The sequence below is a fragment of the Vipera berus genome, assembly GCF_964194415.1.
Source record: "Vipera berus genome assembly, chromosome: 4".
Taxonomy (NCBI): Eukaryota; Metazoa; Chordata; class Lepidosauria; order Squamata; family Viperidae; genus Vipera; species Vipera berus.
Genome location: NC_138206.1, coordinates 60,380,142 through 60,668,499, shown reverse-complemented (window position 1 = coordinate 60,668,499; position 288,358 = coordinate 60,380,142). Strand labels below are relative to the sequence as shown.

General features: G+C 38.2%; 3 protein-coding genes across 8 annotated transcripts in view; 2 read left to right on the top strand and 1 right to left on the bottom strand.

The window, feature by feature from the left end:
- The window catches only part of DDX3X (DEAD-box helicase 3 X-linked), a 17,802-nt gene extending 3,439 nt beyond the window's left edge, over positions 1 to 14,363 (top strand). The window contains exons 4-19 of one of the 3 annotated variants that reach the window (XM_081326956.1): positions 933 to 995; positions 2,831 to 2,962; positions 3,794 to 3,917; positions 4,860 to 5,027; positions 5,110 to 5,209; positions 6,637 to 6,772; positions 7,180 to 7,265; positions 7,953 to 8,051; positions 8,138 to 8,298; positions 8,431 to 8,575; positions 9,171 to 9,315; positions 9,542 to 9,720; positions 9,807 to 9,924; positions 10,535 to 10,691; positions 11,583 to 11,722; positions 11,858 to 14,363. In XM_081326956.1, coding sequence (XP_081183082.1) covers positions 933 to 995; positions 2,831 to 2,962; positions 3,794 to 3,917; positions 4,860 to 5,027; positions 5,110 to 5,209; positions 6,637 to 6,772; positions 7,180 to 7,265; positions 7,953 to 8,051; positions 8,138 to 8,298; positions 8,431 to 8,575; positions 9,171 to 9,315; positions 9,542 to 9,720; positions 9,807 to 9,924; positions 10,535 to 10,691; positions 11,583 to 11,722; positions 11,858 to 11,937 — 2,033 coding nt within the window. In that variant the 3' untranslated portion in view covers positions 11,938 to 14,363. The remainder of the gene's footprint in view (positions 1 to 932; positions 996 to 2,830; positions 2,963 to 3,793; positions 3,918 to 4,859; positions 5,028 to 5,109; positions 5,210 to 6,636; positions 6,773 to 7,179; positions 7,266 to 7,952; positions 8,052 to 8,137; positions 8,299 to 8,430; positions 8,576 to 9,170; positions 9,316 to 9,541; positions 9,721 to 9,806; positions 9,925 to 10,534; positions 10,692 to 11,582; positions 11,723 to 11,857) is intronic. The other 2 variants (XM_081326954.1, XM_081326955.1) reach the window with 2 other exon arrangements.
- Positions 14,364 to 32,943: 18,580 nt separating this feature from the next.
- Positions 32,944 to 35,792, top strand: NYX (nyctalopin; the record flags this gene model as incomplete). Its single annotated transcript, XM_081327666.1, has 2 exons — positions 32,944 to 32,968; positions 33,555 to 35,792. 2 exons carry the CDS (start codon positions 32,944 to 32,946, stop codon positions 34,946 to 34,948), a joined length of 1,419 nt encoding a protein of 472 aa, XP_081183792.1. The 3' UTR covers positions 34,949 to 35,792.
- An 11,961-nt stretch (positions 35,793 to 47,753) lies between these two features.
- CASK (calcium/calmodulin dependent serine protein kinase) lies at positions 47,754 to 214,021 on the bottom strand. Of its 4 annotated transcripts, XM_081327004.1 has the most exons (26): positions 213,303 to 214,021; positions 162,938 to 163,050; positions 150,626 to 150,731; positions 149,002 to 149,079; positions 136,645 to 136,717; positions 133,229 to 133,331; positions 131,392 to 131,567; positions 122,447 to 122,569; positions 120,692 to 120,775; positions 117,561 to 117,660; positions 103,593 to 103,714; positions 102,067 to 102,144; positions 100,736 to 100,816; positions 98,925 to 99,113; positions 98,115 to 98,193; positions 94,887 to 94,972; positions 86,810 to 86,878; positions 74,755 to 74,823; positions 73,508 to 73,543; positions 71,776 to 71,972; positions 68,597 to 68,712; positions 55,046 to 55,126; positions 54,883 to 54,963; positions 53,739 to 53,941; positions 53,393 to 53,476; positions 47,754 to 50,055 (listed from the first exon to the last, which is right to left on the bottom strand). In XM_081327004.1, the coding sequence occupies exons 1-26, from the start codon at positions 213,359 to 213,361 to the stop codon at positions 49,879 to 49,881; spliced, it is 2,763 nt and encodes a 920-aa protein (XP_081183130.1). In that variant the 5' UTR covers positions 213,362 to 214,021; the 3' UTR covers positions 47,754 to 49,878. The 4 variants fall into 4 exon arrangements, with proteins under 4 accessions (XP_081183130.1, XP_081183131.1, XP_081183132.1 ...); XM_081327005.1 differs by lacking the exon at positions 73,508 to 73,543; XM_081327006.1 differs by lacking the exon at positions 74,755 to 74,823.
- Between the last annotated feature and the right edge of the window lie 74,337 nt (positions 214,022 to 288,358).

Below are 288,358 nucleotides of genomic sequence, written 5' to 3'. Positions count from 1 at the left end.
TTGTAGTCTTGTGGCAGTTTTGACTTCCAGGATTTCCATAACCATAAATAGCTAATCTTACTTAGTCTATGGGTACACGTGTAAAAGGTTAATAAAATTTAGAAACTTGTAAAATTGTGAGAGTGAACACATAACAAAGGTTAACAAATTAGTGCATCTCCCACCTATTCTAGTACACAAGGAAAAAGAATGATTTTTAGTAATTTTCTAGAAGTTGTGTTCTTCGTACGTTTTGGCTTATATTGTAAATGTTGACTGCTGATTGGGAGTGATGTTGGTCTAAAACATCTTGGGCCTTGTGGGGGGAAGGTTCACGAAAGACTTGAAGTGGGCAGCAATTCTTGTTGCTTCAAAGTGACATTCAAATTCATAAGGTAATTTTTGGGCCTTTTACTAATTAGAGAGAAGAGTTTAAAAAACGTTTTTCTTGTTAAAAGCAGAAAGTCAAACTGATCTCTTAGATGAAGGTGGGTAGCTGCTTGGGTTAATCTTCCCAAAGGGACATTAGCATGGTAAGGGTACTTGAAAGCAATTAAAGAGAAGATCTGTAATACTACTTTGAATGAGTGAATAAAAATCAGCTTTATACTGGACTGAAACATGCTTGGAAGTAGTGAAAAATGTTTATTTCTGACTGTCCTAAGCTGTTGATTGGCCAGTTCTTTTTTTAAGCACTCTATATTAGATGATAGGGGGGGGGGTGTCCATATTGGCCACAAAAATTCAGAGACTTGCTTGTTCTTCTACTTGTCCAAATGTGAGCTCTGCTGTCACCAAAGGTAAGCTGATATATTTGCAGAAATTTTACATTTCAGAATGATAAAGATTGCCCAAAAGTTATTAGCACTGGTTGGGGACATTCCACAACAGAATGTTTTAATATGCTTTCGAACTGAACCATAATGCTGGGAGTTTTCATGACTCTTTTGCAGCATACAGTATCCATAACTATACAGCAAACTGCTATTCCAATTCGTTGCCACCACCAAGAAGCTGTAAGTTGGTGTCAGGCTGGGGTGATTTTAAAGTTTGCCGTTTGGGAGCATGCCTCTAAGCAGTAACTTGCAGTTAACTAACAGTTTGAGCTTTTTCTTCAAGCACATTCTCAGGCTTGCCTTCCTTGCCTCAATTTAACACTTTCCTCCATTGGTGTTGTAACGATTAAGGAAACATGATTAAGAAACAGGCAGCAAAGAAATATTAAATTCTTTTGCTCCTTTCAAGTTTAGTACTTTTTAGTAACACTGATTTTTATTAAAAGCTTAAGTTGGCAAGTGCCAGGATCCACTTTTGTAGACTTAGGGTTACAAGGTGAGAAAGTTATTCATTCTTAAACAGGAAACCAGCATAGTAACAAAAAGCTTGAAATTCACTCTATTAATTCTAAATCCAAGGTTATTATGGCTATAGCTCTTTTTAGGGCTATGTGTACTAAAACTATTTAACATTTTCTTCACAAGCAATGCAGTTAAACTCTCAATAGTGTAAATCTATTCCAAGTTTTAAAATAAAACACAGGTTTTCTGTTTAGTGGGCACGTTCTTATGTTATACACTAAAATAATGTGCTGAATCTTTTAAGGTAATTATTATTCAGCTATCTATGAACTGGATAAGTTTCTGAAAGATTTAGAAAGATCATAAATTTGAATAGCTTATTCAAAATACTATAATGAAATTAATGACAGATTTTAAAAGCAGACTTTGTTGACATATTAAATACTGTCAGATATAATAGGACAAAGTTTGGGGAGCCCTGGACTAATGTGATCTTTTGAACAGGAGAATAGTTCATAATGTCTAGTTTTCCTTAAACTTGCCTTAAAGAATTGGATTTGAGACTGGAGGCCTGTGGAGAAATGGGGAGGTGCATCGCCTGTTCCAGTCTTTCCTGGCTTGTGAGGAAAAATTCCTTCAGCTCTAGTTGTAGCAAACACTTTACCCTCCCCCCCTTCCTTGGGAGCTTTTGCTACAAGCCTTGTTGCTCTTCATGGTCAGAGCTCTTCACATTTTCTATAGGAGATTAACCTGAGCGCGATTCTGAAACTTCAGAATGTTTGTAAAGATAAACCAGATAACTAACCTTTTACTAGAATGAGTTTTTCATGGGCTCATGAATGAAGGGAAATATATGCGTCCCAGGATAATGTTGCAGGATCCAATCTGTGTCTGTCACCGGGACCAGAGGGTTTTAGTCTTCTGAGCTTTTGGACTCGTGCTCTTGAGTCCAAAAGATCAGAAGATTAAACCTCTGGTCCTGGTGACTGACCCAGATTGGACCCTTTCATGAACTTCCTAATGATAGTGGCGGACTTCTAATGTACTCTACAAGGAGCTTTTTCTTTAAAAAAACATCTGAAAAAATGCACGTATTAGCATTGGCTAGTCAGAGTGGTGCTTTTTAATTGCTGTGTGCTTAATAAATTGTATCTTTGAGCTTACCATTGGACATTGAGCTTAGTGCTGGACTTGCTTCAAATTGACCAGTTTTTATTTAAGATGTGCTTCAACTTACTGCATGGCAGCAATATTGCTGTACAAGGTACATAGCTATAGTACAGTTAATAGTTACGTTTTTAATATTCTTAAGAAAGTTCAGTTACATAATTAAGTATCCATAAACTTGGCAGCTTTTGTGAACATAGATGCAGAGAAACCTGCAATTTTAATTATTTGAGGGCAAGTTGCCCTTTTTTAAAAAGAAAATTGCCCTTAAATGTAAATTTCTGGCAGCAAAAGTCACACTGTTACAGTGCAGCTTGCAAAAACCATTTGCTGGCACAAGTGACATTTAACACTTTAATTGTTTAACTTTTTATTCTCTGCTAAAGATTCCCCCAGCTGGGACTCTCGTGGAGGTAATGGCTATATGAATGGATATGATCGTGACAGCCGGATGAATGGCTACGATCGTGATCGTGGTGTGTTTGGATCCAGAGGAGGATCTGGACGTGATGACAGAGGTGGGCGTGGGGACCTGTCACTTCTATCCAACTTAGTGCTTAAATAGTGATTAAAAAATAAGAGAGCTTAAGATAGGGCAAAGTATGAAGCTCATGAAATTTACGGAAAATTCTTTGAATTTTCTTACCAAGCAGCTTTAGTGGAGTTGCCCTCCTGAACAGAAATGCAGCAGATATCATAGTTCTGAAATGGGTCTTTAATGGGTCTTTAGAATCCTTGCCACAAAAAGTTGAAGATGATCAATTTGAATCCTGGAGTCAAAACTTTTCACGTCAGAGGTTTCTATTAATGACTTAACTATTAAAGCTCACTGCTCAGTAGTTGTTCCAATTACTGTTTTCTCCAGGTTTTACGTGTCACGTATGGTATACATTCTCAAAATCTTTCATCTGACTCTTTCTTCTTAACTGGTGTCGGTATGTGGGCAAACTCATGAAACTTGAAATGATCCAGTTTTCAAGCTGTTGTGAAATTACGAAGTTTTAAATGACCATATGTTTAATATGGGTTGCCTAATGGTTGTACTCTAGAGATATGCCATAGGCTCATTCTTCATTGAACAGAAGTAAAAGCATGGTGGGTGGGTTCATTCAGCTTGAAAGGATCAACAGCTGCTGGATATTGAATACCATTGCCTACAAAATTAACTATCATTTTTTTTTCTGTCAGTGCCATCTTCGCTTGATGGCAGTATGACTTTGAATAAATACAGATGTTATCTTTGGAAAACTGGTGGCTACTTGTTGATATTAATGTTTCTTTTCAATATATTTCTTTCCTCTTACCTGTAAATATCTTTGGAAATATTTCATAATGGATTGTATTTGTAGGATTTGATGGTGGATGGAATGCTACCAGAGACAGGGATGCATATAGTAGCTTTGGCGCAAGAAGTGAATGTGGGTCAGGAAAATCAAGTTTCTTTACTGACCGTGGCAATGGCTCAAGAGGAAGGTAACCCCTTTGTTTAATCTTTTTTTTTTTTAAAAAAAACTGCAGCTCTTTACTATTGCCTGTAGAAATTTAGTTGTATCATATGTTAGTTTTAATAAAATCATTTCACTAATCCTAATAAGTTACTGGTCTGAATTGTTTGGTGCCAATGGCTCTGTGCATGTGTGTGTGTGTGTGTTCGTTTTAATTAGAAAAACCTCAGCATTTCCTATAAATATACTTTTGGCTAATAATTATTTAGTTTAGAATTTATGAAAAATTATTTTTGGTTTGCCATATCTAAAATCTTGCATGGGTACTTTTCTCCTTATATCCAAAGCCTGTTCTGTAACTGGTTTGGTTTGGTTTGGTTTGATTACGGAGTATCTTGATTTTTAATTACTCCTGCATCCCCAATTTCCATCAGGGTGTTCAAGGCAGGATGCTTGTTTCCTCTCTTTTTATCCTTATAAGAATCCTATGAAGTACCAGTAGATTGTACTGAGTGAAGGAATGGTTTAAGGTCATGGATGTCATGACTGAAAAGGGAGCTGAACCCAGAGCTTGGTATTGAGATGGAATAAATGCTGTCTGAATTGTTAAAATCCTTCTACTTAGTTGAATCTCCACACCTGATAGCGAGGGCAAAGAAATAATGGAGAAAGCCTTTGATACCCGAAAGGCAAAAGCTGCAGCCCTCAAATCAGCATGATTCCCAAAACTTTCACATGTTGGTTTCTTAACTTGGCAGAAAACTGAAATTATTAATTTCTATAGTGGTGGTAATTAATTAAACCTGATCTTGTTTGGATTCTATCGTTAGTATGTTTCTGAAAAGCACAATGGGCTTAAGGCTCAAATAATGCAATCTGCTTTAAACCAAATGTGAATATTTTAAAGCTGCCAGGCTGCTTTAAAGGAGCGCATACATGTGGATTTAATGCAGTATTGTATGATGTTTAGATTTGATGATCGTGGTGGAAGATGCAGTGATTTTGATGGCATTGGGAGTCGTGGTGAGAGGAGTTCCTTTGGTGGTCGATTTGATCGTGGTGGAAACAGTCGTTGGTGTGATAAAAATGATGAAGATGACTGGTCAAAACCACTTGCCGCAAGTGAACGTGTGGAACAGTGAGTATTAAAGGTATACCTGGCAACTTTCAATGAAGCATTCAATGCTTATATGATACAAATAGACTTGTTTTCATTCTAGGGAGCTGTTCGCTGGGGGGAATACAGGCATTAACTTTGAAAAATATGATGACATTCCAGTTGAGGCAACAGGCAGCAACTGTCCTCCACACATTGAAAGTGTAAGTACTACCAGTTTCATAATGCATTTACTTGGTAACTTGTGCTGAAATTGTTAAACTTTCATATAGTAATAAATTAGTACTTTTAAATTGATTGATCCTTCAGAAAGGACATTGGTTCCATTTTTAATGCTAGTAATTTTGTTTGGAAAGAGATGATGCCTTATAATTCAGTGTCTTGATTCTTTTAAAACATATTACACCATATTAGCTGTTAATGAAGTGTAGGTGTGGGTCTTTATACCCAGATTATATTTGTAAATAGTACAGTATACAACTAGATTGTTAACAATCTAGTGCCTAGGACTTACAGGCACTAAGGAAATTAGAAATTAGCATATGCCTCGTGTTGGGCTTGGTTATATTGAGGTTTTTGCTAAATGAATTGAGAATGAAATACATTTTAAATATGCAGACAACTGAAGAAAGAAATAGGGAATTCCTACAAAGCTAATAATTGGGGAAAAAATAATTGATAGGTTAATGCACTACTAAAATACCAGTGTGGGTTATTATTTTCAAAGGAATACAGTAGAACTTAGGCTGCTGTAGATTTGCTGATGTTTCTTGGATAGGTACATAGAGAAGTCCTCAACGAACAACCACAATTGAGAACATTTTTTTTGGCTAATCCAGACAATTGTTAAGCAAGTTCAGCCTCACTTTATGACCTTTTTGCCATGCTTGTTAAGTGAACCACTGCAGTTGTTAAGTGAATCTGGCTTCCTCCTATTGCTTGTCGGAAGCCAGCTGGTAAGGTTACAAATGGGGATCCCATGACCCCGGTACAGTGCAACTGTCATATGTACCTGCCAGTTTCCACATGGCCCAGATTTTGATCATTGGACCAATGGCCGTAAGTGTAAAAAATGGTCAGAAATCACTTTTTCCAATGCTGTTGTAATTTTGAACGGTCACTAAATGAATGGTTGTAAGTTGAGGACTGCCTGTGCCTGTTTTCTACATTGAGTGCATTGCATAAACATAACATGCTCAAAAACTGACTTGAGTTGATTGTGTGGCATAGTCCAATTACCTTTAAAAATAAATCCTGTTTTTCATACATTTTCTTTGATGGAAAGCAGATAACCAAAAAAAATTGCATCCAGGAATTATAATTAGCTTCTTTTGATTATCTTCTCTACATGGAAAAAAGCTGTTTGCTTCAATGTCAAGCTTAGAACTGATTTTGTGTGAATACATTTGAATTGGTTCTTAGAAGTTGAGCACTTGGCCACCTCTGACTCAAATTCCTACCAAGGCTTTAAATCAAACAAGCCTCTATAATCCATAAGCAAGGGCAGTGGGTAGGGTGGAGTGCTCCATCCATTCAGGATCAGGCCTCCGTATGTATGAGTGCAACGCTAGCTATTAAGGTAGTTGGGACTGATGTAGAATACTGCTTAATAACTGAAATACCTTTGCAGTTTAGCGATATTGATATGGGGGAAATTATCATGGGGAACATCGAACTCACCCGCTACACTCGACCTACTCCTGTTCAGAAATATGCTATTCCTATCATCAAAGACAAAAGAGATCTGATGGCTTGTGCTCAGACAGGTAAGTCTATATATGTTATAGTTGCATGTTCTGAATGAAGTAAAAGTAAAATTTAGGGACTATGAAGGCCATGCTGTACAGATTTTGAAAACTTTCCTTTAGAAGCCTGGTTGGTTATTGTATTTTGAAGTAAGGTTGCATTGAATAAATACTGAAAATGGGCGAATGCTGTTCTCCAAATGGGGTTTGGGTAAATTGTAAAAATCTGCTGTTTTGCAATTAGCTGTAATTGGTTAACTACCACTAACTTGACTTAGCATGATACATTTGGAATAAAAGCTGTTTGCAGTTAAAGCAGGTTTCTGTATAGCTTACGATAATAAGCAATAATTGCATAGTGGTTGAATTTGTTCTCAGAAATGAAAGGATTTTGTAATTCTATCAAATTTTAATGTATCTTTCTCTAGGTTCTGGGAAAACTGCTGCATTTCTTCTGCCCATATTGAGTCAGATATATACAGATGGCCCAGGTGATGCTTTGAGAGCCATGAAGGCAAGTATGGTTTGCAGCATATAAATATCTGGATAACTTCCAGCAATGTGCATTTCATCATGCTTTCTCCAGTTGTCACTTCTGTGTTAATGTTGACATTTGTGTATGGGAAAGAACTCTTTCTGTTTGAGAACGTAACTCATTTGCCTGTGCAGGAGAAAGGCATGCACTACATTTGTTTCAGATCCAAAATAGCTCTACAGAGCACAAATAGGCCTTGACTTGCAACCATTCATTTAGTGATTTCAGAGTTATAACGGTATTGAAAAAAGAATTTTTGATAGTTTTTTATACTTAAAAACTGTTGCAACATCCCCATGATCATGTGATCAAAACTTAGGTGGTTGGCATCTGGCATGTTTCTGACACTGTTCCAGGGTCATGTGGTCACTCATTGTAACCTTTCCCATCAGCTTTTTACAAGCAAAGCCAGTGGGGGAAGCCAAGTTTGCTTAATGACTGCATGGTTCACTGAATCACTTCAGTGATTTGCTTAACAACTGGCAAAATGTAAAATAAAATGCAACGCAGTTAACTGCCTGGCATAGCAAAATTTGGGCTCAATTGTGGTCGTACGTCAAGGATTATTAGTATTGCTGTTTAACTTCAAGAAAGTAATCGGGCAGAATGAAATGGGGATAGCATTGGGCTATATTTTCAGTGATATCTTGCTCCTTAACATTACAGGAAAATGGAAGATTCGGACGACGTAAACAATATCCAATTTCATTAGTTTTGGCACCAACAAGGGAATTGGCAGTGCAGATATATGAAGAAGCTAGAAAGGTAAATATTACATGCTCCTGGGAGCTTATTAGCAGATCACAAGGCAAAGTTTTAGATCTGAAATTCTTTTATTTTCTTTCCTCTAGTTCTCCTATCGTTCCAAAGTCCGTCCTTGTGTTGTATATGGTGGTGCTGACATTGGTCAACAGATACGTGACTTAGAACGTGGCTGCCATATGCTTGTGGCAACTCCAGGCCGCCTTTCAGATATGATGGAGAGAGGAAAGATAGGCCTGGATTTCTGCAAGTAAGTAATATGGTTCTGTATGTTTATAAATAATGTGATACGTTTTGTAATATTGATAACCTTGGATACTCTGGAGCTTCTTTGTCAGTATGGAATCATAGAACTCTTTATGTGCTACTGTGTATTTTCCAGATACTTGGTTTTGGATGAAGCTGATCGTATGCTTGACATGGGTTTTGAGCCTCAGATTCGTCGTATTGTTGAAAAAGATACTATGCCGGTAAAGGGTATCCGTCAGACAATGATGTTTAGTGCTACTTTTCCAAAGGAAATCCAGGTATTTATGATGTTCAATTTTCCATAAGATTCAACACATTAAAGGGAAACTGATAAACACACTGAAAGTAATTGTCTGTGGCATGGGAAATTTCATCATCATGTGAAATGTCACAACTTTTTTTTTGCATTGCTGGAGCTGGGGTGGGCACAGCCTCCGCATAATGCAACCGGCCCATGGGCCGGCAGTTTGACACCACTGGTCTATGGTGTAAACCCAAAGCTGGTGTTCAAAAGTCAACTGGACGTTCTTGTTTTTTTCCTTGAAAACATTTTGTTTCTCATCTAAGAAGCTTTTTCAGTTCTGGCATGAGACTTGAAACGTTTTCAGGAAAAAAAACCAAGAAAGTCCAGCTGACTTTTGAACAGAACCTTTGGGACAAGCATGACCTGGATGACTGAGAATCTCTATAGACATGTCTATGGTAAACTTGTTAAAAAGAAATAAGTGGAGGTCTTGAATAGTTTTCTTTTGCAGAACTTGTCTATAGTTAAGTTTCTATTGTTGGGACGCTTCTGTACACCCGTAAAGTTTTGTGGTGATTGATGAACTATGGTTAGATGCGTATTTATGCTAACGAAGTGCTATTTTTTAGATGCTTGCTCGTGATTTCTTGGACGAATATATTTTTCTGGCTGTTGGCCGAGTTGGCTCTACATCTGAAAACATCACACAGAAAGTAGTATGGGTGGAAGATGGGGACAAACGGTCATTTCTGCTTGACCTCTTGATTGCCACAGGTAAAGACTGAGGAAGAATTCTGGCATAAACGTAATGTAAATCTGTATTAGCTGAGGAGAAAAATGCAGACTCCTTCCTATTTTCTCCTATAATTGACTGTTTTTACTTCAATCTGCCTGCAACTAGCTTGATTCGTAACTTTGTTATTATTGCAGTCATAGCGCTAGTTTGTATCATGTGCTACACTGACAGGTAAACCATTAATTAAATTTTTTACATATGCAGGTGAGTCCTTGACTCTGGTGTTTGTAGAGACTAAAAAGGGAGCTGACGCTCTGGAGGAATTCCTGTACCGCGAAGGACATGCTTGCACCAGTATCCATGGTGATCGCACTCAGCGAGATAGAGAAGAAGCATTACGTCGGTTCCGCTCTGGCCAATGTCCCGTCTTAGTTGCCACTGCAGTAAGGACATATTTGGTTGTATAGCTATGTGTGTCTTTTTAATTTGAGCTTTGGGAATTCAGGATTTCCCCTCTTGTCTTCAATAGGTAGCGGCACGAGGACTGGATATTTCCAATGTTGGACATGTCATAAATTTTGATTTGCCAAGTGACATAGAAGAATATGTGCATCGCATTGGCCGTACGGGTCGTGTAGGAAATCTTGGTAAGACGGCATTAATCTTGGTGGGGGTTTTGTAGTTGCTAAGATCTATATATGCAGAAGTGCTAAATAACTTGAGAATGTAGCTGCTCAGAATTTTCCCAACCTCTACTGAAAAAAGCTTTTCCAAAATAATAATGGACATTGATTAGGATGAAAGTACTTTCAGGGAGATCTCTGCCAATAAAGGCCTGTTGGAAAAGATCAAGTGTATGTATTATTGAGAGAATTCGTAAGTTCCTTGTAAAGGCGGTATGTGAACTCACAAATCTTTATTGCTAGGTTTGGAAAATTCCTAATGGAAATTGGCATTGGATAGCTTTATTTCTGAGAAATTTTCACATTGAAGAATATATTTGTGAAAAGAGGTTTTGAATAATATCCCCATTTAAATGCCTTGGGTTTTGACACGTTTTTACTTTCAGTGTTGTAAAACATGTACTGTAGAAGGCTTCACACAAAAAGGGGAACAAATTTTATCATAAATGCGAGGATAAATCTACTGTCAACTAAGCTCATTATGAGTGGTCAGGAAGGACTATCTGCTTTTGTGTCATTTTGAAAATAAGCACAGATGGCTGAAGATCTCATGTTTCCTTACCTTTTCTTTTAGGTCTTGCCACATCATTTTTTAATGATAGGAACATCAATATCGCAAAGGACTTGTTAGATCTACTTATTGAAGCTAAGCAGGAAGTACCATCTTGGCTAGAAAACACGGCATATGAGCAACAACATAAGGGCGGAAGCAGCCGTGGACGTTCCAAAGGGTAACGTAAATGAATTTAAGCTTGAGAAACCTGCCTTCCACATAGGTGCTCTAGAGCAGACATGTCAAACACAAGGCCCGGGGGCCAGATGCGGCCCGCGAAGTGGTTTCATGTGGCCCGCGAAGCCATCCTGGAAACGGCCCCCACTGCCTTGGCCCTGGCCCAGAGACCCTTCTCCTGCCAGAGACCCTCAGATCTGTCCCACTCCTGCCCAGGCTCCCATAGGCACCCTTGATGCGAATGATGTAGAGTTGGCCATGCCCACCCAGTAGGCTATACACGCTAGACACGCCCACCCAGTAGGCCACGCCCACCCAGGCCATACCCACCCGGCCCCTTGAGGGCAACCGCAATGCTGATGCGGCCCTCAATGAAATTGAGTTTGACACCCCTGCTCTAGAGCTTCACTCTGTTTTACTGTTACATTAGGTTGGAAGCTGTGTTCTACTTCCTGTGTTTTCAGGATGAGGGCTTTTTGCTGCTCCAATATTCCTTTGCATTTTGCAGAAAAGTAGGGTGTGAAGGGGCTGTTTTGAAAGACCAGAGAAAACTAGTAAATATAGGGTATTTATTTGTTAGATTTATATTCCACTTTTCTTGTAGCAGCTCAGGGCAGTATGCATGGTGTTCCCTGCTTAAGACTTTTTGGTTTGGGAAAATTAGATGCCAGTTCAGTTGAAATTCTGAAGTAACATTCTGCAGAGAATGAATAATGGATATGTTTGTTTTTTTAAAAAAAAACAACAACAGTTGAACAATTTGAGACAATAGCTATAATAAGCACGCTATAGCAAAATAGATACAGAATATAAGAATTAACTTCTTAGAGGGCTTATTTAATGGGATTCGTGGATATTTTAAATACTGTCTTACCTTTTTGTTTACCTTCAGCCGCTTCAGTGGAGGCTTCGGTGCCAGAGATTATCGAGCAAGCAACAGCAGCGGTGGGAGCAGCAGTTTTGGCAGCAGTCGTGCAAGTAGTGGTCGCAGCGGTGGCGCTGGTGGTCACGGAGGTAGCAGAGGATTTGGAGGTAAATCTTTTGTGCCGTTTAGGTTGAGAATGAAAGGTGATAGAAAAATATTACAACGCTCCACGGGGTTATGTTAAAATGCCTTGTGAACATTTTCATTGTCTCTTAAATTCCTCTCTCCTTTTGTCTTAATAGGTGGTTACGGCGGCTTCTATAACAGTGATGGATATGGAGGAAACTATAACTCTCAGGGGGTAGATTGGTGGGGCAACTGATCTGCTTGCTGCAGATTCTTACCAAACAAGCTAATATGGAAACCACATGTAACTTAGCCAGACTATACCTTGTGTAGCTTCAAGAACTCGCAGTACATTACCAGCTGTGATTCTCCACTGAATTTTTTTTAAGGGAGCTCAAGGTCACAAGAAGGAAAGGAACAGAAGCCCTACTTTGAAGGTTTAAAGACTCCATTGTAGTCAGGATTTAACTCCTCTACCCATCCCCACTCCCACTCCTAAACTGTATTTATAATTTTGTGACTGAGGATCATTTGTTAATGTACTGTGCCTTTAACTTTAGACAACTTTTTATTTTGATGTCCTGTTGGCTCAGTAATGCCCAAGATTATCAATTGTCTTTGCAAAATTATTCAACTTGGGCTTTATAAAAAATCAAACCTTGGCACACAGGTGTGATACAACTTACAGGAATCATTGATTCATCCACTTTATCTGCAAAAACAAAAGAAAAAACTTGTGCGGTGGCCTACATTAGGGCTTTGATACTTGGAGATTTGAAAAATAAAACACCTTGAAGCATATCAATGGAATTAGTTTCTAATGTGGCAAAACTGTACAAAGTTAAAGTTGATTTGCTCACTCTATCCTGGATAGGTACTTCGAACCTGATTGTCTTTAAAAAGCCATTCCAGTCCTGATAATGAGGTGATGTATGGATTGCATGCATACAAGCACTGTTTTAAAAGTAAATGCAAGTAAACACAGCAATTCCAGTGTTTAGGCAGATTATTAATGTGAGCTAGCCAATAGAAGGCAGAACATTACAGGGAATGTTTAAAGGTCTGAACTTGAAATAGTTTTTAGAAGAATTCATCTACTTAAGACGTTTCAAAATTGCCTGCCATATTAAGTTGAAATGGTAGAATGGCTGACCATAACAGTGAAGGTCCATTTTTTGAAAAGGGCCTGGCTGATTTTTTTGGTCTTAACGCATGCTAGTGTTGATGTTTTTTGGTCAAGGGGGAATGAACAGGAAGAATTATGCAGCAGGCTTTTATTTTAATGCAGATTCACATTACTCTGTTCAAGCTGCGTTGAAGTGTTAACTGGCTTACTGTAGACTTGTAAAATGGCTCCAGAAGAGTAACAAATTCTGAGATCACAAAGGTTGGAATGTACATAACTGCACAAGGTTCAATTCTGCTATCAAGTGCAGTTTTAGTCAGTTTTAGTTGCATAGGTTTCCATTGTATTTAGTCTTGTTATGCTGATCTGGCCAAAGATGAGTATTTCCAACAGTAAAAGGCCTCTGTCACTTAGTGTCTCTGAGATAACGTCTGTTGCCAGAGCTATTACCAACTCTTTCTCTAAGTGGCATAGGACAACAGCAAAATCTCCTAAAGTGCAATAGATCTTTTCAAGTGTATTGTGCCTTGTACTAAACTTTAAGTAGGTGCACTTGACAGTATTTGAAGTCATTTGTTATGGTGCTATTTCAATTAGTCTAGATTTAGGCCCTTGTACATTTTGCCCATAACTTTTTACAAAATACTTCTTTTATTGCACATTCAGAGAATTTTATATGTCTTGTGTGCGTGTCCTTAACTTCCAATCTTATTTTGTCTCTTGGGAGACTGAACGCAGCTTGGCTAAGGAGAAGGAACTAGATTCTAAAACTGGGACCATGGGAATAATGGTTGGGAAGAAAACTATTTGCACACGACAGATTTCTAGATACTTTTTGCTGCTAGTTTTGTGTAATATTTATTGAACATTTTTGACAAATATTTATTTTTGTAAGCCTAAAAGTGATTCTTTGAAAGTTTAAAGAAACTTGACCAAAAGACAGTACAAAAACACTGGCACTTGAATGTTGAATGTCACCGTATGCGTGAAATTATATATTTCGGGGTAGTGTGAGCTTTTAATGTTTAAGTCATATTAAACTCTTAAGTCAAATTAAGCAGACCCGGCATTAGCAGTGTAGCCATAACTTTCTGATAGTAAAACAAAAATTGGCAACTTTAAAATTAAACATGCCAAGGTTTTGATACACTTGTCTTAAGATATTAATGAAACACTTCAAAACACTGATGTGAAGTGTCCAGATTCTCAGATGTTCGTTGCGTGAGTTTTTGTTTAGTTGTGTGGTTTTTTTTTTCAGTGAATGTCTGGCACATTGCAATCCTCAAACATGTGGTTATCTTTGTTGTATTGGCATAATCAGTGACTTGTACATTCAGCAATAGCATTTTAGTGAGTTTTACAACCAGCAATATTCTTCAGTTGTGATAAAAGATTCAGTCATATGCAAAGAATGGGTTTAAACTTGCTGAGTGTAAACAATATGAACGTCAGGTCACTGTAGGTTTAGTAATTGCTTATTGTATTAGTTTAGATGCTAGCACTGCATGTGCTGTGCATTGCTCTCAAATTTTAATAAAATAAAAGGTTGAAATGAATCCTGTGTAGTTTTGATTCTTACGATAAGTGGAATGGAATGGTTTACCATGGGGGAAAAAGAGATGGTTGGAAAAATTGATGATTCTGCTTTTCCTAATCTATCTGGGCACTGTGAACTTTCAGGGGGGGGCTTTTGGTTTGGGGTAGACAGCCATTTATTGCATTTTGGTATACTGTAATCCAATACAGATTAGTTTTGACCTGAATAATAAGTAATAGTGTTGGTTGCAACCTGTAGATGAGGTTGCTTAGTATAATAGTATAGTAGAAATAAAATGTATAATTCGGCAGTTACTTAACTATCACTCATCTAGTTAGCCACTTTTGGGACTGGGAAGACTATATTTACATTAACCTCCATATTAATATGCATTGGACCGTTGAAGTAGAATTGTTTTGTGGGGATTTGAGTGTGATGAATGTGTGTGACATGACAGATGGAAGTTCAGGTCAACAAATGTGACCTGTAAGAACCTGTTAACTCATTTTAGAAAAATAGTTGCGTGTTAGGTTTGAGAGCATTTGGGGAAGGATAGCAGAGCAAGAATATAGTAGTAAAAATTTATTTGCTGCTCATCCCCCAGTAATGGTGGTTTACAGATTTTTCAAAATATTAAAAGCAAAATTGAGCATGAAGGGTAAAGGTTACAGGATTATAGAATGAGGAAGACTGGTGTTCATGCAACAACTCGGGAGATGTCAGCTAGCAGAAGATAATGAAAACTCCCTGATCAACAAATGGACAGATTGGGAAACAGCATCCATATATGCATTAGATTGCTTTGTTAATTTGTGCTTCATGTTTTGTCATTAGTTGCTTACTGAGAGGTGTGGCTGGCACTACTAAAAAAAAATCTTAGAAGGTTGGCATTCGGGCCATTTAGCCATTAACAAATAAACCATATTACACGCCACTGAAAGAAAATAAGGAAACAACCAGAACATGTTCTCTTCAGTACCAACACTTGGATAAGCAGGAGTTAACCCCATAGAAAACAATACAGGTAGTTCTTGAGTTGCAACTTAGTAACTGGCTCAAAATTACAATGACCTCAGAAAAAGTGGCTGATAAACTGTTCCCCCCCCACACACAGTCGTGTGATGGGACAGTTTGCTTGACAACTGTTTTGCTTCTTACCTGATGGGAATTGGTAACCTGAGTTGACTTCTGATAAGCAGTCAAATTGGGAAAGCCAGATTTGCTGAATGACCACAATTCACCTAACAACTGGATAAAAATGGTCATAAAATTGGTTGTGATGTTACTTAACCATGTAGCTTAGCAACCAATATTCTGATTCCAATTGTGGCTGCTCTAATTGAGCTATCGAGGAGAAAACCATGTTACTGTCAACACTTGCAAGGCAAACTACAGTATATGAATGGAGCCAATCTCATGTCTCATTACCCAGTCTAGTTGGGTAAGCAAGCAAGCAAATCCAGACCGCATCAAGGACTCCACAGTTCAAGCCTGATCGGTATAGATTCTACTGAAATGTTACCCTACAATCATTCATGATTTAATTGTGTATCTGAGAGGTAACCTGGTGGGAGGCATGGATGTGGCTATACAGGTGAAACTCGGAAAATTAGAATATCGTACAGAAGTTCATTTATTTCAGTAATGCAACTTAAAAGGGGAAACTAATATGAGATAGACTCATTACATGCAAAGCAAGATAGTTCAAGCCGTGATTTGTCATAATCGTGATGATTATGGCATACAGCTCATGAAAACCCCAAATCCACAATCTCAGAAAATTAGAATATTACATGCAATCAATAAAATGAGTGTACCGTATTTTCCGGCATATAAGACGACCCCCTACATTTCCTGTTAAGTTATAGGGTTTGGGCTATACTCGCCGTATAAGACTACCCCTCTTCCAACGCACACCAAATAAAAATTAAAAAACATCAGATTTGATTTTAATATGGTAATTTTAATTCAAATGCTTATGACATGCAGGTACTTAGTAGGAAAACTTTCACTTATAAACATAAGGCTGTTTGTCATCAAACATGTAAACATAAAACAGTGCAAGTGGATTAAACTTTTCCTAATTCACTCTAAAGCTTTCCCAAATGGGAGATCCGCTCCAGGTTTTCCAGCCAGCCCGCCCAGTTCCTGAGTCAAATGTGTCCTTAGAGCTAAGCAGCTGCTCTGGCTGCTGCGTTCCCCACCTGCCTTTCAAGTTGGGATAGACTGCAGCTGCTCTTCAACTTTAGAAGGAAAGACGCCCAGACCCCAGCCTGTAAAAAATCAGACTGCAGCTTCTTCTCCAATTGGTCCCGCTTTCCCTGCGCAGACCAAATGGGAGATCCGCTCCAGGTTTTCCAGTCAGCCCTGTCCCTAAAGTTTCAGCACCCGGCGTATAAGACAACCCCTGACTTTTGAGAAGATTTTCATGGGTTAAAAAGTCGTCTTATACGCCAGAAAATACGGTACATTGAACAATATTGGACCTCTGAAAAGTATAAGCATGCATATGTACTCAGTACTTGGTTTGGGCCTCTTTCGTAGCAATTACTGCCTCAATGCGGTGTGGCATGGAAGCTATCAGCCTGTGGCACTGCTGAGGTGTTGTGAAAGACCAGGATGCTTCAATAGTGGCCTTCAGCTCTTCTGCATTGTTCGGTCTCATGTCTCTCATCTTTCTCTTGGCAATGCCCCATAGATTATGGGGTTCAGGTCAGGCGAGTTTGCTGGCCAATCAAGCACAGTAATCCCACGGTCATTGAACCAAGTTTTGGTGCTTTTGGCAGTGTGGGCAGGTGCCAAGTCCTGCTGGAAAATGAAGTCAGCATCCCCATAAAGCTCGTCTGCAGAAGGAAGCATGAAGTGCTCCAAAATCTCCTGGTAGATGGCTGCGTTGACCCTGGACTTAATGAAGCACAGTGGACCAACACCAGCAGATGACATGGCTCCCCAAATCAACACAGACTGTGGAAACTTCACACTGGACTTCAAGCATCTTGCAGTGTGTGCCTCTCCATTCTTCCTCCAGACTCTGGGTCCTTGGTTTCCAAATGAGATGCAAAAGTTGCTCTCATCAGAAAAGAGGACTTTGGACCACTGAGTAACAGACCAGGTCTGTTTTACTTTAGCCCAGGTAACACGCTTCTGATGTTGTTTGTTCAGGAGTGGCTGAAGCCCATGTCCAGGATCCGTCTGTGTGTGGTGGCTCTTGATGCACTGACTCCAGCCTCAGTCCACTCCTTGTGAAAGTCCCCAACACTTTTGAATGGCCTTTTTCTGACAATCCTCTCCAGGCTACGGTCATCCCTGCTGCTTGTGCACATTTTTCTTCCACACTTTTCCCTTCCACATAACTTTCTATTAATGTGCTTTGATACAGCACTTTGGGAACATCCACCTTCTTTTGCAATTACCTTTTGAGGCTTTCCCTCCTTATGGAGGGTGTCAGTGATGGTTTTATGCACAACTGTCATGTCATCAGTTTTCCCCATGATTGTGATTCCTACTGAACCAGACTGAGAGACCATTTAAAGGCTCAGGAACCCTTTGCAGGTGTTATGGCTTAATTAGCTGATTAGAGTGGGACACTTTGAACCTAGAATATTGCACCTTTTCACAATATTCTAATTTTCTGAGATTGTGGATTTGGGGTTTTCATGAGCTGTAAGTCATAATCATTACAATTATGACAAATCATGGCTTGAACTATTTTGCTTTGCATGTAATGAGTCTATCTCATATATTAGTTTCCCCTTTTAAGTTGCATTACTGAAATAAATGAACTTTAGCACAATATTTTAATTTTTTAAGTTTCACCTGTAATAGATTCTTCGGGCTTTCAGAGACATTATGTAGTAAGAGTGCCACACCCTGATTCCGAAATTAGGTTCTCCAGCAATAAGTGGGATTGCTGCGGGTATTCTAGTCCAATCCCCTGCTCAGGCAGTGAAACCCTATACCTTTTTCAGACAAATGGTTGTCCGGTTTCTTCCTAAAAACTTCCAGCGTTGGAGCATTCACAACTTCTGGAAGCAGGTTGTTCCACTGATTAATTCTTCTGTCAGGGAATTTCTCCATAGTTCTAGGTTGCTTCTCTCTTTGATCAGTTTCCATCCATTGCTTCTTGTCCTGCCTTCAGGTGCTTTGGAGAATAGCTTGACTCCCTCTTCTTTGTGGCAGCCCCTGAGATATTGGAATGCTGCTATCATGTCACTCCTAGTCCTCTTCCAGCAACCCTTCTTTATATGTTTTCGTCTCCAGTCCCCCAATCATCTTTGTTGCTCTTCTCTGCACTCTTTCTAGAATCACATCTTTTTTCATCGTGATGATTAAATCTATATGCAGTATTCCAAGTGTGGTCTTAGCAAGGTATAATAAAGTGATATTAACACTTCACGTGATCTTGATTCTATCCCTCTGTTAATGTAGCCTAGAACTTTGTTGGCTTTTTTGGCAGCTACAGCACATCGCTGGCTCATATTTAAGTGATTGTCCACTAGGACTCCGAAATCCCTCTCACAGTTATTACTATTGAGCAATTTACCACCTATACTGTGCATTTGATTTTTCTTGACTCACTTTTTTCACTATTGAATTTCATTTTGTTAGATAGTGCCCAATGTTCAAGTCTGTGAAGATCCTTCTTTATCTTAAGCCTATCTTCTGGAGTGTTGGCTATTCCTGCCAGCTGGTGTTGTCTGCAAATTTTACGAGTTCACCATCTATCCCCTCATCCAAATCATTGAAGATGCTGAAGCATCCTGGGCCTAAAGAGAGCCTTGTGGTACCCCACTGCATACTTCCTTCTATGTGAATGCAGTCCATAGAGGACTACCCATTGAGTGTGGTTAAGAATTCATCTGGTGGTGATGCTGTCTAGCCCACATTTTTCTGTGTAACTGTTGTAAGTTGAGGACTACTTGTACATGTTCACCAAGCATATTTACAGCAAAAGTTTCAGAAGCTTTTACACATCTAGACAGTTTTTCTAATGACATGTAGTAACAATTCCTCATTATATAAAAATTATCTTTAAGACTATAACATAAATTTCAGTCCTTTCAACCACATATTCTCCCTTTGATCCATGTGTATGTCATACATTCTTTCACCTATTCTGTTTCATATTTCAATAAAATGTATACATTTTAGCAATAACACGATCACCATTTGTGCACAGTTCCATTTCAAATTCAGCCTTACAATGTTCAAAAGCTCTGTTACTGTATATACTTCAAAACTTTTTAATAATTGTACATTTGAAATCCTTTGACATAAATATCTACCATCAGTTCTTTTGTTTTTATTCTACATTCTCCTTGACAGAATTCTAACATATTGAAGTAAATCAAGCACGTTCCATAATTTTCATAAAAAGCTTCCTGTGCTGAGACCCACAAAGGTATTTTTAGGCATAGTCTTAAGTTTATATCTTCCATATTCTCAATATGGCGCATTTAACAAAATAATTTTTAAAATTTACGTAAACCTTAGCTTGGTCATATCGTATAGATATCTATGCTACCCAAATCTTAAATCATGACCTTCTAACTCTAAAAACCTTTTGTTTCTTAGCAGCATCCATTCTTTCATTCAGACCAAACAGCAGGGTACAAAATATAATTTGAAATTAGGTAAGCCCAGTCTTCTTTTGTGTCTTGTAATACTTTGTATTTCATTTGTTGTTTTTCCCCTTGCTAAACAAATTTGGCTATATCTTTCTGCTATTGTTTAACTCAAGGGTGTCAAACTGTCGGCCCACGGGCCAGATGTGTCATGCCAAAACTGCACTTACCCCATTGCTGGCAATGGAAAAAAAGTCATGATACATAGCGACACGTCACGTGACGTTGCAAGTTTGACACCCCTGGTTTAAATGATACATCAGATATCAAAACAAAAATATTCTATGCAAGACTTTTTTATTTATTTATTTGCGGTCACAGACCAAAGTACAAGTACAACAAAAGAAAAACACGGGGGAAGAAAAATCATAGACAATTGGACACCAGAAGCCTTCTATGCAAGACATTAATCTCATCACAGAAATTTTCCCCAACAATGACAATTGTGTTTTCTTGCACTCTAAGGTATGTTGAATTTTATTTCATTCCAGGTCTTAACATAATTATTTTGAAAAAGCATACAATTTATATTTCTCATATTAATACCCAAATATGTTATCTAATTCTCAACCTTGAAAACTTATTTTATTCAATTCTGTTTGATCTTGTGTCTTCATATTTTTGTCAACATTCTTTGTCTTCTGTTTGTTAATCTTAAAACTTGCATTTGCACCAAATTCTTTTTAGTTCCTCATTAAAGTTTATATTCCATTTACAATTTCCTTTAGGACAAATACAATGTCATCTCAAAGCCTCTTAATTTTTAAATTTCTTTTTTTTAATCTTTACACCCTTAATCCTCTCCTCTTATGTCTCTGCTTAATATTTCTAAAGCTAAAATAAACAAAAGGAGACTGGACAAAAAAGTCCACTCTCTCTCTGTATCAAAATAATAATAATAATTAACTTATTTTTCATTGTGCTGTTCAAAATATTCTAAAATATCCAACACTGTTCTTTTAACTGTCTTTTAGGTTAAAAACTCAGCTTGATCTTAATGTATAGATTCTTGTGAAATTATTTTCAGTCTATTAGGTTCATTGTGAACAATTTATAATCATTAAGTAATTATATTGATCTATATCAATTCTCATCAAAGTCAAATCCTGTCTTTTGGATACTTGTGTTACATATGTTTATATTTATGTAATTGACATCTCAAGCATCTTTCCTCCCTGTAAGAGAAAATTAATCGTATTTTGCAAAGGTTGCAAGAGATTACCTTCAAAACATTTATAATAAGAATCTGATCATCCATCTAGTCCCGGTACTTTTCCTAATTTATTTTTTTATACTTTCAGAAACCTCTCATTGTTATAGGAATATTCATAATCTTTCATCATTTCTCTGTAATCTTTGCTAAATTTTTTTTTGACATATTACTCTTATTTTTTCCTACAGGAATATCATATCCTTGTAGAAATTAAAGTAATATTTTTTTCTTTTTTTCTATTTTTTTTAAAAGTAATATTGATGAAAAATCTTTTATATTGCCATATTCGTTATTACAGTATCTCCCTCTTGAAGTTTTACTACTGTTTTTTTTCTTTTCTTAATTTATATGCCATTTTTCTGATTTATTTTCAATTTTTTGTTTAATGTAGCTAATTTTTATTTCCATTTCTTTTATTGTTATTGACAACTGTTGCTGTAAAAGTTGGTGAGAGACATTTGTCTTCCTTTTAGACCTCTTTAATTCTCCTTTTTATTTCATCCGAGATAGACTTGCTTTCTCTTGTCCTTTTAAGTAAAACATTATATTGTATTAGGCTATCCTCTCACAAACCATTGTTAAGGTTCATACTTTATTTATTTTCAAAAAACCTAGTTACTTTTTACTGCCTTTCACACTTCCTCCTTTCTATAGCAACATTCCATTTAGTCACCATTTGAAATTAATAACATCTTTTTGTAAAGCAAATTCACAGGGTTATTATGGTTATAAAGAGTCTTTGGTAAAATCTCTACTTTAGCAGTCCTTGTAGCATAATTTTTTGAAACCGAGATCATATCTATTCTTTAAAAAGATATACATACGTCTTTTTGAAAAGTAAGAATATTCTTTAGAATTTCCATTTTACTGTCTTCATGCATGCACTAACCCTAAATTATCCATCATATCAAAAAAGGCATTTGGTACTTTACCTTGAGTAGTTTTGATAATTTTCTCAGATGTTTTATATAATAGGAAAAATTCTAGTTCCCCATCAAACTCCAATTTTCATAATAAAAGTAATTAATTTCCCTATAAGTCTCTTATAAAACTTTACTTTATTTTCACTTGGGGCATAAATTCCCAATAGTATAGACTTAACCCCATATAATTCACCTTCAGCTCCAACAAATCTACCAAGTTCATAAGTTAATAAAAAGTTTCCTATATCATAAATTAACATAGAAAGCAATTCTATTTCTTTTAGTTCTTGCTTTCTATCAAAGCTTTTATATCTTTCTTCCTGGTATGGGTTCTTGTAAGCAAATTATATCCTGTTTTCAATTTTATTAAAATTTATTATAATGTGAAACACAATGAACATAAGGATTAAAAAGGGGAAAGGGGTTGGAGGATAAAAAGAAGAGGCAAAGAAATAAAAAGTATTGATTATTGACTCTTTCATTTCTTTTATTTTGAGCATAAAGACTAGAAGCAATTGCCAAATGGAAACAAAACTGGATAGGATCTTTTCTTTGTTGAAAACAATTAACATTGCCGTCACAATCATCTCCATTTTTTTTTATCAATTTTGCCATTGTGAGGAACAGTACTGTTAAGGAATTTGTTGTGCAGAGGTCTCCTTGTGCTACCAAAGAGTTGCACAGACAAGGAAGGGCACTGAGAGCAGTAAAAGTCACACAAGAATACACTGAGTTATAAAAACAAAAAGTAGTTTACTTTTGAGGTGGTGTAAGAACAAAAATGCACAGTCAAAAAATAAACAGTCCAGGTCATAAACAATAGCAACAGTCCAAACTACAAAGTCTTCTTACCGGTCCAGAGGTCAATACACAGTTCAGGTTACAACAGTAGTAAACCAACAGCAGAGCAAAAACAGTAACAGTAGAGATCAGTGAATTCAGAGAGAGAGAGAAGCTACGTTCCTAGCTTCCTCTTATGGCCATGAGAACACTTACACACCCATTGGCCAATTAACAACTTAAAGCCATAGCATTATGGTTAATATATTTTCAACCCAACATTGTAGGCTAACACCATATGCCTAACATTCTCCCCTTTGGGTAGAATAATATATAACTCTTACAATCTTATGCACATTCTTTCACAATTAACATTGTGTTTCACAGCACTTTGTACCTTCGTAAAATGGTCTGCAATATTTACATCAGATGGACAATACTCTAATTGTATTAATTTATCTTTGACACATTGTCTGACATTTAAATAACGAAGATCAGTATGTTTAGATCTTGTTCTTACTGCAGCATTATTAGCCATCTTTATTGCAGCTTGATTGTCCTCATACACAATGAATGGATCATTTACATTTAAACCCATATCTAACAATAATTGTTTGTACACTAGCAGTTCTGTACATAACACTGATAAACATGAAAATTCAGCCTCCATTGTAGATAAGCTTATGTGTTTTTGTCTAATGGACTTCCATCCAATCAAAGAATCTCCCAACATTATAGCCAACCCTGAAGTAGATTTACGAGTGCTTGTATCAGAGGCAAAACTCGCATCTGCATATGCTGTGAGGATTAACTCATGATTTGGCTCTAAATATAATGAGTAGTGAATAGTTTGCTTCAAATACCTTAATACTCGTTTAGCTGATTGCCAGTGTCTAACAGTAGGATTATTGTTGTACCTAGCTAATTGGTTTACACAGTAAGAAATATCAGGTCTAGTCCAATTACTCAGATACATAAGACTTCCTATCAAAGATTGGTACATAGTCTTATCAAATACAGGACTCTCAACATTAGTGTCCTTAAAATACATAGCCATCGGAGTTTTTGCTGGTTTACACATTTCCATATTGTATCTCTTCAATAACTGAGATATTTTACTGGCTTGTGACACCTTAAAACCCCTATTTGTTTTCACAATATCTAACCCCAAATAGCGGCTTATTTCTCCAAGATTTCTAATTGTGAATTTAGTTTCCAATCTTGAAATGATAGTTTGTGCTTCTAACTCAGTTTTTGTTATTATTGCAATATCATCTGTGAATAATAAAAGAAAAGATAATGCTCCGTTGTGTTCTCTTCTAAACAAACAAGGATCAGCATTACTGGCTACAAAACCTATTGCAATCAACTCATTAACTATACATTTGTTCCACTCATAGCCTGATTGTTTCAATCCATAGAGGCTTTTCTTTAACTCCCAACAATCATGGCCTCTATCACTGGTCAATCCTGGTGGTATTCTTAAATAAATAGTATGTTGCAATGGAGCATGTAAATATGCAGTTTCAACATCTACATGGGTAACCATATATTGGTTTTTAGCCGCCCATACTAAAGCTGCTCTTAAAGTAGTTGCCCTTAGACTGGGTGCAAACACTTCGTCATAATCCTCAGTAGTTTGGGCAAAACCTTGTGCAACCAAACGTGCCTTATGGGTTATAGTTCCATCTACTCCCTTTTACAACCTATAGCTTGCTCACCAGGTGGCAGTTTTGCTTTCTGATAAACCTTAAGATTCTGCAAAGACTTCAACTCCCTGTTCATTGCAGCTTTCCATGATGCTTGTTCTTTTTCAGGATACATCCTGATCTCATCATAGTTAGAAGGCTCTACATTAACTTGACATATTATACTAGCTTCATAGCAATCAGGTGGATGTCTAATACGCGTTGAACGCCAAGGAATTACAGGGCTTTGAATTCCTGACTCCTTTCCTTCCTCTGATTCATCTTTTATCTCCCCTATCTCCTCTTCATCTTTTATATTTACAGGAGATGTATTATCATTACTAGTTACATTATCAGAGGAGTCCTCAAACACTAGAGGATCAGTATTAACATTTTCTTGCTCTAACCTATCCCAACCAACATGCTCAAGGAATTTTGCACTCGCACTGTTATATACATTAGTTGTGCCTCGTTCCCAGAAACGATAGGATCTATGGTTAGCTTCATAACCTACGAAGTATAATTGCCTAGCCCTATGTTGACCTTTACTCCTGAGTTGTGCAGGAATGTGGACCCAAGCTGGGGTGCCAAACGTGTGCAGGTAATCAAGGTTTGGTCTTCTACCATGCCATATTGTATATGGTATTTTACCAGTAGAAGTATTAACAACTATATTCAGAACATGGTTTGCACATTTTGCTGCCTCCCCCCACAGTCTATCTGTTAAGCCAGAATCTCTTAACATAGTTCTCATCATGGCTTGTAACGTTTGCCCACGTCTTTCAACAAAAGCATTATGTTGAGGCCTATAAGGGGCTGAACGTTTATGCTCAATGCCAGCAGATTCTAACATATCAACAAAACGCTTGTTTGTAAATTCAGTACCATTATCAGTAATTATACACTGAACCTTTCTCTTTGTTTTTCTCTCTACAAACTTCAGCCAGTTTGCAAATTGTTGGAAAGTGTCTGCCTTTGACTTAAGCAGATAACAAAAACCATAACGAGAGTAATGGTCAAGTATACTTAAAATATAACATGATCCTCCTAAACTTGGTTTCATGGGTCCAATTAAATCAGCAAACACAATTTCCAAAGGAACAGTTGTTTTGAAGCTGTTTAACCTGTTTGCAGGAGTTACCTTACTTTTTTCCTGACTACAGGCATTGCAATTCAAATACTTACTACATGGCTTCAGTTTAATTCCGTCTACTAACTCAACTGTTTTACGTAGTGAGTTAAAGTTTACATGCCCTAACCGCCTATGCAATAAATGTATACATTCATCATGTGGCTTCTTGTTCTCACATATTGAGTTAGCTTTAACTGTACTAACCTGGTTACTTGTGAGAAAGAATAAACCATCTTTCAAATTAGCAGTTACACAGGTTCCATTCCTCTCAATAGTGCATTGCTCCCCTCTGAATGTTACTACAAACCCAACTTTAACCAATTCCCTTACAGATAACAGGTTGAATCTTAGTTTAGGTATATATAACATAGGTAACTGTTCATCAATGCATGGACAATAGGAATTACCTTCACCAGAGGCCTTCATTCTCCAACCGTTGGCTAGTGAAACATATTGGTTGCTGTTTTTCATAGTAACAAACCTCTTTTTCTCTTTAGTAATGCATTGTGAAGCCCCACTATCAACAACCCACAATTCATTATTTCTGGATGTTGGTTCACCAGAAATAGCCAAACCAATGCCCTTCTTAGCCTTTCCACTGCTATTTACATTCTGTTTTCTACCCTTTCTACAGAATTTGGCTATATGCCCTTTAGCCCCACAAGAATAACATTTCTTGATGTTGTAAGCAGTGGTAAATGGCTGCTCCTCTTGTGGCTGTGTCTCTCTTAGCTGGTCTCTGTCACGCCTTCTTCTGGACTCTTCCAGCAGTCTCCCAGTAATGTTAGTCAATGTCAGTTCCTCTCTGGTCAGGACTTCCAAAGAAGAAACATACCCATCATAACTCTCATCCAAAGATGACAGAATAATGTAGACCTGATGCAACTCTGAAAAAATCAGCTCCTTTTCATGAAGCTCTTGAAAAGTTGCCTTCATGTAATTTAAATGGGTCAGCATATCTCCATTCTTCTGCAGACGAGCCCTAAACAGCTTACGTGTAAGATGTATATGTGCACCCACACTGTCACGAACATAAAACCTTCGCAAAACATCCCAACACCTAGCAGCAGACTCCTCACCACGAATATGGACAAGCTGCTGGTCATTCAGTGTTAGTCCAATAATGCAAAGAGCTTTTTCATTGCTACGTTTAAAGTCGTCTAACTTCTTTGCATCCTCTTCATCATCTGGATCCCAAGCAGTAGTATCTGGTGGGTTATTTACTAAAGACCATAGTCCTTCCTTGCGCAAAAGCAAGCAGCATTTTGTGGACCAGGAAACATAGTTTGTCCCATCCAACCGGGTTATCCAGGAGATGCCTGACAACTGTTCTTGTGCCATTTTACACCAAATAGCTAACACAAACTCAGCTAGGAATATTGTGTGTACTAACTCTCAGTACAAGCCTGGGCCCATAACCAGTGTTAAGGAATTTGTTGTGCAGAGGTCTCCTTGTGCTACCAAAGAGTTGCACAGACAAGGAAGGGCACTGAGAGCAGTAAAAGTCACACAAGAATACACTGAGTTATAAAAACAAAAAGTAGTTTACTTTTGAGGTGGTGTAAGAACAAAAATGCACAGTCAAAAAATAAACAGTCCAGGTCATAAACAATAGCAACAGTCCAAACTACAAAGTCTTCTTACCGGTCCAGAGGTCAATACACAGTTCAGGTTACAACAGTAGTAAACCAACAGCAGAGCAAAAACAGTAACAGTAGAGATCAGTGAATTCAGAGAGAGAGAGAAGCTACGTTCCTAGCTTCCTCTTATGGCCATGAGAACACTTACACACCCATTGGCCAATTAACAACTTAAAGCCATAGCATTATGGTTAATATATTTTCAACCCAACATTGTAGGCTAACACCATATGCCTAACAAGTACATCTTTCCATTTATGTTTATTGGATATTCTACTTTGCCAACATCAAGTGGGTGATGAGAATCAAAATGTAAATACTGATCTGTGTGTGGGGGTTTTCTGTAAACTTCACTCTTACAATGGGTGCAAGTACCTCCTAAAGATTGGTCAAATGCATGCATCAGAACAGGCTATGTTGTCTACGCTGACCATATGGTGTATTGGGGGAACAACGACTATAAATGTTCAAGTGTACCTGAGAACATGCAAATTCTATACATTCCAGCTTGCCAATCTTACTCAGCTCCTGTTCAACTCATAATCTTTCTTCCCAGGTAATCTCCAGTTTCTCTCTACAGCAGGCAAAAGGGGAATGATATAGATGCTTCTGAAGCAGTAGGCGTGAGCTTAAATGGACTCCAGAAGATGGTAGAGGACAGGAAAGCCGGGAGGAACATTGTCCATAGGGTCCTGATGGGTCGGACACGACTTCGCAACTAACAACAACAACAACATAGATGCTTCTTTTAAATTTAAGCTTTCAAACTTGTTCAATTAAAAAAAAGTGTCTTCCAGTGCAAATTATGGACAAACGCTCAACCACAGATATTTGTCTAGACAGCACAAACGCTTCTTCTTCAGCTCTATCTCCAGTTCCTACTGCTATGATTGTCAAAATCATAAGATTCAGCACCCAAATACTAACATTAAGCTTTCTCCTTTGTGCGTTGTGTAAGAGGCACCAGAACTGAGGGCTTAGAAAAGAGTCCTGCTAATGCAGTGATCCAACGCTTGCCTGTTACTGTGGGGGTGGGGAGAAGGGGAGGAATAAAAACAGATGGATTTATCAGCAATCCAAGAGATTTATGGAACAAATTCTTCCATCTCCAGTAATCCCCTCCTGATACAGAGGATTTCCCTACCATTAAATGATAGCTTTTGAAAATGAGGGTAAAAGCCCAGACATTGAGAGACACAACACATCTGATGATCAAGGCTGGACAAACAGTGGCACAGCTCTCATCTTGGCAGGTGAGCAAATTTCATCTTTCTTGCAGAAATTCCACAGAAAGATGGTTGATTGATGGTTGGGATCAGAGATATTCGTTTCCGCACCATTTGTGCATTTATTTCAGTACTGCCATTTTCCCCCAAACGATGCTTTTCCAGACTTCTAGTTCTCATTTCTCAAGAAGCATCATAGACATAGGAGAGCTGAAGTTCAGCGGAAGACAGCAACAAGCGGCTATAGGCTTGTGCTACCACGGATTCCACAGGCGTATTTAACTGAGTGGAAATAAGGAAGGCTGCAGGGATCATTGTTTTCTGAAAAACCATTTTGGGGCAGCAATCCAGGGAACAATCATAGGCGAGTAGCCCCATTGAAACAAGCCCTTAACCTCTGAATAAGCGTGCAAAGTATTGAGATTTTAGAAGGTTTGCAAGATCAGAAAACAAGCAAAACACCCCAGAAAAAGATTTGTTGTTTAAACAGGAAGTGGAGAACATGCATTTTAAAGAATTCTTTTAAAATCCAGGAGCAGAAGCAACCATTACAAGTAAGCGTGAATGGATTATTTTTGTGCTTTTGTTTGTTTTTAGATTTGCATGTCTGAGATGCCATAGTGAATAATCAGGGTAATGTTGGCCATCATTTTAAATGGTAAGTAACTTCTAAACCCAAGAGACTCCACAGATTTTTTTTTTAAACACTAAAATCTAGTTCTTTTATTTTGAAAGCATTTATCATACATTGGTTTGCCTTTCATTTTTGTTCGTGCTCTCTGCAACCAAGAATATCTAACTACCAGCGTTATCTTAAAAAAAAAGAGCAAAAAAAAATCTATTCTGATACTTGGACATTCCTGACGAGAAAGTGTATCCATCTATCGCATTTTAGATTTTGGAAGGTTTTCATCTTCCACTGTACAACTTTGTGACAGTTCTGTCTCAAAGGATTTCACTTTTTCTGATTCGCAAAATGGATACTCGTGAGCTGATCAACAAACTACAGATACTGCCAATTTCTGGATATATTTAAGTAAAAGGGGAAAAAAAGGTTTTTCCTCGTTTGTTTGTATTAGACATTCCACTCAGAATAACAGAATCACCCAAATCACAGTGTTGGAAGGGATCTTGGAATTCTTTTAGTCCAACCCCTAGTCAGGGAGAAAACCTATTCAAGAGAAAGGAATTACTTGTTAATTATTTCTGAATATAAAATATGCTATAAAATGTTATCCTGTAAAGAAGCAGAGGCAATTAATTTTGGATGTGGATTACATAAGATAGCATTTGACTTGTTCAGACAATGAATCAAATGTATTCCTGTCCCCTGGAACAAGAGCCCTTGAAGATCAGAGCCCATCTTGTCAGGATGATGTAGTCTGCTATACTCAAATGGAGGCATTCAGGAAGCTCAGAAACAAGAACAGGAAGGTGATTGATTGACTTCTCCCTCTGGAGCTTTCTAGAAGCAAGTATTTTGGATATGTTCCTTGTGATCAGAAGTGGTAAAAGTCATAACTGTAGTCAGTGGTAGCCCAAGTCTCCATGAATTTGTCTTTCAAAATATGTAGCCATTACGTAAATTCCACAGTAAGGTATAAAATACTTCCTTGTGTTGGTCCTGAATCTCTCCATATTTATTTGTAACAGAGGACTTCAAAATTTATTGTTGTGAGAAATGGCCAAAACCCTTTTTATCCTCATTTTCCATATCTTCCACTATTTTCTATCATGTCTCTCATGATCTGCTTTCTCTCCAAATTAAAAATATATAATTATTTCTATTTTGACTGCCTAATAATGCTGGTCAGGACTGTATGTGTATGTTTTCTAGCTTTCCTTTGAAGTTCAGTGACCAAACTAAACACAGTGTTTCAAGAGCATTCTTAGAGAAACCATTACCATATTGACTATTTTTAATTTGCTTCTTAATGATTCCAAGTATAGAATTTGAGCTATTGATCAGGATTCTAAAACCCATTTCCTGCCCAGTCACTGCAAAGTTTACACACATACGCACATAATAGGATTTGCTGAGTGGTAGCGCACCTGCTTTGTATGCAAAGGATTTCAGTCTCAGCAATTCAGTTTCACACAATTGCACGAAGCATTAAATTGGGTTGGTTTTATTTGGCATAGGATGTTATATGAATGTAATCATTGTCCCTTATTCAAGCTAACTATGGCTTTCTCTGATGCATTATCCCAGCCATTTTAACACAGTTTCATATATAACTTCACTTTTCTATGGCATAAATGGGGACTTAAATATCGCTTGACCCAAGTTTTAATCAGCTCCAGCCCACATCATTAAAGAGAGTTGGAAGCCTAGAGAACACCCAAATTCCTCATCTTTGGAATGTAATTAGACCAGTCCCAAAACCACTGGTGAAAATTGTTTCTGCTCTAATATAAAAAAATGTGCCTTGTGTAAGAATAAGTATTAATTCTTTTTTGTTTTGCTCAACTGGAATCAGAATTTTAATTTAAGGACCCTAGCCTGGCTTGCATTTAAATAGGCCTTCCATCTTGTATGAGATGCTTAGTGGATCATGGAAGGTGCATGTCATGCAAACAAGAAAACCTAGTTATATAAACTACATAACCCAGTGCAATTAGCTGATGCCTAAACAAGATCTTCCTATACCTAAACTTTACTTTGGGGTTAACTATTCTGTAATGTATTGGGATTTACTTGAACTGTTTCACTGTCTGTTTGAATGCTGCTTAAGGATGCTCAATTGGTGTGTCTGTGTAACGGTCACAGACTAGCTGTCTCCAAGAAGATCATTGGTTGGCTCTGGGGTGGGAATGGGTTCCTTTAAACCTATTGGCCGCCACCTAGTGGCCAACTGTATAAGTAGCTGCGCAGAAGCGTCTCAGTTCTGTTCCTGTTTGCCTCAATAAAGCAATGTTCCTGTTTGCAACCTCTCGTTTTGCTTACTGCCTCCGAAGAACTCACTACACAACATATTCCTTCCAATAGACAAAGTCCAATTGAAGCTCCAGGAAGGCAAGCCTCTCTAGGCATTCTGTTACCACCTTGTTTTGGTTGGAAGTGAAAAACAGAATGGAAGGATTCTGAAAGGTGCTTTTTCAAAGACAACTGGACTTTGTTTTTCCTTGGAGATGTTTCTAGCTTGGGATAGCTTGATTATTTTTTCATTGAACTAACCAGGTCTAAGCTTACTTATGTCTTGAAGTTCAGTCATGATTAAGTACTCCTACTTGTCACATACCCTGCTGAAGCACATTTGAAATCAAAAGTTTTAAAAATAACAACTGTAACACTTTAGAGAGAAGCTATCCCATGGGTGATTATTCTTCTTTAGGGGATAAGACTATGATATCTTCCTGCGACATATAACAGGCTTCTTCTTTTAGTAGAAGTTTTTCTTGTGTTAGCATTAGAGAGATGGGCCTGCAGTGTTCGATTCCAAGTGAAGTTGCTACCATTTTGCTAATGTTAATTCTAATTTTGCTATTGCAAAGCTTACTGGATGGATGGAATTTAGTATCACCAGGTCCTCGTTGTATAAAATCATCAAAGAATTTGTGAATAAGTCTTTGGAATAAACAACTCCTAATTTCAATTCTGTTCAAAATAAAGGGCAAAATGATAATGACTATGCAATGAACCAAATAATAATACTTCACTGTTTTCTAGTTTGCTTTTATAAAACTGAATACACTTCATATATATGTATGATTTCCCATTTTCTTTTAAGAAAGTAGTATGTGCAGTATGCGTGCCTAAACATTCTTCCAGACAAGATTCCCATGATATTGTTTAAATATTGAAAAAGAGGTACATGATATCATTGAGAACTTTTGACCTTATGGCCAGTTATTTCACTTTGGCAAGAGACATGATTATTGTGTTACACTGGGGATTCATTCCGTATTACTGCATATATCCTGCTGTGTTTTACTACTGAAAACCATGTGACTAGTGGTGGGATTCAGCCGGTTCGCACCAGTTTGACAGCTAAATTTTGCTGCATTTGGAGAACCGGCTGGCTTCCAGAAGGCCAGTCTAGGCCTCAGAGGCCTGGAGGAGGCCTCCCAGGCCTAGAATGGCCCACCGGAAGTGCATGGATGCCACTTCCGGAAGCCCATTCTAGGCTTTGCAGGCCCATGCCTGCATTGAATAAGAGAACCGGTTGTTCAGGTATTTGAATTCCACCACTGCATGTAATATATGGTTTGTTAATAACTTATGAGAACATCTATTGAAAATTAAAGTTCTTGAAGTTAACTGTGCTGGAATCACCTTATATATTTAGCCATAACAAAACTTGCTTGATGTTGGATTTTTGTTATATGAGAGTAGTGCTTTTATCACACGGTTTATAATATATTGTGTGAATATGGCCCACATATTGCATTTAGAAGGTAATATTTCTGCATTCTACTCATTTTCTTACCATAGCTGGTAAGTTTGCTTGCTATGGGCTCATGAAATGTTTTCCTCTATCCCAGACAAATAGAAATGGAGAAAGAGAAAATTACAAGAGGATGGAGAAAAATTTTACTTCTGTATATTAGATCAAATTAAAGAATCAAAGAACAATTATTGTTCTTGATAAAGCATTTGTGATTGGGCCTGGATTCTAAGTTCTAAATGCCCTGTAAACCGCCCTGAGTCCTTCGGGAAAGGGCGGTATATAAATCTAAATAAATAAAATAAATAAATAAATAAATAAGTTAAAGTGGAGGTTAATTTTTTATTTAGTATACTGCATGAATCAATATTGCAATTTGTAAACCATAATTTATAATTCTACATTTTTTGTGAATCAGAGAACCACATTGTGGTTTGTTTGAAATCATGGTTAGGCAAGTCATGGCTTTATGTGAGGTGTGAGATTAGTCTGCATAAATCAGAATTGTTTATGTTCATTGCACTATCATTAAAGTTTACTAATCTCTGTTTTCTCTTTCTTTCCTTGGGCATAATGATGGGGCCCTTTTTTGCCAGTCTTGCTTTGCATCTGTCCTGTGCATTCGGTGTGGGCTTGTGTCCGTTCCTGTCCTGCCAGTTGTGTGTGCACTGAAGAGAAGAGTTGTGCCATTCTTTGTGACAGAACTGGCCTTGCACAGATCCCTAATGAGTTTCCTTGTGAAGCATATTCTATTAACTTGGATAAAAATAACATCAAATTCCTTGCTGAGAGGGCATTTGGTATCCTCCCATCCCTAAAATCTCTTTCAATAAGCCATAACAACATATCCTTTATTACTCCTGGTGCTTTCAAAGGGCTTGCTAGCTTAACTGAGTTAAAAATGGCCCACAATGAATACATTCGTTATCTGCATACCAGGACTTTTATTTCTCTCCAGAGACTAGTCCGATTGGATTTAGCAGACTGCAATCTTTTCAACATTCCAGACAGGATTTTTATAGAACTTCCAGCTCTTCAAGAACTCTTCTTCTTTCAGAATAACTTCCGAAGGATCCCAGGAGCTATAAGAGGGATGGAGAATTTAACCCATGTTTATTTGGAGAAAAATAAGATAGAAGCAGTAGCATATAATTCACTTCTGGGCCTGATCCGGTTGAAATATCTCAATCTGCAAGTCAACAAAATAAATGTCATTCACAATAGAGCTTTTCAGGATTGCCAGAAACTCGAGTACCTTTATTTAAATGACAACTTCATCAGTAACCTCCCTAATAATTCCTTTGATGGTCTGCGACGTCTAAGGATGCTTAATCTTGGTGGTAACTTTCTCAAAATTGTCTCTAATACTTGGTTCCAGGATCAATCTGAATTGGAAGTTTTGTACTTGGACAGAAACTGGATCAGTTATATTGAGGAAGGTGCTTTTGAAAACCTCACGAGTTTAGTATATTTGCACTTGAATGGTAACAATTTAACTACATTGCCTTTCTTAGTCTTTCAACCAATCTACCTCCTAGGAAGACTCTACCTTTTCCGGAACCCCTGGGAATGCGATTGCAAGATTGAGTGGCTGAAAGAGTGGATGGAGAATTATGGACTTGTAAGAGATATTCCTTGCACTTCCCCGTCTTCAGTAGTTGGCCTTGACTTAATTGATGTTATTTTTGAGAAGACAGAGGAAGGTCTGTGTCTTGACCCAGAAGAATTAAACACCTCATCTTCTACACCTCTTCCCACGCAAGAACTACAGTCAACTACAGAGAATAAATTCAACAGTCTTATCTCAAAATTTCTACTCCAGAAGGGACTTTCAGAGGAGGTGGTAAACACCACAGGAGGTTTCAGCAACACTACTCTGTTAGATGACTTGATTAATAAAGCATCTTTAGGACAAGGAGAATGTAATATAAAACAAATATATTTTAATATTTGGGTATTCTTTATATCTCAAGTGCTATGGATCATATAGCCCAAAATACTTTCAAATTAATTCGACTGTTTTTCTACTCAAGCAATGGATGAAGTTTGTGATATCAATACTATATTTAGAACTAAATTTAAAAATATCTTCTGGGCTCATATTTTAAAATAGATTCATATTCATAGCAATGACAGTTATTTCACATAGTTAAGAAATTAAAATGAGAGAAAATTGGAAGGTAATAAAACCAGTTGTGTTTATTAAGGAAGTTCTGCAAAACACATCACAGTTTTCAGCAATATTACTCAGATATGGAAACAGTACTATAGTATTTAGAGTTTCTGAATGGAATGGAAGCCAAAAAGAGGAGTAATGTCCCCTACAGAGGTTTCAGAGACTTTTGGTACCTGTTGTGGGAAATGATAGGTTGATTTAGATCAAACAATGTCAAATTCTCAGTTTCATCTTCTCATTTTAACTCTGCTTAAGAGGGTTAGGGTTTGAACCCTGCAGGTAGGGCTGGAGTGCAATTTACTTCTTAACAAAAAAAACCTGATATTCATAGGGATTGATACTAATAGAAGAGACTATTCGTAGCTCAGGGTTGAATGGTTGATATGCTGAAGCATGGAAGATGTAACCTGGTTGGATAATGAAACATCTCCACGAAACAACCAAGCTCAGTGAACATCAAGGACCCCCAATAGGGATTGATACAGTAGCTATTGTCCAGTTTGTGACCGATCTAAGCAGGTCCTCATATTTTTTTCTATGAAAAATGCCAAAAGTATCTCTGTAATGCTTTAAAATAAGGAGCAAACGTATGCACTTACATTGTGTTACACTCTAGATCTCAGAAACTAAAAGGCATAATAAACAAACTACAAGCTCACTCATGTCTACTTGACTTTTCTTCGCCTGTGGATGGCTTAGTATGAAGTATTGAATAAAGAGCTGTAGCTATGTAGAACAGCGGCATATATCAAGTATGAATATTATTTTAATGAAAGCTTTAATTTTTTTACTGTTGCCCATGGTTCCACATTTTATAGCTGTTAATGTAGCAATGCTTAAAAGCATCACTCCCCGTCTAGAGAACATAATTGCTCCTTAAACAGCAGTACGGTGAGGAGATATTTTTCTAAATAACATGATCCTCCTGACCTAGCTGAAACTAGACCTGGACTCTCTTCCCCCCCCTCAAAGTTTTTCCACCTGGAGAGCCTTCCCTAGCAGCACCCTTCCAAGTGGAAATATTGCCGAAGCCATGCTCTTGAGTGGCAGAAACTGTAGCCTGTGTCTATTTGTTTCACTTCCAGCAGTGAAAAAATCTGATGAGCTTCATAGATGGGCCTTTGCCTCCCAACACAGGCTGTTCCTTAGAGATTGCAAATGCCAAGCAGTGCTCCCATTTCATCAGCTGCCATTCAGGATCTTTCTGCACTCTCTAAACCACGTGCTGCATCCCCATATCTACTCCAAACAGATCTTTTTCCCCCACTGTTGTCAGAAACATTACCATCAACACACATTTTGCTAGTTTCTCCTAGAGTCCACTTTCCAGCTTTGGAAGTGGATCTTGAAATGATTGACCATGATTTCTTACTGGCTTCCCCTTTGATTTGATTTGTAGGAAGCTGTCAGAGAACATAAACAATTGTGATCATGTGATCATAACTCACTGCAACATCATAATTTCTAGCTGATTACCAAGCACTGGATCACAATCATACAACGGCAGGGATGCTGCGATGGCAAGAACAGGACAAAACTGCCACTTATTCAGTGCTGTCTTAAGTTTGAATGTTTGCTGAACAAGTGGTTATTAAAGGAGGACCACCGGTAATCTGACACCAGCATCTACAGCAGATATGTCAAACACAAGGCCCGGGGGCTGGATCCGGCCCGCGAAGTGGTTTCATGTGGCCCGCGAAGCCATCCTGGAAACAGTGAGGGAACGGCCCCCTCTGCCTTGGCCCTGGCCCAGAGACCCTCCTTCTGCCAGAGACCCTCAGATCTGTCCCACTCCTGCCCAGGCCCCCATAGGCACCCTTGATGTGAATGATGTAGAGCTGGCCACGCCCACCCAGTAGGCCATACGCACTCTAGCCATGCCCACCCAGTAGGCCATGCCCACCCTGGCCACACCCACCCGGCCCCTTGAGGGCAACTGCAATGCTGATGCGGCCCTCAATGAAATTGAGTTTGACACCCCTGATCTACAGCTACTGAAAATGTTGTAAGGGACTTGCTCCTTCAACCTCAAGCTGCCAAAATTGCTACCATCCAGCTTCTAGTCAGCTCATTATGCTTTCCACCCCACCGATCTCCTGTAGAAACACTTGGACCTTCTACAGCAGTACCAATAGGAGAGCCACTCCTTGGGCTCTGCTCAATTTCCGTTAACGAACGATGTTGCAGAACTTGCTGGCAAACATACTGAGTAGAAGGCAATTCAAGAGTCTGTCATTACCCACCTCAAGTAATCCAACTGGAGTATGCCCCAGTTCTACTAATCTAAGCCTTTCAGTTTTCAAAAACAAGCTAGCTGTAAACTCTTAGCTTTTCCTCTGATCTCACTAGACATGTTCCAGTATCACCATCTGCTAAATGACACTTGCCCTTCCAGTAGCCCCTACAGCTAATGTTTCTGAATGGCGGATTATATCTGAGGACTGGGTTTTTCTTTCATCCCTAGAGCGATTTCTTTTTTTGCTCCAGGAAATATGGAAGCTCAGTTCCCATAAAATTAAACAACTCTACAGCTATTTGAGAGTGACACCTGACCTGAAGGATGGCATACTCATATGGGGCATGCACACACTTATTTCTTCCAAAGTGTTGCAATTGTGTCACCCTTTACTCCCACTTTTCCTAAATGTGCTCTCTTTGACCACTGGGTTAAAAAGTACATTGCTAACCTTACTACTAATTAATAGATATATATATCTTTCATCCTGAAGCCCTATTTCACAAATCAGCAGAATTTGAGACAGTTGTAAAGATTGGCTGTTAGAACTGACAGTACAAAAAAAGGCTGCTGCTGCACCTTGGGGTGTGAAAAGCGGCTGCTGCCGTGCAGCAGGGCATAAAAGTGGGCGCAGCTGTGCCATAGGGTGCAGAAATGGGGCTTGCAGCCCTGGGCATGCGCACGTGCATGTAAAATGCTTCCCTCTCCCTTTCCCTCCGATCCGCCAACCGAGAAAAGTTGGTGACCTCTGTTTTAAATCTGCTTTTATTATAACCTTGCTAGCTATAGGCACCTTATTGATTCTTATAAGGCAACAAATAAACTAAACTTGCTGTTCACTTGTCACTAACAGCCATTTTCCTTTTTAATTACCTAAAACAATAAATGCAAAATGATGATAAAATCCATGTTTTTAACATACTTTATAGAAATTTCAGCAGATGATTACAAGCTGTAAGAGGAGGGAAAAAAAATCACTGATGAATTTCATAAGATTCTTCACATTTCCTGCAGACTGCAACCAGGCCACTCAGGTTTACAATAGGTCCCCTGAAGTAAGGACAATCTTAGTAAGCCTCTTTAAATCCAATTCTTTCAATGGATCTATAAACTTTACTTTTTAAAAAATCTGATCTTATAAAAGTCCCCAAAGACATGTCTCATAGCATGGGTGCTGTGGTAGGTCTTTTTTTTTGAATGCTAAATTCATTCTGAGATAAGGAATTATACATACGTAGTATTCCAAATACAGTTACATAACAGATTAATGTAAAGGCATTTATATAACTTTTGTTTTCATTTCTTCTCCTAAAAACCCACTTCTTTCTCTTTGCTGCTCCAACATTAAAAACAAATCAAAGCAAGCAAAACAAAATAAAACCAGCTAAGGAAGATGAGAAACTTAAGATCATTTTGGAGCTGAATTGGCATAGCACCATTTTCCTAATGAAGTTCTTGTTACAGTAGTGATTTGTCTACCAGAATAAAGCATGAATAGCTGTACAAAACTGGCCAGTTTTGTTTGCTCCATGAAGTAAAACAGCCTTCTCCTACCTGGCATCCTGCTGATATATTTATTAAATTCATATGCTGCCCATCTTGCCAATTGAGGCAACCATGCATGGCTTACAATGTAAATGTGTCAAGTTACAAGTCCCATAATCCCCTATCAGAAAGGCAAATAGGGGTGGACCAAACAGAAAACACAATCAGACGAGCCAATTCTACTTTATTGTAAGGCGCCATGAACAGCAGCTTGCAAATTTGAAAGAACAGTTCCCTCTCTGCTTTATATCCTGAGAAATTAGGGGGTTGTCTTCTGAGTCTCTTACCCCACCCACTGTCCAGCTGTGAAGCATGGTCTTATAGACTTTCCTAGGCAGCATCTTTGGGCCCGGCCTCCCAAGGAAACTCCCACATACCATCATTACAGTAGACGACAAATATATTTTTCACTCAGGTGCTGGCACCCAGATAAAGATTAGCCCAGTGTAGTCATGGCTGTTCCATATTTCAAAAATAATCTGCTAAAATAGCTAGCTGCACTCTGTAAAGATATGAACATCTTAGGGTTTTGAACTAGAAACACAAGTAGAGCTCTAAACAAAAGTAATGCAATTCTGTTCCTTTCATTCAAAGCATTCTGGTACATTTTTTGCTGGTCAAAAGTGATTCACTTGCTTGTGTTGTTAAAAAAAACAAGATATGAATTAAAAAATATTCAGCATTTCTTTTAGCACCAAGGATAATTTATACCCTTTTCCGTTTTCCCCAAGAAATACACAAAAGCTTATTTACAATCATTTTCAAGAGGCCAATTATAAAAATTAATGACTGAATCAAAATAGTGAAAAATTCAATAACCCAGTAACCAATTATTCTTATTTCTGTTCTTAAGAATGATTTCTCTGGACAAATACTTCTTTCCTCTGTGAGGTATATTAAAATTTTATTAGATATAGATGTAAATTTTAATATTTCTTATTCACACTGAAAACATCAGATATTTGGTATATTACCAATCAGAAGACTTATTCATGTTAAACCAATCTACCAATTTCCTCTCTCTTCTCTGACTTCCTTTTAAAAAGCCAGTGTTAAATCAACTTATTTCTAGACATCTTATCCAGAGGGTGAACTTATAACTGTGCATATGCTCTGTGTATGTTACAAAAAATATATGATTTCACAGTTCAGTTGTTAACAACTCTCACTCAATATGACCAGAAAAAGGCTATCAATCTGAAAATAGGGCAGCACTTGTGTCAAGCATTAAATGGTTTCATGCATGAACCTCACTGCTTTTCTGAACTCTTTCCAAGGCAATTATCTTATCCTCGCAGTAATAAAACAGAACTTTGACAGTGAGGAGCTTATTGCATTGAGCACATTATATAACTTCTGTTTAGGAGGGACATGATCCACTCCTCTACAGGATTTTACTTGGAAATGAAGTTGCTATCTGAAATATACAGGGGATAAGGAAGATTCAGCAAGCATGACCGCTTAAATGGAGGGGAGGGGGGCACTCCCTTTTGCTTCAAGTGGACACATTTGAATTTTTGAAGTTGTGTTGTGGGCATTCTCCCATTTCTGGTGATAGATTATGCCTGAGGCTGTTTTCCTGTGCAGTCTGCAAACTTCTCATTTAAAAAAAAAACTAAAATAATTTAAAAACAAAGTAAAGTGGGAGAAGGAGCTTAAAGGGGATCAAAGAAGTTGATATTTCCCTGGCCTTTTCCTACTGCAATTTATTTTGTATGACAATCCCTGTCCCCTTCATATTTCTATTTTTGGGCTTAAAATAAGTACCTCTTCAAGTTTCCTTTTGCTCCCCTTGATTCATTTGTTGTAAACTTACTGCTTCCCAATACAGGTATGCTATTTTTAGAAAGGGTTTTTTTTGGTGTTCTGGTTGATCCCTATTAATTAATTAATTAAACTTATATGCTGTCCATCTTGCCGGAGGTGACAGATTACAGACATACTGTTAAAATATACTGTGAAACATTAAAACAATAAATGAGGACCTTAAATTTAAAATTCAGGTAAAATAAAACTGACCTCAATGGAGAGGAGAGACCAAAGTGTGAATAGAAGGGAGGTTATTTATGCCACTAGTCATCTCCAAAATGCCACACTGCCATTGTCCCTGGCTACTTGGCACAGCTATGTCTTCAAGGCCTTTCGGAAGGCCAAAAAGGCAGGTGCAGATCTCACCTCAGGGGACATGATGTTCCACAGGGAGAGAACCACAGCAGAAAAAGCTCTTCTTCCGGACCTCACTGGCCAAAATTCTTTAGCCAACAGAGTCTGCAGCATGCCCTTTCTGGTGGTATGGATGGGTGGGCTAGTCCCATAGCTGGTTCCTCAGATAGTCTGGCCCCCTGCCATGAAGGGTTTTAAAAGTGATAAGAGCTTGGATTGTACCCAAAAGCAAACTGGCAGTCAGTGCAGCTCATGGAACAGTGGTGTAACATGGGTCACCCTAGGGGCCCTAAAACTGCCTGCCCAGCTGAAGTTTCCATATACTCTTCAAAAATAGCTCTATGTAGAATGAATTGCACTAGTCCAGGCATGAGATGACCAGGGCTTGAGTGACTGAGTGCGGGACTCCTGATCTGGGAAAGGGTGCAACTGGCGTGTGATCCAAAATTGTGCAAAGGCTGTCCTAGCCACTGTCCTAGCCACATGAGCAGGAGTCACGAGTTCAGGAGAACCCCCATATTATGCACTGGATCTATTTGGGGCAGTACTACCCCATCCAGAATTAAAGATATTAAAGTCCCAGAGCCAGAAGGTCCATACACTGAAGGCCACTTGCTCCTACTGGGGTTCAGTCAAAATTTCTTGTCTCCCATCCAGACCTCTGCAGCCTCCAGGCATGAGAGGATAGCAACAGCATCATTTGGGTGATCCGGGATGGAGTATCATCAGTGTACTGAAGGTACCTCATCCCATGGCAGTTTCCAATCAATTTCCAATCAAGACAGAAACTTCTCCCTGAAGAATACACTAGTAAGATGAAGAAACAGAAACTAGGCTTTGTTCTTCATTTTATTTTTTTAAAGTTTTTTTAATGAACTTTAAATATTTGAAATCTTTTAAAAGTAATTATAATGAAGAATGCTTTATTTGCAGATCAGTTTGTCAAGTGTGCCTACAGAGGTGTTTGTGCAGAACTCTGAAATGGTGGCACAGGTGACAATAAGTAAAATGTGGGAAATAAAACATGGCTTTGTGTTAGTAAGGGAGCATTCAGATCAAATTTTGTTCTTCAGTAGGACATGAAGATATCTACAAAAGTAAGAAGGTTGTTAACGCACACAATAATAAACAGAATACTTTGTAAACGGCTCAAAATTGAGCAAGGAATAAGAAAATGATTTAACTTCCCCTAGGTTTTTTGTGCATTTATAGATTAACACCCAAGGAACACTTTGATGATGTTAGAAGTGAGGTAAAGAAAAAGAATATGTATACATTTTATTTATGTGCAGATGATAATGCTAAGAATTCAAATCATTTGCAGCAAAACTAAGATAGTTGTCAAGCAAGAATGATCAATGAAAATAGATGTCTGATCATGTTGAAGTGCTTTTTTCATATAGAGAATGTGAATTAAGATAGAATTGAAAATCAAAAATATGGAGTAAATAGGCCAATACAAGAAGGAAAACTAAGAAAATCTCAGATAAATGGAGCTTATGGGACAATGAAAAAGAAATTAGTAAGAAGTTTAAAGAACAAAAGACAGGGTAGGAATTAGTGTATGAATGTCATGGTGGCATAGATTATTTATAAGAACAGAATACAGAGATATAGTTGGTGTAAGATAAGATCTAGAATTCCTTTTCTTATATATTCTGCCTTTAATGTTTAGTTTATACTTACGGTACTCTATTATACATAACCCAGCATAGACTATGATGTATGTATGAATGCATAGGATCCAGGAGACATTTGATGGCATACTTCAAAATGTAGCTATCTCCAATAACTGATATACTAAAAATGCATGATAATAATACACAATAGCTTGGAGGGCTAACCATGCTATTAGAATATAGAATAAGACAGAATCATCCCCCTATTACATGGAAATCTACTCTCAGAATTCCTGAACAATCAAAGCTGTTTGGATAATGAAAATATCCATTGTGACACAGATGTTAACAAAAACCATGAAAATAGATGTCCAATTCATAAAATTGGTAAGTAGAGCAGATTTTAAGATTGAGAAGAAATTAAAATATTTGGGTATCACAAATATGAACTACATATTGTTTCATAATAACTATATTAAAGACATGGAATGAAATTTAAAAGATAATATGGGAAAAACTATAATCCTCATTGCTGGGGGGAATTTCTGTGATAAAAATGTTTTGCCTAGAATGATGTTTTTGTTTCAGATAATACCCATTTAAACAGTGGCAAAAGGATACACCGACATTGTCTGGCAGGGGGAAACCCCCCATATTAAATATAAGATATTATAAGACACAAAGAGGAGGACTGGCTTTACCCAATTTAAAATTGTATTTTTCAGTTTGCTCTTTGGTTTGGATGAGAGTGGTGTTATTGAGAAATAGAAGTCTTTGCGGGTTAGAAGGATATGAGATGAGATTTGGGTAGTGTGGATATTGTAAGATAAGGTCAGGATTATTGTGGATTTTAATCATTATGTTAGACATGTCATATTGAAAATATGGAAGAGTTAGAAATCTGAGTTGTGCCCGAAAATACCTGTGTGACTCTCAGCACAAGAAACATTTTATAAACAAGAAATAATTGGCAAATACAAATGGCTAACGTATCATGTGATATTAGAATTTTGTCAAGGGAAATAGAAAATAGTATCAAGAGAATAATTGATGGCAGAGGGAGATAGTTGCCAATGGTTTTCTTATTTACAGTTATTAGAAACATTTAAAGTAGACAAAAGTTTATGGTTTTGAACATTGTAAAGATGAGTTTGAAATGGAATTTTGTACAAATCATGAACATTTTATATTATTAAAATGTGTAAATGAAACAATATATGATAAACTGGGCTAAAATTTTAGTTACAATATACAGATGGAACAATGAGAAACTGCAATTGCAATGATTGAAATTTACACTATGTTATACTTTTACAACATTTCAATAAAAGATACTGTTATGTCCAGTATAAATAAAGGTATTTCAAATTTATGTTGGAAATGTGAACAAGGGCATTTTATCATACTTAGTGGACATGTAAAAAAGCTAGGAAATTTTGGATCCAAATACATAAAGTTTTAGTGGATTTTAAAGACTAATACACAATTGAGACCAAAGGTTTTTCTTTTAGGACTGATGGATAAAGAGCTGGAAAAAAGTCATGGAATTTTGATTTTGTACATGATAACTGCAGCAAGATTATTTTATGCACAAGGTTGGAAAGATTCAACAATACCTACAATGGAAGGGATGGTTGTTGGAAATGATGGAACTCACTGAGATGGCCAAATTGACTTTTTAGTCAGAGAAAAGACAGTAGCAATAGTAATAGCACATAAGACGTGTATACTGCTTCACAATGCTTTATGCACTAATGATTTACAAAGTCAGCCTATTGGCCCCAACAATCTGAGTCCTCATTTTATTGATCTCGGAAGGATGGAAGGCTGAGTCAACCTTGAGCCAATCAAGATCAAAGGGATCGAACTCCTGGCAGTCAGCAGAATTAGTCACTGTGCCACCATGGCTCCTCTGCTTATTGCTGGAAATGGAATGGAAACACTTTGTAGACTTTTTGTGTGAAACGGTAAAAAAATGAACTTATGAATTAGTTTGATGATTAGACAGTATAGATTATAGAAAGAAGAGAATCATGTTGTAACTTTAGAGAAAGAGGTAAAATTGTAATTGCACTTCTAACTGCTGTTAAAAAGATCAGAACCAATTCTTTGTATTATTCTTCTTTCTTTCCTATTTTTACTGTTTTCCTGTCTTGCATTTTTAGCTTTCTCTTTTTGTTTTTTCTTTCTTACTTTACATTAGTATTTGTTTTTTACCTTTTCTTAAAATACCGTGCATGAGTGTGTGTGGCTGTGTGTGTATGAAAGAATCTACTATGTAACTCACATCCAATTCTCAATACTCAGGACTTTCTTAACACAATAAATTCTGGCGAAGTAACAAAATATGTTCTTTTAATAAAGCATGTTTCTGCATAAAAATAAGAGAGAAATGACACATGATGTTATAGGGTAGTGTTTATATGCTATCTGGACCCTACATTGCTTCTAAAAAACAAACACCCTAAAAAGTTCACAATTCCCAAATAGTTTACGTTTAGCTTTCAATTCAATATATTTTCTTCTGTATTTCCCAATATTAATACAGTAATAGTAGCAAGAGCAATCCTTTACAAATCATGGATATAATCCTACTTTATTAAAATTGATTTATGTTTGGTCATTATCATGGGAAGTGAACTTATACTGCAATGTTATGCTGGTGTTGTTATATATTAGCGATACAAACATTTAGCACCTATTGTCAAATCCCTATTTTGTGCCTGAATATTTATCAAAATTAATAAGAGAACTGATAGTTTAGTATATTATATAAAACCACAACAACAGAGGGAAGAAGACCTCCATGCAGGTGTCAGAGTACAAAGGGAGAGTAAAAGAATTCTGAACGAACTCAAGTGATTTAGGTCCTGGAATCAGTTCTCAAAAATAGTGAAAACAAAAAACACAATGTAGCTTTGCTCCAATGGCTTTTTCAACAGTGTTACAGAGCCATATAAATCATATAATGACTGTATGGGATGCTATAAATTATACAGATACACATTGATCAAATTACTAGGAACCTGATTAACAGATATAATGAAGGGCAAATAATACCCCCTTTTTAAAAAAATATATGTAACATCCAGAAATTCATAAATAGCCTGCGAAGTGTACAGTAAGTTCAGAATATGTGACTGGAACAGAGGCAGATAAGCTTTTTGCCAATAAATATACACTTCTAAGTGCAAAATGACCACTTTGCTATTCTCTGCTCTAGTTTTGTTACTAATCAGCATTTCCTTTGATAATATATATATATATATATATATATATATATATATATATATATATATATATATATATATATATATGACTGTTGCAAAAGTGTTGTAAGAGTCCTCTGAGTTTAGGTTTTTTTATTTGTAAATGTTTCTTCAGAACTGTAATCTTGAAGAAGTGAGGTTAGCTTGTGACTATTGTGGCTACCCACAAAATACAGGTGAAACTCAAAAAATTAGAATATCGTGCAAAAGTTCATTTATTTCAGTAATGCAACTTAAAAAGGGGAAACTAATATATAAGATAGACTCATTACATGCAAAGCAAGATAGTTCAAGCCGTGATTTGTCATAATTGTGATGATTATGGCATATAGCTCATGAAATCCCCAAATCCACAATCTCAGAAAATTAGAATATTACATGCAATCAATAAAACAAGGAGTGTACATAGAAAAATATTGGACCTCTGAAAAGTATAAGCATGCATATGTACTCAGTACTTGGTATGGGCCCCTTTTGCAGCAATTACTGCCTCAATGTGGCCTGGCATGGAAGCTATCAGCCTGTGGCACTGCTGAGGTGTTATAGAAGACCAGGATGCTTCAATAGTGGCCCTCAGCTCTTCTGCATTGTTTGGTCTCATGTCTCTCATCTTTCTCTTGGCAATGCCCCATAGATTCTCTATGGGGTTCAGGTCAGGCGAGTTTGCTGGCCAATCAAGCACAGTAATCCCACGGTCATTGAACCAGGTTTTGGTGATTTTGGCAGTGTGGGCAGGTGCCAAGTCCTGCTGGAAAATGAAGTCAGCATCCCCATAAAGCTCGTCTGCAGAAGGAAGCATGAAGTGCTCCAAAATCTCCTGGTAGATGGCTGCGTTGACCCTGGACTTAATGAAGCACAGTGGACCAACACCAGCAGATAACATGGCTCCCCAAATCAACACAGACTGTGGAAACTTCACACTGGACTTCAAGCATCTTGCAGTGTGTGCCTCTCCATTCTTCCTCCAGACTCTGGGTCCTTGGTTTCCAAATGAGATGCAAAAGTTGCTCTCATCAGAAAAGAGGACTTTGGACCACTGAGCAACAGACCAGGTCTGTTTTTCTTTAGCCCAGGTAAGACGCTTCTGATGTTGTTTGTTGTTCAGGAGCGGCTTGACAAGAGGAATACAACATTTGAAGCCCATGTCCAGGATCCCTCTGTGTGTGGTGGCTCTTGATGCACTGACTCCAGCCTCAGTCCACTCCTTGTGAAAGTCCCCAACACTTTTGAATGGCCTTTTCCTGACAATCCTCTCCAGGCTGCGGTCATCCCTACTGCTTGTGCACCCTTCCACACTTTTCCCTTCCACATAACTTTCTATTAATGTGCTTTGATACAGCACTTTGGGAACATCCACCTTCTTTTGCAATTACCTTTTGAGGCTTTCCCTCCTTATGGAGGGTGTCAGTGATGGTTTTCTGCACAACTGTCAGGTCAGCAGTCTTCCCCATGATTGTGATTCCTACTGAACCAGACTGAGAGACCATTTAAAGGCTCAGGAACCCTTTGCAGGTGTTATGGCTTAATTAGCTGATTAGGAACCCTTTGCAGGTGTTATGGCTTAATTAGCTGATTAGAGTGGGACACTTTTAGCCTACAATATTGCACCTTTTCACAATATTCTAATTTTCTGAGATTGTGGATTTGGGGTTTTCATGAGCTGTACGCCATAATCATCACAATTATGACAAATCACGGCTTGAACTATCTTGCTTTGCATGTAATGAGTCTATCTCATATATAAGTTTCCCCTTTTAAGTTGCATTACTGAAATAAATGAACTTTTGCACGATATTCTAATTTTTCGAGTTTCACCTGTACATACAAGATTGCGAGAAAATTATATACAACTCTCACTTCTTCAAGATCACAGCAGTGATCTTGGTAGGTAATGTAATGTGTGCAAATGAAAAATTGAGCTCAAAGGATTCTTACAACCTAAGTTGGAAATAATATGGGGGAACAAGCTGCAACCTTAAAAACTCTGAAAGAAGAACAATCTTTTTTTTAGAATGATAACTATTGAGAACCTTAAATCATTCTCAAGGAATTTACATTAATAAATAATACTTCTGTATTGCAATGTTGAAGATAACACTTTTCAAAAACATACTGGAATTTAATAACAAAAGCAAAGAATCCATATTAAATAATAAAAATGTAAAACATTCAGTCCAAGATACAGTAATACCAGTGATACATGGAGATTTGATTCACAAAGATATCACAAACTGGAATGGATAATGCACAATCTCCCTCTGTTATGATGGGGAACAGATGTTATCCTTGCTAAGACATTGGTTAGAGAAATCAGAATATAGCAATAACCCTGAGATGAATTCATGGTAAATTTGCTTATTAAGGCTCCATATCTAAGATTTAGGACTGTTCCACACATTGCCAAGATTGTATTTTTCCCAACCAGAGCATATAGCTCGGGGAGCCATGGCCAATTGGAAAATCCATTTTATCTGAACCATATATTTATTTTATTACAATGTGTTTTGGGAATATATAATTTTCAGCATGTATATAATACAAGCAAGTACTTAAAATGTGAATATATGAATGTATAAAGCGACCCTTATTTGCAGAATGAGTTTGCAATTAAAGCATGAATGTCAAATATCACAAAGATGAGAGAACTTTTTTCTAAATATCTACAAAAAATTGGCTGTTTTTTTTAAGTAGTTGTAGAATCCTGTGATGAAATGAATGACTCAAGGCATTTAATTGTTGAACACATAAAATGAAGTATATTTAAAATAAAATTTTAAAAAATGGTCAGGCTATAGAATCTGAAAACAATTTACAGGGCTGCAGCAGCTGAGTTTTTTGGAACTGTTAATTTATCGCAAAGCCTAAACTGTCTTTCTTTCATTGCACAGTATTTTCTCTTAAAATGTGTGCATTTTCAAAACAATTACATACATATTAAAAATCAGCATATTTGCTTAAACATAATTAAAACGGTAATACTCTCAGACAACACAGATCTGAAATGGCAAAACCAGTAATTTTTCCCCCTCCCATTTTTACAACAAATTAATTTGAGACAAAATTACAAACACATTTCACTACATGATTATTAATAAAAATTAGGATTTTTGTTTATAAAGTTGCCCAAAATGCAAGGGATGTGCATAGGTTTTACAATTTAGTCATAGTATTTTATTTTATTCCCTTGGGTATCTTCCCCCCATGAACGGAATGTACTTGGTTGTAGATTACAGTTTTTTCAACACAGATACACCAACGGCATGAACGCTTGCAACTGTCCACATGCATTAAGAGTCAAGACCCAACTTCAAATCTCTATTCAGTTTTACAGAGTTCTTCAAAGAGACAGTATCACATTATCTGCATATTAAACCAAAATACTTCAAAAATGCTATCCTAAAAATGATTTTAAAAAGCAGAAGGCCATTAGAGTAGTAGTACTGATCTGGTCATGATTGGGCTAATAATTTCAAATAAATAAAGGAAAACTCAATCCAATTCACAAAATGAGACTCTAAAAGATGCAATGTTTCACCCCCAATTAAAGTAAAGATCATATTATTATTAAAATAGATTATAGAAAGCAGCATCTATTTTGTGCAGTTTTAGGGGCCTTTGAAATTAAAAGCTATGAGTTCCAAAAATATAACATTCCAAAGGATTGAATAATACATATATTTAAAGATACATTTTAATAAAATTTAGAAGAACTGATTAAAAAAGATACTGTCTCTTTAAATTATCATATTTTTTGCCTAGCTATAAGGACATGACAATAATTATAAATTTAGGTCACACTACATCTAGGTAGTCTCTAGGGGCCAAGACCTGTTGACATAAGGTCAATAACAAAGAGGTTCTTCCAAGTATGAGGTGGCTTCCAATAATGATCACATTCTTCTGGTAACTGGGTTAATATATCCAGGAAACAGGAACCCATTGTGATGCTTTACAAACAAGCTCAATGGCTTCCTCCAGATGCCTGATTGTTTCATCAATTTCATTGTTGATAATTGTAAGGTCAAAGTAGTGTGCATATGTTCTCTGTAATATTTCTGATTCCTTTTGCAAGCGTTGAAGAGATTCATCCTGCACAGTGATTAGGAAAAACGAAAGTAGAACAACTTTGTTATCTTGCAGTTATTGCTTACAAGGAAGCATTATTTCCAAATGCATTTCTTATATAAAGATTCATTCATTTTGAATCCCTTTGTAAGATATGCATTTGGGGCTTTGCTTTACTTTTAAAAAATTGAGCTGAACTTATTAAGTTGCTTGGTTAACTTATATAAATTTATTTTCTTCGAGTAATGAGTTTAAATGGAAGGGATGAATGTGAGAAAAAAAATAATTGGAAAAGCAAGGAACAAGAGGCGTGGTACCTTATTAATGAATCATGAGATTTATTTATTTATTATAGCTGACTATTTCAAATCAATGATTCTGGGTGATGAACCATAATCAAAATTGTTAAATCAGAATATAAAAAAGAAATCAAACACAAAGAGTAGCCAAGAGATATTGTAATCTGTCAGTGTCAACATAATTCAGCATAAAACTTTGGCTTGTGTCCAAAATAAACTACTTATTAACAATCTGATTAGTACATACAGAAGGAGCCAAAAGTATTGGTAACCCTCCACTTTTTTCTCCAAAAATTTGGATTTGCCCTGAAGTAAGTTGACACTGACACAAGTGAATTGCCTTCACTATTTTTATTCCATAATCTCTATGAGATGCTTTGCTTTTGATGTATGACTTAACATATTCTTGTAAATAATAAAATAAACTAATCAGATTAGCTGGAAGGATCTTTGAGGTCTTCTAGTCTAATCTCCTGCCCAAGGCAGAGTCCTCATACCATGTCAAGCAAATAGTTGTCCAATTTGTCCTTGAAAAATTCCAGTGACAGAGCACCCACAGTTCCATGAGGTAACCACTACACTGCTTAATACTGTCAGAAAATTCCTCCTTATCTATATTTCCCCTAGATGAGCTTTCACCCACTGCTTCTTGTCCTAACCTCAGGTGCTAAATCGATGCCCTCTGTTGGAAGATTGGTATCAAGTCTCCCCTCTGATTTTTCTTGTTTAAACTAAATATAGCTACTTGCTTTAGCTATTCTTCATAGGATTTAGCCTCCAGATTCCTTATCATCTTTGTTGCTCTTCTCTGTACTCTTTATAGGGCCTCACCATTTTGTTTTGAACTATGGTGGCCAGAACTGGATGTAATATTCCTAATATGGCCTCACCAATGAGGTATAGAGTGGTGCTATCACTTCTGGTGATCTTGATGCTATCCCTCTGTTGATGCAGCCTAAGACTAGGTTTGCTTTTTTGGCAGCTACAGCAGATTGCTGACTCATACTTAAGTGGTGGTCCATATTATTATATAGCTGTTCTCATATATGTCATAAAACTGTGAAAAGATCATATTATCTATTGAGCTGTGTTAGAACTACTTATTACTTTCTTTTATGCAAAATATGATTTACAGGTAGTTCTTGGGTTACAACCACTAGTTCAGCACCATTCAAAGTTGTGATGGTGCTGAACGAGGGAGACTTATAATCAGTCTCCAAATCTGCAGCTATTGGAGTATTTGCAGTCATGATCTGGGTGCTTGGGCTTGGCTTGCAATTACAACATTGCAGCAAGCCACTGTCATGTGATTGCGGCTTCTGACATTCCTGCTGACTTCCCACAAACAAAGTCAATAGGGGAGCTGGCAGGAAGTCAGAAGTTGCTCCTGCCACTTTTTGGATTGCCTGAACTCCAAAGTGCCTGCCCACGGTACCTCCCTATGGTACCCATGCAACTCGGACTGCTGGAATTGCCATTAGTAAGCAATATGGTTTATTTAATGTAAGTCAGACTTTACAGCTACATTGCTTCATGATGGTAAGTCTGGTCCCAATTGTCATTGTAACCCTACCTATATTATGCTGTAAAGAATTATTAAAAATGTGGAAATTCCTATCCTAAATCCAGCCTCAGTTAATTCTGTGGAAACTAGAATAGATTGGGAGCTGCAGAGTCTGTTATAAAATGGAAGGCTATATAAATGTTTTAAATAAATAAATACCATGGTGAAATCTTCAGAATTCAATTAGTTTTTCTACTGTGCCAAAAAAAAGCAAGGAAGCACTTACCTAGCTCCAGGTAATTACTCTTTACCAAATGAGAAACAGTCAATACTTCCTAATGTAGTGACTGGGGAGATCACCTGGACCAGGGGTAGGCAACCTTGGCTCTTTTATGACTCATGGATTTCAACTCCCAGAATTGAAGTCCATGAGTCATAAAAGAGCCAAGGTTGCCTACCCCTGACCTGGACTAAGGATATTTGCATGGTGCCTAATGAGAGGTCATTTTCCCCTTGACATTGGTGAACTGCAGCTCTTATGATTAATGGAATTACTTGCTTTGGGCTGTAATTCAACTGCATCTGAAGGCCTATATGTACACTACCAATTCCAGTTTTAAATTAAAAATATAAGAAAAATGTAAAAATAGCTATGGCATATAGATTACATTTAATTGAAAACAACTTTCTTTATTGAAACAAACTTAAAATAACAAAATCTACATAATACTGGTTCCTAGCTGGTACTTACGGGCAATTTTCTGCACCATTTTGGCAGCTAGATAGAATCAGTACAAGCATAAGAAAAATGAGAAGAAAAGCAAAGCAAAGATAATAAGTGAAAAAACAACAATAATGCAATCATATAGGATATGTCTGTAACAGTAATCCTCCTAACAATCTTTCATTTCAATTTACTTAGAAGTATGTATGTATGTATGTATGTTTCCATAAATAATGGTGCTTTCTCTTTCTTGTAACTCTGGATTTGGCAATTTGTATTCATTTTGAAAACATAAAACTAAAATATGTAGAATTAACACATTTATGTAAATACCATTAGTTTTCATTCAGAATAAAAAGACAGTTTAATAATCTAGGAAGTTCTACTTTTTATTTTTAAATTAAAGAAAATCTGATTATGGAACAACATAATCACTAGAGCTGGATAACATTTACTTTGTGTATATCAATCAGGGAATTATTACTATCCCTTTAAAGATATATTTTTTCTACAGAAACCAGGAAGTAGATTTCTGACCAGGGAAAATCTCTAATAAGAAACTGGATGAATGTCCATTTTCACAGTCTAACGTCTGCTTGGTTAAACGATACAAAAATTAGCTGGTACAGACATGGCCTTGGAAAAACAAAGTGAAAATTAAAATGAAGTATGACAGGTAAAGAGAAAGAAATATTTATGCAAATTATGTTGTAAAAAGAAAAACAAACAGACATGCTAAACATGTATAGACGAAAAATACTGTATTTAAGACTTCCTTAAATTTATATTATATTACATTCAATTACCACTAGTATTTTGCTGTAAAAGGCTTACCTCATTAATGCCTGGGGTAATTGTAGGTGCAGCAATAAAAACAACAAAAGGAGCAAACTCTGCAGTTCTCAGGACCTTCAAGGCCTAAGTGAGTATAATATAGAATGGTATAAACTTTAATATAAAGTAACATAGATATTCTTGTCCTTACTTCTAGTTCATATTGACCCATTGATCTTCTGATTCCTCTTATGTGGCCAAAGCAAAGGAAGAAATGTCTTTCTTCATGTCAAAGACAATTGGAAAGAAAGCATTTTATAGCAGGCTAACATTTTGTCATCATACCAAGTATGAAGGAAAATATTTTCTTTGTCTGATAAAATAGGCACAGGAATGTTATATCTACCTGAGGCTCTACATCAAGTATTGCAATTAATCCCTGTTCATGGATCTTCCGTATTGTTTCCAGTTTTGTCCCATACATTGCATCTTCATGGCTACCATATTCCAAATATTCATTGTTGGAAATGTCCTGCATCATTTGGTCATGTGATACAAAGTAATAATTCTTTCCATTCTCTTCATCTTTCTTTGGTGGCCTGGTTGTATCTATAATTACAAAAGTTAGGGACAAGAAACCCAGACTTTTTTTCACATTCATCTATACTAAAAAAATAGTGGGTACGCATGTATAAATTATAGGCAATAGTTTAGCTATTCATTTTTGCAAAGACTATCAATTATTTATTTCTGCATTTGAATTTTTGTCTAAATTGAGATTCAAGGTGCTGGTGATGACCTATAAAGCCCTGAATGGCTTGGGTCCGTGATATCTGAGGGAACACCTGCTGCCGGCATCAAGCTTCCTTCGTCCAGTGCGCTCCCACAGGGAGGGTCTTCTCAGGGTGCCGCCGATAAAAGACTGTCGGCGGATAACACCCAGGGGAAGGGCCTTCTCTGTGGGTGCGCCTGCCCTCTGGAACCAGCTGCCTGTGGAGCTTAGGACTGCCCCCGACCTCCGCACATTTCGCCGGGACCTGAAAACCTGGCTCTTTGAGCTCTCTGGCCCAGGCTGAGAATTTTTAACTGGGGTTTTTAATTCTAGGGATTATTTAATCTTTTTTAATTTTTTTTAACTTTTGTATTGGTTGTTTTAAATGCCCTGTAAACCGCCCTGAGTCCTTCGGGAAAGGGCGGTATATAAATTTAATAAAATAAATAAATAAATAAATAAAATCAGGGGTAGGCAACCTTGGCTCTTTTATCACTCGTGGACTTCAATTCCCAGAATTCCTGAGCCATTCTGGGAGTTGAAGTCCATGAGTCATAAAGAGCCAAGTTGCCTACCCTTGGTCTAAATCAATGAAAACAGGTAATAATCTAAAACTGTGATAACGTGTTTGGGTTTTTTGTATTGTTTTTGTTTTTTTTGAAAAAATCCTTTTTAAAAAAGATTGAGAGATTATTTTTATTTTTAAAAATGACTTCTTTCCTATAACTCCCAATGACTCTGGGCTCTTAACAATCTATCTTACAAAACATTTACTTACGTGGAATAGGGTATGCAAATCGGTCTGGATGTTTTGTAATTAGTGTATTTTTAATATGTCTTCTCCCAACACCATGTGCTCCTACATGAAAAAAATGATATTATTACAAAGAACTAAAAATATAATATATAATTCATTACTACAGGATCAACATTAAAATTACCTAATAAAACAAGTGTTTTCCTTTTGAATGCAGGCAATTTTACCACTTCTTCATAGGTGACAAGATCTAATTGATCGAACACTGTAACAGGAGGAAAAACAACAGATATAGAGGAAAAATGTCTGATATTGTTCATTTTGTTTCATTTTTCAAGTATTTTTATTACAATGTCACTAAATATTTTACTTAACAAGAATGTATTACAAATTACATGCTCAAGAATTTTTGGATACACCATGCAAATAAGTACATTTTTAGTAGTAGCATTTCTGAAAATTTCTATGACTCTCCATAGTAATTATTGTAAGGAATGATAAACTAATAGATATATGAGAATGTCTACTTAATCAACAGTAAAGATTTAAATATATTTTATTAGATTATAAAAATGAATTAAAGTCTGCCTTATAACAGTTTTATTGTAGTGTGTGTGTGTGTTTGTGTTAGAATTATGTCTTATAACAATTCTCCCAAGTATAATTATCAGAGTAACTTTGAATAAAGTTGTCTTTGCAATTTAACATTTTATATTAGCACACTCTTGCGAATTTGGATAGTGATGGATAAACAAAGTAGTCTTACTACAAATTATAAAGCTACCACAACAGAATCAATATGACCCTGGGAAAAAATTTCCTCAATTGTCTTTATGCTACTGTCAATTATTTGAGAATCTCAATGCATTGTCAACTGCAATAGTTTAATAAATCATATGTAAAAATCCTTCCCTTTCTATGCCAAATAATGAAATATTGTTTGTATTATAATTTTAAATGAAATAAAAGTATTAACCAATTTTAATAATATATCAGAGTTTCTTAAGTAATGTAAGAGTGAATAAACTATTTTATTAAATGTTGTACCAGAAAAAGCATAGTTTCAAAAAGACAGAAAGGGAAACAGGGAAGGAGTTAGTGTACCAACAATACAACTATTATTTATTTTAATGTAATACAATACACTTTTACATTTAATATAGATTAAGAAGTCAGTCATCCAAACACCCCTGAAATTCTGCCAAGATATGTATTTCATGTACTGGTGGAATATTTTACTATCCTCTGATATAGCAAATTTGACATTTATGTTGTCAGAAATCTTCCTATTTATAACATAAATCATATAGCTATTATGATCTGAGTGTCTCCCAGTAAATATGGACATACATATGTTAATAAATAAAGATAAATAGCTACTATTGCTAAGAAAGATTGGGCTCTTCCGTAAAAACATATTAACTTCCATTAACTTCTATCTTTCTGAGCTATATTTTTTTCCTCAGAACTAAAATAATATTTAACCATATTTTTGTTTTCTACTTAAAGTAATCTTACTTAATATAGTTATTGATAAACATAAAACCCTAATAATTTCCTTAAGGAAAAATCTAGGTTGTATTTCCATGCTCATCAAATTTACAAAATGTATTATGAAAACTGGTTGGAATTTTAATTTTTTGGTATTTTTCAAGGCCACCTCTTAATAGTTAAAAGCATAACGTATAGTGAGAGTGCCTCAACACAAACAAGCAGAAAAAACATTCTAATAACCAAATGATCACATTAAATATTAATTCAGGTTTTAGACAGAATTAAAAAAATGTACACATATTAGAGGAATACAAGGACACATTTACCAACTTTTAAACATTTCTACACTTCTAGGTAATAAAGAAAAGGAGTTATTGAAGGGAAACAGTAAGAAGCAAATAAAAAGGCATTGTCACTTGACAGGTTACTTACATGCACAGAGGCCATTGGGATTAAGACAGCATGAAAAATGGACAGGGGTCATTGAAATATGGCTCGTAATATTAGTAAAATAAAAAGCATATGCACAAAATAAACTTTACCATGCAATATTCTAAACACAATGCAAATAAATCACTTTAAATGATAAGCATGTTTTTAAACCATTTGTTTTTTTTAATTGCTTTTAATTACATTAAAGGAAACATTTTATGCTTGTCTTAAGGTTGCGACATCAGAAAAATGATCCAAAATGAATTATTACATGCTACGATATGTAAATTTACTTCATAATTCCAAAATAATGTTGAGGTAATATGTAGTATTATTTAGGCATGATTTAATAAGAAGACATTTACAAGATTTCTAAAATAATTAAGAAAAAATGAAATCTGAGATATTTAGGAGAAAGTTTTAAATACTGTAATTTTTATTGTCTAAATACATGAAGAAATAAAAATTCTTTGTTTACTATATAGTTGGAAATACTGTATTTTATATTGTTATTGCCTAAATACATGAAGAAATAAAACTTCACTGCATTACAATATACATTTTATAAATCTTTTAAATCAGCATTCATCTATGTGGAAGATTTTTAAGAAATGGATTGTTAAGAAAATAGCAAGTCTCTTTTCTATTTTTCTCCCTCAATTTCTTTTTGTTAGCTGAATCACAAGATTTATACTGAATGGAAAAAAAGATATATATTACTTTTTAAAATGCAGTCAATTAAATTTTAAAAACCCCTAGTTTTCTAATGAGTGAGCTGTGTAAATCTATGGTAATTAACTGAACTATAGGGTTCCACAGATGTTATCTGTTGCACGAGTTTGCTATTTTCATTAGAATGACAAAGGTTGTAGCTTATTAACACAAGTGTGCAAAGTCATGATGCACAAAAGGTGCATCCAGAAAACAACTGAGCACCAGTGCAGTAGTGATATAACTCAGGTGAACTGTGAGGTGCCTAGAACTGTTTGCTGCTGGTCTTCAAGGGGATCTCCATATAGACCGCATTGCAGTAAGCAAATTGGGAGATGACTAAGTCATAATGATTGTAAGACCTCCTGGTCTAATAATGGGCACAATTGGTGCATGAGATGACTTAATGCAAAAGCCCACCTCTTTAAAAGCAGCAGGAGCTACAAATCCATGAGGACTCCCAAACTGTGCATCAATTTTGTCCAGAGACTGTTACCCTGTCCAGAGTCAGATATGTCAAACTTCCAGACCCTGGGGGACAAAAAACTACAAGGATTGTTGCTTTAGGTTGAATTGCAGTCAGTTTCTCCCTATCTAGGTTGGAGAGGGACCATCTTAAGAGACAGGACTAGTTATTTGCCTGATCATAATATAAGAGGTAGAGAAGAACTTGATATGCGAGTTATAAATGGATTTACTTTGGTTATGAATTTATTAACTATGTGAATAAACTGCATATGTAGATTTAAATAGATTATTTGTATTTTATAAATTATTATAAATCCACATATCAATCTCTTCACAGATTAAAATATTTTGACAGCTTTAGAAATGATAATTGTATGGAAGAAGCACTTTTAAATCTGTATGATTTCATTGAGAAAATATAATTATAATTCAATCATTCATCATCACAATGCAATAATCAATAGGCTTTATTAACAAATAGTATCCTATGCAACAAGAGGCATTTTTAAAGCAAGTTATTTATTTGAAGATTTAAAATATTTTAGATTATTGAACTCTACCTAGACTTACATATCACAGTTAAAGTACTTTTTAGTCCTTCTGGAATGAACTAGGGTGCTTTTTTCATTCAAATATATAACAATTATTTTTTCTCCCTTCCATTCAGTCTTGTCCTAGGATAAATCTCTGCAGCTTTTTTGGCAAGATTATTTTTGAAACTGCTATTGACTCCATCCTAGAGCTAAGAAAAAATGAATAGTCCCACATCACCCAGCTGGCTTTGTGCCTAAAGCAGAACTAGAACTCATAGTCACCTAGTTCCTAGTCTGATGCCTTAACTGCTAGCCCAAACTGACTCTTTTATAACAATTATAATTCTAAGTAAATTACTAGAAACTTCCAATAACCTTGATGAGAACAAACCTGCTTAGAACTCCATTGCAAGTAGATTTTCACTATTTAAAATCCTTTATAATAGTGACAAAAGTGAAGTGAATTTTATTTTATATATTATAATGCATTGCAATTTCCTGACAGAAATGAAAAACATATAACATTACAACACTATGCTATTGTATTCCATAAATCTGATTTATTGTATATAGGGACTGGATCCATTAAGCCAAAATAAATATGGTCAACAAACAAACCAAGTTTGACACTATGGCTTTGTATGGACCTATTAGCTTATTGATTTAGTAGCAATTATAATATGGTATCATATGCATATGAAATATTCCTTGAGTTTGTGCTATAGAGGGATAAGGCAAGAGTAATAGCAGAAGCAACACTATTTAAAAAAACTAATTATGATAGGGTTAAACAACCCATGAATACTTTACTCCCTTGAAAAACTAAACCTAGAATGTTTATAGTTTGTTCAATTAATCATTGTAAAAATCTATCATGGTTGTTATGCAAGAAAACAGCCAATATGGTGATGAGATATTCTATATTTTTTATGATTTTTCATATTCCCCATCCAAATTTATCATATATTTGATTTACTACATTATTTTACAGTACCCACATACCTTGTGACTTTTAAAAAAATTAAGATAAGTCCATTCATAAATTCATTAATCTTGTCTACTCTGTGTAGGAAGATATTCTTTGTAACATTACTGAAATAATACCATAAAGTCCTTAAATAGCCTAACAGAAATGTTATGTATATTTTGATGTGTGTTACCTAGAGCAGGGCTTTTTAACCTTTTCAGACTGTACACTTTTAGGACACGACAATATTGAGTGCTTAGCGAGGTGTCAAAAACTTGATGACTAAAAAAAAGGGGGGGGGGATTTTGGGTTTTACTGATTAGATTCATTTATTGTTAAAGAAATGGCTAGTTTATAATATTATGGAAAAGTAAAAAGTTGAGGTTCAATATTAATGCTTCCTTCTACTGCAACAGAGGAAGTATGTTTCTTTTTCCCTTCTCCCTCCCCACTGTGTCCTAGTATTTGCTTTTGTATTTTATTCTATAATCTAATAAAGTATTACAAACTGTAGAAAAAAAGTAAAAAAGTACCAGTTTTAATTTCTTCAGTGGCTGTTCCTTTGCTGAATCACTTTCCCTTTGCACTGACAAATGCATGATGAACTTATCCATGTTTATTAATATCCACCACTACCAACTAGCTCAGGGGTCTTCAAACTTGGCATTTTTAAGGCTTGTGGACGTCAACTCCCAGAATTCCTCAGCCCTCATGGCTGGTTGAGGAATTCTGGGAGTTGAAGTCCACAGGTCTTAAAGTTGCTAAGTTCATAGACTCCTGAGCTAGCTGGTTGGCCCTTCTTCCTCTCTCCCTTCTGAGTTCTTCCACAGTGTAGTAAGAATGCACCCCCCAATCCCTTCCCTGTACCCTTAAAGACACAGAAATCAAGTGCAAAGCAAGAAGCACAAACTCTGTTCTTTCCCTTTTTAGCTGCCTCAGGCACGTAGCGCCAAATGTTGCAATTCTAGACTGAAAGGCTCCAGCAATTACGAAAAGCTTTAGCTTTAGATTAAGCCTGCTTACCTTTAAAGAAAACTTTCTAAAAGCCATAGACAGACTCAATTAAAGGAGGTAAAACTAATTACATTTGTTTAAAGGGATTAAATCTTTCCTGTTGTCTTTTTTCCCCCTTCCCCCGCCCAAACCACCTCCTTTTATAGCCTTTTCTCTCCTCCCCCCCTTTTTTTTTCTTCAGTTCACCTCCAGCTCCGAGCTGCTTCCGGAAGCGCCAATCAGCTGGAGCCAATCAGCTGGAACCCTGCCGGCTCCTGGGGCTTCTGTCGAGCCCAGACAGTCCTGCAGCTGCAGCTGCTTCTCCCTCAGGCTTGGCTTGCTTCAGCTCATTCCCTTCCCCTGCTACAATTGGCTAGCAGTCACGTACCACCTGCCATGTGGCAAAGTACCACAGGTGGTACGCGTACCACCAGTTGAAAAGCCCTGACCTAGAGTATCTCCTGTGGAATGAAAAAAAAAGGATAAAATCATCCCAATCAATATCAGAAAGATTTTAATGATACAATTAGTTTAAAAAAGTGTTCAAGATTAATTTCAGTGATGACTTTATTTGTATAAACTGCTTGGTATCACAGAATATGTATATAGCCTAAAATTGGTCATAAGGGAAATAATATAGACATTAGGGGATCATCAATCTTGTTTGGAATTGAAAGAATCATTTCTACTTCTATATTTTTGAAATTGGATGCAAAGTTATGCAAGGCATATGAACACTTGAATTATATCACTTACAATTGTCTTGACTAATCAGCACAGTATAATGTTAACGACTGTAACAATTTAAGTGTTATGCTGTATTTTTTATTTAAAATGAGATATTAAACAGGTTTGCAAATGTTCTTTTATTTTCTTTTAAGAACTTTTACAATATAGCAAATAAAGTTACCAATAGTTAAGATAGAATACAAATTATTAAAAATTGGTTAGCAGTAAGCTTTTGGGATCAATTCAAAGTTACAGTTATTATCTTGAAAGCGTTCTACAATACAGCACTGAAGATGTTACCTAGTCAAGTAAGGAAATGTCTGTACACAACTAAGCTCAGAGAGTATCAAGAATTACATAGTAATGAATCTGTCCATGTGGTCCTAAAAAACATCTGCTGAGAATACCCCCCTCCCCAAGAGAAGAACATGGGGGTGAATGGGCCTTTTTTCAAATAGCTGTCACCCTTTGGAAGATGTCCTCTCCCAGAAGGAATGTGTATCCCCATCTTTTTCAACTATTCAAAAGCAACTTAAAGCAATATTATTTCAACCCCAGCTGATTGAGTGATGACACTTCATAATGGGAATTTAAATGGAAATTTTTTGATTGGATGATTACGTATTAAAATATGTATATATTCCAGAATCCTTTCAACATGTGTAAATTATTACAATTATTAAATAAGATTGGTCTGTAGGATAACTGTAAATGTACTGTTAATCTGTAGTGCCAGTGAGACTTTTAGCATACCGTGTTTCCCCGAAGATAAGAACGGGTTTTATATATTTTTTTGGGACCAAAAGACCCATTAGGACTTATTTTCAGGGAATGTCTGACCCCTTTGTGGCTGTCCGCCCACTCCCTCCATCCACTTGCCTGCAGCCACAACGACTTGCAGAGCTTCCCAGGGCCTTCAGGCAAGGGGAAAGCGGCGCAGAAAGGCCTGGGAAGTTTAAGGACCAGGCGGGACAAGCCTCCCCTGTTGCCTCCCTCTGCCGAGTGATCCAAGCACCCCATAGGCGCCCAAACACTTTTTACCCAGAGGGAGACTGGAAGCTTTGTCTGCTTGCAAGTGGTGCCTTTGGAAATGGAGTGGAATGATTGTTTCCAAGAGCCCCATAGGCATCCAAACACTTTTCGCCTGGATGGAGAACTATGGAGACTGGAAGCTTCATCTGCTTGCAAAAGGAAACAGTGTGGCAGGCAGAGGGTGGTGGCAGGGGCAGCTTGCGCCACCTAGTCACGGCACAAGCCATGGGAGTGTTGGCAGAGGAGGTGGCAGCTACCTGGTGGCAGCTACCTGGTCAGGTAATCTGCAGCTGGGACCAAAGAAATCTCCTCCAGTGGCAGATGTGGCTGTTGCGCAGTGGCAGTGGAGTCTTTCACCGTCATTTTCTCCTGGTTCCAAAACAGTGGAGGGTGACCAGATAAGGCAACTGAGGCTACCCTACCCATCCTCCATAGCTTGGCAGTCCAGCTCGGGAGGGGAATGAAAGGGAAGAGCCAGGCTGGCAGCCAGGTCATTGAACATGCAGGGGGAAGTTGCTGAGCAGGAAGTGATCTGGCTGCGGGGCCCCTGAGGTAAGCAGGTGTGGGGCATGTGGGGCAGTTCCCCCCACTTGCCTTGCTTCACCGTGTGATGGTGGCACCGGTGCGACACACACTCTCCTGCCCTGTTGTGGCAGTGAGCAGCCAGACAGTGGGATGGAGTGGGCGAGCTGTTAACTAGGGCTTATTTTGGGGTAGGGGTTATATTAGGTGCACACAAAAAATCAGGCTAGGGTTTATTTTCTGGGTGGGTCTTATGTTCAGGGAAACACGGTAAGCTGATTAAGCTACCCTAACAAAGGATTGGGAAAAGATTTTTTTAAATTATTATTATTATCTGACCTGCTTTAATCCTACAAGAAAATTCTTAAGGAAAAATTCACAAAACAAAAATCCTGGCTTCTGAGTAAAGATGGAAGACTGAAGAGAGCTCTGTGGATAAGCCCGATTTGACATTGTTAAAACATGGGTTATGAAGTGTTTTATATTTATCTAAAAGGTGATTATAGGGACGCGGTGGCTCAGTGGCTTAGGACGCTGAGCTTGCCAATCAGAAGGTCGGCAGTTTGGCGGGTCGAATCCCGAGTGCCGCGTAACAGAGTGAGCACCTGTTACTCTTCCCAGCTTCTGCCAACCTAGCAGTTTGAAAGCATGTAAAAAATGCAAGTAGAAAAATAGGGACCACTACGGTGGGAAGGTAACAGCGTTCTGTGCGCCTTTGGCGTCTAGTCATGCCGGCCACATGACCACGGAGATGTCCTCGGACAAGTGCTGGCTCTTCGGCTTTGAAACGGAGATGAGCACCGGCCCCTAGAGTTGGAAACGACTAGCACGCATGTGCGGGGGAACCTTTACCTTTATAAAAGGTGATTATGGGATTGTTTATGCTTGCCATGATGAAGGTGGGAAGTCACTTTCTTAAGGGGCTTTTCTACTTTTTTTTCTTGCATTTTTCCTCTTTTTTTTCTTCTAGTTTGTATTATCTTTTACTATTAATAAACTTTAATAAAATTTGCTATTCAAAACTTCAATATTTTTAAAAGGAACAAAAATCCTAGGAAACAAATATACACAGCCCTGGGAAGAATGCAGATGAGCAACTTGGAATAAGGAGTGATTCAGAATAAAAACATATTAAAAGGTGGGAAAAGCCACAGCATGGAAATACATGAGGAAGAATGGCAAAAATGAAGAATATTGATTCAAAATATTGCTTAAAAAGGTTTTTTTATGGGAAGACCTAGACAAAATATTCTCCCTTTATCACTGCTATTAATTATTTCTTAACAGGTGAGTAACTAGAGAGCAGCTGTGGCCTTCATCTTTGCTGAAGTCACCATTTATATTAATAATACAATGCCTTCAACTGGACACACAGTATCAAAAAATAAAATAGACAAAGTAATTGATATTACTCTATAAGCAAATATAAGGTAAGTGAGGAAAAGGATCTATATTGCTTACCATGCTTACATTTTAATACATGTATATTTGAACTGACATAAATTTCTAATATAAATAAATTAATACTTTTCTTGTGTAACAATACCTGGGTTTCTGTTTTCCAACTGTTCAAGTACTTCACAAAAAAAATTAATCACAAAATGTGCAAACTTTTGAGATGTCCAGTTCTCTTCATCAGACAAAAACACACAAAAAAACCCTGATCTGATTTAAAGTGATAAAGTCTTCATGGATGGAATTTAAATAAAATATATTTGCAAGTCTTCTGATACTTTCCACCTTTCATCTCCATTTTATCATGTAGGCCTCATGACCTTTTGTCTGGTAAAGAAAATTAGAAATCTCAAAAGTTTATGTTTCTTCTGGCAAATCTAGAACATTCCAGAAAGTAAACACTTCTGATTCTTCTTTCCCTTCCAGAAATAAATGAACCCATCTTTCCAACCATATTTGTTATTGCATCTTTTTAAAAACTATTCATATAGATGGAGATATCAGGTGGGCAGCAAGTGGCAGGCAGCAGTATGGCCAGTAGCAAAAGCTGCAAATGCCCAGTCGGCCCAAACATACACCACCTTAGAGACTGATTCAATAGGGACCCCCATGTGGGTCTGAAAGTACCCTGGGGGTGCATTAGACCTGGGAGTGAATGTGTGTGTGTGAGTTTCTTGAGTGATATCTGGGAAGTAGGGAAAAGTGATTGGAGCACCATCTTGCCAGTTAGTGGGAGAGGCTGGCTATGGTAATACAGTTGGATGGTAGTTGGAGCTTAAGGCTCCGGGCAGTACTAAGAGTGAAATCTAACGTGCTGTGGGTATTTGCCTCTATCCCCGGATCAATAGGATGGTGGTTGGATATATGAATGGATGGAGAGATCCTGAGCCAGGGGAACCAGGAGGCCAGAATTGGGAGGGGGGAATGTATACTCTGGGGGTCTAGGACAGAACAGTACATTCAGATGGTGATGGGCATGAGGCATTTTGATGAGAGGCACAGGGGTTGTTACTGGGGAAGATGCCCCTGGAGTTTGATATCAGTGGTGCATTCTGGTCCTCTTTGCTTAGGCCCAGACCCTGGTCAACAGACCTACAAAGATCCAGGATTTCAGCTGCTGCTGCTTAATGCCAGGTCAGTCAATAACAAAGCTCCCCTTATTTGTGACCTTATCAGGGAGAAGCAAGCTGATTTGGATTATCAAGATCTGATAGGGCCAGAAGGTGCAGTTCCATTTTATGAAATGTGCCTGGTGGGATTTCAGGTGTGGCACAAGCCAAGATTCCTGGGCAGGAAACAGGGAGGCAGCAGTTGTCATTTGAGAGTCTGTTGGTGTGTTCCACAAGTTGCTGGTTGCGAGACCCTGTTTCTGAAGATAGACTCACATGATCAGCTAGGACTGTTGCTGCTGTACCAATCTCCCTGCACTGTAGCAACCTCCCTGTTATCTCAGGGTTGGCAGTGGAGCTCTCAAGGTTTATGGTCTTAGGGGACTTCAATTTGCCATCCCCTCAGAAGCAGCTCAGAATTTCATGGCCACCATCAGCCTTTCCTGACTTGGAGCACTGGACATGTTTTTTTGTTGGATCAGTAGTAATGTGATCGGAGAGTGGAATTTTCCTTGTTCATCCTGTCATGGCTGGATTATGCCCAGGTGACATTGAGATTTTCCTATGCTAACCTATGCTATAACCCCTTCTGCAAGGAGGCACAACCTATTTGATTGGTTCTGTCTCCAGCAACTGAGGGACCTGGTGAGATTTCAAAGGGAGTTGGGGGGTTGTTCCTGAGGTTCTGCCTGCCACTCCCTCTGATTTACAGAAGAGTTGAAAAGTTCAAGAGACATTTAGAGCTCTGTTGAAAGAGGACAGGGAGTGAATCTGATTGATCACAAATTAGAGCCTCCGTCATGGTGATAGGAGCAGCAAAACGTCACCATATTTCTGTTCTTATAGCACTACAGAGTGCTACCCAGCAGTCCTGTTTAAGTCACATATTTCCTTTTGGGTAAAAGGGACTCTGAGGTTCATCTTCAGGCCCATGGTGAGGAATTTTCAATGCATCTGGCAAATGATATTGCCTGGATCTTTTCTCAGTTGGAAAATCAAGCATGATGCAGGTCCATTGGAGTTGCCTGGGGAATGTTCTTATCGCGTTATTTAAGAACACTTTGATTCTGTTGGACCTAAGAAAGTGGGCAGGGGCCTCGGGATTGTTAAGTGTGACCACCCCTGATTTAAACACATGTTCCTCTTGGCTGTACGAGGCCACCTGGGAGGTGATATGTAGGTGGGTCTTAGTGATAATGAATGCATCCTTCAGGGAGGGGGTATTCCCGGTACCATTTAAAGAAGCACTGGTGTGTCTTCTTTTCAAGAAGCTATCACTGGACCCTACCGTTCTGGATAACTTTAATCCAGCCTCTCATCTCTCTTTCTTAGTAAAAGTGATTGAGAAAGTGGTCACACTGCAGGTCCAGATGTTCCTGGATAAAACAGATGATGTGGACCACTTCTACTTATGTTTCAGGCCTAGCTATGGGACTGAAATAGCATTGTTTGCACTTTTGGATGGCAAGAGGGATAGGGTTCATGAATCCATCCTGGCTCTTGTTGACCTTCTTGTAGCTTTTGATACCAGTGACCATGGTATCTTTGAAGGCTACCTTAAGGAGCTGGAGATGGGGGGGGGGACACAGTTCTCTGCTGGTTCACCTTCTCTGAAACTGGTCCCAATCAGTTGGGTAGTTATAAGGAGCGAGAAGTCTAGCCTGCATCCACTGTTTGAAAAATATTGCAGGGCTTGGTGTCCCTTCTGCTACCTTTTAACATCTACATGAAACTGCTGAGTGAGATAATCCATTATGCGGGATGAGGTATCATTAATATACAAAGTAAGTGATATTGTGAGCACCCTTTTATGGTGCTTGGAGGCTGATGGGAAACAACAGGCTTCAATCGAATTCTGATATGTCTGGTGGCTATCGGTAGAAGGCTTCTCTGCATCTGGGGGTTTACCATCTTTGGTCCTGGATGAAGTTGAATTGTAACGGATGGACCAGTGGGTAATCTGGGGGTCCTCCTGGAGACAAGACTCCTGGTCTAGAAGCAGTAAGACCTTTGCTCAACTTAAACCTAACCCTTTCCTGGATTTAAAAGTCCTGCAGTCACTCATACTTGGTCATAGGCAACTGCAATGCACTTTACTTAAGGCTATTCTTGAAGAGTATCTGGAAGCTACAACTGGTGCAGAATGTGATAATGTGAGCAAGCCTGGGTGCCTCTAGGGTTGCACATATAACATCTCTGTATTGGGTGCCATTTTGCTTCCAAAATGGTATGGGAACAGGTTACCTGAGGAACTGTTATACTGTCATGTCTCATTGGATCAGGCAGGGAGGGTAAGAAGACAGCCTTCTCTTCCATTGCCCCTGTCCTTTGGAACACCTTACCCTCAGAGGTGAGGTGGACCCCCATTCTTCTGATCTTCAGAAAGAGTGTTAAGACTTGACTCTACCAACTGGCATGGGGGTTGAAGAGTGTTAGGCAACCCTTGGGATGACTGGTGTTATGAGGGTGTTCTTTCCGCTTTTTAATTTTTAATACTATATAACCCTATGTTTTAATTTTCTTTTTTATCTTTGCTTTTATTAATGCTTTTAAATTTTGTGACATGTTTGTACTGTAAACCACCCAGAGTTACTTAGATGAGATGGGCAGTATAGAAATGTGATGAATTAAATAAATAAGTAATCAATCTGGAGGAAAAGACATTCTGCAATTTTCAAGGAATAAAATATATATATAATTAATACAATTAATGACATTTAGCAAATACAAACAGTATTATTTAAATCTCCAGTTACACATTTAATTTAGTAGCAGTTCAGTTTATTTACAGAAATAAACTTCAAAAGGGGTGCTATCTAACATGGTTGTCATTTTTTGGTATATTAATTGAAAATAATCCAAATCCAAATAATACAGAATAGGTTTAAAATATGTAGTGTTTCATTTATATTTCAATTATATCAGAATATGCTCAAACTCTCAAGGAATTAAATAAAATAGTAAAAATAATGTTTTTTTAAATTGATCTGCAAAATTATTAATAATGACCTTTAATGCATATTTAAGTTGCAAACATATTCATGCACAAAATCTTAGGTTATCTATCATCTATTCCTCCCCCCCCAAAAAAAACACTGATTTTGCCCCAAAGGTAAATGTAAATAACTAACTAAATTTAGCTAATAATTACATTTCCTTTTTTGGCTAATGTGTTTGAACACAATGATTTTTTTAACTAAATGCGTCACTCAGAAATTAACATTAATGTTTAAAAAGCTAACAGTGCAGCAATTTTAAGAACATCTGAGATAGATTTGTATTTTTCTCACCTGCATTGTGCTTTGCTAAATATTTGTCTTTGTACTGCTTCTTTTTCTTTCCAAACCAAGTACAGCTTGCCTGCTGCTCTTGTTTAGTCTTCTCCATAGCAATACAAGCTACTCGCCTTGCAAGTGAACAGGAAACAACTATCAGCTGTACATTTAAGGTGACCTATTTTAATATTAATTCAGAAAATTATATCCCCCTCCCTCTCTTTACTGTTAGATAGATTAAAATATTTTTCAAGGTTTCAAATGGAAATCTTAAATGAGTATTCTAGAAGTACAGAGCCGTTCTTTACTTGTGTAGCAGCTACTCAGGAGACCATCAAATTAGCTGCAGTGGTTGAGAACTTTGCAGGATAGCAATAGCACTAACATAGTTCCTCCTTTTTAGTCATTGAGAGGACAGGTTATAGTGGAATGTTCTCTAGTGTCATGGCCAAAAACATAAGATACAATGAGAAAACTCCTGTGACAATATTCACACAGACATTTTCTCAATATAAGGACATGGCACCGTCAGGTACTGATCAAATTAAATTCAAGAAATATATCTACACAGTAGATATGTTTGCTTTTACAAATAAACAGGGTAAACTTTCCTAAATCAGGGAGCAGGGAGGTGTACACTGAATTTGTGTACATTCATCGCTTCCACTAATATTCTAATGGACTTCTTGGCAGACTAAATTATCAACTGTGTTACCATGAAACTACTTTTAATACCGGTAGCTAAAGTCAGGAATTCCCAGCCATTATAGAAAAAGGCTACCAAAATAGAATCAAGATCCAGAGTGATTTATATTGTATGATGTAATTATTTTGAAACCAAGTAGTTATGACCTAGAAGTGGTTTAAGATCAGTGTAATATAAATAAAGGTAAAAATTTCCCCTGTCCAGTTGGGTCCAACTCTAAGGGGCAATACTCATCTCTGTTTCTTAGCTGAGGGAGCCAGTGTTGTCCAAAGATGTTTCTGCGGTCATGTGGCCAGCCTGACATCACACCGCAATGCAGAGCATTTGGTGAAACATGAAATGCTGTTACTATTCCACTGAAATATTATCTATTTATTTACTCACATCTGTATATTTTTTGAATTGCTAGGTGGGCTATCATAATATAAGTGTTACCCAAATAAACCCATTGGGCTATCTCAATCATAGAGACATGAGATTATTGTTGTGAGGATAAAATGAGGGGAGACACTCAATACTCAAAAAAAATTACATAAACAAAATACATAAATTAACTGATGAGACAATTTATTGCCTCTCTAGAGTTAGTGGATTCATTTCAGGTTGCCAAATAGCAAGGGAATTATTGTGTTGCAGACAACCTGTTTAATGCAAATCTAAGTAATCATTTGGTTTTTTCTTTCTCCAGAGAACAAAATTTAAAAATGACTTTAGTTATTAGTACTGTTGCAGCACACTATTCATTGACCTCTATAAGATACTACATGTCAGTATAGTATATTGCTAAGGACTCTGAAGTATTAAGAAAAGAAACTAAAATTCAAGAACTGTATATTTCAGGCCAAATTAAAAGCATCGTAACTACTTTGAAGTCCATTATAATGATAGTGATTGCAATGAAACAAATGCCATTTGATGAAACTTTCTGCATAGAAAATAAGTTGTTGTCTGGAACAGTTTACCACTTTTCTAAACCATCTGTAATCTTTTATACTCTAGTTAACAAATCAACTTGGGGAAAGGAAGAATATTTTTCAACTATTGTGAGCTGGCTGTTTTTACTATGATAGTATCCAGGCAGAAATATTCTCTTGTCACATTTATTTCAATCATATTTTATCCTGTTTTATGTTGTATGTAAAGACATGAGTGAAAACAGTGGAAATAAAAATTCACCATCATAATAGGATTAAGAGAGATATTCAATGGGTATTGTCAGTGTATTCTATGAGTCTTAAGCTGTTTCAGGAGTAATAGTTAAACTGAAAGAAATTAGTGTGCTTGCAGATGGCAGTTACAATGTCATATATGCAATCCTTGTTTAATGATCACTTGTTTAGCAACTGTTCAAAATTGCAACAGCACTGAATAAGAACACTTATAGACAGTCCTCTTAGTGTAGTATTTTTGTAGTCACATGATTGCAATTCAGGCACCTGGCAACCAGCTTAGAATTATAACAATTATAGTGTCCTGAGATCATGTGAATGCCATTTGTGACCTTTACTGCCAACCTCTGATAAGGAAAGTCAAAGGGGAAACCGGCAAATGGTGATCACATAGTCATGCCTAACAACTACATAGGATTCACCTAATATGGCAATTGGAATTGCCACAACTGATGTTGTAAGTCAGTGAAGTCATGTGATGTCACATTTTAAAACTGTGTTCCTTAGTGATGGAATTGCCAATCCCAATTACCTTTGTTAAATGAGGTCTAACAGTAACATTCTATCCAGAATCTATCTGGTGTTCATATTGGAACACCATATTGGATGCAGGTAGCACACAAAATCATGCACCCTCCGGTCTGCGGAAAAACCTCTCTCCACAGAACTGGTCCTTGGTGCCAAAAAGGTTGGGGAACTCTGATCCAATGAATAAGATTAAACTAAACATTTTAGATTAAAAAATTATCAACTGGACGATGGGACAACAATAACAGGATCATCTTCCTTTCTTATTGTTTTAGGTAACTTTTGATAAGGCTGATATTTTCTTTCTTTCTTTACAGAGGTTTTCAAGTATCAATCTCTACCTCCTCTTATCAGAGGCTGGAGGAATATGATTTTTTTTACTTAGGAAAACTGCCAGCTAAATTTCTATAGCGAATGATCTAATGCAGGCCACAGCATGCCAGCAAACGGGCCGCACAAACAAGCAAAGCCCCATCTGCGGGATGCAGGTAGCACACAAAATCATGCACCCTCCGGTCTGCGGAAAAACCTCTCTCCATAGAACCGGTCCTCGGTGCCCAAAAGGTTGGGGAACTCTGATCCAATGAACAGTTCATATTTACTTTATACAATTTATATGGCAACTACGTGTATGTATTTTCAGTAATAGTCTAATCAGTCAAGTTACCTAATTCAAGCATTCTTTTTATCAACCAATGACACAAATATTTAAAATATGAAATACTGACAATTTCAATTATTAAAAATTAAAGAAAACTACTTTCATGTTTATCAATTACCAAATAACATACCATTCCTGAAGCTCAGGAGAAGGAATGAGGCCTGCAGTTCCATTTTTTGAATTCTCGAGTTTACCCTGCCACCAATTGTGATCATCTTTGCTAATAATCTGGATAATATCGCCAACTCTAAATCTGATGCCAGCTTCCTTGCAGGGAATAAGATCATCCTTTGCTGGATCATATTCAAATTGTGCTCTTACATATATCTAAAAAACAATATTAGAGACAGAAATTATAATGTTAATATACGTCATCTTTAGATGTAATAGCTTGCATATATAGATTTGTTTTCCTTTAGTTTTCTTTTATAAGCAGCCTTTAAAATAGAATTGCAGAAGATTTGATTTAGAGAAATGTGTGGCTATAGTTGAAAATATATATACAGCCAATATTCTGTCACATTTCAGGAAAATCCTCTCTTCTCCAGTTATAGATCTATAAAACAGAAGCTGCAGTTTTTGAGAGGTTTTCACAATAATCTAGGTGAAGCTTTTGGGGAGAAAAAGCAGGGAGAAAGAAGCAGAGATATCTGTTGCCTGAGCTAATTTTTATTCGTACACTAATGAATCTCACACACTTCCACACTAAATTCAACAAAATGGACAATTTCACACATATTAATAAACTAAGATCCAAAAATTTACTTAGATTAGCAATTACACTGCAGGTTTTTTGGAACATAATGCTAAATATGAATATTTAAAACTACACATTTTATTGGTAACATTACTGTTTCACTTCAGTGCCTCATTTATAAAAATGAAGAAATATTAACCAAAATAGAGGCATAATAGAAAAACTACAATTAAAGGATTATAGAATAATTTGTGCCCTAATTCTATAAGAATTATGTTCATATGAACAATTAGGGGTGATCTTTTGCTTGCAAAAAGCAAGTGCAGGACTGTAGGAGTATGACTCTTAAGCTGGGAGAAGTGTTCATCATTTTGGTTCTATTTCATTAAAACATAAAACTAATTTTAAAAAACTCTTAAGGGGATCCAATAATTAATAAAGGGTAGCAGCTGGAAGTGCCTCCCTACTTGTTTTTAATTCTGCAAGAAATAAAAACCAAATATGTATTTCCCTAACCACTGTATGCGTTTATGTGAAAGTAATTTTCAACAGCAAAAGTGCTAAAAGGGAATCCCCACAACTCTTCCATTTAAAAAAGGCTGCTTTCCTGTATTTAACTAAATTTAAATACATTAATAGGTGTTAATGTATTAATTAATTTACATTTAATTAGACATTTGCATTTTCAGCTAGATCATAAATTACAATGTCAGAATTCATTGTTTATGATCCTATTTGAAGAGCCATCCTGCTCTCATCAGGACACTACAGCTAATAGAAAGTGACAATTATTATAGATTTATTAAGACAAATATAGCCACAATACATGATTCTTGGATAAGATCTAATGAATAGGAATAACATGATAAAATAGCAAATCAAAATCACAAAATGAAATGAAATGAAATCTGATGAGAATGCTGATGCTGATGGACAACATGAAAGTGAATGGAGAAGCTGTTAGTAAGAAAAAAACAAATTAGTATTATAGGAGTACCACAAGATAAATAGTGTGTTTGTTGATCAGCCATGTGAATAAACACAAAATAATAAAAGCTGTAAAATCTAAATCAGCACATAATGGGATAAAAAAATTGAGATGGTGAGGAGAAAATGGCTTGAAGCAACTAAATTATGAAAGCCTTCATAGAGAATAGCTATTCACCTGTCGTCCTTTTGGTTGTGTTGTTGATGGCAAGTCCTGCAGAATAAAGTCAACCCAGGAATAGTAATTTTTCATCTTACTTTGAAAATAGGTAACAGTTTTAATGTCAAAGCTATTTTAGAAGTGTTAACAATAATCATGTTCAGAAAATGTCAAACCCAGATTGTTTAGCAGCAAGCCGAAGCAGATAAAATTTAAGCAGACAGAAAGTGTGCTTTTAATAAGTAATTCATCATCTTCAACACAAAAATTCCTCAAGCAAAGGAAAGTAATTTTAATATTCAAACTGTATTCCTGATGAGGCATTCATATTGATCAACATTATAATTACAAATTGAAGTTAATATATTTATTTAAAATCTTGTTTTAATGGTATTACATACATGACTAAAATATAATTCTAATTGTATCCATTTTAGTATTTAACCAGTTTTTTTTAATCAAAATGTAATTGCAATATTTTTTACAGTTTTTGAACTTCTCCAGAAGTTCTTAAAATGTTTAGTTAAGTGTTGACAGCAGAAATACAAAGAATATTTTTGAGGCAACATTTTTCTACAGATACGTTTTAACATTTTACCATTTGTGTTCACAGAAAAAGTAAATAGCAGCAATATCAACAACGTTTACTAATATCTTTTTGCCTGAACATATGGTAAAAAGAACAGCACTTTGTGTTAAAGATGTGATGTTAATAGCTCAGCTTATAAATGCAGTTTAAAGACAGTTTCTTTTGCTTTTCATATCCAGGCAAGGCTCATATTTCACAAAATATGTGCACGTACCACAATAGCAGGGGACACACCAATTCGTTAACTCAGATAGCGGAAACCAATGTGGTAATCTAGAGAACTTTAATAATAACAATAGTAATAATGATGATGATGCCTAGGTCTTGAAAGCCTCAAATATCTGCTTCACTAATGTTTTGCTTAAAAACACAACTTTAAAGTTCAAAATGGAAATTATTCTTTTTTGCTTAACTTTGAGCTAATCAGGATGAGAATAACAAGAAGCATATTTCAAGATGATTAAAATATTTACCTGATGGTTGAATGCAAATCATTAAAGGGATTTTGATTAGAAAATTATATTACTGAATAAACACTTGAATGAGAGAAAATAGGGAATTCTAAGTATTCTCCATTTTATTAATAGAACACAATTTTCCATTGAACATATAAAAAGAATGGTACATAAGCACCAACAAAACTGTAATGCTCTCTGTCTGGAATTGGAGGTCTTACCGAAATAGAATTGTTAATGCTGCTATGGCCATTAGCTGGGGACTGTCTGGATGTAGAGGGGGAATCTCTCTGAAATAAGACACAAGGTTCATTATCACACAACACTACATTGATATATTTTAATAAACAAATATTGATAGGTTTAAAACCAATTTTGCCTTATTCTTCTTAAGAAATAATCATATTTTAACTTACACGATACTCCTAAGAAGTCTATTTTTACATAATTTGCAGTGTCAGTGAAACTGCTTATATATTAACTCTGTTTTCTCTCAGTAACAGAAACATTTTATTTTGATGACCATCTCTTCTGAAATGATTGCTTATGTAATGATGAAAAGTACAAAGATATCTCACTGGCCTAATTATCATATAATGCAAAATCAGGTTTGTTAAACCACATTCAAACATTATAAACTATAGATGACTCAGTTAAAGACAATTTTATTTATTCCTAGGATACATCCCTTCCAGAAATAACATATGAACTAAGTTAGCATTTCAAGATTTGGTAGCAGAAACCATTAAGAAAAGTAGTATATATTCCTTTTTTAAAAGATAGTACTAATGATATTTTTAAAATACTTCATACGGCTTTGCTATACGTACAAACACACACACACACACACACAAAACACACACATCTTTGTAAAAAACTATTAGCTTCACTTGAGAACTTGCAGCAAATAATTTGTGTTACGAAAAATAAAGAATATAGAACCAATGATTTTGCACTGCAATATTTGAAATTAGTACTATTTTTAAAGTTGCTTTAATATATCAAAGGAAAAAAGACAAAGAAGAATGAGGAAAGAGCCTAAAAAGGAAGCAAGAACGTTTTGTATTACAGAAAGAAACCTTGAGCATATTTATCGATCTTTCTTAATGAATTTGATAGCCAGCTCATATATAGAGAGTAAAGACAATACTGGTGATCTCTAATTGTAAATCTGGAGTTACTCTGTATTTCTATCTTTGAACTAACATCTATTTTATTACTGTCCAAAAATCTGTAATTCATTTTGTAACGTTAGATACCATATTCTTGGTTATAGATTTAAAATGGATATTCACTCTTTAAACAATATTGCGCTTTTTAACACTACATTAACAAACTTAAAGATATTAAATAAAAACTGAGTAGTAGTAGCACCAGTGCTCTTTTTGTAAAAAAAAAAAAGGTGCTGGAACTCACACAGCTCCGGCTTCAGTTGAAAGCTCTTTACGGAGCAGGAGGGGAGGAGAAGAAACCACTTTAGGGAGCGATTTTGCAGCCCCTCAGTGGCTCGATCTGGGCTCTGGAGGCCTTTTTCAGGCCTCCAGAGCCCGGATCGGGCCAGTGGGGGTGGGACAAAATCGCTCTGCAGTCATGGATATGAGCTCCACAGGCTTGGGAAAGGTCTACAGAGCCCAGATCCATGGCCGCAGAGCGATTTTGCGCTTCCCCAGGGCTCTGGAGGCCTTTTCCAGGACTCCGGAGCTCGGATAAGGCCACTGGGTGGCCACAAAATAACTCAGCGGCCATGGATCCAGGGTCTGTAGGCTTTGAAAAGCTCTCCAGAGCCCGGATCAGGCCGCTGGGGGATGCAAAATTGCTCCGCAGTCATGGATATGAGCTCCGGAGGCTTGGAAAAGGCCTCTGGAGCAAAATCAGCCCACTGGGGGGGACGCAAAGTCGCTTCACATCCATGGATCTGGGCTCCAGGGGCTTGGAAAAGGCCTCTGGAGCCCAGATCAGCCATGGGGGGGGAGGGTGCGAAATCGCTCTGCAGCCATAGATCTGGGTGGCAGAGGCCTTTTCCAGGCCTCCGGAGCCTGGATTGGGCTGCTGGAGGTCCGCAAAATCGCTCTGCAGCCATACCTGTATTCCTGCTGGCAGCTTAAAAGGAACTGGTTCTTCCGTTCAAAAAAAGGTGCTGGAACGCTGTTCTGTGCGTTCTATGACAAAAAAAGCCCTAAGTAGCACAGTTCTAAATAATTCGAGTACTGTCTCATCTGTTTTCCAACATAATTATTACATAAGGGATTATGTTTAGCTAAATATAAATTTGAATCTTTTGCTGAATCATGTTGGTTCAGTCTTATTTTAAGATTGTAAGAAACACATCAATGTTAAGGCTCAATTAATTATTGTTAAAATTAAAAATGATAATTATTAATGACCCACAGCAGTTAATTTGTTAATGTAGGTTATTCTGACTTTTTATTTCAGAGTTCCTGCAAATAATTAATATCCAGCTTAGTGGTACTCTTCAATTCTTTATAAAAATATTGTAGACTTTGAACTCTTCAAGATAATTCCAATATTGATTATTTACTCAGGAGTTTTAGTCACTTCATCTGGGCCAAAGTGTGAAATCAAGAAAGCTCTTAACTAAATATACTGCTATTTCACAATTTTAGATATTCCAAATTTATTGGCAATAAAGTAATCCAAAGTATCAGTATCTCTAATTTCTCATGATTTCATTCCCCCCCCCCAAATATAGGACTATGCAAGAAGGTAAATTTATCGTGTGAATAAGTATTGAAATTATACTTCCATCGTGGCATCTTCAAATATATCTTGCAATCTTCAATGCAAGAAAATGCAATGGAGTTAGGGCTAAAAATAGAGACAAACCACATCAAATTGGCCACATAGTAACCGTGCCCATAATTATTTTTTGACTTGACCCTTAGATTGATATATAAATGATATATAAAAATATTTATCCAAAAATTAAACTGCACTTGGGAAGATAATGCTCGCCTCAGCATCATGTGACAGTTGTAATTTAGCTAAAGAAAATCTAGGGGCTTGTCTTTCTTGTTAAAAAAAAATCAGTACCTTATCTGGTTGAAATAATACAAAGTTATTAACATAGGAATACCTATATATCATTCTTGAAATATTAATCAATCTTTATTTCTCCACAAAAGCTCAATGTATTTTTAATCATCTAATTATATCAATTATTCAGCTTTGAAAAGATGTACAGGTAGTCCTCAAATTACGATCATAATGGAGCTCAAAATTTCTATTACTAAGTGAGACAGATGTTAAGTGAATTCGGTCTCATTTTACGACCTTTCTTGCCACAGTTGTTAAGTGAATCACTCCTGTTGTTAAATTAGTAAAATAGTTGTCAAGTGAATCTGGCTTCCCCATTAACTTTGCTTATCAGAAGGTTACAAAGGTGATCCCAAGATCCCAGGACACTGCATCCATCATAAATATGAGTCAGTTGCCAAGTGTATGAATTTTGATCATGTGACTATGGGGATGCTGCAACAGTCGGAAGTGGGAAAAATGGTCATAAGTTATGTTTTCAATGCTGTTGTAACTTTGAACAGTCACTAAATGAACTGTCATAAGTCAAAAACTACCTGTATTACATTTACAAATGAAGAAAATTTCTTTGGTATAATTATTCCCAAACATTTGAAAGAAATCAAAGCAATAATTAAATATCACAAATTTTCTTTTCTTTTCTTTTTAAAAAAGTAACTTTTATTATAGATTTTTTTTTACAGAACAAAGGCAATGCAAATTTGAGAGCCAGTTTGGTGCAGTGATTAAGATGTTGGCTTAGAAACCAGAAGACTGTGGACTCTATTCTCACCTTAGGCATGAAAGCCACCTGGGTGATTTTGGGCCAATCACTCTCTCAGCCTAAGACACTTCTCAGGGTTATTGTTGTGGGGAAAAAATAGGAGATAATATTATGTATCTTTGCTATCTTGCATTATCTGAAAATAATAAGGGCAGGAATAAAAAAGGAAAAATAAATGAAAGTGATAAATAAGAAAAAAGAGAACAAAAGTAAAAGTAAGAAAGATACAAAGGAGCAGCTTCTGATTTACTTTAAAGCAATTGTAAATGCATCTTTTTAATCCTCTCTTTAAATATACGTCTCCCTTCTTTCATATTCTATTCCAGGGATAGGCAACCTCAGCTCTTCTATGAGTCATGGACTTCAACTCCCAGAATTCCTGAGTCAGCTATACTGACTCAGGAATTCTGGGAGTTGAAGTCCATGAGTCATAAAAGAGCTGAGGTTGCCTACCCGTTTATTCTTTTTAATCATCAAACTTATAAAACATCCATTTTTTTTGTTTTCAGCAAAAAGTCAATAAAGGTTTCCACTCACTAACAAAGGTAGTTATTGTCTTTTCCCCAATCAAACAAGTCAGTTTTGCCATCTCTGCAAATTCTACTATCTTAACAAACCATTCCTCCATTGTATGTACTTCAGAGACTTTCAAATATCAATTTTAAAAAAAAACATGAGGGGAGATCTGTATTGTATTGCCAGATCTGCAATGGTTGCAAATTATCTGCTGGTATTTAACTTTAAAGATCCAAAGTGGGATTTGATTTTCTGCAAAATCTCCTCCTGGCAGGAGAGGCCCTTTTGAAGAACCAGAAACTTGATTACTATATATAAATGAAAACTCCTTGCTTATGGAATATGCCATTCATTCTTACTGTATGGTTATATAACTTCAATACTGTGAAAAAAGAATGCAAATGATAATTCTGTTTTGAATTGCTTCATTCTGCTTTATTATCAAATTAAAGTTAAGTGTGAAGCATACTTTTAATAACTACATGAGTTGAGTGCCTCACTTATTTTAAGTGGATTGCCATATTGAATATTTTGTTAAATGTATTTTTTAAAGTGACACAGGGATTCTTACACAAAATAATTAGATGTGGTATATAATAATGATGTTCATGTAGCAATTTAAAAATGGTCTATAATTAAAAAGCCTAACACTCTGAATAGTTTGTACTACTTGACCTAAAGCTTCTAGGTTTGAATCAGCTTTCTTTCCTTCTATACTTAAATAGCCCAGTGGTTGGGATGTGATTTCAGAAACATTTGTTTTTAATCTATATACATCTGTATTAACCAAATGATACATATCCTTAACTCAATACCATAAATATGGTATATTAGGTCTTGTTTAAAATTATTTTTACATTTTTAAATTAAGCTTCTCTAACTTGTTAAACGGAGCACATTCTTTTTAATGTAACGTTTCATTATTGACTTTTAAGTATTTGTATTTGCTCTTAGCTTTTTCATCTAAGCCAACTGGCAACATTTGTTTGTGATTGAAATATACTGACAATCTGGTTTCCAAGGGAGAATTCTGTACATTTTGGAAAACAATATACATAATTGCATGAAATTGTTTTTTATTTCTAAGTAACAGTAAACAATTTCATGCAATTCATTTCAAATATTTTGCAACAAATAAGTCAACTGTTTTATTAATATTATTTCTATTTTGTCACATATTCCATGTAGACCTGTGAGAAAAGCTGGCTGAACATTGTGCCCAGAAGAATGAAGTACTTTTTTCTTCAAGGCACATTCTCCTCAGCATGAGAAAATAAGATAAATTCTTTCAAATAGTCAGGCTAAAAACAGTTTGTTAAGGCAACCAGAATGCCTACCTGCCATCTATCCATCTTGTTTTTTTCTCAAAATATTTTTCTATATGTATCCTTTTTTGCCTTTTTTCCCTTGAACATTTAATGTAATGTAATTTAAACAAGAGATTAAAATCCACACCCACCCACCATTCAAAAGATTTTTAGATCACATCCTTTTCAACAACTATTTCATTAATGACCATATTCCATTTGTATTGTAGAAGATACGATGAAACTAATGCTTTATTTAAATATCTTTCATTTAGATGAGAAGCAATTACAGATATTGGCTGAACTTGATATTTATTTCAATCAGTTGGCAGCTGACTTTTGGCACATAGAAAATGAACTCATAATCCAAAGACTTATTGTTCAGCATTGGGAATATACTGTATATATGAGACTCCTAAATATTTAGCATTCTGCATAATTAATACAGACCAATCATAGATGACTGTAATCAACAATGCTTCAATTTATTGTTATAATGTATGCATGTCTGCAAATGTATATTTTGTATATTTTTGTTTTTCTCCTTTTATAATTTTGTGTTTTTCTCCTTTTTCTTCATTTTTTGTATTTGTTAGTAAAAATTGTTTAGGAAACATACACATTATTTCCAGTCTTAAAATAATTCAAAAACTTTCCGCAATATATTCTAATGAGTTATGATTCAATCAGTAACCCTTGACATGTCCATTCAGTCACCATTCCGAGTTACGATGGCACTAAACCAAGGAACCTACAACCCATGTCCAAAATTACAGTCATTGCAGAGCTCCTGCAGTCAGGTGTTCAAAATTCAAGTGCTTGGCAGGCTGCCCACACTTAAACTGCAAAGGTACTTCATCTCCCACTACCAGCCTATCTCCCTGATCTCTGCCCTTTGGGCCCTCACCTCCCTGCACTCTGCTGCCCTAGCTGACCTTTGCTATCGTCTTGCTCCATCACTGACTCCCAACAGCAGCTCCAGAGCCATGGGACACAAGAAAGTCCCTTTGCATTGCACTGTTGGACTGGGCGGGGGTTTGGCTTTATTTTGCAACTGAAGCCCAGCCCAGCCCAGCCCAGCCCAGCCCAGCCCAGGAGTGGATGCCGAGCAGCTTTCTGGTGTGCTGCACTCTAGTGTTGCTTTTGGCTAATTTGGCCAGGCTAAGATGGCCCAGGAGGACGGTACAAAGGGCTTTCTGGTGCATTGTGGCTTTAGTGGTGGTTTTGCTTTTTTTTTTAAGCTGAGTCCAGCTTGGCTAGACCAGGCATCCCTCGTCAACACTGAGAGTAAGTAAATAGCAAACATCAGCTGGGGTGACAAAAGCACAAGGAGGCACGATTCTTGGAGTGTAGGATAGTGAGATTGAGTGCAACTGGGACTGAGCTAGAGAAGCTGTGGCTTCCCAGGATGTGGCAAGCAGCCCCAGAGTTGTGCAGTTCTCAGACTGCTTGCCATCCTGCAAGGAAAGGGTGCAGAGCAGCCAAGAGGCAGAGTTGGGGGAAGGGGTAATGCAGGTGGTGGTGGGAGTTGGAGACACTTCCTTACCTTACTGAGGTGTGGAGTTGGAAGGGATCAAGCCTGGAATGGCTTGGCTTGGGGTGGATACTCATTTAATCACCCCTATTTCTAGGTTAACCATGGCAACTGGATTGCTGGGATTCTGGTCACTAAGCATAAGCAATATGGTCACATGGCATTTTACTTTATGACTACATCACTTACTGATGGAAATTCTGGTCCCAATAGTGGTCCTAGGTCAAGGACTACCTGTATATAGAAGCCCGTTATTAAAAATATTATTGCTACTCAAATGCAAAGACCCCATTCTCCAAATCATTGTTCCTTAATTGATATGAAAGAGCAAATTATGGTTTACAAAAACTAGGGGAGATGAAATTGAAATACTCAGAGTAAGAAGTAAGAGGAAGTGTATGGTTGTTTTCCAAGTGGCAAACTAGAATTGAATCATAAAGTGAAAAATTTCTGTCTCTCTCTCTCTCTGTGTTTGTATGAGTGTGTATATGAAGTAACATTTACATTTTATGCATCTTTACTTCAGTAACCAAAGAAAATTAATCAGAAATGAACAAAGGCTAGATAATCACATTTTATAATGTATCAAAGACTAAATTATAATATACATAAAGAAAATGGGCTATGATCTATGAAATGTTGACAGTTCATATAGTAGCCTCAGGAAAGACTTGTTCAAAATGTTAAAGAAACTGAAGATTTCTTTCCATTCACACAAACACACACACACACATTTGTCATAATTAAGTTTTGAAATTAATAGTAGCTAGTTGTAGTACAGTAATATAAGTAAATAGCACTTCAAAAAAAAAGAATTTTATTTGTCTACACTTGTTAGAAGTCTGAGATTAATAAGAGTAATCAAAATGAAAATATGTTAATAAAAAATCAAATAAAATCATAGGAAAATATATGGGCAACTCTAGTTTTATTCCTGCATTTTAATTTAAAATCTCCATTTATGTAAATTAGTATAAAATGTAAATTAGTATAAAATTCCATTTTTCAAAATTTCTAGTAACAAGTAGACTTTGAGCATGAGGGTGTCTGAGAAACACGAGATTAACATTAATCTTAAACAATATTCTTTTTATAAAAAAAGAATTGTCCAAATCTAAAACCTGCTTTGAATAGCATAGCTTTTTTACTCCATACTATAATATTATTCATATTTTTATCATATCAATGCACTCAGATAAACAAAACTGTGCTAAATCCACTTCCAAAATGCTCAGTCCCAGGATTTTATTTACAGCTTCAATTTACTGCCCATGCTCTGAATTAAAACTTTTGGAGTTAACAAATATTTTAATAATTTTGGAAGATTCAATTGCTGGAGTTAAGAATGATCCTTCTATATCTTTCTGTATGCAGCCATTTTTGTAGTGCTAGAACAAATATTGTCAAGTACATCTACAATATGACTCCAAAATGGCAGTCACTGTGTGTAATAGAAAGATCTATTTTTGTAGCATTCAAACAGCTTTTTTTTAAGTGGAAATATGAAAAATAAACTGCATGTTCATTGCTTCTGTCATTACTGTGAGACCTGTGTTTGAGAAAGTTATACAGGTACCTACTTAATATAGTCTGCACTGTGAGTAGGGATAGCAAAATAACTTTTTTCAAAATAGAGAAAGTAAGTTTGCCCTGTCCAGTCATGTCAGACTCTAGGAGACGATGCTCATCTCCATTTTTTAGCCAAGGGAGCTAGCATTGTCCGAAGACATTTCCATGGTCATTTGGCAAGCATGACTATATGCCGAGGCGCTTGGAACATTGTTAGCTAATTAAAACCCTTTTGCATAATTATTTGTGACTATTTATGCTTACTATCCAGTTAAACACATATCAAGATACTCATCATCATGCCTTCAATTTTAAAATAAATTAAAAAATGCCATGATTAGCTTCTTTACCAGATTAATCTATCCCTATCCATTAAAATGACTTTTTAATGGATAAGCATATTTGTGTAGGCATATTTGCATTTGCAGCCATATTGTATAATAACTTAAATGTACTTCTGGCAAGACAACTTTCAAAATGATAGAATTCTAGTTTCTTTTAAAAAGAAAAGTATACAAATGTGTATATCTGTGCATTATGAATCCATACTGCATTTTATCAGAAGCTATATAGAGGAACAGTTAATATATTTAAGCATGCAATATTTTAAAGTATGGCATCACTTACATAGTATTTCTCCCAGTGTGTTTGCTAAGTAGGAAAAACATCCTTTCTTAAAATGAATGTAAGCATAACAAATCTAACAAAGCATAATTTATACATCTATAGATTCTTAACCACAAACCACTCAAAAATAAATAACTGAAAACTTTTATATTGGTAATGAGGTAACAGAAGTTTTTGGTTTAATTGTCCTCTTGGAAAAGGTATTTCAAATAGTTTACAGTGAAGCATTAATATTTAGATGTTGTGAAATTATAGAGCTTTAAGAGGTCACTTGTGTATATTTAAAATATAAGTGCATTTAAATTTGTTTAAATTTGCTGTAGAGGAATGTCTTCAATTTATTACAGCAGCTTTTGAAGTTGTACAAAAGTAGATTATGAGCCGTTTCTAATATTTCATATTATGCTGTTTTCTTTAAAAGTAATCTCTGGCTATTGGATTTTGTAATGGTCTATTTCTATATCACAAAATTTTGCTCCATTAAATATGATTAATTTATTAAAATAGAATTAATTAACTTAAGATAAGGTAGTCCTCAACTTATGACCAGGTGTTTATCGACCATTCAAAATTATGATGGACCTCCCTAGAGCTACTTATGACCTGTTTTCAAAGTTATGATGGTTGCACACACACACACACAGCCGGTCACATTAGTACATTTTGAATGCATGGCAACTTACTGCACTGACTTACAACTGCAAATCTGGGCTCTATTCAATTCATAAGTCAAGGACTACCTGTGCAGTGAATGCCTATTTCCTACACTAAAATAAACAGTTACACATTCATTGAATATAATAATATGGAATACCCCAAGATTGCAAATATTCTCAAAAGTTTAAGTGTGACAAAAAAAATAGCACCAATAGCTCAGATCAACTTCCTAATCTACCTTCAAATGTGTTGGCTATATCTTCCATAAAATTCTGGTTAAGAATAATGGCAGTTATACTTCTAACATATTTGTTGGACATGCAATTAAGGAATGTTACTGATGGATTTGATGCATTTTTTAACTAATTACTCTTTGGATCAAATATTATTATAAGGCGAAACTGGCAGGAGACAAGTAACTACCACTATGTCAGCAAGACTAACTTTTACTGTATTTCTCAAAACTATCTTTTCTACCTTCTTGCTTCTGCTGTTAGGTTCTTCCTGCAAGCTAAGAAAATTTTGCCAGTGGATAGATTCCTCTAATTCAATTTTTCCAAACCTGGTTCCTTCTAGGTGTCCTGGGCACATTTTCCATCAGTCCCATACAGCAGCAGTTCCCAACTTTTCTGGCTTTGCGGACCAATGGGGGGGGGAGGGAGGGAATGGTTCTGTGCATGCAGAGTGCAAGTGTGGGCACTTCCATCTGCGCAAGGCATGGGCACGCATGCTGCTTGAGCAAATGGAGCTGTGCGTGTATGCTCACTGCTCACCTGCTGCTCATGCATGTGGAGTGGCTTCTTGCTGCTTCCGCAGCCCTGTTCCGAATCGGCTGTGGCCTGGCAGTACCATACAGTATATAAATTTAATTGGTCAAATGAGATGATGGGAGCTGTATTCCAATATATAAATATTTTGTCTGTGTAGCTTTCTCCCTCCTAAAATATTGGATCTTTGATAGATTATAATATTTCCTTTAGTCTGCCGACACAATATACTTTACATTTATATGGCACTTTTACTGTTATTATTCATGCAAAAAGGTATGTTTTTCCAAGCCACTTGGTAGTAGATATCTAAACTTGTATTGGGTAGAGCTCTTATTAGCCCTTTTTCTAATACCACTATGTTTGTATATGTGTACTTGTGTGTGTACATATGCACACATATGCTTAAGTTAATCACAATACATTTCATTAATGTGTTCTGTGTACCATAAGTCATGGTCCATAAGTTAATTACAGTACATTTTATTAATATTTTTCCAGAAAAATATTGTTGTATTTAGGAATACTCAAAGGTCATCAAATAAGCAAGGAAGTGTTTAGAAGAAAACGGCAACCAATTGGAACATTTAATATAATTTATATAATAAATTATGGGGATCTAACTTTTGGTATATCCTGTATATGTGTGTTCTTTTCATGATGGAATCTATATCCTAAAACTAAGTCCCACTAAATTGGACCTCTTTCTTAATATTCCTTATTACTTCCAATATTCCTTATTATTTCCAATATCCTAGAAACTATGCAAATTATTTAATTAAAATGTATATACATGCCTTTAAACAAATTTGGTACTTTAAATGGGTTATGACTAGAGTGTACCACCACATTTCCAAGAAAATTATTTGCATTTTTTTCTATTTTTTTTTTGCTTTTTCATGGAGAATCTGGTTTGTTGATCAAAATAATTTTAACAGTACTAGTTAGCATTTGCAGTATATGATCACATTAAATATTCAGCTTTTTCACTGGATGCATTCACTATTTTGGTTTGTCTTATTATTATTATTCCTCAATTTTAGCTCTGGCTCTTTAATCAATCTGAGCTTATTTTTAATATTAAAAATCCTGTCATATCATTGAATCTTTTCACCAGATCTTTTTATGAAACCATCAGAATTCATTGTCCAGATTTTAAAAAAAATCATTTCAAGTATCTTGCGTAGATGTGTTTGTTAGTTCCTGAAATATTATTCAAGCCTTATTCCACAGCCTAAACATTATTATTAGTTTTCACATTTTTGGCTATTATGCAATATTTAATGAATTGATGTAATGAATATGAAATAGCAACAATACAGTAGGTGGATAGAACTACTCCTTTGTTCCGTTATCTTTGTTGTAAAATTGGTGTGTGTGATCTAACAGCACAGGCAGAAACAATTTCCCAGAAAGCAGTAACATCCAGCCATGAGCAGGCAGTTAATTTTGAGACTGAGAAGAAAGCAAGTAATTCATTACCTCACATGAAGAAGATTGAGTGCGATAACTGGGCACAATCTTGAAGGTGATGCTGCCTCTCATTTCTCTCTGGTGAAAGTAAAGTATTTGTTGTTTTGCAAAACTCAAAATAATTAAATGGAGCACTCAAAACCATCTAATATTTTAACAAAATCATAAAGCCTATGGGTTTATTTCCAAAATTTAGTCACCATATATCAACAGGGATCCAAACACACTTCAAAAAAAGTTCTGTATGAACCAAGCAGAAGTACATGTATAATAAGGTTAGTATTTTAGAACATATCATATTTGGTAGTAGCAAGCTGGTTTTTTGTCTTTGAAGTTTTATCATGTTCCCTCTAATTTGTAGATACTTCAGCAACAAATACATTTAGCATTTTTAAATATAGTTGTTAACTACATGACACTTATTAAACATACTATATATAAGTCATTTGCTAAAGTACAAGATTAATAAAGAAATGGCATAAATAGTAAACTAAAATTTTCAACAAAATTACCTTTTTTAAGTAGAAACAAAACTACTGATGACTATTTTTTTAAATTCACATAGCAATTCAACAAAACTTGCTGAAAGCAATCCATTATTCCTTTTGTGAAAAAAAGTCAAATCAATCTGGATTCTAAGAATGTGATTATTTTATGAACAAATAAATTCATGTAGGAAAAACATAACAAGGATAATTAAATCAGACAAAAATGAAGCTGCTTAACAAAATGCTCTGAAAATATCTCCTTCCTGTCCTTGGTATTTCAATGTGGAGTATGTTCTAGAATGTTATAAATGAAAATAGAACTCTTGCACTCAGCAAAACGTAAAGACTAAGCTATGTAAAAAATAAACTCAACAGATATTAACCCAGATTCTAATTAAATAGTAAAGTGTTATTAAATATTTGTCAAACTTGGACTTCCGGTGGCTGCGCGGCGCCGGAGACAGCCTTCCCGGGCTGCCCGCGGCTCAGCTGAGTAATTTTCACCCGAAACAGCGCCGATCAGCTGTTCGGGTGAATTTGAAGCCCCCTCCTCGGGAGAAGAGGAGGGGGTGAGGCCCCAGGTAGGGGTCGAGTTCTACGGGGCCGCCTGAGCTCGTAGCTTGGGCGGCTGAAGGATTGAACTCCCCCGTAGCCTGGGTCGCTCCCAGCTGGTCAGCGTCTCTGCTCCGGATTTCTTGGAGCAGAGCCAGGCGTTTGCGACCACCCCTGCCTGAAGGAAGGACTATGGAATAAAAGGAGCAGGCAGAGCGGTACAAGAGGAAAAGGTGAAGAGGATTATTATATTTTACTCTCTAGCTCGATGGACTTTTTAAACTTAAAGTGAAAGTGCGTCACAAGTGAAAGTAAAAGATGGCGGCTAAACCTCCCCCAAAAACTCTTCGGAGTGGTGGAACTTCTCCGGTGCAACAATCATCATTGCAGGCGTTGCGTCCTCCTGATGTATTGACACCGAAGGATTTACAAGATGCTCTTGAAAAACATGCCCAGGTAATTCTGGATTCAATGGGTGATAAATTTGCACAGATGGAGGAGAAATTGGAGAAATTGGAGGAGAGAATGGAAGAGAGGATGGAACAGAAGTTCAGTGTGATGAAGGTAGACATCTTGTCTTCAGTGCATAAAGTGGCTGAATGTGTGGAAGATCTGGATGAAAAAGTGGAAGATTTGACTCAAAAGAATGCCATATTAGAAGCAAAAGTATTGGAGAATGAAGATTTAAGAGACAAAATGGACAGAGAATTGAGTCTTGCTCAATATTACCAGATGCAGTTTGCTGTTAGAATCAGAGGCTTAAAAGAGAATATTAAGGAAGATCTAAAGCAGCTGATTTCTGAGGCTCTGGAAGTGGTATTGAATCAGCCAGCATCTGAAATAAAGGGAGGCATGGATAAAGTGTTTCGTGTGAATTCATGGATTGCTAGACAGAGAAAGCTGCCTAGAGATGTGGTGGTTTATTTTGCAAAGAGGGAAATTAGAGATGAAGTTATACAAGCTGCCTATGATTCTAAAGTTGTGATTGCTGATCAAGAAGTTTTGGTTCTAAAAGAAATTCCTCCAAAGATTTTAAGGAGAAGGAAGGATTTTACATTTCTTGTGCAAGAGCTCAAGCAACGAGATATAAGGTTCAGATGGGAGATTCCAGTTGGGCTGATGGTGATGCATGAAGGTAAAAGGTACCGTCTGGTTACTGTGATGCAGGCGCGTGATTTTTACAATAACGTTTTAAAAGCAACCCCATTATCACTTTTGGAAGCTGCAAAGAGATCTGGAGAAGGAGAACATCAAGAGGCTGAAGATGGACAGACAGAGGAGAACGGTGCTGGAGGAGATCAAGCTACAATTTCTTTGGATGATCCTAGAGAGCAGAGGGTGACGCGTGCTGCTTTAAAACGATCAAAAAAAATAAAAGAACAAGATCAGCAGAAGTCTATGGAACTTCCACAACGTACTTACAGCCAAGCAGTGGGAGGAGCACGGCCTAAAAAAGACAGTCCTATCAAAGCAGTGCTTCAAGAGCTTTGGGATGATATGCATGACAACTAAATTTTTAACTTGGAACGTTAATGGACTAAATTCACCACAGAAGAGGAAGAAAGTTTTTCAATATTTAAAACAATTCAAGATAGATGTTATATGTTTGCAAGAAACGCATATTAGGGTTGTGGATCAAAAGTATTTATCGAACTCAAGGTTGGGTACGCAATTTGTTGCTTCTGCAATGAATAAGAAAAATGGAGTGGTTGTTTATGTTAAAAGTGCTTTAACAGCAGACTTAATTGAAGCAGATAAGCATGGAAGATACGTTATGATAGAGCTGCTGCTAGAAGGCAAAAAGACGCTTTTAGTTGGATTATATGCTCCTAATCAACAACAAGCTGACTTTTTTAGCTTACTTCATACAAAGCTTACCCAGTTGGATTATAAATCTTTTATTTTTATGGGGGATTGGAATGGTGTTTTGGATGTACAGATGGACAAGGCTGGAGCTTTTAAGCGCGTCCCAAGTCATGCTAGACTGCCTAAATCCTTTTTTGAAATGAAGGATGACTTGGAACTGCGAGATATTTGGCGCGAGAGACATTTGCAGGAAAAGGATTATACTTTTTTTTCTGACAGACATCAATCTTTTTCTAGGATCGATTTTATTTTGTTGACTAATGATTTTTTTTAAGGACTAAGAAGGTGAAGATTTGTGCAAGAATTATTTCTGATCACAGCCCAGTTTGGCTAGAGATTGATAAGGAGAATAGAGATAGGCGCTCGTGGCGCGTAAATGAGAATTTGTTTAGAAATCAGAGAAATGTGGAAGAATGCAAACAGCGGATGAAGGATTTTTTTGAAATGAATATGAATAAGGGCACCTCTATGGACATGGTTTGGGATGCTAGTAAAGCCTATATGAGAGGGGTGTTGATATATATGAATAATAAACATAGACGTGCTGTGGAAGCTAGGAGGAAAGAACTGGAGAATGAAATAAAGGAAAAAGAAAAGGCTTTGATTTTGAATTCAGAGGATGTGAAGATTAAGGAGGCTATTAAACTGTTAAGAGGACAATTTGATAAATTAATGGCTGACCAAGTGGCAACCAATTTGCGGTTTGCCAGGCATAATACCTTTTGCAACGCCAATAAACCAGGTAGATGGTTAGCTTATAGATTGAGGAAAAAGCAAAGGGCTTCTAATATAGATAAAATTGAGCATAAAGGAAGGGTTGTGTTTCAACAGGACCTTATCAAGGATGCTTTTGTGGATTTTTATTCTAAATTATATGCTAAGGAGAAGATTAATGAAAAAGACATTGATATATATTTGGAGAATGCTAGCATCCCGGTTCTTACGCAAGTACAAAAAGAGGGGATTAATCAATTAATTACAGAAGAAGAAATTCTCACAGCAATTAAGGAATTGAAGATGGATAAAGCACCAGGTACGGATGGTTTGTCTGCGGCTTATTATAAAAATTTACAATTAGAGATGATGAAACCGTTAAAGGAACTGTTCCAGACAATCCAGAGGGGGGGAAAGGTGCCACCGTCTTGGAGAACAGCTTTTATTTCCTTGATTCCGAAGGAAGACCAAGATGCTACTCAAGTTAAAAATTATAGACCGATATCGCTTTTAAATACAGATTACAAGATATTTGCTAAGGTGTTGGCTAATAGGCTGATGAGGGTTCTGCAACAGGTGATTCATGGGGACCAAACGGGGTTTATTAGTGGTAGGCAAATGAAAAATAATGTGAGACATATAGTTGATGTGTTAGAGTTTTTGGAAAGGAACAACCAGATCCCTGCGGCGCTAATTTTTCTAGATGCTGAAAAAGCTTTTGATCAATTGAATTGGCAATTTTTGATGAAAGTTTTAGATAAAATGGATTTTGGGGAAAATTTTTTACAACCGATTAGGGCATTATATCAAAAACAAACTGCCCGAATTATAGTTAATAATAGTCTGACAGAAGTATGTAATATTGAGAAGGGCACAAGGCAAGGGTGTCCATTATCGCCCTTGTTATTTGTGTTAACATTAGAGATATTATTGGTTAAAATACGGAATTCGGAAAAAATTAAGGGTATACAAATTAGAGATCAGGATTATAGATTGAGAGCATTCGCAGATGATCTGGTTGTTACAGTGACCCAGCCAGAGAACTCTGTTGTGGACCTGATGGAGATAATAACACAATACGGGAAGGTTTCTGGATTTAAAGTTAATATACAGAAAACCAAAATTCTGGCCAAAAATATGACAGTTTCGCAAAAGGCTCTCTTAGAAGGATTAACTGGATTTGAGATTGTTAAAAGGGTTAAATATTTGGGGGTGCTTTTGTCGCCCTCTAATACAAAGTTATATAAAAATAATTATGAAAAACTATGGGGGAATATTCAAAAAGAATTGGAGAGTTGGGAAAAATTGCAATTGTCCTTGTTGGGACGGATCGCAGCAGTGAAAATGAACGTCCTGCCTAAATTTCTATTTTTATTTCAAATGATACCGATTCTTAAGAAAGATTCTAATTTGGAGGAATGGCAGCGAGGTATCAATAAATTTGTTTGGGCAGGGAAAAGGCCACGAGTTAAACTTAAGATTATGCAGGATACTCGTGAGAGAGGTGGTCTTAAAATGCCCAATCTTAAACTATACTATGAAGCTGCTGCATTAGTAGGAATAAGTGATTGGATTAATTTGACACAAGAGAGATTATTAAATCTTGAAGGCCACGATTTGTTGTTTGGCTGGCATGCATATTTGTTGTATGACAAGAAGGTAGACAATGTGTTTAGAGTGCATATTCTAAGACAGGCATTGTTGAGAGTTTGGAAGAAGTATAGACATAAGCTAGATTGTAAGATACCACTGTGGGCAATTCCAAAACACGCAATAGAAAATATACATGCTGGTTTCAAACATGATGTGACTACGTACAAGGAGATTCTGAGCTTGGAAAGAAATGTCTGGAATTTGAAATCATATAGCCTCTTGCGAGAAGAGAAGGTTGTTCAAAATTGGTTTCAATATACTCAGCTACGAGCCAGGTGGAAAGAAGACCAGAAAATTGGTTTTACAATGACTGATGAAAATTTGATAAAGCAAATTAGAAATCAGGGTCCAGCACATATCAAACGGATATATCTTGCATTGATAGAAATTGACTCAGAAACAGAGCTTGTTAAAGATTGTATGATTAAATGGGCCCAAAATATCCAAGAAGTTGTTACAATGGATACGTGGGAAAGGATTTGGGTGAGGAACGTAAAATTTACACAAGCTCAAAATCTAAGAGAGAATTTTTATAAAATGTTTTATAGATGGCATCTAGATCCTAAAAAGCTTGCAAGTATGTATCCGAATTATCAGCCTAAATGTTGGAGGTGCGGTGACGAAGACGCAACATATTTTCACATATGGTGGACTTGTAAAAAGGTTAAGGCTTTTTGGATAAAAGTCTGGTGGAACATGCAGAAGATTTTTAAACAAAGGATAAAGTTTTGTCCGCAACTTTTTTTGTTGGGAATAATTACAGATGCAACAGTTGTGGACACTAAGTTGATGTTGAATTTAATTACGGCAGCAAGACTCTTAATAGGTCAATATTGGAAGAAGGAGGAACTGCCGACTATAGAAGAATGGACTTTAAAGGTTTCTGACCTGGCAGAGATGGCAAAGATCTCGGCTTATTTGAAAGATCACTCGCAAGAACGTTATATTATGGAGTGGAGAAAATGGATTGAGTATATCCAGAACAAATATGGGACTAAAAAGTTTCATGTAGCATTTGAATAAGTCTTCCTTTTTTCTCTTTTTTCTTTTTTTTCATATTTAATAGTAATAGTGTTTGTAGTTATCCTATATGAGCTAGAGAGTGATAGATTTTAGAGTTTACGGTTGTTAGCATATGGTTGTTTATGATTCCTTTTTTTTTTGTTTTTTATACCTTGTACTTAGCTCTGGGAAGTCGGGGGGGAGGGGGGGAGGGGTAAGGAGGGAGGGATAGGGGAGGGGTAGGGGGGTTTGTTAAAGATAAAATGTATGATAAAACTTTTCAATAAAAAAAAAATATTTGTCAAACTTTACTCCGTAGTTAATGAACACTGACTGACTCTAATGACACAATCAGTTATTATTTTTATTTCTTTTTTCAAGATATTATTTGGAGTTCATGCCAATTTAAAACAAGAGACAGGACCTGGTTCCTGGTATATATATATATAAAAATACATACAAAGGAAGAAGAGTTGGAACAAAAAAGAGAAAAGCAGCATCAATTTTACAGAATATTTCTTTACATAGGCTTAAATTTAGTTTAATTTGGACTAATATTCTGTTAGTATTGCTTTTATAATTTTCTGGCTGCTGATGGAATAAGAATGTGCTAAACATTAACTCCTTTTGGGGAAAATCTGGGCATATTGCTCACAGCCAAACACAGTAACAGGTTCAAAGGAAATATTAAGGTTGTTTTTACCAAATTCCATGTTATTGAAGTTGATCCTGCTGGTGAGAACATGGGGCTGCCCTTGAAGAGTATCCAAAGTTTCAACTAGTACAGAACGCAGGAATGTGGGCAATTTTGTGCAAAAGAGCAGCATTTTATACCTCTGCTTTATGAGCTGTATTGGTTGTCACTTTACTAATTTAAGGTTCTAGTTTTAACCTTTAAAGCCTTTCATGGAATGGAACTGGGCTATTTGAGGGACAGCCTCTTCCCAATTATTTTAGCCTGCTGTGGGTACCAAAAGTTAAGGATCTGGCAGGTCTCAAGAAACAAGATTTCTTTGCCATGATGCTTACTTTATGGAACATTCCTCCCCCCCCAATTTTTATTAGCTCCACCCATTTGATATTATGGAAGGCCCTCAAGACCAGGCTACGTCATTAGGCCTGGTAGTTCCAGAGAACTGGAGATATCTTAGGTGGTTCCACTGATGAGGTGCCATTTTTATCTCCTCTTTGCCAAGGAGATTATATATTTGTTTTTATGTTATTTATTTCTTAATGTAGGGTTTTTTTACATTTTTTAATATATGTCATTTTTATATTTATGGTTTTACCCAATTGTGTGATTTTCATTAGAAAAGTGGTAATACAAATTTGATAAATACATCAGCCAAAATCGGACTATGGGATAAAACTATGAACTAGTGACAGATTACTGCTAATGAGTCACACATCTCTAGAACACTGGTTTATCTTTTAATATAAATACTGCCAACATCAGGTTCATGTTGCTGATATTATTTTTCAGAGGTATAAAATGGAGTCTTTAAAAAGTTCTTAATTTTTAACTCAGCATGAATATAATACAAACCATATTCATACATGGTCCATCTTGTTCTATTTTAAAAGTTAAATAAAACGAAAAAGAAGAAGAGTACCAAAGCTACAGTTTTTACTATTTGGGAAAAGTTTTGCAGAAAAACAAGCAATCTGAAAAAACAAGTTCCATTATTAATTAATGCTAGAGGGTATGCATAGCTGTATTTTGAGTAATATTTTGAATTGCAGTTTTAGAGTTTCTTATTAACTCATATTAAAAATAAAATGACTCGGATAAAAACTTTTTACATGCTTACAAGCATTTTTTGAAGTTGTTCCACTGTTTGATTTGCCACACTAATTCCATTTATTTCCCGAATTTCATCTCCTACATGAAGTGTACCTACAGAAATAGTAAAACAAAATGCATTGAATAACAAAGTATTCTATTATTATTCTACATATCATTTTATATGCATAATTAGATATTGTAAGCAATTTGAATTTCCTCAAACTATGTGGATAAAAAATCTTGCAAACTTAAAAAATTACTAGAAGTCTAGCTACATAATCACGAACATTTTCTGCTACATTCGATAGGAATACTCCCACTTACTTTTGAATAAAATTGTAGCTCTAATAAATGGAATCCACTCTTAACATGGAAAAGCAAGTACAGCAAATAGAGATGAGGTCTCTTATTTACAATTTTATCATCTTTTGCAGACAAATACTATTTTCCAAAATGGCTCATATTTACTCAGCCATTGTGTGTGTGTGTGTGTGTGTGTGTGTGTGTGTGTGTAATATCTTGATACTATCAGAAAAAATGGTAACATTTAACAGGTTTTTCTTTTAAACTTTGACGAACACCTTTTGTTGGTAATAACTGATATTAAATAGGTATTAGGAAAAAGGCAAATAAGTTTCTTATCTAGGCAATAATGGCAAAGAATTGGTGAATCATGAACAAGATATACTGAGAATAAAGCAAAAAAGAGAATACAGACTCTATAAGATAGTGTTAATAAATGAAGGGACAGGAAGAAAGATGGGTGATTTCTTTCTGAAGAAATTTAACTCAGGAATACCTACTCATATTATAAAAATGTTTTGAGATCTTGTTAAGAGACATTTATTTCCTCTTTTTAAAAGTAAGAATTGAAAGTGTATGGTTTAAAAAGAAGTAAAGCACTGAAAATATAATTAGCAAAGTATAATATAAGCCTAGGTCTTATATTAATTTTTGGTCCAAAATCTGCATTAGGGTATATTTTCAGGTGATGTCTTATTTTTTAATGTATAACAGATATGTGAAACACAGGGCCCATGGGCTGGTAGGACCCATAACTGGCCTGAGGGGTTGCCCCAGAGATAGGCGGCAGGTGGGTGCCCCCCAGCACACGCACAGGAAATGGTGAGTGCTTGGGGGCTATGTCCGGCAGCAGCCCACAGCCTGCCGGCCCCTTGGGCCGCACCCTCTGGAGCTGTGCAGCCCACACAGCACAGGTGAGTCTGAGTGCTGTGACCACCAGGCAGAGGGAGAGGCATGGGGGAGGCATACGATCCTGCCCACCAGATGCACCATGCAGCCACCCAGTGTTGTGATTCTTCACCAGCCCGTGGATCTGGCAGCTGAGTCTGAGGACTCAGAGGAGGGGACTGGAGTGTTATCAGAGGGAGGCTCTGAGGAGGTACAAGATTTACAATCTGACGAAGAGCCTGGCCCCTCTACTCGTGATCAGGTTGAGACACAACTGTGCTGGGAAGCTGAGGGGGATAGTGACGACTCACAGCTGGGTGACATTCAGGATGCTCGTAAACGCTGGCAGGCAAAAAAGAGCAGGACAAAGGAATGCAATGGGGCAGCTCCAGAGGCAAAGGAGCAGGCATTAGGAAAGCCATGCCTTGGATGCATAATAAAAGGGGAGGTGTGGGAGGTGCTGGTCGCCGAAGGCAATCATTCGGGTTACGAATCAAGTTGCGATGAACTGTTTGTTTTTTCTCAAGTCTGTGAGTAATAAAAGGGGTTTGGGTTTCTGCCTGCTTGATTTGAAGAGAGGTTTTCTCCTTGTGAACTTAACAAGGAGCTCAAGTAGGCTGGGACAGAACACCCGCCCACTCCATCCCACCATCTGTCTTTGTTTGCCTGAGCCCACGATGGGACAGATGGCCATGTGGTGTGTCCGGCAGGCTGGATCCTGCGCCTAACCCCCATGGCTCTGCCTCTTGTTTGGAGGGCCAGCCTGGCAGTCGCAGCACTCAGAATCACCTGTGCTGTGTGGGCTGCGCAACCCCAGAATGCACCGGTCAAGGGGACAGTGGGCTGTGGCTGCTGCTGGACACTGTTGGCCCTCATGTGCTCACTGCCTCTTGTGTGTGTGCTGGGGGACGCCTGGCTGAGTTGGTATGGGTTGGAGTACTGGGGGCTGGTCCCTTGCCATCTCCGGGGAAGCCCTGCAGGCCAGTGGAAGAATTTAATGTACATGAAGACCAACACCAATTAAAGAACTGGCATCTGTGATTTCACATTTTTGTAATAATAATAATAATAATAATAATAATAATAATAATAATAATAATAATAATGATGATGATGATGTTAATGTTAATGCTGCAAATAATTATTATACAGTCAGTCACTGAGCTTTTTCAATTGTGGAAATTGATGCATCAGTAATCTCTTGATTACTTCTGGTAATATATGTTCCTCAAAAGCATAATTTAATTGAGGATATTCCAAATGTATAACAGTTGATGTTCAAAATTTCTTGTCTTCCATCTTTTCTGCAAACTTGGTAATCATCAAATCATTAACTAAAGATTGGATTTTAACAAATACACTCTAATAGTGGATAGCATCATTCCCTCTCTAATATTCTATCTTTTTAAAGTTGTCCCATCAAATACTTGAGCAGAATTGTTCCAAGTTGCCCAGAAAATAAGTTCAGAAGCAAATGAATTTAATTTACAAGGAAGTAGATTTTAGTAGTTGAACTTTCAAAATTAATGCTTAATGAAAAAGTTGTTCAGTAATGGAAGAGGCCTCAATTAAAATACATAGAATAATTGATCTCAACAAACCAAACAGAGATTTTTAAGGCAAAATCTTGTCACGTAATATTTTGTTTATTTATTTTAGCAGGTCTACTCAGTGTTCATATCTTCATTCAGTCTTGGTCACTATTCTGGAGTTAAAAAAACACTGGCTTTGATGATATAAGGTTCCCATGTGTACTCTCATAATAAACCCATACATTTCTTGGAAAATTAATTATTTATACGCTAAATGCCAGGTAATCGATATACTTTAGATGATATTGAGTATCTGTTCATTATAGCAAAACATTTGATTTTCTTTGCTTGTTGAACCATTGATACGTGACCTGAGTAATAACAAGACTCAGTGATTTAAAATATTATATTATAGGCAATTTATGATTTTTGACACTAAATATTCAAATGTCATTTAGATTCCATGTCTGAAAATTTGGATAGTATTATATAAAATTTGTGTTGTTCATTAACTTTTATATTTACATTACCTTGCCTGTGAATCATTCCACCATGCATAATTCTTGCTACAATGCAATGGTTCAATTCATTCATTTTTAAAGTGATTCCCTAGTAAAAGAAATAAAGTAATTTAGATAGTCACAATAAGATTGTTCAAGCATTGATCTAGTTTAAGCATTTTAACATTTGACCATGCAGTAATCAGATCTAACCTGTCTCAATTTACCACTATACCTATTAACATTTTATCTCAACTCACAAATCATATGCCCATAAATTATTTGCATACTTCTTTTACCATACCTCAAAGAAATACTTTAACTTTTTGCTCTTTAATAAATAACATTGTGAACTGTGGTATAGATATATTTTAAAAAGCTGTAAGTGCTTCCAGAGAAGTTATCCAAACAGTAAGTGGCCTATGAATAAGAACATACATCTTCTTTTGAGAATGTGCAAGAGAGAAAAATTTCCATTCTGTTGATGGAGGAAATACTATTTAGGAGGCGGTGATATCTGGATATAATACACAGGATACTGAGAAGAAAACCTTTCAATTTCAAAATTAAAATTATTTATTCATATAATTTGTATATTATTTCAACCTAATTGAATCAACCTTTTCTGAGATAATCTATATTTATTTATATTAAAAGCTTTTTTGGTACAAGCTTTTCTCTGGATATTAAGATTTTACTTCCACCATTTTTAAAGTTAATGTTCCTTTCATTTGCCCAAGATAAATTTATAGTTTTACAAAAGATAATTCATAAACTTGATATATGACTGGCTATATCTTACATGCTTATAAAATTAAATAACAAAATTTATCTATTTACCATTGGTTCATCTGTATTTTTTTGGAACTGAACCAATCGCACTCTTGTGACATTCTCCATGTCCATGTCTCCATTGATGCTTTCTGGAGAATCTCCATTTAAATACGGAGATGTGGGAGGTGGAGTAACTCTTAATGCTTCATCACTGTAAACTTCATGTGCCACTACATCATGGGTTTGGAGTAAGGCCTACACAAAGATATAATTTTCATTTTTGTTATCTTTTGGTCTTAATTAAAGCATAAAACATCAAGCTATTCAGCCATAGTTCAACCCAAACAGCATGTGTTATATCACTTTCAGTTTTCCTAATAGTATTGACAGTATACTAATATCTCAATTATACATGTGACAGGCATTTCCATATACTACTTATTCATGCAATCTTACTCTACTTAAGATGCACAGAAAGGAAGTGTCCTTGAACAAAAAATAGCTGATTCTCTGGAAGTCCTTTATTTTACTGAGTTTCATCGTGTGTTAAAAAGGTCTCCAGAAATATGCAAGAGAATCCTATCTTCCAAATGGATTCGCCTATTTTCAGAGCATTCTTTGCTTCTGAAATGTAACAGTTCAAAAGGAAAGTATGCTCTTCAGTGTCTAAAATCACAATGTCCACTATGCAGAAGCTAGCATGTTCATATTTATGTATGATAAAATTTCATCAAATATATTTTAAGTACCAAATTTTCAATACTTACAGTATTCATTTTAGTATTTATATTAATGTTTCAGGAGTTAATGTAAATTCTAATTCTGGATTGCAAAATTGTAAAAAAATTCCACGCCATGTGTAGTCATGTAAACAAAATTCTCTCTTCATTTATGATTCTTCAGAAATATTTACAGTCAAAATTGTGGATTTATTATAATATGTTGTTCATTTAGTAAAATTAGCACATACAAACTGGCAATGATTCAGAATCAATACAAAAAGGACCTGATTTCCTGTCTGTGAAGGAAGACTAAGCAAACTTCATTTTCTACAATTAAAGTTGAGCATATTGACAAAATAGGATAAAACTCTCAGACAAGAAGTCATGTTCCCCTTGTTAGACAAAGTATCAGAAGGTGAGTTCACTGAGTAAGAGTAGGCTGTCTTGAAAGGACTGACAAACAACTGTGGGGTAAAATAATTTAAGTAAGAATTGGCAGTACTATATAATGGAATACTATATTAAACTGAAATCATTAAAGGATAAACTATCACTATGATATTCTTAATTAAGATTTTATTTCTAACAAAATTTTGAATCCATAATTGGATGACAGGTTGAGCCATCTAAAATATCTGTGGAAATTCCAGTAAAAGAGAGGCCTGACTAATGTCAATATTGTTATCTTTTTTGATTTAAACACTTATTTTTCAAAGTTTATAAAATTACAGCATTTTTGTTTTACCATAATGTCATATTTGATTTACATATTACTTTATTGTTATAGGAAACTGAAGGATGCATATAAATATTTTAAATAATTTTAAAAACCTATAATATTTGTTATGCATTTTTCTATACCCATAATTAATATATTGCTATTTCTATCCATCATCCACTGTAATTAATGGGAAATATCCATGCCAAAGATATTAGCTTCCTTAAGTCCAGTTTGGTGTTGAACATTGGGACAGAAATAATTTAAATATATGAACATTCAAAATTCATTCACTGAAATTCAATGAAAGGTTGTATACATTTCTGAGTAATTATCTACCCCTTCCCCAATTCTTATTACTTTCAATTAATAATTTCTTTCGTGAATCTATTTTCCATGGGAAATATTTTAAAAATGCTATCATAACAATTAGTTACCATGAAATGAGGTTGAGTTAAAATACGTTTAAGTTCTTTTGCATCACTATTTTCTGGGTAACATGAAATTTCTTCCAATACCTGTCAAGCATAAGAGTAGATATATGAATACAGTTCGGTAACAAATAAAACTCATATTTTTGAGTCATGAATTACAAAGAAAAAAGTCTGAAAGAAGGGACTTATTTTCACTTCCTATATTGGCTTATACTGTAAGGAAGACTTTAATAAGATTTTAATAAGCTAATTAAAACAAAGCTACATCCATAGAAATAAATATGGTACAGTATATATAAACCAAAAATAGGGTATCCAAGTTGAGGCAGTTGCAATTTCATTCAATGATGATTGCAAATGAGAGGTGAGTACAGGGCAGTGATACATGGTAAATAAAAAAAAATCTACAAGTAGGTAGCTGAGGCAAAAGGGAATAAAGTTTGGAAGGGCAAACTAGGTATAAGAGGAAAAAACTGAGGAAATGATAGGGAGAAGGGAAGTTTTTGTTCATTTGGGTAATCCACTGCCTCTTCACTTGTGAGACTACTGTTATTTTGCAAGAAGTGACAAGAAGTAAGGAAGCAATATAAGTAACAGAGGTGGGAATGATTTCTTTGGCTCTAAGCACCTACTTTGTTAAAAATTATTCCTCTGATTCAGTACTGATTCCTGGCAACTATCTAGATTAGTCATTGCAGTTTACTGGGCAAAGCTATTATCTCTCTCCTACTGTTGAAAGGGAATATTAACCAGTTGCCAAGCATCCAAATTTTGATCATATGATCACGGGGATGCTGCAAAACTTGTAAGTGTGAAAAACAGCCATGAGTCACTTTTTAAAGTAATGTAACGTTGAATGGTCACTAAATGAACTATTGTAAGTCAAGGACTATCTATAACAGGAGGCTATAGGTTCAGTGATGTCCAAGAAATAGATTAGAAATTTTTGCAAAGAATCTTGGTTCAAGGCAAAATCATCCAATAAACACCCAATAAACAATGCCTGGATGTTCTTTGCTCTGTCTCATTAGTCGGAACCATGACACTTGGAACATTAGACACAAGTATTTGTTTTATCTGTTCAATTTATTTCCTATCTTTTATCTGGGAGATACTCAGATAATTTAAAAAACAATGAAACATAAAAATGTTAAATCTGCTGAAACAGTGAAACTGTTAAATGATTTAATCTTCTGCTAAAAGAAAAAAAGAGGCTTACTGCAACTATTGAGGGGCTATGTAAACATACAAACAAACATATATACATGCATACATTTCATTTACAAATTTAAACTATTATTAAATTTATTAAATTATTACATTTCTAAAATTACCTCTTTGGCTCTCTGTACAGCATCACTTGGTGGATTCCTGATTTGTGGTGAAGATTTTGTATTAATTTTGTCATAGAGCTGTAACAAAAATCACAACATAATATGAATATATTAAAACAATTTTACCAGCTTATTTTATAAAAGATTTCTGAAAATTTCACTTAAAACATCAACAACTGCTATGCTGTAAGTCTAATTTTCTATAGATAACTGTAGAAAATATAACCATTTCATTTTTTCAGATATTTAGCAACTTCTTGCCTGCTCATGATGCTTCATATAAAGACACATCAGAAATAAGCAATGCTATTTAACTATATTTTCTTGCCAATAGCTATTTGTAATAATTTTAAGATATTTACTGTAGAGTAAATGCATTTCTTAATATTTCTATAGATTTCACTCTTGGAATATTTCCTTCAGCAAGATAACCAACTAAAATGAGGAAATTAAGGGAAGGTACTTGAGCTGCCACCAACTGCATTTTTGCTTGAGAGGAAAAGTTGCATCCTGATTTTTTTAGTTCTGAAACTGTTGAATTTGCAAGTGACAGTTTTTCATTCTATGGCCAGGGATTCATTCAATATACTGATCTTCTTTGGATATAGTTTAAAGAAATAAACTTACCAAGTCAGTAATGATGAGCCTAACCCTCACCTACAAAAGTTGGGCTAGGATGACACTTAAATGGGAGATGTACAGTGTACAGTGTACCTGTCAGCACTGTGGAGCTGCTGTGACTAGCTGCAACACATCACCTTCTGAATCACATAGAAACCAACGTATATGCAGTCACTGTGAAGGCCTGTGTACTGCAAAGTATTTTTAAGGTCTTTAAAACTTAACAGCAAGGGGACAATCTGAATATCCAGGGGAGGGAGGGAGGTATTGCCCAACGGACATGACCATGGGGTCCCTAAGGATTCCCTTGGCTGTGGAACCATCAACAAGCTTGCTGTCACTGGGCATGTAGTTTTCATTGGGAGCAGGTGGTCCATATATATGAAGGTCCTAATCCATTTAGGACTTTAAAGACGACTACTGGAATCTTGAATTGTAAAACATTCAACGTAACTTCTATAATAGTGATGTTACATAAGTGAGCAGAGGCATGCCTATAACCAGCTCTTGAGTTACTTTGATCTCTAGTTAATGCATACATTTAATTTAAAATGAATGTAGATTTATAGAAACATCTAAAATATTCTAAGTAATCTAATATGTGTTTATTTTTAAGATTTTACATTAATTTAAGCAGGACACTTCTGAAATTATTGTCAAAGTACATCTGCAGGCATCTGGTATTTATACTACTTTTGTGAAAAAATGTTTCCAAAGCTTGCTCCGTATTGGTTTCAGGGAATTATTGAAGAGATTATACTGAAAGGGAGCATTTTCTGTCTCATGTGCAGTACCAAAAATACTGCTAAGAACTGCCCTAAGTTAAATTAGATTGGTTTGATATCTTATTTGCTTTATTATAGCTAAAATTAAATAATCATTTTTAAAGAGAAAAAAATACTTACATCTAGTAATGTATGAAGATGCTGATCCTGAAAAACACTATGCAGAAAGTCTAAGTCTTTTTCACTGCAATCTGTAAGTGCATGAATTTCTTCTAGGCTGTCTAACACCTGTGAAACTGCTCCTATTATTAAGCACAGGGAGAAAGAAGAAAGAAAAATATTTAGGACAAATCATCATGTTGATCATATTTCACTGCATTCATTGAGTAAAATATAAATCTTTAATAATTTAATTTAATTTAATTTAATAATTTGATTTCTGTACCGCCCTTCTCCCGAAGGACTCAGGGCGGTGAACAGGGCAATACACAATAAAAATATTATACAAAAATTAAAAAGCCATTAAACATTATGCCCTTAAAATTAATACATATTACAATTAAAACTATTTATAAAAACCCAACCCCATCCCGTCAGACCAGGCCAGCTTGTTCGAAAAAGAAAGTTTTGAGATCGCGCCGGAAGGAGTGAAGGTCGGGGGCCGTCCGGAGCTCAACCGGTAAGCTGTTCCAAAGGTCTGGCGCGCCCACAGAGAATGCTCTCCCCCTGGGGGTCACCAATCGGCATTCTTTGATCGGCGGCACCCTGAGGAGGCCCTCTCTGTGGGAGCGCACTGGACGGAGGGAAGTTGACGCCGGCCGCAGGTGTTGCCGTAGGTAATCCGGACCCATGCCATGAAGGGCTTTGTAAGTCATCACTAACACCTTGAACCTCACCCGGAGAGCAACCGGTAGCCAATGCAGCTCGCGGAGCAAAGGTGTAACATGGGAGTATCGGGAAACTCCCAAGACAACTCGCGCGGCTGCATTCTGTACCAGCTGGAGTCTCCGGGTGGACCTCAAGGGCAGCCCCATGTAGAGAGCATTACAGTAGTCTAGACGAGAGGTCACGAGCGCATGAGTGACTGTGCGCAAGGCATCCCGGTCTAGATAGGGCCGCAACTGGCGCACCAGGCAAACCTGGGCAAAGGCCCCCCTAGTCACAGCTCCAATATGCTCTTCCAAAGAGAGCTGTGAATCTAGAAGGACCCCCAAGTTGCGGGCCCTATCTACGGGGGGTAATAGCTCACCCCCCATGGCCAATGTAATGTAATCTTCTTTTCAATGAGGGTAGTATTTAAAGAGCAATGTGTGAAATGAATTTAAATTTAGCTTTTAAACAAAAAAAATAATGTTCAAAATACAATGTTTAGTGCCTGCCAATTGTAGAATGGATGACCTTGAATATGTAGATGATTTTAAAGAAAGAATTCAACAACCATTATGAAAACATCAGCTTGGTTCAGGAGGGGCTGAGGAAGAAGCTCAGATTGCCCTACCTTGATTCTCTTTAATATAAGAGAATATATTTTTTGTCAGACTTTCAAGATTCTGTTATTATATCCCATAATAATAAAGCAGAGTTTGGTACTTTTGCAGTGTCTTTTTCCTGATTTCAAAGCTCTGACATATTTTGAATCTGATTGTATTTTTTTGAATAAAAATGCTATAAAAATGAGGCAGAAAATTAGCAGTATCATGTACATACACATTTAAACATGTTGCAAAGCAAAACAAAAGAATCCCCTTGAAAAATTTTCAGAAGAGAATTCTTAATTTATAAATCCTAGTTATAAAACCAGGAGCTAGAAATTAACTTAGAAAACTAATGTGACTCTGCAAGCAATTTCATGTTGCATGATTGTACAATAAACCTACTGATGCTGATTATGTCAATTTGGGAGTTCCAGATAGTAAAAACTGTGAAAACAGACCATAATTGAGGAAATTTCTCACTCTTATCTGAGAAATATTAATTTCAAAAACTTCAGAGAAAAGTTGAACTATACAATTTTTGAAGGAAAATAAAAACCCAGAAGGATAGATGAGTCAGAAAACAGAGACATAATTGAAAAAAAATATTTAAAGGTAATAAAGGGAATCTACACAAAACAATATGGCTATACCAGGAAGTTTCTAATGCGGTATGACTCAAAACAAAACTTTGCTATATTAGGAGCCAAAACATTATCAAAGACAATTTAGGACCAATGTATATAATTATTAGAGTAATATACAGATTATTTTAAAAATAAATCTGCTTTTTTAGTTATTATGATTATCAATGGTTTCAAGGTGATTGAGCTTCTCTTCTGAAATGGGTTTATAAAATAGGGATTCAACAAGTACTGGTAGTTAATTATTAATTCTTTATTGATTAGCCCTTGGGCCATATCAAAGAAATACTGGTAGTTGTTAAAAGGGGAAGGTAATTTTGCAGTAACTGTAATTATTGTAAGGAAAAAACTTGTTATATATTCAATATGGCTTAAATGAAATCAATTTTGATTATGATTAAATGTTTAATGTCTTGGTTAACAGAAAAATACGAATTCAAGTGATGTCAAGTGATGTAATATAACAGCAGGTTTTTCAATCCTATAAGGAGAAACATCTGTGAATTTCTCTGTGTGTTTTGCCTACCCTACAAGGAGACTTCAATAAGGATTATTGGAAATAATGGTAAAAGTGCGACCTGAAGCCCAGGATAAAGAAGATAATTAACAAACAACTTACTCTTTTAAATGAGTTTAAGTATCTAAGTGAAAATATTTTCATTTTTCCCCCCACACTCATAAACTGTATTTTTGAGACATTTGAGAGAATGCAAGACTGCTAAAATAATGGAAATGATGTCCTTATACTTAGAAAACAGGGAAAAGAAAATCCACAAAACTGGATGTAATATTATACTAAACCAAACAGGTTAAATGAGTTTTTATAAAACAAGTCAATTGCTAGAAATCAAAACAGATTGATAAGGAGTAAATAATATAAAATCAACCTTATTTCATCTTTTTTTGGTAAGCATCATTGTACTATAGGGATACTACTGACAGCATATCTTGATTTCATATCTTTTTCACAATATTTCCTAACATTTTTCCTTAGATGTATCAAATTAATTGGGGAGTTGTATTCAATTACAGTAATGTTTATTAATAGCTCTGAACAGAGGTTTCAAACAGAATATATTATGAATTGTATGTCAACATTGAAGAAAAATAGAACCATTCAGAGATCTCAAATGGAAGACATATTGCCCATTTAAATAGAGATGACTCATATACTTCTGATATAAAAATTGGCTGAGGAATAAATGTTGAAGACAGATCTTGCTAACATTCATGCCACTCATATAAAAGTTATTCATTCAAGACTATTACTAGATTTTTACAGACATCAGTAATATGCCTTTTCTGACTGTAACTATTTTATTTTATGGTCAGTATACTTGAGTATATATTTGAATGTGTCTCAGTTAAGATCCTTTTGTTCCATCAAAGATCAAAGTCAGATCAAGGATATTTTAGATAGATATTGCACAATATCTAGCATTATTGGTCAGTAATAAAAATTGAAGAATACTAATATTTTTAATGAAGCCTTTTAATTACATTTTGGCAAGAAAGCAAGTTAACTAATGGATGCATTAAATCATGAAATTATAAATACCAGAAAGTAATGCTCAATTGTTAATTTTTGCATATAAATACATATATACAGGTTTTTGGGTTGTGTGTCTGTTCTTTTATCTATTTATTTATATACTGTTATTATTTTTACAAATAACTCAATGCAGCAAACATACCCAATACGTCTTCCTCATCCTACTTTCCCCACAACATCAATCTAGTGAGGTAGGTTAGCTTAAGAGAGCATGATTGACCCAAAGTCACCCTGCTGGCTTTCATGGCTAAGGCGGGACTCGAAATTATGCTCTTTGCTTTCTAGCCTGGTGCCTTAACTTTTTTGTCATTTTTGCCATCTTTTACTTCATTATTTTGCCCAGAGTCTCTGGGCAAATGATATATAAATTTTATAAAAATGCATAAAATTGGGAGTTTCTATGAAAGTTACTCTGTAGTCAATGATATATAAGTAGCAATTAAACATTTATATAATACTAATAATTAGAATTCAATGACAATTCAAATTTCTTTTAACTAGATCCACTGAATAACTTCACAATACACAAAAAATGTCAAAGTAACATTTGACATTTATATTCTCTAAATCTCAAGATATGGATTATCAGAATATAAACTGGATATGCATATGGCTAGAAAAACAAGACTATTTTCCATAAAGATTTATACTTTTCTTTCTTGTGCCCTTAGAGATACACTAAGAGTATCTATCATGAACAGATGTTGCAACCTTATTTGAAAAAGAATTCTTCCCTCAAATTAAACTTTTAAAACAAATAATTTTTACTGTACAGGTAGTCCTCAATTTACAACAGTTCATTTAGTGACCAAAGTTACAACGGCATTGAAAAAAGTGACATATTACTGTTGCAACATCCACATGGTCATGTGATCAATATTCGGATGCTTGATAACTGGGATCATGTAATCAGGTTTTGTGATTTTCTGGCAAGCAAAATCAATGGGAAAGTCAGATCCACTTAACAACCATATTGCTAATTTAACAACTGCAATGATTCACTTAACAACTGTAGCAAGAAATGGGGCAAAACTCACTTAACAAATGTCTCGCTTAGCAACATAAATTTTGGTTGTAAGTTGAGGATTACCTGTATTCATCTTCTACCACGAGCATACTGAAATAAAAATATACTGTATCTTTGTTCTTTAATTGCTTAGACAGCATTAAAACTAGGCTACGTTAAGCAAGGGAAAATCATGATTTAAATATGCAAAGCCAAACATAATAGTTAAATGCATAGCTGTAAAGGAAAACAAAGGGTACCTACTTTCTGCAGCTAGAAGTCCTAGCAGGAAGGCAGCATTTGGACAAACAATAAATAGTATGAGGATTTCAAAATAATTGTAAAAGCTGCAACTAGGAGCATTTGCACAGCCACAGAACACACACAAAAAAACCAAAACCAAAATAAAAACCTACCACACGTTACTAAATTTAAAAAAAATACAGTATATGACAAGGATTTACATTATATTTTCATAGTGTTGCACATCCAATTTTTTAGTAATTATTAGTTCTGAAATTTAAGGAAGTACAAAATACTTACTGCTTGTTACATTATGTTTAAGTGAGGAAGCTCACTGATAAGTTATATAAACTGTTAAACACAAATGTATCAGATTTATATTTTTTTTTAATAAATATAGGTTGCAATTGTTAATAACTTTACTGAGGTCAATTTATTACAATCAAAAATAATATATGAATAAGGCTGTGAAATTAAGGTTGGATTAATCATAAATTTAATATTCTCAATTAACAATTAAAAATCAACACTGCTTTTATTAAATTTGAAATTAAATTTTATTTTCTAAAAAACAAGTAGTAATAACCCCAGTAAACCTATGAGGCAGTCCCTGAACCAGCGAAATCTGGGGGCTGGACAGGGGACAGATTTTATCTGCCCTCATTGTGGAAGGGACTGCCACTCTCAAATTGGCCTTTTTAGCCACACCAGATGCTGCTTTAGGACCTCTTTCCAGAGCACGATACCACAGTCTCTCGGGACTGAAGGATGCCAATGAGCCTTTGATAGCATTGTCATGGTTGGTAAATAGTAATTGCACTACTGTGAATACAGTGTATGTATTCAGGTACAATATTGGAATTACAATGTGATGCAACCAGCCAATTTTATTGTAAATATATATATATATATATATATATATATATATATATATATATATATATATATATATATGTGTGTGTGTGTGTGTGTGTGTGTGTGTGTGTGTGTGTATATATATATATATATATGTATATATGTATATGTGTATATATATATATATATATATATATATATATATATATATATATATATATAATTTATATATGGCAATTTCATATATTTATATATATATATAAATTATATATATATATATATATATATATATATATATATATATATATATATATATATATATATATATATATATATATATATATATATATATATATATATATATATATATATATATATATATATATATATATATATATATATATATAAATATATGAAATTGCCACCTTGAACTTCAGACCTATAGCTTATTTTTCACATTTTTACTATCAGTTAAAAGTTAACTTAATTATATTCTCACAAAATAAAATAATCTTCTTCTTTAATTTCAGAAGCAAAGTTCTATAAATATACATTTATGCAAAATAAACAGATAAAATGAAACCATAAATGTTGCTAAATAAATATTGAATCCATTAATATTTCCAGTAGCACTTATATCCTCTTCTAATTTCTTTAGAAAATGTTAAAATTTAAATGTCGACTGTTAACAGTTAAATTCACAAGCAAAAAGGAGCTATAGAGTACTTGTCTTTTCTTAAAATTATAACATTCATTTACAGAAATTCTTCAGGGATTGTATGGCTGCATATTTTTACACTATATATAAAAATAGTAGTTAACAATTCTAATCATGTAATTATTTTACATAAAAACTAAACATTTCATTCACTATAAAATAGGACTTTTCTTTAGCATTTGCCCCCCCAAAAGATATTTTCTTTTTACTCCATACTAGATAATCAGAAATTAGGAGATAAAAACATATTCTCACTCCATTCACAAATAAATAATCAAATGAATTATATTTTAACATTAGATTAGTAAGTAAAAGAATGATGTAATATTTATTTATTTATTTAATTAAATTTTTATACCGCCCTATTCCCGAAGGAGTCAGGGCGGTTTACAGGGCAACATAAAATACAATATAAAAATAGTATAAAATTAAAATAGATTAAATTAATTAAGCCCAACAATTAAAACAATATTAAAAGCTAAAACCCCTTCAGTCCAGGCCTGATAGATCAAAAAACCAGGTTTTCAGGTCCCGGCGAAATGAACGCAGATCGGGGGCGGTCTGAAGTTCCACCGGTAATTCATTCCAAAGGGCAGGCGCGCCCACTAAGAATGCCCTCCGCTTGGGGATCACCCGCCGGCACTCCTTAACTGACGGCACCCTGAGAAGGCCCTCCCTGTGGGAGCGCACAGGCTGATGGGAAGTTGATGCCGGCAGCAGGTGTTCCCTTAGATAATCCGAACCCAAGCCATTTAGAGCTTTATAGGTCATTACCAGCACCTTGAATCTCACCCGGAGGGTAACCGGAAGCCAATGCAGCTCGCGGAGTAGAGGTGTTACATGGGAGTATCGGGAAACCCCCATAACAACTCGTGCGGCTGCATTCTGCACCAGTTGAAGCCTCCGCGTGGTCCTCAAGGGCAGCCCCATGTAGAGAGCGTTGCAGTAGTCTAGCCGGGAGGTCACGAGCACATGGGTGACTGTGCGTAGGGCACCTCGGTCCAGATAGGACCGCAACTGGCGCACCAGACGAAGCTGGGCAAAAGTTCCCCTGGTCACGGCTCCTATATGGTCTTTGAAATTGAGCCGTGAATCCAAGAGGATGCCCAAGTTGCGAGCCCTATCGACGGGGGGGTAACACCTCACCCCCCCATCATTAGTGATGGAACAACCTGGTTAACCGGAGATGCCGGTATGCACAGCCACTCAGTCTTGGCAGGATTGAGATGAAGCCTGTTTCTCCCCATCCAAACCCGGACCGCCTGCAGGCAACGGGACATCACGTCAAGTGCATCACTGGGTTGGTTCGGGGTGGAAAGAAAAAGTTGGGTATCATCAGCGTACTGATGTTACCCCACCCCGAAACCATGAATCAGCTCGCCCAGCGGTTTCATGTAGATGTTGAACAGAAGGGGAGAGAGGACCGACCCCTGAGGGACTCCACAAACGAGAGATCTCGGGGCGGACCTCTGCCCACCTGTCAACACCGACTGCGAGCGGCCCAGGAGGTAGGCGGAGAACCACCGCAAAACAGTGCCTCCCACTCCCAACCCCGAGACGCCACAGTAGGATACCATGGTCGATGGTATCGAAAGCCGCTGAGAGATCTAAAAGGACTAGGACAGAGGAACATCCCTTGTCCCGAGCCCGCCAGAGATCATTCACCAGTGCGACCAATGCCGTCTCCGTGCTGTACCTGGGCCTGAAACCCGATTGGTACGGGTCAAGATAATCAGTTTCCTCCAGGAACAGAGGAAGCTGATGCGCTACCACACTCTCAACAACCTTTGCCAAAAAGCGGAGGTTGGAGACCGGACGGTAGTTATTTAAAACAGCCAGGTCCAGGGCAGGCTTCTTGAGGAGGGGTCTCACCACCGCCTCCTTCAAGGCGGCAGGGAAGATACCCTCCTTCAAAGAAGCAGATATTACTGCCTGGAACCAGCCTTGTGTCTCCTCCCGAGCCGCATAAACTAGCCAGGAGGGGCACGGGTCCAGTAAACAAGTGGTGGAGCTCAGCCTTCTCATGATCCTGTCCACGTCATCGGGGGAAACAAGATCGAACTCAGTCCAGATAACATGCTCAAGACCGCTTGATTCCTCCATGCCTGACTCTGCCCAGTCAGAGTCCAAACCAGTCCAGATCTGAGCGATTTTGTCCACCAGATGATGACTAAACTCCTCAGCCCGTCCCTGTAAGGGATCCTCCCTCACCTCCCGATTAAGGAGAGAGCGAGTCACCCTAAACAGGGCGGCTGGGCGATTATCTGCGGACGCGATGAGGGCAGCGAAGTAATTAGACTTCGCCGTCCTCATCGCAGCGAGATAAGACCTTGTAAAGGCTCTTAGTCGCAATTGGTCAGATTCAGACCAGGTGGATCTCCAACCGCTCTCTAGACCCCGTCTCTGACGCTTCATCTCCCGGAGCTCCACAAAAAACCATGGGGCCCAACGGGATCTGTGCTGGGTCTAGGGTCGCAAGGGTACAACACGGTCGAGTGCCTCGGTGGCTGCCCTTTCCCAGGCATCCACCAAGGCATCGACCGGGCTGTGAGTGAGGGAGCTAGGTAAGGACCCAAGCACCATCTGGAACCGTTCTGGGTCCATTAGGCGCCTGGGACGGAACCACCTGGTCGGTTCCACAGTAATAGACCAATTCTAAGCACAATTATTCTGGAACTATCAGATCTGGGTTAGGGTGATTTCTAGATGGCAATAAAGAGACAAACTTCTGCCGGATCTTATAGCTATGGTGTAATCAGAAATCTCACTGTATTTAACAGCCTTAATTCTAGCCTATAAATTATATAGTCAAGATGGGCAACACAACACTTGTAGAAACCTGTAAAGCCACCTACTTTAGCACATTAAGCCCAATCTCTTCTGCCCAGTCAGATTTGAAAAGAAAAATTATTTTCACAGCAGAAGGGGGAAAACACCCTAGAAAGCAAAGTGGAATAGTTTTCAACAGTGATTGCGTTGAGATGTAATGAGATTGCAGACTTGGATTATATTCTTTAATGCCTAATACTGCGTTTCCAACTTTGATTCTAAAGGAACATTTATAAGGAAAGAACATTAACTTTTTATTGTCCACTGACCCAGGCTTTTCATTCTGCCTTGCACTGATGTGGAAAAAGAACAGGAGATTGAAACAGTTAATCTCACAACTGGTTGGCATCTCTATGAATATGGTATCTCAGAGACAGTGTGAATTTTCAACTGGATAGTGGATTATTAAAATGATACAAGAGTTCAGATGTCCTAAAAAAAATAAATCTAAAAGCCTTAGTGATTGAAAGTCAGGAAAGTCAGGTAGGGTAAGTTTTTGTGTGCTGATAAGGTGAAAAGTTTCTTTATTCTCCCCTCTGACAAAAATATGAACTTGATTTTTAAGCAAGATACAGATGTGCATATATAGTATCACTTAATGACACTTAGAAATTATTCCTCTACTGTATTTTACTGAATATGTAATTTTCTTACTATGGCACAGTGCTGCAAAAATTTATGAGATTGAGCAGGCAGAGGACAGAGTGGTGGAACAGAATCGAGAAAAGCAAACTATTAATGGTTAAGCAGCAAACCATGAGTAACTAAAGTTATGGTGTGGAAATAATCAATTACTGTTAATATAAAACTGCTCTGAAGGCTTTTTTTCTTAAATATCCCTAAAACTGGATATACTATGTGGATTCCTCTTATGTATGAAGATCTTATGTATTCTGAGTTGAACATGCATCAAGAGAAGTATGTGGAAAAAGAGATAATATGTAAACCAGAATCAGGATGTTTAAAATGATGTTTCTATTGACTTTTCCATTAGTTTTCAATTTTGTTTGGCTACCAAGAGCAAGATGGTTAAAATATAATTCTGAAAATGTACCAAATTCTATAAGCTTAGAAATACAAAAAGAATAAAAATATCATATATACACATAATTACTAATAATCATAATTACTAATAGTACTTATATAGCTTTTTTGAATCTTCAAAGCATTTTAGCCCAGCTTGTAACATAACTAGATATTGCCCTCTTAACTGCTGGAAGTATGGAGGTTGTGTTTAGGAGGCTTACTGAAAGTTTTCTAGTGGGTTCATGATAGAATGGGATTTTTATTAAGATTTCCAAGTCAATCATTCTTAGCTACAAGTCAGAATTCTAACACTGCATTCTACAAGTCAGAATTCTAAAAAAAATGCGTTAAACAAAAAATCTAAAGCAAAATCTAGGAGTTCACACGTCCCTCTAGCGCAAGTTATTTTAAAACAAGAAAGCAAAATAATGCCGGTAAATAAATAAATAAATAAAATGCACGGATGAGCAAGTAGAAAACTACTAAATCTTATTTACATTGGAAAGACCAATCATCTGAAAATTTATAATAAGTGCATGTATTAAATCTGAAAGAATATGAAAATACTTATTATGTGCCACTTTGATTGGATATATTAATTCTATACTGCAATACATACACATAATTTTGATAAAATTTAGTGGCACTTATCCTCTACAAAAATGAGTATAGCAAAAGCATCAATAGCTATCAAATAGGAAAAAAAATTGGTGTTATTTCCTTTTAATAATAATATAATGCTTTTCCAAAAGATCCCATTTAGCAAACTTAGTTAGGGCATGTTAATGAATTATATCCCTATATTCCAAATACTAATAGTATTTGAAGCAATTTAAATATTTCATTTTTTTGCTAGTGTTAATTTTTATTGTAGCTTATACTTAGGGATTTTCATTTTGTTTTTGATATTTCTGATATATATGAATCCAAAGTCTACTCATATAAACTATTTTATCAAGCTGATGATTCTTTTTATCCCAAAGAAAGTTAAGACAATATACTGTTTCCAAAAGGAAAAGTCGACATAAGGAAGCTACATAGGTGACCCTCACTTAACCACTTGTTCAGTGACTATTCACTTACAATGGGGCTGAATGGCTGGTACTTACAACTGGTCCTCATACTTATGGCAGCCAGAACATCTCCATGGTCACATGAACATGATCTGGATGATCATGATCTGTGCCTGGCTCACAATCACAAAATTACAGAATCCCAGAAGATTTGCAACCTTTTTTGTTGGCTTCCTACAAGCAAAGTAATGGGGAAATTGGTAGGTGGTGGCAAATGGCAACCGTGTAATGTCCTTGCTTAACAATAGCAACTGGAAGTGCTGGAATTTCTGTCTCTAAGCAATGCAGTCACAATGTCAGGTCCCTATAGATCTCTTTTGGGATGCTGCCATTCTGAGGGGAGGGGGTCCCTTTGGAGCTCATCTGTACTGTGCTTAGCTTTGCTTTGTTTACTCAGTTCCTCTTCACTTGATATCTTTCTGGGGAATGTAATGGGGGGGAGGGAATTGCCCAAGGCCATCTGCTCTGCGGGAGAGATGCCTGGGAAACATCTTCTTATCACTGTCTCCGTCCAGAGTTTTCACATTTTAACACCTCTGGACTGGCTCCTATGGACTGGGAAGTTGGGAGGGATTTTAAACTTGGTGTGTAACCTAGCGAATTCACATGTGCTGTTCAGATCCTTCCTGCCTTCTCTTGCTTTCACTAACTCTCAATAAAAGTTCCTGTTGAAATGATACCAGTTTCATTAGTTCTGCTTTCTTGAGAGATTCAGCTGAGGCATGGCCTTACACTCATGATGTCATGCTTTAAGACTGCATCACTTAGTGATGGTCTTAGTTATCTTCGTTAAATGAGGACTAACTATATTGGGAAATATCCGCACTACCTAATTTTCCTGCTTTGTCAACTAAAGTTGTCAACCATCTCTGAAGCCTATACTGGAGCCTTTACACACAATGTATTCACACAAACACTTGCATATATACACATGTATACACATGTATGCAATACAATAGTCAGAAAACTATGTATTCATTTATTAAATGTGTGTGCCACCGATCTCACCAATAAAGCCAAGACAAAAAATAAATATTAACACATTTATGAGTATTGACAAAAATTGCATGGAGGAATGAAATCCTATTTGCAAAATAATTTATGTCATCTCTCTCTGTGTGTTTGTATATACACACATATACTTAAATCATTCTCTCATACAAAGTACTGTCTTCACATAAATACATACAAATGTATATAAATGCACAAAGAAAAAGACTGGAACAGCTCGGCTCAGCTAGCATAGTCACATTAGTAAATCGTACTAGTTTCACAACCGTTATTATTTCCAACTACAGGTAATCCTTGACTTATGACCACAGTTGAGCTTAGAATCTCTGTTGCTGAATGAAGCAGTTGTTAAATGAGATGTAATATGACTAATTCACTCAACAACCACCATCCTGCTGTTGTCAAACAACCATGTGGGTTGTTAAGCGGAGTGAGGGAGTGATTCAACAGGTTGGAGAGGCCCTGGATTCACGGGTAGATATAAACCAGCTGTGGGTCAGGAGGCCTCGGTTGGTTCCAACCCAGGTAGCCACCTGGGGAGATTGGTTGCAGGGGCTATACATGCAAAGCTACTGTGTTCTTGCAGGCATTGGCCTGCTGCCAATCCAGCCAATCAGCCATTCAGGGGAGCCTGAGCAGGCTTCAGGGGGTACTAAAAGGCATTACACTGTTGTGGCTTTAAATGTGGGTCAATTGCTGTGTACCCAAAATGTAGCAAAATGACTGCAGGGCAGGCTGTTGGACCTTTAGACCTGACCATAAGTACCTTTTGTGAGTCTGTTGTAAGTCAAGGACTACCTGCCCTTTCCTTATCTCTCTAACAGGGTGAAAGATCACAGGAAACAAAAAAAATAAGAATTTGCTTCAGTTGGGCTATAAGGGATAAAAAATGCAAAAGGGTAAAATAATACAGTTCATATTCCCCAAGTCCTCAAAAGTCTGCCTTCTATGTCTTCCTACAAGATTTGCACTGCGACTTTTACAGAAGAAAACTTTTCTGCTATTTCAAATATTCTCCAAACAACAATGCAAGGATGGTTACAATTAAAGCTACAGAAGAAAAAAAGAACAGTCAGAAATTACTTTCATTTTTCTTTTTGCAATAGTACAAAGACTATTAAAAGAGCAAAAGAACTGTCTTTATTTCTTGTGTGTTACAACAATTGACCAAATTATCTTGTTTGGTAGTGGATTTGTCAATATTAATAATATAATGCAACTTTTAATAAGCAGAAACTCAAGAAGCATATTTGTATTTGTGTATATAAATCTTTACTGCGCTTACATAGTTAATCGGATCTGTCTTCAAATTTTCAAAGATGTTAATATGTTTGGGGCTTTGCACAACTCTAGACTGGCTTCAGAACTGGTTTGGACGTTTAAAATAATGATACATCAGTAAAAAAATTGATCAAATTAGAACTATAGCATTCTAACAGCACTATTTAAACAAATAATTGAAAGCATGAATTAAACTGAACTCAAATAATGTAGATGTCAAAATATAGTCAGTCCCTAGTTTATGTGTTATCTCAGTAATTTCTGCATTAAGTTTTTGTATAAATTGGACCACCATTTGCATAGTGTCCTATCTACCATTTTTTGCATAGTCTATAGGAAAAATTCTGTAAAGCCAAATTTATCTTAATGAGGTCTTACCTGGTTTTGGAAGCATCTGTAAAACTACGTAACAGCTTAATATACTTTTAATAAAAGTACCTGAGGAGGTAGGGTCTTCTGAGAAATCTGGCAGTTCTTCAGGGGGGTCACCATAGAAGGAATTGAATTTGTGGCTTGATACTGCTGCTAGTACTGCACCCTAGATAAATAAAACTTGTTACTAATTGCACATCAAAGTTATTTCATCAAATTTTATGAATCACTTTAGATTAATATTCACCGTTGGAATTAATCAGAAGAATCTTAAGTGTTTGCATAATAAAACTGGTTATTTCCAAATGGTGTGGAAATTTTCAACTGGACATACAGTTCAGAAAATATTTTAGAACTGTACAAGATAGCTATGGTCATCTGTAAAGAGACTTAGTGCCATACATACGTCCAGGATAGAAGAAAAGCTTGTTTTCTTTGATCTTTTATAAAAGTATTATGCATTACCACACGTACTGTACACAAATTGTTCACTGGAAGGCATATCTGCTTTGTCCTTGAAACTGATAAAGAGTTTTTTTCACTCTTAATAGTGAAAATTTTGAATACTCCTGTTTTTTGCTGGACATACGGTATCTTTTAATTGAGAATGAAACATTCAAAATTGTTTTTTCTTGTCTGGTTAGTAACATCATTTTTCTGAAGGCAGAAGATGGAAAACAGAATTCACTGTCCTGGACTTAATTCTTCTTAATAAACATAACAAATTACAAGATATATAAAGTTGAAAGGAGCTTTTAGGGCATCAGTTCTAACCCCATGCTCACTGCATAAAGCCTGATTGTCTAGTCTCTGCCTGAATAGATCTATTGAAAGTGAGTCTATCATCTCTCTGGGCAGTTTTTTTCTAGGAAGTTTTTCTAACAGCCACTGGAATCTCTCTCTCTCCAATTTAAAGAAATTATTTTATATTTTGCATTCCGGAATGATTAATAACAGGTCCTGACCTTTTGTGTCACATCCTCTCCAGTATATGGACACTATTCACAGGATTGCTCCTAGCTTGTTAATCATCTTGCAGCTTTTTTTTCTGAACCTGTTTACATTTTTCTGAATCATTCTTAAAAATATCATGCCCAGAACTAGTTACAATATATTATTTGTAATGTGATCAAAGTAAAATTATGGGACTATTACTTCCTATAATTTGGAAATTTTATTTATGTCGATGCAGTCTAAAATTTCATCTGCCCTGGTTACCCTACAGATTCATATTCAGGCTGCAGTTAACTATTATTCTAAAATCTTTTTTGCAAGTACTGTTACCAAGTATGAATACATCCTATTCATTTGTTAATTCCATTATTTTTAGCCCATTTCTCTAACCCAATTGTTTGTTTTGAATTATATTCCTATTTTCAACGTTCTATTAAGATTCTATTACAATATTTGCAGATGACAATGTGTCAACTACTAATCTGATAACCAATTTTCTTTTTTTATCCAAGTCAGTTACAAAAATATTGAAAGGTAGAAACTAAATAATAAATATGAAGCTGCAATCATGGTTCCAATAAGACAGTTCAGCCTTCAAACTCAAATATCTACCTGCTGATCTATGCTGAGAACTAAAAAAAGAAATCTCTAATTCAAAAACATAAGCAAAGAATGTGACATATAATAATGAAGTAGGACAAAAAATGTTCTCCAAATTTCTGTTAATATACTAAAAAAAATAACCAAGAAGCTAGTTCAATTGAGATATGCAAAACAATTCTTGAAATGAAAGGAACAAGTATTAGTTTTCTATGACCTTTAGAATGTTTCCGCAAACAGGCAAAAGTTCAGGTAAAGAATGGTATTATTTTTTAAAATATGCCCACCCATCACCTACTATTTTATGCAACTCAAAACAATAAATTTTGTCTGACAACTGTATATAAATAAGAAAGCATAATTAAGCTTGTTTTATATTATTGTAATAATTTAAACTAGCTTAAAAATTATTTTTGACACAAATAAACAAGTGTGTCTTGATTACAAAAACATAGGATGTAAAAAGAAACCTTATTAGTCTAAAGAGATCTATTAATGCAGTTGTGTTTGTTTGACCATGACCAGTCTGCTTTAGTTGCCTGAATTAAAGAAGATACTGCTCTGCAGTGATATCTGAATTCTAACCACTGACATTATCCTCTTAACTGAAGGAAGCCTAGCTCAAACAATATTGTCTCTATGTAAAAGTGATAATTGGGAAATAATCCTTTGGTTTATCTCTGCCCAAATATATAGTGCAGCAACTGAACACATGTGCTTGAGAGGATTTTTGATACTGTTTCTATGGTTAGTACCAAAAAAGGAAAGTATCTTTTATAACATTTACGAGGAAAAAGTATTGTATGTATGAAGGTTAGCTGTGTTATGTGAAAATTCTAGAAAAACTAATGCTTATCTCAGTGTAACATGCTTTGGATTTATAGTTTTAAGCCCCAGCTGGTTCAGATATTGCTATCAAAGCTGCTTCTACATGTTATTTATATATTTTATGTGTAGAAGGGTGGCTTCTGAGGAAAAGTAAAAAACATTCATAATCACTAATAATGTAAACAAAGGAAGAGAGCAACTCCATCAAGCCTTCTTTAATGTAGAATATTCTACGCTCTAATCATTATATAAATGACCCCAAATTGGATATTTATAGAGAACAAAGAATACTTTCAAAGGGGAATAGTTCTCTTATCAAAGACGGAATCTCCAAGGAGAATCAGATATGCAACAGTATAGTCTTATATTAAAGGAGAGATGTATATGTAAAAAAATTCATGACTTCGGAGACCACAAAACAACTTACTGAAATGTATACATCAGTCACAAATATCTCTGCCAATTTTTGATTTCAAAAAATATATTGCATTTTTCAATTAAATAATGGGATTATGCAATGAATGTTGATATTTGATTTGGAAGAGGTATTGCGGAACACATGGGAACATAAATGTACCATCTCAGACTCATTAAATCAGCTGGGTCCATTTCCAGGAGTGCACGATTTTATTGTGATCATGGAAACAGATGTAGCTGCTTTGATAAACAGCAGACAAATGCTGTGTTCATATTCTTGTACATCCCAAAGTATCTATTCCAAATTGAATCCTAACACAGCCAGTCAATTTCTATGGTGTATTATTGCTACAAACCTGTACCATAAGTTTAACATAGGTGTGCTATTGTTCTTTTACCTTCAATTTTCTTCTTGCATTGAATTTTCTCAGTTGTTCCACAGTTTCTGGAAGATGAATCTTATATGCATAGCGATCACGCTCCTATAGACAGTAATGTAATTTTATTATATTCAGTAGTATTTCACAAACATGAGACTAAAGCACTTTTTATATAAAATTCCAAATAAAATGAAAAATCAGTCTACACTGTTTATAAATTATCTAACTACTTTTGGTTTCAGAGCACATAAAAAGCTATTTGCAAACAGGATAGTATGAGATAGAGTACTTGTCCTTCTGATTAGATATTGCTCTGCTTAGTGAATAGGGCTTGAGAATACATATTTATGGGTATCAAAGATTAACAGCAGCCAACTATCATCTTATGGTTACAAATTTTCCTGGTGGGATTATCAGCACAGGTTTCCCTAGCTTTACACTAGGATTATGTTCTCCTAAAACATTTTATAAAGTGAATTCATACAAACAATTTGTTAAATTGGTAGGAAAAAGAAAGGTGTAGGATACAGTGTCAAGGGTACAGTCTTTTCTATAGCTGGATTTCTAATGCATATGGTTATCATGGCATACAAGATGTGGAATGCACCATGGCACTATGAATTTTATTAATGTTATATTCTCTCTAGTATATTTGCCAAAGGCCAGAGATTTTTCACCAGCTTTGTTGCAACATAATTATGTCCAACTTTGTTTCAGTGTTAAATTCCTTCCCTTTTCACTTTGAACAACAGGATAGTACAAGATGTTGGCGGCTGTTTTGATCCCATAGTAACAGTAGTAGTTACTGCAGGTACACAAGAAAGTATGAGACAAGATACACAACTAAAATGACTGCAGAAAATGATGGGAAATGTATGAGAAGTTTTGGTGCAAAAATGTTCAAGTAGTTTTGGTGGAAAGAATCTTAATCTATTTCCAGACCTTTGGTGCAAATTGACTATGTCGGCCCAAATTTATATACTGTACATATATAAATATGTATGTATATATTCATATGCATTTATAAAGAGAATTATTGGGTGTAATAGGGCAATTGAATAATAGAGAATTTGTTTAAAGGAAATTTATGTCAACTTGTAATTTTTATTTTTTTAAATTTTTTAAAAAGAATACCACTAAATCTAACAGCTAAATAGAACAAGCTCCTAGAAATAATTCTTAAAGATGTTCTGGAATAACTCTCATCAAGGAAATGTAGGACTATTTACTACTGTTTAGATATTTATACCAGCAATTATCCTAGTTTTTGCAAAGAACGCTTTACTCTGTATATTATTATTTTTTAAAAGAAATAAACAAGAGTAAAGAACTCAATGTATGTTTAAATAAACAAGAGGGTTTAGGGTAAAATTATCAATAGGGCTATTCATATACAATCTTCCGAATAGTTACAGTCCTCTTTGGGACACTTTTGTAGGCTTTTGCCACAAATATATTTAATATCAATAATAAATGTCGCCTTTTTGGCATACTCCATTTGGCCACTTAGTAGAGTTGGGGGGGGGGGCTAAAAAGGTACTTTTTAACTCAAATTTTAACACATTAAATATTTTAGTTTTAATGTCATTTTAAAATTTTAAGTGAATTTAGAATTGTATTTACGTTCTGTTACCCAGAACAATGGATACTTATAGAATAAGCACAAATAAATTATTATATAAATTATCAATGGACTTATAAGAATGTAATTTATGTTAGTAAATAAATATGTGAAAGGACTTTTGTATCTTTTAAGATTTTTGTTCTTCATACCTTCAGCCAAGGATGATTAAGTGCCTCATAAACAGTTATTCTTTCAGCTGGGTCAAGCATAAGCATACGCCGAACTAGATCTTTGGCACTTTCAGATATATGGCTCCACTGTCTGGGATTCATCTAAGTAAGAAAACAAATAATTTAAAACTAGGCACTATGGTGTAAATTTTTCACACTGTTTCTGAAGTTTTTATTGCAGGGAAATTATTTTCAAAATGTTTAATAAACAAAGAAAAACTATACCAGGTATTTCACGTTTGTACTTTTTCTAGCAACAATCTGTTGAAGTTAAAACCCCAGAAGTTAAATAAGCTGTCATTTAAAATAATTTACTTGTAGATCGAATAAGACACATATTTTAAACAGAACAAGAAATCACTCCAATGCCTCATTAGAATATTAAGCAAGATGTAATAAAATAGTGTCATTACTTGATATACCAGGTTTGTGAGCACAATAATTTCCTGATTTCCACCAAAGAAATACAATCTGCACTTTCACTATTACTGAATTAGGATCATTTACTAAGATAATATATTTTGGGTGAAATTAATCTAACACAAAAGATTAGCAAGTAAATTAATTGACAAAATTCACTGGTTTTGCAAAAATGGTATACAATTTCTTTTAAGAAAGTGAAACAGGTTTTGAAGTATTTCTAGCAGGACTACCTGATTCTGTAATAGCTTTGTTCCCTATGCCATCCGTCTGGTAAACTCACAAGATTTGTTTTTCTCTCCATGCACATGTATTCATAATCCAAACGAGACAGTGTTGTTCCTCTGTGTCATATAATATATGTGGGTATATGCATAATTCTGTATTTATTTATGTCATATTTAGTGTATATTGGAGGTGGCGAGAGCTGTATGCCGATTAGTGTACATTCAGAGTGACAATAAAATTATTAGTCTATTCTATTCTATGCATACATATATAGATGATGTAGAACCTATTGAAATCAGATACAGAAGATTTGAGTCAACAAGGCTCAATTGAGACAATGGAATGACAAATGCTAAAGATCTAATTCAAATGTGGTGGCCTTACAATTATATTTGGCCAAGTAGATGACTTGCTACTGTTGGAGAGAAAGACTATAGAAAGATCTTGATCCTAAATGGAATGAAATATACATATCTGTTGAAGTAATTGACTCTGGGAATTATGAGAACTAAATGTTTTTGGAGGTCACTGTTGGAAGAAAGATATCTAACAATCTCAATCTGAGAATAAGTACTAGATGATTTATGTAAGTTTCATAAAGAAAATAGTAAATTTGAAACTAGGTTTAATGTTGAACCAAAGCAAAATGAACATGGAGATGAAAAGTCAGAATTTTTGACTTATTTGATATTGTTTGGGGATTTAAAGTGTGGGCACAGGAGTAGTCACCTTCTCTCATTCCTATCTTCTCAAATCTCTCTCCAAAGGGCTGAAGTTGCTGCTGCAAATTGTGACTCTGGAATATAACAACAAGAACCCCATTTGCACCTTTGATTTTTTTAAAAAATTGCACTGGTTAAATGTAGCAGAATAATTTTGGGGGTGCTGGGAGTTGTATATTAGCTGTGAGACACATGTGATCATTGCTATCCTATCCTATACCTAAAAATATCGGTATAAATTGAAAAAAATGTTTTTCATTGCCAAGTACAATCTGGAAAGTTTATTAAAAGCTTCAAAATGTGCATATAGGAATACCTTTCATTGGGTAAAATTTGCATGTAGGGAATGGAATGAATATACTTATATTTTAAAGAGTGAAGTAAATATGCCAGGTATATAACTGAAATCAAAACTAAGCTATTACTAAGCAGTATAAAAGGTCAGAGAGTAGAACTTTCATTCGCAATTATTTTTGTGGCAGTAACTTTAAACAACGAACCACAATATGGAGCTGGGCAACGAGGGCCGTTATCCATACAACTGTATAAGGGATAAGTAGCAAAGAAGTTCAGATTTCCTTTAAAATTCAAGTAAACTACCAAAAATATCACCCAATTGCATACCTTAACCAATAGAGATCTCTGGAGCATTTTGCTTTTATTTATGTAGTGCTTTTACTTATATTGACTACCAAGAAGCAAACCCTCTACTGCCAATTACTAATGCTTCCCAAAGCAATGCCACTTTTAAAGTTAGAATCTATACACATTTTTAATACATGAGTATGTTAAGATTTTAATACCCAAGTATGTTAAATTTAACACCTATACCAGGTTGTAGTATGGTCAACTTTGAAAGGCTAAGTAAGATTGGGGTCTAACTAATACTCAGAAGGGAGACCACTACAATATTCCAGAGGTGTAGGCTAGATAGGAACCTGAAACGAAAACATTCTAGAAGAAAATAATGGCAAACCAAGTGTCAAGGTTCCGATGAATGAAACCAATAAATCAGAACCCTGAGGCAGGAAAGTTCCTCAAAGAACGCGTTTATTGGATGCATAGCATCAGCATGGTCAAAAGTGAAACCAAATCTAAACTTTCACTCCTAGAATCAAAGTAATACAATGTAATAATTTCCATCCCTCTACTAATGCTATCCAATAGAATGACTCAGCGGGGTTTCTGACTAAGTGATCCTCCTCTTCCACTACGGTGTGGGAATGACCTTGGTTCCCACAAGATTTTCCCATGTTTAAGCTACAAGAAATACCTTTTCCCCCTCCCTTTCTTGTGGCAACCTAGAATGGCAAAAATGGCTGCAACCAGGTTCGTTGTACAGTTGACAGTCAGACCCCCCCCCACTAAGGAGAAAGCAATTCCTGTGAAAGAAACAGAAATAATAGGTAAGAATCCTCCTTGTGCTTCTGGGGATGTTTCTCATAAAATCTCTGTATTAACCTTCCAGCCTTTACACCCCCACTTTTCACCCATGTTGCTTCCAATAAGGGATACCCCTTCCACTGCACCAAGTATTGCAGCTTCCCCTTTTATAATCTAGAATCAAGAATGTGTTTTATTTCATAGAGTCCCATCTTCTACCACAATGAAACCCAGTGCTTTTTTTGGAATCGTCCTCAATGTTGACTCTGTAACTGGCTTTAATAAACTGCAATGGAAGACAAGGTGAACTTTTCCTAACATTCATGGGAATTTTAACTCAACTGTGACAGGATTGATCCACACCTTGAAAGGAGTTTCACTCCCCTCTAGAAATTGCCAAGTGAGTAACGCCCATCTTACCACAAAAGCTCCCATACAGCCCATCGCCTTTCCATGTCTGTTTCTTTGAGATGTAAGCGCATGGTTGCGCTTTGTCATTTCTTTGCAGAAATACGGCACCTACAGCAACAAAACTAGCATCCACCTGGATGATGAATTGTTTCTCTGGGTCGGGGTGTTTGAGGATTGGCTCCCCCACAACACAATTGTTCAAATGCCACTTGGCATTGTATAGTCCATTTCAAAGGTTGACTTGGGCGAGGTCTCCCTCCAGCTTTACCAGTTTTCAATAACTCAGTGATTGGTAAAGCTATTGTGGCAAAGGAAGGAATGAACTGCCAGTAAAAGTGTGTGAAACCCAAAAAACCTGTAGCTGTTTGTGAGTCCTCAGAGGCTGCCATTCCAATACAGTCCTAACTTTAGCAGGGTCCATCTCCACCCCTTCACTGGAAAGTCGATACCTTAAATAGTCAAGGTGGGATTGGTGAAATTCACCTTTAGACAGCTTAGCATAGAGATTTGCCTTTACGTTTCTTGAGCAGGTCACGGACCAACTTTACATGCCCCTCCATGGTTTCTGTGTAAATAAGGGTGTCATCAAGGCAGATTAACACCCCTTGTAGAAGTGATCATGCAGCATCTGATTGATCAGCTGCATAAATATGGGAGGGGCCCCCTGAAGGCCAAAAGGCATTACCTTGAATTGGAAACTTTCCAGGGGGCAATTGAAAGCTGTCTTCCACTCATCCCCTTTTCTGATTCTTACTCAATAATAAGCTTCCCTTAGGTCCAGCTTAGTAAAGATCTTCCCTCTAGCTAGGTGGGCTAGCATGTCCTTCATCAGGGGAAGAGGATACATATTTTCCAAGCTAACAGCATTTAATCCTTTAAAATCCACGTACAACTCAAAGAACCATCTTTCTTCTCCTTGAATAGCACTGGAGAGCTACTCGTGATTTGGCTGGCTCGATAAAACTCCTGGCTAGGTTCTTGTCTATGTACTCCCTTAACCCGTTCACCTCTCTGGGGGTCATAGACAATTGGCAGTTCAATGAAGGGGAAGTATGTCGCAGTCCTCCTCGCTGAAAGTCCCTGCTAGGCCTCGGTATTCCACGGGAATGAGCGGGACCCCTGGGATTTGGTCCATGGTGGCTTTCAGTGGCTCAATCAATTCCCCCTCTACCTTGGCGTCAGTTATTCTCTTTATTTGACTGGTCTCTGAAGGTGGGAGGGGCCTCTTCGCTAGCCTCAATGTTCTCACCCCATTCTCCCACCAAATGGTGGGACACCATTTGTCAAGCCATGCTAATCCCAGAATTACAATCTCGGTCATTTTTGGAATTACTACAAAGCGGATGATCTCCCAATGTTGATCCATCTCCAAACAGACCGGCTCAGTTAAATGAGTCGCTGGGGAACCTCCCATCAAAGACCCATCTGCCTGCTCAAATTTCTTGGCTATGGGTAACATCTTGGCACGGATTCTCATTTAAGTACATTTGGGAGGCTGATCACGCACCTCGTGCAGCCCGAGTCTATTACGACATTTAAGTCTGCCTGTGTCCCAATCTTTGGCATGATACGTTTGGCAGCAATGATGAAAGGTGGGGATAGACTGACTTACCATAGGGTCGTCACTGTTGCTGTCATAAGGCGCTGGGAGCTGTAGACATTCAATTGGAGCTATTTCTCCTCCCTGGGTGGAAGGTGAGAGCTTGATGGCTTAATCTTGGTGTGTCCAATTCATCCTCTCCTGTCCTTTCTGCGGTATTTTTTCTTGGCAATAGTGGCAGGTACACCTCTGCCCTGAAGGGCTGGAGCCAGGCAATCAGCAGCCTGGTGACCCTGCTGGCCACACCTGTAGCACTTGATGGGAGCTCCAGTGGGTGCCCAGAGAGCGTTGGTTGCAGGAGTGGTCGATGGTTGTTGTCCAAATAGGCATTTTTCCTGGCTTCATCTTGGCTTTGGTTCAGTGGTGCTGGGTTTCCTGCAGTGGGCCAACTCGATATCCAGGGTCACAACCATGCGATACCATTCACAGAGTTGATCGGGAAACTCTGGTAGGTGCATGTTGGAAGAAATCCTGGTCCAACCCCTCTTTCAAGTGGTGAATCAGTGATTGTTCTGGTCACTGTCTGATTCTACCTGCAGTTTTCTGGAATTCCCAGACGTATTCTTTAGCTAGGCAACCTCTGTATATCAGGCTGTGGATTTCTATCTCAGCTTGCAGGGCCTGGGATTCATCTTCAAATCTGGCTCTCAGCTGGCCACTGAACAGGTTTATATCCCACTGTTGCAACGCTTGCTCATTGTGTAGGCTGGTCACCCACTCAGCTGCTTCCCCCTCTATATTTGCCGCTATTGCATTCACCATTATGGAACATCGGGGTATGAGGGTATCTGGTTCAGGAAAAAAGGCAACTTCTCTGGATCTCCATTAAATGTGGATTTGATGGGAGGTGGGTCCACAGGCTGCAGCCCCCAGTATGCGGGACACAAGGCAGATCATTTATACTGGGGCTGTGGTCATGCCACTTTCTGGAACCCCCTCAGTTGGGCCCCAGGACTTGCGGGCCACTGGTCTCGCACAGGACTCCACCTGGGCACTGGACTAAATGTCAATGTTGGCCTGGGTCGTGGGGAAGTCGCATGAGCCATCGCAATTGGGCTCAGGCTCCGGCGAGGGGAAAGAAACGTTGGCGATCTCCTAGCTTCCTGCCCCGTTTAAACCACATATCGAGCAACAGGAGTCACTTCTTTGACATCGAGCTGGTTGAACTTCTCCCTCAATCTTTTGACAGAATGGCTATGGATTGCCATCAGATACTTCCATTCTCTAGAGCAGACATGTCAAACTCATGACGTTATGTGACACTGCATGACGTATCAGAACTGTTTTGCATTGCCGGCAATGGGGTGGGCGCGGCTTCCACATGAAACGTCTGGCCCGTGGGCTGGCAGTTTGACACCCTTGCTCTAGAGTCTAGACCAGGGGTCAGCAGCCTTAAACACTCAAAGAACCACTTCGACCCGTTTCCCAGAGGAAAAAAAACCACTGGGAGCCTCAAAACTCTCACACGTGCACGAGGGGTGGAGCTTGATTGAAGAGTTTAATTAAAAAGAAATAGAGGCTGCTGTGCATGAGTTCCCTCCCTCCCTCCCTCCCTCCCTCCCTCCCTCCCTCCGATCTTCTGCTCATCTGGCAAGCTGGCTTCATGCTGTTCTCCAACAAGCTGACACACATTCTTATTGGGCTGGCTCTCCTACCTTTGGTCTGCCAGTCCTCTTCCAACACTGTGTGTGTGTGTGTGTGTGTGTGTGTGTGTGTGTGTGTGTGTGTGTGAGAGAGAGAGAGAGAGAGAGAGAGAGAGAGAGAGAGAGAGAGAGAGAGATGCTGCTTTCTGCTGCTTCCTGCTGAGAGAAGCAAAAGCAGGAGCCCCGCCCAATAAGCTTGTCAGCTTGTCGGAGAACAGCATGAGGCCACTCTCTTTTTTTACACACACACGCGCGTGCATGCACGCACACACACACACAGAGAGAGAGAGAGAGAGAGAGAGAGAGAGAGAGAGAGAGAGAGAAGGGAAGCTCAAGTGCCTTTCTCTGTCTCTCTGCAAATGGCGGATGACTGGGAGCTGCAGGAGAAGGCTGAAAGAGCCGCATCAGGCTCCAGAGCTGTGGGTTGCTGACCCGTGGTCTGGACTCATCCCATCCTGCTGGTCTCTTTGCCTTCCTCAACACAGGTGACAGAAGGCTGTGGGATGAAATCAGTGGGAGGTCAGCTGCAGCGGCTTTAGGAGTATTCCTGCATTGGGGGGCTGCCTCTGCCTGACTGAGATCCCCAAGGTCAGAGTCCCCTCTTGCTGCCCCAATCTCTCAGGCTGGGTTACATGGCTCTTCGGCCAAGCCCCAGCCACCAGTGCTCCATTCTCTGCCTGGACAGTAGCCTGCACTCTGGCAACAGGAGTCACGCTGTGGTTAGCTATCTGCTCCTCTTTCTTCTCCATTTCGGATTCTTCTGAGTCTTTGCTGTCCTCCCAAAGACAGCGGGCAGGTGACTGGGGCTCAGGACCCCGAAGTAAAAAGGGTTTTTAGTAGATTTGGTTTAATGTCAAGGTTCTGACGAATGAGACCAAATAAATCAGAACTCTGAGGCAGGCAAGTTCCTCAAAGAACATATTTATTGGATGCATAGCATCAGCAAAGTCAAAAGTGAAACCATAGCTAAACTTTCCTCCTAGAATCAAAGTAATACAATGTAACAATTCTCACCCCTCTACTAATACTATCCAATAGAATGACTCAGCGGGGTTTCTGACTAAGTGATCCTCCTCTTCCACTACAGTGTGGGAATGACCTTGGTTCCCACAAGATCTGTTCATGTTTAGACTAACAGAAATACCTTTCCCCTCTCTCTTTCTTGTGGCAACCTAGAATGGCAAAAATGGCTATAGCCAGGTTCGTTGTAGAGTTGACACCAAGTTGATATTGTTGCAAAGAAAACAACAGATCTTTGAAGTAATGATGAAATATTTTTTCCTCTTAAGAATTTAAAGCAATTCAAATATAAAAGGAGCTATATTGTCAATGTAGAAATAATGTCCTTTCCCCCCTAAGCACTTACCTAATTCCTAAAAATTAAAAATCATTTTTCAACCCTGAGTTCTGGATATTGGTAAGAATTTTAAAGACTGCAGAAGTTACCACTGATTAAAACAAAACTTGTGTCCAATTGCAATAAGTTTTCCTTCTCTTTGCTTTGCTTTCAAAATTTCTATTACATTGGATTCAAAACACAGTACTCAAGATGCTGATGGCCTTGCAGAAGAAATACAGCAATTCGCAAAACATGAATTAACCCAGGAAATTGGAAGAAAGCACTAGAAAGAAACTTAAATCACTCAATTTTGCCTCTCTTTGGTATAAAAGGAAAGGAAGAGAAAATGCTGTCAAGATTTCAAGATTCTGTTATGATGGTCTACATTAACAAAGTATACTTCCAGTATTTCTTATGATCTCTGTTTTCTGACCTGTCTACCTTGAAGGGGTAGAACATACTATCAAAGAATACAAGAGGCAGCAGATATTCAAAATCCAATTAGAAATGTACAAAAAAGAAAAAAGAAAAAGCAAGGTTGTTGCATATTTGAGTAATAAAATGGATTAGTACATAATTGGAGAAAATATTCAGTTGAGCTTCTGACACATAACATGCAACAGCAGACTAGATTTATTGCTCACCAAGATGGCATTTGAGATTCTTAAAAATGTAACTAGAAGGAAAAATATGTAAATTTTGATACCAAGTCTCAATTTATCCTAATTTGACTACTAGACTTGGAGGCATGGCAGGGCATATGTGGAAAGGGACAGGGAACTATTATCTTTATGCTATCTACTTTATTTTTCAGAGACAACTAGCTTACTACATTTGAAAGAGAATGCTTTGTATAAAAAACAGATAGAAAATACAAATACATGCCAGAAAATGTGATTGACTTTGTTCCCATGTTACCACAGACTTTATAACAAACTCAGTTTTAGCTTTATGTACTGTAGTCTATTTCCTTGCTTTGTTTTAATTACAGGGAATTTTTCTGTTGTTTAAATATTTCTTAATAGTAAAACCCATACTTGTAATTGTATTTTATTTAAGTGCTTTGTATACATAAAAGTGTGTTGGAAATACAATTCATGAAACTGGATTAGCATTTGCAAACATGTTTTCCAAATGAAAATTTCTAACTAAACATTTTTCTTGAGATAAGCGCTTACCTTGTATTTTCCTTTGATAATGCCTTCAAACAATCTTTCCTTTGTACCATAAAAGGGTAAACAACCACTAAGCAGAATAAAAAGAATCACTCCACAGCCCCACACATCTACAGGCTTTCCATAAGGCTCCCTTTTTACTACTTCTGGAGCCATAAAATGAGGAGTTCCTACACGTCCTAAAATAAAGTTAAAAATGTATTGTTTTTAAAGATGGCAGAGAAATACAAATCAAAATTTTACACTGCTTTTATTTTATCATATTTTATTGATTTAGTTATGTGATTTATCTGCAACCTGTTTTAGCAGGCCTCTAGATGGTGTACAGTTACTAACAATTATACAGCAACACAAGATCCAATAGCAGTATGCTCATGGTTGCACACTAATCAATCATAGCAATCAATCAATCAATCAATCAATCAATCAATCAATCAATCAATCATCAATCAATCAATCACCAAAGCCAGAGCAGCCAGCCTCTGGAAGGCTCTGAGAACTGAACCATCTTCATTTTGGGGAGCAACCCAAAATGTTATGTGTTAATACAGTTACAATTGAGACATCAGCGCCCAAATATTCTTTCTTAATTCATTTCTTATAGCAGGCATGTCAAACTGCTGGCCCGCGGGCTGGATGCATCACGCCGAAACCGCGCCCACTCCATTGCCGGCAATGGGGGAAAAGTCCCGATATGTCGTGCGACATCACGTAATGTCACAAGTTTGACATACCTGTCTTATAGTAATAGTGACTGGAGACCATACCCACCTGCCTTTTCAGAGTCCCACATCTGGGCCACCAAGGCAATTTTTAAGGGGGTGAGGTCCTAACCTTTCCTTCTAGATGATGCAATTTCCTTGCAAAAATTCTTCTGCGTTGATATGCAAACAATTTTAAACCCTCACTAATTTATATGCATATATATAAAACAGAAAGACAGATTGCACGTGAAGGAGAAAAAAGCATATTGTGACCATATGCCTTTTGTAGCTTGTGACTAAGTTATGAAATCCTGGCATGCAAGCCTGGAATCAATTCAGTGTAGAGATAAAAACACCAGGCACTAACATTCTTTATCCATTGAAACTTTAGGACCATTTTCAAAAGTAGCTCTATTCACAGCAGTGCAAATGGATAATTACTACACTAAGGAAAATCATCACTAGATCATAGAATTCACAGGTGTACAAAATATTTTTAATTGAAAAAACTTTCTGAGTTGAACACCCTGTTTCAAGCTTGAAATGACTGTTTGACCTAACCAGAACAGTCCTATTTCCGGCTTAGAAGTTCTTCAGAAAAGTTCTGCTGGAGTTGAGAGAGCCCATTTGAAACGAGAAATCACCATTTCCAGTTCAAAATAGCTATTTCTATTTTGAAACTTTCTGCACAAATTTAATAGTTACACGCGCACAAACATGCATGCACACATTAAATTCTTCAAAAGCATAATTCCTGAGTTAAGAGGAGCTAATTTGTCTTTGAAACACTGGTTTTGTTTATTTTCAAAAAGGCTGTCCCCAAAGTTGATGTGTTTTGCTTAATCAGGCTAGAATAGACAGTGCTAGGTTGCAACAAAGACTTCAATTAAAGAAACCCACATTTAAATAAAATATGAAACATATTTAATAAATTAATATATTATTTTATTTTCTATTAATTTTTCATTCTTTAGCATGGTTTACTTTGCAAATATTTAATGAATTTTTCTTAATTATCACTTGCAGAATATTCAAGTTACAGAATTAGACTGTTCTCTGTTTTCTTTTTTATAAACAAGCTGTAAACATTTAGTAAAAATGTTTACTAAACATGATATGAAATAGCCATTACTTACCTCCAGCAACAAGTCCTGATTCTCCTAACTGAATAGCAACCCCAAAACCACCAAGTTTTACTGGTGCTGAATTTTCCTTTGAAGCAAGTAGTACACAGTGTGGCTGAAATGACAAAAATCACTCTGGTGTTTAATTAAAAACAATTTATTATGGCACCAGAATATATATGTACAATAGTCATTGACCGGGTGGGTGTATCATGCATTGTTAAAATGGCACTCAATATGCTAGTGAGGAATCTAAAAAACGTTTGGAGTACCAATGGTATTTAGAATGTGGCTAGATTAAAACCTTTGCAACGAGCAGTTTCTTACTAGCATGGAGGAAAACAAAATACAAAGCTGCAAAGAAGTCAGAATTACAGTGGTAACATGAAATATGAAAAAGTTGTGAACACTGAAACAGGCAGTAAAAGATGACACAAAATGACATTTTAGGCATCAGTAAGTTGAGATGGACTGGGATTGGACACTTTCAGTCAGAAGATCATACTATTTATTATTCAGGATATGAAAACAAATTACAATGGTGTTGTTATAGGTAGAAAAGGTATAGAAAGAAGAGTATTTGCTACAATGCAATCAATGATTCCATAATACCACTTAGCCTTCACGTATAATCCTTTAATACAACAATCATCCAAGTTTATGCTCCAATCATTGATGAGGAAGAGGTGGCGGCTGAGGAGTTTTATGATCAAGTCCAATTTGAATCCAACAGAACATGCAAGCAAGAAGCTTATGGTTAGAGAGCGGAATGCAAAAATAGGAAATATTGAGGAAAATATAGTTTGGTTGCATGGCTTAGGAAACTGAACTGAAACAGGAGAACAACTTATTCATTTCTGCTATTCCAATGATTTCTTCATAACGAACACTATCTTAAAAAAAAATCCCAAAACAATGTTGCAAATCACTAGATGAAGTACACAGAAATCAAACTGGCCATATGATTATTAAAAGGTGAAGAAGCTCAGTTATAGGATTAAAGACATGATAAAGTGCTATTTCTGGAACAGATCATGAACTGCTCATGTGCACATTCCAAGTGAAGCTAATGAAGTAGAAAGTAACCGACTTCGACAATATGAAAAAATACTGGAAACAGTTGGAAACAGTTACAGAAAACAAGGAAAGTCTTTCAAAAGATCTCCAAACTCAGAGAAGGTTCCATCCTCAATATGCTAAAGCAGGGGTGTCAAACTGCTGGCTCGTGGGCCAGATGTTTCATGCTGAAACCGCGCCCACCCCATTGCCGGCAATGGAAAAAAGTCGCAATACGTCACAACACGTTACATGATGTTGCAGGTTTGACACCCTAGTGCTAAAGGATGCCAATGAATAAATAATAACTGATTCAAAGAGGAAAAAAAAAGATGGAAGGAATAAAGCAAAATTCTGTGCAGTAGAGATGCCAATGTTTAAGATACTTTAGAAGACATTCTCTATCCACAAGAACCTCTAATAGTAGTCTGATCACCATCAAGATGGAAGGCTAAAGAAATTGATGGACTATCTATATCAGACATGTCAAACACACGACATCATGTGATGTCACGCAATGTATCGGAGCTTTTTCCCCATTGCCAGCAATGGGGTGGGGGTGGTTTCCTTGTGACGCGTCCGTCCTGCAGAGCGGCAGTTTGACACCCCTGATCTACATAGATATATCAAGCAACTAAAGAAAAACCAGAAAAATTCTAACCAAACTTTAGAGAACATCAGTGGCCACCAAATTTGAAGATGTCATTCTATATACTAAAAGCAAAGAAAGGAGACTTAACTGAGGGTACAAACTATTGTACTGTATCATTAATTTTGCACGCTAGGAAAATGCTTAGGAGCACCCAATGCAGATTAAACCGTACATGATAAAGGATACAGATATTCAAATTGGTTTCAGAAAGAGTCAAGATATAAGTGACATTGTTGTTGATGCCACTGGATGACTGAAAAAGCCAAGGATGCAAAAAAGAATATGTACTTCTTTGGTTATAAAAAAGGTCTTTGATTATGCTGACTATGTCAAGCTGTGGAATGTCTTTAGAATAATGGGAATTTCAGAACATCTCATTCTCTTCAGGAGAAACCTATATGCAGGACAGAAAACCATAGTATGGATGGAACATAGAGAAACATGCTCCAGATCAGCAAAGGAATGACATAAGACCAAAGTAACAGGTATAGCAGCAAGCCTTAGAACTGACAATAAAAATACTGAAAAGGTGGATACCTTCTGATTTTAGAATCAACTGTCAACAATTGTTTATATTAACAGTTGATGGAGGACAGGGGGAGCCTGGTGTGCTAGGGGTCCATGGGGTTGTGAAGGATAGAAAGAGAATTGATATTTTTGAACTTGTGGGTTGGAGAAGACTCTTAGTAATAGCAAAGATAGCCAAGAAAACAAAGAAATAGATTGTAGACTAAATCAATTTAAAGTTCTCACTTGAAGCACAAATTACAAGGCTCAAATTATCGTATTTTGAACATATTATGCAAAGAACTAGCTCACTTGAGAAGTCTGTAATACTGAGAAAGATAGAAGAAAAAGTTAGGAGGATGACTAGCAGCAAACTGGATGGACCAAATTACAATGGTGATGGATAAAGTGTTGGAAGATATTTGTAGGATGGGTTGGGGACCGATCATCTTATATTAGTTCTATTTATGTGGTCGCTAAGAATCAACACCAAGTAGATGATTCATAATAATAAACAATTAATTATAATTATAATTATATAATTATATTACATAGTATTTATTTATATTCTGCATGCTTTTACATTTAAGTTGTAAATTATCTCCCTCAATTTCTACTGTATACAGTATTTGTTACATAATTATAACTACTGTACACAGTTACAAAGTATGTAGTTTTATATAGGTTATTCAACTATATTATACCCAAACATTATTTATAAAATGATACAGATAACAGTAAACAGATAAAAAATTAGAATTATTGACTGCATCAGATCTGGATTCAATAACAGAACACACAAAGAAACAAACAGACCACCTATACAAAAACACATTTCTACCTCTCAGACTAAAGATTGTGGAAAATGTTTTGAATTCAAACAGAGCTCAAAATTGGCATTTCAAATTCAAAACACTTCACATTCTAAATGTGAAGTGGATATAGGAATTTCAAGGTTAAAAAAGAAAAAGAAAAAAAATGTAGTGTATATAACTATATTATACTAAAACATATATTATATTTTATGTGAGTGTACTTCTGAACTTTACCATATGAAATGGTTCAATTGTTTTACTGATAATGTCTTGGATTCTGACTATCCAAAACTCCAAATTAATAGGTGACCTTGACTGAGTAAAATAGAGAAACTAAGCAACAATAAATAATACAAATGCCAACATGGAAAATATTTATCTGTAATAATATAACTTACCTTCACATCCCTGTGAATTATATTATTATCATGACAATAGCGCAGTGCTTCCAATATCTGTCTCATGTAATGACTGCAAAACCAAACATGCAAATAAGTTATAAGCACTGTAAAGAAAAAAATGGGCATAAAATTCAGGTTGTCTGGGCACTATATTTTAGAAATTCAAAATCATCAGGGTCTTTACATTACATGTAATTTGAAGCCTAAGGCTATAATATTTCTCTCCAGAAACAAGTCCTGTAAGAAAAAAATGCTTTTGAATAAGTATGCATGATGTTATTTATTGGTCAGACTATATTCAGAGTTCTCGGAGCAACATATAATCTAACAATTTAAAATCAAAATTCAATAGAACAATTTAATAAAAACATAAACATCCTTTTATAACAAAATATTAAAGCTGAAATTAACATATATTTCAATCATACTAAGACTGTTTAAAACAAGACATACACAGGCCAAAATGACAACATAATGCCCTGGGGCAGGGGTCCCCAACCCCCGGTCCATGGACCAGTATTAGGCCGCGGCATGCCAGCAACTGGTCCATACAAAGAAGGAAAGCCCCATCCACAGCATGCAGGAAGCACACAAAGCCACACCCCTCCAGTCCGCGGAAAAACCTATCTCCATGTAACTGGTCCCTGGTGCCCAAGAGTTGGGGGACCTCTGCCCTAGGGTATTGTATTTGATTAATTTAACATTAATTACAACATCTCAGCAAAAACAAAAAGGTCTTTTCCTGATGTTTGAAAGTACAGTAATTGGCATAACTAACCAGAGTTGCTAGAAACCAGGAGGCACATAAATTTAATAAATTATTATTATATTAAAATATTTAGAAAAGGCATACCCTGAAATAAAAGCACTGATATGAAGACTCTTTGCCTTGGATCCATCCTCTTTATTTCAAATGGTGGGAAACCTGATGCTAACCGGTTGCAGAATGGAAGGAAAACTTGCTTATGTGTAATTTTAACTATTTGAGTAGTCATCTGTGCATTAATAAAAATAGATAACTAGCAATAATCTTATTTTATAGAGGAAGAGCAAGTACCTCATCAGAAGAGAAATTCAGATAAAAATATCTGGATAAAGACTGCATCTGCCCTGACTTAGTGTAATCCACATGATAATGACCCTTGCATAAAGTGTAGAAGGAGTGCTCCAGATCCTTGGAGAGTTTGGGGTAAAAAGATAGTACAAGAAATTAAAAATAGTCAAAGTCTAAAACTGGAAGAAAATATGCAATGTCAACTCATAACTAAGAAATCAAGATATGGCACACCAATGAGCAAGGAACTGATCGCTAACTCAACATGCGCACATGAATTCCATCAAATGCTACATTAAATGTACAAAACTAACAATAGAGATTCAGGATCATTTCATGAGAACTACTTACAGCAAGAACTACTTACTTACTTGAGAACTAGTGATGAACTTAGGATAAAAATTATGAAGGCTTTTCAAGAAGCATTCCATGCCTAAATGACAGAATATTGGATCATCATCCACTGATAAGGGTACCACAAAATGTTTTTAAGTAAATGTGTGTGGGGATAAAAGCCAAATCTATGACTTTAATGACAGAAGAAATTGAAAAACTACATGCAGAGGAAAGAATCAAGTCATGGCCTGGTCTGATGGGTTTGGGGTTTGGATTTGGTTTTAACATTGTTTTAATTATTGTATTATATTGGGCATAATTATTTAATCTTTTTTTAACTTTTGTATGTATATTTCGATATTTATTGCCCTGTACACTGCCCTGAGTCCTTCGGGAGAAGGGCGGTATAAAAATTTAATAAATATAAATATATAAATATATTGTTCAAAAAAAAAATGCAAGAGACAAATGGTTAAAACAGTAGAATTTCCTCATATACCTTGTGATAAATGGCTAGACACTCTAGTAACATTAAGTAAGTCCAGCTAATTTGGAGCAGAGAAAACTACAGATGCAGCCAAAAATATTGGTGATCCTCAATTTTTCCTCAAGGAATCTTGATTTGCCATGAAATAAGTTCATTCACAGAAGTAAATGACATCACCCATTCTTTATTCCATAGTCCATAGAGCAGACACTTTGCTTTTAACATATGACTTCATGTATTATTGCACATAATAAAAAAAATGAAAATGATATGGTATATGGTGTTGAAAATAGACATGCCAATATTATAATGCCTTTATATAAATCAATGGTGTGACAGTATCTGGAATATTGTGTGCAGTCGTGGTCTCTGTACCTCAAAATGGATACAGTAGAGTCACAGAAGATTCAGAGGAAAGCAATTAAAGTGACTAAGGCAGGGGTCAGCAACCTGAAACAGTGAAAGAGCCACTCGGAACCGGTTCCCTCACAAAATGAAAAACTGGGAGCCGCAAAAAAAATATGTGCGCATGCGCATACATGCAAGCATGCGCAGAACAGGGTTTGACTGAAGAGTGGAGCCAAGGCGAGATATGCACCTACCCTGCATATTTGAATTGATTGAACTTTTTTAGTCCCACTTTTTTTTTTTGACTGCACATGGCAGGACTGGGAGCCGCAGGAGACGGCTGAAAGAGCCGCATGCGGCTCCGGAGCCGCGGGTTGCAGACCTGTGGACTAAGGGGTGGGGCAGCTTCTCTATGTGGAAAGGTTGTGACACCTGGGGCTTTTTAGTCCAGAAAGGAGGTGAAAAAGACTGGACATTATTGAATTTTAACAATACTATGCATGGTATAAATAAAGTAGACAAGACGTTATTTTCCCTCATCCAAAATACCAAACCAGACATTACCCAATATTATTGAATACTGGAAGAACCAGGACAGAAAAAATGATTTTTTAAAACATAATATGTAATTAAACTTTTGCTATTCACTATCAAAAAATGTGGTGCCGGCTACCAGCTTGACTGACTTCCAAAAAGATTGGACCAATTAATGGAAATAACAGGAGATCAATGGTTATTAGCTTGATAACAGTGTGATTGATTCTGAAAGCCATATCCTCTGAGAGTAGTAGGCTTCTTGCACAATTGATTACCCACTGTGAGAGCAGACTACTGGACTAGATGCACCAGGGGTCTAATTCAACAAGTCACCACTGCTTATGTTCTCATATGAGTTACATGTCAGGGAATTTTTGAGTCTGAAATCAGGAACTGATTTTCAGATCATGCTCACCAAGAAGACCAAACAGCCTAGGAGGTCCCTATTATAGTAAAACAAAGGTTGGGCGCTTGACTATATCACAGAATTTCCAGAAACCCAGATTTATCACATGAAAGGCTTCATGCCCATCCAGTCACTGAGCCAACAGTGCTTAACTTTACTACTGATCTGATACAGGACATGGTAATTTTAGATAATATCTGGGAGTTTATCATGAAGGCAGAATAAAAAAAATCCCAGGAATGCCTATCCATAATACCTCAACAAAAGGAGATTTCTTGGTGGTTACACAAGAAATATGTCAAACTATTCACAGAACAGTCAGGACTTACTAACTCGGCCATCTATACCATAGGCCAGGGGTGTCAAACTGCCGGGCCAGGGGCTGGATACGTCATGAAGAAACCACACCCACCCCACTGCTGGCGATGGTGAAAAAGTTCCGATACGTCACACGACGTCACGTGACATTACGAGTTTGACATGTCTACCATAGGCACAAGGCAGACTATATTAAGAGCATCACTCAGGATTCCCATGACAAAATCAGGCCACTGAAAAGAAGATGAAGAGATGCAGGCAATAGAGTTAATTTGACTCTCTAAAAATGACTGGGCTTCCCAAGTTATCCTAATATCCAAGTGTAGAGAAGAAGTCTGTAAGGAGTATAGGGAGTTAAATAAGAAAACTGAATCAGATTACTTCTCTGTGGTTCACATCAAAGGCCTGCTGGGACAACTAAGTGCATTTCTTTTCTGGACCTGATGAGCAGACACCCTTGGCAAAAAGAGATAATGGTTTTGTTTCCATTTAAATTCCAAAGATTAGACATTCCAAAAACTGGGAATAAGATGCTCACAGGTTTAAATTATTTTGCCATTGCACATTTAACATTTTCAACCAACTGGGACAGCACCTTGAACATCATAAGTAGTGTTAAGATCAGATTTCTGAACTAGCTATCAAGAAAAGAAATGTCAAAGTGGTCTAAACCAAATAGTCTTGCTGGAAGAATGAAAAAACTATGGGATCAGATAATCTCTGGAAGCTGAAGCACAGACAATCCATGATTGGCCTGTACTTATAATGAAAATCATGTACCATGCAATCTTTCCTGGGGCTAACTAATTGCTACCAAGTGTTTGTGCTCAAATACAGGCAAATTTTAATATTGTTATGTTAAGAATCTTCAAGGAATGGAAATTTCACAAACCAAATCTAGTGTGGTCTGGCAAATTACAGATAGCATTTGAGCAGCATTAAATAGCAGCTATCCTTCATTACAACTCCAATTTTGGACAAAGCGGCTGTGTTAACAACTGATGCCTCAGAGTGAGTCACCACCTGAAGTTAGTACAGAGCAAGCTCCTCATTTGGTTGAATTTCTGAATATGAAACTACCCAAACTACCAAACTACTCATTGGCCTGTGTTGGAGAAAGAACATATATGCCCTTGAGAACTACATCACTATATGAAGGGCTAGGTTCACATTATTTTGAACTCAGAATTGACCCTGCAGCACTGAAACAGCTACAGGAAATTCAACAAAAGAAATGTGTATATTGTAGTTTCATCCTGTTGGTATACAGTTTAGAAATTGAGTATATGAAAGGGAAGAAAACATAGTAGCAGAAATATTTAAGGAGGACAAGTACTCATATGGAAGAGTAGAGGATGATGATCTAATAATGGAGGATACTCTTTATTGATGTATTGACAGGTCCAAGCCCAAAGACAATATAGCAAAATCTTGGCAGCACAGCAACTTTTCCAGGAAGGAGACAGTACGTTCCAGAGAGAAGCTCAAATTAAGAGACTGTGTAGTTCTGAGCTGGATTAGGCAGGGAGGGAAGAATCCCTCAGGATCTATCTATTAGAGTACTGGGTTCTATCCTAGAATCTCTCAGGATATATCTAGGTTACTGGGTTATAGTTTTAGTTTGGCAAAATTCTGTCCATTAGGTGTAAGCACACAAAAGATTGGAAATCAATTGGATTTTACTATTTCGTCTTTGGGTTTGGTCTGTATAAAAGTAGACAATATCCCTCCATTACTAGATTCTCCTTTCCTACTCTTCTATATGAGTACTTGTATTCCTTTAATCTTTCTGCCACTATGTTTTCTTGCATTGAATATATGGATAATGGTTAGCTGAACTACTCCCTTTTCACTTGTGGCAAAAGAAAAAAAAATGGATTCCTTCTGAACACAGGCAGAAACTATAAATGAATGCTGGGAAAAAGAAGACCAGGGCTGTGTTTAATTTCTTTAGAAGCTTCTGAATTAACTTACTGGAATCCTCAGGGAAGCAAGAGGTCCAGAATTAAGAAAGAGAAAATATCTGTTTGCAAAAATTGCTACTCTAAAAGTAAATGTTTGACTAGGAATGCTGCTTTTAAAGTATTATCTTTGGGTTTTTTTAACTAGCCTTTTATACCTCTGTATAAGCTAAGTAATTGTATGTTCACTTCAGTCTTTTATGTTATGTTATGTTATGTTATGTTATGTTATGCTATGTTATATATAAAAACATAACTCCCCTTTAGAATCTTTTTAAATTCATAATAATTGTTTTGAAACTTCCTTCAGTACATTTCTATAATTCCTGCAGAGTGCTAATTTGTGTTGCAGAAGGGAAAACTCTTGTGGCCTGATAAGAGCACTGTAAAGGTAAAAAGGTAAAGGTTCCCCCGCACATGTGTGCTAGTCGTTTTCGACTCTAGGGGCCGGTGCTCATCTCTGTTTCAAAGCCGAAGAGCCAGCGCTTGTCCGAGGACGTCTCCGTGGTCATGTGGCCGGCATGACTAGATGCCAAAGGCGCACGGAACGCTGTTACCTTTCCACCATAGTGGTCCCTATTTTTCTACTTGCATTTTTACGTGTTTTCAAACTGCTAGGTTGGCAGAAGCTGGGACGAGTAACAGGCGCTCACTCTGCTACGTGGCACTCGGGATTCGACCCAAACTGCAGACCTTCTGATCGACAAGCTCAGCGTCCTAACCCACTGAGCCACCGCGTCCCAAGAGCACTGTACCTTCTTCTATTAAATTTTCTTTTGTGCAGTTCTGGAGATTCGCGTTCATTGCTTCAAATACACTATCTAACTATCTCATCCTCTGCTGTTCCCTTTGCCTTTGCCTTAATCTTTCCCAACCTCAGGGTCTTTTCCAATGAGTCCTCTCTTCTCATCTAATTTTTCATTTAAAACTTTTAAGTTGGCAAATATTTTTTGCAAAAATGTTCAAGAAGGCTCTAAGAGCCTTGGTGGAGCAGTGGGCTAATGCCTCCTTAAGTAACACCAGCTGCCTGCAATTAGTGCAGGTTCGCATCCCACCAGGCTCAAGGTTTAATTTAATTTAATAATATTTCTATACCGCCCTTCTCCCGAAGGACTCAGGGCGGTGAACAGGGCAAGAATAAAAATACAGGATTACAAAAGTTAAAAAATAATTAAATACACGCCCATATACTAAAAACAATTAATACATCTTAAAACCCCAATAAAATAACAATAACAACCCCCCCAGTCCCCCATCAGGTCAGGCCAGCTTGTTCAAAAAAGTATGTTTTTAGCTCGCGGCGAAAGGAGCGAAGATCGGGCGCCGTCCGGAGCTCAACCGGTAGCTGATTCCATAGCTCCGGGGCGCCCACAGAGAAGGATCTCCCCCTGGGGGCCACCAATCGACATTCTCTGACCGGTGGCACCCTGAGGAGGCCCTCTCTGTGGGAACGCACAGGGTGGAGGGAAGTTGATGCCGGCAGCAGGTGTTCCCTAAGGTACTCCGGACCCCTGCCATGTAGGGCTTTGAACACCATTACTAGTACCTTGAATCTCACCCGGAAGACAACTGGTAACCAATGCAGCTCACGGAGCAGAGGTGTAACGTGGGAGTATCGGGAGATTCCCAACACAACTCTCGCGGCTGCATTCTGTACCAGTTGGAGCCTCCGGGTGGTCCTCAAGGGCAGCCCCATGTAGAGAGCGTTGCAGTAGTCCAGTCGAGAGGTCACGAGCGCGTGAGTGACCGTGCATAGATCATCCCGGCTTAGATAGGGCCGCAACTGGCGCACCAGGCGAACCTGGGCGAAAGCCCCCCTAGTCACAGCCCCTATGTGATCTTCCAAGGTAAGCCGTGAATCTAGGAGGACTCCCAAGTTGCGAGCCCTATCTACGGGGGGTAATAGTTCACCCCCCATAGAAAGAGGTGGAATATCCGAATAGACCTGGGATGAAGGTATGCAAAGCCACTCAGTCTTGTCGGGGTTGAGTTGAAGTCTGTTCCTCCCCATCCAGACCCGAACCGCCTCCAGGCAACGGGACATCACGTTGAGGGCATCACTGGGGTGGTTTGGGGTCGAAAGGAAAAGCTGGGTATCATCAGCATACTGATGATACCCAACTCCAAAACCATGAATGATCTCACCCAGCGGTTTCATATAGATGTTGAACAGGAGAGGCGAGAGGACCGACCCCTGAGGAACTCCACAAACGAGAGACCTCGCGGTCGATCTCTGCCCTCCTGTCAACACTGACTGCGAACGTCCCTGGAGATAGGAGGAGAACCACTGTAAAACCGTGCCTCCCACTCCCAATCCCCTGAGACGCCGCAGCAAGATACCATGGTCGATGGTATCGAAAGCCGCTGAGAGGTCTAATAGGACTAGAACAGAGGAATGTCCTCTGTCCCGAGCCCTCCAGAGATCATTCACCAGCGCGACCAATGCCGTCTCCGTGCTGTACCCGGGCCTGAAACCCGATTGGTACGGGTCTAGATAATCCGCTTCATCCAGGACCAGACTCAGCCTTCCATCCTTCCGAGGTAGGTAAAATGAGGACCTACCTAATGGGGGCAATTAAGCTGACTTTGTAATAATGCCGCTTGGGGTGTGTGTGAAAGCCCTAATTAGCAGGCATATACATAGAATGAAGGCTACTGCTAAGCTTGTAAGCCGCCCTGAGTCTTCGGAGAAGGGCGGGATATAAATGGAATTAAAATAAAAAAAATAATGTTAAAAACATCTGAATCGCATCTCTCCTTTATATCTCTTTTTTTTGGGGGGGGGCATTGTAGAGAATATATAATGTGAAATAGTCAAAGTATTTAATTGATTTTAATATTAATACAAATCTCTCTTATAGCCAACCAAGCTCCTCAGCCTAGTATAAACATTTTCCCCCAAGGATAGAGAAAATGGATATTCCATAACAAAGTTACCACAGAAGCAGCTGAGATAATTTCCACAGGAGAGAAAAAAAGAAGAAAAATCCTGTCTTTTAAAAAATAGAACTCAGCACTCAGCCAGGGTATTAACAAATAAACTTCAAAAACAGAGGCATGTCTAAAAATATAAGCAGCAACTAGAAAAGATGGAGGCCCAATCCTCTGGCTGTACTGAGAATCGCAATCCTCTTAAGGCAAGTACTGGCAAGTACATGGCCATCTGATGGTCATTATGGGTCATTCCTAGTTGCTCCCATTTAAGTCTGGGGAGCACGCTGCCAAAGAACTGGTTTTGGCAGCAAAGTCAGCTGTCAGCACGGAGGAAAAAAAAGCCCCACTGCCTTGTATATTCTTGCCACCTCTTCTTAATCTCTTCTGCTTCTTTTAGGTCTCTACCATTTTTGTCTTTTACCATGCCCATCTTTGCAACGAAACATTCCCCTAATAATCTCCAATTTTATCTTTCTTGTCTCCAATCTTTCTAGTCTTTCCCATTCCGTGGTTTCCTTCTACAGGTAATCCTTGAGTTACAACAGTTCACTTAGCGACCATTTGAAGTTATGACATCCCCCCCCACAAGTACTTACCACAGTCCCGAAGTTACGAATGTTGCAGCACCATGGCAATTGTTCACCCTTAAGAACGACCGCAGAGACACTGCAACATTCGCCCTGCCTATTCCCTGTGGATGGCCTGGCCTGTGGATATTCATCTTGCAAAGATCTAGTGAGTCCTTGGTTTCTTGGCCTGCTTTGGTGCTTCAGGTCTTTGGTGTCTTCGCAGAGAATGGAGGTCTAAAGTACTGCAAGATCATGCGAGATCAGTAGTGCAAGATCTCGCACTAATGATCTCACGTGATTTTACAGTACTTCAGGCCTCTGTTCTCTGCGAACGGAGGCTTGGACAAGTTCTGCAGCAAAAGGCTTTGCAAACGGAGAGAAGGCCTGAAGCAATCAAAACCTTCCCTCCATTTGTAAAGCCTTTTGTCATCTTTGCAAAAACAGAGCGTTGGTGGAGCAGTGGGCTAATGCCTCCTTAAGTAACACCAGCTGCCTGCAATTAGTGCAGGTTCGCATCCCACCAGGCTCAAGGTTGACTCAGCCTTCCATCCTTCCGAGGTAGGTAAAATGAGGACCCAGATTGTTGGGGGCAATAAGCTGACTTTGTAATAATGCTGCTTGGGGAGGGGGGGGGGCGAAAGCCCTAATAAGCAGGCATATACATAGAATGAAGGCTATTGCTAAGCACATTGGTTTGTGCTTAAATTGTAAGCCGCCCTGAGTCTTCGGAGAAGGGCGGGATATAAATGGGATTAAAAAAAAAAGAAAGCTTTTGCCGCCAAGAATGGAGGCCAGGTGGGTAGAAACAATCAAGACAGGACCTCGCTATCTGACGGACTGGCTATCATGCAGATCTTTACAGTTAATAAACTGCATCTTGAATTTCACCTGGAAGCCAGCTAGTAAACAGTAAAGCAATGAGGTTATATGGGCATAACATTCTGCTCCCGTCATTGCCTGCACTGCTGCATTCTGGACTAGCTGTAGCTTCTATATCATCATCAAAGGCAGCTCTACTAGACCTCATTACATTAATCCAGGGAGCAGGTAAGCATAACATGATTTACTGATTGAAGAGCTTTTTAGTCCAGGAGAGGATGTGCAAAAGGTATATATATACAGAAATTAAAAAAAGTATTCTATTCCCCAACAATAAGTAACATAAATCCCATGAGTCCCTTTTCTGATACCTCTGGTTCCCCATCTCATCTCTGAATAATAAAGGGATTTTTTTCTAATTAAATAGAATTCCTCAGTGGCAGAACTTCAAACGTACTGGAAAAGTTCTTAAAAATTCAGGAAGATATTCAGAGATGGATTTTTGCCTTGAGAGTAACTGACTGCATAGCACAGTTAAACATCAGGAGCTGACTACAGGAAATATTTTATGACTTTTTGTTATCATAGAATACCTTATACTTTTAATGTCATAAATTGTTCTATAAAATTTGTCAAATTTCAATTCCATAGTATTATGTATCCCAGATTTTGGATGCATTCTGTAAGTTATCCACATAGGGTACCTTGGTTAAAAATGAACTATTTTGTCCAGTTACAAACTTGAGAGTTTTCGTACTATATAGATTGGGCTGATTTGGTTAGAGAAAACCAAATTGAAGTTTAAATGTCTCATGCACGTGAGGGTAGGAAGGAACAATTTTCTCAGCATGCCTTCTGATAAATGATTTTTTTGTGATTGGATATGTTTGTCATAACAGCCATTTTCAGCAACCTCTCCCATGATAATAACTTTATAACAACATCTTGACATTTTTTCAAAATTTCAGATATGTCCCCCCCCCTTTTTTTTAAAAAAAATATATAATTATTCTAGGACACTATCAATTCTCAAACACTGTTTGTTCATGGTCCCCCTATGAGCCTCATTTGCCTCTCTAATCCCCATCATAGTCACACCTGGAAAAAAGCTACTTTACCATCTGCACTGTATATTACTCACATTGTATTGTAATATACAATGTGTCTTTATATTATAAAGATGAAGTATGCAGTAGCTAACGAAAACAACTCTATGCAACCATAACTGTTGCATAGACAACACTTAAACACATAAAATGACTAACAGCAACAAAAGGTCACCTAGAAATATGGTATGATCCACTAGGCGACCTTATGGTCCATATCTACTCTAGATTAGAATAGGGGTTCCCAACCCCTGGTCCGTGGACCAGCACCACTCTGCGGCATGCCCAAAACTGGGCTGCGTAAACAAGCGAAGCCCTATCTGTGGGATGCAGGCAGCCCACGAAACTACTCTCCCTTTGGTCCATGGAAAAACGTCTCCCCAAAGAACTGGTCCCTGGTGCCAAAATAGTTGAGAGCCACTGCTCTAGAACACTGAAACTATATATTGCTAAAGAAAATTAAAGCTTCTATCTGTCTAGAATCTATGAATGCATAAATAAGAGAGCATAAACTCACAATATTCTGGTGTTATTTTGTAAAACAGACAAAAAGAACCCCCCCTCCATGTTAGTATATAACAAAATTTAGCTATGAAATCAACAGGATTCAATCCCTCACCTGTTAGTTAAATTTAATATAATATCTTCCATTGAATTAATATAATACAAATGAATGTACACAATTTGTTACTGAATGTAGTTTATCTATCTACTTAGATGATTTTAAAAGAGAACAGTCTCACATGAACTTGTCTATTAATGCAATAATTCATGATTATTTAATGTTTAAAATAATGTGCTTTTGAATATTGCTTGCTAGGAGGCAAACATGACAGTGCTATTGGCTTCATCTCTTATATTTTCTGCAAACTACAACTAGAAAAAGAAAACTGGAGTTAATCAAATCTATGTCAGATCCTAGCCTCTTATCCTCCTAATTTAAAAGTGCTTCACTTTGCCCTGATTTTCTTTTGTTAGCTGGAGGTTTAGAAGTTTAATTGATAATGATGAATATATTAATAGTACGATTTAATTATAAATGTTTAAGACAACTTGTCACAAATATTTAAAATAACTGAGAGCTAAAATTAAAATACTATCTTTTGCCTTTTTAAACATTACTAGTTATAGTTTCTTTCAACATATACTAACCTTCTTAAAAAGAATACCATATTGGCTTATTTAGCAACAGTTCACAGTTATAATGGTGATGAAAAAGTAACTTTGCAACCAATTGTCATATTTACTATCTTTGTAGGTTCTTAAAGCAAAGGAAAGCTGAAGTGGGATCATAAGCATAGCTGCGGTTTTACTTAACAACTGAGTTGCTGGTCTCAGTTGTGGTCTCTAAACAAAGACTACCTATAAACCTTTTCCGGACTGATTATCTTAATCTGTGCTGCTTATAGTATTAGCTATCAGACAAGTGTTAATTATTATTCATTTTCCCCAGCACAAAATTAAAATAAGAACACAAACCTGGCTACGGCTTCACTGTACACAAAACCAGCGTCTGCTCTCTTTACAATTTCAAAGCAGAGATCTGCACCATCCATACTGCATATAAAAAGTATTGAAAAAGTATTTATGAAACATGAAACTGACTTTCAAAGTAATGTTAATATTCAGAAATGTACACTGTTAGAAGACAAGAAAAACATACAGACTTTATAGTGCAATCACTAACCAGTGATTTCATCTTAAAACACAACACAATTTTGGAGAAACGGTTTCAAATAGGAAAAGTTAAGTTACTGGCATTTCTAAATTCTTAAATGCAAAATTTCTGAAAAGTTTGGCTTTTCTCTTCTCAAAATGCCCCCGTCCTAAATGAATGAATATTGGGAATCCATTATTAACTTCCGTATGTATTCTCCCATATTAAAGGTGGGGTAAGTGTTATGGTTTGCAAGGAGAGATAGTGAAGTATAGCAAATGTTAGTATAACCTATTTTTAACTACAGATAGTGAGGTTAACAAATCCCATGAAATAATTACATTATTTGAATTCACACAAAGTGATCTTTCTATAGAAAATAATGAATATTGATTCCAGCTTGAGAGATAAGTTTTAGACACAAACGTAATAGTATATTAATGAAATATTACAGAAATGAATAATATACTTTAATTTTATGGTTAACAAAGTCATAGCAATTATAGAAAGCAAAGTAAAAACAAAAAAAATCTAAATATCGTTCCTAAAGATAAGCGTACAGTGACAAAAAAACACCTCAAATATTTTAGCAGCATAGACTGAACTGTTTTCTCTTTCTTTAAAATTTCATACAAATACTGGTAGATGCAAAGTGATGCATTTACATTTCTGCAAATTTGCATGCTTTGATCAACGTTAGGGTAAGTATTCATGTTTTGTTTTCTCAAAAGATATCTTCAAATTATTTGAGAATGAATTCACTTGCACATTTATTTTCTTTTGACAATATCTTACTTTCCTTATGGACTAACCTTAATTGCCTATGCATTAACCTTACATAAATTGAAATTTGGATTGCATTAAACATGACCTGGCTACTTATATTCCTTTTCCTTATTTCATATTTTCAGGTTTTTTAGTTTTCTTACCATATTCTGCACTTGTTCTGAAAATCTTTGAAAACCTAGCTTTGATCCCCAATCTAGGCTTGGGATGATTATCAAGCCTCTATTGTTTTTCTAGTTTTTTTCTGGATGTTCATTCTCACCTTGTCTTTATTTGTTCTTACTTTTAAAATATAATTTGGGAGTTGGGTTGCTGGAATGGAATGGAATGGAATGGGATAGGATAGGATGGGATGGGATAGGATAGGATAAGATAAGGCAAGAAAACACGATATAAAAGTGTATCTTTCCCTTAGTATAGTATTCAATACTAATTTAAAGAACATTATTCACTTCCCTAACTTATCATATTATTCTCCTCTGGCCAGACATAACAATAGTAGTTACAATTTGAACAGAATATGCAAATAACTATTACACATAATACACATACTTATTTATGCACACATATACACACGTACAAATTACAATGTGAAAACCATACTTGGCATTCTAGAAGAACTGAAAATCTCAACAAAAATATGAGGAATTTAAAACTTACAATTCAAAAACCATATATAGCATTCCATCAGAACTGTAGGTCTCCAAAAGTTCAACAATGTGAGGATGTTTCAGCATGTGACAGATACTTGCTTCCCTCTTCAGATCTGTTTGAAGACAGTAATTTCTGTATCATTAAATATCATAACAAAGTAACAACGATATATTCCTAATTAAATTTTTATAATTAAATAACAACTACTTTATTGTCACTTTGAATGCATACCAATCAGCATACATCAATATGAAATTTCGTTGCATACGCTCCTTGTTCATGGCCAGCTCAAGTTACAGATCTTCCATTTTAGGGAGCGAACAATGGCAAACAGGACAGATGAAAATGGAGCTGTATATATACATGGCTTGGGTCCGGGATATCTGAGGGAACACCTGCTGCCGGCATCAAGTTCCCTTCGTCCAGTGCGCTCCCACAGGGAGGGTCTTCTCAGGGTGCCACCAGTAAGAGATTGCCGGCGGGTAACACCCAGGGATAGGGCCTTCTCAGTGGGGGCGCCTGCCCTTTGGAACCAGCTGCCAGTGTAGCTGAGGACTGCCCCCGACCTCCGTTCATTCCGCCGGGGCCTGAAGACCTGGCTCTTCGAGCTCTCTGGCCCAGGCTGAGGATTAATTTATTTTAATTGGGGTTTTATTTATACAGGGATAAATTTAATCTTTTTTAAACTTGGTTTTTAACTTTTGTATTTTTGGCTTTTAATTGCCCTGTAAACTGCCCTGAGTCCTTCGGGAAAGGGCGGTATATAAATGTAATAAAATAAATAAAATAAATAAATATTTCCTGAAACATTGATTTTAAATGTTTACAAAAGCTTTGACAATTGAATATTAACTATATAGCTATTTTATGGCAACTCAATACGTAATACACAATGGCATAATATAAATATTAACTAGCATATGTATAAGAAATTAAGAAGATAAATGAGATTAGCACATAGGCCTGGCTAAAAAAAAGTGCCATTAGCATTCTTCAATGAGTTCTCATTTTTCCCCCAGTTTTTTGAACCCCTAACATAAGTGTGTCAAACTGCCGGCCTGCAGGCCGGACGCATCATTGGGAAACCACGCCCACCCATTGCCGATAATGGCAAAAAAGCTCCAATACGTTGCGCGACATCATGTGACATTGCGAGTTTGACATGTCTGCCCTAACAGAATAAGAGATTTTCTGTTTTTTTTCCAGTGCATCAGTTATTTTAGCTATCTATATAACATGTATATCTACATCTAAATGGCTGTTATTTTACAGTGTAAGATAGTCCTCAAATTACAATCATTTGTAAAATGAGTTATGATGGTCCTCACTCTTATGACTGTCATAGCGTCTACATGGTCACATGATAAAAATTTGGGTGCTTGGCAACTGGCATGTATTTATGATGGTTGCTGCATCCTGGGATCATTCGATAGCTATCTGTGACCTTCCCAGTCAGCTTCTGACAAGCAAAGTCAATGCAGGAAGCTAGAGTTACTTAACAAAAGTGGCAAAAATGCTTGTACAATTCACTTCCTTGCTTGGCAACAAAAATTCTGATCCCAATTTTGGTCATAAATTGAGTCTACCTGTACATATTTATATAGATACATGTAGGATTACTGGAATATCACAGATTTAAATACTCCGTCACAATAAATTTTTAAGTAATCAGAGTTTGGTACAGATGGAAAAAATTCTACCTAAATCAATGGAAAGGACAAATTCATTATTATGTCTATGTAAAACTGTCATACAGTGATACAGTGTTATGTATTTTTCAACAATAGCAAAATGGTGGCTTCTTTGCTTTGTGGTTTTCAAATACTTGGGAATATTTTAGTTTACTCCATCACAATCAACATCAGCTGCATTCTCAGTAATCCAACTGCTCTGTAGAAGTCCAAACTTGTATCAATCAATTCAGGATCTTTGGGAGAAGATACAGGCAATCCCCAACATCAATTTGAAGTTATGACAGCAGTGAACAAAGTGATCCCAAAGTTACAACCATTGAACCACCCTCATGGTCACATGATAAGTGATTTGAGCACTTAGCAACTGGTTCACATTTATGATGGTTGTAGCATCCTGCAATCACATGATCACAATTTGTGAACTTCTTAGCCTATTTCTGACAAAGTCAATGGAGAATCTAGATGTACTTGACCGCATGATCCACTTAATGACCATGTGAATTAGTTAATGTCCATGGCAAAAAAGTAGTAAAATTGGATGTAAGATGCCTTAATTACTGTACCACTTAATATTGAATTTCCCAGTCCCAATTATTATCAGAAGTTGAGGGCTATCTACAAACTATATGTGATCCAGCACAAATATATGCAGTCTCTGACAGAGTAGCACATTATGATGATCTCTGGAGGGCTCGGGACAGGGGATATTCCTCTGTCCTAGTCCTATTAGACCTCTCAGCGGCTTTCGATACCATCGACCATGGTATCCTGCTGCGGCGCCTCAGGGGATTGGGAGTGGGAGGCACAGTTCTTCAGTGGTTCTCCTCCTATCTCCTGGGACGCTTGCAGTCGGTGTTGGCAGGGGGGCAGAGGTCGACCGCGAGGCCTCTCGTTTGTGGAGTTCCTCAGGGGTCGGTCCTCTCGCCTCTCCTGTTCAACATCTACATGAAACCGCTGGGTGAGATCATTCGTGGCTTTGGAGTTGGGTATCATCAGTATGCTGATGATACCCAGCTTTTCATTTCGACCCCAAACCACCCCAGTGATGCCCTCGACGTGATGTCCCGTTGCCTGGAGGCGGTTCAGGTCTGGATGGGGAGGAACAGGCTTCGACTCAACCCTGACAAGACTGAGTGGCTGTGCGTACCGGCATCTCGGGATATTCAGGATATCCCACCCTTCTCAATGGGGGGTGAGTTATTACCCCCTGTAGATAGGGCTCGCAACTTGGGAGTCCTCCTAGATTCACAGCTTTCCCTAGAAGACCATATAGTAGCTGTGACTAGGGGGGCCTTCGCCCAGGTTCGCCTGGTGCGCCAGTTGCGGCCCTATCTAGACCGGGATGCCTTACGTACGGTCACTCATGCGCTCGTGACTTCTCGTCTTGACTACTGCAACGCTCTCTACATGGGGCTACCCTTGAAGACCACTTGGAGGCTCCAACTGGTGCAGAATGCAGCCGCGAGAGTTGTGTTGGGAGTTTCCCGACACTCCCATGTCACACCTTTGCTCCGCGAGCTGCATTGGCTTCCAGTTGTCTTCTGGGTGAGGTTCAAGGTGTTAGTAATGACCTACAAAACCCTACATGGCATGGGTCCGGAATACCTTGGGGAGCACCTGCGGCCGGCGTCAACTTCCCTCCGCCCAGTACGCTCCCACAGAGAGGGCCTCCTCAGGGTGCCGCTGGTCAAAGAATGCCGACTGGTGGCCCCCAGGGGGAGGGCGTTCTCTGTGGGCGCGCCGGATTTATGGAACCATCTTCCGGTCGAGCTCCGGATGGCGCCTGATCTTCGCTCCTTCCGGCGTGATCTTAAAACCCACCTTTTTGAACAAGCTGGCCTGGCCTGATGGGATGGGGTTGGGTTTTATAAATTGGTCTTAACTTTTAATCTGTACTAATTTATTACGGGCATTGCTGTTTAATTACTTTTTAATAATTTTTAATTTTTGTATCTTGTTTTTATTATGTATTGCCCTGTTCACCGCCCTGAGTCCTTCGGGAGAAGGGCGGTATACAAATTAAATTAATAATAATAATAATAATAATAATAATAATAATAATAATAATAATAATAATAATAATAATAATAATAATAATAATTATACACATTAATCAACAAATTCTACTCACTGGACAAATAGTACATTTCTTAGGAAACTGAGATGCATAATGCTTATCCTGAACCTGACTGCTTAACTCATATTTTTTATATTCCCCTTTCCCTTTCCCCCTTACCACAGAATTTCCTTTTTTGCAGGTAGGACAGATTGTTTTAACAAGCTATCTCTTCCTAAACTGCTTTTCTTTGCCCTGATTAGTTAATTAGCATCTTTGCAGCTGCCCCGATTCTAATCAATTTCATCCCAAAAGCTTCCTTTTGTATTCTAAGCAGCTAGGAGCACCATGCCATTTCTTTCAATGCATACATGGCATGGGTCCGGAGTACCTCAGGGATCACCTGCTGCCAGCAACTTCCCTCCGCCCTGTGCGTTCCCACAGAGAGGGCCTCCTCAGGGTGCCACCGGTCAGAGAATGTCGTCTGGTGGCCCCAGGGGGAGGTCCTTCTCTGTGGGCGCCCCGGATTTATGGAATCGGTTGCTGGTCAAGCTCCGGATGGCGCCCGACCTTCGCTCCTTCTGACGCGATCTGAAGACGCACTTATTCGAACAAGCCGGCCTGGCCTGATGGGGGGATGGGTTTGGGATTTTATTGTTGTTTTTTAATATATGTATTTACTGTTTTAGTTTGGGCATTGTATTTAATTCTTTTTTAACTTTTGTATTTTTGTATTTTTATATACTTGCCCTGTTCACCGCCCTGAGTCCTTCGGGAGAAGGGCGGTATATAAAATAATAATAATAATAATAATAATAATAATAATAATAATAATAATAATAATAATAATAATAATAATTATATTCTCCATTGTTTGCTCGCTTATTCTTTTGTAATCTCTTCCTTTCCAATGAGTATAAACATTGTTTCCCCCTTGGTAATTATCCCAGAACCAAGGTGAGGATTCCAAAGGGTGGGGGAGAGTGGGGAAAAAAGATTTATATGATTTACATCTTTTTTCCAGCTCCCTCATGAGTCGAGTACCAGTACATGAACTTTCCCTGCCATTAGGGCTTGCCCAGCTGACTTGGGTCGTATCCTGCTGATACTGTAAATATTTAGGGCAATTTATTAATTAAGCTTTTTAAAGCTTTATTAGTCCTGGAGTTCTCTGTTCTCCTTTGGTGTCTATCCTGCAAATTCTAAATTAAATGTTGACATGCAAATTAACACAAACAATATTATGTCCAGGATTCCTGTTTCAAAGAGGTCAATGCAAAATAAGATAATGCCACAATGAAGCCAGTGACAGGCTAGACCAGGGGTCGGCAACCTAAAAAAGAAAAAGAGCCACTGGGAACCGGTTCCATCACAAATTAAAAAAAGAGGGAGCCGCGTGCGTGTGTCCATGCACGCGCATGCACAAAAAGGTTTTTTGCGCATGCGCGGACGCACGCGGCTGCCATTTTTTTAAAAATGAGATGGAACCGGTTCCCGGTTGCCCGACGGCGACGGCCCGTCTGCAAAGCTGCCGCTTTCGGCAGCTTTGCAGACGGGCCGTGGCAGCTTCCTCAAAGAGCGGCGCCCCTGCCCATTCCGAGAGGTGCGCGCGCACCTCTCCGAATGACCGGAGGTGCGCGCGTACCTCCGCGCGAATGGGCAGCGGTGCCGCTCTTTGAGGAAGCTGCCGCGGCCCGTCTGCGAAGCTGCCGCTTTTGGCAGCTTCGCAGACGGGCCGTGGCAGCTTCCTCAAAAAGAGAGGCGCCCCTGCCCATTCCGAGGTGCGCGCGCACCTCTCCGAACGACCGGAGTTGCGCGCGCACCTCCCCAAACCTTTGGGGAGGTGCGCGCGTACCTCCGTGCGAAGGGGCAGTGGCGCCGCTCTTTGAGGAAGCTGCCGAAAGCGGCAGCTTCCTCAAAGAGCGGCACCGCTGCCCGTTCGCGCGGAGGTACGCGCGCACCTCCGGTCGTTCGGAGAGGTGCGCGCGCACCTCTCGGAATGGGCAGGGGCGCCGCTCTTTGAGGAAGCTGCCGCGCCCCGTCTGCGAAGCTGCCGAAAGCGGCAGCTTCGCAGACGGGCCGCAGCAGCTTCCTCAAAGAGCGGCACCGCTGCCCATTCGCGCGGAGGTACGCGCGCACCTCTCCAAAGGTTTGGGGAGGTGCGCGCGCACCTCCGCCCATTCGGGGAGGTGCGCGTGCACCTCTCCAAACGGGCGGTGCCACTCTCCATTTGGAGAGGTGCGCGCGCACCACTGCCCGTTGGAAGAGGTGCGCGCGCAACGGGCGGCTGGGAGCCGCAAGAGACGGCTCAAAGAGCCGCATGCGGCTCCGGAGCCGCAGGTTGCCGACCTGTGGGCTAGACATTAATCCATAACTGAAAGATGTTCTATGTTCAATTAATTAGGCTTTCCTCAGAATTTTGTGATAGCCAACTATTGCAATTTACTTTTTGGTAAATGATGCCACTGACTACTGAAATCTTTTAGTAGTCTACAGAATTTACATTTTAATCCATTAAACCAAACGGATTTAATATACCAAGTAAACCCCTATTCAAAATAATTTGTTTCACAAAAAGCAATAGACAATCATCTCAATTAATAGGAATAGCATTTCAGAATTCTGTGATGGGTAGAAAGAAAGACCCTACGTTACAGGGAAATGAATCCACTCCAATGAACTTTCTTGAATGACCTCAATTATCAAATACAATGGCTCAATGCAGTTCCAGCACTCTGTGATCATGCTACTCAAATTTGGTGAAAGAATATTCTTTCTCTGCAAAAGGTGGGAATGGAAGCAGCAAACTCATGGAAGGCAAACAACTCTTAAATTCACTCAAAAAAGAAAAAAAGATTCTCCAACTCATGTCACTAATATTGGACTAGTTAGTGTTTAGTACTGGTGGCAATTTCGGCTGTTTGTCATTTGTTTAGTACATCTTAATGACAGAAATCCCCGTGACTTTAGTTTGAATAAAAAAATCCTTTCCTGTGATTCTATTGTGGCTTTCTGAAGGTTGGGAGATTAGTGACTATAAGGGGGAGACTGCCAATACTTTAGATCATCGGTCCCCAACCCCCAGTCCATGGATCGGTACCAGGCCGCGACATGCCAGAAACTGGGTCACGCAAACAAGTGAAGCCCCATCTGTGGGACACAGGCAGCATGCGAAACCAGGCCCTCTGGTTCACGGAAAAACCTTTCTCCAAGGAACCGGTCCCTGGTGCCCAAAAGGTTGGGGACCTCTGCTTTAGATGAGGCCTAAAATACCATAAGACCACGTGAGGTCAGTAGCGTGAGATCTTGCGCCATGATCTTGCGTGATCTTTTGTTATTTTAGGCCTCCATTCTCTGTGAATGCACCAAAGGCCTCGAGCAGCCAAGAAAGTGAAGGATCTCGATCTTCACAGGGTGAATATTGAAGGCCTAGTGCACAGGTCTGCAACCCGTGGCTCCGGAGCCGCATGCGGCTCTTTCAGCCGTCTCCTGCGGTTCCCAGTCCTCTGCCATGTGCAGTCCAAAAAAAAAAAGTGTGACTAAAAAAGTTCAACCAATCAATTCAAATATGCAGGGTAGGTTCATATCTTGCCTTGGCTCCACTCTTCAGTCAAACCCTGTTCTGTGCATGCGCGTATGTATGCGCATGTGCACACATTTTTTTGCAGCTCCCAGTTTTTCCTTTTGTGAGGGAACTGGTTCCAAGTGGCTCTTTCACTGTTTCAGGTTGCTGACCCCTGGCCTAGTGCCTAGGGAGACCTGGGGTGGGGGGGGGAGGGAATAACAAGGTTGAAAGTTGCAGTGCCACCGCGGTTGTTCGTGAGGGTGAACGACTGCTGTGGTGTGGCAACATTCATAATGTCGGGACTGGCTCATAAGCACTAGGGGGCGCTTGTAGCATAACTTCGCTAAGGGAATGTTCGCAACTCGGGGATTACCTGTATCTACACTAGACTTTACTGTATGTTTTGGTAAAATGATTTTGTTCCCAGGTTTAAGTTGTTACATGGAAGAAAAAGTATATTATATTCAACTTTCTAAGTAGTATATGATATATAAACATATCTTCCTAAATTGTACTTAGAAAACTGACAAAACCTGCAGGTTCTCCTCTCATGCAAAAGGCAGTCTTACCCCTTGGTATTTTTGGAGATCCTTTTTGAGTTAGGGCATAATTGAAAAAAAAATCCCAATTTTCTCTAATAAAACAAGAAAAAATCCTGAAAATATTTTTTAAAAAACATTAATATATAAATAGAAAGTTAAAATAATGAATCTATTATGACGAATGCACATTCATTCCAACAGTTTCACAAAACTGTTTTAAAAACAAGAGTTCTATCAACAGAGCATTCCAGTTTGCATAGAAAATTCTCATGTAAAAGAGTAAAGATTTGTCTTAATATTAGCAAATTTCAGGTTTTTTGAATCAAAAGACCTTCAAGAAGATTTTTTTTAAAGTTCATTCTCAGAATAAGACTACTGAATGTAGTGGTGAGTTAAAATAAGATTGAATAGGCAATGAGCCTTTTTGATTTCACTTGTTTTTCTTACTTCTCTTGCTACAATATAAACTATTCAGAAGATAAAACCAGAATATATAACTGTTTTATTATATTCATGGTTTAGTCTTTCTTCACCTCTATTCTGATGATTGTCAGACATAAGAAATTCCAGGTTTCTTAAGGTCTTCACCTTGTATTTTTTATTGTTGTTGTTAGCTGCGAAGTCGTGTCCGACCCATCGCGACCCTATGGACAACATTCCTCCAGGCCTTCCTGTCCTCTACCATCTTCTGGAGTCCATTTAAGCTCACGCCTACTGCTTCAGTGACTCCATCCAGCCACCTCATTCTCTGTCGTCCCCTTCTTCTATTGCCCTCGATCTTTCCCAGCATTAGGCTTTTCTCCAGTGAGTCCTTCCTTCTCATTAGGTGGCCAAAGTATTTGAGTTTTAGCTTCAGGATCTGGCCTTCTAAAGAGCAGTCAGGATTGATCTCCTCTAGGACTGACTGGTTTGATCGCCTTGCAGTCCAAGGGACTCGCAGGAGTCTTCTCCAGCACCATAGTTCAAAGGCCTCAATTCTTTGGCGCTCAGCCTTTCTTATGGTCCAACTTTCACTGCCATACATTGCAACTGGGAAGACCATAGCCTTGACTATACGCACTTTTGTTGACAGGGTGATGTCTCTGCTTTTTAGTGTGCTGTCTAGATTTGCCATGGCTTTCCTCCCCAGGAGCAAGCGTCTTTTAATTTCTTGGCTACAGTCCCCATCTGCAGTGATCTTGGAGCCCAGGAAAATAAAATCTGTCACTACCTCCATTTCTTCCCCATCTATTTGCCAGGAATTGAGAGGGCCAGATGCCATGATCTTGGTTTTCTTAATGTTAAGTTTCAACTCAAGTTTTGCACTCTCCTTCACCCACAACAAGAGGCTCTTTAGTTCTTCTTCACTTTCTGCCATTAGAGTGGTATCATCTGCGTATCTTAGGTTGTTGATATTTCTTCCGGCAATCTTAATTCCAACTTTTGATTCATCTAGCCCTGCCTTTCTCATGATGTGCTCTGCATATAAGTTAAATAGGCAGGGCGACAGTATACAGCCTTGCCGGACTCCTTTCCCAATTTTGAACCAATCAGTGCTTCCGTGTCCAGTTCTCACTGTTGCTTCTTGACCCGCATATAGGTTTCTCAAGAGACAAATAAGATGGTCTGGTACTCCCATCTCTTTAAGAACTTGCCACAGTTTGTTATGATCCACACAATCAAAGGCTTTAGCATAGTCAATGAAGCAGAAGTAGATGTTTTTCTGGAACTCCCTAGCTTTCTCCATGATCCAGCGTATGTTGGCAATTTGATCTCTAGTTCCTCTGCCTCTTCGAAATCCTACCTGTACTTCTGGTAGTTCTCGATCCACATACTGCTGAAGTCTAGCTTGTAGGATTTTAAGCATGACTTTACTAGCATGAGAAATGAGTGCAATGGTGCGATAGTTTGAACATTCTTTGGCACTGCCTTTCTTTGGAATTGGAATGTAAACTGATCTTTTCCAATCCTGTGGCCACTGTTGAGTTTTCCAAATTTGCTGGCAAATTGAGTGTAGCACTTTTACTGCACTGTCTTTTAAGATTTTGAATAGCTCAGCTGGAATACTGTCACCTCCACTAGCTTTGTTGTTGCTCAGCTTTTCTAAGGCCCACTTCACTTCACATTCTAGGATGTCTGGCTTTAAATTATTTCTATTATATTATTATTCAAAGTTATTGTTCAGTTAATAAGCAAAACTTTTATATAATTATATTTTTACATGCAATAAGTATTTCAAGCAATCATTTGGAGACTAAGCATATTATACAGGTAGTCCCCGAGGTACGAACCTAATGGAGCCTGGCCATTAGGCTTGTATGTCAAAAAACTTGTCAAATGAATCAGACTTAATTTTACACATTTTAAAAATCTAATTAATTAATTAAACCAAATGGGTTGTTAAATGAACGAAGATCTGACTTACTATTTCCTCAGATATCTGCCATGCTAACTGAACTGGGAGGGTTTCCTGCCAGCTGCCGATCAGCTGTTTCCAGTGAGCTGGCTCAGGAACTAAATTGCCTCCAAGCAGGGCTTGGAAGCCATCAGTTATTATTATTTTTTAAAAAACAACAACTGCTACTAGCCAGCTCAAGCGTCTTCAGGTGCCCACAGAGGGGTGGGGTTGAGGCTGTTGCTTTAATAAAAACCACTAGTCCAAGAGCCAGCCAGGCAACCAGAGGGAGGCAGGGGAGGGATTTACAGAACTCTCGGCTTGCAATAGTAACAGAGATGAAACGCACCTTGAGGCAGCTAATCTAACCCACTGCTCTATCAAGAGTGTATATCTGATAAATGGCTATCCAGTCTCTTCTTAAAAGCTTCTAGTGATGGGGCACCCACAACTTCTAAAGTTAATCTAAATTTAAAACCTGCAAACTACAGTAATATATGCTAATTTCCAAAATAAAAGCTCAATAGTTTGGAAACACAATAATTTGCAAAGTACAGTACTTGAAAAGTAGAGCAGTTCCCAAACTGCTTGCAAACAAATATTTAAAAATATTTAAAAATACTTAAAAGAAGTAATTGTAGCACTTGAGGCCAGTCAGTAGCAGATTGCAGCGAAAGCAAAAACTGCTGCCGGCTTGGCTCATGTTTGGCCATGTGACCAGGGACAAAACAACAACAACCCCTTTTGGCTTCTTGTAGCCCTGAACGGCCCAGGCAAGTCACAGAGAAAAAAATGGCCGCCGCTGCAGTAGAGACTGAAATCAAGTCACATGGCTTACAGAGGCCTCTTTTTGGTCTCAGTTTTGAATTTCTAATAAAAGTATCCTTTCTGAATTAATTCGTTTTTGTGAAAACTTGCTAAATTAATGCTTGTACCTGGGGGATTACCTGTACACAATTTTATGTACTCAATGTAGCAAAGAAAATCATCCTCAGTAAGCACTGTTATTCCAATTATGTTGTTCAAATTCTAAGAATCTACAGAATAGAAATTGCTTTTTATATAAAGTTGAAGGTTTTATTAGCTATTCATCATGTTTTCTGACATTTTGGGCCTAGTAAATCATAATTAGTAGAACCGTGGCTTCCAAGCAGAAATCTTATCTTAAGAATCCTGTATACTACCAGGAGAGAATGGTTTGACTATCTAAATATAAATAGTTAAAATATAAATAGCTCTGATTTGTAGTTCTTTAAAACATAATACGATTATCAATTTTTTTGAGAAATAATAATATTCAATAGCTGTGTCATGACGTAATTTAAAAACACAGTTGTATCAATACTTTCCTCTAACCATGGCATACACACAACTAACCTAATCACTGGATTCCCCCAATGTTCCATTAGTAAGAGAATGCACACATATATAAAAAGTATTTTTACACTTAATTTTTAAAGTGTAAACAAATGCAGAATATAGACCAGCAATAAACAAGACAGAGGCTCTAAAAACCTTTTTTTTAAAAACCTAGATACTCAATGTTTTATTGCAGCAAAAAAGGCAGAGCTTAAAGTTTTAAATTAGTAGCATATCTATATATAATTATTTAATAAAAATATTCTTCAATTTGCTCAAAACAGTTTACTCCTTTGATTTCTTTGTTAAATAATTAATCTGAGTGAAATATAGATCAGAGGGTCCCCAACCTCTTGGGCGCCAGGGACTGGTTCCATGGAGAGGTTTTTCCGCAGACTGGAGGGTGCATGATATTGTCTGTTGCCTGCATCCCACAGATGGGACTTTGCTTGTTTGTGCGGCCCGGTTGCTGGCATGCTGCGGCCTGGTACTGTCCAGGGTCCAGAGGTTGGGGACCCCTGATATAGATAATGGACTCAAGATAACAGTATTAATCATTTTCATTTTCTTTAATTCGTCAATACCTGCAGAAAATACCTGTAATTGACATATTTTTCAAACAGAGCATTTCTTTGGGGTAAAAAATCCCAATAAAAGTTTGGGACATAATTGTCAGAAAGATAATAAAAGAGAATAAAACACTGTATGGTAACAACTGATTTTTTTACCTTCAGTACTTAAGCCTGGACTTGAAGTGAATTTTGCTACATCGACAATCTTGACAGCAAACTGTTGCCCAGTTTCTCTGTTGATACATCGCCGCACAACACTGAATGGACCCCTAGAAAGAACAACATTGCTTAATTAATTTAAACATTCAGAAATCTCTTTTTTCCTTACAACTTTATTATTTTTCATTTTTTATTTAATTTTCATTGAATTGGCATTTCAAGAGGTATAAATTGTTACAAAATAATTTTGTTGTTTTGTTAAAACTTTTATTTAGAGAACTACAGTACTTATCAAATGTTCTTTGCTTTTAAAATAAATGAAAAGCCCAAATAGTTGGCATTTTAATCCTACACTGCTTTGTAATGTATCAGTAACACAACAAGTAAATTTAAATAACAAAAAAGACATAACACAAATCTATTTAATAATAAACTGGAATTTCATGAAAACAGTCATATAGAATATAGATCAGTAGGATTAAAAAAGAGATTGCTGCAAACTATAAATATATAACATTCTGATAAGGGAATTTTTTTTTAAAAAAAATCCCACTTCTAGTGGGGAAATGGTGGCTTGAGCAGCTCCTTCACAACTGTAGATGAGGCAACAATTGAACTGTGGCCCAGGCAAGATCCCTGTAACTTGAAGAATGCTCCAGAATCAAAGGGAATCCCAGAAATTGATGTATTTGTCCTCCAGATAACTGTTCCTTGAAAGAAGATTGTGAAAGGGAGGTTTTTACAATCAGCTGGTGAGTCAAATGGCTGGGAGGCAGGTTCTTACAGCAACTTCAAAGCTGTAGCACTACAGAAGAAAAAGCGGACACTATAATTGACACCCCATTTCTAAATCACTTTATTATAATTTATTATTCTTTCAATTTTAACAGAGCCTTAGTCCAGATATAATTAATATTTCCTTTTGGAGATTTTCAGTATTTTTAGTACTATAATTTAGTATTATTTTCAGTATTATAAAAAAGCTGATATGGGTATTGGGAGTTGTTTGTCTAGAAAAAAGATGAAAGTTTGGATTATCAGCTGTTTTCTAAAGAAACAAGAAAAATATTTTATGGATGATTAACATTTACTTTTTAGTGAATCTATATGTAAGGTACCAGATCTTGGAATTTTTAAATGTAGACTTTTGTGGGAACATTGTAGTTTTTTTTCTATTGACCTTGTGCTGACTAGTGTGGATTTACAAATAAAAACAGTGGGAAAAGTTTCCCTTGAACTTTTCCCCCCTTTATTCTATTTCCAGCGAGTCTGTTAGCAGCAATTCATTTTCTGGACACTAGAGTGTGCTATTAACTATGGCTAGGAAAAGATCACAATTTTTGTAGGTTTGAAGAGCAGAATGTTTGCAAGAAACCTATACAGGAAAAAAAGGATGTAAAATATTTGAAGTATAAGACTTTGGGTGTAGAATTTGTATTAGCAGATTTGAAAAAGACTAATGAAGTTATTTTTTATATTAAACCACAACTGAAACCATATTTTTGTTGTCTTGCGAATATGGTGCATATAGGTAGAGATGCATGGAATGCATAATTCGTAATTAAGCAGAAATCAAAAACAAGGGAGAATAATCTCATACTAGCAGAAGAGAAGTTCAAAAATAATGTTAGAAAGTATTACATCATAGAAGGAGTAGTGGAAGCTTTGAACCAACTGCCAGCAGAAGTAGTGGGTAAATAATCAGTAACTGAATTTAAACTTGGGATAAACACACGTCCATCATGCAACAAAAATTAAAAGTTAAAAAAAGTAAATAAAAATAATTAATTAATTAAAAAAAATGAAAAGCAAATAAAGAGACTTGAGAAACCACTGGGTCTTCTTATGCTGTCAGTTCTCTATGTCAGGGCTTTTCAACCTTTTCACCCATTGTACCACTTTTAGGATATGGCAACATCCGAGTACCACCAGTTGCCTAGCAAGGTGTCAAAAACTTGATGACCAAAAAAAAAAAAGTGAAGTACAGGTAGTCCTCAATTTACAACAGTTTGCTTAGTGACTGTTTGAAGTTACAATGGCACTGAAAAAAGTGCCCCCCAAGCCACAGCCGGGCAAGACACCTGCCTGCCTACCAGTGCTCTTCCTCCTGTCCGAGGTTTTCATTGTTGTGAGCATTTCTGTTGAGGATTGGCAGTGGGGGTGGGGTGCGGGGTGTTTGGTTTTTATTCTACCCCCCCCATCTGCTAGGTGGTTGTAGCAGGTTTTGGTCACTTCAGATGACCCTGGGAGACTGTGACTGTCATAAATATGAATGAGTTGCCAAGCCTCTGAATGTAAATCACAAGACCCTGGAGATGCTGCAACATTCCAGCTGATCGGTGCTTCTTCTGGGCTCAGCAGAAGCGCCAGGATCAGCGCCAAGCTCCAGCTGGAGCTTGTCGCTGATCCTGTCGCTTCCACTGACCCCTGACAGCCCCGAAGAAGCGCTGATCCTGGGGCTTCCGCTGAGCCCTGATAGCCCTGCAGTTCCAGTCATCTCTCATTCAGGCTTGTGCGGTGCTGCCACTGGTTCAGCTCATTCCCCTCCCCCGCTACCACTTTTCTAGGATGGTCGCATACTACCTGCCAGGTGCCTGCCCCAGCTCCTGCCCACCTAGCAGTTCAAAAGCATACAAGAAGCAAATAGATTAATGTTCACAGAACACTGTTACCTTTACACCGAAATGGTATCTATTAATATGAACATGGCCACAGAAAATATCTTTGGAGAATGCTGGCTCTGTCGTCCAAGAAATGGAAATCAGCACTGTGCCTAGAATCAGACACGACTCGACAGGGAAATCTTTACCTATAATTGTTGGACTTATGTGTCAAATGACAATAAAAAGATTCCCCCCCCAATATCTAATGGATCAACTGTCACCGCTCTTGTATGGAATGGTCTTTCCACAGCTTCCCTTCAGATAGGGGAATTAAGCTGAAGTACCAAAGTCTTTCTTTACTTAATGGACAATATGATGCTAATAAGACTATTGAGATAAAAGAATGGAAATTCTAGAGAACATGTCTTTTTTCAGAAAGACATAAATCTTTTTGAAAAATTGATTTGATATGGATTTCAAAGAGTTTGGTGAACAAGACTGCTAAGATGGATATTCTACTTAAGAACTTTTCTGTTCACAATCTGAAAGCTTCTGATTACGTAATTAATTACGTAAGAGAAAATTTACAACTTTTAGATAGAGTTTAAATAAAGAGCTACAAAAAAAGAAATTAAAAGAATTTTTTGTAACAATTTTGATAAAGGTACCCACTTAAAAACTGTTTGGGATACTAGTAGACCTGTAATTACAGGTTACTTTATTCAATATAATTGTCGGCTAAAAAACAAATTCAAGAAAAAAATGAGATTAGAGGAAATTAAAAGGGAAGAGGATGAATTACAGAAGGAACCAACAGCCTCTGCTATTTTATATCAAATTAAATTTTTACATCAACAATTATCTATGTTAACTGTGACAGAAAGAGAGACTAAATTATATTATGTGAAGCATAATAAAACTGAATTTGTAAATAAACCAGGCAAATGGCAGGAAATTAAAGATTAAGGAAGGCAATACTGCATTAAGAGATAATGTGAGTATTTAGAAATCCATTATTTCTATTCAAATTTGTACAAAAGACAGGAAATTTCCCTGGAAATATTGCTGAATATTTAAAGAAACAGAATTTACCAAAACTTTTACAATCACCAAAACAAATTATGAATATCCCCATTACAACTTTTGAAATATCAGAAACCATTGAAAAAACAAAATAGGGGCCACCTGGGCTTGATGGATTACTGAATTCATATTAAAATGTTTTGAAAATAAACTTTTCTCATTTTTTTCTCCTGCAACCTTGTATATTTTTTGTTTAATCCATTTCTTTTTGGTGGTTAATTATATTTGATTTTTTAAAAAACTAATAAACTATAGAATAGTATTTAGTGGAATGTTTAATGATTTTATTAATGGTATGAAGTGACTGAAATATGACACGAAACTAGAAAGAGTAGTTAACACCTTAGAAGGGAAATAAAATATTCAAAAAGAATTAGCAGAGATTGAATACTAAAGCTAATATGAAAAGGATGAATCTTAAGAGAGAAAAATGTAAATTGTGGCTTTGGGGAGAAAAAAAAGGAAAGAACATACATGGGATGAGAAACTTGGCTTAAAACTAGCACATGTGAAAAGAATCTTGTATTCTAAAACAGAGGTCCCCAACTTTTTTCAGTTGGCAGATGGAGGGAAAGGGAGGGGGAAGCATTATATGCGCATGCACAAACAGGGCCACGAGCACCGCAAACGGGGGTCACATGACACTTGCTGTTTTTGCAGCGTGGGTTTTTGCCTCAGGGCACCCAGTTTTTGCCACACACCACCCCATTTTCAGTGTGCGCATGTGTGCGCAGTGGCCAGCCTGTCCCGTGGCCCTGTGCTAGCGGATCACCACCAAATAGTGGACCGCAGCCCACAGGCTGGGGACCCCTGTTCTAAGTTAAACATGTGGATACTTAAAACCAAATGCTACTTTAGGATGTATTAACAGAAAAATAGAATGAAATAATAGGAAGTAATTGTCTACCTGTTTTCTGGTTTTATAAGGTAGTTTCTTGGAATACTGTATCCCTTCCTGGACATTGAAATCTAAAAAATGTATTTGCCAAATTGGAGTGAATTCAGAGGAGGTAAACCAAGATGGCATGATAAATAATGAAAAAAATTGGATATGTTTAGCCTGTGGAAGGAAGATTGAAAGGAGGTAGGAGATAGTGATAGTAATATTTGGACAACTAAACATTTGTCACATATAGGACATTTTCTATTGTCCCAAACAACACGAATAGAACCAATTATTAGCTACAAAGAAGTAGATTCAGGCTACACATGAGGAGTAACTTCCTGACTGTATGAGCTGTCAGTTAATGGAACAGATTTACCACATGAAGCATGTTTCTTTTCACAGGCAGTCTTCAAACAAATGCTTAATAGCCATCTGTCCAAAAAGCTTTAGTAAATTTTGCACTGAATAAGGTGTTGAACTAGATAATTTCTCATGTCCCTTCAAATTCCATGGCTCTATTTTTCTTTGTTGTTGTTAGCTGCGAAGTCGTGTCCGACCCATCGCGACCCTATGGACAACATTCCTCCAGGCCTTCCTGTCCTCCACCATCTTCTGGAGTCCATTCAAGCTCACGCCCACTGCTTCAGTGACTCCATCCAGCCACCTCATTCTCTGTCGTCCCCTTCTTCTATTGCCCTCGATCTTTCCCAGCATTAGGCTCTTCTCCAGTGAGTCCTTCCTTCTCATTAGGTGGCCAAAGTACTTGAGTTTTAGCTTCAGGATCTGGCCTTCTAAAGAGCAGTCAGGATTGATCTCCTCTAGGACTGACCGGTTTGATCGCCTTGCAGTCCAAGGGACTCGCAGGAGTCTTCTCCAGCACCATAGTTCAAAGGCCTCAATTCTTTGGCGCTCAGCCTTTCTTATGGTCCAACTTTCACTGCCATACATTGCAACTGGGAAGACCATAGCCTTGACTATACGCACTTTTGTTGACAGGGTGATGTCTCTGCTTTTTAGTGTGCTGTCTAGATTTGCCATGGCTTTCCTCCCCAGGAGCAAGCGTCTTTTAATTTCTTGGCTACAGTCCCCATCTGCAGTGATCTTGGAGCCCAGGAAAACAAAATCTGTCACTACCTCCATTTCTTCCCCATCTATTTGCCAGGAATTGAGAGGGCCAGTTGCCATGATCTTGGTTTTCTTAATGTTAAGTTTCAACCCAACTTTTGCACTCTCCTTCTTCACCCGCAACAAGAGGCTCTTTAGTTCTTCTTCACTTTCTGCCATTAGAGTGGTATCATCTGCGTATCTTAGGTTGTTGATATTTCTTCCGGCAATCTTAATTCCAACTTTTGATTCATCTAGCCCTGCCTTTCTCATGATGTGCTCTGCATATAAGTTAAATAGGCAGGGCGACAGTATACAGCCTTGCCGGACTCCTTTCCCAATTTTGAACCAATCAGTGGTTCCGTGTCCAGTTCTCACTGTTGCTTCTTGACCCGCATATAGGTTTCTCAAGAGACAAATAAGATGGTCTGGTACTCCCATCTCTTTAAGAACTTGCCACAGTTTGTTATGATCCACACAATCAAAGGCTTTAGCATAGTCAATGAAGCAGAAGTAGATGTTTTTCTGGAACTCCCTAGCTTTCTCCATGATCCAGCGTATGTTGGCAATTTGATCTCTAGTTCCTCTGCCTCTTCGAAATCCTGCCTGTACTTCTGGTAGTTCTCGATCCACATACTGCTGAAGTCTAGCTTGTAGGATTTTAAGCATGACTTTACTAGCATGAGAAATGAGTGCAATGGTGCGGTAGTTTGAACATTCTTTGGCACTGCCTTTCTTTGGAATTGGAATGTAAACTGATCTTTTCCAATCCTGTGGCCACTGTTGAGTTTTCCAAATTTGCTGGCAAATTGAGTGTAGCACTTTTTAAGAAAAATATTTTTGGGTGTATCAGAATTATGACATGAAAACCATCTGTCATTTGCAACTTTTGAAAGTTAAATCATACAAAAATGCATTTTTGGAGCCTCCCATGTCCTGATTCTTTCAGAATACTATGGAAATTAGTTAAGGTCCCCCCAAAAATCTATGATGTAATTTCTCTTTGTTTAATAGTGGGACATTTACCTACCTAATGCTAACTGATTTCTTTAAATTCTATCACTGCATATAAAAAAACTTCCCCAATATTAGAATGACCATGCATTATTGAAGACTATAAGTTCATATTGTTGTAAAGTTTGGCTATTTATTCAAAGATGCTGCTAACCTTTATGGTTTGAAATTATTTTGTTACTCTATCTTCTGCACCTTCTGAATCAAATATTGAAGGCAAAACAAGACTATCAGCTTCCAGAGCTAGCAGGCAATCAACAACTGTGGCAGTTTCAAGACATAATGAGCTGAGCAGGTGAGAGACCCAAATTCAGATGAGGGGCCAGGTTCTGGTAGACACCTAGGCCTCAAACACAATGACAGTTAGAAAGAACAGAGCAAAAGCAATTACCAATCTTCTTGAAAAGAGAGGGCAACACCCCTAATCAAGACACACAAGCACTGGAGGCTATAAAAGAGCAGTCTCCAAATCTTTGTCTTCGGATGGAAACAACTTTAGCCCTACCGTGGTTCCCTGAAAATGACCTACCCTGAAAATAAACCCTAGCTTGATTTTTGGGGGTAGGCCTAATATAAACCTCAAAAATAAGCCCTACTTTTGGGGTGAGGCACACTCCTAAAAATCAAGCTAGGATGAGGGTGGTGGTGGTGGGTGGAGCTGCCCCATGTACCTGCTTACCATTGTAGCCAGGCCTGAATCGACACCGGCCTCACCTCGCCAGCCCACTTCTTCTGTGGTGCCCCCTGGCCTGCATTTCACTGTCACAGGCCTTCCGGAAAGACCTATGCAGCCGAGAACCGAGAACTACAGTGAAAGCCAGGCTGGGGGGGCACCATACGTGTCAATCGGGAGCTCCATTGTCAGCTATAGAGGCATTTTCTTCAGCTGCAGAAGAAGTGGGCTGGCTGGGTGAGGCTGTTGGTGTCACTGCCATGAGGCAAGACCATGAAAAAGACATCCCTCAAAAATAAGACCTGATGCCTCTTTTGGAGGCAAAACAAAAAAAAGACCGGGTCTTATTTTTGGGGAAACACGGTATGTCTTGTTTCTGTTGCTCACTGTATTATATTAGGTCAGCTTATGGAAATCTCTGATGCTCAGTTTATGAGCTGTTATGGACATTTCATATGGCTGCCCCTTTTTCCTGATAGCAGATTGATACAGCATAGACAAGGCAAGTTATGGGCTGTTTGAACTTTCTAAGTCAGTAAGGCTATCTATATACTACTGAAATGTTCCTGTCTTAACTTTTAACTGGGTGAAACACTGCACCGTAGGGCAAAACATTTCACCTCAGATAGGCTAACTTATAAAATGCTTTCAAATCTGGGACACAAGATTCCCATGGAATTGAAATTTGCCTAGTTTTATAAAATATTTATGATACAATACAAAATGTCATAAAACATTTTTGGTGGTCAATTGCTGACTGACTATGACATACAGTTCAAAACGATCTTTCGAGGCAGATGTATCTCTGAATATCTCCCTGAATTTTTAAGAACTTTCCCAGTATATTAGATGCTCTACCATTGTTGAACTTTGCAGAGAAGGTCACAAGTTGCTTGGATAAGGAAATATCTCTGAAATGATGACACAACTAGTCATCACAACTAACTGTCTAGTAAACTCTTAAGACTTGAATTTGCCTGACTGAATTGGATGGTTCAGGACATATTTCTGGTTAGTGTTTAGATAGAAAACTGAATATAACATGTACACTGTGAATTTTATAATGGACAAAAGGTAGGATCTAAACATATGAAATAAAATAAAGTATGCACTTAATTAGTTTGCTTCTATATTTTTTTTCTACTTTCAACATTTGTTTTTCCCCGGTATTTTTGGGAGGAAAAGATACATGATTTATTATATAGATACTATATCAGAATTTATTTTCCTTACATGCTGTCCATTCTTGAAGGCATAAGAATCTTTGTAAGAACCCTATCAATGTCAACATACAAAATAAAATAACCCCAGAAAATCCTCAATACACAAAAAAATAAAAACAACAACAACAGGAAAATAACAACAAACTAATAAAAATGCCAGGGTCTTGCAACCCTGCCTGCAAATTACAACCTCAAGTGCAAGACACAATCCCATTCCATTCCATTCCAATGCCCAAGAGGGACAGAGCTATCTAAGTTGTTGTAGGGAAAGAGTGTGGAGTGTAGAAGTATGGAAACAGCTATTAAAATGATCACTTCTGAGGCCCCAACAGGTGACAATTCCAGAGGGATGGGACCTGGAGGGTAATTACTTTGATCAAGTTGGAGGATCAGATGAAAAGACAAGACATTCCATCCAATATTCAGGCCCAGACCCATACAAGGCTTTAAGGATAAGAACCAGCACCTTGAATTTTACCTGGTAACAAATGCAGCTCCCAAAGCAGGGGGATCCTGAACCTATTCTGGAGGCACAAGCAATAGAACACAGCCAAACTAGAGTCTTGGACTTTAAAAGAGCTAATTTCAATAAACTTAGAGAGACCATGGGAAGAATTCCATGGATGAGAATCCTAAAGGGGAAAACAACTCAAGAAGCTTGGGAAATTTTGAAAAGTGAGATAATAAAGGCCCAGTCTAGTACAATACCAACAAAGAAGAAAAATAACAGCTCTCAAAAGAAACCAGCATGGCTGCATAAAGAACTCTCTGATAAATTGAAAGATAAAAAGGACAAGTATAAGAATTGGAAAGAGGGGCACATAACTAAGTCAGAATATCAGCAAATAGCCTGTGCCTGCAAAGATGAAGTGAGGAAAGCTAAGGCTCAAAATGAACTAAGGCTTGCGACCAAAGACAAAAATAACAAAAAAAGCTTCTTTCTACATATAAAAAACAAGAAAAAAGTTAAGGAAATGATTGGTCCATTAGTGGGGGAAAGTGGCAAGAAGGTGACAAGCAATAGGGAGAAAGCAGAACTATTTAATTCGTTTTTTGCATCTGTCTTTACACAAAGGGAAAAAACAGTCCAACCTACCCAAACCAGTGTCATAAAAAACAGAATAGAAACCCAAGTTAAGATAGGCAAGAAAATGGTAAGTGAACACCTGTCCAGCCTAGACGAGTTCAAATCACCAGGACCAGATGGATTACACCCCAAGGTTCTCAAGGAACTGGCAGACGTGATCTCAGAACCACTGAACTATATTTTTCAAAGATCCTGGAGCACTGGGGAGCTACCAGAGGACTGGAAGAGAGCTGATGTAGTTGCCATCTTCAAAAAAGGGAAAAAAATAGATCCAGGAAACTACAGACCTATCAGCCTGACCTCAATACCTGGGAAGATTCTGGAAAAGATAATCAAACAACAAATCAGCGAACACCTTGATGCAAACAAAGTCATCACTAAAAGTCAACATGGGTTTGTCAAAAACAGATCATGCCAGACAAATCTTATTACATTCTTTGACCAAGTGACAAAATTAGTGGACCAGAGGAATGCTGTAGATATAATTTACTTGGACTTCAGTAAGGTATTTGATAAAGTAGATCACAACCTACTACTTGATAAGATAGAAAAATGTGGGTTAGATAGCATTACCACCAGATGGATTCGTAGCTGGCTGACAGGCCGTACTCAGCGTGTGGTCCTCAATGGAATCGCATCTACATGGAAGGAAGTGTGTAGTGGGGTGCCCCAGGGCTCTGTTCTGGGCCCAGTGCTCTTCAATATCTTCATTAATGATTTGGATGAGGGGATAGATGGGGAACTCATCAAATTTGCAGACGACACCAAGCTGGCAGGAATAGCCAATACTCCAGAAGATAGGCTTAAAATACAGGAGGATCTGGAGAGACTCGAACACTGGGCACTATCTAACAAAATGAAATTCAATGGTGAAAAAAGTAAGGTTCTACATTTAGGCAGGAAAAATCAAATGCATAGGTATAATATAGGTGGTACCTTGCTCAATAGTAGTAACTGTGAGAGGGATCTCGGAGTCTTAGTAGACAATCACTTCAATATGAGCCAGCAGTGTGCTGCAGCTGCCAAAAAAGCCAACACAGTGCTAGGCTGCATTAACAGAGGGATAGAATCAAGATCAAGTGAAGTACTAATACCACTTTACAATGCTTTGGTAAGGCCACGCCTGGAATACTGCATCCAGTTTTGGTCACCACGATGTAAAAAAGATGTCGAGATTCTAGAAAGGGTACAGAGAAGAGCAACCAAGATGATTAGGGGGCTGAAGGCTAAAACATATAGGGAACGGTTGCTGGAATTGGGTATGTGTAGTTTAATGAAGAGAAGGGTGAGGGGTGACATGATAGCAGTGTTCCAATATCTCAGGGGCTGCCACAAAGAAGAGGGAGTCAAGCTATTCTCCAAAGCACCTGAAAGCAGGACAAGAAGCAATGGATGGAAACTAGTCAAGGAGAGAAGCAACCTAGAACTAAGGAGAAACTTCCTGACAGTTAGAACAATTAACCAGTGGAACAACCTGCCTCCAGAGGTGGTGAATGCTCCAACACTGGAGGTTTTTAAGAAGAGACTGGACAGCCATTTGCCTGAAATGGTATAGGGTTTCCTGCCTGAGCAGGGGGTTGGACTAGATGACCTCCAAGGTCCCTTCCAACTTTATATATTATTATTATTATATAAGAATATACCAATCACTATCTGAGTTGCTAAATTCTATACCAACAGTAGTTTCTGAATGTTGTTCAAGGGCAGAAACAGTAGTTTCTGAATGTTGTTCAAGGGCAGTTCTCAGATATTTGGGGTAGACCAGATGAGGAAGCAGTCTCTACTGGAAAAACTGAACAACAATAACAGAATGGAGTCTGGTCATGTTTTCCTGTCTTAAGCTTATATCCCAACGAATCAAAGAGAAGCCTGCTTGAGTATTATTCCCCAGGATTTAAGGAATGTTTCAGCTCTCTTTGCTTACGTTCTTGCCTATTTCCCCCAGAGTGATCTCCCTGATTTTCTTTGCCAGGCCCTTGTAAAATCTACTACTGTTGTTCAAACTGTAAAAGAACGTAAATGAAGAGAACTTTCCCAATCCAGGAAAAGTTGCAACTGGCACATAACTAGTCTTTAAGCAGAACTTATGAATCTAGAATTCCCAAATTGAAGGCCACTTCTGTGTGGGGAAACAGAATCCCATTTAGAACGGAAAGATAATTTCCCTGTAATCCTGAGGCCACAAACCCAAAGGCATTCCATTTGGTAAGGATTCACATGAAATCTGTCCTTAGCCATCTAGACTAGGTACCACAACCTTCAGGCAACTGATCAGCACTTCTTCCATTCAGCCCAGGGATGAATACCTAGCTACCAAGTAATCTCAACTCTGAATTGTATATGGAAGCCTACGGGCAGTCAGATGGGCATCCATAGTACTGATGCTGCACAAGTCTGATAACTTTTACCTATGGCAGGGGTCAGCAACCTGAAACAGTGAAAGAGCCACTCGGAACCGGTTCCCTCACAAAAGGAAAAACTGGGAGCTGCAAAAAATGTGTTCACATGTGCGTACATGCGCGCATGCACAGAACAGGGTTTGAAGAGTGGAGCCAAGGCGAGATATGCACCTACCCTGCATATTTGAATTGATTGGTTGAACTTTTTTTTTTGGACTGCACATGGCAGAGGACTGGGAGCCGCAGGAGACGGCTGAAAGAGCCACATGCGGCTCTGGAGCCGCGGGTTGCAGACCTGTGACCTATGGCAACTGCAGCTTCAGCGTACTTTTAAAGCAACCTAGGGATAAAGCATACTGCAATAGCTGATACATAAGATAATAAGGGAGTCATGATTCAGAAAAGGTTGCAACTATTTTAGCCTTTACCTCTACTTGTCAATCTAGCAGTAGCTATCAGTTTGGGAGGACTACCAAGTGACATATCTGCCTCCTTAGGGGAACTATCTCTATAGTTCAAAGTGCTAAGTCGTTTCTAAACAAACAGAACCTCCTTCTTGCAGAGATTCAACTTTATGCAGACCCTAATATAGTTTCCATACATCAGATCAGGTTTTCTGTCATCTGGTCAAAACAGTCAGAGATGGCCATATATAATTGGATATCATCAGCATACTGGTGATAATTGCATAATACCTATAGGCAGGGCTTTTTTTCTCATAGAACGCCCAGAACGGAGTTCCGGCACCTTTTTTGGATGGAGCCTTATAGGGTAGGCAAGGTGGGTTGTATGACATGTGTGAGTTCCATCACCTTTTTCTTTTACAAAAAAAAGCACTGCCTGTAGGTATTAAATAATGCAGGAGAAAGACAGATCTTGCCACAACCATAAATAGTTAACGGACAACCCATCCTACTAATAGTGCTCTTTTCTGAGTGGTACCACTGCAAAACCATGCCAATTTTCAGCCTTTGCGGGTGATTCATAACCAATAATATTAATGGCCATCAAGAGGTCTAAAATTACCAGAGAAGCCAGTAGACAACCCCCCCGCCAACGTCCTAATGCAGGTAACCCATTAGGATGGCCACGGTGGATTCTATCTTGGCCGTGATTGAAATGGATCTATATAATCTCCTCTAATGTATTTGGCACTCCACCTTCCTCTCAAAAATCCTTGGTAAAAAATAGAAGACTGTAGACTAGACAATAATTGCCAAGATCTGCTAGTTTCAGGGAGGATCCTTTTGAGAGCGATGGCACCAGAGTTTCCATCAAGATATCTGCCATTTCATCTCTTAGAGCTTTTCAGTTAATCAAAGGGCTCTGCCATGTTTCCCTGAAAGTAAGGCCTACCCCGAAAATAAGCCCTAGCTTGATTTTGGGGGTGGGTGGGTGGGCCTAATATAAGCCCTACCCCCAAAATAAGCCCTAGGTTTGGAGTGAGGCACACATTTAAAAATTAAGCGAGGGTGTGGATCTGCCCTGTGCACCTCACATCTTTTTATCTTGCAGCCAGGCCTCTCCTCGCTGGCCCACTTCTTCTGCGGCATCTTCTGCAGCCAGGCCTGCATTTCTCAGTCACAGGCTTTTCTGGAAGGCCTGTGCAGCCAAGAACTGAGCTATGGATTGAATCCATAGCTCGGTTCTGCAAGTCCTATGTAGTTGAGGACCAAACTATGGATTGAATCCATAGCTCGGTACTCGGCTGAGTAGGCCTTCCGGAAAGGCCTGAATGCAAAATGCAGGCTGGAATGCAGCTGCAGAATGAAACTGCTTCTTTGGCCCCAGAAGAAATGGACCAGTTGGGCAGGGCTGTTGGTGCCAGAGGTAAGACATCCCCTGAAGAAAAAGTCCTGGTGCCTCTTTTGGAGGCAAAAAATAAATAAAAATAAAAATAAGACCCGGTCTTATTTTCAGGGAAATATGGTAGGCATTGTTGCACAGGGAGGAGTACTAAAGTATAATTTTGTAGTGCATATTCCAGAGCCAGATGAAGCAAGTCCTTAATTAGATCATGCAACAGATTGCTAGGATGCAGCAGGCAACTGGGATGAACTATGATAATTGACTGACCAATGAAGAGTCACATCGCAGCCACAGTGATATAATGATGGCAAAAATCTTGTTCTTATATCCTTCAAGTTTCAGGGTGCTAATAAACTGCTCAGAAATATAGATCTGATGATCTGTGCATGTTAGGCTGAGATTATCTGAGTCAAATCCATCCTTATATGATGACCATGAACTCCTGAATTTTCCCAAAGCATCAAGATTAAAATATCTTAGGACCAAAAGTGAAAAATAGTCCACTCCTTCCCCAAGCTTCAAGGGCTAGATACAGACTCTGTCATGCAATGTGGGCAATATACAACATGGATCTCTACACTGTCCCTCTGTCCAATGTCATAAGCAGAGATTCACTCTTTCCCTTAATATACAGTAGTGGCCAAAATTGTGGAAACCTTTTGGGAAAAGTGTACAGTAGAAATGCCACCTTTGGTTAAGTTTCCACCAATTTTTCTTCTAATATCTTTATAACTGTAGCCTTGTTCACTTAATAATACTATTTTGCATTGCTTTCTGGGCAAGCAGTCAACTCTTTGCACCATTACTTTAATTTTATTACGTTTTACAAGCTCACTAAATGAAAGAACACAAAAAACCCAACCAACTTGATAGCAATCACATAACACACTGACAAATGTCTTCCTCTCAGCTTCAATACATGACATCAAGAACTGAATCCTACTGTGATCTTATTGGCTCATTGCCAAAACAAGACGACACCTGATTGGCTCTCTAAACACTCATGCTCATTGGCTACAATCAGATGAAGGAAAACTACCTGATATCAAGTTGTGCTTCCTTTTTCTGGTTATTTGGCAATAGCTTTTCATAGAATACAGTACAGACAATTTGAACAAACTATGTTGCATTACATTCTTGTTTAAATTATCTTTCCATTGATATATAATTTTATGGTACTATTCAAAAAAAAATGGTGTTATTAGCCATCAAAGCTCAAAAATACACTTTTCCCAAAAGGTTTCCACAATTTTGGCCACTACTGCATTAATATGCATTTTCATTTACTCTACACCAGTCACTCCAAAGTGTGTAGAACTGACCTGAAACTTGTAATATTGCTATAGAATACTTTGTTACATTACTGCGGTTAGAAAAGATATGTATACATTCTAAAGATAATTATAAAACAATTTTATTATTAGTTGCCCTTTCAGATTTCAAAAAACAAAACAAAACAAAAACAACAGCCTTCAAGCAATATTGCTATTCAGACGTTAATGTGGACATTTTAAAAATTTTTTGCTCCAGTTATTTTTCTTTCTCTTTTAAAGCAACATTCATTAAAAATTAAAGAGGGAAACCTAAAAAAACCCCTCTTAGTTCACAACCCTCATGGATGAGGGCTATATAGAACATGGACTTGTGAAAGACTAATACACGTTATGATTTTATCACAATGCTGTCTGACCACCCTGTCAAAAGGTTATATATATCTTATATATACAGTCATGGCCGAAATTGTTGGCACCCCAGAAATTTTTCCAGAAAATCAAGTATTTCTCACAGAAAAGTATTGCAGGAACACATGTTTTGCTATACACAGGTTTATTCCCTTTGTGTGTATTGGAACACAACAAAAAAAGGGAGGAAAAAAAGCAAATTGGACATAATGTCAAACAAAACTCCAAAAATGGGCTGGACAAAATTATTGGCACCCTTTCAAAATTGTGGGTAAACAAGATTGTTTCAAGCATGTGATGCTCCTTTAAACCCACCTGGGGCAAGTAACAGGTGTGGGCAATATAAAAATCACACCTGAAAGCAGATAAAAAGGAGAGAAGTTCACTTAGTCTTTGCATTGTGTGACTGTGTGTGCCACACTAAGCATGGACAACAGAAAGAGGAGAAGAGAACTGTCTGAGGACTTGAGAACCAAAATTGTGGACAAGTATCAACAATCTCAAGGTTACAAGTCCATCTCCAGACAGCTAGATTTGCCTTTGTCCACAGTGCGCAACATTATCAAGAAGTTTGCAACCCATGGCACTGTAGCTAATCTCCCTGGTTGTGGACGGAAGAGAAAAATTGATGAAAGGTTGCAACGCAGGATAGTCTGGATAAGCAGCCCCAAACAAGTTCCAAAGGAGTGCAAGCTGTCCTGCAGGCTCAGGGAGCATCAGTGTCAGCGCGAACTATCCATCGACATTTAAATGAAATGAAACGCTATGGCAGGAGACCCAGGAGGACCCCACTGCTGACACAGAGACATAAAAAAGCAAGATTACAGTTTGCCAAAATGTACTTGAGTAAGCCAAAATCCTTCTGGGAAAACGTCTTGTGGACAGATGAGACCAAGATAGAGCTTTTTGGTAAAGCACATCATTCTGTTTACCGAAAACGAAATGAGGCCTACAAAGAAAAGAACACAGTACCTACAGTGAAATATGGTGGAGGTTCAATGATGTTTTGGGTTTTTTTTGCTGCCTCTGGCACTGGGTGCCTTGAATGTACGCAAGGCATCATGAAATCTGAGGATTACCAAAGGATTTTGGGTCGCACTGTAGAGCCCAGTGTCAGAAAGTTTGGATGGGACCAGGATCAATTCTAGACATTCACCATTCAATGTGAAATATTTATGGCAGGCAGTCTGGTGGAATTGCCCACTGATTGCACCAAAGTGACTTTTGTGCTAAGCTTACTGAAGAAAACAGTAGCCAAGTGGGAATACCATTCACTGAGGGCAACAATGAGGATTTCATGCATAAATTCAGAGGATGCTTTAAGGATCCTATACAATTCATCACTGCTAGTTGACAGAGCCAAAAGCTCACGCAGAGACAGAGAAGATCATACATTTCAGACTTGAAGTCAATACATCCTTTCATGTCACTACATCCAAGTAGTTACATTGTATCACTCTTAACATATATACATCTTAATCCATTTCATTTAAAGAGCTCAATATTTCAATGTTAGTATTCATACATCTATATTTTGCTTTTTTTAATGAGTATTTTTATCTACTCATCAAAACAATATCTCGTAATCCAAGTACAATTCTGTCTATTTTGGTATTATCTATTTCAGGCCTCTTAAGGATGTCCATATTTCTTCAATCTTATTCTTGCTTTCTTCCTTTGCTATGTCATTTTTCGCTTCTTTGCCTCAGGGTCATCAAAGCATCAAAGCATTCTTGTGTTGTTATATCATATTGAAGTAGCCCTCCAGTCTCCATTTTTGAAGGATTGAGGAGTCTGTTAACAACGCCAAATCTTCTCATTATTTTCACCTCTTGATATAATTGTCCTGGACTGAATAAATTTTTCCCCACCTGATACTCATTTTGGTCTTGAAAAGACTGTGTTTGTTGAATAGTTAATTCTTCTGGCAATGTATTTGATTGTTCAATTTCTTCTGTTAAGTTCTGTCCCGATAAAATATTAGTTGTAGTCACAGTTTGAGTTTGTTTCTTTGAGATGCTTTCTAATTCTTTTCCAAAAGCTCTTATTTCATCACCAGCTGTAGAAAGGAACTGATAAGTTTGGTAAGATATTTCCCACATAGCATAGATTTGTTTTTGAAACTCTTCCATGGTGGAGTTTCACATCTGGTGTTCAAGGTTAATCTTATTTTGTTTTTCTTAAGTATTTTTTTTTAAAGAGAAAGTCAGGTTGCAATTTCAGGTTTAGCCACTGGATGTCCCGCAAGTACTTTGAAAGTTGATTTCTTTTTTCAACATTTTTTTTAAAAAAACACCCCTAAGCTTGCTTGCCGCTTATTTGAAGGGAGGGTTGAATTTCCCCCTCCTTCTCCACAGAGGGGAAGGTACTTAGCAGCTTATTTAGGTGAAAAGAAGATTAACGTATAAGAGAGAAATCTTACCCCCGTCTCTTCCACACTGCTTTAATGTTGCCTGGTGGTAAGTTTGACTTCGGCTGTCTGCAGCCTGGTAACTGGCCATATTACTATGGCCGGTCTTTTGACCGCTGGTTCAAAGGGAATGCAGGCACTAATGGTGGGGTTGCCGCTCCCCCGCGTTTCTGCAAAAGCCCCGCCTTACTGGTCACCCCTCCAGGGCGACTCTTCTGCCCTTTTAGGACCCCCCAGCGATGCGACATTGGACATGGAAGACGAGAGCCGTCCTCCAGACGTCCATGTCGGCTGGCTTGGCAAACTGGAAGTCGGGATCAGGGATATAATTTTGTTGTGCAGCCCCTGGGTACATAGCCAGATCATGCCCAGTGAAAGTTAAATGTTTCTGACACAGCAAAGAAATGCAGAATTTGTAACTCAATGCAGCAAGTGCCCAGTTTACTTTGAAACAGCACACCAGGGAAACTGCCGGCCCCACTTCCAATAACTGCAAAGAGGGACCCTAAATCTTTTAAGGAGAGCTCAGACTGCTAACATCAGGCAAGCAGCAATAGCACTTAGACTTATATACTGCTTCATAGTGCTTAACAGCCTTCTCTAAGCGGTTTACAGAGTCAGCATATTGTCCCCAACAATCTGGGTCAGGGGTGTCAAACTCACAATGTCACGTGATGTGTCATGACATATTGCGACTTTTTTTCCATTGCCGGCAATGGGGTGAGCGCAGTTTTGGCATGACATATCTGGCCCGCGGGCCAGCAGTTTGACACTCCTGATCTGGGTCCTCATTTTACCGACCTCAGAAGGATGGAAGGCTGAGTCAACCTTGAGTCGCTCAGAATTGAACTCTTGGGGTGAGCAGTGAGTTAGCCTGCAGTACTGCATTCTAAACATAGCACCACCACAGCTCTTATTCCTAATTATTCCTGTTATTATTACTATAGATTTCAGGCAGAGTGTAGAACTCTTTCTTCTGTAGTTGCAGGGGCAATCACTAATTTCATAAAAATACAGGAACCAAGTTGCCTACTCAAACTCTAGAAAGCCCAATGATAATCAAGACTATTGCTGGACAGTCATTAAGAGCAGGCTGATTTTGCAACAGACAGCCTCTTTGTAGTTAATAATCAAAGATAACACAGAGTTCATAATGTGCTGTGCAACTGTTTCCTTGCAAGTGCTCATCGTTTTGGGAACAGAGTAGCTTCCGCTACAGGATCCAGATGCAAGTTGGGCACTCCCATTTCCCTCAAGTACCACCTGTTCTCCCCCCTTTTAAGCAGTGCTTTAAAACAGTGCAGGTTTACTCCTTCCCCACTCCAATGCAGAACAATGGAGGGTTGGACTACCAGAAAAATATTCAGAATCTGCAGATATATTTGAGGAAGAAGATACAGCTATGTTATCTCTGCCTATCCCTGAGCATGTGATTGCACCACTAATTTGGAACTAGGAGCCCAAATCCCACTAAGAAACATTATCCCATGTTTACCTTAAAATTAGTCTTTCTCAAGGAATATTTGGATGTCAACAGTGGCATGAGGGGGGTTGTGCACTGCCCAGTTACTCACGGGGTCTGGTGGCCAAGAGGCCACGACCCATTAGTGGGCCATGGACCATAGTTTGGGGACCTCTATACCAAACGGTCTACAAAAGGCATGAATCTTTACAAAATTAGACTTGAGAACTGCTCACAACCTAGTCAGAATGAAGGAAGGACACAAATATTTGATACAGGATAGGGCAACTTCAAAGACACGGTGATGCCTTTCAGCTTGGTAAACTGTGGAGCTGAGATTCATGAATGAAATACTTTCAGATATTTTAGATACGTTTGTGGTGGTGTACTTAGATCACATCTTGGTTTATTCCAAAGATCCCTCTTTACATGTTATCCATACAAGAATATATGGCAAAAACTATGGGACAACAAGCTCTTTGTCAAGGTAGAAAAAAATGTGTATTTGACTTGCTTCAATTAGACCAGGTTCTGCATAATGCACAATCTACCCCTCAGCATAATTTTTCTCCCACTCTGATTTTTACGTCTCCTATATTCCAGGCTCCCAAAATTTCCAGATGCCCTCTCATGTAAACCAGAGTATGTCTTAATCAACACCCCCCCTCCCCCCACACTGCAATGATGCTCCAGCCATGTCACAATCTAAACCAGACCAACACGAAAAGCTGGGATCAGGAAAATAGACTGTTAGGGCATAGTAACAATAGGATGCATATGCCAGGCTGTGGATAGATGACCTCCAGTGAACCCAACAAGATATTTTTGTGCCTTTCACAGTAGAAGGAAGGCAGCTATTGCACAATAATGTTTATATTCCCCTCTTCTCAAAAGGAAAGGGATGAGATATAAAAGAACATTAAGACACAGGGGATGTTTTAAACCTAACAGATTTCTCAGAGGCTTTGTGTCCACAGGTCCATGAAAACATTAAATATACAAATATTTTACTTCCTGAACATGTTTGGATGTATCTTAGATTTTTGGCTGCTAATCATGAGAATAATCTGTAATTTAATATCATGTGCCATTTCATAGAAATATTCTGTTTTTGCAATTTCTTCTTATACATATTTAAGTTGACTAAGTTTTGCTTGTGTTATAAGATGCTTTGTGTATCTCATGCATGTTCAGAAATACACTCAGGGCATATTACATAAAATTTGTGGAACTAGTAGAGTTTGAGCATGGCTAGGCTAGGATAATAATAATAATAATAATAATGCATGTTCGGAAATACACTCAGGGCATATTACATAAAATTTGTGGAACTAGTAGAGTTTGAGCATGGCTAGGCTAGGATAATAATAATAATAATAATAATAATAATAATAATAATAATAATAATAATAATAATAATAATAATAATAATAATAATAATAATAATAATAATAATAATGATGATGAAGTTGGAAGGGAACTTGGAGGTCATCTAGTCCAACCCCCTGCTCAGGCAGGAAACCCTATACCATTTCAGGCAAATGGCTGTTCAGTCTCTTCTTAAAAACTTCCAGTGTTGGAGCATTTACCACTTCTGGAGGCAGGTTGTTCCACTGGTTAATTGTTCTGTCAGGAAGTTTCTCCTTAGTTCTAGGTTGCTTCTCTCCTTGACTAGTTTCCATCCATTGCTTCTTGTCCTGCTTTCAGGTGCTTTGGGGAATAGCTTGACTCCCTCTTCTTTGTGGCAGCCCCTGAGATATTGGAACACTGCTATCATGTCACCCCTCACCCTTCTCTTCGTTAAACTACACATACCCAATTCCAGCAACCGTTCCCTATATGTTTTAGCCTCCAGCCCCCCAATTATCTTTGTTGCTCTTCTCTGTACCCTTTCTAGAATCTCGACATCTTTTTTACATCGTGGTGACCAAAACTGGATGCAGTATTCCAGGCGTGGCCTTACCAAAGCATTGTAAAGTGGTGTTAGTACTTCACTTGATCTTGATTCTATCCCTCTGTTAATGCAGCCTAGCACTGTGTTGGCTTTTTTGGCAGCTGCAGCACACTGCTGGCTCATATTGAAGTGATTGTCTACTAGGACTCCGAGATCCCTCTTACAGTTACTACTATTGAGCAAGGTACCACCTATACTATACCTGTGCATTTGATTTTTCCTGCCTAAATGTAGAACCTTACTTTTTTTACCATTGAATTTCATTTTGTTAGATAGCGCCCAGTGTTCGAGTCTGTCCAGATCCTCCTGTATTTTAAGCCTATCTTCTGGAGTATTGGCTATTCCTGCCAGCTTGGTGTTATCTGCAAATTTGATAAGTTCCCCATCTATCCCCTCATCCAAATCGTTAATGAAGATATTGAAGAGCACTGGGCCCAGAACAGAGCCCTGGGGCACCCCACTGCACACTTCCTTCCATGTAGATGCAGTTCCATTGAGGACCACACGCTGAGTACGGCCTATCAGCCAGCTACAAATCCATCTGGTGGTGATGCTGTCTAACTCACATTTTTCTATCTTATCAAGTAGTAGGTTGTGATCTACTTTATTAAATGCCTTACTGAAGTCCAAGTAAATTTTATCTACAGCATTCCTCTGGTCCACTAATTTTGTCACTTGGTCAAAGAATGTAATAAGATTTGTCTGGCATGATCTGTTTTTGACAAACTCATGTTGACTTTTAGTGATGACTTTGTTTGCATCAAGGTGTTCGCTGATTTGTTGTTTGATTATCTTTTCCAGAATCTTCCCAGGTATTGAGGTCAGGCTGACAGGTCTGTAGTTTCCTGGATCTATTTTTTCCCCTTTTTTGAAGATGGGAACTACATCAGCTCTCTTCCAGTCCTCTGGTAGTTCCCCAGTGCTCCAGGATCTTTGAAAAATACAGTTCAGTGGTTCTGAGATCACGTCTGCCACTTCCTTGAGAACTTTGGGGTGTAATCCATCTGGTCCTGGTGATTTGAACTCGTCTAGGCTGGACAGGTGTTCACTTACCCTTTTTTGCCTATCTTAACTTGCGTTTCTATTCTGTTTTTTATGGCACTGGTTTTGGTAGGTTGGACTGTTTTTTCCCTTTGTGTAAAGACAGATGCAAAAAACGAGTTAAATAGTTCTGCTTTCTCCCTGTTGCTTGACACCTTCTTGCCACTTTCCCCCACTAATGGACCAATCATTTCCTTAACTTTTTTCTTGTTTTTTATATGTTGAAAGAAGCTTTTTTGTTACTGTTGACTTTGGTCGCAAGCCTTAGTTCATTTTGAGCCTTAGCTTTCCTCGCTTCATCTTTGCAGGCACAGGCTATTTGCTGATATTCTGCCTTAGTTATGTGCCCCTCTTTCTACTTCTTATACTTGTCCTTTTTATCTTTCAATTTATCAGAGAGTTCTTTATGCAGCCATGCTGGTTTCTTTTGAGAGCTGTTATTTTTCTTCTTTGTTGGTATTGTACTAGACTGGGCCTTTATTATCTCACTTTTCAAAATTTCCCAAGCTTCTTGAGTTGTTTTCCCCTTTAGGATTCTCATCCATGGAATTCTTCCCGTGGTCTCTCTAAGTTTATTGAAATTAGCTCTTTTAAAGTCCAAGACTCTAGTTTGGCTGTGTTCTATTGCTTGAGCTTTTTTTTTTTTTTTAAAGGTGCCAGAAGGCCGTTCTGAGCTTTCTATGAGAAAAAAAGCCCTGGCTCTATCTATCTATCCATCCATCCACATAGCAGAATGAAGAAACTTGAGAGTTCACAAAGTTGATGCTATATGGAACAAAACTGTGACTGAATCTAGATGTTCTGCTTTGGATACCACAAAGCCTTCTCCCAGAAGGTAATAAGGAAAACAGGTCATGAAGAGGATGTGTAGCGTCCCAGAAATCCTGCAGACCTTGCTCAAGTATCACTTACATGCTATGTCCTGGATAGAAGGAAATGAACTACCAACAATCTTTTCTGCCATCCTGACCACTCTTTGCACTTCCTTCCTGTCTGAAGCAGCAATGCTTCCAAACCAGACAATAATGCAATATGACAGGATAATCTCTATCGTCCCTCTATAGAAAGTGGTAAGGACAGGGGAAGGAAGATGTACTTTTTTCATGCGATACAGAAAATGCAGGCACTACTCTGCTTCACCAGTGTCTCACTTTTGAGCGATCAAGCTAGTCTACTTGTTACCTGCACATTCAGAAATTTGATGCTGCTGACCATCTCCATAGGTGAATCACTAATACACAGAGGTGTGTGGCTGTGACTGCCTTTTCTAAAATCGACAATGTTCTCTTTAGTTTTTCCTAAATTTAAAAAGAGGCTGTTTTTGTTACACCAGTTCAACAAACCCTCTACTTCCTTGCAGTAAGCACCCTCATTGTCATCTTGAACAAGGCCCACAACTATTGTATCATCTGCATACTTCACAATATTATTGGTGGCAAACCTAGCACAACAGTCATGGGTCAACAGGGTGAACAAAAGCATACTTAGCCCTGAGGAGAACCTGTGCTCAAGAAAATGGTGTTAGAAATATTAGTCCCAACTCGTACATACTGGGCTTATTAATAGGAAAATCAAGAATCCAGTTGTACAAAGGACTATTAAAGCCTAAAAGGCTCAGTATGTCTACTAGATGCTGAGGAATGATTGTATTAAATGCTAAACTGAACTCGACAAACAGCAATCACACATGAATATTTCTTTCCTCTAAGTGTGCCAAGCTTAAATTAGGTTTAGGTAAAAGAAGTGTTCATACACAGAATGTAAAGTTGCAAAAAGCTGCACTATCTCTGCCATACTAGATGCTTGATTTTGTGGTTGCATTTTTAAGTATTCCCAATTTTCTCATTTGTTGTAGGATTGCTAGCCCAATGTTCTGGTATCATGTTGTATAATATAGCAGACTGGGCAGCTGCTGTTATATAATGGGAATAAAAAAAAGGATAAAGATTCATACATGTTCACATTTATTACTTTAAATTGGGGGGGGCAAGAGAAAAGGGTATATAAATTACATTATATGTACTATGGAATCCACTTTTTATACATTATATATACTATGGAATCCACTTTTTATACATTATATATACTATGGAATCCACTTTTTATGCATAAAGTTAAACCTTGATCTTTTATAGAGTAATAAATCTTTCTATTGATAGAAATTGAGTTCATAAACACTGAGTACCTATCAATCCAAGATAGTAAATTTTAAACCTGCTCTGAATACATATATACATATATTCTTTTTCAGTGTTATGCAATTATGCTAAGTTAAGACAAAGAATAAGAAGACATGTGGTAAAGAAATCCAAGGCAGGAGATAAAGAGAGAGATAAGAAGTGTAAAAAGCAAAAACTCTAAAAAAAGATTTTTATCTATATATTTCTTTTATTCTGTGAATCATTCTTGCTTCAAAAAACATCCATACATGAAATGTTGCCTTCCGTTCTTTAAACACACAATAAAGTAAACAAAATGTAATAAACATTTTTTCTAATTTTCATCAACACTTCAAAAGTTAAAAAAAATGGAAAATATAATATACATTTAATTAAGCTATTAGACTTAGAATATTTTCAAGCACAACTATATTCACCTTTCTTTTATTAAGACAAATTTTATGTCTAGAATGCTTCAGTATCAGAGCAAGTGCCTTTTCTTGTCCAGCTCTCAAAAGCATTGAGCACATTACAGCATATAGGGTTTTATAAGTAACAACCAGCTCATTACAACTACTGATAATGGATCCTTATCAGCTTCTGAGTACAACTTAAGATGCTGGTTGTTACTTATAAAGCCCTATACAGCTTGGTACTGAGTACCTACAGGATCACTTTCTTCACTTTCTGAAACTGACCTACCAAACCCAGGGATTCTGGGGAGAAACTGTAGCAATTCTATTTCCACTGCATACACAGGTATGCAAGTAAAATAGGACTGCATATACAGGTAGTCCTTGAGATATGACAGGGCACTTAACGAACGTTCAAAGTTACGACAGACACTCCAAAACTACATACAAATCTGTTTCAAGGTTTCAATGGCTGCAGCACTTCTATGGTTATTTGCCCTTACAACAGACAATGGGGCTGCTGTAGCTGACCCCAACTCTCTTCCCACCCAATCCTGCTCTGATGAAATCCTGCAGTGTTTGGGCCTGAGCTCCATGCCTCCTGGAAGCAGCTGTCATTTTCAGTGCTCCAACAATTCCTTGCAGAAATGGCAGCTGCTTTCAGAGCTTTCTGCTTTGATAAGCTGGCTGTTGAGAGACTACAAACCCTCTCCTGGCTCTTGCCAGGCTTTCAGAAACCAGATCATGCATGCTTTAATTCCCTCCCTCAGAAAACCATGTTTCTTCAATAAAAAAGAAAAAAAAGAGCTGGGACAGACTTCAGACTTCTTGATCTTCCTCCCCACCAATTAGGTGCTGAAACTACCCACCTCTTCCAATTGCTATCCCTTTTAAAAAAAACCTTACTTAACTCCAGGCAGAAGATTAGAGGAAAGGAAGCAAACAAGCAAAGAAAAATCTTTCTGCAGCTTTTTACCTTGAGTAGCAGAAGATATTCATCTCAGAAAGTTTAGGCTAAAGCACAACATGTGCAGACAGACAGAAGCCGGATCCTTGCAAACCTTTTTGTGGTTCGAGTTGCTGACTTTGGAAACCAGCTAGGGCTCAAGGGAAAGTTTTGGGAAGCTTGTCCTAAAGCTGCAGCCTTAGCATGCAGGGTCTGCTTTCCCAACTCCCTGGCGAGTTTCTAGTTGTTTTGGAACTGTTGGTGAGACCGTTAAAAGTTGTTGGCGCTGTTTGAATTTGTTCTGCCAGCAGCAAGATCTGACTGCTGGCCCAGTGATGGATTCTACTGCAAATCAGGGCTGTTTCCAGAGGAGGCAGAGGACCTGGAGCTTATGGAGTGAAGGAACTGGATGAGGCTGTTGGCAGGCCCAGAGGAAGAGAGAGGCTTTTGGAGGAGTTGGTGGCGGCAGCAGTGTGCTCCAGGGGCGAAAAGAAGCAAGGCCTCTTTAAGGAAAGGGTGGAAGAGTCAGGATCAGAAAAAGGAAAGAAGGCGAGGTTGTCAGAATACAAGCGAATTTGAGGGCTAATCCACATGGAGCCCCATTTCCATCTGTCCTGTTTGCCATCGTTCACTCCCTAGAGACTAAAATGGACAATGTGAAATTTGAGCGGGCCCCGAACAAGGAGTATATATCGGAGGTGGTGACCCTTTGAGAGCTGTATGCAATGAAATTTCATTTTGATGTATGCCAATTGGTGTACATTCAAAGTGACAATAAAGTTATCATCATCATCATCATAAGAGTCAGGAGTGGGTTTCTAGTCTCTTGATAGCTAGCTAATAGGAGCAGAAAGCTCTGAAAGGCTAGAGAACTGGTCAGGGCACCTATGAGAAGGAATGGGAGCAGCAAAATGCACCCAGCATTTTCCTTCTCCATTGTTCCTTGTGATGAGACAGCTGTGTGGTGTGCCTGCACATGAGCCACCTAGGGACAGGAAGTGGAGCATGGGGATCTTGGGATGGAAAAGGCTTTGGGAGGCCTGAGGCAGGTGGACTTGTGCCCCCACCCAAGCTACAGTTAACAACCTGCACGGTCATTTAACAAATGCACGGGGGAAAGCTGAGGATGGCTGGTCGTTACTTGAGGCACTTCATTTAACATTTGTCCTAACTTCCTACCCTGATGGGCAGGCTCCATTATGGTTGTAACTTGAAAACTACCTGTATAACACGGATTCTTTTAGGTGTTGTTTTTCTGTGGCAACTCCTACAATATGGAAGTGTTTCCTATTAGATATTAGAATAACTCCTGCAGTACTGGTCTTCTACAACGATGAAGTCATCCCAGAGTGTCTGATAAACAATGATGCCTGGGCTAAAAAAAATTATACTTCTGATTTTTTTAAAAAAAATCTTACTGTGGATGTTTTAACTTTTACCACAGTAAATTTCTGACTCTGTGGTGTTCTTGCATATTAAAATAAAAAAGGGGGGATGCTTTCCCTTACACGAATTCTGAGAGGAGCTTAAAAGGAAACTCCTCTTCCCAAAAGAGCCTTTTGAAGAAATGGTTCAAGTTTTCCCTGTTAAACAAAGTTTAAAGTCACTTTGTGTAAGTTGGGCAGCTGTATAAATTTGTTAAATAAATAAGTAAAATAAATAAATACCAGGCCCCAAAATGTTTCAACTACTTGAAAATTTTCAACTGCATCAAGAAAACAGGCCATGTTGGATTAAACAGGTTTATTTTTCTTTTAATAGAAGTCGATGAAGTAAAGATTTGAGAGAATAGTTTAGATACACCAGGTTACATGATACTGAGATGTGCACATCAAAGCTCTCAACCTTAACCCAAGGAAATATACAAAGAGATAAAGGGTGAGAGAACTGAGGCAAAAATAAAACTGCAGAACCTGGGGGAGGGAGGGGAGGAAATCTTCAAGCAGCACTAAAATATAAAGGTTAAACTCCTGTTAATTTTACCTTACTGTGTCCAATTCTCCCAGGTTTTTTGTGACTTGGGCCTCAGTCAGACAATATCTTTCCTAAGGTTTTTCCTTCTCAGAATTTCAGACAACAGTAACAAAGACACCTCTAGCTTTTTCTTCCTAAATTCCTCCATACTACCTCTCATTGGAAATACTACAGAATACCAACATAGTGAACAGCTAGCTTGTAAGACAAAAGCTTGGGGCTGGGAGGGATCCTGGAATGGTTTGAATTAGAGTTGGGCCCTTGCCTAATGACCAGTGAAATTTGCTTAATGATAGCAACGATGAGTACCAAGACTGCTGTCACTAAATGACACAATCACATGACGTGTTTGGCAGATGATTATATATGAGTACCATAATCTAGTTTACCATATATTCATACCAGATGAATTAACAGAGAGAGTAGCAGATAAATAAAAGGAAAACTATCACAACACGATTGGGGTCAAAACATCTGTGGACAGAAAAGAGGGAAGGCTATTAGCCAGTCCCCTTTTTGATCTTATTTCGCTATACAACTATAGAAATCAAAACAAAATGGGGTAAAAGAGGCAGTATGGTTGAGGAAGCCTCATTAGATAGCCACTCTGGTCTATCATGTTTGGGTCTGGAGTTATAAGTTGACTCAGGTGTGAACTTGTGACATCTTAGGTAAATACTTGTGACATCTTAGGTCAGGGGTCTTCAAACTTGGCCCTTTTATGACTTGTGGACTTCAACTCCCAGAATTCTTCAGCACGCTGGCTGAGGAATTCTGGGAGTTGAAGTCCACAAATCATAAAAGGGCCAAGTTTGAAGACCCCTGTCTTAGGTGAATAATATGGCTTATCATTTCATTCAAAACAGATGACACATTAGATCAACAGTTAACTAGCTTAATGCATCACGCTAATACAGCCTGTAAGTGCTTCCTATATTTTATGGAAGCAAATGAGGTAACAAAGGTTACAGGGACCACTGAGAAGATAGCTGAATGCTGGCTTCACATCTAGATTAATGGAGCTGAGCAGCAGATTCTACATGAAAAGGCAGTGATAACTGAAAAACTGCCTATTAAGTTGTGTTTAAGGCAAGTAAGATAACTGCAACATAGCTGCTAATAACTTTCTACGATTTCATATTTTGTAGGTTCCATGTACTAAGTCAATCATCCTTTGAGTTGTGTACTGTATTAAACATGACTGTGGTGATGAAATAAGTAAGTTGGAGGTTATTTATAAATAACTGACCCAGACCCCACCTAAGAAAGCGAAAGTGTAATGCAGTTAACCATAGCATATTCTACTTGCATCCAATTATTTAGTTTAACATGCAAACCTCAACAAAAACTTAAACATGACTCTATTTATTAAGTATATAGTCATATGCCATTACATCAGGTTTATACAAAGTAAGATGCAAAAGAATCAGGCTCATCTTTACTGAATTAATACAGTATATTCACTGTGGTAAGAAAATACTCTTTGCAATCTTAGCTCCTCAGTTGTTGTTGTTAGCTGCGAAGTTGTGTCCGACCCATCGCGAACCTATGGACAACGTTCCTCCAGGCCTTCCTGTCCTCTACAGGAATCCAAATTAAAGCATCCTTGACACACATCATTCAGATCTGAAACGAACACATCCAATGAATGGGCTCACTATTACCTTTAATTATAATAGTGGTTCCCCTGCCAAACTGTAAGTTTGTTTCAAAATAATTTGTCCCAGCAGAAATTCAGCTACTTTAATAAGCATGCTCCAAAATTTCTTCTGAATGTAAACTGCAATACTGCATAGTCTTTCCACGGAAAGACATAACACTGCGCCCATAGTTAACTAGCTTGTTAATCATTGATCTTTGGGTGCTTTTATAAAATGAGTAAAATATAGTCTGACACAGCTTATTGCTATGAAATCCATGTTGACTTCTAAAAACATTTTAAAGTTTTTTAGAAGTCAACAAGTTTTTATAAAAGTTTTAAGTTGTTTATGATCTGCCTAGAATATTCTTTGGTATTGATGTCAGACAAGCTCATCTGTGTTTCCACTAGAATTACCTTTCCCCTTTTGAAGACTGAAAAAATTTTGGCCTTTTTCAATCACCCTTATTGTGCCATTTTACAACTTTCTCAAACATAACGGATCTTTGGTCTGATCATCAACAAGTCTCTTAAGAATACTTGGATGCCATCCATTCAACCTTAATATCTGCACTCATTCAAGAATAGCAGGTAAGTCTAATCATAGATACTAAACATAACTCTATAAGGTAATCTTATTGAGTAAATTCCAACCATATTTTAAACGAAAAATACACAGGTAAAATCAAAAATATTGGGGACACTCCAGAACATACTGTAACATTTAGGTAATCATTATAGTAATTCACTATAATCATGGTTACTAATATCTATATATAGATAGATATAGATAGATAGATGTAAGAGTAAAGCCAAAAATTACAGGTAATGTTCAGTTTACAATCATTTTTTCATTGACCACTTAACTTATGACAGCACTGAAAAATGGACATATAGCTGGTCATCAAACTTCTAGCCAATGGAGAACATCCATGGCATATGATTGTAATGCAGGTGCTGATACGCCTGGTTTGTAATTACACCACTGCAGGGAGCTATAGTCACATGATCACTTCTCTGCCAGCTTTTCCATAAGCAAAGAAAAGTGTGCAATGTGAAAGGAAATGTAATCCTGCTTTTTCTCCTGCCCACAGTATTGCTTACCCATATGCAGCTCCCCTCCAGCCTCTGCAATTTGTACCCTCTCCCACTCCCAACAACACTTCTTACCTAGACTTTCTGCCTCTTTCTATTTGATGTCCCATGCATCTTCAGGTTGATGCCAACTGGGACTGCTGTTGCTAAGGGATGCAGTCATGTGATGCTGTGCTTTATGACTGCATTGCTTATTGAAGGCAATCCTGGTCCCAATTATCCCTGTAACCCAAAGGCTATCTGTACTTGTCAAAAATCAAGGCTTAAACTGAAATTTTTCTTCCCTGGCTATATGTAAGAAAAATCTTTTTTGAGACAGCACACTATGTCAAAATATTATTCACTATTTAAGAGTGGCATTTAGAAGTTTACACTAAATATTATATTTTTAAAAAATAACTTTTTACGTGCCTTCAACTCTTGGTGTCTGCCTGGATTAGTTCCTGAATTTTTCTTGGCAAGATTTCAGAAATGGTTTGCCGCTGCCTGCTTTCCAGAGCTAAGTGAGAGTGACTGGCCCAAGATCTCTCAGCTGGCTTTGCTAAGGTGTGACTAGAACTTATGCTCTCCTGGCTTCTAGCCTGTTGCCTTTAATCACTGCACCAAACTGGCTCCCAAAAATAAGTACAGGTAATCCTTGGCTTATCACAGCAATTGGGACCATAATTGCTGTTGTTAAATGACATGGTCAAAGCACAACATCACATGACTATGCTGATTAGTCACAGTAAATCCAGCAACACTGGTTGCATTGTTAAGCATGACCTCACATGACTGCAACTTCTGATTTCTTGCTGGCTTTCCCATTGACTTTGGCTGGCAGGAATGCTGGAAACTGCAATCTTGTGACCAGGGGATGCTGTGACAGTTGGGACTCTTAAGTACCAGACATACCATCATTCAGGGCCATTGTAATGTGGAATGGAGGCTGAATCAATGGTTGTAAACTGAGACTGGTATATATAGGTATAATCTGCATGCTGACAGCTGGGGGAATATCAATTTTAAGGGGGGGAAAATCCATATTCACTATCTCTCTGTTCATGTCATCTTCTGTTAATTATTTTTTAAAAAGTAATTAAGTTCTAGTCCCATCTTAGGCACGAAAGCCAGTTGGGTAACTTGGACCAGTCATTCTCTCTCAGCTCAACCTACCTAACAGGGTGCTGGAACGCCGTTCTGAGCGTTCTATGAGGAAAAAAGCCCTGCACCTATCCATTTTGCACCAAACTCTGGGTGGTTCACAACCAGGGGATAAACCACAGCTATGTAAAATAAAAATGTTAAAATCAAGATAATTAAAATCAAAGACATTAAAATCAACAATAATAAAACCAAAAGAAAGAAGCCTGGCACTATAGCTTGGAGGAAAAACAAGCTTGTAAGTGCTTCCTGGATGGGTGGCGCCTGCACAATTTCAGTGAGAGGTCTATTCCATAGGGCAGCGGCTGCCAAGAAAAAGGCAGGCTTCCCTGGTTCCATTAGAGGGCAAAATTTAAGGGAAGAGACTCAGACTGTGCCCACTCTATCCAATGTGGTAGGATGGGCAAATATTTTTAGGGAGAGGTGGTTCTCTAAACCAGGGCTTTTCAACCTTTTCACCGATTGTACCACTTTTAGGTTATGGCAATATTCAAGTACCACCTAGCAAGGTGTCAAAAACTTGATGAACAAAAAAACAAAAAACCAACAACCCAAAATCAAAAAACTGTTCAAAGTTGCAATTGCATTGAAATGACTTATGACCATTTTTCACACTTATGACCACTGCAGCATGCCCAGGGTCATGTGATTTATATTTGGATGCTTGGCAACTGATTCATATTTATGATTGTCACAGTATCCCAGGGTCATGTGATCCCCTTCTGCAACCTTTTGACAAGCAAAGTCAATGGCAGGGCTGCTGGTGGCCAAGCGCTAAGGTGAGACTTCCCTCCCTCCTTCCCTGCCTCCCTCTTTCTCATGCCCACCTCCTTCTGAAGGAAGAATGTGAACCACCACCACCCATATTTTCTCTCTTCCATATATTTATCAAACAAGGAAAAGCCTCCAGAGGCAGAAAAGACAAGCCGCTCAGGGAACTAGCTTAAAAAGGCGCATTCCCCTTTAAGAATTAGCTACTGGCTAGAAAGGAAAGTTAAGGAGCCAGCAGCCAGCACTTAAGGAAGAAAAAAAATGTAGTAAGTACTGGCTGCCGGCTAAGGCAGCCTCCCCCAATGGCTCTATTCATAAGTAAAGGAATGCTACAGGCAAAATCCGTTCAGGAGAAAAAATACTTCAAAATTCCTTGCAGCACAACTTACAGCTAACAATAGTAGAGCAATAGAAGCTAACACGAGACATCAGCCATCAGCCAAATAGAAATTGCCAAACACTCCTTAAGAACACAAAGCCCACATTGCATAAGTCCCAGAATTTCAAAGTCACAAAAGCACATAAGAATCCTTCCACTCTCCATCTCCCTCCCTCCGTGCCTCACCTCCAGCTGATGCTACCTTTCTTCATTCCTCTTGGAAGGCGACCCCTCCCCTGCTGTGTTTCTTGCCTGTTTGTTGCTGCCAGCACAGGTGGCTGCCACAGAAGTTGTAGATCGGCTCATGGCTGGCCTGCTTGATCTCTCCTTTCCCCCCACCCTCCTCCTTCATTCCCTTCGGTGCAGCTAGAGCTGACTCCACCTCCTCCCAAGGCTACCTCTTTTTCTCTCTCTCCCTCTCCCGCCCAAACTGCCTTTTATAGCCTCTCCTGACTCCGCCCCCCTCCTCCTCCTTTTTCATCCTGGTGAGCCTGGGGCCTTTGCCTCACCCCAGCCACTCTGCAGCTCCGGAGTACTCTCTCACAGTAAGTCTTGCGCTGCACTGGCTCGTTCCCTCCCCCACCACACTTGGCTAGGCAGGGCCGCCGACCACCTGCCACGTGCTAATGTACCACAGGTGGTACACGTACCACGGGTTGAAAAGCCCTGCTCTAAACAAATTGTGCAATAGTTGTGGACAGGACTAGAGCTGTTATCCTTTGCCTATTCCCTAACCCATTATTATTTTTATATGAGTTATGCATCAATTTAAACAATGTACTGAGGAAGAATTTAATCTCAGCATCTGGTTAGATAACTGTACCATTAATACCAAGCCAGGTATTTCTACAAAAAAAAATATCACAATTACAGCACAGATTATTTTAGCTTTAGTATTTTAGCTGTATTACAATCTTCCCCAAAGAATATCCAAAAATATCATTTTTTTCATTTATAGGAATCCTTTTATGAATACAAGTCTCTAATGTATTGAACACCTCTCTTACAAAAGTGGATTACAGGTAATCTTTGACTTATGACTATTTGTTCAGCAATTATTGAAGTTATGATGAAACTGAACAAAGAAACTTACAACCCATGCCTGAAGCTATGGCTATTGCAGCACCTCCACAGTCATATTATCAAAATTTGGGCCTGCCCACATTTACAATCACAAGGGTACTTTAATTCCTGCACCCAACTATCTTCTCCCTCCATCTCTGTCCATTTGGGTACCCTTCATTCTGCAACGTATTTCTAGTGCCCCTGCCACTGCTCCCACTGCCTGCAGCTGGCCTTTGCGTTCTTTTTTTTTTTTTGCTGGTGGCTGGGCAAGGGGACACGTCTGGGATGCATGAAGGGAGGGTGTGGAGAGATGGTGGCGGTTCCTTGGGAAAAAGTGAAGGCTGTGTGGGAAGTGCTGTTGAAGTTAGTGGTCAAATTGAAGGAGAGGGACAGGGGCTCCCAGGAAGCGCAGCGCACATACTGCAGCTTGTTTTGCGTTTCTGGATAATGAGCCGGTGGGCATTAGCAAGAAGGGTAGCAAAGCCCAGTGCTTACCCAGAGATTCTTTCTTTGCTCTCAGCAAAGCCTTCTTCCTGCAAAGTCAATGAAATTCAAGGGGCTGGGGGAAATGCCCTACCTGAGGCAGGCATATAGAACAGTCTAAACCAATCAGGAGAGCGGCGTGCGATGCCAGTCAATCAAGCACAGACACCTGAAAGCTCTCCCCAAGCCTACCATGCGAGAGCGATCCGCAGGTGTTTGAGTTCAGCATTGCAGAGAAGCAAATTTATTTGCTGAACACAAAATCTTTGCATCAATCCTGTACCCTCTTTTGTATTTTGAATCTTCTTCCCTCCAGTGAAAATTCAGTTTTTTCTATGGGAATACTAAGAAAAACAAATGAATTTCCCAATGTATGTGGCACAGGTTGTGGTAGCAACCACATGGCAGGTGGGGAATGAGGACAGACTTTTAAATGTTGATTGAGGAGTGCAAGAGAAGCCTGGCTGTTTAGGAATCCCAATGCCAGGTTATGTGAGCAGGCATCTTTGCAGATATGCCCCTGGATTGCATGCAAAAGGAGCCTGGCTACTTAAGATATGTAGTTCAAGAGATTCCCCCCCTTCTTTGACAATGTATATATCACTATCACTTTTAACTTTCTATTTTTTTAAAAATCCCATTTATATCCCGCCCTTCTCCGAAGACTCAGGGCGGTTTACAATCTAAGAAGCACAAATCAATGTGCTTAGCAATAGCCTTCATTCTATGTATATGCCTGCTTATTAGGGCTTTCGCCCCCCTGCCCCCGCGGCATTTTTACAAAGTCAGCTTATTGCCCCCAATCTGGGTCCTCATTTTACCTACCTTGGAAGGATGGAAGGCTGAGTCAACCTTGAGCCTGGTGGGACTCGAACCTGCACTAATTGTAGGCAGCTGGCGTTACTTAAGGAGGCATTAGCCCACTGCTCCACCAAGGCTCTTTTTTTGCACTTTTTTGTTATTAATTAAAAAGCAATACAATAAATACTGCTAAGCTTGTAAGCCGCCCTGAGTCTTCGGAGAAGGGCGGGATATAAATGTAATAAAAAATAAAAAAATAAATAAATAAATAAAGGTACATACCATGACAATCCTATAGGATCTATAGATACAAATGTGCTGAGAAGAACATAATATGCAACATTTCTCTTTCTAGAAAAGATACTTTTCCATTATCCAAATTGTATGAATAAATACAAATTCCAGCTGTACAAAATAAAAATATATATATACTGGATTAATATAGTTTAATACCTTCCATTTTATTCCATTTATAAAAGTAAAGGTTTCCCCTGTCTGGTCAATTCTGATTCTAGAGGCGGTACTCATCTCCATTTTGGGGGCAAGGGAGCCAGTGTTCTCCGAAGACATTTCTGTGGTCATGTGACCAGCATGAGTATACACCGAGTTGCCCGGAATGGTGTTACCATCCCACTGAATTGTTACCCATTTGTCTATTAGCACTTGCATGCGTTCGAACTACTAGGTGGACAGGAGCTGGGGCAAGAACGGGGGCTGACCTCATTGCGGGATGTCAGCTTTCCAGCTGACAAGCTCAGCATTTTAACCACTGACCCTTGGCGCCTCCTATTCTATTTATACCACCTGCCAACATGCAGAGAAATATAAATTAATTATAAGTATTTTATCTTATATGGAAATAACCTTGCTTGGTATCTGACGACAAAATCTCACTACAATGCTTTATGATGTGTGGATGTTAGCACAATATAGAATGGTGATCCATAAGAATTCTTGAATTCAAATCTCCTTATGCAAGCAGGTTCACCATAAAATTATGTAAGCCACTTTCATATATAATGTGGGGATGATATCAGCTGCTCTCACAACTAGTATTAGGAAGTCTAAGATAAAAGTTACATGTTTTGCCTGCTTGAAATGCACTATATTTGAGTCTTCTATTTGACCAAATGTACACAAAAAAGGGGAAGGTTACTCAACAACAACTACATCAGGGGTGTCAAACTCAATTTCATGGAGGGCCGCATCAGCATTGCGGTTGCCCTCAGGGGGCCGGGTGGGTGTGGCCTGGGTGGGCGTGGCCTACTGGGTGGGTGTGGCTAGAATGCATATGGCCTACTGGGTGGGCATGGCCAGCTCTACATCATTGGCATCAAGGGTGCTTATGGGGGCCTGGGCAGGAGTGGGACAGATCTGAGGGTCTCTGGCAGGAGGAGGGTCTCTGGGCCAGGGCCAAGGCAGTGGGGGCCGTTCCCTCACTGTTTCCAGGATGGCTTCGCGGGCCACATGAAACCACTTCACGGGCCGGATCCGGCCCCCGGGCCTTGTGTTTGACATGTCTGGACTACATTAAGAGCAACCTCTTGCTTCTTGTTAGATTGCAAAATAGCCTTCGTATCTATTATGTCCATTTTCATACCAGTACATGTTCTATCAGTATGACTTACAGGAGAAATTAGACATGAACAGAAAAAAACTCAAATTATTTCAAGGAAACACGGTAGTATAAAACAATATTTAATTATATAGAGAGCACTGAATACGTTCTGTAAAAATAAATTTTGGTAGCCTAAAATCAAGAGGGCACATTAACCATATTAAACTAATCCTTCTCAGTCAGATGTTTTGCTTCATTACTAATATATTGCCAAAGGCAAAATGGTAGATCACTCTATCGTATAACTGGGCATTCAAACAGAAAAAAACTGCTATAAAAACTCACTGATAAAATTCCAATTGCCATATTCTAACTGTAAATTTAAAAGGGACGCGGTGGCTCAGTGGGTTAGGACGCTGAGCTTGTCGATCAGAAGATTGCCAGTTTGGCGGGTCGAATCCCGAGTGCCGCGTAATAGAGTGAGCACCTGTTACTCGTCCCAGCTTCTGCCAACCTAGCAGTTCGAAAGCACGTAAAAATGCAAGTAGAAAAATAGGGACCACTACAGTGGGAAGGTAACAGCGTCCCGTGCGCCTTTGGCGAGTAGTCATGCCAGCCACACGACCACGGAGACGTCCTCGGACAAGCGCTGGCTCTTCGGCTTTGAAACGGAGATGAGCACTGGCCCCTAGAGTTGGAAACGACTAGCACACATGTGCGGGGGAACCTTTACCTTTAACTGTAAATTTAAAGACATTAATACATATATGAACATTTTATTGATTAGTCTTTCAACCATACTATCAAAGAATACCAACAAAGAAGGTAAATACAATTAAAACTATATTCATTGTGTCAATAAAGTATGTAATAATCCTCCTCAAATGCTGAGGTTGTGTTTACTCTAGTAATGGTGTATGTTCTAAGCCCCAAACTTCAGCTCCTGTATAGTTGTGCTTAAAACTTTATGAATCCTTTTGATGTTTTGATATTTCTGCATAAATATGACCTAAAACAATTGTTCTCCACATTTCCTAAAACTGGATTAAGAGAACACAATTAAACAAATGAGTCTAAAACATTACACTTGTCCATTGATTTATTGAAGAAAAAGAAGCTATATATTCTCAATAAATCAATGAACATGTATAGTTTTTGATCATGAATGTGAGGGACAAAATATTTCAGATTTTTAAGTTTTAAAAATTGCCATTTGGAATAAGGGGCAGCTGACACATTGGACTGATTGCCCCCCCTTTGGGCAATCCTGTCATTTCCTGTGGTTCATGGAGTTGTAGGAGTTGAAATGAGGGAAGTGCTGCTGGTGCTCAACAAAGGATGAGCTTGACCGAACATGAATAAATTGCTAAGGCAGTCATGGCTGAAAGGATCTTTGCACAGGTTTTGTGTTGTACATCAATTGTGCCTGTTCCTAGATTGGGCTAGGGTTAGATTGTATTCCCAGTCACTCATGTTCTACTCATCTACAAATTGGACTACTGTAGTATGGTCTATATGGGGCTGTCCTTGTTGAGTATCTGGAAGTTTCAACTACTGTGTTTCCCGGAAAGTAAGACCCTAGCTTGATTTTCAGGGGTGGGACTAATATAAGCCCTACTCCAAAAATAAGCCCTAGTTTGGGGGTGAGGCACACATCTAAAAATCAAGCTAGGGCGGGGGTAGGGGGGGTGAAGCTGCCCCACCCACCCCGCACCCACTTACCTTACCAGTAGGACTGCCACAGCCAAGCCTCCCATGCCCCAATACTTGTCAAGCTGCGTGGCTTGTCACACCAGTGCCACCGCTCCCGGCAGGAAGTTGCACAGCGCTTCGGGCCATTGCTGTTGCTTGAGGGATGCTGCATGGTGCTTTGCGCCATTTCTGCTGCTCACAGCAAGAAGCCGCAAGGTGCTTTGTGCTGTTTCTGCTGCTCACAAGAAGCCACATATGAGCTTCAGGGCATTTCTGCCAGCAGAAACAGTCCAAAGAGCCACACGGTGTCCTGCCAAGAGCAGCAAAAATGGCACAAAGCGCCGTGCGGCTTCTTGCCATGAAAAGCAGAAATGGCCTGAAGAGTTACGCAGCGTCCTGTTGCAAGCAGCAGAAATGGCCTGAAGAGCCATGTGGCGTCCAGCCATGAATAGTAGAAATGGGCCGAAGCACTATGCGGCTTCTTGCCACGAGCAGAAATGGCACAAAACACCATGCAGCATCCTGCTGGGAGGAACGTAAATGACACAATGCGCCACATGGCATCCAGCCACAAGTGGCAAGCGGCCGCAGAAGTCAAGCAGTGGCGCGACAGGTGTCAGGGTGTGGGAGGCCTGGCTGTGGTGGTCCTAAGGTAAGACATTCTCTGAAATTAAGACCTAGTGCCTCTTTTGGAGGAAAAAAATAATATAAGGCCGGGTCTTAATTTCGGGGAAACACGGTAGTAGAAAATGCAGTGTTAGAGGCAGTTATCTGGGCTTCCAGAACAACACATCATACCTCTGCTCTACAAACTGCAATGGCTGCCAGTTTGCACCTGGGTCCAATTCAAGATGCTGGTGTTAATTTTTCAAGACCTTCATTGCATGGGACCAGATTATCTGACTGACCATCTCTTACCAATTATATCAGCCTGTGCCATTAGATCTGTCAGAGAAGGCATGTTCTGTTAGGGACTTACATTTGATGGGTCCCAGGAGATAGGCTTTCTCTGCTGTAGAGCCTGCTTTATGGAAAATTCTCCCTGCATGCCCCAAAATTGGATTATGTCCATCTTTGTTAATGTTCTAGAAGTCTCTCAAGATCTGGTTTTGTCATCAGGCCTGGGGATCCCAGGTAAAAAGTAACATTCCAAGATGGTCCCACTATTGTAGTTGATACACTTACCCTCAACCAGTTACCGGTTGAGCTCCGGACGGCGCCGGATCTTCGCTCCTTTCGCCGCGATCTGAAAACATACCTGTTCGAACAAGCCGGCCTGGCCTGAGGGTGGGATTGCTGGGGTTTTTATTATCATTTTATTGGGGGTTTTATTAATGTATTTATTGTTTTTTATGGGCATGTATTTAATAACTTTTTAATTTTTGTAACTTTATGTTTTATTCTTGCCCTGTACACCGCCCTGAGTCCTTCGGGAGAAGGGCGGTATAGAAATATTAATAAACTAAACTAAACTCTTCCCTGCCTGTGGTTTGTATATTTTAATTTCAAACTTGAAATTTCACCAAAAAGTTGATGCCTCTTACCTGTTTCTCAGAAGTTTCATCTAAAATACAATCCTCATAGTATTAAAAGCTAAGTGCATTATGTAATGTATAAAAATAGATAAATCTGAATACAGGCTATCCTTTGTTTAGCTACTGCCTCATAGAGTTATGATGGTGATAAAGTAATTTTGCAATCAATCTTTGCAATTATGATATCTGCAGGTCTATAAAGCAAAAGAAGGCTGAAGAAAGATCATAAACACAGTTGGCGTTTCATTTAGCGGCCACTTCATTTATAATGATCAAATTGTCAGTCCCAATTGTGGTCACTAAGCAAGAACTACATGTACTACATATATCATTTCAACCTGTGAAATTCTAACACAGACCTATTTAATACTAGCAATGTTAAAATTTAAATAATTATCTTCCACATTTTGCAAACTGTACTCAAAAGGATCCCCTGGTTACGTTTCTGAGTTAACCTGAAAGTCCAGCTATGCAAAACTTTGCAATCTTTCTGGGCAGATTATTAACAAATGGTTGGCGATAAAGTATTTAGCAAAAGGCTTTAATTTCCAGTTTCAGAATATAAATCAAAAAGAAAGATCCCAGACTGAGATCTTGTAAGATTTCCCTGATAGCTTCTTTTAGGGTAAAAGAATTGTTTAGCCAACAAGACTGCTAGCTCTAAAGTTAAGAGTCTATGATTCTGGTGAGATACAAGCTTGATAAATCTTAAGTATGAACACTGGCATGTAAAATGCAAGAATATTTTTCCCTTGAAGGAAAAAAAAGGCTTAACTATACAGAAACTGTGATACATTTTAAAACTTTCCAATGAAGTTGGCAATCTGTATATTCTTTAATTCAATATATGCTAAATATATACCAAGGAGACTAGTTTGGAAAAAGACAAGCCTGGTTCTAAACTCACAGAAAGCAACATCAATAACCTGCACTATGTTGGTTAATACTAGTCTCCTGAAAATGCAAATAATCTAGATGTTCTAGCAATAAAAGTCAAGGCACATAATGAAAAAATGGGAATGGGATTAAATCTAAACTAATGACAATAGGTACTACAATCAAACTTAGAACCAACAATAAAATGGTGGATAATTTCTGCCTTTGAGGACTGACTGGAACAGTTAAGTAACCAGCAGTGAAAAAATACCTGTCAATCAGTCAGGCACAAGACACCAAGAACCAAGATAGAGTTGAAAAGCACTCTGCGTTAATTCCATGCAACCTATAAACAAGAATCTCATCTACTAACAGTCAAGGCAAACTGGCCCCAGATAAGTCAATGGATTTGGGGGTGGGGGTGGGGGTGGGGCTGGACTTAGGTCTCTTTCAGGGGTGTAGGAACTCGAGACCGATGATGCGTTTCATCCCACCCTCAGCCGCCGCCTGGTCATCTGCTACACAGACTAGCACTTGGGAGGGAAGCAATAAAGGCCTTGCAAAAGATATTCAGGTGCTATGACACATCATGCAAAAACTTGCAAAAATCTTCCCTGTGAAGCTTCATGGCAGTGAAAGTTGAGGTCTGAAGAAACTATATAGAAAGAGAAGTGATACTTTTGAATTTTAGTGTTGCAGAAGACTCCTGACAACATGATGATAGATACAAACAAATGAATTGTGGAACAAATTAATACTGAGTTCTCATTTGTGGCACAAATGACCAGGCTCAAATTATCATATTTTGGACACAGTACGCAAGGTAAGATGGGTGGCTAGCCAATCAATCAATCAATACTACCTCCCTGGAAAAGTCTATATTACTGGCATAGATGGAAGGAAAGAGTAAGGTGAATGGATTCAATTACAACAGCGATGGATACTATTTTATTGTTGTAAAATTTAAAGATGTAGGTTTGGGACAGATCATCATGATGAAACATCTACCTTTATGAATGCGAATAGTCAACACTAACTTGATGGCACATTAGAACATAATTGGAAAGTACCTTAAACTTATGTTGTATATAGTATGCTTTAGGTATGTGTCATGTATGTGTTTCACTCTGAGAGCGGGCAACTAAATTTCATTTTAGATGTGTGCCGTTGTGCCCACAGTAAAAAATAACAACAAAGATTATCTTAAAGGTTTTCTAGTCCAACCCCCTGCCCATGGTAAGAGATCCTATACCATTCTGGACTTTCTTTGGGGTTTATGGAATAGATACGTGTGATCACGAAAAGAATAACACAGGAACACAACAGAATAACAAAGTTGGAAGGGATCCCGGGTTCCTCCAGTCTACCCCCCACCCCAAGTAGGAGACCCTATACTATTTCAGGTAAATGGCTGTCTAATCTCTTCTTAAATACTTCCAGTATTGGATCACCCACAATTTCTGGAGGCAAGTCGTTTCACTGATTAATTGTTCTGTCAGGAAATTTCTCCTTAGTTCTAGGTTGCTTCTCTCCTTGATTAATTTCCATTTATTGCTTCTTGTCCTGCCTTCAGGTGCTTTGGAGAATAGCTTGACTCCCTCATTTGTGGCAGCCCCTCAAATATTGGAACACAGCTATCGTGTCACCCCAGTCCTTCTTTTTCACTAGACTAGATGTACCCAATTCTGCAACCGTTCTTCATATTTTTAGCCTCCAACCCCCTAATCATCTTTGCTGCTTTTCTCTACACCCTTTCTAGAGTCTCAACATCTTTTTTATATTGTAGTGACCAGAACTAGATGCAATATTCCAAGTGTGGTCTTATCAAGGCATTATAAAGTGGTACTAACATTTCACGTGATCTTGGTTCTGTCCTTCTCTTAATGCAGTCTAGGACTACATTGGGTTTTTTGGCTGCTGCAGAACATTGCTGTCTCATATTTAGATTTTTAGATTTTTATTAGATTTATATACCGCCCTTTCCCGAAGGACTCAGGGCGGTTTACAGGGCATTTTAAAATCATACCAATACAAAATACAAAGTTAAAAGACAAGTAAAAGATTAAATTATTCCTGAAAATAAAACCCCAGTTAAAATTCTCAGCCTGGGCCAGAGAGCTCAAAGAGCCAAGTCTTCAGGTCCCGGCAGAATGAACGAAGGTCAGGGGCAGTCCTAAGCTCCACGGGCAGCTGGTTCCAGAGGGCAGGCGCACCCACAGAAAAGGCCCTCCCCCTGGGTGTTATCCGCCGGCAATCTTTTACCGGCGGCACCCTGAGAAGACCCTCCCTCTGCGAGCGCACTGGACGAAGGGAACTTGATGCTGGCAGCAGGTGTTCCCTCAAATATCCCGGACCCATGCCATTTAGGGCTTTCTAGGTCATTACCAGCACCTTGAATCTCACCCGGAGGGCAACCGGAAGCCAATGCAGCTCACGGAGTAGAGGTGTTACATGGGAGTATCGGGAAACCCCCATCACAACTCGTGCGGCCGCATTCTGCACCAGTTGAAGCCTCCGAGTGGTCCTCAAGGGCAGCCCCATGTAGAGAGCGTTGCCTACTAGAACTCCTAGATCCCTCTTGCAATTATTGCTACTGAGCCAGGTTTCACCTATTCTATACCTGTGCATTGGTTCTTTATGAATATGAAGTGGCTATCTAAAATAAAAAATCCTCCAATTCTAGTAGTGTACAAGCACTTACTAACATTAAACAGAGTATGCGCATTACCATAAATTAAAAGATAATTCTTTTAATTGCCAGCTAAAATGATATATCTGAGGGAAAATTCTACTATGTGAAGTTATACTGTGGTTAATAGCATGGCTCATAAATAATAAAATAATAAACCTTTATTGTCAAAGTACAACATGTGTACATTGAGATTAGCTGAGCCTCCCCCCGTGCTCTCTCCCCCCAACACACAGTGACAACAAACCCTCCATCCAACCACACTATGTTAACCAACTACACCACACACCGGCCTCCCAAGTCAATTCTGCATAAGATTATGTCCCATTTAAAAGCCTAACAGCCCACGGATAAAGGCTATTTTTCAGCCTGTTGGTACGGCTGGCTATATTCCTATATCTCCTACCGGAATGGTAGGAGAGTAAAGAGATACCGTCCAGGGTGTGAGTCATCCCTGAGAATCTTCCTCACTCTTCCAAGGCAACGAGCCCTGGCGATGTCATCCAGTGGTGTCAGGGAACAGCCCACAATGTCTTGTGCTGTGCTCACTACCCTCTGTAATACTTTCCTATCCGCGGCTGTCAGACCAGCATACCAAACCAGAATACCATACGAGAGGACGCACTCTATAGTAGACCGGTAAAAGAGGGTCATTAGCTGTTGTTCTACCCTGTTCTTCCGCAAGACCCTAAGAAAGTGAAGCCTCTGTTGGGCCTTTCTAGCCACCTGGGTTGTGTTAACTTTCCAGGTCAGATCTTCACAGAGGTAGACTCCAGAAATTTAAAGGAGGAAACACTCTCTACACAGTTCTCTCCGATGTGAAGTGGGGCAGGTTCCTCCTTTTTTCTCCGGAAGTCTAACACCATCTCTTTCGTCTTGCCGATGTTTAGGTGCAAGTTGTTGTTACTACACCATATGGATAGTTTTTGTACCTCCGCCCTATATGCTGTCTCATCCCCACCTGTAATAAGACCCACCACAGTTGTATCATCTGCGAACTTGATTATCGCAGTGGATGGGTCAGATGATACACAATCATAAGTGTATAAAGAGTACAGGTAGGGGCTAAGCACACAGCCCTGTGGCGTGCCGGTGCAAAGCAGACCCGACCCTCACTGTTTGTAACCGATCCCTAAGAAAGTCTTGAATCCAATCGCAGATGGCGGGGGAGAATTTCAAGTCAGTCAGCTTCTCGATGAGAATGCTTGGCAAAATGGTGTTGAAAGCCGAGCTGTAGTCAACAAAAAGCATCCTGACGTAACTTCCAGGCTTCTCGAGATGACTTGCTACAGAATGTAAAGCAGTAGCTATGGCATCGTCTGTTGACCTATTTCCCCTGTAGGCAAATTGATGTTTATCAAAGTCCAGTGGGAGGCATGTCCTAAGATGTTGGAGAACCAATCTTTCGAAGCATTTCATGACTACAGACGTTAATGCAATAGGTCTGTAGTCATTCAGGCACTCAACTGCAGTTTTCTTGGGGAGTTTTATTTTTATTTTTTTATTTTTTATTTTTTATATTTATTTATTTATTTATTAAGTTTTCATCACTTAAACAAAAGTACTAGAAAGTTATTCATAAGGTAAATTAATATATCAAGCCTAATTCTATATCAGAAGATATTACATTGAAAAATTATCCAGAAAGGTATATAAATAAGAATGCAAAACAAATTATGGCAGGTGATAAATCCAAATCAGAAAATACATTAAACTACTTCTAATTTTAATTTCTAGTTGATTGTTGGGAGCCAAACAGTTCTGAAAATCCTACCAAGAAAGATGCAGAGACTTGTCCAGGCAGTCAACAGGACTCAACACAACACAAAACAAAACAACTAACAGATTACGAAATACCAATGGGGGGCAATATCCATAGTTATTACAAAAATTCTATGACTTCTATTAAATGAATAAATAGATATTTTAAGCACAAATCTGTTTCCAAATTGATCAAAATAACTAATATTGTATTCAGAACAGAATGTTTCAATACAAGTTCAGATTCAAAATGTTTTGCACACGCCTCTTATATCCAGCAATGCAAAAACCTTGACATTTTCCATAGGTCCTTGACTTATGACAAGTGCGACCAGAATTTCCATTGCTAAGTAAGACAGTTTTAAGTAAGTCGTACTTTACTTGTTGGAAGCTGGCTAAGACAGTTACAAATGGTGATCACATAACCCTGGGACAATGCAATAATATAAGTACATGCCAGTTGCCAAGCACCTATATTTTGATCAAACGACAGTGGGGATGCTATGATGGTCATGTGCAAAATCATAATCATTTTTTTCAGTGCCACAGTAACTTCGAATGATTGCTAACCAAATGGCTGTAAATGGAGGACTATCTGTATTTCTCTTTATATTTCCAAAACAACTGCTAAGCTTGTAAGCCGCCCTGAGTCTTCGGAGAAGGGCGGGATATAAATGGAATTAAAATAAATAAATAAATAAAATAAATACATGAGAATTCTACTAGAATCAACAATGGTTTTTAAAAATGTCACTTAGGGTCAAAATATGAAGGTTTCCAACCCTAATAATTTACATAAAAGTAATTTTCATTTAATTTAATGATGGACACATTCTTTTTAGCAATTGTTGAAATGTTATTTTAGATTTTGTATACTACTACTACAAGACTTATCAGAAACAGTGATAAATAATACCATCACATGAAGTACACTAAGGGCATATAAAAGTGACTAGAGAAATTACTTACTATTCCCACAGGAGTAGGGAATTAAAAATCACAGTGATTTTTTTTACACAATGTTTTCTATCTCCTGACAGAACAGCATTATCTAGACTTCCAGGCCATTGATATTACTTAAAAAGGTAAAGGTAAAGGTTCCCCCGCACATACGTGCTAGTCGTTTCCGATTATAGGGGCCAGTGCTCATCTCCGTTTCAAAGCCGAAGAGCCAGCGCTTGTCCGAGGACGTCTCCGTGGTCATGTGGCCGGCATGACTAGACGCCAAAGGCGCACGGAACGCTGTTACCTTCCCACCGTAGTGGTCCCTATTTTTCTACTTGCATTTTTACGTGCTTTCGAACTGCTAGGTTGGCAGAAGCTGGGACGAGTAACAGGCGCTCACTCTGCTACGCGGCACTTGGGATTTGACCCGCCAAACTGCCGACCTTCTGATCGACAAACTCAGCGTCCTAACCCACTGAGCCACCGCGTCCCTTGCTGATATTACTTATGATTCCATTATAAGTAACAAGATCAATACTTGCAAATTATGTTCTGGTTGTTTATAAGATGTGCAATCTTAACTAAAATCAGTAGTATACTTCTAGTCAGATTAGCCATTTCATTTATAGAATTTGTCTCTTGCATTGAAGAAACAACTTGTTTGCTCTTGCCTACCCCAAAACTGCTCAGACTTCTATTCAAGATTTGCCAGTGTAACTCTGGAATTAGAAGGAAGAAAAAAAATCCAAGAATCACAATGACATTTTAGCCCACATCTATAGATTTATTTGCCTAAGTTTAATAAATAATAATAAACTCCATTTAGAAGTTAAAAAGTGGGTAGAGGGGATCAAAACAGAGCTTTGAGACATCTCAAAATTCAGCTACTATAAGGCTGCCCAGAAACCCTCCAATAACTACCATCATATTGAGAAACAACCACTATCATATTGGGCATCAAATCCCAATCTGGAAACAATTTTAAAACAGATACTATGACTACAAGGCCCCAACAGGGCCAAATTCTTCACTATCTAATCCCTGTATCAATAATCCACTAATACAGTTTCTGCCCAAAAGTTAGGTCTGAACCAATCCTGGAATAGTAATCTAAAACTGCCTGGAGTTAATAGACTATCATTTACTCTAAAGCCATGTTTAAAAATTATACAATACAATCTGAGCAAGCAAATTCCAAGGCTACAGAATTTAAATTTGGCTTTCATATAAGCAATTACACAATTATTCCTATAATACAGTTTGGGCAACCCTACAGTTATTATATCTACTCGGGCCATTTCTGGCAGATTTCAGAAGCCACAAATTGTAAGGATTCAAAAGTTGTTTGTTTCAACTCTCCAAGTAGCTTGTCCATTTCTCCATTACCAGTAATGCAAGACAGTTATGTAAGTAAAAATGCTAATAGGTTGGAGGTTTTATTTATGAAAACTAAGAAAGACTGAGTTTCCAGAATCAGCTATGCTTTCATGGTCTTTTCTCTGCGGCAGAGGAATATATATTATGGTCTTATTAAGTTAGATGAGTGTTATAATAAATAACTTCTGAAATAATTATTTTAAAGTCTTGCAAAGTAATAAAACATTATACTGGAAATTGGTCTCTGTGTATTTTACACTTTTATTTATTTATTATTGGGACTTATATGCCGCCCTATCTCCCGAAGGACTCAGGGCGGCTAACAACAATAACATACAATAAATACAGAAGTTAAGATAAAATTAAAATTAAAGGCCCCTGTACAATAAATTAAAATAAATTAAAAAATTAGAGTTAAAAAATTAAAAACATAATTAAAATCCCTGTCAGTCCAGGTCGGCCAGGTGGAAAAGGAGTGTTTTGAGGCCGCGGCGAAAGGACTAGAGATCTGGGGCCATCCGAAGCTCAGGGGGGAGCTGGTTCCATAGGGCTGGCGCTCCCACAGAGAAGGCTCTTCCCCTGGGGGTCGCCAGCCGACATTGTCTAGCCGACAGTACCCTGAGGAGGCCTTCTCTGTGTGAGCGTACTGGGCGATGGGAATTCGTTCCCGGCAGCAGATGGTCCTGCAAGTATCCCGGGCCTAAGCCATGTAGGGCTTTAAAGGTAAGTACCAGCACCTTAAATCTCACCCGGAGGGCAACTGGTAACCAATGCAGCTCACGCAGGAGGGGTGTAATATGGGAGTATCGGGGTGCTCCCATCACTACCCATGCAGCCGCACTCTGCACCAGCTGAAGCCTCCGGGTGGTCTTCAAGGGCAGCCCCATGTAGAGAGCATTGCAGTAATCTATACGGGAGGTAACGAGTGCGTGGGTGACTGTACGTAGGGCATCTCGGTCCAGAAAGGGGCGCAACTGGCATACCAGGCGAATCTGGGCAAATGCCCCCCTAGCCACGACTCCAATATGATCTTCAAAACTGAAGGAGCTACCACTGAAAAGCCCTGTTCCAGGTCAATTGAATCTGAACTTCCTTACCATAATTACATGAAGGATAGGAAAAATGCACAAACTGATATTGAATCTGTGAGGTCAAGGGTTGTAAGATCACAGATATATACTACCATGATCTCAACATTATACCCATGTAAAAAAGTTTTTATATATATATATAATGTGTGGTAAATATTTTTTCCTTTAATTTATTTTGCAAAGAAAAAAAAGAATGTCATAATTATGAAAAATGCACAAGTATTTGACCAAAATGTCTAGGCTCATGCTAAATTATGAGTTTCTCTTCTCATAGAGAAAGTTAGCGAGACACTATCCATATATTGTATAACAAAGTAAAAACTAAGTGTTTGGTGTTAGGTGTAACAACACATTAAATACACCCAACTACATAAAGCAAACAAGGCACAACACTTTCATGAAAATAAGCCTAAACAAAATTCATGTTAAAGTTATTTTTTCACACTAAATCTCTGAATTTAAACAAACATTACAGTAAAGACAGAACATAAATTAAAAGCTACTTTTATCAAATCATAATAGGAGCAAAACCATCTAACTTGTAAAACATTCACTTATAATAAGGGAAGTTATTCTCATGCATTTCCATTTAACTTTCCTTTTTAGTGACATTTCACAGGATTGAACAAAAGAACAATCTCCCCAAACCAACAAGCAGGTACTGAGGGAGGGTGAAACAGGCAGACTGAGCTATATTATTTCACTACCATAATTAACCGCACTTTTCACTTCTAGAATAAAAACTTCGGCTGCCATTTTCAAACAACCTATCAAATTGGACATTCAAAATCTACAGCAGAGGCATTTTAGCAACTGTTGCAGCTTCACTTTGGGGCGAGCAATGAGCCTTAATTTTCAAAGTTGATTAATGAGTAAGAAGGCCAGCATCTCCTGCAGTCATTATTTTGAGACAGAACTAGAAACTGACTTTTTTTTTAACCTCTGTGCCAATTCCTTGCCAATGAGATGAATCTTATGTAGCAAAGAGCAAGAAAATATCTGACATTAGGGACACTACAAAAAAAAGAAAGAAAGAAAAAGAAGGGCGGAGGACCCAGTCCCATCTTTCCTCGTCTACCCTCCAGGTAAGCAAGTTGTCACATACATTTGCACTTAACATTTAAAGCAGAGCAAAACCGGATTTTCTGCAACATCAGACCTCACTAAAGATAACTGTGGTGAATGAAAGAATAAGCTAGCTAGACAAAAAATAATAATAAAATAAAATAAAATAAAAATCCCAACACGTCAGGTCACCTCTCCCGTCGTGTGAAATCGCGTGGGCGCCACGATGAAGCTACTCGTCATACCATCCCGTTCCAGCAAGGAGGATCTGCCCTCTTCTTCCCTTTCCTCGGATAAGACACAGCGGCGGCGCAACTCAGGTGGGAACGGAACCGAGCATCTCTTTCCCCCCCCACCACCACCTCTTTCCTCCCTCCCGTCGGGGAGGCGGCTTTGCAGCCGATTGCTGCTTCGGTCGCCTCCGTCTCTCCCCACACCCGGCCCATTGGCCTGCCCCCCCCCGCAGACCACTTACTTGCCGATCACCTCGCACAGCTCATACACATCCTCGAACAGCACGTCGTCGTCGGCCATGGTCCAGATGGGGGAAGAATTATCCTTGCAGGCGGCCGAGGCGGGAGGGGGCGCGGGCAGGATCCCCTCCGCGCTCCCCGCACAACACGCCGCCGCCGCCGCCAATCAGCACACCACGTTAAATCCCGTCCTTTTAAACACCGAAGAGCTCAAATCCGTCCCGGAGGTTCCAATGGCTACGGCGAAAATTTCACCAGCTGCCGCCGCTCCCCGTTCCTTTCTCCTCTGGGCCTCAGCCGCCCGCCCGCCTCTCTCTCTCTCTCTCCGCTGCCGCCTCTCGCTACCGCCGCCAGGTCGTCACCTTTTTCCCACCCCCTCCGTCGCGAGCCTTTTTTTTTTCCTTTTTCTCCTAGGGCCTCGGAGATTAAATGAAGCAGGCAAAGGCTATCCAGCCCGAGGGGTGGAGCAGCAACCATGGAAGGGATGGATACCAAAATGAACCGGCGGAGGGGCAGAGACGCCTCGTTCGCTCCCCTCCCCCACTGGTGCACACTCACACGCGAAGGGGACGGAGCGAGAGCGCGCGCGGGAGGGGAGGGGAGGGGAGGGGAAAGGGAGAGGCAGACGCGGCTCCGACCACGCGCCGACGACAGCGATAAGTCATTTAACGAAGGGCGGGCGGGCGCGCGGGCGCGCGCGCGCCGTTCCTGTCCCAGTCGCCACCTTTTTAATCAGTCACGCAACCGCCCCGAGGAAGCGCGCGCACCCTTCCTTACAAGAGGGCGCGGGGGAGGGGGGTGTCCCTCACCCGCTCTTCCTCCTCCCTCTTTTTCTTCTGCACAAAGCCACGCCCACAAGTAGCTCCAAAAAAAATACGCGTTTGGCGTAAGGAAGCCCCCCCAAAAAATATGGTTGTTCTGCGCAGGCGCAGGCGCTTTGACGTCATAGAGCAGCAAGGGTGGGGGCAAGAGCGGATGATGCTACTATCTTTTCTCAAGCGGCTGGGTTTTTCTCGCAGCGGTTTTCGAGGCAAGGCTTCGAGATCGAAGTGGCGTCCTAAACGAAGATGGAAAAAACGAGTATGGCTTCTTCGGATGTACGGTTATCGGATAGGAAGGCATAGGAAGAAAGAGCAGATCTCCGTCACGGTGCTTTTGAGTGTTTTTCTTTTTAACGATAGTCAGTCGTCTGTAGTTTTTTTGCCAGAGCAGCAAGTCCTTTTGCTTACGCGAGAAACTAAAGGAAGCTCCGAAAGGAAAACTAGCCAAATTAGCTGCTCCTGTATAACCAAAATTCCTGATTCCAAGTTCTTCTGTTTAATTCTTTTCTGTTCTGGTGCATTTTCCCCTGTTCCTCAATTTGATTAAGAATCTAATATTTCAAAAGTACGGTAGTAGTGAAACAGCATTGCTGAATCGACAGGAATGTGCAGTGAGGAAAGTGGAAAAACTGCTAAAACTACAAGTAGAAGTTCTGGTTTATCCATTCACTGTCCTGTTCCAATTTGGATCACCTACTTCCAGATGGGAAATCAGTTGGGTATCCTTGGCTATAGAGTGATTTATCATGTGCCATCAAGTCTTAGTGACCACATATATTTCTTCCATGACAATCTGTTCCTAATCTAGTATTTTCAGGTCTTCCAATGGTGCACCCATTCACCACCGTAAAAGTCCATCCACCTTTGCTGCTCGTTCTCTTTTTCTTTCCTTCCACCTTTCCCAGCAAAAAATGTTCCTCCGTGAATTATGTCTTTGCATAATGTGTCCAAGAGAGGATAATTTAAACTTAGTCAATTGTGCCTTGAGTGAAAAGTCTGTGTTCATTTGTTTGACAATCCATTTGTTTGTTTTGTTGGCTGTACACAATATTCTCAGCAGCATTCTCCAACACCAACTTTAAAGGAATCAATACTCTTCCGATCCAACTTTCACTTCTATAGAGTGTCAAGGGCAGGGCTTTTTTTCTCATAGAACGCTCAGAACGGAGTTCCGGCACCTTTTTTGGATGGAACCTTGTAGGATAGGCAAGGCGGGTTGTATGACATGTATGAGTTCCAGCACCTTTTTCTTTTACAAAAAAAGCACTGGTCAAGGGAATACCATGAATTGTACTATTCTGATTTTTGTAGCTATAGTATTTAAATATCTTTTACAAGGCCTTCAGGATTGCTTCACCAAGTGCTAGTCTTTGTTGTACAGGTACAGTTGCAAGAAAAAGTATGTGAACCCTTTGGGATTATGTGGTTTTTTGCATGAATTGGCCATAAAATGCGCTCTAAACGTCATGTAAGACAACAATAGAAAAACACAGTCTGCTTAAAATAATACTACACAAACATTAGCTGTTGTCATGTTTTAATTGAAGATAAGATGGAAACATTCACAGTGCAGGGTGGAAAAAGTATGTGAACCTTTGGACTTAATAACTGGTTGACCACAGTATATTTTGCCAGTAGTGCTGTGGAACATCCAGGTGCTCTTTTGCAAACTTCAAACGTGGACAGATGAAACCAAAATTGAGTTGTTTGGGAAAAACACACAACACTATGTGTGGAGAAAAAATGGCACAGCACACCAACATCAAAACATCCCCACTGTAAAACATGGCGGAGGTAGCATCATGGTTTGGGGCTGCTTTGCTGCCTCAGGGCCTGGGCGGATTGTTGTCATTGATGGGAAAATGAATTCCAGAGTTTATCAGGACATTTTGCAGGAAAACGTACAACCATCTGTCCGCCAACTGAAGCTCCGCAGAGGATGGGTGATGCAACAGGACAATGACCCAAAGCATACAAGTAATTCAACAAAACAATGGCTTCAACAGAACAGAATACGCCTTCTGGAGTGGCCCAGTCAGAGTCCTGACCTCAACCCGATTGAAATGCTGTGGCATGACCTTAAGAGAGCGATTCACACCAGACATCCCAAGAATATTGCCACACTGAAACAGTTTTGTGCAGAGGAGTGGTCCAAAATTACTCCAGATCGTTGTGCAGGTCTGATCTGCAACTACAGGAAATGTTTGGTTGAGGTTATTGTTGCCAAAGGAGGGTCAACCAGTTATTAAGTCCAAAGGTTCACATACTTTTTCCACCCTGCACTGTGAATGTTTCCATCTTATCTTCAATTAAAACATGACAACAGCTAATGTTTGTGTAGTATTATTTTAAGCAGACTGTGTTTTTCTATTGTTGTGACTTACATGACGTTTAGAGCGCATTTTATGGCCAATTCATGCAAAAAACCACATAATCCCAAAGGGTTCACATACTTTTTCTTGCAACTGTAGTCCTCGACTTACAACAGTTTAGTGGATGTTGGAAGTTACAATGGCAGTGAAAAAAATGATTTATGACCGTTTTTTACACTTAGGACCATTGCAGCATTCCCCTCAGTCATGTGACCAAAATTCAGATGCTTGGCAACTGGATCACATTTATGATGGTTGCAGTGTCCTGAGGTCATGTGAGCACCTTTTGCGACCTGACAGGCAAAATCAATGGAGAATCCAGATTCATTTAACAATGTTAAATGTTATTAACTTAATAACTGCAGTAATTCACTTGTGGCAAGGAAGATTGTAAAACGGGGCAAAACTCACCACAAATGTCTCACTTAGCAACATACATTGTGGCTCAATTGTAGTCAGAAGTTGAAGACTACCTTTATTTCTTGGCTGCTAGTTCCTGTACTGTTGATGGTTGATCCTAAAAGGCAGTAGCTATCCACTATGTCTTCCTTATCAGTTCTAATAGATATAGAGAAGAATGGGGGGGGGGGAGAAGGGGCAGGGGCAGACAAGCCCATTCTGTATTGTTGCACAAAAGCAACATCCATATTGCATCAACTAGAAATCAGGCTTGATTCAAGAATGCATTCACCTAACGGCTGATATCGTACTGTCAGTAGTCCTGAACTTACAACCACAATTGGGATTAGAATTCTGATCGCTAAATGATGTTGTTAAGGAAGTCATGATGTGATAGGACCTCATTTTACAACCATTTTTAACCACATTTGTTCAGCAGATCACTGTAGTCATTAAGGGAATCTGGCTTTCTCAACTGACTTTGTCGAAAGCTGGCTGGGAAGGTTGCAAATCATGACCTGCAAGATATTCTAATAATTCATAAATGCAAGTCAATTGCCAAGGACCCAAATTGAGATCACATGACCGCAGGGATAGCAGTGCAGTGGTCATAACTTTATAAGTCATTTTTTTCTGAGGCAATTATAACTTTGAACCATTCATTGTTAAATAATGGGTTACAAGTCAAGGACTCCTGTATGTGTGAAAAAGATTATGAGTGCCAAAATTTAGAATATGGAATATAGAATATAGTTATAGAATATAGAATTCAAGGATTAGACAAAAATTGTTATTCAAATGACCTTGATAATCCTGGTCTGTAGACTAATCCAATGTAAGACAATTTCTATTATCACAATTGAAGCAAATATATATATGTATATGTGTGTGTGTTGCATGGTAGTCTAGATTTATGTATTGCATTAAGCCATGGTTTAGTAACGACTGACTAAATAAAACAATTGGCTAGATTCACAAAGCACTCTAAGCCCATATGTGATAATTTACAGACCACATTAGAAAGAAGCAAGACACAAAATAGTTTTTGACAATATAGAAATATAGACAGAACTTTGTACAAAAGATATCAGAAAGTATAGGAAGAGGATAATTCAGAGACATTGGGAATGCTTCACATATTTAAGTTTATTAAGCCATTATTTACTGAATAAACAGTTATTCTCTCATAAAGGATGAATCTATGCTGTATTTTAAGCCAGGGTTCTCACAACCCTGTGAGTCAGGACAATTTTGGGAATTGCAAGCAATAGAGAAATTCACATAAAAAATAAGTAAGACCTACTTTGCCTGTGTAAGCCTGCAATGGGCAGCTGTTAAAATAATAATAATAATAATAATAATAATAATAATAATAATAATAATAATAATAATAATAATAATAATAATAATATAATTTGGAAGGGACCTTGGAGGTCATCTAGTCCAACCCCCTGCTCACAAAGTTTGGGGACCCTGTGGCATATAGCTGATATGTATTAAAAGTGGTATATTTGTGTTTTGCCAATGCTGACCACAATAAATCATTGGTTTTATTCTAGGAAAGGGAATGTACAAGGCCACCATGTACAAGGCGTAGGTGTACAAGTTTACATGTACAATGTACAAGGTGAATAGAAGTCTGCTTCTGTAACAACAACCTTTCTTCTTCTTTAATTTCAGCATCATAGGTAACCCTTTTGGATCCTAAGCATATGTCAGTTCATTGCATATACTGTATCCCCTATTTGGTCCAGTTACAGAATAAACCAGATGCGGTGTGTGTGTCCATAGCCATTCTGAAGCACCTTTTCAATTTCAAACTCAAACCCAAATTCTGCATCTGGCAATTTTATTTTATCTTAGAAAGTAATTTCTAGTTTGGACCTACTACTTTTCAACAAAGAGCATGAGCTTTATGATGGTAAAACTGAGTTTTAATTGTGCTTATGACATGCTGGCTGAAATCTGGCAAAACAAACTAGCACTGTCATTATTTAGCAGGAAATGTTGCAGATGACCTGGGAACCATGGAGTCTTGTAACCTATGTGGCATCCACTCTTGCTTAAAAAGTGTTATGTAAAGTGTCATTTGGAAGAGCAATGATGGACAGCTGAGGTCCAATATTAATGATCCATCTGCTGATGATCATAGTATATGAAAGATAACTTAGAATGTAAAAGGAGTTTATAAATTTCATTTGTTAAAATAAAATAGTTCAAGCTGCGTATTAATAAAAGTATGAAAAAAGATTGGAAACCAATTGGTCTGGTTTTGTGGAGAATAGTGGAAAGAAAAGCAAGAACTGGTCCTGTATATAAAATATTATTAGAGTAATATCTCAACAAAAAGAGGAAGTGGACATAAAGAAGATATAGAATCTTCTTAGAACTGAATAAAAATAATTAATTTACTGTTTGTCATGTGCAGTTACAGTAAGGTGGAATATAAAAAGATGCTTGGTGAAATGATGTGGCAAAGAACAAAAATTAGATAAATATACTGAATAATAATTACAAAGTTCAAGGAACAGTTAAGATTAAATGAGGTAGAGAAAATGCAGACAATTTTTGATGAAAGATCAAATTTTTGGGGAGATGATTGAAGTGAGTAAGCAAAGTGTCTCCAAGGGAATAAATAGAATTTAAAAATAAAGGTGATAAAATTATTTAAACTGAACTGAAGTGGGGCAATACTGCAAGGAATATTTTAGATGTTTGTACGGAAATGTTAGTGATATGTTCAAATATAAATCTATCCAAAAAAATGATGAAGAGGAAGGTACAAATATTGAGATAATCTTGAAAAACAATAAGGTGGCAGGTATATGGATGTAAGTAGAAAAACACTGAAGTATTTTGTTTACTTAATCTTCAACTTTTATAATCTGTCGCAATCCAAGAGTAGCTAAGGTGTGGTTTGTTTATGGGAATGGCTGTATGTTTTATCAAACACCTGTGGATTTGTGACAATTGAGAAAAAATGCTGCCAATGTGCCGGTATACACAGGGAAACGTTGCTAAAGTTTATGTCTAAACTTTAGAGGGATGAGTTTAAATGCATTTGGGCAGATCTTTGGCTGAATTCTGATTGAAAGTGTCCAAGGGATAACAAGAAAAATTGGTCAGTGCAGTTTGAGTCAGCATGTATAATTTTTGCTCTTTAGCAGGATATTGAAAAATACATGAAAGTATGTATTGAAAGAATATAATGAAATGAATAGATTTGAATTATGAGATGTTTTGTGTGAATATGGTGTTGAAGTTTAGGTGCTGAATATGATATGAACAATATACAAAGGAAGTTCTTACATTTGTAAGAATAACTGAAACACCTAGTAATGTCCTCTTGATTGTTCAGTGTATTTATGAATAATTAGGAATGCTTGTGGTAATGTTAGAGGTATTTTTTGGAATGTGAATGTTTGCACTATTTTATATGCAGATCATGTCATGATGTTCTCAGCTGAAGAACCGGGATGACTTGCAGAGAACCTAAGAAAGTCATTGTTAGATGCAGAAATCCTAAAAAAAGAAAGTTGAGAAGTTGAAAGCTCAAAAGGCAATGTGGGGAGTGATATATTGACAAGGTGAAAGAAAGGATAACTTGGAAGGATACAAAGATATGGGAAAGATATAGTGAATGGTATCGGTGTAATCAAGATTTACCTCTGTTTCCTTTTCTTTGTTTTATATCATAGTTCTGTTTCCTTTTCTTTGCCTTCAGTGTCATTGATTTGCTATTTTTATTATTAGCAGTATCCCATTTCAGTATACAACTTGCTTCCCCCCAAAAAGAATACTGCGGTATAACAGGTAAGTATATGTGATATATACATGTACACATACAGGTAATAGCTGACGGCAAGCATTCATTTAGGTAAAGGTAAAGGTTCCCCCGCACATGCGTGCTAGTCGTTTCCGACTCTAGGGGCCGGTGCTCATCTCCGTTTCAAAGCCGAAGAGCCAGCGCTTGTCCGAGGACGTCTCCGTGGTCATGTGGCCGGCATGACTAGACGCCAAAGGCGCACGGAATGCTGTTACCTTCCCACCGTAGTGGTCCCTATTTTTCTACTTGCATTTTTACGTGCTTTCGAACTGCTAGGTTGGCAGAAGCTGGGACGAGTAACAGGCGCTCACTCTGCTACGCGGCACTCGGGATTCGACCCGCCAAACTGCCGACCTTCTGATCGACAAGCTCAGCGTCCTAACCCACTGAGCCACCGCGTCCCTTAAGCATTCATTTAGTGAAGGTTTAAAGTTAGAGTGGCATTGAAAAAAGTGTTGACCAGTCCTTGCCCTTGCGACTATTGTAGCATACCCATGGTCACGTGAGCAGAACTTGGGTGTGTGGCAACCGGCATGTATATATGATGGTGGCAGCATCACATGGTTGCCATTTGCAATTTTTGCAGCTGCACTCTGAGGAAAAAAAAGTCAATAGAGGAAGCCAAATTCATTAACGACTGGATGTCTCTGATTGCATAACAACTGCATGGTTCCCTTAATAACTGAAAGCCTTTTCAAAAATGATAGAAGCAGGGCTTTTTTTCTCATAGAACGCTCAGAACGGGGTTCCAGCACCTTTTTTTGCACAAAAAAAAAGCTTTTGCACAAGCTGTGCTACTCCCTCTATTGGCTTTCGAAAGCCTATTGGCTTTTGAAAGCCAATAGGAATTGCTGCTGAGCGCGCCAAAAGACCCGGCTGGCAAATGTTGCACTGGCAAGTTGTCTGCAGTGAAGGTGAGTTGGCAGGAACTTTGCACCCCTCCCTGCTGCCCAACTACACCATCTCAACTAGGTAAGTAAGAGAGGACAAGGAGTGGGAGGTGGGTTCTGCAGAGTCCATGAGCACTCCTTCCTTGTGCTCACCCATGTCAGCCAGGCTAGTGGCCTACCCGGTGCTGGACCTGCGCCACTGTCCCCTTGCCTTGTGCGCCTAAGTGGCTGCCCTGCAGCGCCTGGTCTGCACCGCCTCCACTGCCCGCCCCGCGGAGCCCCACCGTGTAGAGCAGGCCCCACTGCTCCCACAGCACCAGCCATGCCAGCTCCGGCCCCAGGGGGCAGCCCGCCGCTAACACCCCTCGCACCCGTGACTGCAGCAGCACTGCCCCCCCGCCTCCTGCACCTGCCAAGATGAGAGTTCTGGCACCTTTTTTTCAGAAAAAAAGCACTGGACAGAAGAATTGTGTATCCAAGATGTATGGAGAGAGAGAAATCCAGAAAAACTGCAATATACATTCTATTCAAATAGATATAAATCATGGTCTAGAATTGATATGATATGGACATCTTTCGACTTGAAAATGATAATACAAGATGTGGAGATAGAAACTAATGTTTGGGCAGACCACAACCCAATAAAAATGATCTGGAAAGGAACTAAGAAAAAACTAAGATGGTCCCTGAATAAATCTATATTGAAAGAAAAAGAGTTCTTGCAACTAGCAACAAAGGAAATGGAATTCTTGTTTAAAATAAACAACTGCAGTGATTCCCTTAACTGTGGTAAAAGGTCATAAAATGTAACCACCTTGGTTAGCAATGGAAATTCTGGTCCCAGTCTTGGTAGTTGACAACTACCTTTATATACACTGAGCATTTTGTTGTTTTTTCTTCTCCCCCCCTCCTCCTCCTCCTTTTGGGGGAGGAACAGGATTATTAGTTTTAATCTTGTAATATTTAATTTAAATTTTATGTAAGTTGTAATTCATTTTGAATCTATAAAAATAGAATACAAATTTAACAAATCCTATCACGTTTGTGGTACATGTATAGCAGACACATTAAAGCAGACATGTCAAACAAAAGGCCCAGGGGCCGGATCCGGCCCGCGAAGTGGTTTCATGTGGCCCGTGAATCCTTCCTGGAAACAGTGAGGGAACAGCTCCTGCTGCCTTGGCCCTGGCCCAGGCCGGCCGGGAGCCAATGTACAATTTCGTGGTGACCATCTATGCTGAAATGCATTCAGTGTTAGCTCCACAAGGCCGTCTGGAAACGGACCAGCCCCTGCTGCATCGGCCCCGCCCATTGGGCACGTGCTGGGGAAGTATTACCCTTTGTGAGGAATGAAGAAATGCACTATTTTCTGGAAGTGGCCAGCACATGGCCTTCCCTACTTCGGGTAGGCTAAGGGCTGGGCAGCATTGCGCTTCTCTTCAGATTCATGCCACCTGGCTCAGCCTCTCAGCACTGTGAGGAGAGCACCCCGCTGCCTGCCAAAACCGGGCAGGTTGGGGGCTGAGCAGCATTGTGCAGGTAACATCGACTCTCATGCTGCTCATGGCATCCCCTACCCCAGAGCCCACCAAGTCGGATATGTGAAGTAGGCGAGGGCCATGTGCTGGCTACTTCCAGGCGATGGTGCATTTCTTCTGTCCCACTCCTGCCCAGGCCCCCATAGGTACCCTTGACGCGAATGATGTAGAGCTGGCCATGCTCACCCAGTAGGCCACACACTCCAGCCACGCCTACCCGCCCCCCTGAGGGCAACCTCAATGCTGATGCGGCCTTCAATGAAATTGAGTTTGACACCCCTGCATTTCATATGGAGGCAGAGTAAGTACACAATTTCTCTAGTCAGTTGGGGGCAATAAGCTGACTTTGTAGAAATGCCGCTTGGGGGGGCGAAAGCCCTAATAAGCAGGCATATACATAGAATGAAGGCTATTGCTAAGCACATTTGATTTGTGCTTAGATTGTAAGCCGCCCTGAGTCTTCGGAGAAGGGCGGGATATAAATGGGATTAAAAGAAATAAATAAAATAAAAAGTACAGAACCAAGAACAAGATACAGGAGAGTGGTGATAATATATTTTTAAAAGTAGTACTTTAAAAGCAGTTGCCCTAATGAGCATTTAAAGCACTTTTTCTTTTATTATATGAATGACAATTTTTTACTCTAAATTGTACTGAAATTGCTATTCATTAATATCCTCCCTGCATTCCTAGCTGTATGAAAAATGGCATGCAAATTGGATAGTAAGAATACTACAGTTTGGCATCAATTTTTTTTCCTTATCTAAGTTGAAACCCTTACAACTGCTCCAAGTGTTTGTGGGATTACATATGGCATAGCAGAACTGAATCTGGCCAGCTGAACCATGGTTAAATGTAATGTGCAAACCAGGCCCTTAAAGTATGTTTTTCTTATTACCAACTACTTAAATTTGTTATAGAATAGAAAAGTAAATACCTAATTCATGTAGTTCTACCTAATGTGTACCTATATCAACCCACAGAGCGTGGCTGTAGCAGCACTATTTATTCCTTTTATTATCTTCTTTACTCCCTCCTTTTATTGGTGGTATTATTATTGTTGTTGTTATTATTATTATTATTTCCATCATCATCAGTGTTGTCTTATGTGTCTACACATACTTGACCAAATAAAATATTCAATTTGATTCAAAATATTTCAAGGAAATATGCTACCCTAAGTCTCTAGTCTAGTGCATTGGCTAAGAGAGCCTAAATTTTGCAGTTTGAAGGGCTCTGTAGGAGTTCTTATAACATTTTTGCTGTTGGAGATGCATAGTAATCTTTGGTAGGAGTTTTGTTCTTTGCAGATTATGTTATTAAATAAAAAGCTTTAAATGTTATCATAATTTCTGTGTTTTGCAATCTTGTCTGTTGCAGAATAGATTTGAATATTGAAAAAAGGTTATTGCATTCCTTTTATTGGGCTAACATGTCAGAATATAAGTAGTAATATTTTATTTATTTATTGAATTTATATGCCACCCATCTCGCTATCCCAAGTGATTTCAATACTGCACATAAGTCTTCACAGGGAAACTTAGAACCTAAATGAGAAATGAATCCATGAAATACTATTTTTCAAAAATAAAAAGTCAAATAAAGCAAACAAAATAAAAGGAGCTGAACTAGTAACCTTTCATCCATAACGATTGAAAGTACATACAAATAAAAACTGGTGTGCTGCCTCTGAAATATATGGTTTGAGCACATGCAAGATTCTTGTAGAAAGTGCTAATATTTAAGTGGTATATTGAGAATGTCATTTTAATAGTTAAGTTACAGTGAGCTGGCATGCAGATTATACATCTTGACATTCAAGTAAGAATTGAGGGGTTTAATGCTGGCAACTGTTGCTGCTCTCTATAGGTAGTCTTTGACTTATAACTAGTTGTTTGAAGTTATGGCAGACCTCCCAAAAGTTATTTGTCCCCCCCCATTATTCACCTTTATGACCAACTGCAGGGATCCTGCAGCATCCCCCTCCTATTGCCCCTCATCATCTTACCAGATCCCTGTAGACCTTGGGCCTGTTTTCCACCCCAATGGATCCCCTACCTTCCTCCTCACCCTATGTCCCTTGTTACGCACAGAAGCAGCTCAGAAAATGGTGGCTGGTACCAGGACCACAATAAAAGGCCCAGCAACAAAGCAGTTTGCTTTGCTTCCCTAACCCAAGCTCCAGAGAGCTTCAAAAGGTAAGCGTGCGATGGGTGACAGATACCCCATTTAATGACCCACACAGTCATTTAATGGCCAGGAAGAGCAGGGCTGGGGGATCATAATTGGGGCGATCACATGAGTGCTTCACTTATCATGGCTTCTGACTATAATGGACAGACTCCATTACGGTCGAGAGTTGAGAACTACCTATTATTAATATGGCATTTTCATCTGGGCTTAACTTATCCATTTTTTATTTGCACCACTCACTAAACCCATAAATAAATTAAGTATCTTAGTTTAGTTATTGGGTTTGTATAACTGACTTAAACATGTTTTTATGATTCAGTGTTCTGTCCAAACCTAAGCAATGAATATTTTTATAATATTGAAAACCTGAGCTAATTTAGTACTTGTTACAGAAGATGCATAATGTGGTGCTTGTTGATGTTTGTATTGTGCAGAGTAATAAATCATTTCTGGTCCAAAAATGGCTAATACTGGGATGTATTCAGCTGGTATTGGGGTGAAAATTGTTCTGTATATAGCATTCATTATCAAGAACTGTTCAACATGGAATTCTAAGAGATCTTTGAAATCAGAATAGCCACTGATCTTGCTATACTTGTCCTGTCAGTTTCTCTTTAAGAATTATTCCTGTTACACTTTCAATCAACTCTTTCTTCTTCAGCAAGGTAAGTCATTCTCATATTTACCATTACCATCAATATTTTAGTTATCTCTGGTTATATTAATACTATTAATTATGCAATCTGATTAGGTACTACAGGAATCATTTCCTCATAGAAGATGAAAATAACTACTGTAAGTATTGAATATACTTAGGAATATTGGACTAAACTAAATCTGGACCATTCTATAATTCTTTCTTGTAAATGTTGGTTAATTAGCTTTTGAAAGACATATTGTCAGCATGTTAATGCCCTGGACTCAAATACTGTATGTATCACAATAGTTGTCATGTATTTAATCAAAGATAAGTTTATATAATGCTCATGGACTTGAGATTCATAGATTTGTTGCTAATACTATACACACAAATATAAACAATTTAAATACTGTGGACTGAACAAAACATACAAACAGGTACTTCACAAACACTGGCACATGCACAGAAAGCACCCATCCTTAAAGCAGTAAAACATCTGGAAGGCCAAAATGCCGTAGGGTTTCTCAAGTTGAGTCTTCATTATATAACTACTCTGCTTTTTTGGGAGTCCCTGCAGAACCATACCTGTGCGTGCATCTGCAGACAACCTAGGGAAGGTCTCAAAATAATGCTGAGCGAAATACAACCTGTGTGTGTATGTTATGTTACTTTGTGAAACACCCTTATTAAATGCTAAGCAAAACATGCAAACTTTCCACAAAAATGCCAAGAACAATAAAGTGTTCGAGGAAAGGGTATTGTAGTCTTTTCCCATGTCCTTTATTGCTGATAAGGCAGTCCACTTAATGTTCTCTGCAAAACCTGGAGTAGCTAATTCTTTAGTAGCTTCTAATTTGGTACAAAGGAAGCCAATTTTCCTAACAAAGCAGGTTTGGCAAGCAACTCAACAAGTTTTTTTTTCATAGCTTCACAGTAAGGGAGGAACCTGACTCTCTCCACCTACACTTTAGGATTATCATTCCCAGGTTCCACCCATTCTGTTGATTTTAAAATGAAACTCCTGGAATTTTGGAATAGCTACTCTTAATATTTCCTAATCTTAAAACCTCAAACTGCCACTGTGAATCTTCATACATAATAAGAACATATTATTCAAGCACTGAGAAAAAAATTAAGACTAGAACTTCTCAAGATAATCCCTTTTTGCAGCGCTATTGTTTCCCTTTGGAATTACAAAATAAAGTCAAATGTGCCAAACTGAATTCCAAACCATGCACTTACTAGCACAGTAGGCTCCACTTTTTTGATTTGGTAGGCATACTTGGAACACTGAGAACATGTGAATACTCTCACAAAATGGCTGCTAGGGAGAGGGTTGCCCATTCACAAATAGCTACCAACAAGGACATAGCCTCCTAAATTTGCGATTGTGATTGAAGTAGCCTACTGTATATGTTTGATTAAATAAAAAAAAAATTCATCAGTAATTTAACAAAACGATACTTGTCACCAAATCTACACCTATACCATACAGAACATTATCTACTATCTCTCTGATGGTTTCCTGAGCATCAACAATTAATGCATATTTTATTCCCAACATTATCATCAGATTCTCTGTATGTATGAGTGCTCAGATCCATAATAAATATCATTGTGGCCTTTGGAAGCAATTTTATGCATATACATATTCATTAATCTTGATTGATACAAAGCAGGATTGTAAAACTTGATTCTACTGAATGGAAATTTTGTCCTGCAATACTTTAGGTGTTGATATAAACTTTAGATTTAGATGCCATACTTAAGATTGCTATATTGTTTAGCATAAATGAGATTTCCCTCAAAAGATACTTGCAAAATTCTATGGTGTAGAAGGTATATATGCAGTAAGGTAAAGGTAAAGGTAAAGGTTCCCCCGCACATGCGTGCTAGTCATTTCCAACTCTAGGGGCCAGTGCTCATCTCCGTTTCAAAGCCGAAGAGCCAGCGTTTGTCCGAGGACATCTCCGTGGTCATGTGGCTGGCATGACTAGACGCCAAAGGCGCACGGAATGCTGTTACCTTCCCACCGTAGTGGTCCCTATTTTTCTACTTGCATTTTTATGTGCTTTCAAACTGCTAGATTGGCAGAAGATGGGACGAGTAACAGGTGCTCACTCTGCTACACGGCACTTGGGATTCGACCCGCCAAACTGCTGATCTTCTGATCGACAAGCTCAGCGTCAACCCACTGAGCCACCGCGTCCCTTATATATATGCAGTAGAATATTAAAAACCCACATTTGTTAATAATGTTTTGAATGTAGACATATTCCAAAGTCTTTAAAGTGAAAACCAAGATATCACAACTGAAATTTAAAAATAGCCCAAATATTTTGCATGAAGCTGTATGAGGTTTAACAAACAACATGACCTATATGAACAATTCTGTAATATTTTTTACTTAAATTTATGAAACCGCTTTATTTGATAGATTTAAAATACACTCCAAAGTCTTTTAAAATCAATGAAAACATTGCTTTAATATTTTTTTACAGTGTATTATATTTTACAACCAAAAATGTTCCTTGTTTGATAATTCTATGAGCTCATCCTTGTGTTTCTCTACCTGGGACAAACATATCTCCGTAAGCATGTTTAAATTACATCCTCACAATTTTATTGTTGTCTCATCCCTAGTGCAGTGTGAACACAGCTTAAAGTTATATTTAGCTATTATAATTTTTAAAATAAAGGTAGTGCTTGACTTATTACCATAATTGAGCCAGAAACTACAATTGTAAGTCATTGCAATCATAAGTTGAGGCATCATGTGACTGGATCTGATTTTTTGATGTTTTTGCAGCAGTTGGTAAGTGAGCCAATTTTCCTCAATGGAAAAAAATAATATAAATTGCAGTCATGTCACTGTAGGATGCTGCAAATGCCCATAATGAGTCGGTTGCCAAATGCCCATAATGTGATGATGGAGGGATATGGCCATCATAAAAATGGGTCATAAAAAGCTTTTGGGGGGTATTAAGTGGCCAATCATAAGTTTAGCACTAGTTGTTATGTTTTCTTTCTTCTGATGCAATTTTTGTTGAGAACACAACCTAGGATACTTGGTTTTGTCTACGCTGATTTTTTTGCATCTATAAACTATTGACCATTAGTCTTTTAGAATCAGACACAGTCATATAGCATTATTATACAGCATGCCTTCTGTTGAAAAGCTTTCATTACTCTCTCAGTTTAGTCTTCCCTCCTTCATTAACAATTAAGCTGATGTGTAAGAATGGGCCCACAGAGTTCTTTTTCCGATCCCATCTCTTTGGATAGAGAAGTCAAATGGTTGTTTACTTGCTCCCTTCTTATTTAACTTTTATGTTAATTATATTGTAATAGCCATGAAGTCACAAAGCTTTCATTCACTTAGTGGATAGAAAACATCAATTTTAATGTACAGTATGTTGACAACATGGCTCTCATTTCCTGTATCAAGACTGTCTTTAGAAGATAAAACGGCCAGATAGATTAGCATGGAATAAAGGTGGTATTTTTTGATAGAAGCACTGTTAAACAAAAATGGATGGTCAGTACTTACCAAATTAAGCAATGCACCTCTTTTAAATATCTATACATATCCTTTCATAAATCCCCTGTATGTAAGAAACATATTTATTCACCATTCTAGCAACTGTCCAATGAACAGTGGGGGTCTATTCTGAAAGTTCCTATTCCAAAGAAGGACAACTGGTAGCCCTGCACTTACATGCTCCATGTGAAGTGGCTGCCCAGATAATATATGGGACTGAGATCTAGAGGTGGGATGAGATGGTTATTGCCAACTTTGGAAGTAATCCACAACAATTTCATAAAGAAGATTTGTATCTGTACGCGTGCGCTCTCTCTCTCTCTCTCTCTCTCTCTCTCTCTCTCTCTCTCTCTCTCTCTCTCTCTCTCTCTCTCTCTCTCTCTCTCACACACACACACACACACACACACACACACACCGATACTTATCTAAGGATGGAAGTAGTACTATCCATCACTATCAGAATACATCTTGCATTGCTGGATCAGTATAAGAAACTAGAAAGCTTTCAAGAATCCCCACTTGGCACAATTTTTTTTCCTGCATTACATAGCTAGGAATCAATAGGCCACCTTTTTGTCACTTCTAATATATTCTCACACCCCTTACCATTCAAAATAACGGCAATGAATTATGCATACACACTATAATTTTGAAACCTCTAAACCCAATTTTTTGCAACCCCTGGAATATCATTTTGCACCCCCTGCGCTATGCCTTCCACTGCCCCATTTACAATGAAATTGAATTATCTTCTTGCAGACATGTTTCCAACTGTTAGTAATCAGGTTGCTATTTTTGCTTTGTCATCATTTAAACTCAGAAAGTTATTAATTGTAGCTCTGGCCTTATCTTGACCTCTTCGTGACTAACACTCTTTATTGAGAGGTTCTTTGAGCTCCAAAGACACCTCATTTCAAACTTGAGCTACACATATTCTTTATTGGTACCTCTTTTATTATTCTTTTCTTTTATTGCTTTGTTTTATCATGTTTTATGCTATGTCATAGGGAAGAGCATTTTTAAAACACAAAAACAAAGTATTAACAATGAGGTTCATTCATAAGACTTTGTGTATAATCTGAAAGCTCCAGGTTCATGTGGGTGGCAGCAAGGTGAGATAATGGAAAAATATGCCCCCTCAAGCCCCACAGAAGTCCAGAATTATTGTGTTTTGAGCTTTCTTACAGCTGAGCTAGAAGACTTATTGGTTTAGTTACCCAAAGAGAACATTGTCATGGGAACACTGGGATGCAATACTGAATGGCAGCAAAGCCTCTTGTACAAAGTCCAGAGAAGAGGAACAATATTAGTTGTTTGCTGTGCTAAACTATGTCTTCTGGACCTATGGGAAGATACATTTTGAAAAGTGTTATGTCAATTATGTCTTCAAAGTATAGAAGGGTGTGAAGATGCTCCTGAAGAAGGAATTCAATAGGTGTTAAGTAAACACCATCTTATCCCTAAGAAAGGAGGAGTGAGTGAGTGAGAAACTCAAAGCTGCTGTATATTGATTTTTTGGAGGTATAAGATGGTGATTCTGTAATTACAACCTGCATTTTTAAAGTAGACTCCTAGTAGTTTTTGTGGCATCTATTTCCTGACCTGGTTTACCTCAAAGTGTTGACAGAAGGTAATGGAAATTTGACAATGAAGTTAATTACTTAAATCTGGTGGGAGAGGTGGAAGGTTTTTAAGCAGGGACTGGACTGGCATCTACTGGATATTCTTTACCTGTGGATTTCCTGCATCAAATAGAATGATTTACTAAGGTAGCCCAACACATCCTTTTCAGTTTTGTAAGGGAAACTTCAAAAGCACTCATACATTGTGAACTGTTATGACTGAGTTCACATCCTGCACTAGATTAGACTAAAATGAGACTTGTTTGCAGGTCAGTGCTTGGTGGAAAATCAGTCACTGTCTTAGCATATTGTATGAACTAAAATGTCATATAAATATATGATGTTGAATAAAGCATAGCAGATTGTTTTATTAACCTAGATTTGTGAATAAGTGTCTTGTGTGAATCCAGTCAAAATGCAATAACAACATCTTATCAGATAAATAACAATTTCTTTCTGATTTACACCTGAACATATTATATGAACTTTTTTGTGGGTTACCCCTGTGGGGACTTTCTCTGTCAAATGCAGTTTATAAGGCTCATTGAGGCAAATAATCCAAGAAAGATATTCTTTCCTAAATTGTCCTGCAAAAACTCTTACAAAATTCTATCCAGATTTCTACAGATCTGAATAGTAACCATCTTCACTAAAACTAATGTTCACTAATGTTTGGTTTCTGAATATTCTGGGTTTGAAATGGTTGATTCACGTTTTTAGAAGTGGTCTAATGATATTAGCCATCCTGGAAATTTTCTGAGCAAAAATGCTCCTGTTCCAAATTTAGAAGTCTTGTATTAAGTTCCTCATCTACTGATTACTTGTTGAATGACTGCTTAAAGTTATACTGGAATTTTAAAAAACACTAATTTTGTGACCAGTCCTCACATTTATAATCATCCTGTGGTCACAGAATTGTCATTCAGGCTCTTCACAATCAGCACAAATTTACAACTGTCACAGCATTCCACAATCATTTGATTACCATTTGCATGCTTCACAACTAACAAGCAGAACTAATAGAAAATGTGCAAGTAAAATTGTAAGTCATGGTTACGTGATGTTTCATTTAACAATGGCAGTAATTCACTTAATGATCAAATGGGAAGTGATGTAAATCGATCCTGGCCATATGATTTTCTGCTTAGCAATTGTGATGCTTTGCAAAAGAAGTTGCCAATCCTAATTGTGGTCATTAAGTATGATTACTTGTATTTCCAACCGATGATGATGATGAAGAAGAAGAAGATAGAGCTGCATCTACATGGAGGGAAGTGTGTAGTGGGACGCCCCAGGGCTCTGTTCTGGGCCAAGTGCTCTTCAATATCTTCATCAATGATTTGGATGAGGGGATAGATGGGGAACTCATCGAATTTGCAGACGACACCAAGCTGGCAGGAATAGCCAACACTCCAGAAGATACAGAAGGATCTTAACAGACTTGAACTAATGAAATGAAATTCAATGGTGAAAAAAGTAAGGTTCTACATTTAGGCAAGAAAAACCAAATGCACAAGTATAGTAGGTGGTACCTTGCTCAGTAGTAACTGTGAGAGGGATCTTGGAATCCTAGTGGACAATCACTTAAATATGAGCTAGCGGTGTGCTGCAGCTGCCAAAAAAGCCAACACAGTGCTAGGCTGCATTAACAGAGGGATAGAATCAAGATCATGTGAAATGTTTTTTTTTTATTGAAAAGTTTTAAAATACAGTTTTCCTTTAAGAATTCATGTGAAATGTTAATACCACTTTACAATGCCTTGGTAAGGTCACACTTGGAATACTGCATCCAGTTTTGGTCACCACAATGTAAGAAAAGTTGAGACTCTAGAAAGAGTACAGAGAAGAGAAACGAGTCTAAAACATAAGGAATGGTTGTCTAGTCTAATGAAGAGAAGGACAAAGGGTGACATGATAGCAGTCTTCCAATATCTCATGGGTTGCCACAAAGAAGAGAGAGTCATGCTATTCTCCAAAGCACCTGAAGGCAGGACAAGAAGCAATGGATGGAAACTAAGCAAAGAGAGAAGCAACCTAGAATTAAGGAGAAATTTCCTGACAGTTAGAACAATTAACCAGTGGAACAACCTGCCTCCAAAAGCTGTGAATGCTCCAAAACGGGAAGTTTTTAAGAAGAGACTGGACAGCCATTTGTCTGAAATGGTATAGGGTTTCCTGCCTGAGCATGAGTTTGGACTAGATGACCTCCAAGGTCCCTTCCAACTCTATCATTATCATTATTATCATTATCATTAGGAGGAGGAGGAGGAGGAAAAAAAACTATGTATATGACTGCCCATCTTGCATTCATGACTCTGAGAGATGAACATAGGAATAAAAACCCAGAAAACAACTAATATTTTTTTTTAAAAAAATTGATACAACAATAGTACAGTGGTACCTAAAGCACTCAATATTATGTATTTCAAACCCAACAATGTTTACTTTGAATTGCTTCATGCAATAAATTTCATTTACATAATATATTTTATACACAAGCTACACTCATACAGACATTCTGAAAAGTAAAAACATTCTAGTAAACTAAATTGGAACATATATCAGTCTACAGTATACATTTCTTATTCTTTTTCAAATCTCTACTGCACAGCAGCTTAATTGAACTGCTGCTCAGTAGTCAGTTAAAATGAAACAATGTAAATTTTGAAACTTCTAATACACATTAATACTATCTCAAAATTGCAGTATGTCAGAATAAAGGCTTGTAAAGTTTAATACAACGTCTTGCAACAAGAAAGTAAGTAGCTGATGCCATATTGTTTAGAGTGATGTTTGCTAATTTATTTCAAATATCTTTTGTGAAAGTTGTCATTTTAGAAACAGATGTCAGATTCTGCTTACAACTGGTAATTCAAATTTTTCTATTGATAGGATCACTGCTAAAAGTGTCATCACATTCAGCAATATTGGATTGAATATCAGTATTATTTTCATTGTGCATAGCTGCTGATTCAATTCTTTGCAAATGAGAGAATTAATTTGGTGTGTCTTGCTATAACAGTCCAGTGTTGATAGGCTACATTTTCTTCAGTAAGAAAGTTGTTTAATATATTAGTATTTCATAGACTCTATATTTAGGAAAAGGTTCTATTCTGTCAGGGGAGATACCTAGTGATTTTACTATGTTCCTTTCAATTTCAGTATTTTTTTCATATATAAACTCATGTTCTGGAATATTTTCCTGTGGATATCCACCATCTTTTTTATGTCATGTCCATAGCAATTTCCAGACTCTAAATTATCAGTGTTAAAAATAGAGGTCATACAATAATCTAATAGGAAAATCTCAATGATTCCTTATATTGTTTTTCATTTAAATTCTCTATAAATTCTCAAGCAAACACCTTCAGTTACCAGTGACTTACAATAATTTAATGTGTCACTGAGATGTTTATTCAAAGAAATGGTTTTCTGCTCTTAATGGTGAAGTGATAAATTTACTATTTTATCTGATAGTCTACTCTGCTGTATTTCAGAAGCCCTGAGCTGTTTTCACAAATAATTGTTTATATTTGGAAAAGAGAGCAAATGGTGCTCAGGAAGACAGGAAATGGGGCACTTGCAGTCTTCCTTTATTAAATTGGTTCTTAATTGTGCTCACCTTTTTTTTCCTCCTTTACTGGAACAAAGCAACGCTGCCTACACTGCAGATCTGTGTTTAGATGCCATGCTAACCTTCATTGCTTTACTTTGATCTATTGACAAGTTCATATATAACATTAACTGACAAATAAATAAAACAAATGTTGTCTTAATATAATGTGAAAAGCCAAATTTAAATGTACATCTTAGAGAAAGAGAGAAAACAGCTCAGTAACAAGCCGGAATAAGCTGCATTTTGTATATTTCTTTTCAGTGCTGGGGTTGTATCTTTCCCTTTATTTCTATACCCATAAGGTAATACTGCTACAAAACCCCATTCTATACACATAAACCTAATTTCTTTGTATCATGGTTATATGACAAATAGAGAAAACTTAACATGAACTGGGTAGGATAAAGTATACTGAATTAGCTAGAATACTTCTCATAATTATAGGTAGTCCTTAACTTATGATCACAGTTGGGACAGGCATTTCCATTGCTATGTGATGTGGTCATTGAGTCACACCCAATTTACAACCTTCCTTTGTCACAGTCATTAAAGTGAATCGCCACGGTTGTTAAAAGAATCACACAGTCATTATGGGAATCCGACTTCCCCCTATGACTTTGCTTGCTAGAAGCCAACGGGGTAGGTCACAATCATCATTTGTGTATCATTTGCTGTAACTAGCATTAATACATGTTGTTGTTGTTAGTTGCGAAGTCGTGTCCGACCCATCGCGACCCTATGGACAATGTTCCTCCAGGCCTTCCTGTCCTCTACCATCTTCTGGAATCCATTTAAACTCATGCCTACTGCTTCAGTGACTCCATCCAGCCACCTCATTCTCTATCGTCCCCTTCTTCTATTGCCCTCAATCTTTCCCAGCATTAGGCTCTTCTCCAGTGAGTCCTTCCTTCTCATTAGGTGGCCAAAGTATTTGAGTTTTAGCTTCAGGATCTGGCCTTCTAAAGAGCAGTCAGGGTTGATCTCCTCTAGGACTGACCGGTTTGATCGCCTTGCAGTCCAAGGGACTCGCAGGAGTCTTCTCCAGCACCATAGTTCAAAGGCTTCAATTCTTTGGCGCTCAGCCTTTCTTATGGTCCAGCTTTCACTGCCATACATTGCAACTGGGAAGACCATAGCTTTGACTATAAGCACTTTTGTTGACAGGGTGATGTCTCTGCTTTTTAGTGTGCTGTCTAGATTTGCCATGGCTTTCCTCCCAAGGAGCACGCGTCTTTTAATTTCTTGGCTACAGTCCCCATCTGCAGTGATCTTGGAGCCCAGGAAAATAAAATCTGTCACTACCTCCATTTCTTCCCCATCTATTTGCCAGGAATTGAGAGGGCCAGATGCCATGATCTTGGTTTTCTTAATGTTTAGTTTCAACCCAAGTTTTGCACTCTCCTTCTTCACCCGTAACAAGAGGCTCTTTAGTTCCTCTTTACTTTCTGCCATTAGAGTGGTATCATCTGCATATCTTAGGTTGTTGATGTTTCTTCCTGCAATCTTAATTCCAACTTTTGATTCATCTAGCCTTGCCTTTCTCATGATGTGCTCTGCATATAAGTTAAATAGGCAAGGCGACAATTTTGAACCAATCAGTGGTTCCGTGTCCAGTTCTCACTGTTGCTTCTTGGCCCGCATATAGGTTTCTCAAGAGACAAATAAGATGGTCTGGTATGCCCATCTCTTTAAGGACTTGCCACAGTTTGTTATGATCCACACAATCAAAGGCTTTAGCATAGTCAATGAAGCAGAAGTAGATGTTTTTCTGGAACTCTCTAGCTTTCTCCATGATCCAGCGTATGTTAGCAATTTGATCTCTAGTTCCTCTGCCTCTTCAAAATCCTGCCTGTACTTCTGGTAGTTCTCGATCCACATACTGCTGTAGTCTAGCTTGTAGAATTTTAAGCATAACAGCATTAATACATGCTGCTTGCCAAATGCCTGGATTTTGATCATGTGACTTCAGGGATGCAGTCATAAATGCAAGGTCTGTTTGTAAGTTGCTTTTTTTCAGTGTTGTTTTAATATTGAATGGTCATTGCATAGTCATAAGTTGAGGAGTATTTCCAACTGGAAAAGGCAAACCAATAGCTGCAATTATAGATGGAGCTGCTATTGCTGAAATTCTGTCCAAATCACAGTAATGTTTACCTTCATTATTATGTTCCTACACGCACTGTCACAGTAAGAAAATGCAAAAATTGTCAGTATTTGTCTAGATCTTATTGCCATCAAAAGAGAAAAATCTAACACTGATGATGTTACGTAGTTAGGGTAATGAAATGTCTGAAAGAAAACAAGCAAGCTCAAAGAACCCCTCAGAGACAAATCTTTTTTTTTCCTTGTTGATAATTGTCGTAAAGCAATTTTTTAAAAAAAATTCCTGGAAATATTCCTTTATTTGCATTTTCTGTCAGGAATTCCCAGTTCATTGTCCCAGAAAAAGAATTGACAGAAGAATAGTGTCCATGCTGAAATACCTCTTTAGGAATTATTACTTCAGGACCTTAAGTGGCTCATTCACAATAGCTCTAAGATGCTGAGGACAGTGGGTTCAAGAATATGGGGAGGAACATACTTAAGACTCTGCAGTTTGGACTTCCAGTTAGGCATCGCAGTGTGACAGACACAGGAAGACAGTGCTCCATCTTCCACATTCAATTTCGCCCCACTGGAGACCCTAAAAAGGGTTGAAAGTTGCCCCAGAGAAGCAACAAATAAGGAGGGGACCCTTTTCAATCGTGGAGGGGTGGTGACCCTTTTGCTGGATCTGAGGAAGCCCTCCAAACCGGTGGAGGAAAGACTGTCTACATTCTTGTGGCCAGTCAGAAGCTGTTGACAATCGAAAATAAGCACTAACTAGCAATTTTTGAGCAACGTGGATGGAACCGGGTGAGACTTTATCCTCTTTTTATGACCTTAATACTACTTTGCTGGAAAAAAGAATGCCCAAAGCAAAGAATTCTCCCCGATGAGAGATGGAAGGGAAGTTTTTGCCCTGCTCCCCCAGGAAAAGAAAAGTGGCAAATTAATTGCTTTGGGAGAAAGTAGAGAAAACTACAAGATCAATTTGGAATTAATGCAGATGTATAGCTTGGAAATTTTTAGAAAAGATATTTGAAAGTCTGTAAAATAGGGTTGGATTTGGAAAGCTGGAAGATGGTGTCAATGACATCTAGTGGCAAATCCTGGCACTACAATTTATTATGCTTAAAGGAAACTTGGCTTGAAGCCCAGACTTAGATAGGACTGTTGTTCCTAGAAACTTTCACTTTTGCAGACTACAGATGGGAAAAGGGAAAAAAAACCCCTCTTTGGCTGCTTATCTGTATTGGGAACCCTATAGAGACTACATACAAAAACAAAATGGGTGTTCCATACGTAGCCTCAAATGCTAAAAACCCCATCTTTAACACTTGTCTCTGAAGCCCCCAGCTTGATATACCAACAAGAAAATATTAATGAATCTCAGAAAGAAATTCTTTCTATGTTGCAATCAATCCAAGAGACAATTGTTTTATTTTATGATGAGACTAAAAATAATGCAAATGAGACAAAAGAACAATTTTCTAACCTAAACTTACAAATCCAGACAATAACTACAAAGAAGGAACTAGTAACCCAGAAAACATAAGGAAAATTAGAAGTAACAGATCCAAAGATGGAGGACCTAAAGGAAGGAATTAACAGACAGATGCAGGCAAATGAAAAATTAGAAGATGCAGTGATAACACTGGAAATGGAAAAGATATCTTACTTGTCAAGATCTCAGAACACATTTGAGGATAAGGAAGAAGAGCTGATCGAATGGATGATAAAGCTGTTAGGAGAAATGCTGAATATTGACAAACAAGAATTGAAAAGAAAAACTGAAGGAGAAGGATGGAGGCTGTTTAATATAAATGAGTCTTTAAAAAACTCTCCAGTTCAGACTGGGAGATTTAACAGATTCAGATTAGTTCCCCATAATAGCCTTGTCATATTACCAATGGGAATCTGTGGGAGAAATCAAATGTTTTTAATATTGTTAATTAGAAAATTGGTAATTATACATCTTAATTATAATTAAAATTAGTTGGCTAATATTTGATTTCCAAATTTTATTGCTAGAGAAATCTAGAAATCTATAAGTATCCCTGTTTAAAGTATATGTAATGATCTCTTTATACCTGCATTTCCTAGATCTCATATCATCATCATGATTCATCACTGTTGGATGAAGGCCTCTTCGACATGTTTCCAACCAATATGGTCCTGGGATTTCTTTTGCCAATTGGGCCCCCAATACTTGCTGATGTCGTTGATCCATCTTGTTTTAGATCTCTTTCGTGGATGCTTTTTATCAAGTGGGATCCATTCTATGATAGCCTTTGTCCACCTGCCATCAGTCCATTTTGCTATGTGACCAGCCCATTTCCATTTCTATTCTTTTACTCTCTTGATGATATTGTATACTTTTGTTTGTTCTTTTATCCATGTGTGGGTCTTTCTATCTTGTCTTGTAATGCCCAGCATGTATTTTTCCATGGCTCTTTGCAACACTCTTAGCTTTTGTATCGATTGTGATATTAGTGTCCATGTTTCACTGGCATATGTTAGAGCAGGTAGCATACACTTTTCAGGCATGCGGGGGGGCTGTTCTTGAAAATTATGCTTAGCTTGCCAAATGCATGCCAACTACATTTAACATGCTGTTCAATTTCCTTTATTGTATCACCTTCCATTTTGATCTGTTGCCCAAGGTATATATAGTGGTCTACTATGTCTAATTGTTCTCCAGATATAAAAATTATTCTTTCTTTGGTGAATTTATTAAACATAACCTGGCTCTTTTTCAGGTTTATTTTTGAGCCAAACAGTTCTCCTGCTTTGTGTAGCTCTTGTATGCGTCTTTGTAGCTCTTATGGGTCTTGTGAGAAGAGAACAACATCATCTGAAAATCTTATGTGATTTAAATAGATGCCATTGATTTTTATTCCATCTTTTGCCCAGTTTAGTTTGCAAAATACTTCTTCAAGGCAGGCTGAAAAAAGGATAGGTGATATTGTATTGCCTTATTGTACACCTCGCTCAATGTTGATTTCCACTTTAAGATCATTAAGGAAATTGTCACTATTGTTTTTTTCATATATTGATTGTAGTAAGTTTATGTAAGCAGCGTATATGCCTTAACTGAGCAATGCCTTAATTATTGCTTACTTGAATACTGAGTCAAACAAGTCAATGACTTGCTTAACAACCTTGATATCCATTGTGCTGTAGTCACTTCTGAACTCTGCCTGCTGCTTTGGCTTGCATAATTTAATATTCTCAATATTATTTTTGCTATTATCCTGGGGAAAACCTTGTAGATGACTGAAAGAAGGATTATTGGACGATAGTTCTTTAAATCATTTTTGGCCCTTTTCTTGTGTGTAAGAATCATTTAAGCATTCTCCCATGCATTAGGTACTTTTTTCTTCTCTGAGGCATCTTGAGTATAGTTTTGCTAGTATCTTGTGACCACCAACTTTCAGCATTTCAACCCTAACAGTCATTTTCTGAAGCTTTGCCATTTTTCATTGATTTTATGATACTTCCTCCACTAGAATATCTAGCATTCCCTTTTTGTGGGTGTTGTTATGTTTGAATGAGCTTGATCTTTGTATATATTTGAATAGAATTTTCCAATTATTTCTAATCTTTCCTGTCTTGTTCTACAATCAGAGCCATCTTCATGTTCTAATGCAAAAATCTTCTTTCTTGTATTTATAAGCTTGTATTTTGTTCTCTTAATCCCTTTGTTTCCTTCAATTGCCTTTTTCACAAGTTTCACATTAAACTGACATGTTTCTTCTTGGATATGTTTTCTTATGATCTTGCAAAGTTCAGTGTACTCCAGTTTATTAGTCAAACTTCCTGTATTCTTCATTGTCCATCATTTTTTCATTAAATCAATAGTTTTATCAGATATTTTTGACTGTACAAAGTGTTTTTCCAGTGGTGAAATAGATGTAGCAGATTCAAGGGTGTTTTTGACTATTTGCTCATTTTGGTCCATAATGTTCATCTCTTCCAAATAGAGCAAAGTGATTTCATAGATTAAACTCAAAATCGCTGTTCACCTTTAACAGCTTATCACTTTTGATTTTTGTTTTTTGTGATGTCTTTATCATTTTCATACACTCTTTTCGACAGTCTATCTTCACTTTAGCTTATGCCATTCTATGGTCACTTCCAACATCAAAACGATTGATGACAGAACAATTGCAGAATATGGTTTTATCACTTGACATGATGTAGTCAATTTCACTTGTGTACCCTGATGGACTCTTCCATGTCCATTTTCTACTAGCTTTTTTTCTTGTAAACTGAGTTCATGATATAAAGTTTCTGTCCTTCAGAGAAATCTATTAGTCTGTGGCCTCTATTATCTCATTCACTACTTTCATGCAGGCTAGTCACTTTTTCTCCAGGTATTGTTCTTCCTATTCTTGCATTAAAGTCACCATTATTATTTTGTATTGGCATTTTTCTTTGTCTTGAATTTGGGCCACCTTCAACCTCATCATCATTACTGCTTATTGTTGGCGCGTAAGCTTGGATGATTTGAAGCTTGTATTGTTTGTTCAGTTGAATGATGCATTGGGCTACTCTGTCTGATATACTTTCAAGTTTTACTACAGAATCAGCTTTTGGTTGATGCCACATCATCCATCTTCAGTATGTCTAGTGTAGAGTAAATGCCCAATCCTATCAAGTTCAATAAAGTTTTGCCTTTTTGTCGTGTTTCACATAATCCAACAATATCCCAATGCATGTGATTTCATTTATACACACAAACGTCTTTGCCTCGTCAAGGCCCCGATCATAGAAGGAGAGGACCTCAGATATATTTCCTTAATAAAATTTAGAAGAAGTATTGGGGTAAGGGTAGAATCTTAAATGTTCAATTATCTTTTTCCACAATCAGAAGCATTTGTCTCCCCAAGTGTAATGATTTATAGTGCTGTCTGTGGTCACTCCAGACATTTTATTGCTGCTATAATCATTCACTTTAGTGGCTGTATATAAATCAATAACATTCAGCTGACTGTTCCTGAAAAATATAAATTAACCCAACGGGAAGAGATAGCAAATTATTAAACATTTATTCTGAGATCTTTATTTGTTTTTACTAGATAATTATATAACAAAATTACCTATGACCAGGGCTTTTTTTCTCACAGAATGCTCAGAACGGCCTTCCGGCACCTTTTTTTTTGCAAAACAACAACAACAAAAATCTCCCTCTATTGGCTTTAGGAGTAGGCAACCTTTTTTATGACTCATGGACTTCAACTTCCAGAAATCCTGAGCCAGCCACGGTGAGAGGAAAGAGAGAGGTTTCCAAGCTGAGCCATGCTGGCTCAGGAATTCTGGGAGTTGAAGTCCTTGAGTAATAAAAGAGCCAAGGTTGCCTACCCTGCACTAGAGGAGGACATTAAAATTATTTACAAGGTTACTTCTTTAGGAACTAAACTTTTAGAATCTAAGACAGCTAATTCAAAAAAGCCAACAGGAAAGAACCTCACATTTTTCATCTGCTTCTGTCTTTTGGAAGGTAAAATTAGATAACAAAATAATCTATTTCCTATATTAACATCTCTGCAATGAAATCAATAAAGGTAACAGGAAAGAAATGAGAAACATTTTTCTCAATGTATAATAATAATAATAATAATAATAATAATAATAATAATAATAATAATAATAATAATAATAATAATAATAATAATAAAGTTGGAAGGGACCTTGGAGGTAATCTAGTCCAACCCCCTGCTTAGGCAGGAAACCCTATACCATTTCGGACAAATGGCTGTCCAGTCTCTTCTTAAAAACTTCCAGTGTTGGAGCATTCACAGCTTCTGGAGGCAGGTTGTTCCACTGATTAATTGTTCTAACTGTCAGGAAGTTTCTCCTTAGTTCTAGGTTGCTTCTCTCCTTGATTAGTTTCCATCCATTGCTTCTTGTCCTGCCTTTGGGCGCTTTGGAGAATAGCTTGAGTCCCTCCTCTTTGTGGCAGCCCCTGAGATATTGGAACACTGCTATCATGTCCCCCCTCATCTTTCTCTTCATTAAACTAGACATACCCAATTCCAGCAACCGTTCCTTATATGTTTTAGTCTCCAGTCCCCTAATCATCTTTGTTGCTCTTCTCTGTACTCTTTCTAGAGTCTCAACATCTTTTTTACATCGTGGTGACCAAAACTGGATGCAGTATTCCAGGTGTGGCCTTACCAAGGCATTGTAAAGTGGTATTAATACTTCACGTGATCTTGATTCTATTCCTCTGTTAATGCAGCCTAGCACTGTGTTGGCTTTTTTGGCAGCTGTAGCACACTGCTGGCTTATATTTAAGTGACTGTCCACTAGGACTCCAAGATCCCTCTCACAGTTACTACTATTGAGCGAGGTACCCCCTATACCACAGGTCTGCAACCCGTGGCTCCGGAGCCGCATGCGGCTCTTTCAGCCATCTCCTGCGGCTCCCAGTCCTCTGCCATGTGCAGTCCAAAAAAAAAAAGTGGGACTAAAAAAGTTCAACCAATCAATTCAAATATGCAGGGTAGGTGCATATCTCACCTTGGCTCCACTCTTCAGTCAAACCCTGTTCTGCGCATGTGCGCATGTACGTGCATGCGCACATATTTTTTGCGGCTCCCATTTTTTCCTTTTGTGAGGGAACTGGTTCCGAGTGGCTCTTCCACTGTTTCAGGTTGCTGACCCCTGCCCTATACTATACCTGTACATTTGGTTTTTCTTGCCTAAATGTAGAACCTTACTTTTTTCACCACTAAATTTCATTTTGTTAGATAGCACCCAGCGTTCAAGTCTGTCCAGATCCTCCTGTATCTTAAACCTATCTTCTGGAGTGTTGGCTATTCCTGCCAGCTTGGTGTCATTTGCAAATTTGATGAGTTTCCCATTTATCCCTTTGTCTAAGTTAGCTGATGCTAGAAAAAAATAGTATCTTTTGTACACTCCTGAAAACTATTTTGAATCTATAACCATCTATTACAACTAAACCACTTTAAATTAAACAATTCTTAAGAATGAAATATTCTTAATTTGGACTTTACTTTTACTGTTTAGACTGTTGTGTGTTTTGAAAAATAGATTATTTAGAATCTAATTATGTTGCACTTCAGTGTTTAAATAATTAACCTAGTATATACATTTATTTTTTTATTTTTATTTTAATCCCATTTATATCCCGCCCTTCTCCGAAGACTCAGGGTGGCTTACAATTTAAGCACAAACCAATGTGCTTAGCAATAGCCTTCATTCTATGTATATGCCTGCTTATTAGAGCTTTCACCCCCCCCCCCAAGCAGCTTTCACCCCACCAAGCGGCATTATTACAAAGTCAGCTTATTGCCCCCAACAATCTGGGTCCTCATTTTACCTACCTCGGAAGGGTGGAAGGCTGAGTCAACCTTGAGCCTGGTGGGATGCGAACCTGCACTAATTGCAGGCAGCTGGTGTTACTTAAGGAGGCATTAGCCCACTGCTCCACCAAGGCTCCAATATATGATGTTTTCCATGGTGAGCTTAACAACAATAACAACATTTATTAAAAAGGCTAAAATAATTTCTGGTGGTATTATCTGTACATTAAAATTTTGTTTAGTCACAATCTTTCACTTTTTACATTCTGGACAAGCAGTGGTCATGTATCCTAGCAAAAGATGTTACATATGTGCATAAGTGTAGTCAGTAGCATATGCCTTTTTAAAAATATCAAACATGCAAAGAAACAAAAATAAGTCCAAAATATCTGTATTACATCCAGAAATGCCAACTTTGCAACCAATATTTCTCATCCATAACTATGGCACCCTAAGGATACCTGCATACATGCAAATGCTTCTCTGGGATCAGTAACGCAGCAGGGATTGCTTTTTCCTTCCAGTAACAGATTGCTGGGAAATACCAAACATGGCCTTGAGAATTCCCATGTTTGTTACAAATTTTTCTGGATATGGTTGGAAAGAGGCTGTTTGGCACCGGAGATCACTGCCATGAGGAACACAGCTCTGAGTCAGGGTTCTGAGCAGCTCCAGGTGGGGGCTCAACATGGGCTGCAGCATGGCAACTGCAGGGAGGGGAATCCCCATGGCAGCTGTGGGGAGGGGAATCCCTGTGGCATGTGGCTCCGAGCCGCAGGGGCGGGGGTGCAAAGGACAGGCAGTGACACCGTAGCAAGACACCGGCATCACTCCCAGTGACAGCACCTCTGAGTTCCGGCACCTTTTTTTTTTAGAAAAAAAGCACTGCCTATGACCATGTAAAATTACCATGATCATGTAAAGATATCATAAAGTATCATAATATTTAAAGACATCATAAATCCCCATGACCTTTAAAACAGAAGTTTGTAAATTTTTTACATTTATTTATTTATTATAATTATTTTTACAAATAACTCAAGGCAGCAAACATATTCAATATACCTTCTTCCTATTTTCCCCACAATAACAATCCTGTGAGATAGGTTGGGCTGAGAGAGAATGACTTGCAAGTCATGCCAAATGCAGGACTTGAACTCACAGTCTTCTGCTTTCTATCCTGGTGCCTAAACCACTAGACCAAATGGGCTCTTACTGTATTTCCCCAAAAATAAGACCTATCTTGAAAATAAGCCCTAGCTTGATTTTTACATGTGTGCCTAATATAAGCCCTACCCCCCAAATAAGCCCTATTTAAGACCCCACCCACTCTGTCCCACCATCTGGTTGTACGAGGTGGGGTGAGACACATGTGTAAAAATCAAGCTAGAATGGGGGTGGGGGGTGGAGCTGCCTCATGTACCCTGCACAAATTTACCTCACGGCCCTTGCAGCCAGGCCTTCCATGGCCTTACACTTGCCTCGCCTTGTGACGGTGGCACCACCAGCAGCAGCCCCATCCAGCAGGCCCTTACATGGCCTCTGCCCCACTTCTTCTGGTTGCTGGCGGCTGCTCATGGCATCCTGCTGCAAGAAGCCACGAATGTCTGCAGAAGTCAGGCAGCAGCATGACAGATGTCAGGACATGGCAGGCCTGGCTGCAACAGTCTTGAAGTAATCAGGTTAGACATCCCCCCCAAAATAAAACTTAGTGCCTCTTTTGGAGGCAAAAAAAATAAGACCGGGTCTTATTTTGGGGGAAACACGGTAGACAAGATATATAAATATATAGATGTTAATACTATGTTCTATGCCCTATATAATTATATAGAATTACTAAATAAACTTGGACCATCAACAGCATTTTCCGCAAGATTATATAATTCTTATATCACACCTTTTTCACCATCGAGATTGAAACGGCTTGGCTGAAAGTGAGGGTGTATTACCAAAATATGAGAGAGGGAGTGAGGGAGGGAGGGAAAGAGAAACAGCTTCTTGTCCATAAGAAAGGGCTGTCCTGCCTGTTGCCTATCTTGTTGCCTGTCAAGCATTTTAATCCTAGGTCTCATATTTAGTATACATTGGTTGCTGGAATTCTTTTACAGAGGATGTCTAGCTTTTCCACAATAAAATTACTAACCAGAAATTTCTGAATTCTTGTGTGCTTTTTTAATTGGCTCTCATATAATTTGGTGGGAGAAGTCTGACAGGAAGATAAATGTTTTTATGCCATTTTCAAAGTATTAGAACCTTGAAATCGTCTAATGAAGTATACTTAAGCTGTGAAATTCACTTGCACAGAAAGTAATAATGATCATCAATTTGAGCATCTTTAAATGAATTTAGCGACCAGTTCATGGACGATGGGAATACCAGTGGCTATTAGTCATAATACTAAAAATATGTTCATTAACAAAGAAGATTCTTTGTTACTCTTGATACTGCTTGCTAGGAACATGAATGGCAAAATGTTGTATATTAGAATAGAATAGAGCTGGAAGGGACCTTGGAGATCTTCTAGTCCAGCCCCCTGCCCAAGCAGGAGAACCTATATCTTGTTTTTCTTTTTCAGTGTTATTGTGTTGGTCTGGGCTTTTATGATCGTATTTTTCAGAGTTTCCCACTTTTAAATGTCTCATAGACATTGCAGGAAAGGAAAACTGAATTATATAGGATTTGAGTCTGACCAGTGTGACTCTTAATAATAAGTTTGCAATGTAATATGGAGATCTATTAAAATAAATTCAAGTTTATAACTTTATAAACTTAAATTAGGAAGCAATAGAGTGCCAATACGTTAATATGCATATGCTTACACCCTTAGAGTTTAGATTAGAACTGAACATTGGTATTCAGAATAAAAATGTTCTCATTTATACTTTTGAAGCAGGAAAACTGTTTAGGTTGTTATTCAGAGCAACTAGAAGCTGTAACTTGTACTTGAAAGCTTAAGACTGAAGAAATGAAATTGCTTTTGCTATGTTTTATTAACAGTTTAAATAAAAGGGAGAAAGGGAATGCTGCTGTTTTTTGTATCTTTGTGGTGGGAATTATGAAAAAACAGCTGCCCTGGGAGATTTAAATACATTTATTAGAATATTATTTAAAAACATATACACACATCTATAAATAACAGCAAATCCACAACTAAATACATCAGGTTATAAATTGATGTTATAGGTATATAATTTATGGAATGCTGCTGAAACACATAAAGCCTTATGATATCTGGCATGAGAATACTTCTTATTCTGCTGCTGGAAAGCAAACTACCAGTAAAAAAAGGATCACAGAATATAATCTGTTCCGTCACATCCCTTTACTATCCCCAAATACTGTTGCATTTCTAAATATTCGTCAAGTTGAGATTTTTATGTCATGCCACAAGTAAACCTTGCAGATGGTATAATGTTCAATTTTACTGTGTGACAGATATGCACGGAGTTTTATAGAGAACATTATAAAATTAAAGCAAGATAAGTCATATCATTTTACAGGCTTTGATTTAATTTGCGTGTGTGTGCACATACACACATATATACACATAAAGTATATATGTATGTTTGTATGTATGAAGTAGCAGAAATCCTCGTAAAATATGGAGTTTTACTTGTAACTTCCATATCAGCCTTGTTTGATCCAATTCATTGAACCTTGCATACAGCTCCTATCATTTCCTCAAATTTGCATGTTTTTAAAATTATTAATATTTTAAAATATTTTTATAGTAACAGAAAAGGAACAGAGCACAAGAAAATTATGATACAAATACATACTTTCTCAAAAAAGGCATACAAAGTATTAAAGATTGAAGAAAAATTATAATTAAGAATTACAATTCTGTATTTATTCATATAATCTAAATATTATTCAAGTGTGTATTTATTTATTTCTAATACACTTATGTAACTATCTTTATTCACCTACTGTATTTTGTATAAATGAGTTCCATATTTCACTATACTTGACCATACAAATCTATATCTGCAGTAGAGGCAATCTGCTCATAGGTGACAAGTAAAATCAGATTTTCAATCCATTGAGTAAATGGGACCATATATTTATCTTTTCAATGCTCAATATTAGTCTTTTGACTAAGTAAAAGTATGGAGAATTCATTTATGTTGTCCAGTTGTTAAATTCCATGTAATAGGTATGTAATTCAAGAGAATATTTTCCTCTGAAAATTTCAGCTTTTGTCATATAGTCATAAGCATTAATCTCTCCAACAGAATTTTGTCTTGGTCAGTCCTTCTCTATAGAAATATAGTATAATCCAATAAATTCTAAATATTATTTATTTTGTTATATAAGTTGTACTTGAGGTTCATTGACACTCTTGCTATAGAAATTAAGATGCTCTCCCATTACTAGGGTATATGAGAACCTCAGCATCCACATATCAAATTGATTTATTGATAACAATTATTTATAAATACTAATAATATTTTTTAGGTTTAAAAGATTTAACAAGTTGTTTCTCAGAAGCTAAAAACGCTACTGGTCCAAATAATGTTGTTAACAAACATTGTAACTGTAAATATTGCCACTGGATCTGACAGATTAAATATATCTCTTAGCACAGTGTACTGTATGTTAAAAATTCATTGTCCTCTATGAGTTGATCCAAAGATAGTATTCCCATTTTTATTCAATTTTTCCTTATCACCATCTTTTTCCCCAATTTTTAAAATTGTGTTTCCCAATAAAGTCAATTTAGCATAGGAAAATCTTTTTTTATTAGCATTACATTCTATAACTTAAAGTAATGACATTATTTTTTTCCAGACTCTAGAATTCTAGTGCATTTTGATCTCAGTACTGCCCATCTAACCAAAAGTGCTATATATGTATATTCCAAAGTTGCCCAGTTTTGAAAATTGACACCAATGTTTGGCTTCACAGTATATAATACTTGACAGTAGGTAAGCATGATATAGCTCCAGTTTAATTGGTAATTGCATTTGAACATGTTGAGAGATGGCAGTTTAATGAGCATGACTATGCCTATCTCTTGCTAATAGTGAACAAGATAGGTGTATGTTACAGTCATCCCAATGAACTATAAATAATTCATGGTAATGCTTTCAGTTTTATTACTTAATAGTCCTTTCATATCTGAACAAGAAATATAAAAATTATTAGAAACAAATTCCTGCCATTGAAACATCAGAGCAGAACAAAACAAAAACTCTTAACATGCAACATTTTGTCTTTAGTTTTTATGATATTTAAAGAAAGCACACACAGAGAATACATGCTGTATAAGAAAATGTTCCAGTCCATCAGTGAAATCTTGCTGGAAGGAAACTTAGAATTTTTTTCATTGCTGAAAATAAAGAGAATGATCATGAATATGATGGGAATATTATGAATGTGACTCATTTAAGCAGGTTAGCTATGTGCTTTTACCTTAAGCATTCATATGTGCATATTTGACACAGCTTGACCTCCATTAGCTCTGCAAGTAGGTTCCACCTTTATTTCCAGAATAGATAGCAGGTTACAGTACAGTAAAGATGCGGTGACAAAATCACCATTTTTTTTGCTGTTATGAATTCTTCTAAATCAGATGGCACCAATCCTTTAATACAATAGTATATAGTACTTTTTCCACTACAGACCAAGGAGAAGGGATGATTTCATATGTTAAGCAAATTAGTATGTGAATTCTTAGTTAATTTATTATTATTATTAATACAATGATACTTTGTTGCTGTGTTTAGTTTCTGAGGTTCTTGGTTATTTAATAATTTACTGAGAATTTTTTCTGCCTGCCACTACCACTTCCAGCACTTTGCAAATATATCCAACACCCATATTTTCTAGCTTTGTTTTAAGACTGCTGTTTTCTGACTAAGTCATCTTAAACCCTTCAGAGTGGATGGTCTCCAGCAGTTACTTTTGACCTACTAGCAGCCCCAGTTGCTATCGCCTGATATTCCCTCTCCACTCCAGTAGTAGTAGTAGTAGTTGCTGCCCTGGGCAGACATTTTATCCTTGGTTGCTACCAGTGTCTATTTGCTATGTTTGTTGACACTTGCGTTCTTAAAATAATCTTGTGATTAATGGCCTGTTAAGTCAATGAACTATCCTCAGCCCTAGAAACCTATGCTCCGTTCAATCCTCTACTCTCTAGCATCTATTCAGTTTCTGCCCAAGCTGAATGAAACATGCTATCCTTGCTTTGTCACCCATTCCCAAAATACTGAAAAACTTTCTTTTCTCTTTCATAAACACAAAGGTTGCAATGTAGGAAAGTTGTTTCTTTGTTTCTGTGAAGGAGAACTTATTAGTTTTTCCTTGTTACAAAGTTTCTAGAACCAACAGCAACCTTTGTTTTGATTCTTCCAGCTGAGCATCCATGGAATTGTAAGAGGAAAAAAAAAGAAAAAGAAAGGGTCTGTATTAGTGTTAAAAGAGATAATATCGGAAATGGGGTGAAGGCATCCATGGATGCAACATTTGAGAAAACAAATCATGTCTATGGATATTCTCAGTCATGTGCACTATTCAGGTGATCCTGAGGGCACAGATAAACCTCCAAATGGCCTCAACGACTCTCAGAAAGAGTGCTAACAACCAGATGACTGCAAGGAATATAAATCCTTCCATCCTCCAGCATTCAGTCAAAACTGAAGAAGCTTTTTGGGATGAGAAGTGAAACATCTTCAAGGAAAAACAAAGTCCAGTTGCCTTTTGAAAAAGACCTTTGGGAAAAGCAAGTCATAGGGATTAGGGTTGTTACAGGGAAAATAGGCCAGAGATATGTTTGCTATCTTGAGTTGACCAATTTTTTAAAAAAGGCAGGAACAATTTGTAAAAGTATAAGGTAGTCCCTGAGAGAACAGTCCACAAAAGAACCAGTCAATGCATTAGTGAAAAGAACAAGGAGCAGGAGAACAACCAAACAGATCTTGTGGTGGCCATACAGATAGTCTTCAACCTATTACCACAATTGGGACCGTAATCTTGGTTATTTAGCAAGGTGGTTATTGAGAGAGATGAGCACATGACAGCGTCACTCAATGACTACAATCCCAGTTCTCCCAGTTGCTCTTGTTAAGCAACTGTGCAAGTCATTAATGCAGACATGTCAAACTCGCAACATCACATGATGTCGTGCGACATATTGGAACTTTTTCCCATTGCTGGCAATGGGATGGGCGCGGTTTCTCCGTGACGCTCCAGCCCGTGGGCTGGCAGTTTGACACCCCTGCATTAATGGATAGAGCAAAAGAGCTGCCTGCTGAAGGAGGGCAGGCAGCTCCCCTCTATGCACAGAAGGGAATTCCTGTGGCAGAATGCAGAAACACAACCTGGATCCCAAAGAACTGAGCTTCATTTCTGTAGCCTACTGCAGGAGTTCTCCTCCCCTCTGTGCGTGTAAGGGAACCTCTGTGACAGGCTACAGAAAGAAGCTTGGATACCAAAGATTCAAACTTAATTTTTACAGTCAACCAGAGGTGTTTGTCTCCCCTCTGTGCACAGAAGAGAATTCCACCAGTGGACTGCAGAAACAGAGCTCTGATCTTCAGAATATGACCTCTATTTTGTTACTGCTAAGCTTGTAAGCCACCCTGAGTCTTCGGAGAAGGGCGGGATATAAATGGAATTAAAATAAAAAAATAAAAATAAAATAAAATAAAATAAATATTTTTGCAGTCCTTTGGAGGAGTTCCCCTCCTCTCTGACCCTGGGAAGTAACTCTTTCAAAGGGCTGCAAAAATGGAGCTCAAATCTTTAGGATCTGACCTCCGATTATGCACCCCTTTGGAGGTGTTCCCTCCCCCTCTATGTGCTGAGAGGAAGTCCTACAAAGGACTGGAGAAATGGAGCTCAGATCTTCAGGATATGACCTCCATTTCTGAAGCACTCTGTGGTTGCAGAAAATTGGCTTAAGAGAGAGTTGGGAGGAGCAGGGGAGACATACAGCATCATTTACAGTGCGGAATTTGCTCTAAAAGTGTAGATGTAGTACTAAGCATTGAGAGGAACATGAGAAGGTAACTACTGCCTTGCAGCTCTGTTTGCAGGAACAAGTCTTTTGAAGACCTACCCAGCTGGAAACCCTTCTGGATTGCATTATTTGCTCCTTTGGTATAAAATGTATGCTATCCTGGAGCAGAGGGGTCACTATCAAATATGTGTCTCAAAGTTGCTCCTTGATCTTTCAGTGTTATTGAATTTGTTGGTGACAGTTATATTAACTATAACCCAGTGTGCCAATTGAGATCCAATCTTAAGTCAATCAGACTGGGTTGCATCCCATCTTGATTGTCACAATATGCTTTACTTGGCCCTGTCCTCAGACAGTTTCTGGAAATAACACTTAGTATAAAATTCAGCAGCTAAGTTGTTAATGGTACAAGGTATGGGAATCATGTGATGCCCATGCAGAAAGATTTATACTGGTTGCCAGTTACTGCATTCAATTTAAGGTTCAACTATTGACTTTCAAATCCTCAATGGCACCAGTCTAGCTGCAGAGATGCAGCTCTTGCTGTGAACTTGCCTAGTTATTTATTTAGAAATCATACTTATGCTGTAGATCATCTAACTCAGGGGTGTCAAACTGTGGGCCTGCGGACCGGATGCGTCATGGCAAAACCGCACCCACCCCATTGCCAGCAATGGAAAAAGAGTCATGATACAAATGAACCTTTTATTGTCAAAGTACAACCATATATACATTGAGATTGGCTGAGCCTCCCTTCGTGCCCCCACCCCCCAACTCACAGTGACAACAAACCCAATGTCACATGACATTGTGGGTTTGACACCCCTGATCTAACTCATAATAGCTCTGGACAGTTTATTAATTAATAATAACATTCAATACAATAAAAATAGCAAAAAGGCAATAATATTCAATAGGAGAGGTTATTTTGAAGATGTTTGCCTTCTTCTGCCAGGGGTGAGGCTCTGGAATGCACACCCCAGAGAGATGCATTTGCATCCGTTCTCCAGAAATCTCTCTCTTCCATCAAGCATTTAGTTATTGCATACATTAATTTTAATGATACTGATTTTAATTGCACTGTTATTATTTTTGTATTTTATAAGTGTAAATTGTTTTAAACTGACTGGAGTGTCAAATGGATAAAGTGCCATGTTGTTGTTAGTTGCGAAGTCGTGTCTGACCCATTGCAACCCCATGGACAATGTTCCTCCAGGCCTTCCTGTCCTCTACCATCTTCTGGAGTCCATTTAGCCTCACGCCTAATGCTTCACTGACTCCATCCAGCCACTTCATTCTTTGTCGTCCCCTTCTTCTCTTGCCCTCAACCTTTCCCAGCATTAGGCTCTTCTCCAGTGAGTCCTTCCTTCTCATAAGGTGGCCAAAGTATTTGAGTTTCAACTTCAGAATCTGGCCTTCTAAAGAGCAGTCAGGGTTGATCTCCTCTAGGACTGAACGGTTTGATCGCCTTGCAGTCCAAGGGACTCGCAGGAGTCTTCTCCAGCACCATAGTTCAAAGGCCTCAATTCTTTGGTGCTCAGCCTTTCTTATGGTCCAACTTTCACTGCCATACATTGCAACTGGGAAGACCATAGCCTTGACTATACGCACTTTTGTTGGTAGGGTGATGTCTCTGCTTTTTAGTGTGCTGTCTAGGTTTGCCATGGCTTTCCTCTCGAGGAGCAAGTGTCTTTTAATTTCTTGGCTGCAGTCCCCATCTGCGGTGATTTTGAAGCCCAGGAAAATAAAATCTGTCACTACCTCCATTTCTTCCCCATCTATTTGCCAGGAATTGAGAGGGCCGGATGCCATGATCTTGGTTTTCTTAATGTTCAGTTTCAACCCAACTTTTGCACTCTCCTTCTTCACATGAAACAAGAGGCTCTTTAGTTCCTCTTCACTTTCTGCCATTAGAGTGGTATCATCTGCATATCTTAGGTTGTTGATATTTCTCCCGGTAATCTTAATTCCAACTTTTGATTCATCTAGCCCTGCCTTTCTCATGATGTGCTCTGCATATAAGTTAAACAGGCAGGGTGACAGTATACAGCCTTGCTGGACTCCTTTCCCAATTTTGAACCAGTCAGTGATTCCGTATCCAGTTCTCACTGTTGCTTCTTGACCCGCATATAGGTTTCTCAAGAGACAAATATGATGGTCTGGTACTCCCATCTCTTTAAGAACTTGCCACAGTTTGTTGTGATCCACACAATCAAATGCTTTAGCATAGTCAATGAAGCAGAAGTAGATGTTTTTCTGGAACTCCCTAGCTTTCTCCACCGTATGTTGGCAATTTGATCTCTAGTTCCTCTGCCTCTTCGAAATCCTGCCTGTACTTCTGGTAGTTCTCAATCCACATACTGCTGGAGTCTAGCTTGTAGGATTTTAAGCATAACTTTACTAGCATGTGAAATGAGTGCAATGGTGCGATAGTTTGAACATTCTTTGGCACTGCCTTTCTTTGGAATTGGAATGTAAACTGATCTTTTTCAATCCTGTGGCCACTGTTGAGTTTTCCAAATTTGCTGGCAAATTGAGTATAGCACTTTTACTGGAATAATGTCACCTCCACTAGCTTTGTTGTTGCTCAGCTTTCCTAAGGCCCATTTCACTTCACATTCTAGGATATCTGGCTCGAGGTCAGTGACCACCTCATCGTGGTTATCTGGGATGTTAAGCACCTTCTTGTATAGTTCTTCTGTGTAATTTTGCCATCTCTTCTTAATCTCTTCTGCCTCTGTTAGGTCCCTGCCATTTTGGTCCTTTATCATGCCCATTTTTGCATGAAACGTTCCCTTCATCTCTCCAATTTCCTTGAAGAGATCTCTAGTCCTCCCTATTCTATTGTTTTCTTCTATTTCTTTGCATTGTTCATTTAAGAATGTATCCTTATATCTTCTATCTATTCTCTGGAATTCTGCATTCAATTGGGTGTATCTTTCTTTTTCTCCCTTGTCTTTCACTTCCCTCCTGTCCTCAGCTATTTGCAAAGCTTCCTCAAACAGCCATTTTGCTTTCTTGCATTTCTTTTTCTTTGGGATGGTTTTGGTTGCTACTTCTTGTACAATGTTGCGAACTTCTGTCCATAGTTCTTCAGACATTCCGTCTATCAGATCTAATTCCTTAAATCTATTTGTCACCTCTACTGTATATTCATCAGGGATATGATTTAGTTTATACCTGAGTGGCCTAGTGCTTTTCCCTACTTTCTTCAGTTTAAGCCTAAATTTTGCAATGAGAAGCTCATGGTCTGAGCCACAGTCAGCTCCTGGTTTTGTTTTTACTGACTATATAGAGCTTCTCCATCTTTGGCTGCAGAGTACATAGTCAATCTGATTTCTGTGTTGACCGTCTGGTGATGTCCATGTGTAGAGCCGTCTCTTGGGTTGTTGGAAAAAAAGTGTTTGCTATGACCATTGTATTCTCTTGACAAAATTCTATCAGCCTGTGCCCTGCTTCATTTTGTACTCCAAGGCCAAACTTGCCTGTTTTTCTGATTATCTTTTGGCTTCCTACTTTAGCATTCCAATCCCCCATGATGATAAGGACATCATTTTTGGTGTTAGTTCTATAAGGTGCTGTAGGGGTTCATATAACCGGTCAATTTCATCCTCTTCAGCACCGGTGGTTGGGGCATAGACTTGGACTACTGTTTATATTGAATAGTTTGCCTTGGATTCAAACTGAGATCATTCTGTCATTTTGGGGATTGTATCCCAGTATTGCTTTTCCTACTCTTTTATTGACTATGAAGGCTACTCCATTTCTTCTGAGGGATTCTTGCCCGCAGTAGTATACCTGATGGTCATCTGAATTAAATTCACCCATTCCTGTCCATTTTAGTTTGCTGATTCCTAAGATGTCAATGTTCAATCTTGTCATCTCTTGTTTGACCACGTCCAGCTTTCCTTGATTCATGGATCTTACATTCCAGGTTCCTATGGAGAAAATATCTTTACAGCATCAGACTTTCCATTCACCACCAGATACATCCACAGCTGAGTGTCCTTTCAGCTTTGGCCCAGTCACTTCATTCTTTCTGGCACCACTAGTACTAGCCCTCTGCTCTTCCCCAGTAGCATATTGGATGCTTTCCGACCTGAGGGGCTCATCTCGTGCTTTCGAACTGCTAGGTTGGCAGAAGCTGGGATGTGTAACAGGCGCTCACTGAGAAATACTGAAGTATCCTGACTTTTTGGAAAGTCAAAAGTACTTCTTACAAATGTATATTTAGAAGTATTGATACAGAGAGGGAGACAGAGAGAGGGAGCAAATTTTTAATTCTCAAAAATCAAATAATGTTTTCCATTATGTTTTTGATGATTTTTGAAATGTCATAGTATACCTTGACAGCTTATTGTGTTATGATTTTTGCTGTAGGGGTAGGAATTCTCAATTTTATATTTAATAAACTGGTTTTAACAGATGCTTTGCCTACTTCAGTATGACGTATCATGAAAATCAATTACTTATTTATAAGGTTTATCAGTTACAGGTAATGCTCAGAGTAACCTAAAATAAAAATGCAAATCAAATCTATATGATTTAATTTTTTTTAAAAAAGTGCAGTAAAACTGCAGTTTATTAAATCTCCAGGTATCGAACCAAAATCACGAGAACATTTTCTTCTGTTGTAAAATTACCTACTTTAAAAATTAGAAAGGAAATGAAAATAAATATATTAAGGAACCACAATCCCAATTTTGAAGAATATTGCTCTGCTCAAAATTAAATGTTAATAAATGTTAGTATGAATAAAAAAAGGAAATGCTGTAAAAGACTCTGAGATGCAAAAATATTTTAAAAGCAACAATTATATAAATACAACATCTTGTATTTAGGTTAAGTCATTCTGACACTTCACATGGAACAGAGTTGGTTGTCTCCAATAATTTTGTTAGATATGTTGCTATATTTTGCTTTCAAAATATTGCACCTTTCATAAATGCAGATTTCCTACAGAGTATCTTTGCACAACAATTTGAGGTGAAACCAAGTACAGGTTTTTTTTTAAAAAGTTAGGATTTTGTAAGGTTTACAGTGGTATTTCAAAATCTGAAGCTGTAATGCTTCTCCTGAAAATCAAGACTGATAAGGATAGCTTGTCTCTCCAACAAGTGTTAAAAAATATTGAGATACCTAATAGAGAAAGATAGGATTTTTCATATGCAAACAAAAGGCACTAATTCTACTTTAGGGTAACAAAATGGTGCCCAGGGCTCTGAGAAATTATATGATTAGCTGTGTGGTGCTAAAAACAAATTTGAACACATGGACGACAAGGAGGATTGTCTCAGATGCTGAGGGTCCTAAATATCCAGGGTCCCTTAATTTCCCACCCAGCACAGCTGCTTTACTGGAATCAGTTCCTATCTAGCAAGCTTTTCTGTCCTTAGCTGCTGTTCTCCACGGCACAGTGCTTCTCTAATAAGTGCTAACCACAAGTTAACAAGGTTCACTTTGTGACCTTAATTAGTTGATTAGTAGCCTCATGGTTTGCATGCTTCCTGAAATTTAATCAGTTTCTTTAATGAATTCAAGCATTGAAAAACCAGTCTTTCCCATGCTGGGAAAAATAATTTCATATACTTTTTTGTGGGGGGGAAGGGCAAGGGGATTTTTTTCCACTGTAATTTTTGTTGCAGGTGCCAAGAAAGTTAAACAGTTAGTGTGTCCTCTTTTCCTCTTGTTTGTCCTCCTTTCAAACTGTCTACGCCCTCCTTTGCCTGTACAGATATTGGTAACTCTGTCAAGGGCTGAACAGTGTACCACTTCATTCACTGATGCAAAATTGCAGGATGGTAGAACTATTCATGAATGCTATCTGAGTACATTTTCAAAGTCATTTTCTTGTTTTTATTTTAATCTAGGACACACAACTGGTTTGCAAATTAGGAAAAAAATGAAATAGCTTCAGAGAAGGACAATAGAAATAGTCAGGAAAATAGGCTGAAAAGATAGTAAAGGAGTTGGCTATATTTGATCTTAAAGGGAAAACAATGACAAACTTCAAATACTGAAAGGACTGAAAAAAGATATTTGTGCGCACACACACACACACACACACTTTTTATGGGTACCTACACATACAGATGAGAATGACATTTTGGTAATACCAGGCTCCAATTCCTTAAATTGTTATCTATCTATCTCATTCTTACCGGCAGGGACAATAGAAGGCCACTGCCAAACTTTGGAGCTTTTTTTAGATTGGCATCTGGTTTGTGGGCACATGTCATAGAATTTTGTTGTGTGACTTCCAATACCTTGGCTTGTATCTTTAATTGTTGGAACAAACCAACATTAAACAAACATTACTGATCTTTGGCCAGGCCCTAGTACAGCTGCTATTAACAGGGACCTGTTTCTCACTGTACACACTGCACAAACTCTTAATTTGTTTTATCCAGTTACCTTGTAGAGATCTCATTTTCACATAAAGATGTAGGTCATTAAAAACCCAAGGTTAGAGGGATGCCATAAATAGGTATTTGTAAGATATGATGATTTGAAATAATAGATTTTTACCCTACCACCAGTATGAATTATTTCATTTTCCCCCATGATATTATTTCTAGTCACTGAGACTGGAAAAGGAGCATTATATAACTGTAGTCTAGTTATAGCAGCTGTCTAGTTTCTAATTTTATTGTTTGTACTTGGGCGTTAATCTAAGCAGACAGCTTTACAATTATGTCAAAAAATACAGTTTCCTAGACACATTAAACCTTTTATTATTTAGCACATATAAAACACGATCAGGTGCAAACATATCCATTTACATTTGTTCTTTAGTGACCTTTCAGTTAGAAGACTCCTTACAGAAGCCCATGGGGGAAAGGTATGGTATGGATTTAAGAAAATATAAATATTACATTACATATTGTTATTTGTTTCCTTTGAAGTAATAATTGTTTTATGAGCTGGGGAATCCATATTCCCTGTTTCCTTATTTCAGGTATTTTTTTGTGGAAAATAGAAATTGCTTCCAAGGACTCATTTAACTGTGTAAAATGCCTACACTCATGTAAACGCAGCACTCTTTTTTCCTTTTTTTAAAAAACAAGTTTTTCTAATTTTACATCCAAATATTTATGAAGCAATGTGGTGGTTGGGTAATCAAAGGTTAACAATAACAAATAATAAAATCTTTTGTAATCAGCTCAGTTACATCAACAAGAGTTCCCTCTCCAGTTCCCTTAATTATGATAACATAATCAAATTAATACATTCCTAATTATGACGCAATCAATTAGAACAATTTTCAATATATTTTCATTTATACATATCCATGTCCTGTTTTTAAATTTTACTTAATTGCAATACAGTATTCCAAAATAGCCTGTAGTATCTAAAAAACTTAATTTTTGGGTAACCCACATTTCCCCTATTTAATTATATAATAATTATCATGACAAAAATACAAACATTGTTCATTTCAGTGCATTCATATTTTATTCAAATATATTCTATTTTCATCTTAATAGTTCATCAATTATTTAAAAAAACATCTTTTTTATGTATCATTTCAAATTCTATGATATAATTCAGAGTTATGTTCTAATAGCTAGTTTTCCTTTCCCTTAGAAATCTACACTCTTTTTTCTTTAGTGTCCCATTCCCTTACAAAGTACGTATTGAGATAAATAAGATGAAGAGACTTGAACTAAAAGTGCAACATGTTGAAGGATGCTGAAGTTGCCCAGATGCTTTTTTTCCCTAGGACAATTGACCTTTAGTGTTCAAGAAATGTAGCTAACAGAAAAATTACCCTATGAATTATACTGCCTATAATGCAGAGATCTTCAACCTCAAAACTCGGCATATTTGAAATTTTAGGAGCATAGCACGGGCACTGTTACAAAATGGTAGCCATCACAGCCACTCTAACTGTTTAGAATATAAACCCAAATTGTACTGCTTTGGGGGAAACCCCCCCCACTCATTCTCTTGTCCTACTCTCTTCTGGGACAGTTATTATAATAGAAAAGCCATGGATGAAATCTTGTCTCTTACTTCCCTGGTTATTTAAATTTTCAGTCTGGTTTATAATGCCAGCCAATGACATGACATTTAGAAAACTCACTACACCAACTGGTTCATCTTCTTAGGATAAATTCTTGTTAGCCCCCTTTTCTTGCATTTCATTGCTTACATTTTTATTGCTACACAGTTATATTTCATTATGCAAACAAAAGACCAGTTAGTGACTATACCCAAGCAAAAAATAAAACAAAACAAAACTTGACAGGTTCTCAAAGATGCTATATACAGTATATATATTTTATAGAAGCGGCATAGCTAGAAAACGTAAATAAAAGTAAAATCATAAAATCATAGTATCATACCTTATAGACATGAGTTTATTTTATTTTTTATTATCAAAAACAATAATGAAAAAACTTCTCATTTTTCAACCTTCTCACTTCTTTTTATGAATCTCATCAAATCACAGCTTTCTCAATCTTTCCCATCCTCTCAGCTCATCATTCTATTTTCATATATTCGTCATACTGTACATTCAAATGTTCATTTATACATTTTTCATCCATTCTACTAAACCACTCCAATATACTTTTTTTTGTACTGGTCACTCATTTCTGTATTCGATCTCCATTTCAACATCATCCATTCATTCTTGAAGCAATCTCTTCTTGCTTTATCGTGTACAGTTCTTAAGTAAACCTTTCCTACTGTATTCAGCTTACATTTATGTTTAACATAAAATACCCTATGCTCACTTCCACACAGTATAACAAAATGCTACATTAGAAGCAGGCATTTTACAAGAATGTTTGCTTCTATCAATAAATGTCTATTCTTTGCCAGAGACCAGACACTATCCACTGTTTTTCTACTTACGTTTGCATGTCTTAACTTTTCTTCATCCATTTCCCCATTTCTAGTAGATATTCTATAAAGGTACACAAATTCATCTACTTACTCTAACCTTTCAATCTTTATATATAACTTGAAAAAATTTACTCTATTTCCTCTGTCAAACTTAACTAACTTGGTCTTTGATATATGACTATACTGACATCATACCATCTACCATATAAGTGAAAGCTATTTAGATTCTCAGCCAGCAACATAGTATGTGGGAGATGACCAGGCTGAGCCTGAGGGAGGAAAAGAGAAGGGGATGGAGAAAGAGAGATGGAGATGCACAGCCTTCAGGAGAGGAGTCAACTGGAGGTGCACCGAAGAGAAAAGGAGGAGGGGGGGAGAGAGGAGAGGACATAAAGGAGTTTTGGTGGGAGAGGGGAAAAAAGATGACAGGGAGAAAGAAGAAGAGCCCAGCAGGCAGGGAGGAAAAAGAGAGAGGAGAGGGAGAAAGGAAGAAGGGCCAACCAGCCAGCTGACCACCAAGGTAGTCGTGCATATGAATAAATATGGATAAATTTGTCCAGGGCTTTTTTTGTCATAGAACGCTCAGAATGGAGTTCCAGCACCTTTTTTTGATGGAACCTTGTAGGGTAGGCAAGGCGGGTTGTATGACATGTGTGAGTTCCGGCACCTTTTTCTTTTACAAAAAAAGCACTGAATTTGTCATACATTTGTCAGTGCAAAGGGAAAGTGATTCAGCAAAGGAACCGCTACTGAAGAAATTAAAACCAGTACTTCCCCCCCTTTTTAACTGTTTGTAACATTTTATTAATACAAAAGCAAATAGTAGGACAAAGTGGGGAGGAAAAAGTGGGGAAAAACGGGGGGAGAAGAGAAAGAAAAGAAAAAGCATTGACTTCCAACTCCCTCTGTTGCAATAGAATGAAGCATGAACACCGAACCTCAGCTTTTTACTTTACCATGATAGTATAAACTAGCCATTTCTATAACAACAAATGAATCTAATGAGTAAAACCCAAAATTTCCCCCCTTTTTTTAGCCATCAAGTTTTTGACACCTTGCTAAGCACTGGTGGTACTTGAATATTGTCCTGTCCTAAAAGTGGTAAAATCTGTGAAAAGGTTGAAAAGCCCTGGTATATACGTAGTAGGATTTTTGGCCACACAAACATGCATTGGATTGCTTGTTAGCTATTCTGCTTCTATAAATTTAAAGTACAAAACAGGATATCAAAGTATAATATTTATTTTTCTGTCAGTTTGGTTTTATTCATCTGTCTCTATCTGTATCTACAACTCTCTGTATCTTTATCATCTATCTATTATGAAAAATAAATTGTTGAAAGATTTTTAATCAACTGTATAAAAACAGTTGATTAATCAAGTTTATAAAAAGCAGAGCTAGGTATTTACCTGTTATTTGGGGTATTATTTCTTGCAATCATATATAAAAATAAAATCTGATATACTGTATTAAGATTGAGAATCTGAGGTTAAAATGCCATGACCTTTTAAACTAATGTTTCTTGCTTCTCATAATTGCTCAGATATTTTGGAAACCAATGCAAGATATCAATGCCTCCAATCAAACCAGAGCTGCCTCCACCACCACAGACCCGTGTCTCTGAATGCACGCTTTGAAATGTCATGATTTCATGGATTCTTCTGTGCTTGAGTGACCCTTAGTTTTTAAGATTAAAAATTTAGAATGAAAATATTACAGTTAAATAAAATTATTGTATAGTATTACACAAATGAAAACATACTTTTAATTTTTATTTTCAAGACAAGGGCACATTTAACATTTGTATTCATGGGCTATTTTGTCATCCAGGTTTCTGGCTGATGGTTCAGTGTTGTATAAATTATAATTCTAAATGTAATCATTTGTAATTATCATCATGCTTTATGATTTATGGATTGCAAGCATAGTTGGATATGAATTACTACTGCTCTTAGGTATATCTATTATCTGCTGGTATTAGGTTTTCACTGCTGTAGTATTTTGTTTAATCTTTTAATCTTCTTGTGAGCTGTTTAAATATCATTGCAACATAAAATATTTTCAATATACAGTATATTCTGTATTGAAAAATATGGACAGCATTTTTGTGTTATTTATTTAAAAGATGTACAAACTGCTCTTTAGGATAAACTTTCCATAGTTAGTACACAACATAAACTAACTAGCAAAAAAATAATAGTTCAAATAATAACGAACACTAATAAAATCAAAATAGTCACAGGGAAACCACTGTGTATTCAGTAGCTTTACCAGACTCCTAATTCAGTTATAGGCTAAGGTAAATAAATAGGAATAAAAAACAGGATTGACAAGAACTTGAAACAAGTTTACACAGAGGAAAAGGTTGCACAACCAAGGAGGCTCTATCCCTCAGGACCACAGTCTAAAAGCTGTGATAGATAGGCACATAAGTAAGATTTGGTGGACATGGGGTAAGATAGATCTTCCACAAAATCTATATTAGTGTTGCTCTGTAGTACTTGTGTACTGGCTGAACCCCTCAGATTGTACTTAGCAGAGGTGGTTCATAAAATTGTCTTTTCCAAAACAGGGAGAGCCATGGGTAGTAAACAAAGCAGGTCCCACAGTTCAGGTATAATAAGTCCATAAGGGTAAACTTCCCTTTTTTTCAATAGTGCTATATCTTTTAGCTGATGTTAATTAGATGTTTCTAGTCTTATCTTGCAAAAAGCAAAAAGCAAAAAAAAAGAACATTTCACCCTGGAAAAAAGGAGCAAGCACTGTAAGGTATTGGGAAAAATGTATTTTTACTTGAACTGTTCACGTGTCTGTTTGAATGCTGCTTAAGGTTGCTCAATGTTGTGTCTGTGTAATGGTCACTGACTAAGCCAGACTTGCTGTCTCCAAGAAGATCATTGGATGATTTGGGGCAGGAATGGGTACCTTTAAACCTATTGGCCGCTGCCTAGTGGCCAACCATATAAGTAGCTGTGCATCAGCCTCTGTTTCAGTTCTGATCCTGTTTGCCTCAATAAAGAAATGTTCCTGTTTGCAACCTCTTGTCTCGCTTATTGCCTGCAAAGAACCGGCTACACAACCTGCTACACAACAAGCACGTTCTGTATCAATTCCCTATGGAAAACCCTTTATGGGTTTTCACAGATAAGATATCCTGTTTAATTAAACTTGCCATAACATGGAGTTTTCATTAAATCTGAGAAAAAATGTATAATAATTCTTCAAGATTTTTTTCTCTATGTAAAGCAAAAAAGAGTAAACCTAGGATCTGTAGCATGGGTCTACATAAGAAAGGAATTCTGTATGTAAACATGACTGTGGAAATAATGAGGAGAGCTGATGAGTTGGGAGGATTAGATGAGAACAGTTTAGCCCAGGGGTCAGCAACCTGAAACAGTGAAAGAGCCACTCGGAACCGGTTCCCTCACAAAAGGAAAAACTGGGAGCTGCAAAAAATGTGTGCACATGCGCGTACATGCGCGCATGCGCAGAACAAGGTTTGACTGAAGAGTGGAGCCAAGGCAAGATATGCACTTACCCTGCATATTTGAATTGATTGGTTTTTTAGTCCCACTTTTTTTTTGAACTGCACATGGCAGAGGACTGGGAGCCGCAAGAGACGGCTGAAAGAGCCGCATGCGGCTCCGGAGCCGCGGGTTGCAGACCTGTGGTTTAGCCAAAGGAGCAGTTTAGCTCTGTAGTTGAGCAAGGCACTGGGGATAAGTCAAAATTCATACCTGACTTCAAATGATGGAGTCAAACTGGAATTTGGTTCCATAGAAATAAATTTTGTTAGCTAATAGTTTCTAAAGAGTCAGTCTTATTTGATTAGTTTAAACAATGTAATTCAGAGGAGCATAATGACCATATATTTCTATTGCTCTACTATATTCACATAATGCACTAACATTTGGTTTGTATGAATGCATATATTTTATGGCCATTTATCTTATAGAACATTGTTGTTGTTGTTGTTAGCTGCGAAGTCGTGTCCGACCCATCGCGACCCTATGGACAACATTCCTCCAGGCCTTCCTGTCCTCTACCATCTTCTGGAGTCCATTTAAGCTCACGCCTACTGCTTCAGTGACTCCATCCAGCCACCTCATTCTCTGTCGTCCCCTTCTTCTATTGCCCTCGATCTTTCCCAGCATTAGGCTCTTCTCCAGTGAGTCCTTCCTTCTCATTAGGTGGCCAAAGTACTTGAGTTTTAGCTTCAGGATCTGGCCTTCTAAAGAGCAGTCAGGATTGATCTCCTCTAGGACTGACCGGTTTGATCGCCTTGCGGTCCAAGGGACTCGCAGGAGTCTTCTCCAGCACCACAGTTCAAAGGCCTCAATTCTTTGGCGCTCAGCCTTTCTTATGGTCCAACTTTCACTGCCATACATTGCAACTGGGAAGACCATAGCCTTGACTATACGCACTTTTGTTGACAGGGTGATGTCTCTGCTTTTTAGTGTGCTGTCTAGATTTGCCATGGCTTTCCTCCCCAGGAGCAAGCGTCTTTTAATTTCTTGGCTACAGTCCCCATCTGCAGTGATCTTGGAGCCCAGGAAAATAAAATCTGTCACTACCTCCATTTCTTCCCCATCTATTTGCCAGGAATTGAGAGGGCCAGATGCCATGATCTTGGTTTTCTTAATGTTAAGTTTCAACCCAACTTTTGCACTCTCCTTCTTCACCTGCAACAAGAGGCTCTTTAGTTCTTCTTCACTTTCTGCCATTAGAGTGGTATCATCTGCGTATCTTAGGTTGTTGATATTTCTTCCGGCAATCTTAATTCCAGCTTTTGATTCATCTAGCCCTGCCTTTCTCATGATGTGCTCTGCATATAAGTTAAATAGGCAGGGCGACAGTATACAGCCTTGCCGGACTCCTTTCCCAATTTTGAACCAATCAGTGGTTCCGTGTCCAGTTCTCACTGTTGCTTCTTGGCCCGCATATAGGTTTCTCAAGAGACAAATAAGATGGTCTGGTACTCCCATCTCTTTAAGAACTTGCCACAGTTTGTTATGATCCACACAATCAAAGGCTTTAGCATAGTCAATGAAGCAGAAGTAGATGTTTTTCTGGAACTCCCTAGCTTTCTCCATGATCCAGCGTATGTTGGCAATTTGATCTCTAGTTCCTCTGCCTCTTCGAAATCCTGCCTGCACTTCTGGTAGTTCTCGATCCACATACTGCTGAAGTCTAGCTTGTAGGATTTTAAGCATGACTTTACTAGCATGAGAAATGAGTGCAATGGTGCGATAGTTTGAACATTCTTTGGCACTGCCTTTCTTTGGAATTGGAATGTAAACTGATCTTTTCCAATCCTGTGGCCATTGTTGAGTTTTCCAAATTTGCTGGCAAATTGAGTGTAGCACTTTTACTGCATTGTCTTTTAAGATTTTGAATAGCTCAGCTGGAATACTGTCACTTCCACTAGCTTTGTTGTTGCTCAGCTTTTCTAAGGCCCACTTCACTTCACATTCTAGGATGTCTGGCTCGAGGTCAGTGACCACCTCATTGTGATTATCAGGGACGTTAAGCTCATTCTTGTATAGTTCTTCTGTGTAATTTTGCCACCTCTTCTTAATCTCTTCTGCCTCTGTTAGGTCCCTGCCATTTTGGTCCTTTATCATGCCCATTTTTGCATTAAAAGTTCCCTTCATTTCTCCAATTTTCTTGAAAAGATCTCTGGTCCTCCCTATTCTATTGTTTTCTTCTATTTCTTTGCACTGTTCATTTAAGAAGGCATTCTTATCTCTTCTAGCTATTCTCTGGAATTCTGCATTCAATTGGGTGTATCTTTCTTTTTCTCCCTTGCCTTTCGCTTCCCTCCTTTCCTCAGCTATTTGCAAAGCTTCCTCAGACAGCCATTTTGCTTTCTTGCATTTCTTTTTCTTTGGGATGGTTTTGGTTGCTACCTCTTGTACAATGTCGCGAACCTCTGTCCATAGTTCTTCAGGCACTCTGTCTATCAGATCTAATTCCTTAAATCTATTTGTCACCTCTACTGTATATTCAACAGGAATATGATTTAATTCATACCTGAGTGGCCTAGTGCTTTTCCCTACTTTCTTCAGTTTAAGCCTAAACTTTGCAAGGAGAAGCTCATGGTCTGAGCCACAGTCAGCTCCTGGTCTTGTTTTTACTGACTGTATAGAGCTTCTCCATCTTTGGCTGCAGAGCATATAGTCAATCTGATTTCTGTGTTGACCATCTGGTGATGTCCATGTGTAGAGCCGTCTCTTGGTTGTTGGAAAAGAGTGTTTGCTATGACCATCGTATTCTCTTGACAGAATTCTATCAGCCTGTGCCCTGCTTCATTTTGCACTCCAAGGCCAAACTTGCCTGTTATTCCAGTTATCTTTTGGCTTCCTACTTTAGCATTCCAATCCCCCATGATGATAAGAACATCATTTTTTGGTGTTAGTTCTATAAGGTGCTGTAGTGCTTCATAGAACTGGTCAATTTCATCCTCTTCAGCACTGGTGGTTGGGGCATAGACTTGGACTACTGTGATATTGAATGGTTTGCCTTGGATTCGAACTGAGATCATTCTGTCATTTTGAGGATTGTATCCCAGTATTGCTTTTCCTACTCTTTTATTGACTATGAAGGCTACTCCATTTCTTCTGAAGGATTCTTGCCCACAGTAGTATACCTGATGGTCATCTGAATTAAATTCACCCATTCCTGTCCATTTTAGTTCGCTGATACCTAAGATGTCAATGTTCAGTCTTGTCATCTCTTGTTTGACCACGTCCAGTTTTCCTTGATTCATGGATCTTACATTCCAGGTTCCTATGGAGAAAAAATCTTTACAGCATCGGACTTTCCTTTCACCACCAGACACATCCACAGCTGAGCGTCCTTTCGGCTTTGGCCCAGTCGCTTCATTCTTTCTGGCGCTACTAGTACTAGCCCTCTGCTCTTCCCCAGTAGCATATTGGACGCCTTCCGACCTGAGGGGCTCATCTTCCAGCGTCATATCGTTTTGCCTTTTGGTACTGTCCATAGGGTTTTCATGGCAAAGATACTGGAGTGGGTTGCCATTTCCTCCTCCAGTGGATCACGTTTTGTCAGAACTCTCTGTTATGACCTGTCCGTCTTGGGTGGCCCTGCACGGCATAGCTCATAGCTTCATTGAATTACGCAAGCCCCTTCGCCACGACAAGGCAGTAATCCATGAAGGGGCAGTAATCCATGAAGGGGATTATAGAACATAACCCTGGGTAACTCACAACAACAACTTTTAACTATGTTTGCAAATAAAAAACTCAACATGATTTAAACCATTACTTGCGCCAAAGTTTGTAAATTAACCCATTTGTAATTGAACTTAATTACAGAGATTCTAATCTACCCTAGAAAGATAGTTGCAATTTATCCCATCTTAATAGCACATTTTTTATATCATTCCACAGAGGTACAAAATTGTTTTGAAACATTTTGGTATTTGTTTGTCATTGTAACCCTAAGGTATTTCACCTTTATCTCAACCTTGAAATACACTTTTTGGTCAATATTTCGTAGTTTTGAGAGGTCATATTCTTAACAAGCATTGTTATTTTTTGTTTATTTATTTTGAAGCCTGCTAAAATTCCAAAGTCATTTAGTTTTTTCATCAAATGTTCTATGCTGGCTTTTGGATTCTGCAAAAATATAACTCAATCTTCAGCAAATAATCTCAATTTATAAATTTCCTTTTCAGTATTTATGCCTGTTATTTTTTATCTTGTCTAATATCCCTATTAAAAACTTCCAACACCAGTATAAAGAACAAAGAAGATAAGGGGCATCCTTGTCTCATACCCTTTTAAATTTCACATCGTTTAGTTAAATCTCCTACAATAATAATCTTTGCTTGTTGTGAACTATAAATTCATATATATACCATATGAAACAAAGACAAATAACAAAATAAAACACTAAAGTCTATATTTACGTATGTGGATTAGAATATTCCACAAGATTTGAGTTTAAGCAAGATGGTTCAATATTTTTGAAGTCTTAATAGTTTTTATCAAAAAGAAATTAAACTGGCAATAGAAAATATAGATAACAATAATATATGTGATTACATCAGTTTGTGAGCTGTAATTCTCAGGAATCTGCTTAGCTTGTTTCTTTGATATAAATTCAGAATAATATGCCAATGAAAGTCAGTGTATCATGGTATTATATTGGATTAGTGCAAAATGTGAATTCATGTATTCATTTTTAATGTATTGTAAAAATTCTTCTTCCTTGACCTATATAGGTATTTTCAAATTTACAAGGCCTTATACATTACATCTGCATTTTTATGTACACTTCTAAATGGGATTATCTGATATCCCAACCCTGAATTAGTCAATCAAGTGTAAAGGTAATTAGCAATACTTTTTTATTCACATATGGTTATTAAGAGGAGATGGAATAGATTCTTAGATAATTGGATATAAGATTCCAGTCTCTGCATTCAATATATATATATATTTGCTATTTTCTTTTTAAAGAATTGAACAACCCCTATTTAACCGGCTGATTTTTACTGACTTGTAATTAACTTTATAAATGAGAGAAAGTAAACGGAGAAATGGTAACTAGATTATGGGGAAAAATAGTTTTGATTTTGGACTTGCCTATTTTCTGCATTGAATGCCCTCATATTCTCCCTTTTCCCACCTACTAGCATCCTCTGTCACAAGACTCTTGGGTAAGTGTGAAAGTGAAATAAACCCCTCACATAAAGATAAATTTACAAATTCCAGCATCACATCAGCTAGTCTACATCTGGTCTTTCTCTGTGAATATAGTCAACTGTCAAACAGGTGTATATTGTCATGGAACTCTAAGAATTCTTTCCATCTTCTCAGATTTCACAAGTTCTAATTCTAGACAAGCAGCCTAAAGGACATGCATCATTATATTTTATTAATTGAGAACATATCATATATATCTTATAGTCTTTATACATAATTACACATTTCATTCATAGTTATTCATTTTCTTTTTACCAAGCAAGCTGTTTGTAGGGGAAAAAAATCAAAGGAACATGTTGCAGCTTGCTAAAGCTTATTTAAGGAACACAGTGTGGCCTTTATTGACCAGCTTATAATGTTAATGTAATGCTTTGGTGAAACAATACAATTTTTTCCATCAGGCAAAGACAAGACACAATTCCTCTTAATAAGGCAATTTTTCCTGCCTTGAAATTGACAAATGAATATAAAAACCCAATAAGTCTTCTCTGTGCATACAGAAACTTCCTGGAAATATCAGAATAGGTTTCTAGCCATGCAAAGGCCTTTATTAGAGTGCCCCTTTGAAGATCTACTGCAGGGGTGTCAAACTCAATTTCATTGAGGGCCGCATCAGCATTGAAGTTGCCCTCAGGGGGGTGGGTGGGCGTGGCCTAATAGGTGGCCGTGGCTGGAGTGTGTGTGGCCTACTGGGTGAGCATGGCCAGCTCTACATCATTCGCGTCAAGGGTACCTATGTGGGCCTGGGCAGGAGTGGGACAGAAGAAATGCACCATCGCCTGGAAGTAGCCAGCACATGGCCCTCGCCCACTTCACATATCCTACTTGGTGGGCTCTGGGGTAGGGGATGCCATGAGCAGCATGAGTCGATGTTACCTGCACAATGCTGTCCAGCCCCCAACCTGCCCGGTTTTGGCAGGCAGCGGGGTGCTCTCCTCACAGTGCCGACAGGCTGAGCCGGGTGGCATGAATCTGAAGAGAAGCACAACACTGCCCAGCCCTTACCTGCCCAAAGTAGGGAGGGCCATGTGCTGTCCACTTCCAGAAAATGGTGCATTTCTTCATTCCTCACAAAGGGTGATACCTCCCCAGCACGTGCCCAGTGGGCGGGGCTGACGTGGCAGGGGCTGGTCCCTCACTGTTTCCAGATGGCCTTGTGGAGCTAAGACTGAATGCATTTCAGCATAGATGGTCACCATGAAATTGTACATTGGCTCCCGGCTGGCCTGGGCCAGGGCCAAGGCAGCGGGGGCCGTTCCCTCACTGTTTCCAGGAACGGTTCGCGGGCCACATGAAACCACTTCGCGGGCTGGATCCGGCCCTTGGGCCTTATGTTTGACATGTCTGATCTACTGCATTAAGCTATATATAAACATCAGAAATGATGTATAAAATAAATCAATAACCACACAAATGTCTATCCATAATCCATAGACATAGGGTTGATTTTATTTCTTGCAGGAAGTGGACAGGACTTAAAGTACACAAACAATGCCCCCCTCCCACATTTATTGGCCCGGAAGATATTTTAGGAACAACCCAGCACCAATGACATAAATAGGATCCAGGAGCTATAAGCTGATTCAAGGCAGCAATTCTTTCTGTATTCTTAGTATTTACATTTTTCTTTCCACATTCATTTTTGCCTGGTGTGACTTGCAGCCTTTTTCCGTGAAAAAATTATGGTTAGAGGTTTTTTTTGATGCAAAACATTAATAGCCAAATAGAAACAAATATAACAGATGTTCCAAGTTTAAAAATACTTATCAGTGCATTACTTTTCTAAGAATAGCACGTTATTTTTTCAGATCATTAAAAAAATTATAAAGACAGATTTTTGCAAATTAATATAGAATAGAATAGTTTATTTCGCCAAGTGTGATCAGACACACAAGGAATTTATTTCCGGTGTAGATGCTCTCAGCGTACATGCAAAGCAACCAAATCATCTTCCTCCTCCTCCTCCTCCTCCTCCTCCTCCTCATCATCATCATCATCATCATCATCACTATAATATTAATAAGAAGGGTGAAGACAATAAGAAGGTTAAATGATAATTTTACAACCATACTGCATGGGTAACTAACTATACATAGACATTACACAGCACTATGAGAATTTAGTGTTCAGCAGATTGATGGCACAAGGTAAATGCTCTCCCCGGGTTTAGCTGTTTTGGCTTGCAATGCCCAGTAGCGCCATCTCGAGAGGAGAGTTGTCCAGAATGTGAGGGGTCCGTAGATATCTTCTCAGCCCTTCTTCTGACCTGCGCAAAATACATGTTGTCTATGGAAGGTAGGCTATTTTTATGCATATATTAAAAAGAATTATTCCTGAAATGTAATGATGGCTTCAGCAATGATATTACCTTAATGATTTCAAATGCTGAAGTCTTGTTACACACCTGAATTTTAGTTTACAATACCTGAAGTGAATTGATTCATGTCACTGAAGATTTTTAGGGAATATCATCTCATAGTTGGAGTCAACTCTTTTTATTTTGGTCATCAATCAGCAAAATAAATTTTGAAAAATAGGGTTATAGATGGCTGGTTTAAATGATAGTGTAAGCCCATGCACTATAAACATCGACTAAATTTTTAGAATAGCTGATAGAATGGCTTCTGTGTCACATCAGAATGATCAGTTAATGTCCAGTTTGTATTTTCTTGCTGAACAGAACTAGATTACAGTCATTTAGACCTTTTTATAGTGGCACAACATGGCTGGAATATCCCATCCATGGAAATATGTTGGTCTCTTCCTTTTTAATATTCATGTGAACACTAATGGCTTTTTAGTCCAGTTTACTTTTGATAGATTTGGTGTATAAATTGTTCTAGCTGCCACTGCTATGTTCAGATCATTTTTATCTGTACCTGAAATTTTATTGAATTATTTTATATTTTACTAATATGTGCAGTGGTATTATTTTCTAAATGTTGTTGTTGTTAGTTGTGAAGTCGTGTCCGACCCATCGCGACCCTATGGACAACGTTCCTCCAGGCCTTCCTGTCCTCTACCATCTTCTGGAGTCCATTTAAGCTCACACCTACTGCTTCAGTAACTCCATCCAGCCACCTCATTCTCTGTCGTCTCCTTCTTCTTTTGCCCTCAATCTTTCCTAGCATTAGGCTCTTCTCCAGTGAGTCCTTCCTTCTCATTAGGTATTTGAATTTTCTAAATACTTTTATTATATATTAATATTTAATTCAGTATTTACATGTCATGTTTTATTTTTATTGCTTTAAGATCTGCTATAATTATTTTCTATGCCATCTTTAGTGCAAGATCGGACGTTGTGGAATCACCTGGTCTATAGAATTGCCAAGAGTCGGACATGACTGAATGGATAATAATATCCTCCTCCTCCTCATCAGGCCATCTTATCAACTTTTATATTATCTTAGAATACTGTTTATTGCCTATTACAAACCGGCTTAAGAGATTAAATTTAAAAAAATCTAATATAATAGTAATAACCACTGTAGTGACATGCTACTCTTACATACTTAATAGATATGTAAGAACTCACAATTTGGATGTTGGGGTCCACAGAAAAATGACTTGGATTTTAAATGGGCATGTTGGATGAGTCTTTTGAGATGGCCAAAAGTAAATTGATGTCTAGATTAAAGGATATTTTCCCTTCAAATCACAAAAGACTTTTAATGTGGAACTTGAAATTACTCAACATCACCATTAATGTAGCCAACATGTATAGTAGTATTTTTCAAACAGCATCATCATTTATGTTGTAAATCAGCCTTCTTCTGTCTCATATTGTCTAGATTTACTGACTTAACAACTTATTGTACCTAGACTTGATTCAGCTGTTTTCTTCTCTGAATGTTCCTTCAGCAGAGCCCAAATCTATATAACTAAATCAGGACTAAAACAGTAAACTCATCTGGGGATCTTCTTCTCTTGCAAACTCTTGCTTCTTTTCAAATATCTTGTATTTCTATTGTATAACAAAAAAGATCCGAGATAAAGCTGGCATTATCCACTGATCAGACAGGTTTTTATATTGTCCTTTGTTCTCTAGTAGTATCACACAGGTAATGCAATTCCATGCCTATATGCATAAGATTTGAATAGAACTTAAAAATTGGCAGCAGACTATTGGATAGCATGTGCTTGTATTGTGATAATGATGATGTGGGGACTAATGTAAAGCTTGATTGTTGATCTCATCTTTTATTAAGGAACTGGATTACTAATTTGCATTAATGTATATCCAGACAGATGCTTTTCAAAATTCAATACTGTCAGCTCCCAAAAATTCCCCCAACAAATTCTGATAGTAAAAAAATCTAAGAAAATTATATAATATTGTCTGTGAAATTTTGCAAGAGCCATTGCTCAAAGTTACATGTTTATTCATTCCAAACCAATAAAGATCAGACCTTTGTACTCTGAAATGTCTTTTGGCATGAATATGCATATGCATAGACAGCTCCTGTGTCTTGGATATGTTCCCTATGAAGCATGTTAGCTTAGTATGGACTTTATGTCATTATAATAGACAAATAATAGCAGCCTCATTTATTTGTGCCAAATATTTCTTCTGGAATAAATCCCAAACTTGTTAATAGAAGGAGAATTGTATAAACCATTTCATTTCTTCCTTATAAAGTTGCAAAAGACATAAATTTGGTATCTTTCAAATAAGTTGTATTATAACTCCCTAAAACATTTCTATCTGGAAAATATGGGAAAGTTAAACTTCAGAAGATCAAAATATATTTGAGGAAGGATGCAGAGTTTTGCTTCATTTATTTATTCATTTGCACATTGTGCTAGAACTGTTAATACAGTAATTTATTACATTATAAATACCTGAGCATGTCAACTCAGAAGTCTTAATAGAATTCATGGAGCTTATTGTCAGGAAAGTTTGTGTAGGATCATAGCCTTTAATTCTCTGCCTCAATTCCAAACTCTGTATTGAAGACATTAAAATTCTTTGGCAATTAAAAAAAATCATCTTTAATAATCAATACATTTATTCTGAAACTGACATGTGCTTTTTTGCAGATTTTCTCACAAGAAAGCAAAGTACTAAGAAAATTGGGTCATGGAGAAGGATAAAGACATCATTTATATTTTTGTACGATATGGTCTATAGTGAAGGCTGGTAGCAGTTGAAAGCAGTTTGGTATTTAAGAATCCACCTGGTTGCCAAAGGCACTCAGGAATTGCCTCAAGTAGGAAAACGTATAATGAAGGAAGAATGAAGCACTGTATCTAGCTTAGAGCCAAACAGGCCACAAGAGGAAAGGAGTTCTATTTTTGCATGTCTAGCATAATAATCCATTTCTCCATCCTTCATTTGCTAGCTTAAATAGGTGAGTAAAATCTAAGTTGTACATTTACTAAAAAGACTGCTGGAAAGAAGAACTAAAGGCCTATTGAAAAAAGGTTAAAGGTAAAGATTCCCTGTCCAGTCGTGTCTGACTCAAGGGGGGCAGTGCTCTTCTCCGTTTCTTAGCTGAGAGAGCCAGAGTTGCCCGAAGACGCTTCCGTGGTAATGTGGCCAGCATGACTATACACTGCCAAGGAGCACAGAACGCTGTTATCTTCCCACCGAAGTGGTGCCTATTTATACGCTCACATTTGCATGCTTTCAAACTGCTAGGTGGGCAGGAGCTGGGGCAGGAGCTCAATCTTGGTCTGTCGACTTTCTAGCCAACAAGCCCAACATCTTAACCATTGATCCATTGTGCCATTAAAAAGGTAAAGGTTCCCCCACACATGTGTGCTAGTCATTTCCAACTCTAGGGGCCGGTGCTCATCTCTGTTTCAAAGCCAAAAAGCCAGCGCTTGTCTGAGGACGTCTCCGTGGTCATGTGGCCAGCATGACTAGACGCCAAAGGCGCACAGAACACTGTTACCTTCCCATCGTAGTGGTCCCTATTTTTCTACTTGCATTTTTACATGTTTTCGAACTGCTAGGTTGGCAGAAGCTGGGACGAGTAACAGGCGCTCACTCTGCCCCATGAAAAAAAGATATACATTGCTATTCCCTTCCTCAGCTGAACTCCACAAGCTGCAATGCTTGGTCAAGAAAAGATGTCAAAACATTATCATAGCAGGCACTTCACCTTTAAAAGAAAGTTGGCAGCTTTATACACTAGGAATCTAGCAGTCACATCTGAGTAGATGGCAAAAGAACCATAATCTGGCAGCGAAGTACAGTATCTTGAGAACCTCGTTTCTGGTTTCCTGCTCAGCAGCTGTTATTAGAGAATTAAATAGTGTTAATGTGAAGCATATGTGAGTTTTCATACAGTCAATTAAAAGCAACATAACAGCAAATCTGATCAATGCAAGAACAAAGGACAGATGTAAACCAGCCCTCCCATGTAAAAGAGAGAGTTTATAGAGCAGGAATGAGAAAGCGAGTTTATAAGGTTCTGAAATATTCCATTTGAAATTGAAATATTATTTCAATATATAGAACTTGTTCTTGAAACATAGCAAAAACTAAAATTCTTTTGTTACATCTTTCCAATTTTTCTTCAGTAATGATTGCTTATCAGAAGTTCTTGGATTCTCGTGAGCTTACTTAATTGCTTTCAGTCCTGCTTGTTAGGTGAAGCCTGACCACATGGCTGACTTAGAGAACTTGGTAGGCTACAAATACCAGGTGGCTATAAAAATATGCAAAGATTATTGGATTCTGATAAAATGTGATAAAATATGAGACACCTATTAAGAGAGCTTAACAGGAATGTCTCTGAACCATGCATTCTTCTTGAGCAGATACGTACATTTCAAGAAACTGAAGCAATATCCCTTTGATCTCTTTTGTAGTTCTTTGCTCATGCTAGGAAGAGACCATATTTTGGTCTTCTTACCCTGTTGCTTAGTGAGAAGCCTTACAATGTATTTACTTCTATTTTTTTATGTCTCTGCTTCCTTTGTCTCTAGAAATTCTAGAGACTTAAGTCTAGATGAAATGGGTGAATTGAATGCACTGAATTCCCAGTTGACACTAAATGCCCCTTAATTCTTCTGCTAGCCTTTCTCTTCTCTGACCTTTCTCCAAGGAATTTATGGATCAGTTGTTATATTATATTGTATGATCAGTACTTAATATTTTAAAGATCTGTGTTGATTGTTGCCGCATTAGTCCCCTCTGCCAGTTAGCTAGTATGTCTGTGTATGTGTGTATGTGTATACACACACACACACACACACACACACACACACACACACATACACACATATGTACAGTTGCAAGAAAAAGTATGTGAACCCTTTGGGATTATGTGGTTTTTTGCATGAATTGGCCATAAAATGCGCTCTAAACGTCATGTAAGTCACAACAATAGAAAAACACAGTCTGCTTAAAATAATACTACACAAACATTAGCTGTTGTCATGTTTTAATTGAAGATAAGATGGAAACATTCACAGTGCAGGGTGGAAAAAGTATGTGAACCTTTGGACTTAATAACTGGTTGACCCTCCTTTGGCAGCAATAACCTCAACCAAATGTTTCCTGTAGTTGCAGATCAGACCTGCACAACGATCTGGAGTAATTTTGGACCACTCCTCTGCACAAAACTGTTTCAGTGTAGCAATATTCTTGGGATGTCTGGTGTGAATCGCTCTCTTAAGGTCATGCCACAGCATTTCAATCGGGTTGAGGTCAGGACTCTTGACTGGGCCACTCCAGAAGGCGTATTCTGTTCTGTTGAAGCCATTGTTTTGTTGAATTACTTGTATGCTTTGGTTCATTGTCCTGTTGCATCACCCATCCTCTGCGGAGCTTCAGTTGGCGGACAGATGGTCGTACGTTTTCCTGCAAAATGTGCTGATAAACTCTGGAATTCATTTTCCCATCAATGACAATTTTGGCAGCTTCGGAGATGGGCCGCTACAGCTTCCTCAAAGAGCGGCATCTCTGCCCGTTCGCGCGGAGGTACGCACGCACCTCTCCAAAGGTTTGGGGAGGTGCGCGCGCACCTCCGGTCGTTCGGACAGGTGCGCGCGCACCTCTCCGAACGGGCAGGGCCGCTGCTCTTTGAGGAAGCTGTAGCGGCCCGTCTGCAAAGCTGCCGAAAGCGGCAGCTTCGGAGACGGGCCGCTACAGCTTCCTCAAAGAGCGGCATCTCTGCCCGTTCGCGCGGAGGTACGTGCGCACCTCTGGTCGTTCGGAGAGGTGCGCGTGCACCTCTCAGAATGGGCAGGGGCGCTGCTCTTTGAGGAAGCTGTAGCGGCCCGTCTGCAAAGCTGCCGAAAGCGGCAGCTTCGGAGACGGGCCGCTACAGCTTCCTCAAAGAGTGGCATCTCTACCCGTTCGCGCGGAGGTACGCGCGCACCTCTCCAAAGGTTTGGGGAGGTGCGCGCGCACCTCTGCCCATTCGGGGAGGTGCGCACGCACCTCTCCAAACGGGCGGTGCCACTCTCCATTTGGAGAGGTGCGCGCACACCACTGCCCGTTCAAAGAGGTGCGCACGCACCGGGCGGCTGGGAGCCGCAGGAGACGGCTCAAAGAGCCGCATGCGGCTCCGGAGCCGCGGGTTGCCGACATGTGGTCTAGGGTAATGTCCTCAGCATAGTGTTTCTTCCTCCAGTTTTAAAACCATACTGATTTTCTTCCAATCCTGCTTTCCTTAATATATATTCAGCATAGAGGTTGAATAAATAAGGGGAGAGTATACAGCTTTGTTGCTCTCCTTTGGCAATCTGGAGCCAGTCTCACTATGTTCTACCTGTATTGACCTAGTATGTAAGTTTGTCATGAGGACATGAGATGTTCTGGGATTCCCATTTTTCTGAGCCCATTCTACAACTCCAATATCATTTAGCACTGCAAAAATGAAGTGTGCATTTTTATTTCTTTCTTTTGTTAACTTAGGACTGAAAGCTACCTACTAACAGTGGCCAGCTGAGTAAATCAAGGGAAGGATAATATTTTTACAATGTGTGGGCTGTCAAACCCTACACCACTGAAAGCTACTTTAGACTGATGGCAAGAGAGTTCAGTGAAAAGACAGATAATATATCTTGCAAAATGCAAGTTTAGATACCTAGTGAGTTATGCTGATAAAAATGCTTTATGTGTTTTTATTTTTGAATAAACTATAACATGGTGATTTTTTTCTTCTATAAGCTGCCTTATTCCAGATATGTTTGACCACAGATATTTTAGAGTGGAACATCTGGTTCTTATACTGTACAGTAGTAAAAATTTTAATTTCCCCATACTGTAACATTTTTCTCCACATGAAAGTATTTTTCCTATCATGTCTGCCCAGAATAGTTTATAAAGTGGTCAATATATAAATCAGCAAAGAAGCTATTTCAGATCTTTGTGTTAAAAATTTACATAAATGACTTTCCATTATACACACACACACACACACACACAGTATATACACACACACACACACAGTATACACACACACACACTCACATATATATCTATATATACACATACATACATACACATATGATTTAAAAACTGGAATCCCAGGTGTAGACATTTCAAATCAGTAAAAATAAAACGATAAACTCCGGGTTAGAAGAAAAAAGGCTTCTTCATTGCTGAGCTTTCGTCAACTAGTTGTTGACATCATCAGAGCAAGGGCTGAATGATAAGGGAGGGAACGAGACAAACTTCCTGGCTCCACTTTGCACGAGGAATCTACCAACCAGCACACGACTGCGTGCGGCACGACGAGGCTTATGCGGCAAACAGCTGATAGGCGCGATTTTTAAATCTCAAACAGAGACCAGCTTTTGCAACGAAGCCAGAACCACTGTGGTTATATGTGAGCAAGTGTGTTATGAGCATGCCACACCCACATTCTACACCTTGACCATTATAACTGCCATATAAGTGTATGTATTGACTCCCTTATCATTCAGCCCTTGGTCTAATGATGTCAACAGCTAGTTGATGAAAGCTCAGCAATAAAGAAGGCTTTTTTCTTATATCCCGGAGTTCATCGTTTTATTTTTACTGATTTCAAATCTATCTATCTATCTATCTATCTATCTATCTATCTATCTATCTATCTATCTATCTATCTATCTATCTATCTATCTCTCTCCTCAAGAAGCCTGCCTTGGACCCAGCTGTGTTAAACAACTTTCGTCCGGTCTCCAACCTTCGCTTTCTTGCGAAGGTTGTTGAGAGCGTGGTGGCGCATCAGCTCCCTTTGGTCCTGGATGAAGCTGATTATCTAGACCCGTACCAATCGGGTTTCAGGCCCGGGTACAGCATGGAGACGGCATTGGTCGCTCTGGTGAATGATCTCTGGAGGGCTCAGGACAGGGGATGTTCCTCTGTCCTAGTCCTATTAGACCTCTCAGTGGCTTTTGATACCATCGACCATGGTATCTTGCTGCGGCGTCTCAAGGGATTGGGAGTGCGAGGCACGGTTCTTCAGTGGTTCTCCTCCTACCTCCTGGGACGTTCGCAGTCGGTGTTGGCAGGGGGACAGAGGTCGACCTCGAGGCCTCTCGCTTGTGGAGTACCTCAGGGGTCGGTCCTCTCGCCTCTCCTGTTCAACATCTACATGAAGCCTCTGGGTGAGATCATTTGTGGTTTTGGAGTTGGGTATCATCAGTATGCTGATGATACCCAGCTTTTTATTTTGACCCCAAACCACCCCAGTGATGCCCTCGACGTGATGTCCTGTTGCCTGGAGGTGGTTTGGGTCTGGATGGGGAGGAACAGGCTTCGTCTCAACCCTGACAAGACTGAGTGGCTGTACCTACTGGCATCTTGGGAAACTCAGATTATTCCATCTCTTACTATGGGGGGTGAGTCATTACCCCCCCGTAGATAGGGCTCGCAACTTGGGAGTCCTCCTAGACTCACAGCTTTCTTTAGAAGATCATATAGTAATTGTGACTAGGGGGGCCTTCGCCAAGGTTTGCCTGATGCGCCAATTGCGGCCCTATCTAGACTGGGATGCCTTGCGTACAGTCACTCATGCTCTCATGACCTCTCGGTTAGACTACTGCAACGCTCTCTACGTGGGGCTGCCCTTGAGGACCACTCGGAGGCTCCAACTGGTGCAGAATGCAGCCGCGAGAGTTGTGTTGGGGTTTTCCCCGATACTACCATGTTACACCTCTGCTCCGCGAGCTGCATTGGCTGCCAGTTGTCTTCTGGGTGAGATTCAAGGTGCTGGTAATGACCTTTAAAGCCCTACATGGCATGGGTCCGGAGTACCTTAGGGAGCACCTGCTGCCGGCGTCAACTTCCCTCTGCCCAGTCCACTCCCACAGAGAGGGCCTCTTCAGGGTGCCACCGGTCAGAGAGTGTCGACTGGTGGCCCCCAGGGGGAGGGCGTTCTCTGTGGGTGCGCCTGATCTGTGGAACCATTTACCGGTAGAGCTGCGGATGGCCCCCGACCTTCGCTCCTTCTGACATGATCTAAAGACCTATTTGTTTGAACAAGCCGGCCTGGTCTGATGGGTTTTGGGATTTTATTATGTTTTTATGTATTTATCTGTTTTATTGGGCATTATGGTTTAATCTCTTCTTAATTTTGGTACTTTTGTATTTTAGTATTTATTGCCCTGTTCACCGCCCTGAGTCCTTTGGGAGAAGGGCGGTATACAAATTAAATTAAATAAATAAATAAATATCAAGCAGATTAAGTTAAATATGCAAAGAAAGAAGTCTTGGCTTCTCTAGACATCTTATATAAACTTTTATCTATATATCCTAGTGTTGCAGATTAATGTGTTACTGGGTTTAACTTCTAAGGAGAGTTATATGGTTTAACATAAAAGTATAAAAAAGGTATATTTCCAGAAGGAAGATAAAATTGTAGACAAATAATATGAAGCATTGCAAAACTAAAGGTCACATTATATTGTGCACTAAGAAAGATTTATTATCACTTCCTATGCAAAAAGTATAAAAGGACCTATTAATAGTTAAAATATTGCAACAACAGATTAAAGTGGTTGCCCATATTGATGCAGAAAATATTCCCCTTTTCAAAATCAAATTAGAAAATAGATTGATAGGCATAAACGTTTTGTGATACTTGGTAACTTACTGTGATCAGTGGGAATCAATTTGGTGCAGGGGAGCTTTTGAATGAAGCATTCACCTCTGAGTCAAGAATTCTGAGTAATGGCCAGGAAAATAATGCCCAATCATGATTAGTAATACTTTAAACAAGTCTTTTGTCATCAGTCTAATTTAGTGCTATAAACAATAACATATTTAGCTTGTATTGTTCTTAACCGCATTGCTCTCCATCATGTGGATGGTCAGGACAAATGTGAGCTTAAGTCTTCTGCATGTGGATATGTGTTATGTCAACATGAATATGCAGATGTTTATTAAATACACTGTTTGATCTCCATTTTATAATGCTGTCATGCAGCTCTGTGTGATGAAGCTGCTGTTTGCTTTTGGTTCTGTTTTGCATTATCCTTTGCTCTGAGCAAAATTTCTTTGAAAACTGTTATGCTTGCTTCCCCTTACATGTCATTTAGGGAATGCCAAGTAAAATTGCAGAAAGTTTAGCAATACTGTTGTGACTTCAATGAGCAATTTCTTTTTGATCTTTCTTCCATGACAACAATTTGCAAATTATTCCTTTAAAATTGCTTGTGAGTCCATTGATTTTTAGACCTCACTGAGAATTTGTTACTAAAATGCAGTGAAAACTTATAATTGTTTTCATTTAATGAAGACTACAAATAGACTCTAACAAGGTATATGTAAGTGTCATCTTGTGGAATTTACATTCTGTATTCTTTTAAAAATCACTTGGATGTAGCTTTGACTTACTAGAACAGCTAGGAAGGAAAGTTTCTTGTAAATAGGCCTATGGTAGCTCAGATGTGGAACTCAGGCCATCCAGTTATTTCAAGGTCATGGCAGATGAACCAATGTGGCTTCTTCACTTTGCTTCTAGAAGTGATGGACTGCATCACTCTGCAAAGCAATTTTAAAAGGAACTTTTTTGGAATAATCATCAAAGCAAAACACACACTCTAAATTCTATGTAGCCTGTTTCAGTGGTGGGATTCAGCCAGTTCGCACCGGTTTGGCAGAAGTGATACCTAATTTTTTGTTGAGTTCGGTGAACTGGTTATGATAAATCTGCACAAGCCTCTTTACTGCCACCTCTCTGTCACTGCCACCGCACTTTTTTTGCATGTACTTCCTTGCTGCCCTGCATCAGCCAGCATCTCCCTTCTCCGTTCTGGAAATGGCAACCCCGTTTTCTGCTGCTTTCCTCCTGGCAGAAGGGAGGAAAGGAAGGACATTAAGCTGCGGGAAGACTATGCCAGCTGGAGCTGGGTGAGGAAGGCCAGCCTCCCCTTCCCCAGTGGTTCTGCAAAGTCCTTGAGAAGTGGATCTGCTTCCCGCAGGGTTGGCCTCGGTACCTGCTTTGGATGGCAAACAGAAGAGCTTTGCTCTTTTTCTCCAGGAGGCCCTTTGAAATTGTCCCCCCCTCACCTTCACTTTTCTGCCTTAAAATCCAGAGCAGACACATTTTCCTCCTGATCATCTGAGGATTCGGTAGCTGCCGGTATGATTTTTATAAGAAGCTGAATGCCTGCTCTGGATTTTAAGGCAGAAAAGCAAAGGGGTGGGGTGGGGTGGGGAGGCAATTTCAAAGGGCTTTGTGGAACCATCGGGGAAGGGGAGCCTGGCCTTCCTCGCCCAGCTTCAGCTGTAGTTTTCCCAGAGCTTAGCATCCTTCCATGGGAAGCCATATGAAAGTGGCTGAAAATGGGGCTGCCATTTCCAGAACGGAGAAGGGAGATGCAGGGCAGCAAGAAAGTGCTGACCAGCAAAAGGAAAGAAGGAAGACTTAAGGACACCTGGGGAGGCGAAGGAAGCTACCATAAGCTGTCTTTCCCCCTTTCTCTCTTTCTTGGCTGGGAAGAAGGCAGCCCACACTGACTGATGCTTCGTGCAAGCAGGTGCGCCTTGGCTGTGATGGAGGGCTGGTGGAGGGATACCAGGGCTGGCAGAGAGAGCCAGGAGGGGAGGCTTACGCCCCCACTGTTCACGGCGCAAGCCACGGGAGAGTTGGCAGAGGAGAAGAAGGTGACAGCGGCCACCGGGCAGGTGATCTGCAGGGCGAAGCGGGGGCATCAGGGGCATCAGGGACTGAAGAAAGCCACTCTCAGGGCAGACGCAGCTGCTGTGCAGTGGTGACAGAGTCTTTTGCCATCACTCCCCCCTGGCTCCACAATGGCAGGGATGGGTAAGGTCCATCCTCTGTAGCATGGCAATCCAGCTCGAGAGGGGTGTGAAAGGGAAGAGGCAGATGGGCAGCCGGTCATTGAACCAGTGTGGGGGGGAGGTCACTGAATGGGGAGTGGTCTGAGTACGGAGGTCCTGAAGTAAGCAGGTGTGGGGCACGTGGGGCAGCTCCAAACCCCCACCCCTGCCGTAGTTTGGTTTTTAAGCATGTGCCTCTTAAAGGGTTCTGTGATTTCAGAGAGAACCGGTGGTTAAATTATTTGAATCCCACCACTGGCCTGCTTGTAATACAGATATTGTTCTTTTCTCTCAGGAAACCCATTGTGCTGCTCTGCTCCCCCTGCCACACACATATACAGCAAGAATTCTACAGGTGTTTATTCAAACTTCCCAAACAGGTCCCCAGAAAGCACCTTCATTGCATAGGTCCGGAGTCTGAGCTCAGTACGGCAAGAGTCACTGGGTAAGCAAGTCCAATAGGGACACACGAAGTTCAGGAAAGCAGTCCACAAGTCAAACAGGTCAGGATACATGGCACAAGGACAGATAGCACAGAACTGGGCACGTTGCTCCAGCAATGTTCAAGTCCTCAGGGTGAGATTAAGAAGGTGATGCTGGTGCAGCCCTTCATGAGAGATGAGGTTGCCTCATCTCTGACCAGTGTTGTGCCTCTCTGCTCTATGTGTCCTTGGATCAGGAGGAGGTGTCTACTCCACCTCCTTCTTATTGCTAATGAGCCAGAAGCAATGAATGCAAGCTCATTTGATGAGCTATGGGCCTGAATGCTCCCTTAGATGAGGAATCATTAGCACCCAATATAAGAGTGGGATAAGAATATGCTGTATTTCCTTTCATTTTTACTGGTGTTTATTGCAGGTATTTCTTCAAATGAAATGAAAAAAATATATAGCAATATAGCTGGAAAAGCTCATCCTCCACCCCTTAGTAAAAGATAGTGAATGATATGTGCTAATGGCCAAACGTCTTTCAAAGAATTTAGCAATAGCAATAGTACTTAGACTTATATTCAGCCCCACAATGCTTACAGCACTCGCTGGCTGTTTATAATGTCAGCATATTGCCCCCAACAATCTAGGTCCTCATTTTACTGACCTTAGAAGGATGGAAGATTGAGCCAATCTTGAGGTGGTCAGGATTGAACTCCAGGCTGCTGGCAGAGTTAATTTGCAATACTACTTTCTAACCATTGTGCCAACAGGGTTCTTATTTAATTGTATATTACTTGTATATTTGGTTTTCTGCATATCAGCAATATTTTTTTTATTACATACTTGGAATGTCCTAATATAATTTCTCAAAAGTTACACTGCAGCTAGAAGGGGTGGTGGTGGTGGTGGTGGTAATTGTGAAGAACATTTTCCCATTTTTATCTGTTTGTGGAAGTAAGCCAAATAGCAAACCCCTTTGCTGAATGATACCACCCTTGATAATTAGATCAGCAATCTTTTAGTAAATAGCAACTTTAGCTGGATTCCAGAACAATGTTTCAAGGGATTTTAAAAGGAGGTCTGCTGATGCACCAGTTTCCTACTTTATAAGCAGAAATTTCAGGTGGGAGATGCTAAAGCCCTCCCAGTCATTTCTAATCATTGGTGGTCAAGAGATTATCATTGCAGTAACACATTAATACACAAAGCTACGTTCTAAATTGACACTTATTTGATGTTCCTTTTTTAAAAAACTTGGCAAGAATAAAGGCAGAGACAGAATAATGATTGATGTTATACCAGTAGAAGAGAGAGAATAGCTTGGCAGTCAATTAGTATTTTCCTGAGCAATACAATGTATCATGGAGATTATGGGGGGTCATAATCTTTTTGCTATATTAACACTTCAACATGGTAGAGCAGTGGTTAGAATGCTGTACTGCAGGCAAACTCTGCCCACAGCCTGGAGTTTGATCCTGATGAGGCTCAAGGTTGACTCAGCCTTCCATCCTTCTGAGGTCAGTAAAATGAGGACCCAGATTGTTGGGGACAATATGCTGACAATGTAAACTGCCCAGAGAGTGTTTTAAAGCACTGGCGGGACGGGGAGGGGGGAGAGGCAGGGTATATAACTCTAAGTGCTCTTGCTAAGTGCTCTTGCAATCTCAGAGATCTGGAATTTGTTCTGGCAAATGGAAATGTTAATCTACTTGAAAAATATTAAAGCCCTGAAAAACATTTTTTCCATGATTTAGTAGTCCATGCTTATTTCAGGAAGCTTGCTCAAAAGAACTTTCATTAGGGTGGAATGGCTTGGGGGGGGGAGGGAAGAGAGATTTGAACACAGCAGATTGGCCAATTCTTGTTTGAAGCATGTTCATTACTCAAAATGCTTTCTGAATGAGATGATTAGCCAAAATATTATACAATATTATAAGTGCCAAACAAAGTAAGAATCAACATAGAAGCAAAAATATTTAAACAGTTTAAAACACTACTGTAGAGGAAGCTGGAAACAAAATCATATATTATGTCAAACATATAAGGAAGCCATACCGATACCTAAGATTAGAAAGTTAGATGTGTCAAGTATTTGGAGGCTGGTAAACTCAGAAAATGAATCACTTCACGAATGGATTTCTGCAGTGGTCTTTATTGCTAGCAGGATAATATAAGCAAATCTTGAAATAATTAAAGATAAGTTAATTTAAGTCTCTTGCTTATATTTCTCCCCTCCCTTGGACAAGGAACCTTTTCTGTAACACTTTGCTTCCTCTCGCAATTCTATTTCAAAAAATAAAATAAGAAAAAAAAAGATGAGCGTGCATGAGCTCAGAACTATGAAGACAGATTTTGTGTTTGTCACTTTGCTTGAAAACACTCTGATATATATTTGCTGCAAATGCAGATCCAAAGCAGTGAATGACCACTGTTTGCTGATAAAAAACCCCCAAGGAATTATCCATTGAAAGAAAAAGAAGGTGCACATCAAAAATTGACAGACTGAGCTGTAACACTCTTTGGCTTTTAACTGGGTCTGGGTCTCTTCTTCAATGGTTCTCCTCCCACCTCCAGGTTTGGATCCACTCTATCCTTCCAGGAGAGTAATTTGGGGGGGGAAGGCCCAAGCCTTTTGGGAGACTGGTCGGTGTGTGTGTGTGTGTGTGTGTGTGTGTGTGTAGAAAGCCCAAGTGTTCCAAAAGAGTGGGGGTGGGGTGTGCTTATTATTTATGTAATCATTAGTAATGGAAGCTCTGATTTTTTAAAAAAATACTCTCTTCAGAATTCAATACATTTGGGTGCCCAATTAATAGGTCTACCTAATAACGAGAGATCAAGTGAGGAGATCTTCCTCTCTTATTGCTTATTCATCATGTGCCTTTGACGTCTAGTCATGCCGGCCACATGACCACGGAGATGACCTCGGACAAGCGCTGGCTCTTCGGCTTTGAAACAGAGATGAGCACCGGCCCCTAGAGTTGGAAACGACTAGCACGCATGTGCGGGGGAACCTTTACCTTTACCTTTTACATAGGAAATATAGGGCTCACTTTTCTAAATTTTCTCTGCACACATTTTAAATGATCTCAAAAGACTAAATTTCCTTCTTGTTATTTGTCTATATCCTCCTCTTTTTTTTTTAGGTCAGCTACAGGTCTTTTTTTAGGTCTTCCTCCAAACTTCCTTTTATAGAATTACCTTAGAGTAAAATCTTGGAGAACTCCCAGACTAGGTTTCCCAAAATGTTATCAGTTAGTGACTCTCAAATGCAGTGTGACACATGGATGTGGATCACTGGATGCACATGATTGGCTGTACATTTTAAAATTCTGATTAAAATTATTATTCATTCCAGTGGGACTGATACTCTTAATTTTTAATCTTCCAGAAAGAGGGATCTTGAAATACAAGCTTTGAGCCTCTGGCTTCAGCCAAGAGTTTGTGGTTTCAAGGGGGCTCCCCAGAGCTAAGGCAAGAAATGTGATTAGGCAAGTGATCTGGATCATCCCATTTGGAGGTACCAGGATTAAGCAGACTCCAGTAAATTCCCTGTCTAATGACACTTTTTTAATCAGAGAAAGGCTTTTGATCTAGGTTCTGAGAATGCCTTTCCACTAGTTTGCCTGAAAGCACATTCCATCAAACCTCATGCTTGGAGCACTGTACTTATTCAATACAGGAAAAGGGACACAATTTTACACATATTATTATAATACTTTTTCTAGACAAACTGTTTCTGAGAATTTATTGCCTTCTCCGGTTGATGTCCTTGGTAAAACCAAATAACATTAAATGTATCGTATTATCTCCTCTCAGCTTATTTTCCAGAAAATATACTGGCTGTAGACAAGTTTAGCCTAGGATCTGCCATATGTATCAAATAATGCTAATGTCTTAAATTACCTCACAATAAATATATTTCTGAACATTATAATAAGAAATATAAAAAGGGTTCCTTACTGGGATAAATATTTT

Coding starts and splice junctions, on each gene's coding strand:
- CASK (XM_081327004.1), bottom strand. CDS start 213,361: ATGGCCGACGACGACGTGCTGTTCGAGGATGTGTATGAGCTGTGCGAG. Junction 86,879..94,886: donor AACAACTTCAAAAAATGCTT/GTAAGCATGTAA, acceptor TACTTTCACCAG/AGAGAAATGAGAGGCAGCAT. Junction 50,056..53,392: donor TTACCCCAGGCATTAATGAG/GTAAGCCTTTTA, acceptor ATCACTGTGCAG/GATGAATCTCTTCAACGCTT.